General features: G+C 43.2%; 1 protein-coding gene and 1 long non-coding RNA gene across 4 annotated transcripts; both read left to right on the forward strand.

Annotated features, from left to right (window-relative positions):
* Positions 1 to 14,760: 14,760 nt before the first annotated feature.
* ADAMTS17 (ADAM metallopeptidase with thrombospondin type 1 motif 17) lies at positions 14,761 to 216,547 on the forward strand. 3 transcript variants are annotated; one of them, XM_064517899.1, is made up of 24 exons: positions 14,761 to 14,929; positions 15,630 to 15,982; positions 25,789 to 25,954; positions 40,735 to 40,907; positions 52,725 to 52,808; positions 53,358 to 53,515; positions 59,776 to 59,819; positions 90,119 to 90,224; positions 112,171 to 112,311; positions 113,600 to 113,750; positions 127,766 to 127,867; positions 129,514 to 129,659; positions 134,595 to 134,761; positions 140,200 to 140,327; positions 150,516 to 150,636; positions 153,082 to 153,156; positions 158,749 to 158,829; positions 166,923 to 167,080; positions 170,553 to 170,712; positions 172,772 to 172,907; positions 187,771 to 187,975; positions 192,439 to 192,591; positions 209,079 to 209,256; positions 212,014 to 216,547. In XM_064517899.1, exons 1-24 carry the CDS (start codon positions 14,860 to 14,862, stop codon positions 212,163 to 212,165), a joined length of 3,408 nt encoding a protein of 1,135 aa, XP_064373969.1. In that variant the 5' UTR covers positions 14,761 to 14,859; the 3' UTR covers positions 212,166 to 216,547. The 3 variants fall into 3 exon arrangements, with proteins under 3 accessions (XP_064373969.1, XP_064373970.1, XP_064373971.1); XM_064517900.1 differs by lacking the exon at positions 153,082 to 153,156; XM_064517901.1 differs by lacking the exons at positions 153,082 to 153,156; positions 158,749 to 158,829.
* A 1,540-nt stretch (positions 216,548 to 218,087) lies between these two features.
* Positions 218,088 to 224,197, forward strand: LOC135329420 (uncharacterized). Its single transcript, XR_010390922.1, has 3 exons — positions 218,088 to 218,278; positions 218,706 to 218,853; positions 220,442 to 224,197. It is a non-coding gene; the product is annotated as an uncharacterized LOC135329420 (long non-coding RNA).
* Positions 224,198 to 225,035: the final 838 nt, after the last annotated feature.

The raw sequence follows: 225,035 nt of genomic DNA on the forward strand, positions 1-225,035 counted from the left end.
AGTGCTTCTGTTCATACATAGCCTGAGGTGTCACTACGAAGTTAGATTGCCCTGGGATTGCTACCTAAATAACTAGTCATCAGCACACTGCAGATAAATTAGACATGGATCTGAAGCTGGAAAAAGCAGAAAAGGTCAATTGAAAACAAGAGAGCTATGCTGATTTGTATCAGCCAAAAAGCTGTTTTGTATTTCTTATTCTTTCCATTTCTGTCTCTCCAGTGAAGAAGATCTCTGAGGTTCTGACTTTCTATCTCTTCCCACAGGCTTCTCTTTGCACACAAACATGAAATAAGGTGTTACAACCCAAATAATGAACTGTGATGGAATACTTTGGTTTTATCACCGGAATTTATTCATTTTTTAAACTCATGAGTAAGAATGGAATTGATAGAAAACAAATCAAACAGGGATCTGTGAGTTTTGGCTAGAAGCAAGCTGCAAACTGTGAAGAATAAAAAAAAAAAAAAAATCTTGCTGATTTAGAAAGGAAAACACCATCTCCACAGGCACTTCCCCCAGCTGTAGGTTCGAAGAAAAACAGATAATCAGCTGCCAGAAATGGAAGTCCATGCTGAGAATAAGAACATAGCCTGGTTGTGAAAAAGCCAGAGAGAGGGTTTGATGGCTCCTAGCCACCCAAGAGTTGGGGAGCCTTTCTATATGGAACAGCAAATGAGCCGAGAATTAATTACTCTGAGTTCATTTCATTGGTCATGCTCAAAATCACTGAAAACATCCTTCTCAGTTTTCATTTTCCAGTAAGTTATATGGGCTTCCTCCTGCTCTGTCCATCCCATGTAGAGCTGGGGTTTTATTTCTTAGGGTTTGAGCTACAGACTGTCCAAGGTGGGGACCTAGAACTGAGGAAGATAAACGTGTCTCTGGCTTGTCTGAAGTCACACAGGACATCCATGTTCCTGCTAAGAACATAGTTTCTGCTTACCAAATCTACCGCACACTCATGCTTTAGAGGGCAGAGGGTTACCAAAGTGCGTCAGACAGCAAGGCAGCCCTGCGTGCCATCAGCACCGTAGAGAAGGAGCTGACCTTTCCCGAGAAGGGCTGCATGAGTGAGGAGAAGTCGGCAGGGTTTTGCCAGCTCATCACACAGGCTTCTCTTACAGGCGTAGGTGTGAAAGACCCTCTTAAACAACAGCTGCTGCTTCCCACAGCTCAGCTCTTCAACAGGGAGCGTTTTCTCTCACTCTTGCTCTATACTTTCTGCATGATGCTACTTGGTTTATAGGAGTTGCTAGACAAGGTGAGAACAGCCAGTGCCAAGTGCTTGCAAGATGGATACCAACTGCCAGACCAAGGTAATCCCTCTCCCTCTCTGGTGGGAGATAGACAGAGATAGGTTCATGCTCTGAAGCATGTTTTGGGGAAAAAAGGTGTTATCATGACCTGTTGCAATTCTAGATAGATATTTTTGTCACTGATACGTACAACAAACAGCAGCTCTGTGCTGCAGGAGCTGGGCACACCTTGAGTGAGGACCTTAGTTCAACTTTGGATCATTTCCTTGAATTCCCATTGCCTGACGCATGTTTGCTATCTTGCTTGCCACCCACAGGTTTTTGGTCACCTGCATTGCTGCTTAACTTGGTCAGCAGAGTTTGCGCCATGCCACATCTGTGCTGACTCTATAGGAGCAGCAGTGTTCGCACATACTGCCGAGGTAGCACGCTTGCCTACTGAAGTGCAAGCTGTTTGGTAGACCACAAATGAGAGCAAAAGCTCCATAAAGTGTTGGGACATGATGGGGGGTGGCAGAGTAGGAAAAATCATTGGCCGGAAAACGAGGACTCCTGCAGGAAAAAAAAATAGTTTCACCTTCCATCCTGTCATCCATGTGTGTCAAAATCTTAAGTAGCAGAAGGAGGTAAAGTCCTGATATTAATCCCTTGTCAAAGAATGGGATTCCCAGTCAAGGAAATGGATGTGATCAAAGCAATGTAATCTTCATAGAGAGCTTCAAGTAGGGCTCTGAGAGTTTATTTAACTGAAGTACCCTCTGTGGGATTACTTGAAGTTTCTAGCTTATTAGAAGACAAGGCTGAAAACACAGGTCTAAGCTTCAACATATGACTTTGCAAATACAAAGTCATAACAATCCATGTAGGATGATGTTGTTGATGTTCCAATAGGCCTAAAATTTATGAAAATATCTTCTATTTACTCAGCTGGAAAGAGCCCTGTTCTTCTGGAGTTGTGTTACCCCATAAAGCATTCAGAGGAGACCCCATAACCATTTCAAAGTCAGAAACATTACGTGGAATAACAAGTATAAGCTCTAGCTGCAGCGACTTTGAAGTGCAAGAAGCATATTCTTGTAGCCATAGAATATTACTGTGCTTTGAGCTGGAGTGGGAAGAAACAGCTCCCAGGCAGTTGTTTCAGGTGGTGAAAAGTCTATATTTTTCCTACCACAAAAGAAGCTAGTTTAAAACATTAGAGTTGAGCAGTGAAATAGATGATCAAATTTGGTGGTCCCTTCCCCATCAGCAGCTTCACTTTCAGCAAGCAGTCTGCCTCCAGTCTTCCTGTGCCATTCAAAATCTCAGCAAAGATGGAGTTGCTGATGCTAAAGCCCGATCCAAGGCCCAGCTTTCCAGAACAGGTGAATGATGAGCTGCAGTTATCATAACTCACCTCAGTGAGTGAGAGGGCTGCTGAGCCAGAGGAGAAAAGAGAGCAGAGACAAAAAGAGAACCTGGAGCAAGACAACTGGGGCAACACAGCAACACTTTAAACATAGAGCTGAAATCACAAGAGCCAGAAAGCAAGGCAGTAACACAATTAGGTAGAAAAGCCCAAAGACAAGAAAGAGGAGAAGGAAGACAGCAGCTCAGTAATACTGGGGATTGGCCCTTTTCAAGCAGCGGAGGCTGACATTGCCTGGACTCTGCAATGAAGTCTTTGTAGCCAGGACAACTCCCTTTCCCTAAGCACCAGCAGTTTCAGATTGAGCCCAGCCGGTGAGCTCCCATGGCAGAAGCAAAAGGAGCAGGATTTGGGAAGTCTTGGCAGAAGACTTGCCTGCTCTTACACTCCTTCAGAAAGTTCCCTGTACATTAGCAAGAGGATGTGGAGGAATTCAGCTGGGCATGGGCCAGGTTAGCAGCAAGTCCAGGCTGACAGACCTGCGACTGTGGTGATAACCCTGTGGTTCACTGGGCAAGCCTCGTGCTCCCTTGAATCTCCAAGACGTTTCTGTGCTTTCCCTGACTCCTTGTGACTCCCCTGGAGTCCTAGAAGAGCTCCTAGAAGATTTGTGAGTTTGCTTTCTATAATGAAGAGCAGAAGAAAGCTGCTAAAATGCCTTTCTAGTGCTAGCACATATGGGTAAGCTTCTTGGCTATGTCATGGGTTGCACACAGTGTGTGAAAAGTCCTGGGTAGACTGTTTCTGGAGAAGAATCCATGGGAAGCAGGAGCTAAATCTTACCAGGTTGTGATAAATCTTATCAGGTCGTGCAAATCCTACCTAGATCTTTTCCTATTTTAAAGGAGGAATTATTCAGCAACCAAAGAATGTTTCATGTTTTCCCCTATTGCCAGAGGCAGTGAGGTCAGTCGGCAGTTGTAGTCAAGCTTTTTTCTCCTTTTAAATCTGTTGGATTCCAGAAGGATGGCTCGAGCAGAAAGCAGGACACTAAAGCAATAGGCCTTATGCCTGAAGTGAGGATTAGCTCATAACACACGATATTTATTTATGGCATTTATTGGATTTGGAAATTGCCCCCCACATCCAGTTTTGTGCTGCAGTTCCCCTTCTGCACCCAGCTGTGATTCTGCTCCACCATCAAATCCACATAAGAGGGAAGCCAGGATGCTCACCCCTTCCCCTACCCTGGCACACACAACCAATGTGAGGCAAACTGCAAACAAGGAGCTTCATGTCTATATGTTGTGTACAGGAGCTTATGGGCAATGACTTTTTAATATTTAGCTGAACCAAAGCCCTCTGCAGCCAAATTTTGGCACTCAGCCACAGCTTCTGAGGTCAGTCACACGTCCTGATGCACAGGGGGTCTCAACAGTGACAAGGCAGCAGAGCTGCCAGCCTGTGGCTTAGCATCCTTGTTTTGGGCCACAGAAGAGCCATGCTCCTTTCAGTGAATGCCAGCGAGGGGAGAACAAATTCCTGCTCCATAACACAAATGGAGGACAGGGAAACCTCCAAGAGGAGTCCAGTATCTTCATTTTACACATCAGCGAGGGTTTTACTGACTGCCGTGGGAACGGACGTCCTCCTGTCCTGCTGCATGATAGAACGGTAGGCGCCAGGGGGAAACGTTCAGCAAATCAGCTTGTTGGTCTCTGGGCCACAGCAGACAGTACGGGCAACGGGAGGGAACCCCCAACTCGTGGGCAGCACGTGTGCCTCAGGTCTTCCCCCGGTTCCCAGTCAACAGCTCCCTTAAGAGAGCCCAAAACAGGACTGCTGGGCTGTACATGCTGCGCACAGTGATGAGAAAGTGAAACTGTCCACCACGAGTCCATATGCTGTTAAAAACACATATATTGGGTTACCTGGTTATTGCTGCAAGGGCCCACGAGGTGGCAATAGCAGGACACTGCTCCCTGCTCGGACACAGCTCCCATGTAGCATATTTGCCCATTTCTTTACCCTTGACAACAAAGATTGTATTGAAGATCAGGGTGCAAAAGTGCTTCTCGCAACTGGCAGTCTCCACTGGGACTCCCTCTAACTGCGAAACAAGCGTCTGCTACCTCACTGGTAAAAGAGCACTGCAAATTTTACCAAGACGGAGTGTTGGGTACCAGTTGGAAGGGTTGGCACCAGAGTGTCATCAATGAGCCTTTGCCTGGAGGCGCTGAGCTCTGCTGACACCTCTGGTACCAGCCCTCTGCCTGGTGTAGTGGCGGGGTAAGCAGGAAAGGATGTTTAACCTTTTCTGGGTCTGCTTCATTGCTAGTACTTTTTGTATTGCCTATCAAAACTACAAATTTGTCAAGCCATAGTTTTTGGCTGCTAGCGAGGGGAGCCCCAGTCTTGCCCGGATCTTTAATGTTTGTACACAAATAAGGATAATATAACTCTCAGGATGATGAGGGTTACTCCGCCATCTCACTTTAGGGGACAGACTTTCCACTTTGAGCTTTTGCCTTCCTGGCAGAGAGAGCCTTCAGGAGGCAAGTCTGGCCACGCTCCATGTTTCCTGCCATTACCGACAATAAAGCAAAACTCCAAGGGCAGAAGGTTTGGTCCAGGCTCAGTGTGTGCATGTACAGGGTAGGAGGAGTGGGACATCAGCCTGTGAACTCAAATGGGGATGGAGACCAAGGGGCTGTTGAATACTGAATCCCTTAAATCCAAAGGGGGCTGTGCATCATGGCCAGAACAATCCAAAAATTTGGGAATCTCAAGAAATAGCTTTGTATAGTATAAGAAAATAAACTGTGAGTATGCACCGGGAGAACATCCTACCCCGGGCGCTGTGTGCAGCCTGCCTCCCTGCTGCAGCTTGGCGGAGGACAGACCAGGGCTCGGGAGCTCCCCGAGGACAGCCCAGATGGTGGTCTGTCCCCATACCACCGGACACATCCGTGGGTGAGAGTGGGACTGCCTGCACTGGGGAGCAGGGTGGGAACAGCCCTCCTGACCTCGCCTGGCAATGTCCCCATTGACAACTGTACAAGGGCAGAAAGATGAATTCCTTGGCCACAGGTGGTGTGCTGGAAAAGACGAGGCACGCAGCAAGCTGTTCGGTGAATGAGGGCTATGTTGCCCTGACAGGTACGATGGGCAAGGGCACGGGTTGAGGTTTGGGTTTGTGGTCCCAAAACACTGCCCTAAGCCACCTGAGCACTCCCAAACACACCCCAGAGCACTGGCAGGAGGCAGCACTGAAAAGTGCTCCCCATTGAAAGCTGTTCTCAGCCTTCTTTAATGCAAACAGATAGTGGTCACTGGAGCCTGGGGCTGAGGCACTGGGCAGCACTAGGCAGTGCAAAACCCAGGTACTGGCTTTGATGGGGTTATACTGGATTGATACTGGACCGGTTATAGATGCAGAGCAGAGAGAAAGGACAGAAGTCTAGGAGCTGTAAAAGTTTTCCCCCAAGGATTGGCAGAGAAGGTCTCAGCGTCCTGAAGGGGACACTTAGCATTACTGGGGCTGGTTCCTGCCAGAAGGAACTTTTGGGCATGGGCTCCACAAAACATGCACTGAGGAACCCAGTGGCTCTGTCGCTGTGCTAAGCCCTGGCTGAATGCGCCCCACTGAGCCAAGCAAAATCCCGTGCACTCCCACATTCCCCTTGAGTGTCAGCAGGCAAAAGGGATCTATTGGTATAAACAAGCTGCTTAATCCCATTGAACAAAACCCTCCTGGTCTGGCTCTGCTCAGCTGTGGCTGTAGAGAGCTGGGAACTGATTTGCTTTGATGCTGGGATGCAGCATTTGCTTGAGTGCTCTCTCTGCGTGGCTGTGGACAGGCAGGTGCTCGGTGCTGTGGATGGTGGGGGCAGCCTCCACGGTCCCCATCTGACCCCAGCTCATCTCTAGATTTCTCTTTCAGAACTAGGCAGCTGGATTTGACTGTCCCAGCAGAGACCGAAGCATCTTTCTGCACAGACACAGTGCTCAGTTCAGTCTGCTCTGGCTTTAGAATCATTTCTGGAGAACTCCCTTGGTTTCATCCAGAGATCCTAAGAGGCCAACGCAACCAGGCCCAGCTCTTCAGCTGGCTTCAACGCTACCTGCCCATGCCCTTGCTGTGTGCATGGTGGGTGCCGGGGGTGGGGGTACCCAGCCAGTCACCCAGTTCCCTCTGGTACAGCTCACAGGCAGTGTGAGACTCTTTACTGCCAGCAGGGTGACTGAACTGCATCTCCTCTCGGTCCCTTGTGGGTGCCCAGCCCAGTAAGCCTGAGACGATGCAGTTATAATAGTCCTAGAGTGATGCTAATACTTTGCTTTTATGAACAAATCCTTGGAACCAAGCCAAAGTCAATTGCCAGCTCTGCTGGGGGAGAGGATCTAGCAGCAGAGGGGGATCCTGGTTCTGTTCTTGGTTCACCATCTGGCTTTGTAAATAATGGCAGTATTGGCCCCAAATGGACTGGGATGAGGTATTGGGGGCTGCTGCTGACTAGAGCAGGACGTGTTTCAGACTGCAGACAGGTCACTCCCTGCAGACCCCTGCGCTGGCCCAGCTGGCTGATTCTTACCTGGTGATGCTGAGCAGGTTTTGCTGATGAGGACAGTCAGGTTTCCTTGCTGGTGGTGGAGGAAAAGGCAGCTCCTGCGGTTGCTGACAAAAGCGTAATGCGCACAAACTCCATGAAGGTGCGTAGCCTTACAGGTGCAGCCGTGCAATGGTCCCAGCACATCACGCCTGGCCGGCTCCCTTGTCCCCTGAAAACGAAGATGCTTCTGCTGCTTCAGGTCAGCTCCAGAGCCAGAGCATGGGGGTCTTGCCCCAAGCAGGTGCTTCAAGTGACCCCTAGGCTAGACAACTAGCATAGACATGTGCCAACATTTGGCCAAACATCCTAGTTTGCATCTCCAGGCTGTGGGGCTCAGGTTAAAGGCTGAGAGACAGCACGCTGGAGGCTGCCTGGCCATGAGTGCCCACAAGCCCCTCCTGACCTGGGGTGTTCATCCTCCTCTACTGGGACAGTGCTGGGGAATTTGCTGACTCGGATGAGGGTGATGGAGAGGGAGTGCGAAGGCCAAGTGGTCCAGAGAGGGACACTGCAGAGCAGCCAAGTCTGGGGAGAAGGCTGGCGAAGTTGTATCATCAATTTTTTAAAGCTCAGCTCCAGGCAACAGGAGGTTATGGGCTCCGAGCTCAGCACTGCTGCAGACAACAGCCTAGGAGTAATGCTTGTGCACGGCTCTGCATCCACAACGGGAGGCACCAGGCTGCTGCGAGCGCTGACACAAACTTGGGTAAAGGGTAAAGTTGGCCCGGTGAGTAATGACAGCACTGACTGCTGGTGCATTTCGGTCCTGCCACTGCTCTTGGGTGAAAGGAGAAGGTTTTTGATGATGGATTTGTGTAAAAATTAGTTCAAATGTTTTGACAAATCTTTGAGGGAGACTGGGGAGCAGCTTGAATATGAGACAAAAGAAGGATAAGACGAAGGTCCAGAGCAGTTACAACCCAAGCACATGGGCTTGGGGCTGCTTTACTCCTGCAAGAGAGAAGGGATGTCCTATGGGCCTCGTCTGGGGGGGCCGGTGGGGCACAGCCTTGGGCACAGTCCTTCCTCTGCCCTGCGTTTGGAGGGTGGCCCCTTTGCCTCCACCCTGGCTTGTGGCCCTGTGCACACTCCCGCTGCCCTAGCCAGGAGCGAGGAGGTGAATCCCTGGCCTGCAGCACCCAGCCACGGGGTCCCCTCTCCATGGATAAGAAAGTGCCTTTCCGGCCAGAGGAGAGCAGGCTCCCGGGCCACGACCCACCTCAGAGTGCCGCAGCGCTTGGCGGGGCCCCTGGCCATCCCTGCTGGGGGTGTGTGTTGAGTTTTCTGTTTGCTTTGCAAATGTAATCAGCCAAGATGCTGTGAAGGGAGGCAGGAGAGCTCAAAGGAGAGGTGTTAGAGAAATAAGAAAACATTATTAAGAGTGTTCTAAGTTGACAGTTTCCCTTACTAGTGCTTTCATGGTGGAAGGAAGGCACTTCAGGTCTGTGCAGTTGCTCTGGGCCACCACATCCAGGGCCATTAGCACACCCACCCAGACGGCTGTGCCGAGCCCCTCAGCATCACCACATACTGCCCGCTTGCCCCCTCGGCTTACAAACCTCCTTTTCAGGCTCCCTGAGCCTGCTGCAAGGGATATAACTGATGAATTTTATATTAAATATTTGCATAGAGGCCAATCCCCAGTCCAGAGCAGTTGTCAGATACAAAGGGAGGTGTCTAAGAAGGAGGAGGAGACCAGGATGCAACCAGCTGAAGGAAAGGATCAGGGAAGGATGGTGGTGGAGTCTGTGTGAAGGGCTCCGCGGCTGTCAGCTCCCAGAGTTCAGAAAATCTCTCTCCACACCAAAAGAGAAATCATTGGATCAGTTTCTGAGACAGGTTGATTTTAAACAGTCCTATGGCTGGGAACCTCTTCCTTTGCTCCCTGGGCAATGATCTCTAGTCTTCTCACAGCTCACATTTCCCAGCCTGTCACGGGGTCAAGCATTCAGCAACAGAGTTAAATGAGAAATCAGAGTTAAATGAGAAATCAGAGTCTTGTGATTCCAGGAGCCAAGGCTTGGAGAGGAAAAACCCAAACAAACCATAAAACTGAACAAAAGAAGTGCCAGCTATTCCCAGGTTCCTGATAACATCATCAGGGGTGGCAACACTGGACTTCATAAAAAGCCTTGCTGAACTTTAGGGTCAGCCTCAAACAACGACAGCTCTTTCCTTTGTCCCGCTTGTTGCTGCATGCCTGGGGAGTGACGTGTGGCTGATCATTATTGCCTGGGTGATGGCTATCTATGCCGCTGCTCCCAGATACCAAACAGACCCCGGACTAGCGTCGTCTGTATTTAAAAATCCCAGCATGGTGTGGATGGAGGCAGTGATACATTCACACTTCTGATCTCGCTATGCAAAGTACTACCTGGGCAGCACTGGCAAGAGCAGCTTCCTTGCCCCCCCCGCAGCTCCTGTTGTTGCTCAGTTGTGAACAGATTCTATTATATTTAACAGCTTTTCTCACCCGCAGCTGCAGGTGTGCAATGTGATTTTCTGCTCCTGACAGCACTGCCTCCTCATCCCTCTGAAAGTCTGCACCGGGGAAGCAAGATGCGCTGGGAGGTTCGGTTGGCTCCATCGGCTCCCAGTCAGCCCTGTGCGCGGAGTCATGGACAACGCGGCACGAGTGTCCAGGGCTGCGTCTGTGCAGGCAGCCGTGGCACTGGCGTGGGGATGTGGCTGGATCTCCTCTGCCACAGGGCAGGTGTGAAGTGACCTGGGATTTCAGGCATCCATTCTTCAACCCCTATCCCACAGGAGTAATTTTTTCTCTTTCCTCTGTACTCCATGGAAATAGGACGTTTCTCCCCACTGCTGCTGGGTGAAGCTGTGAGGGCGCTGGAGACAGGCAGGAGGAAGCGTTTGGAGGAAAGATCTCCAAGGAAAACTACATGCAATGCACTCGCTGTTTGTGAGACAGGTGCATCTCAACCAAAGCAAACTCTCTCTCACGAAAAGAAACCCCTGCCAGCCCATGAGTAAATGTCCCTGTGAGGAGAAAGACAGGGTCAGGTCTCCTGCCAAGGATTTACCTCAACTGAAGCAGGCTGCATGCTCCCTTGAGAAGGACACAGGCATTGGAGACTCAGCTCTCTCTCTGGGCCTTTGAGATCACACTAATTTTTCCTGTCTGCTCCTTCTTACCCCCAGGAGCTTAGGAACTGGCTCTCCATTTTCAGCCAAACCTGACAGAGATGACTCAGAGGGAGTTTTTTTCTCACACAAGCTCAGGAGAATTTAGGCTTCTGAAAAAAAGACCTTGTAAGTGCCTCTGCTAAGCGCTGTCTCAATGGTATTAGACACTAGAGAGTCCGCAGAAGGGAGCCTGCCCTTAAACACCCTCTATCTAAGGAAGAAGTTTTAATCAAACCCTCTGTCAACTGTGAAAGACTGATCTGTAGGAAACCCACTTCTGGCAAGCATAGAACTACTTGTATCTATTTGACTGTTTGCTTTAAGAGACAAAAGAGCCTCTCTCGGTCCCTAGCTGTCACTGCGATGTCTCTGGCTTATTTGGGGAGTATTTGCAAGTGCAAGAGCAGCACCCAGTAGGTCCCTCTCATAAGCCTGGCCAAACTCTGTGGCCACATGCAGTTGCCACATGCAGAAGGGAAGGGAAATTATCTGAAGTGACTGCAGTGAGGTGAGGATCTGCAGGGAGAGTGATGGGCCGGGAGAGCATCACCCTTGGGCCTCTGACAGGAAGGGTTTGGAGCAAGGTGGCTGGGGAGAAGGGAGAAGGCTGATTAACGGCCAAGTTAACCCTTGGCACGCTGGCATTTTCCAGGCGGCAAGCCAAATGACTGCTCGGGAAGATGTATATAACACATGTCTGCAGTCTCCAAAGGGTTATTAACTGTTCAATAATGGCCATGAAACTTGGCTTCCTCATCATCCATTTAAAATAGCTAAAAAATAAAATGTGAGCTTCAAAGGGGGAGAGGGCTTGTTTCTTAGAAACTGCAGGGCCAAATCTACTCTCTGATGGTGAGAGGAGGAGGAAACCCCTCCGTGAACTGCGGACAGAGGAAAAATTGCACACGCTGCAATAGCACCACAGCCTCATCCTGCCACAGACGTTATCCTTATCGATAACGATTTCAAAACACTTCTGAAAAATCTATGGCATTAAATTATTAAAGAAAGTCTGTGTCTCGCCAGAGCTTTATAGTCTGGATTAAACAAAAGTCCTGCTTCTAAGACAGTTTCCTTTTCTGTTGTGTGGGTACCTCTGCGAGGACTTGTCCCTTGCTCCCAGCCAACACCAAGGCCTGGCCGTGATGTTGCCCCGCTGCTGGGGGTTGCAGCCTGCCGGCCCCTGCCTGGATACTCCGCAGCTCCGCGATGCTGAACTGCAGGGGATGGCTTGCCAAGTGCTGCATTTGTAGGAACCTGGGGACATAAAGCCAGATGGAGAGGCAGGGAGTAGCACGTGTGTGGTTTCTTGGATCCTGGTAGCACAGCAATGTCCATACAAACACTTCTTTTCTCTACCAGTGCAGTGCTGATTTCAAGAATTGTAGGGACTACAAGAACGCTATAAATACAGACTTCTTTTTATTTGTGCCCCCTTTCCCCCAGACCATTAAATTTATTATTTCTCTGTAGTGTTTTATTATTTTGGCTGAGGACTTTGTTAAGTGGGTGAACTAAAAATTAAGCAAATCTAGGACCCCTGGTCAAGCCCTTTTGAGGGAGGAGATGAGGCCTGAGCTTTGGTCCCTTAGCAAATGACGATGGCTGGTGGTCTGGGTTTAAACATGACTGTCTGAGGTCCAGGCGAGATCTGGCAGCTCACGCGTCCGGCTGCCCGTCGGCTCGCAGAAGAGGAGGATTGCCACTAGAGGAAGGGCTGCAGGGAAGCTGCTGCCCAGAGACCTGCTGTGCCAGCCTGGTCTCTGACCTGGATGGCGACGCTGGAGTTGTTGGTTCACTCCAGGTCGGGAGAGAAATTCAGGGTCTGAGGCTTTGTTTCAGCTGCTTTAGGAATAGACACTACTGATACAGGGAGAGGCGGTCCCAAACTGAGTTCTTCTCTCATTTGAATGGGTTCTGAGACAGACCTTTTGCTGTGATAACTTGTTTCTCGTTAGAGAGCAGACTGAGCCTTAAAAGAGATAGGAAAACCAAGCTACTAAATCCCAGCTGATCTCATCCTAAGAAAGTGAATTTGGGCCACTGGTCCTGGGTTTATGCAGATTTTGCAACAGCGGGAAGGGCTGAAGGCAGCTCAAAGACCCTGGGCCTCAAACAGCCCTACACCTCCCACAGGAGCAGAGCCCAAAGGACACACGGTACTTGTTGCCTGGGGCCTGCCCCAATGCCTGGAAGAAAGAAAATGGTGTTACCCTGCCTGTCTCCCTGGCATGGCTTACAGCTAACTGTCTGGTAATGTTATTTATAAAGCATGGTCACTTGTCATGCAGGGCAACCAAAGACATCCTGAGCAGAAGCAGAACTGGAAAACAAAACTATTTGCACAGAAAATAGAAGGGTAAAACTGACAAGTGTGGGGCTGTTTGTTCAGACTGCAGTAGCTCTTCTAGCTGGAAGTCTCCAGACCCCCACTCTTTACATATAAGCAAACAAGTGATCCTAGATGTATGAAGTCCTACCCATCACGTGCTGTACCAGGACCTCCGTGATGGTGCAGCTGACCCCATGCAACGTTGGTTGCAAATGTCTGTAAGGGGGTGGACAGGGCCCAGACGTGAGGTTGAGAGGAACTTGTCTGAGTTTGAAAAAGAGACAGGTTTTGGTCAAGGAAGAGAGAAACTAATCTTGTGTGATGGTTTCTGCCTTATTTCCTCTTTTACTTTGTCTTGCTGGAGTCTCATTCTGCCTGGTGAGTGAAGGGGACCGTGTAAATGGAAGGGACCACATTTGGTGAAGTTTTTTGAGTGGGAATCTTGGCTCACAATACTGTCAAAATCATTCTGAATTGCCCTCCTTCATTCTCTCCTCCATTTTGTGCTGACATGGTGTCTGCAAAGCTTTTTTCCAGTCCTCATGTCAGTCTTTTCCTAGTTTCAAACGTCCCATGTCTTAGCATTCCCCTAGTTGTCCGATCTAGCAGGGAAGAGCACCCAAATCTGATTCCCCTCATCTTAGAGCCATTACCACTGTCAGTACAACTTTGGACAATTTTTGTGCAAGTGCTGTGCTGAGATCTGCCAGAGTCATTCACACTCTTTTATGGGTCTTCCTTTGAATTCTTCTAAGATTTCAGCAACAAAGTTGCAGATTTTTGCAGAAGTTTAAACTCCAGGACATTTCTCTGGTTGCCGGCTGCAGTTAAAGCTACTAACACATTGGGTCTTTACCGCTTTCTAAGTCTCAGCCATGGCAGGAGCGCAGGACCTGACCAAAGCCCATCGAATGCGGTGGAAATCTTTCTACTGCTGGAAACTGCCCTCCGGCTTTTCATGGCTCCCGGAGCAGGCTGACTTCCCCGGCCGTGGGCAGTTGAGGACACGCAGCACCTCTCTGAAACCCTGGGGCAAAGGAGCCCTTTGGCGCTGCAGTGTAAAAATCAGTCTTTGGCCATATTGCTTAAACCTTATACACTTGTTTCTTGCTTTCTTTACTGAAGTGAGTGTTCACAAGCATATATAAGATTCTTGCCCCAAACCTTTGTGCACTCATATATTCCCAGTCTCACAATATTTTTTTCTGGTGATCTGAGACTTAAAGAGGCGATTCTTTTAGTAATGAAGACGAGGATATGCAGAAAGCATGACAGAGGAGCCCTCCGCTCAGCTGAGTTCTGTCAGATCCTTTATGCCTAACTAGACACCTGAATATTTCAGACTGTTCCATAGGCACCAAACCGGTTGCAGCTCCTGAAGAACTGGCTATAAAAATGGCAGGGAGCCTATGAGGGTGGCAGGAGGGAGCAGGTTGGACCCAGCTGTGGCGGGGGTTTGTATGAATCGTGTGCTGACAGAGGTGACCCTGCAGCTTTCAGCCACAGGTGGGTTTTGGCACCCAAGGTGAGAGATTTCCTGGGAATGGGGATGCATGGGATGTTAGTAGTAGTATTTCCATTTCAGTGTGCTGCTCTTCAGCACGAGTGGTTGTTGATACTGTCCTAAGGCAGGGAAAAAGATGTGCTTTTTTGGCTGCCTTGGTCGGGGAGGTGTGGGGGAGGTGTGAGGGAGGTGTGAGGGAGGTGTGAGGGAGGTGTGAGGGAGGGGCACGGTGACGCCTGGCCCCGCCCCACCGTGTGCCCAGAGCCTGCGCCGCACTCCCCGCCCAGCAGAACCGGATCGAGCCGGATCAAGCCGGATCGAGCCGGACTGGGGCAGGAGAGGGCGCTCCCTGCCGGACGCCCCCTCGCGCGGCGCCCAAACCACGTGTACCCCCTCCCCGCACCACCCAGCTATTTACCCCAGCACTTGAGGGTCGCAGCCAATGGGCGAGCGGAAGGCGGTGCTTGGCGGGCCGCTGCGCCAATCAGCGCGGGGGGGCGGGGCCGGGCGCCCACCGCGTCGGGCTTGTCGGCGGCGCCGACTACTTTTTCCGAGGGTGGGGAGGGCTCACTCCGGCCCGGGCTCCGCCGCCGCCGCCACCGGCGCCGCCGCCGCCGCGCTGCACGCACCGCTCGCCGGGGCCCCACCGCTGCCATAAAATGTTTGACGGCTGCCTCCTGCCTCTCGTCTTCCCTTTCCTGCTGCTGTGGGGACTGGACGCCGGCACAGGTAGCGCTCCCCCCCCCCCCCCCCCCCCCGGCATCCCCGTGGCAGCCGCGGCGCCGTGCGGCGGCCCCCGGCGCGCCGCGTGCAGTCGCAGACCGCGGGGCATGCACCGGATCCCCTGCGTGGCTGCGGTCCCAGTCTGCAGGGCGAATTGCTCCAGGCTTTTGTATTTTCTTTTCCTGTCCTCTCGCTGCTGCTGCTGCTGTAACGTTTCATGTGGAAAGCTGCTGACTGTCCTTGGCTGCAGCTTCGGCTTGCTCTGCTTTTCCCCTTCTCCCTGCAGATTTTTATTGGGGTTGGTGAAATGCGATGCTTGTGTCTGAGCTATATATTTTTTTTAATGATACAAGTAACTTTAGCATTTGCTTTATTCCTCTCTTCCCTGCACATTTTTGTCTCTAATATATGTGTGTGTGTGTATAAATATATATATATATATATATATATATATAGCGGGGGAAATAAATGCCTTTCCTCCGCTGGCTCCGCTGCCTCTGCAGCCTGTTCACAATTTCCAGCGCATGAGCGGCCGAGCCTGAAAGCCGAGCGCGGGGCGCCGGGCTGCGGGGTGCCCTGGCCGCCGCAGGACGCGGCGCCCTGCGGGGCGGGGGGCGGCCGCGGTGCCCCCTCCCCGGCCCCGGGGGGCAGCGGGACGGGCCCGCGGCGGGGCGAGCGCCTGAGCCTCTCTCCTTCTCGCCTGCAGCTGGCGGCGCGGAGCTGGAAGTGGTGATCCCGGAGCGAGTGGCGCTGGAGAAGATCCACCTGCTGCCGCCCGCCGCGCGAGGGGAGCGCGGCGGCCCGCGGCGCCGGCGGGCGCTGCCGCGGGCGGCCGAGGCGGTGCTGCTCCGCCTGCCCGCCGCCGGCACCGAGCTCTACGTGCACCTCCGCCGCGACCTGCGCTTCCTCGCCCGGGGCTTCGTGGTGGAGCAGCGGCGCGGCGAGGCGCGGCGGGCGCCGGGGCCGCGGCGGCCCCCCGAGGAGCGGCTCTGCTTCTACACGGGACACGTGCTGAACCGCAGCGACTCCTTCGCCTCCCTCAGCACCTGCGCCGGGCTGGTACTGACACCCCGCCCCCGCCCCGCGCCGCCCTCGCGCCGCGGTCGCTGCCCGCGCGCGCGGGTTTCTGTCAGCGAGGCGGGAAGCGGCCGTTGGGCCTCGCCCGCCCCCGCGCGAGGGGCCTCCCCCCCCCCCCGGGCCCCTCCACCGGCCCCCCCAGAGCTTTCTGTCACCCCAGGGCTGGGGGGCAGGTGCTCTGTCCCCAGCGCGGCCGGTGGGGCCTGAGGGTGCTGCGTGGGAGCCTCACGGCTCAGAAATGCTCCTCTCCGTGTCCCCGTTTGGGACCCCCTTTCTGGGTGCCATGGCGACCTGGTTGCGCTCCCCCTGACAGCAGGTGTCCTCTGCGGTACGGCCCGGGGCAGCGGGACCTTTAGCAGGATGCTGGTTCTCCTTGGCTGGTTCTTAATCTGCTGCCGGGAAGCCGGCACTGTCAGAGGAACCAGTGGCCGACTGGCTCGGAGATGCTTTTCCCAAGTCAGGTGAAAGGACTCCTCTGAGGATGTAGCGTTTTTGGGTGGCTCCACAGCGTGATGGCAGAGTCCTGTGCTGTCTGCGTGAGCAGGGTGAGAAGCTTGGTCTGAGGCTTCCTCTTGAATAAGGTGGCTGGATACTTCAGGGAGCAGGATAGGGCTGCCCAGAGCTCTCTGAGAGGTCTGGATCCATGGTCCAGGCCTGGCCCAGGGCCTGGGGTCTTCTCCTGGGATGCTGATCCAAAGAGGTGTTCTTGCGTGGGGGAGATGGTGAAGATTTAGATATTTAAGACAATGGTTAGTTTGTGATTATTCTTGATAACTTGAAAGCACTTCTGAAAGTCATTGAGGCTTTAAGCATAGATTCTCAGTAAATAGTCATGGGAGTCTGCTTAATTTCTCAATACAAAGCTGTTGATGGAGATTTCATCTTAAGTTTCTTTGAGGAAACTTCATGTATTTTTTATACTCAGGGCTTGAGCCTTTGCTTCAGAACCATATGAGGGCGCTGTGCCTCAGGTTAACATAAGTGTGTGCATCCAAGATACTGAATATTTGAGTGGCACTGTAAATTGAGCTATGTACCACCAAGGGAATTCAGAATTTAAAACCGATATCTCTAGTTCAAGCTTTAAATCACTAACAGTTCTGAACTTTTGTCACTAAGCATGTTTTGATAATCCCACTGATGAAGTGCTGGGCTTCTAAAGCTATCTATTTTAGCAGAGCTAAAAAGTGCAAACAAGCAGAGAAGGAACCTTCTTAAAAGAGGAATGTAGCTGTACACAGTATTAATTGCCTGAGATCAGGGAATGAAGGAGGAGGAGTGAGACAGGTTGGCGATATTCCCAGTAGAAAAGTTGGAAAAGAAACAAGACTAGTTAGTTTTTGTTCATTATTTTGCAAATATGAACAACAATATTGCAATATATGTTTATATTATATGAAGCCTAAACAATGACCAAATTGATGTTACTGAGCTAGATGAGCTCAGGATCAGAAAGGGATTGGTGCGAAAGCTGCTTGTTCGTGCCACCTCTTGGGATGAAAGTTAATACTGCCACATGTGTAAGTGGCAAAGTTGGTAGAGCTTGGCTCACCTTTGCCTGTGAATTTTGTACTGGGAGTACTGAGAGTGATGTGGGCGCATGTGTTGAGAAAGATGTGTTCCCGCATGTCAGGATACTTTTTTTCTATTAGAGGAATCCATTCATTTACTCCTCATTCAGATAATCACCAGGAATGAGGAAAGGGCTCAAAGCAGATGCATGATTCTTGTGAGTATGTTAAGGCTTGTCACACCTTTGGGAGCTGAAAAGTAAGGAGCAGAAAACTAAAATTTCTTTAGGATAAACCTCAAATTAACTTTTGAAATGGGTTCATTAAATTGATGTAAATCACCATATAGACCTTCTTACTCTGGCTAAAGGAACCTTTTGGCTTCTTAAGTCTATTCTTACCACATAACATGAAATGTATCAGATTTTAGTCCATTTTCATGGTGTTTACATGGCCTTTTGCACTGATTGCACTAAATCCACATACTTCTAGTGAAAGCTGTGCTACTGAGTGGGAAGATGCTTCCAGGGATCAGAGGCATGAAGAGTTTGCCTAAGATCGCATAGGAAGTCCTGATTCTGCTGTGAGTGGAACTAAAGTTGCATGATTCTAGAGCCCAAATTGTTTGCCTCTTACTCTTGCAGTTTAAAATACCAAGTGATTTTACTTGGGTAATACTGCAGTGGGTTTTGAATTTTCAAATTACTTCCTTAAGCTTTGTTTGCAGCAGAAAGACTAAGACTTTGCCTTTGTCAGCAGCACAGCTTCACAGGCAAGGATACAGACAAGGCCTGCATGCTGAGCAAGAAGACCTTGGTGGTAGAAGACCTTGCAGCTGGTTTATCCTGGCATTTGTCCCCTGAGCAGTGCTAGCAGTGCAATGGGAGATTTCCTGAAAGCTCCAGTGCCAGAGTGCTCATAGGACTAGACCTGGCTGCTCAAGACATCTCATTCAGGAAAGCTGGTTGCTCAGAGGATAGTGATGCTGTACCCTGATCTACAACTGACTTAGACTTTGTTGTAAACATATTCCTCAGCCATGCTATAAATCATGCAAGAGGTGATATAAAATGGTCAGGGCAAGTGGAGTTCTAATCCCTGACACAGTGGTGTGAAAACTGAGCTACAACCAGACTGCAGATTGCTTTCTGATAGTATTAGCAGGTTCCCAGTGTGGCATCTAGAGGTTGTTCTTGTTTTTTAAACTCTGCTTGCAGATGCTTATTTTAATCAGCATGTGGTCTGTTGTAGTTTCCTGCTGCAGCTTGTGATTGTATTGAGAAGGGTGCCCATGCTATTCTAGCCACATCAGACCATAACATGTTTGTGTAATGGCCTGTCTGCACAGTTAAAAGGACCTTCCAACTCTCCCATCCCTCTTGACACAATGGGGATTGCAGCACAGGCAAGAGATACTACATTCCTGAAAAGTCCTGCCAAGCTGAAAGCTCTAGCACTGTATTCCATCTAGGGAATGCTGTTGTGTAAACACTCGGATCCTGACCACACCATAGGACTTAACTGACCTTTCCTGGTGTTGGGAAGACACAAGCAGGAGTAGAGTTCTGGGACTCACTTGGTCAGCGCTAGGACACAGTACGTAGTCAGGAAATCGCCTCTCTTGTGGAAAGTTCAGGCTTTGTAAGACCAACATGTGTGTTACCTTGCATGGAATTCTGTTGTGGACTAGGGCACCTGCTGTGTTAATAGTCTCATCTGGGACCTGATCTCAGGCTGAGGCATGTTTGTTTCCACATGGAAATTCCAGTTCAACTGATGTATCTTGGAGTTATTCACGCATTGCTTTCAGGTGTAATGCCACAGTTAAGTTTTGTCTACTCTTCCCTGTGTGTTGCCTTTATCCTCTCTAGCAAAATCTACCAGAGCAGTGTTACCTTCTGCAGTGCTCTTTCAGCTGAAACCCGTAGACCACAGTATAGGAGGTCATTTTGGCACCTGATATTGTGCTTTCATTGCTGCTGTGCTTGCTCTGAGACCTAGAAGGCTCATCAGTCTTCCAGATGCAAGATAAGGGAGGTATGCAGGGTGCTATGTCCATGTTTCTTTGGGAAGACTTTTTCCCTAGTTCTTTGTTACAAAATGCTGCCTCAAGCTGTGCCCAGCATGTGGGTTTCTTAAAGACTTCATTTGATCTATTAATTTTTTCCACTTTTTCTGCTGGAGTAGCTTTGAAGTGCTGAAGTGCTGGACTGCTCTGCAGTCTGTGATTGACTAGCATATCAGCACATTACAATTAGTACAGGATTTTCTTATTTCTTGTACCTGAACTTTTGAAGCAGTTATAGTTTGCAGGGGGCCAAAGCTCCAAGTTAAAATGAGTGTTAGGTTTTGACTTAGCAGTAAGCTTGAAAACTCACAAGTCTGTTTAGGAGTCTTATCTGAAAACAAATGTCACAAGGATGCATTTGGAGTCAAAAGTTTAATTCTTAGTAGCTTCTTTTTTTTTCCTTTTTTGAAATCTAGAATATCTGATTTTGGGTTCAAGACTGTACTTTTTGGCCTGTCTCTAGTTAAAGTTGATTAGCCTTCTGAGTTAAGATCAGAGTAGATGTTATGGTTCCCTCCCACTCAGGCTCATTCATCTGACTCTCTCACACTGCATTTTTAGCTCCCTTGAATTCAGTGAGACTTCCTTGTGCAGACTAGATCAGTGGATGCAGATGATGTGCATTATAAAAGGAGGGAGTTTCCATCTCAGAGATTCCACCACTTCTCTGGGTTAGCTATTTCAATGTTTAATTGTTCACATGGTGAAGAATTTCATTTTAATTTTTGTAATCAAACAGAATTTCCCCTGAAGCAACTTGTGCCCACTGCTTCTTGTCCTGTCACTGTGCCTCTTAGAGAAGACGGAGATGCTTTCTTCACAGTAACTATCTCTGAGGTGTTGTAGGACTGTGATTAGATCCCCCTGAGCCTTCTCTAGGCTGAACAAACCCAATTCCTTCAGCCTTTCATTGTATGTCATGTTCTCTAGCCTGCCTGCCGTGCTGGTAGCCCACCACCGGACACTCTGGTTTTTCAGTGAACAGAGGAGGAGACCAAAACTGGATGCAGTATTCCAGGCATGGCCTAACGAGCCAAGTAGGGTGGGATAATCTCATCCCTTGGTGTGCTGGCTATACCTCTTGCCGATGCAGCCCAGGACGTGGCTGTGTGTTTGGTTACTAAACAAGGTTAAATGCGAGAAAAGTATTTTCCAGGATGGTTGTAAGTGCCTACACAGGAATTAGATGCCTCGGAATTGTTTTGGATCCAATTTGGAAGGCCAGTCAGGGCAAAGAGAACTCATTATGTTGGACTGCAGGTTCCAGGCAATGAGCAATAATGCAGAACATTCCCAGTGAGACTCTGAATCTGATCTCTGTCCTCGTGATGAAGAGGAGGAAGGATACAGAAGTCACTGTTGGCTGATTTTAAGCCTGAGTGTTTACAAAGAGGGGAGGGAAGGAGAAAAAAATGGACTTTTCCAAAGACCGCTTTCCCTGACAGTTCATCTTGTTTGTCTTAGATACTTTGGATCGCTGAATAGTCCTTTTGGAGGTGTCTACTTTTCCTCTTTGACTACAGAGGAAGATCAGATGCCTGGTTTAAAGCAGACTGCTGAAGCTAGGTGATCTGAATCCCTACCTGGTGGTAGGAAGTGTTTTGTGAATGCAGCAGGGCAATGTTGCCCTTCAGGTGTTTGCAAGAGTGTCTGCAAGAGTGTCTACTTTTATGGAAAGCAGAACAGTGCTGGCATGTTAGGATTACAGGATGATGTGATTTCCCCTGAGGAAACCTTCAGCTCTGCCACATTCTCTCATCTAAGAGAGGAGCTGTTTGACATTCATCTGTATCTGGTCCAGGAGCTGAAAAGTTAAACCTCTTAAAATTGCTGTGGTGGGTGCAGGGTTTCTTTTGCGCTGGGATTTTCTTTCTCCTTCTGTAGCAGGCAAAAGGGAGAGCATGTTGTGGTGTCCCTGTTTAGCAGCCTAGGAGGCAGGGGCAGGCTGGGACAGTGGTGCAGTCAGATATTCTTGAGTATGTTCTCCTCTCATAATTGAGTGTAAATCCGAAATGATCGAGAGCAAGAGCTAGTTTAAAGCTCCTGTTTTAAATTTGCTTAAGTTATATTTGTAAATAGTTAACTTAAGGCTGAAACTGGGGGCTAAGAAAGACAGGACTAAAAGCCACGTGAAACTTATTTAAAAATTGTATTCTTGTGTCAATTTTTGTTCTTTATTTTAAATATTAATTTCGTGTTAACTTTGAAGAAATGGTTAAATTAAGATTCACAGTGTAACAGTTGAGAAATTGAGAAGGAGATGGAATTTGTCAGATCCTTAAAACTCTTCTCTTTTCCGCATGCTCGTATGTATGTAACTAATGAATGCTCAGGAATAGAGAAAAATCTGTTAAAGATTCAGCCTTTTACAGATCTTGTTCAAAGATGTTGTGAAAATAAAAAGGGCTGGAAAAACAACGTAACTGCTGGAGAGTATTAACATGTGGGAAAGTCCTGAACCATGTGCAGGGAACACTCAGGAGTTTGGATTCCTGTCCTGAGCTAGCCCTTGAGCTGTTGCAGCTCTACCAGTTCTACCAAGGCACAGAGACCGGGTAGTAAAGCCAGCAAAGCAGGAGGATATGATAAAAATGCTGTCAGGTGCCAGTGCTAGCAGTTATGTTGTTACCGTAGTAATTTCAGTGATACAGTGTGAGGGCCTTCCTACTCCTCCTGTCATGTGGCTTGAAAAAAAACTTCAGTGGCAAGGAGGAGAAAGCATAGGAGGAGAGTGAGCTACTGGTAGTGTGAGAGTAGGTTAGGGAGTGAGCAGATGTCGTCTTGCACGAGTGACCAATACATGTATAAAACTCCTGATAACTAAGCAAACATTGAGTGTATATGAGAATATCTTGGTGGTTTGGAGAACAGGGCCTTTTCTGTTAGTGAGCAATGTCAAGCTGACTTTTAAATTAAAGAGAATATAAAAGATACTGCCACTGTAAGCACAGTGGTGAGTGGGGCTACGGTGGGAAGTGTGGCTATTGTTTATTTTCATTGACTCGTTGGTTTGGTTGCCTGCCTTTTGAGGCTGAAATTATTCCAGTCTTCGCTATTAGCTAAATGGAGTGATTCTGTCAGCTCTAATGTCCTGTTGTACTAATCACAAAATCAGAGTTAGATTAATAATACAGATGACAGTGAATTTCTAAGCCCCCCTGAATTTTTGTGCTCTGGGTAACTCCTGTGTGTCAGGTGTTGTGGGATGGCTGGGTAGCAGCCCGCTTGCTTTGCAGGACTTATAGCAGTGCTGGTGTCCGGCACAGTGGCATGTCTTGTTCTTATGAGCTCTCGAAGTGAAAGAAGGACCAGAGGGAGTAGTCCAGCTTTTGATACTTATCTCCCCAGGCAAACCTAAATTGGTAAATCCAAAGCGTTTTATTTAATTGGAATGATTTCCAGAGACGTGGGAAAGATAGCTCTGGTGGTTATGTGGTCTTCTGTTTTGCTTATCTTCAGAAACCAGCTTTCTGCAATCCTTGAACGTGAGCTATACTAGAGAAGAAAAGCTTAGAATATTTTTTGACTGCTGATGTCTGATATCTCATGCTGAGATTTACGCAGTATAATATCTGGTAGTTGGAGGATTTGAGAGAGGCAATATGAGAAATGTATTTCTTGCAGAAAAAGCAAAATAATGAACAGAATCAGTTAGCATTCAAGTTAGTAAGTCAAAAAGATCTCAGCTGGACCAACAGGCTTCAGAACTCAATTGGCAAGTTTGTGGAAAACTGTAACTTCCTTGGAATACTCTACAGGCCCAGTGCTGCAAATCTTTCCTCTTCCAAACTCTGGTTGGCTTGTCAGATTAAACTTTAGATTGCTTCTTAACCTATTCCAGGGTAAAGACGCATGGCTCTTTCCCTCCATAGGTTTCACAATTCCAAAGCAAATGTGAAACATAAGTCCTTTCCAATGGTTTAAATTATTTTCACACTTGATGCCAGAAAGTTGGGATAATGTTGGGTGGTGATGAAACCGACGACTTCTTACATATTTTTGGCACAAGCAAAAATGGTTGGCAATGTTTCAGGAGCTCTGGTGTGGCTTTTAGTACCATGGCACCAGATTTACAACCCTTCTCCTAAATAATTAAAACCTATATTAAAAAAGGGGGCTGGGGCTACCTCCCAGCTGGAAGACTAGAACAAGGAGGGGAAGTAGTGGAGGGCATCGTAAAGGAGGCTGGAAGAATAAGTCATTAGAGTGTGGTTGTGTGTTTTTTCTTTTTTTTCTTTTTCTTTTTTTTTTTTTGCCAAAACAACTCTGAGAAAGTCCTACTTGCAATAAAAGTGAAGAGGCAGCCCCTTCGGAAACCCCAGGGCAGAGTGGGTCTTGTGAAACCACTACTCATTCTGTAGGACCAAGAAATAATGTCAATTTTTGTTCATAAACGACACCTCCCAGAAGATCTGCCAAGGCATTCTATACTTGATCAGTATTGCCCCAAGGTCAAGGTCTCTTTCGAAAGACCTCAAAAGAGGTCTTTCTTGTCCCTTTTGAGACAGGGGAGTAATTGCTATCACTCTGCTTTGCACGCTTGGCAGATTGAGACGTGGAGGTTTCAAGCACAAACACTTTCAAAAGGAGTGACTATATGTGAGAGATCCTGGTTCCCCTGAATCCTGTTCAGTTTTTAAGGCTTTCAAAAGATGAGCGCTCTCATTTCTGTTAGCAGAAATTCCTCTTGTTGGAAATACTAGGCCAAAGGGATTTCCTGGGTGTACGTGAGGAGTGAATTTGGCAGGAAGGTGTGGAAATGTACAATTTACAGTATGTGTGTAATGTATATTATAAATCATATTAGTACAGTCAGCTGTTGAATATATAGTATTTGCATGTACATGCAGAGCACTTATTTGGATGGCTGCCTGGCTGGCACGGAACGCAGTTGGGGCGGGGGTGGTCTTGTCTCCCTTTCCATGTATAGGATGGGTGTTACAGGCACACAACCTAGCAGGACCCCTCTGTAAGCCCGTTTACCGATCAGGTGTACCAGGGGTGTGATCTGATTCTCCCTGGCAGGCCAAATGAAGCCTTCTGTTGCAAGCAGGGGAAGCTGGATCACACCTGGGGAATTCTTTCAAGGGACTATATGGCAAAGAGCCATATTTCAAAGACTTTCCAATAATTATTTTTATTGCAATTGATTAGTACAATGAAAAATAAGTAAAAAAAATCTCATTGTACATATTCATTTTCTCCAGTGTGTTACAACCTCAGTGTTGATTACTAAACCTGGAAGCTTTGTTAAATTTTAGGGTGTTTTCTTTGCTTTCAGTCTTTTCCTTTCATGCCAGAAAAGGAGTGGAAAAGGCGTAAGAGAACCTTAAAAATTCTGGGATGCAAGCAGAAGAGGGTTCTCCTGGGGCAGAAGCTGCCTTCCAAAGGTGTTCTTGCCAGCCCTGGTGTAAGGTCTGGACTTGGTGCAAGAGAGGCAGGGTTTTAGCACTCTGACCTGTAACCTGTGGAGGCTACTGATATTTAAACAGTCTCTGTGCCTTGCTTGTGTTGATTATTCTAGGGATTGTGCAAAAGCTTGTGATTAGGAAGTTACAACAGTCCATTCCCTGCTTGACCAGTGAAACCCAACCCTTGACTTGCAAGGAGACCACTGATTACTTTGTGGTCCTTGTTGCAATCAAGGAAGAGGTATTTGGTACCCATGCCAAAAAATGTGGCTGGCTCTGCAAGTCATGCTTACATCATTGCTTTATTTCACATAGCATTGTCCCCAAGAGTGGCAATGTGTATTCCTGCTCTTCAGGGCTGGTAAATGCCATTTGGTAACAATACAGTTCTAGCTGGGAATTAAAGTGATTATGAAAGCATTCCTCTTAATAGAGTTTATTTGTCTTCATGCATCTCATAAGACAGGTACTCACGCTTCTGGCTAGACTGGAGCTCTAGCTCGGGAGAGAGGAAGAAAGGGAAGAAAAAGGGATGGGTGTTGACAAGGGGCCTTTTTGGGGGAGAGGGGGAATGTTTCTAAACAGTGCTATGACAGAAAAAATAAATATGAGAAGCAGATGAAGTTCTTTGTGTATTATGCAAATTGAACGTGGGCATACTCACCTTTTTTTCCTCACCCTGTAAAGAATGGTTGCAATGAAATGGTCTGGGTTCAGTTTGGAAAGGTAGAAAAGGTAAGGATACCAAACTGTCTGATGTTTCTTCCCGTTTGTTTTTGTTTTTTCTTTTGTGGACAGGTTGGCTATATCCAGATAGGATCAGAGCACCTGCTAATACAACCAGTAAATATGTCGGAGACCTCATTTAGTGGAAAAGAACACTTCATCAGGCGCAGACGATCTACAAAATCAAGTCATCCCATGAAGTTGCAGGTTCCTGATGAGCACTGCAAGGTTGTAGCAGGTGAGTTAAGGTGGCACAAGAGAACAGCTATGAGTGTGCAATCATAGCTTTAACTGTTTTCTGCCAGGTATGTCTGTACTTTGTGATTCAAGCATTTGAGCAGTTGGAGGTAGTGAGAAATGGCAAGTATTAGTGAATCCTTCTGCTTCTTCAGGCAGAAGAAGCCACTTCACAAGTATAAAAACTATTAGGATATTGCTATAGAATTATCAGTTTGTGAGAAGAGAAATGTTATACTAAGTCAGAGTAAACTTTTGCTTTAACAAAACTGCATGACTGCCGCTTCGAAAGGTGTTCACAATGTTCTTAGCAAAGGCTTGAGCATCTGAACTGAGGTCAGTTGTGAGGGATGCTCTTTCTTCTTACCTTTCCACTTGAGTTGTGCCACTGTGCAGAGAAGAATTTTTCATGGATAGGAGGATGTTCCTTGCATGTCTGAATTAAGAAAGCGTCACTTGCGATTAAATGAAATGAAAGTATCTGAAGTATTATTTGTGGAGTTTAGATCCAGGGATCCAGCTCATAGCACGGTGAAAAGATATCTGGGGGGGTAGAGGGACGCACAGTTCCTATTGTAATACAATCTACTTTCCTTTTCAGTTTCTCACCTGTCATCATTTTTACTTCTGTCTAGCAGAGCACACCATCCATAACAGAGTATGTCAGGGTGTGCAGTCAACTGGGCAGACTTTGTATTTTTTTTATTTTTATTGCTTTTGTATGGGCTTATGTGAATTTGAAACTGCCAAATGTAGTTTGAACGAGGTTATATTTTTAACAAGGAACTTGATTTGTTTTTTCTTTCTGGTGTTTGGCTCATCAAACTTAAGCTCTAGCTCTCATGTTATAGGGCTTCTTATTTCTGTGGGCAGTAACTTTTAAACTTTTTTTTCTTCTCTGTCATGCCTTGCTGTAGAGGGAATGAGCCCATAGGGATCATAAAGAAACCTTCAAGGTCTTTGGCTTTCACTGGATATCTGTGAACCCAAGTTCGAGGTCTGCGAGTCCAAAATGTGATAGCAACTCACACAGATATCCCCAAGCTAGCTTCAATCTAGCTAGATTGTATATTGAAAGAGCAACGGCTATGACAGCATGGAGCCTGTGTGAATTAGGTAGTGGAGTATTCTACCCCGTTATCGTATGGCATCTTGTTACCGTAGCTGTCAATGCAGTAGTGGCTGAAATGCAGATATCTCTTGTGTATGAAGTTATTCTGGACCAAACATGCTCTGAAATAATTTCTAGTGCTTTTCTATTAGTCTAATAGCTTTGGAATATGAGATATATTGTTTCAGTGGAGTTTCTCCATTATAATGAGTTGGGAGGTGAACCAGCTCCCTGAGAAATGGCAATGACTTGGATTGTATCCTTTGGTCTCGCAGTTATAGGTGGAAGTTCTCTAATGCTCTGGATTCAGTTTCTAGCGTCATGTTGGCATGCCTTGTCAGGGCTAGTGTTCTGGGCTGAAATCCTGTGGGTTGCTGTGGCTCTGCAAGGTGCTGGTGGCATGTCCCAAATAGTCTTTGGCTGTAACCCAGTGATGCTGTGTTAAAGCTGTCATTTAAATAAAAAGGGTGACAGATGTGTATCTAATTTCTAAGCCATACTGCTGCCATTGCAGTGGGAGGCTAATAGTGTGGGGATTTTGTTCTCTGGTGACTGTCCTCCTGATAGTATTTTTCTTCTGTCTTCCCCCTTCCTTCACTCTGTTACATTCACAATCCATGGACAGCCTGAGGAACTAGAACTCCCTACTGCAAGCAAAGTTGTCGAATTTCTTCATATATGTTGGGCTGAGAGTGTGCACACACACACACCCACACATCACTACCATAGCTCAGCTGATGTATGGAAGATGGCTAGGCTGCATGGGCTAAGTGTGTGTTTAAGTTCTGAGGCAAAAGGAGATTGATAGCCTGATGCAAAATTTATCTGAGGCCGATAACGACTTTTATTGGCTTATTGGGCTTTTGGATCTTGCTCCGTGACAGGATTTTCTTTCCACCTAATCTTAGCACCTAGTTGGGGGGCTAAGCTAGGAGGGGAGCGGGGGACAACATGTGCCTGTCGACTGAGTATTGTGTGAGTCCAGGATAGCTTTTTAGGCCTTCCCTTAGGACTTACGTGAGGAAAATCTTGGCCTGTGTGGGTCCCGGCCGCCACCCCCCGCTCCAAGGTCTCACCAGAGCCTGTGAAAGGTCTAGGAGCGGAACTCTGATCCCTTGAGTGCTGGTCCTGTGCGTCGACCACAGCCTCGCTGTGCTAGCAAGGGAGCAAAGTGCCAGGCTGCTGCACAGTGGGGAGTGCTGCTTGCTTGTGCAAACAGCCGCTGCTTGAAGTAGCCATGTCATAAAATAATGAAATTGCTCATGGGCTTTGCCACTTAAAGGCAGACTCCTGAATGTTTTTCATTGTTGCAGGAAAGAAATGTAAGTCATGGCTGTTAATAGGCTTAGCACGTTAATGACCTAATTGACTCCTGTCTGGTTTGGATTAACTTTTGTGCACAAGGAGTTTAGAAACAAAGGAATTAATCCTCTCTGACACACAAAAGGTCTATTTCTAATGAAATTGCGTGGCAATGGTGATCTAGGGGCTTGCTTCCAGCATTTCTCCTGGGAAAAGGTCTCTTTACTGTGGTACTCCCCAACATCAGCAGAGTAAAGGACTAGTCAGATTTCTATTACAGATTTTATTTTTCATTAGCTTGTAATTTCGCTAACCCAGGCTAAAACTTGGCAGGAAAGGATGGAGGTTGTAAATAATTAAGGAATATCTTCACATGCTAGAAATCTTAGGTACACAAAGATATGGTGGAACAATATATAGACAAACATTCATGTATGTTTAAATAGAATAGAAAATTAATATTTTTCAAAACCACAGAACTGCTGCACTTAGGCATTTCCCAATCCTTAACTATTTTTCTTTGGGTTTTTGAGCAGGCGAGAACCACCTTTAAAAATATTTTCCTCTTGGAATTTTGTAAATCATGGCTACCTGGCACGATCTGGGATTATTTGGGATTTAAGCAAAATATAAAGCATCAGATGCTGAGGTTTTTAATAAGTTATTGATCACATCATAGGTGTTTAAACAATGCTAGCAGAGGTCAGTGGCAGATTTTCATTGGCAGCAATGGTCCTTTGATGTACAAACTTACTTGACTGCAAAAAAAAAAAAAAAAAGCATGATGATGTAATGACTAGTGTGTGTATTTGTGAGGGGAGGAAGGTCATTTTGCTGTCCTAAAATGCTTTCTTACTTAATCTGGAAGTGCCATGTGTCAGTGCTACTGAGTGGGTGTAGAGCACAGCTTCTTAAGAGCATTACTCTTGCCTCTCGCCTGGAAGTGTGCTACTTCCCTCACAAAGGCAAGCCATGGGCGATGGAAGCTGAGTTAAGCTAGGTAGTGCTGCAGCATTCTGGTCTGGTAAGCTTTGTTTAAAAATCTCTGTAACAACTCCTTTAGTCTAAGCAGCATAATGTTCTACAGTGATAGAAGTAGTTTTTTAAAACTGCAGGAGAACTTTGTGGGAGTACAGTTCTTCCTGGAATAATCTGTATAGGAGGATTAATCTGGCTGGAGTCAGGAGGAATGGGAAAGTGCTTAGTCTCTTCTGTGTCTGGGTCTTTGAGGTGAGGGTCTGAAAGTGCCTACTAATGGGTTAAAACATCCCAGGTCTGTGGATTCAGGGCTGATGTTTTAATTTCTTTTGTTTAAATTCTCAAGTGCTCCAGCAGCAAAGGACAGATCCCATCATCATGGGCCAGGTGCTGTTGTTAGTCATATGATATGGGTATATGTACTATTTTTATCACCTGTCATCCAGCAGGAGAAAGAGTTCAAGTCACAATGCACGTTTCTGCTCAGGCATGAACATGAGCCTCTGTGAAGCAAACAGAAAACCCATTAAAAGGCTTCCAGGTGCATATGCTGTGAGAGGGAAGGAAGGGAAGGTTGGGTTTCACTTGTTCTGAAGCATGGCATCGTTAGAAACATGGGAAATAGCTTCACACCGGTGATGTGAAACACTTAGTTCTCATCTCTAGACACTGGGCTACATCTGGGACAGAAATCTCCTATCACATACTCTTCTGATTTAAAAAAAATTAAATAAGTTTGAGTGCTTCATTCTCAAAGATCCCAGACTAATGGTGCTTCTGCAGAGAGGATGATGTTACAGGGAATTTTGTTTTTAGATTTTAGCAAGATTTACATAAGTAAGAACTTCCCCACAGGTGAGCCAAGTGGGGGGAGAGGTCTCTGTGTTAATGCATCCTCCATCATCTTTATTGTGCCCCTAGGTTTGGCACAGACCTGCATACACAGACTTTCAGTTTCTTCTCAAGGCCAAGAAGCAGCTGTGGGGCTAATTTGTTTCTCAACAGTATCTGCCCTTCCCACTGGGTCAGAGAATGGTGGCAAGAGCTCCTAGCAGAGAGGAAATGGGCAGACTGGAGAGAAAGACTACTGGGGAGCTCTCCTTTACTAACTCTCTGTAGCTAAGGTTGGGGATAGAAAATACATGAGATGGGTGCTTCTTTCACAGCCCTGCCTCTGTGCGATTTCATAACAGAGATGGTACATCTGAGCAGGTACAATTCCCAGGCAGGATATCTGGACCTCTCATCCGTTTCCTGAAGCTCAAAGATGGAAACTCATTAAGTCCTTAAGCAACGAAACATTTTTATTACTTGTGTTGAGTACAGTTTGAATATCTATTTAACTTCACAATGTTGTAATATGAAATGAGCCCACAAACACTGAATACTATATATACAGTAAAGTTGTTTCCAAACAACAATATCCACCACATCCTCAGCTGCAATAAATTGATATAGTTCTGTTGGCTGTCATGGAACAACAGTAGCTTAACATTAGCTGAGACCTGGTTGTATATTATCTATTTCATATACCATCAAAATCTGTGCATGGGAAAAGTTTTTTCGGTATTTCTTGTGTGTGTATGGGGGAAATATCAATGTTGCAGAGGTAGAATCAAGCCATATTGTGAAAGCACAGAAATCTCTTCTAACCATGTCATAAAAAAAACTTTTTGTTTCCTTGGGAAAAGTAAAGTTCTCTAATAACTTTTCCAAAGGTCTCCAGTGATGTATTAAAGTCCCCTTACATAGAGGGGGATTTGATATAAAATACAGCCCAGGAGCATGAAAGAGAACAGCTTGTCTTTGGAGGGAAACTTATTATTTCGTGTTCATGATATAGACATCATAAATTACTCCTAAATGCAAACTTTCTGTAAACCGCCTTTGTCAGCTTAAATGAACCAGTTTTCATTTAATGCAGATGTGCTGCATGAGAGAACTAAATAGGGAAAAAACAGGGAGATCAACATTTTAATCCACAAAATAACAATGCATTACTTCTATCTAGTTTTTCTGCAACCTGTTTTAACAATTGATCAAAGCTAGTAATAATTTAAATAAGTGGTAATATGCAGGTATCAAAGGTAGGGAACATTTTCCCCCAAACAGGTATAAATTCTAAACACATGTTACTGCTACATTGCATTTCCCCATCTTTAATCATTGTCTCTTAGCTGTGTTTTCTCTGCAGGTTTGACTTGGCCTGAAATAGCAGCTGTTATGGCCAAAAAACATGCTTACCAAAAATAGAGAGATGTAATGCAACCTGTACTAGTCCATATTAGGAAGCATGTGTTGAAGCAGTAAAGCAAGGATTTCAACAATAGGCCATGCAGAAGATGTAATGTCATTAAGTGTTTTCAAACATAGAAATATTCACTGTATCAGAATCAGGTCTTTCAGAACTTTACACGTGGGAATATGTCCCAATTGTGTGGATAAATCCCTTGGTTTCTCCAGGTCCCTGGTATTCCAAACAGGTAATCTGGATTTTCCCTCTAAGTGTGCGATTGTTTCCTTATGGCTGATAGACAGCAGCATTTTGCAGCAGTCCATCATTCTGATGTGTCCCTTTCCATCACATATGGCAAGGGAACTTTTATTGTCAGTGTGCTCTGGATGAGGCCCCTCATGCTGAGGGCAGCATGGACAATGTGGAGCAGGAGGGACTCTGTTTTCTTCTTCCTACACTATGAAGGCGCAAAAAGATGCGGGGGGGGGGGGGGGGGAAGGACATGCAAATACATGTGGCATATGGATTTCCTCCCCTTCCAGAGCAGCTGCTCACAACAGAGCTGTACCAAGCCTTCACTTGGTTCCTAATAAAACTTAGTGCTAGTTTCCATTGGAACTTAGTAAAATCTAAACTGTCAATTGCTAATGAGCAAGAGTCTCTTGTGCACACAGTCCTTCTCTCAGGATGTTCATGGCTATTCCAGTGGTTCTTCTGGATAGGAAGGCAAACAGGTGACTCCAAGGAGACTAAGGCACATTGCTCAGCTTTTTAGCTGGAAGATGTCTGTGTTTTCCATACCATCATAAATCATAGCTCAGGGTTGGATCTGGGAATTGGGACTCTGCTGGCCTCAATTTCTAATGCTGTTTGACTTGTGACCTTCAGCAGATTCCTTGGGATCTTATTTCTGAAAACAACCTAACATTGGGCACCTGTGTGTTTGTGCGGCCAAGACAGGAACACCTTGAGGCAGGTTTTGCTTCTGTTCAGATTCTCTAAGATTCTTTTGAAGTAGTTTGGCATTACAAGTGATCAGCCATAGATGTCCCAAACTGTGACCCCGAGAGTGGAAGCACTGAAAATTAGAGGTCATTTGGACCATAATCACTAACTCTCTGACAGTTTCCGTGTTTGCAGATTGGGGCTACCAGTTCTGAGCTAGCAGTGGTGCTGCAAGACTTCAGCTCTGAAAAGCTCCTCTATAAACTGACAGCTTCTTTCTCAGTTCACCTGCTGCCTGCGTGGTTTGATGTTATACTATTGCACTACTTTTTTACTTCACTTTGACCTGCTGAGCCAACACAGTTATGAGAGATGAACTGTATTCTCTACTGGCTTTTGCAAATTGCCAGAAGCAAATTGCCCAGCTTTCAAGGAGGTCCATGCCACCTCTCTCAAGGTAATGAGATAGAATAGGTGTAATGGTAGGACCTTTGGTAGAATCTCCCTGTGCTCTTCCAACCTCAGCAGAAGTGATTGGAGTTCAGCTGCTAAAGCCCAGGATGAGTTGGTAGGGTTGGCAGTTACAAAAATATTCTTTTCAAACTAAGCACATTTGCTAGAGATTCATTAAGACAAAATAAACCTGGAGGCCCGTGATGCTATTTTCACAGTGTAAGTATAGCCAAGTGTTTTGTCTCCAAAGTCTCCAAAGCCCTGAGCAGATTAGGACTGTGCTTTATGATTGGTCTCAGATCTGCTGAGTTTAAGTGATTGAAAGTGAGGAGTCTGAGTTTAGAGCTTTATGTACATCACTCTCTGTCATTTGGATCCAATTACATTTGTGTTTTGGGATCTTCCCTGTGGCCCTAAGCAAGCTGGGACCTTCTTGTATCTGTCCCAAGCAAAGGAAATTGCCTCTGTGTCAAAGAATTTACAGCCAGTAACAGAATAGGTCAAACGTAGGAAGAGGAAACCAAGGCACAGAGGCTAAGAGGGAGTGACAGAGCAAGTATTCCCATTTCCACTGTAGTAGTCTTAAGTCATGCTCACTGTGTCTGCTGTCTATAACCTTAAGGTGTATTCTCTGACTATCTTGTATGAGAGAGTTCTTGTTTCTAGTTGGATGGAGAGCCTACAGTGGAGATGCGCTGTTAGGAGGAGCATCGTGCAGATAGTTCAGGAGATGGCAATGTTTGAAACCCTGTGGACAAATTGATCCAGTGAGCTGATGGAGGTCGTAGTGCTTACCTGTGGTGTCCTACCACACCATGGGTGTTTAAAAACAAAGTCCTGATGCACTATGGTGATGTCTGAGCATCACCTGCAGAAGAATAAGATTTTAACTGATGTGTCCAAGTCACAAACCAATTTGGGTAACAATCCTTGTGATAAAATCTCTCTGGTGTTTTGAGATGGAGCATAGAGTTCATGACTTCTGTCTCAAATTTTTGTGTGCTGCTGAGTTCCTCCAGAGAAGTAGGTATGATTCTGTGTTATTCAATGCCAGACAAATAGTCATGAGTTTCATCTGGTTTGAAAATGACTGCGTTTATTTAAAAAAAAAAATCTGGGAGGTGGATGAGGGAGCAGTGATTATTCTCCCATATAATGATATTTCCTACTGGTTGATGCATGCTTTTGTCTGCAATGGGGGTATGTACTGTTTTGTAGGACAGAGCCTTAAAAATAAGAGGACATCTATTCTGAGTCTGCAATCAGCTCTGTTTTGAATGAGCAACCATTTTTCCTTCCAAACCTTAGGCTGCCCACTGGCACCAGCTAGCTGTGGTAAATCTGAAAAATCCCACTCCTCTGATAGAAGTGTAAAAGTCTAGTGCCCAGGGACAAGTTTGTGCTGCGTCCTGGTAGAGGTGAAGGGGGCTCCAGCTTCCAGTGGCTGGAGATAGTAGAAATTGCTGGCTGTGGCAGCAACTTTAGTAGTGTCTGTTCTTCTCAGTTTCCTTCTTCAGCCATTGCTTGTATCTACTCCAAAGTGGATGCCACAGGCAAGATTTCAAGGTAGCAACTGGTTGGAGCAAGTTCCCTGGAGCTGAAGTGTGATTTATCTTTTTCTTTCCTTCAGGAGATCAGTGTTTTGAAAAGAACCTCTCTGTTGTTGTATGGATGAGAACTGCAGCTGCAAGGTAACCAATGCACAGAGCTTTGAGTGTAAAGCCCACAGGAGCCAGTGAAGGGATGTTTCTAGTGATGTCCATGAGTTTTGAATTGGGCCCCCTCACATACTGGGAAGCCTATGGTGATCTCGCAGCTCCGAGCTGTCCCGTGATCTGTGGTTGCTCCTTTAGCTCAGGCTGTGTTAGCACATCTCCTTCAGCAGACTGACTTTTGCAGCAAATATTTTGCCATCATGGAAGTCTGAGTTCTGAGCCTTTGCGCATCAGTCTCACTTTTAACCATGAGCAGCTTGGTCCCCAGGCTGAGCAGACAAGGGTACTGAGTTGTAGAGTTTCAAAGGCAAGAAACAGGCTGATTTAACTGTAGCATATTTCTCTTGGTGTATCTTTAAATAATAAACATCCTTCTCTGTGTTTCATATCCCTACCCACTGAGCTTATTCAAACTAAGAAAGAAGCCTGCTTGTATTCTGTTTAGATTTTCCTTTTCCTCTCCTTCTGGGATGTACATGTAGCTGATAACTTCTGCCTTCTGTTTCACCTGCTTCATGGGCTCCACCTTACACCTTCTCTTTTTGTGTAAATGGGCTTAGAGTTGAAATGAAATTAAGTCATTGTGTTAGATTTGAAAATTTCTTTTCTTTGAAATGAGTGCATCATCCAGATTAAATTGCAATGTCCAACAGACATAAGGGCAGGATATTGATATTTTGAACGTGGACTTGATAGCCTTTTAAGGAGAGTTAGTAGTGTCCTATTACTAGTGCCAGAGAAGCTTTGTGGCATCCTGTTCTTGTAATTTGCAAACTCACCTCTTTGACTTCTAATTTTAGGTTAACTAGTAAGCCCCCCGCATATGCCTCAACAAGAAGTTTCTTTCTTTCTTTAGTTTCCAAGTTTGATTTCTGCGTGCAGTAGCACTTCCCCTCTCCCCCCCCCCCCCCCATATCTCTTTTGCTTTGGAGAGATAATGATTTTTATTTTTAAGTGAAACTAATAAAACCCCCTAGTGTGAATGCCAGGGAAGGGTTTTCTGCTCCTGAGGCACAGGGACAAATGGTGTTAGCTGTTTGTGCTGCTTGCACATTCTCCCCTTCTTCCTGTGGCACTGAAATAACAGCACCAAGGAAAATGGAGCTAGCCCTCTATGTGGGGGCTTATAGGGATGTTACAAGGGTCATGGGTGAAGGGAGCTGGCAGAGGCCTGCCTGAGGAAGAACTGGAGAGGACTTTTAAAGCAGGAATAGGAAAGGGCTTCTAGGAAGAAATCTGGCCTTGCACAAAGGACTCTGTAATTTTGCTTTTATTTGTGGCTTTTGTTGAAGTGCATCCAGAAACTCTCTGTAGGTTTAAAGGGAGTGAGGTAGCTAAAATTACAAGGAGGAAGATTGAGGAGGGGAAAAAAAGTGGAGAGTTGAGGGCTAGGAAAGGAGGTTGCTTTTTAGATGAGTCTGGGAAATACGTTGGAAAGGAGGCAGAATGAGCAGGAAAGGACTCGGCAGTTACAGGGAGAATGTGCCAAAACCCAGACAGTGCTAGACAGGACTTTCGGCGTGTAATAGGAAAAGGTCATTTGGGGCGGCTGCTTTGGAATTGTGCATCTGTTGGGTTGCCATAAAAAGCACTGAACATAAGGAGTTTTCTACTGAGGCTTCAGAAGAACTGTATTATGCTTATGATAGGAGTACGGACTATGTTTTCTGCCATCCTAAGGAAGAGTTAAAACACTGCTGGACTGCAGAAGATGGGATGGTAGCTCTGTAGGTGACTAGCGAAGGAAAAAGTAAGAGCCTGTGAATAAAAGCCAGCTGATGAGCTTGTGCAGTGTTGCATGCATTTTCATGCTGAGCATCCAGGGGTGTATTGCCCTGCTCCCAGCACCTAACAGTCCTGAATTTTGTGGAATTTTTGGCTGTGGGGAGTGTGTAACACACTCTCAAAGTGGCTGGCAAAAGAGTAATGTCCCTTGTGCCTAGTCACCCACAGCATATGCATGCCGTGTTATAGGTTGACTTGTTTCAGCTCATATTTCACATGAATTTGTCTGACTTCTTAAGTCAGGAACACCTGACTCCTAAACTAGTATGCAGTTTGGTTATGTATGCTCTCTGCAATGTAAACTTTTCTGACAGCCTCCTGCCTATGTTTTATGGCCTCTCATGCCTTCACACTAACACTTAACATCTGTACCACAAAATCTATAACATCAGTTTGTTCAAATAAAGAATCCACCAGGCATTTAATCCTTGTTTTAGTGGCTGATGTTTATTTTAGTTCGGGGTTTCATGTACTCATGGAGTGATTCTCTGCCCATAGTCCATAAGTCACATAGGGCAGGAGTGAGACTCCTCTGTACTAGTCTGTTTCTGAAGTGAGGCTCTAGAGAGGTCCTTTTTTTGATACTTGCATAAAGTTGACTTGCTTATATCAGTTACAAGATGCAGATACATTTGATCTGGAATTTTGCCCTTGGTTTCTAGTCTTTTGCTCCTCTTCATCAAATGCCTGCGATGTGTGCATTTCTTTTGTTCTGTTTATAATTGCTCGTCCATTCAAATGGGTAGTTGTGTGTTTCCACCATGTGCTTGATTATGCTGGAAAATTGGTTGCATGTGTGGGAAGCAGGAAGATGCAAATAGAGACTGCTTGAAGGTAGCCCTCTGCAAGAACAAAAAAAGACAAAAACGGTTTAAAAAAATGTGTATGTATAAAGAAAAGTTACCCTATAGAGGAGTTACAAACCTAAAAAGGCAAAACAACAAAAAAGAGGGGACATCCAGTCCAGCAGTTTATGTTGCTTTGCTTTACCTCTTCTTTAGTGTATCACAAGTGCCCACCTGAGCTCTTTGTAGGCTCCCTTGAGTCCATTACACACTGCCTATTTTAAGTGCTTGGTAAGCTTACCCTCAGCCCTCTCCTCACATTCTCCAAGTGTAAGAGCCCAGATTCTCAAAGTTAGGTCACTTTGGCTGTGTTTCTGGGCAAGCCTGTGGGGTGGTAGTTTTCCACATACAACCTCTAATCCCCACCACCCTGTGGAAAGCAGCCAGTCCACAACTTCAAGGAAAATGCATGGAGGGATGGGGGTGGGAGACTTTGTGCAAACCAAGGCTAGCCGGCAATTTGCCGAGGGTCCCTTTACACTGCTGCTGTCCAGAAATCACACCTTCCAGAGTTTTGTACAGCTGCAAGGAGGTGCTGAGTGGGATTGGCAGTGCCTGGCCAATTCCTTCATCTGCCTCTGGAAGGGGGAGCATACCAGGCAGCAGCACAGCACGTGACCATGGCACAGCCCCTTCTCTAGCCTGGCTCCCCAGAGCCCAAGTTAGAATCTAGCATAGTGGGTTCCGCTGCTGGCACAAGTGGCTTCATTTCCACCAAGAAGGAGATTGTGAAGTGAAAACCTTGAGTGCTCCGAGTTTATTTTCTTCCACGTCAGCATTTTTCATAGCTCATTCAGTGCCAGGCACAGACTTCTTTGAGTCCCCGGGCCTAGCCGCCACCCTCCCCCCCCCCCAATAAGAACAACTTCTCTACAGGTAGGGAATTTACACCAGCTGAAAGCTTTGAATTTATCAGGGAATTACTAAAGCAGTAATTTGATGGGGAAGTGCTGTTGCTTCCAGGAAAGGTTCTGATTGCCAACAGCAAGACCCAAAAGGTCAGGGTTCTTACTGGAATAATCTTCTGCCCTCTAATCCCTCCTCTCCCATCTTTCCCCTGCTATTTAAATGATAGCCATGAAAGTACTGCAGCTAAAGATGAGTGGCTCTGCAGGGGGATGAATGGATGGATGAACGGAATGAACAAGCATATGGGAGTTTATTCACAGTAGTTGAAAGCAGTCTCCATTTCATAGTCGGCAAATCAAAGGTGCACTCATCTTTCCTTCTTTCTTGTATAGTTGTTCTGTTGTATTTTATTGTATTTCTCCAGCACTTAGAAATGTATAGATCCCCTGCTCTGAGACGGGGGGTCGTGTCATGGTCATGATGATTGCACCCCTTTCTGGAGCTGCCCTGCAGTCAGTTACAGCAAACCTTGAAACTTGGTAATTTTCAGCTATACTGCTGGCATGTAGATCCCATTATTTATGAGCACCCCAAGATTTAATTAACCCTTTTTGCTTGTCCAGGTGCATCTGGCTGTCTTGTTAGACCCAGGGGGCTATTTTCCAAACTCACCTTAAAAAGATTCAAATCAAATTTCATGGTTGTTTTCTCAGTTTGAAAATATGTACCAAGTGCTGACAGCTGATGCCTTGGGCACAAAAGCACATGCAGAGCTATACCGGAATGAGTACTAGGCAACTGTGAACAAGGATGGGATGGACATGTGCAAATGTGCATATTGACAAGACAGAAAATGTGTGAATGAACAGAAGGCAGGCAGTGTGTTTCAGGTGGGTTTATGGAGGCTCACAACTGCTGGAGTCTGACACCCTGAATAAAAGAAAGTCACCCAGGGGAAACTGATGATCTAGATGCTAGTGCATTTACCAGCCTAGAAAGGAAGGGAAATTCAAGCAGAACTATATAAGGGAGCTGGTAAACAGACTGTGGAAAAACAGGATCATTGAATAAATGTTTCTTGAGATCTGCCTGCTGCAGGATGGTGCTTTGTTAAGAGGAGGTCTTAAATGAAATCTGCAGAAGATTAAATAGGGACTATCAGCTTTGGGAAAGCAGTATGTGTAGTGTGAATTACAGTCTATCCTGTGTCACTTTCACATTGAAGGCTGTCTTTCCACTGTTTCAGGACCTGTTACGTATTCCACTCTTTTCTTCATTGGAAGAACTCAGCGTTAATACTTGTGTTAGTATTTTAGTATGTTGCAGCCTGAGCAGTAAGCAGATGTAACTTCAGTGAATATTGGCAGTTGGTATCTTATTGCAAAATAAATTTAACTACTTCATTTGCTTTTCTTGCATTTTACATCTCAAAACATGAATACATTTTTTGACTGCAGTGAATTCATTAGATTCAGTTTCAGTCCATACTTGATTTCTCTTTTGTTCATGCCTCAGCTGCTTTGCACATCTGCCTTTGAGCTGTGAAGCACATTTTGCCTTTCAGTTTAGAAGAGGACAACCTACTAGTATATTAGTCCCTTAGTTTGGAGGGAGGGAGCTTTAACGCCTAGCTTCTATGCTTTAATTTTTATGTTGGCAGTAGCTGACCACTGCCGCTTTTTGCAGTCTTTAGAATGGCTCCTTTTCCCACAAGTTCTCATAACTTATGTCTGTTAAGGACCAGCTAGTCTAGGGGGTCCCCTGTTTTTGGTACACAGATCACAACAAAGAGGTGTATGAACTCTCTGCATGTAGGTGGCCAGTGACTGCAGCTGCTGGTGCTAGTGCTCATGCCAATAGCAATAAATGAGCAAAGAAAGCTTGAGAAGGTCTTATCTAGCCTGACCTTCTGCACTTTTGGGTTTCATCCAAGGACTTCTGCAGTTGGGCAGTAACTCACGTTACAAAACTATCTGGCTTAATTTAAAAAATTTAATGATTGAGATGCAGTCCTGTGTTCTGTTAATTTGCTCTAGTAGTGCTGGTAGCAAATTAAAATGTAGCTGACTGAAATACTGACTACAGGAATATCTTAGAGCTTCCTTAGCTAAGGAGAATCTAGGCTGTACATTGCATTCCGCAGCACAGTCTCCTGTCCTAAAGTCTTTTTCAGCAGATTTTTCCATAATTATCACTTGTTCCTTTGTAGCAGAATGATACTTCTCTCACAAGCAGTATTTGCAGTTCCTGCATTTTTTTGCAAGAGCATGACTTCTTGGTTTGAATTGCACCTAATTCTTTATTGTTTGGACTTTCTTCTCTTTTCCCCTTCTCTTTCCACTTTTCACATAATCTGGTGGTTTTATACAAATCCACACACACAGAAGGGCAGATCTACTTGTAATGGAACCTCTCAGTTGCTTCTTTTAATGGGCAAAGGACATTTTGATTAAAAATCAATGCAGTGTAAGTTTGCACACTACTGTTAGTTGAGCATAAGCGTTTTGCTATAATCTGCCAGGTACAGCCAGAATGTACTTTAATGAGTAGTTTGCCTTTTAGAAAAGAAGAGACAAAAGAAGATGAAATCAACTAGTGACTGGAGGGAGAGAAGAAACGCCATTCGACTTACCAACGAGTACACAGTAGAAACTCTGGTGGTGGCAGATGCTGATATGGTCCAATACCATGGTGCAGAGGCTGCCCAAAGATTCATCCTCACAGTTATGAATATGGTAAGTATGCACCTTACTCAAAAGAAGGAGCAAGAACAAAGAGATCAAATGCAGGGGAGGTTAAAACTGGCTTCCTTGACAGCTGAATGGGATAACAGGTTTTGATTTGGCTTTGCTGAGTTTTTAAATACGTGTAAACTAGGTCAGAAAACCCTTTTCCATGTTTGGGTCTGATCTGAAGCACAAAAGTACAGTGTGAATTTGGGAATACAGAGCTGAACCTCACTGGCTATGTGAAAATCAGTCTGGTGACCCTGCCTCAGGTTCAGGCACTCTCTTTCAGGACAGTGCAACTTACCTCAGTCAAGCCGTGTCTCTCTGTTTCTGGTACAAGACAACTCTGTTTCCAGAGCAGGTGGTGCAGGTGTTCTTTCCATGTATAAAGTGAACTGTAAGCTGCTTCTCTAATTGTTTGCAGTTTCCCCTGCTAAGTGGAATAAAAGATCTCCTATTGAATTTAAAATGTTCTCAGTTCAGCAAGGCAGGGGTGTTGCAGAGGCTTTCCTGAAAGGCAGCTTCCGTTGCCTGGAAAATTTTGAAACCCTTGAGGTTTGAGGAAAGATTTTGGTTTTCTTGTGCCACGTGCCCCTTCTCCCCCAGCTGTCTGATTACCTGTGTTTGCTGAAGGACATCACAATAAATAACTTTGTTGAAACTAAAATTACAATTTTCCAGTTAGATAATAGTCCATAATTGCTCAGGAGTGGTGTTTTTTACTATGTTTTCTATAGTGCTACTGTTTGCTGTGGGAAAGAGGATCCCACAGTGGATAGATGGTCTCATCTGACATGACATTTCTTGGGTTGCTGAAGATTTTGAGGGGGCATTTGTTTCATGAGAGTAGTTTAAAGCCTAGTTTTTACTAAGATTTCTCCCTGCCAGCCATTGTCATAGAGAGGTGAAATTGTTATTGAAGACGGCAGAAAATCTGGCTTTTAATCAGTTATAGACAAGTTTTTATCTCTGATTTTTACATAATGAATTTAGCTGCCTCCCCTACTGTGGAAAGTACTGCAAACTCAGCACCAAACTGCTGGTCTGTACGAATTTCAGCTGATCTCATTCTCTTCCCCCCAGGACCTTGTGCGCTATATGAAGCAGCAGTGCTAATGCCTCTGAATAGTTGATGGAGTTGGACCTTAGAAACATCCTAGAGATTTTGCAGGGAGTCTGACAAGAGTGTGGAGAGTCTTTTTTGAAACTCACTCACTTGTTGGCAGCGGCAACAAAAAGACAATGGCTGAATTGGTTGGGGACACTGAAGAATCTGCTCAGAGATGGCAGGGGTCCTTCCAGAGGCACTTGCACAAGGAAGTCTTGGGGGAAGCTTGTATTGCTGTGCCCATGCTATTGTAACATCCAGGAACAGTTCCTTCTCCTGACTACTGCTCTGCTGTCATTTGTGAGCAGCAAATTGGCCTGGAAGAAAATAACAATTCTTAATGGTAATTGACTGGTCATTCTTTCCAATGAAATGCTCAGTGACAGAAGTTCAGTGCAACAGAGCTTTTTAGGAGGTCTTGTGTTCCTTTAACAAGCATTAGTGTGAGGTAGCCTTCCTAGAATGAAATGCTTCACTAATTAAGCAGAGAGTTAAACTGTTTTTTTCCTTTAACAAGCTGCTTATCTGTCTGTCCCTTCCTCCACGTTTTATTTTGTCTTCTAGCATGCTGTGTGAATAGTCACTTAACAGGACTTCACTGTCTCTCTGTATTTTTTTGGATTGATTCATAGGAAATGTCTTTTTTCAAAAAATCCATTCTTCTGACCATCCATTCTTCAGGCTCTGCTGAATTTCTTGCATTTAAGGATGTGTTTGCTGGAGGCACAGAAGCCTTAGTCTTCTAAAAACTATAGTCCTCCACCTTAAAATCCACATACCAGCTTTGCAGTGAGCAGACAGAATATAAGTTGCTCTGAACAGAGCTGCTTCTCAAGTCACTTTTTGATCTAACACAACTGCACATTCAGATATACTGGATGTTTCAGGGCAGAGTCTCTGCCTTATGTCAGATGCCTGGGACCTCATGAGGGGTGGTGATGATTTTTGTTTGCCCTGACAACCCAAGAGTCCTGCTAAAATCTGCTCTGCAGTGTTATGTGGGATAATAAAACTCTGCTGTTGCTGCCTGGCAGTTTTGCTGTGGTTAGGGCAGGGCATTATGGCTGCATGAGCTGTTAAAACATGTCTGATCTGTTTTGGTGATCCTATCACAGAAACGTCAGTTCTTTTAGTGTAGCCATTAGTGTATCTCTGTGCTGTGTAGCTTTATCAGCCTGAAAAGATAATAGGGTTGAGTGCACTGATAGACCAAGTCCTAAACAAAAGATGGCCATGAATACTGCTGTCTGTCCAGACTGAGGAGCACCGCAGAATGTCTGGGAAAGATCAGCTTGCCAGGTGTGAGTATGTGTGTTTGGGGAGGTGCTGATGAATGGGCTGGGTCACCTAAACCCATTTACTAAACAAATAATGAAGCTTAGTTTCCAATGGATTTGGCTGATGGACTTTTAAGCTAGACTCTGATGCTGCAGTGTGAGCTCACCCCTTTATTAGACACTAGAGAATATACATGGGGGAGGAGTCTTGGCTGAGGAACACTTTTATCTGACATCTCATAAGGTGCAAAGTCCAGCTGAAATGCTTCCCACTGTTAAGTCATTGCTCCTGGGAGCTCACCCATGTGGTTTTTCTGATGTCTGATAGGATTTGAATTTGTGTTTCAGCTTTTCAGCCTTCAGAAGGGCACTGGAAGAAGCTCTCTCCTTTGTCTGACCACCTGTGTTGCCCATTAATAGGAACACAGTATCTTTCAGGCCTCTGCCTCCTTGACAAAATTGGTTATGAATGGCCAGCCAGCTCAGAAGATACTGAGAAATAATAATAGGCAAACACATAGGTGGTATCATTGCATAAATACAGCCTTTTCCTGAGGTTGTAAAACAAGGTGAAATTCAAGGAAATTGAAGAGAATTTTAGCATTCCATTTGCTTTAATGAAAGTAGCTCTTCACCCCAGCAAGAGGGGCTGAAGAATAATTCAGAAAGTACATTTCAGGAGGAGAAACAGTTAGGTGAATTAGGTAGGCCTGCACAGAATTCTTTACTCTGCTACAGGTTTCTGGTATTTCATCAACCAGCCACAGTGAATCTTTGTGATTTAGTTTCTCATCTGTAAAATGGTGGTAACGGGAGTAGCATGACCCTAACTCCTTCGGGAAACATCGGTGACATCTTTCTCCGGTGCGGGATCAGTTGTGCTCTTTGTGTCCAGGCAAGTAAGGCTTCCTGGATGCTCAGGATCTTTGTTTCCTGCTTCCCTCAAAAGGACTTCTGCTGGTCTTCTGTGACTATTTGTTGGGGGACAGGATTTGCCCCTTATTAGGCTGTGCTTATTCAGCTACACTGCAGGATGGCAGGCTGCCTCTAAAAGAAACCAGAATGTTAATTTTGGCATGGGTGCTTGCATTTAAGCAAATAGAACATTACTGGTCAAGGGTTTATTAACTTAACTCCTCTCTGTAAGCCATTACGTTTACTGTCAAACCACAAAACAAGCATTAAGAGGTCTTACTAATGCATTTTATATTTATAGATATTTTAAATAAAGTGATCTGCCTTAAAGTATTTAATATCTATTTATGTTACAAGAATTTCTGAAGGGAAAAAAGTCAGCATTACAAAATACTGTTTTATTGCTCCCTTGATAAATGAGAATCTTAGAAGAAGAAGAAAAAGCCTCCTCTAAAATAACAATGAAGACACAAAGCAAACCCCTTTTGCAACCCAGAAATACTAGGTACTGCTTCACCTAGCAAATGCAGTATTTTTAATGATATTCTGCAGTTCTGACCATCCCTGTGAAGAGCAAACAGATTAATATTAAGGTTACTTTTTATTTCTGAATGTCACATTAGCATTACAAGCTCTTCCATTTAATAAACTAATATTTGAAGTTGTAAGAGGGCTTTTTCCAAGACCATGGAAGAATTTCCCTCTGAGGTACTCTGTAATGTATGAACACGAACAAAAATGGCTCTAGGGCTTTGAGTTAATGTGGTTTTTGTTTTGTTTTTTTTTGTTTTTTTAGGTCACCACCTCTAAAATGAAATACTTTCTTGATTTCTGGCAAGGTAATTGAGTCAGCACGATTCTCCCAAATGAGAGATTCCTGATGGCCTTGTGATGATGTTAAAAAATAAGCTGATGTAGAAATTATGTCAAATGCCACCATGTACCTCTGCAATTTTAGCAAGGCAATGAATTTATGAGTATGCTGGAAGCAAGAGCATGGACATGGCAAGATGTCAGCAGAATTGTAGAAATACAAAGCCTGAGACTTACCTACAGGCCATTCTGAGAGAGAGTTACCATGTCTGGAATCAGTAGAAACAGCAGGGATTTGCTCATTAGGGTTTCAGTAGAAAATACTGTGTTTCAGCCTATTTTCCATACCACATGAACTCTTTGCACTGACAGCAAGCTCTTGTTCTCATACTCAGGTGCTTAAATATCTGTGTTGATTTCTTTTTCCAGGTAAGGATAAAGTCTCTTGGTACTGAGCTTTTGCACAGTGCTGCAGTGTTTTCATTTCAGTTCTCTTCTGTCTCCCCTTTGCATCCTTTGATGTGAGCACATCTCCCATTTCCTGCCTTCACTCATACCCTCCTTCAGTAACACCTCTGACCTCCCCAAAGCAAAGTGCCTGTGTGGCAAATTGTGCTTATTTTGCTCACCCCTTCTGTCAGTCTGCTCTTGTCCACTCAGTGCTCATTGTGCTCCATCCATCTGGAGGCAGCTCGGATAGATGTTCTATTTCTTACACTCTTAGGGCATTTTATGGCTTCCTCTAAACTGAACTTCAGGCTTTTCTGCCTGCAACTAGGAGACCAGTGCATTGGCTTTCTCTTTTCATTTCCCCTGTCTTTCTGTGAATCTGCTCACCATAGCTGCCATTTTGTGCTCAGTTCATGAGCAGGTTCCTAAGGATGAAGCATGCACAGCTTTTTCAGAGGAGTTTTATGATTTTTTTCTCTTGTTTCATTTTCATCCAAGAGAAATCACCAGTAAGACAAAAAGGAGAATCTCTGTCCCTGTAGGCAGGTAAACTGTAGTGGCCTGTACTGTGGCTGGTCTTCTTTCATGGCTTGTGCCTTCAGCTTGCTGGAGAAAGCTCTGTGATTCAAATGATTCTGAAGCATATGATAATTGAGATATTAGACTCTTTGGAGAGTTCTGCCCACAGCTGTCAGTGGTCATACTGGTCTTTTTAACAAGACTGGCTTCTGCTACTGCCTAAATACCAAGTTGCGAATGTTGGCTCTGTGCGACTGTGCAGAGCTTACTTTGCAAATCAAGTCCCAGTCAGACTGGCCCTCTAAGCGTTTAGGGACAGAGATGTCAGAATTTCCAGGACCACAACATCATAATTTAAAAGCTGCTTTCTACCAGGAATCTATGGGTTTGAAAACCTAAAGGGTTTTTTTTTTTCTTTTTAATTTTAGTGCATTTTGGGGTTTTGGAATTAATTGTAGCTTAGTTTTGAACTTACCTTTTTCTCAGAGAAAGAGTACAGCATGCAGGGGTAAGTTATTGTAATGTATGTTAGTTCTCCTGCAGCTGTTGCTAAGCCATGCGATTAGTAAGAAAGCTCTTTGCAAGCAGTAACTTGAAGTTAGCGATCTTTCAAATGCCATTAAGAAGGAAATTTTTTAATGTAATTTTTTAGGAATAATACTGGTTTATTCTCTGAAGCCTTCTTTTACACTCTGTGGCTCACTTTTCATTCTGGATTTCGCCTTTGAGAGCTTTCTTAAAGAAGCAGATAAAATCATTTTTATCACATATCCAGGCCTGTATTGATGGATTTGCATCTCTGTGCTTTTGGGGGCTGGCACATAAAGGCTCAGGAGCTGCCACTGATAATCACTTCCCTTATCCTGATCTGGAGTTTTCATAATGGGAGCAGGGATGTAAGGGAAAAGGGTATAAAACTTTGATCATTGCCTGCAGGGTTTCTCTTTTCCCTTGAGCAGTCCCATGAGAAAGATTTATGTCAACTGTATCTTATGGAGAGCCATGGATGTGTTATTTTTCATAATGTTTTATGGGATAATTTGAAAGCTTGGCTTCAGGTGAGTGTTAGAGATTCTATAGCACTTTTCAAAACAGGTAAAAGACAACCTCAGTAACCTGACTAATGCTTCTGCTGTTCCAATGCCATCCAGCAACCAAGACACTGTGGAGGCTCTCCTTTGAGTGCAAGGCTTAAAAAAAGGGAAAAAAGACAATTCACCCTCAGGGTTGGTGTTTTGAACTCTGAAACACACGTCTCCCTCCCACCCTCCACCTACAGAGGAAGCTCCTGGGAATTACAAAAATTAAACTGATGCAGTTTAGTTCTTCCCTTAGCCCAGTTCCTCATGTCTAGGCTGTGCTTTATGCATGCTGGGACAGGTCTGGACAGCTCATGCCAAAATTGCATTTGCCTAGTCCCTTCCATGTTAAAGGTACAAGGAGAAAGGGCAGGATGAATGCAAAGGGAGGAGGAGAAAGATGGTTGAAGTTTTTCTCTTTTCTCTGGGGCACTCTGTGCAGTAAGGCTCTGGCAGGGAATGTAGATGAAGGGGGGAGATGTCAGAAACTGGCTTTATTCTTTCTTCTTGTTCTGCAACTTCCATTTTGCTGCCTGTTTCGTTTGACTCTTTACCATGCCTCTCTCTGTTGTGCTTTTGATGACTCCTGACAGAACAGAAGTCAAGAGAGCACAGAAGTTCACCTTCAGAAAGGGCCACCAGAGCTCATGACTACTCTTCAGCCTTATTTACAATTTTTCACATCCCTTTCCTTCAGCCCAGTAACCAAGAACCTCCCTTGCTCTTCCAGCCAAGCTGCTCTCTAAACTGTGGTGATAGCCTAAAACAGCGACCTTCGCATTTTGTTCCATGGTCAGCAAAGCATTAGTTGGTTTCATGCAGCTGGCTCTTCTTGTTCCCAGCTGCCTAGTTTTATTGAAAGGACCTAAAATACCCCAAATGTTCTTACTTTTCCCCCTGTTAAAAATGGTCACGGCAGCCTCAAGGGTGTGATGCAATTGCAGGCTTGAGGGAGGGTGGTCCATAGTATTGCAAGTGGGAAGGGAGGTGTCTGTGAGTCAGTCTCTCTATTAATGCATGTTGTCCATGCAGCAGGAAAACTTGAGAACATCTGCACTAGGAAATCCCACTCCTCCTCCCCCGGTACCAATTATCTCAGCCATCTCACTTGGTACTGTTTGCTCATGTTCTGATGATAGCTAGTTGGATGTGATGTCTAAACAGCTTTGACACTCCAAGTCTGTGGGCGATGGTTTCCTTGTAGGCTGGGTAGAAAGGGCAGAAGGTAGTCACTGCCATGATGGAATCTGATTCCAAGCAGGGCATGATCTGATTAACATTGGCTGTGTGCTACCAAAATGGCTGTGGATCACCTATGCTGAACTCATATTTCTTGGTCAGGTCGTTTAGGGGGTGATCTTGTTCTCACTGAGGTTCCTTCTAGCCTTAAACACTGTGATTTGGGACAGTTTGGATTTTCATTTAAAAGGATAGCTATTTCCGCAATTCTTAGCACAGGGCAAGATACTATACTAGCATATAAATGTTAGTGAAAATTTTGGTGATGAGACAAACAATCTCGTACATGTAGTGGCGAATTTTTCACTGTAGGCCACTGGTTGATAGGGCTGTGCACACTGAGAACGGTTTGTAATTTGGGGCATTATCTTTAGTCGGAGAAGTTCAATTGACACAGAGTTAGTTGCCTCTTAATCTCAACCTCCACGTCTCCAGTTTGTAACCGTACTTCTGGACTGAATGAATGGGCAAAGCAGTTCCTCAAAGGATTCCTCCCTTGTGCAGAACTGTCTTGCACTCTGTGTCAATTGGAAAGGTCCTGTCAGTGCAGTGATGAGAGTATCTATAATTGGTATCCAGCTGTACTTGCTCTTCATTTGGCATGTATAGTGATTATAATGTCATAAATTATAGCCAAAGTTATGTTCTTCCAAGCCCCAGCAATCTTACCTGATTTTACATGCCATGATTTTGGCAGTTACTTAGGTAAGCACAGCCATACTGCTCACACCTGGCTAAGGTATGGATGTCTTTCGATGACTTTTGATGCTGATTGATGAAAGCACAGCTGGATGCCTGGTTCAAGACATTTGTGTTGCCAGCACCAGCATGCCCCGTGTCCTGTGAGACAGTGACAAAAACCATTCATACTCCAAAGTCGTGGCATCTCTTTGGTGCACTTCAGTGTACTAGGGAGGCTTGTAGGCAACTGTAACTAAAGCAGGTGCTGGGTGATAAATGTTGTTTTGACTTTGGTAGAAGAATATTATAAAAATGTGGAGAAAACTACAAGCCCCCTTTCACTTCCTGGAAAACTGTTCTCCTGGGAAGTCTACATTTTTTGCTATTGGTGTATGATAGTTATTTTAAGGCTGGATGCTCTTCTGTCATAATGGTCAAAAAGGAGGTGTAACTGGTAGCTTTTTGTATCCATCCTATACTCATTTGATTAATAGATGAGGTCTGTTCAAATGGTGATGTTTGCTTGCACAGACCATTTTGCAGGCACACTTTCAAGTCAGATTTCTTGTTAATTTGGCTGCAGATCTTAGACCATTGTGAAAGACAGGTTTATTCGTGAGTGGGGGTGAATAGTTCTCACTTGAATCTGTGTAGACCTTTCTGCATAAGACTTTGCAAAGTGCTTTTTGCTGACTGGAGAAAGAATAGAACAATCATTGAAGGCAGATGAAGCTGGAGATGTCTCTCCACTCTTCAGCTTGTTTCATAGAAGAAGATTGTAATTGTAATGTAATATTTGGCAATTGTAAATGTGATATTTTGACAGTGTCCTGTAGTTCTCATGCTGCACCATCTTCAATCACAGTGCTAATGTCTTTGGCCAAGCTTACGATCACACTTGAGGAACAGTGCAGGGTTGCATGAAATAAAAAAATATTTGGGTTACTGATCTTCTGGCAACTGTTCATGCATCTCTGAGAAGAATTCTTGAAACTTCATTAAGAAATTTTTTACTTCAACATGTGGGTTCTAGCTACTGTACTTTCTAGCCTTTTGCTAGTAGTAAATCATCTACTTAAAAATGTGGCCTTGTAGTTAGACTGGTAGGCATGGCCAGAATATGCGCTGTCTCTGTTGCCTACACAACCGTGTCCGCAAAATTCAGCGCACTCTCTGTCCTAGACCATTAACAAAAGCACTTCTTGCCAATACACCTGGATTTGCGCTGCAGCGGTAATCAGCAACCTGTCATTAGTGGAGTCTGTTAGTCCAAAGCAGTGGTGTCAGGCAAGTTACAGTATGTTTACCTGTACACACATTAAAGCACTGATTACAGTGCATAAGAACCAGTTTGACTGCATTGAAGGAAATGTCTCCCTTTTAATCCAGTCAGACCACATGGACTGAAAAGCCTGCTGCAGACTCTGAGGCATTCAGAGTGGGGGATGGAAGTAGAGTTGGCTGGAGCAGAAATCTGGTTAGAAAGGGTCTGTCTCTTCTCTAGGTGGCACTGTGTTTGAATGCTTTAGCTGTATGAAGTAGAGCAGTTGCTTGCACCAGCCAGGCTTTGTTAGGAGAGGGACGGAGGCTATCGTTCCTGCTAGGCAATACAAACTACCCTGCATCTGGAGCTCCTTTGGGCTCCATTTAAGAAAATAAGCAAACAAAGTTTGGATAAACAAGCAAAGTAAAGCCACTTTTGCATGCCTGGTGTCTTTTTAGATTAGTATCCAATTGTCGCTGCTGCCAGCAGGGTCCCGCTCTTCTGAAATCACTGATGGGTGTGAATACAGTCAAAGGAATCTTCAGGGTGGAGGGAGCACAAGAGGGGAAAAGAAAAGGAAAGAGGGCCGATAACCTTCAAAGTGCTGAACCTCAGCAAATGCTGAATTCCTCAGCAACTGGTTCTCTCCATGCAGATTTTGCCAATGAAAACTCTACCTTTTGAACTCGGTGGCATTTGGGTCTCTGTGCTAGGTCTGGAGGCAAGCAGCTTGCTTGCTCTAACAGAAAGACAACCATCATTCATTCAGTTTAATGATAAGGACATAAATACCGCGCACTCATAAATGGGTAGAAACTTTATGGGACCCTTAGAGCTAGCGATAAGCTAGACAAATCAAAGGGATCCATCAGAAGATCCTAGCAAACGTTTCTTGGTCCCCGAAGTGGTACGTGAGAGATTGACTCCATCAGCATGGTGCCCCATCAGCCCTCTCAGCTGAGTGTCCAGGTCTGCATTTACAGGTAGGTCAACTGTCAGAGCCCTTCCCTACAAGTGTCAAATTTATCCCCCCAAGTCTGTAGTGAGAGGCCTTAACTACTCCACCAACATGCGCCTGAGCTAAGTAAATAGTACCAGCACTTGTATGCATTTGTATACCAGCCGCAGGGAAGATAAATGACTTTCTGTGCTTATGCTGAAGGTCAGTGGGTCAAATACTGAGTAGTGTCTGTCTTGCAGTCTCTGCCTGGATTAAAGGAAACATTTAAGTGTATGCTTAAATCCAACCCCAAACACTGAAGTGCTTAAAAACATTCTTAAACTGAGCACATTCTTGAGTATTTGCACAAATAGGAAAAATACCAAAATTTGAAAATATAGTAGCAGAAATATGTTCATGTCTTGAGTTTGTTGGAGGAGGAGAAGTGAGCTGACCTGCAATGTTGTATTTTTTTTCTAGCCTCTGTGATACTTCTAACCAAATGAGACATGGCTAATGAATATAGCTTATTTGGGGCCAAATCCTGCTGCCATTAATCAAGAGTCTTTCTTCAGCGGTTTTGATTTTTTGTCTGAATAGGAAATGCAGTATTCCTTCCAAAGTTATTATGGGGTATTTTAAACCTTTCTAATATCAACCCCTCTCTCACCTTTTTTCATGCAGTCTAGTCAGAGCAGTTGTACACAGTGAAATGGGTGGAATAAAATTCTGGCATCAATTAAAATCTTATGTTCTAACCCATAAAAATGGGGTGAAGTATCAGAGCTGGAATGCAAAATCTGGAGAAAGTAGTAAGGTAGTTTCCGGTGCTATTTTTGTATTTCCTGAGGCTTGTGTCATTATGTGCTGCCTTATTACTATTCTCTTATATAAGATATGAAAATAACAGAGGGAAATTGCTTTTCCATTCTATTTCCTGACGTCTAAAACACACCATTATTTCATCTTGCATTCAGATATCTCTGATGTTTAAATGCTGAAGATCCATATTAGTTGGATGCTTCACAACGTATGTCCATGTTCCCAAAACTCCGGTTTATGTTTAGAGTTCCTTTGGAATATTTCTCTCCGTCATTGTTCAGCAACCCTGCTTCTTTTGATTATTCTAGTTAAAAATATTTTTCTTTCTGCAACTGGCTTGGAGGGGTTTTTTTGCTTTGGTTTTGTTTTTTTATTTTGCTGTTTCTGTATCTGAATGCTGAATCTTGCTTGGATTAGTGGGTGACTGATTGGTCAGTTGATGAAGCCAAACGCTACACAGTAGGAACAAACGTATGGTATTTTTACAGGTATCTTAGCTGTCCTATAGTATGAGGAACTCTTAGAGTGGTAACACAGTAGCTCTTAAAAATTCTCTTTTTTCTTGAGTGTGGTAACGTAGCCCATCTGTTCTTCTTTTGTGTAAGTTTTTTGAAGGATGGAAATATCTCACTTGGTTACAGATAGTTCCAGGAACTATCACGAGGTTGGGGGATTATTACTGATGTTCTGAGGATGTTTGCTTTGGTTTTTGACAGGTGTACAACATGTTTCAACATCAAAGCCTTGGAATTAAAGTCAGCATTCGAGTGACCAAGTTAGTCCTGCTTCGAAACCGTCCTGTGAGTCCTGACTTGTTTTACACTGCTGTTACAGTTTTACTGCTGTAGTTTCATAGGCAGAGCAGGATCCCTGTGCTGTATGGGCAAGAACTGGGGGATGTCTGGTGGTGTGTTACATGCAAAATGTAACTAGTGCCTTCCATACTGCACTGCACAGTGTTAAAGGTGGGAAAGATAGGAGGCCATGGAAGAAAAAGGAACTATCGTCCTTTTAGCCTTGCTGGTAGATCTTTGCTTATAGTTGCAGACCAGCCTCAGGAATTAATGGTTAGACAGATGAAAAAATTAGGTGGCTCTAGTATAAAAAATACAACTTCCAGACTCATGAGTCTTTTGAATGTAGTGCTGCATTTGATGCTTGTGACTGCTGCCAGCTGATGGAGTTTGTTCTGTGGATCCAAAAGTCACTAGTTCATTTACTCAAAGGAAGCTGTTTTTGCACTCTTCATATCTATATCTTCGACCCTCTGATTTTTCACCAGCAGTCTAGTGCTTTATATAAGTACTGGGACTAACCTTCCTTCTTTTGAATCCCTTTCTTTCCAAAAGGCAAAATTGTCTATTGGGCATCATGGAGAGAGGTCTTTGGAGAGCTTTTGTCACTGGCAAAATGAAGAATATGGTGGAGCAAAATACCTTGGTAACAACCAGGTTCCTGGTGCGAGGGATGACACCCCTCCTGTGGATGCTGCTGTTTTCGTAACCAGGTATAGTGAGTCAGGTTTATTACTTTGACCAGTAATGGGCCATAGTCAGTGATGGATTTTTCTGGTCCCCTAGCAATCCAAGAAGAAGATACACTGATGATGATACATTTGCTGCTACATACTGTTTAGTGGCCTCAGATGAAAATGATTTGTCTTGTTTCTGTGTATATGTACAGTGTTATGCAGAAGTGTCTCTGCTTTTGAATTGGAGCGTTGTCATAGTCATAATCATCTGAGGACACAGGCAAGGCACAGGTGATGCTTTTTTGTTAGCTTAATTACTACAATTGGAAAAGAAACACCAGATTTTGGAGCACAGGCTCTTCTTTACAGAAGAAAGAAGCAATAGACTGCAAAGATGCAGACAAACTGAGAAAACTGCTCTGAGTGTAGTTAGATATGCATCAGTTGAACTGTCTGAGAGGAGAGCTAGTTGGTGCCTGCAGAGCAGACATTGTGTTAGTAGGGGGGAGAAGTGGTGAGAGTTACTGCCTAAGGAAAGAAAGAGACAGATACCATAAATTATTTTTCTCTCTTTTTGCATTAGGAAACAACCACTTTAACACCTCCCCTCTAACACAGCTTGGAGCACGCACTCTTAATTTGTATGTTTGAAACCTGCTGCATATATTTCAGATATGAAATAATCCACATGTGAATATTTCAGCAAAATTCTTTGGAGTCTGCAGCCTGGCCTGTTGATTTATCAAATATAGTGTACCGGGGCACAGTCCAGATACAATAAACCAACAGGATGTTGCCCATATTAACCTGTAATCTTTTTTTCCTCTAGCTTCAGTACCTGAGCTCAGCCTCAGAATACAATGCAAGTTCTCTGTCCTCACAGTCACCCAAAATCTTGAGTAGCAAATCCCTGGTCTTTTAAATTCATTGCATACTTTAGGATGTAAATTAAGAATTCATTGCTGATCACTAAATAATTGAAGTGAGCGCAAAAATAGAGTGTGAATAAGATGGACGCTGCATGTGCTAGAAAAGACACTACTTTCCCAGTTTGAGACAGGAATTATCTGTGCTGCAATTCAATATTATTCACCTCTCTCATCCTTTTTTCCCTGCCAACAATGTAAGTAGAAATGCATGTTTTTGCATTATCTGCCATTCAGATTGTAGTTGTCTCTTGTGTTAATAGTCACATTGCAAACTATTCATGGGATTTTGGTGAGTGTTCAGTAAAAGCGGACTGCATAGCTAGTGAGCTTGGCATGGGGCCAGTGAAGTTCAGAAGAATGCACCTTAACAAATGTGTGCAGTTCTCCCAAATCCTTCCCTCTCCTCTGTATTCAGTGCAGTCCAACCAAGCACTTAAGTAGATACTTAACATTTTAGACAGGATGAATAGTTCCTTTGAAGTCAGTGGGCTGCACATCCTGGTTATAGTTAAGCATGTGTTTTATTGGATCATGGCCTAAATAAATAACTAACATTTTTGTTAAACTCATCTGGGCATCCAGTTGTCCTGCATGACAAGCGAGGCATACAGAATCTCTTCTGATGTGCTCTAAGCACAGGGTGGAGGGAATGAGCAGAGCATTTGATCTGTGCATTCTCTCTGCAGCTTGTAAAACTGAACACAGAATGTCAGGCTAAATGAGTTGGACTCAGGCACTTGAGAAAGAATTGTAGGGGTGGTCTCTGGATCCAGTGGATTTGGAGGGTTTTGCAGTCAGAATAGCTGGAGAAGCACGGTTTCAGTAAGGTTAGAAACTAGGCTCAGATTCTGTGAGAAAGGGTAGGCAAGGGACCACAACTGCTGTATAGAAGAGCCGCATTTATCCCGTATGATAGGCAGTGCATACTTGTCTTCTTCCTTCCTTCATGCTCTGTCTAGTCATCCTAACATATCCCTGCTCCTGCCACATAAAGGACACCAGGTTGCTTGGAAGACTGCTGGCCCAACAAGGCCTGATTCTTTGGCTTTGGAAGTAAGTGTGTGTGTGTGTTTCCCTGGACCCTCCCCAAACTGTACAGATGGACCAGTGGTAGAGGATAGGGGAGCAACAGCATGTCCAGCACAAGCATTTGAGCCAGAAAAAGCAGAAGCTGAATTTTCACCAGCTGCAGCTGCTTTAGGACTAGAAACAGATTCTGTGGGGTCAACCTCTAAAGAAATCCCTCTGTTTCTAATCTGACCGTGTTCATTTGAAACACCAAGGCACACTTGCCTTTGGGAACTTCACCTCTAACTGATGTTCCCTATATACTCATTTGTATGCAAAAGTAAATGACCTCCTAGGTGGCAAATATCCCTCCTGTAGGATTTTGATAGTATCTACTTGCAAGTAAGAAGCACACTGTGTCTGTGAAACAAGATATACCATTGCCTGATTCAGTAAATAAAGGAGGCGGTGGGAAAAGTCTGTGTTAGCCATGAGGGCTTGGCTATAGTGCTGTGGTGTCTATAATCATCAGATTTCCCTTTTTCAAATTCTGTTTGTGCACTTGCAGAAATTCAGATCTCTGGCATCTACAGATGATGGCCTTTATATTTTAATGGGCAATTGACCAGAAAAACTTCTGTCTGCAGAATCTGTATCTTAGTGCTCTTAGAAGCATGTCTCATTTAAAACACATTCTCTCTATTGATCTTTTGTCTCTTGCATTCCTCAGGAAATCTTTAGACCTTCTGATGTTCTCCCCAGCTCCTGGTTGTAGCCATTTGGGGCACTTGGTAGGCAATTGGTGATGTGACGGCAGAGTAAAGAATGGCACAACGCTGAAGTGAACAGAATTCAGGGCTGTCATTAAGCAAAAACTTGTTTTTTCCTGCCTTACTGCTGTAGTTATTCCAATTGCAGCCTATTTAACCCCCCTTCCACCTTTCTCCAGCTCTCTGCTTTATATAGGCAAATAAGCAATTACATATGCATTCAGGGAGCTGGGCACATAGTGCTTCGGAACGTACGTGCGGATGTGCAAAGTTTTGTTGGCAGGTTTTTGGCTATACCAGTTTCTCTCCCCTTTAGCTTTATGACCCTGGAGGTCTAAACTGGTCAAAAAATGTCATTTGAAGGATATTGAGAGGTGGCCATTAAGCAGAATGCTTCTTATTCATGTTGCACAGTTCAACTACTGTCCTCCTTTCTTGCAGGAAGGACTTGAATTGCAGAATTTAGCTGAGCACAGTTAGATATTTTTTTCCAGTTTGTGTGAGCCAGATGGAAGAGTGACTTTAGGAGGAGTTCTGAGTTCTTTTCTGGCTCTTTTTATTGAACAAAAAACCAACTTATTGTCATTTTTTAGAAGTATTGTTTAATTCTGCTAATGGAAACACTTTCCATAATAAGGCAAGTGATAATGACTGAGGATTTCACAGGTCTCTAAAAGATCAGAACACACATGTAGTGCTTGATTCAGCCAGTAGCTAAAAGTGAAGAGGAAATTTGCTTCACTGCTACAGCCTGTGATTTCAGTACATTATCCAGTACTTAGTATGATAAGGTCAGATTTGGCCTTGGATTTGAATTGCAGCTCCTGCAACAAGAGTTTTATTCCAAGATAGCTCTTTAAAAGATCCTGCTAACAAAACTGTAGTCTTTGTGATAAGAATCCTCTCCACATGCCATAAATGTTAAGACATCTTTTTTATTTCCTTGGAGTATCATTATAGTATCGTTTGTGTCAACTCTGTTACTTTAAAAGTGCAGATGTAGTGAAGCAGAAAAATGCTCCAGAGAGAGCCCTGTGGCTACAGTCTTTTTAAAGGAGAATAGTTGCAGTACCGTGACAGGGCTGTCTTACCTCACTGACATGACTCATCCACAGGTGAGATGGAAGATCTCTCTTGATGCCTTTATAGTCTTTGGTCCCTCCAGAGATTTCCAGGAAAGGAGTAGGAGTTTCCGTATTAGGTTTTTTGATGGGATGGCTGCTTGCCTTTGGAAAAAGACTGAGACCCCACCACGCTTATTTCGTGATTTCCAATAGAAGAGCCATCAGTTTGAAATCTACTGTAAGTTGCGAGCCTGAAGTCACCGAGTAAAGGTTTGAATGTGCTTTTTGTTTGGCCACAGAATTTTGGGGTAAAATTTTTATAAAAGGTCAGGATATTTTAAAGTCCAGCATTTTGGTACAAGATCTTTGAATAGAAGGGCAGCATCTCTTGGATTTGTTTTTTGGACAATTTAAAGGATGGGCTAGGGAGGCTGTATAGTTGCAGGCCCACCTGCAGTAAATTGGACAGCTATGTTGAGTTCTTCTTGCTGTCCTGTTTCAAGTCCTTCCCTGACCAAACAGTACCAGGGTATTCTCTTTACTGAGAAGGATTGTGTCACCTCTCTAGTAGAGTCTGCGAGTTGTGCTGGCTTATGTACAAGACCCCAGTTTTACGGCATGGTGGTGATTTCTCCAGGAAGCTGCCTGAAACTGCCAGACACCTTTCAGTATAGAACATAGAGTGCAAGGAGCAAAATTTGCTTTATTTGCTGAGCTGGCGAGCCCCTGAGGAGAGATGCTTTTCTAGCACTGGCCTCCTGCCATCTGCTAATAGTTCAGGTATCTGTTGTCACAAGAAAAGCATCTGTTTGATTTACCAGTTTATATAACATAAGAAGTCCTTAAATAAACCACCATCAAGTTGGCTCTGGGAACTCAGGCAAGCATGCCTGTGCCAGCTCCATCAGGAGACTGTCATTAGTCGTCTCTGGAACGGCTGGAATGCCAAGGTGTCAAGACACAGTAAGGCTGCTGTGAAAAATGAAAGCTGGGGCCAGTGTGTGGTCACAGCTTCCGATTTTGTTTTGTTCCTATATGATTTTTCAACACTTTGATAATTGCTCTCATAGCTTTTCTGCATTGAAACACAGTTAGTTTTCAGTGTCTGCTTAACAAGAGCTGGTAGCAGCTCTTGTTCCCCTCCCTTCCAAGCCCTTGCCAGCTTGATTTGTGGTTTTCAGAAGAGGTTGGTTGTGTGAAGGGGCTGAGCTCATCTGCCTGAGAACTGGGCCTTAAAGCCCTTTTCCCGTAAACCCTACTTTTGTATTTTTCTTCAGGAAAAAGATATTTTCGGTTATTCTCCATTATTCCCCCTGCCAAACTCTTCAATTCAAAATCCCACCTATGACTTAGACATTGCAAACTGCATACTCCAAATGTATTAATATGATTCACTCGCTAGCCTCTCCTCAGGGTGAGGAAGGCATAATCATAGAGATTTCCCTTGTGTTGAGGAACTTATGAATTGTTCTAGCATGTGACGCTTTTCTCCAGCTCCTCTTCAGAGTGGGTGGTACTGCTAAGCAGGTCTGGTAAAGACAGCTCCTAAAAGTTTGGCGATGACTGTCTAAGTGCTTATTGAAATGTACCCAAACCATTATTTTAGTTATAAAATACTTTTCTTCCCACACTTGTTATTCTCTCATGAGGAAACTCATTTACAAAATCTTCTCACATTACGTCGTGTTACTTAGACTGCGAGCTTTAGGCTGTCTTTTTATTCTGTTTTTATGTTACATGCAGCTCCATAGTGTCCTGGCTGAGGTGTAGGTGCCAGTGCCATATGTAATATCTGTTCCTGCCTTGATAGGATCTGGGGAGACTGGATGAAACGTGGAGGGGTAACAGAGTCCAAATGAAGTCTCTTAAATCTGTCTGGATTCAAATCATAAAATGGTAAATCTGGCTGTAGTATGTTTAGCTGAATCCAGTTCACCTAGCTCTTACTGGTCAAATCCTGACATCTGCTTTGTTTTTCCCTATGTCTGTTTTTCCATATATTTATTACTGCTTCTTTCTTTTCCCTACTTTTCTATTTCAGTAGAACAAGAAAAAAAAAAGGACTGAGAATTTGTGGGTATGCATGATCTACTTATTTTGCAGGGCTGAGTTCAGCGTCATCAGGCAGTGTCCCCACCTGTCCCCTCCTCCTGTTTTTGATGGTGTTATTGCATCACTGTGTCTGCTTCACTTTATTACAGTTCTCTTGTGAAAATCAGTGGTTCAGCTTTAATCCAGTTACTGATGAAGTCTGACATCATAGAAATGAGACAGTGTTTTATGTGATATGGCAGTACTCTTTTGCATGTTAAATCTTAAGTCTGTTGAATTGGACAGTAGTATGTGGAGCTCATCAGCATAATCTTGAGTAGCAGTCAACACTATCTGTGTTGTCATCGTGTAAATTGCAGAGCAGTTAAAAACGTTGACACCCATAATGTACGAGTCATACATCACTGCTTTTTCCTAGCCTGAAGTCTGGGGGCACAGGATACACTTCACTTCTGTTCTGTTTTTCTTTCTAGGACAGATTTCTGCGTACACAAAGACGAGCCTTGTGACACTGTGGGTAAGTCGAAGAAGTAAGAGGAGAGTATTTTGATAGCCAACTCTGTGCTGAGAAGAGCTTTCTGGGCAATCATTCATTCCTTGGTTTGTTCTAATGCTGCTTTTGCTATTCTGAATGCCTCTATCATGGAAATACGGATTGGTTGAGCAGGGAATGAACTATAAACAAGCGATTAAATGTTAACTCCTTTTAAGCACTGGAAATCTCTGAGGTCAGGTAGTAATCTTAAAATATTTCTACTTTTTTTGGAGCAGATGTAGAATTAGATAATTGGAGATTAAGAAACTGTCTTTTGGATGTCTGTATAATGCTCCTTTTAGTGATCTCTCCCCCAAGACAAGAATCTGATAACTAAGGAAGGTATTGTAAGAACCTGCGGAACACTCCCAGATCAAACAGGTTCTCAGACACCAGAGAAGAATACCTCATTGTAGGAAAGCCAAGTTAAAGAAATCTTTATTTCTGCCTCCTACTTCCTAACTGCCTTTAATCATATCCAGGTCCTGGATACATGGTGCCCTTACATCCTACATAGTAACTATTCTATTTATTTATTTATTTAACCTAGGTAGCCATAACCTCCGCTATATCGCTTCTGGCATTTTTTTAATCACCACAGTAGCAGCACTATTTGGAGGCTCAGCATCCTCTCCACAATTATTGTATGATTATTTACAGACTTGCCTTAAAGCCAAGCTGCCTCTTTTCCTACATCCTCTGTAACCTCAAAGTGAATCCTGAATTTCAGCTGATCTGAAACTCCAGCTTCACTTGGAGATCAGGGGCTGCTGCGCTAACAAATAATAGGGGGTGAGGTGGAGTTCGAGGGAAAGTGATGGCAAGCATTCCAGCAGCATCTCTCAGCCTGCGTGTAGAAGTTTCATCTCGGAACACAGATCCTTTCTTCTCAGTGATATAGAGAGTAATCCATGAGAGATGAATGGAGGAAGCACAGAGCTGAAAAATATGTGCATTTTCTTCTCAAACATTAACAAGGCCTAGCATATGTCCAAGATTTCCAGAGGGCATTCCTCACAATACATCTATTCTGTGTCCAGTGTAAAACATGCTTCTACCGAAGAAGTGTTTATACTATGTATACTATCCGGAGATGACTGTGGTAAGGTACAATAAAGAAATAACGAAAAAAGAGAGAGAAGCTGATGGAAGACACGTACTGTCACTTAACAAATACTGACTAAGGTCAAAGCTCTTTCCCTTTTTAAATACAGTATTGTTGAAGATCTCTGTTCAGGGAATGATATTACCATAGACAGCATGACTAAGGAAATAGTAGTATCGCTTCGTTTCTGTTCTCACAATACCCAAGTACTTTCTTGTGTTGCAACTTGCTGCACACTGTGAATCCAGTGGAGGAAGTGGAAGATCAGAGCAGTAACGGTTAAAAACTCAAATGTTACTCTCTCTAGTGTAGTGCTTCCAAGACATTTAGAAGGTGAACGTTCCTGGGACAAAACCAGTCTGGCCTCTTTTCCTCTCTTCAATCCTACTTTTCCTTCCTTCTCTTTGGGAAGTTTCACTATGTGGCAACAAAGTTGTAGTATCTTCATTTATGTATCTTTTATGCCGGGCTAACTGTTTCTCTGGTCTGAGCCCAGAAACAGTGTCCTTATCTGGCGCTTATCTGACACTTAAGGATGAAATCCTCCATCCAATAATACCATCTTACTTTTCTGAAATACTGTTGATATAAGTAAATATTTTGATAGCATCAATTTTCAAGTAGTATTTTGTATACCCTAATGGGTGAGTTACTGCTGTTGTCTCAGATCATCTACAAATTTAACCCTTATCACTGTGTTTTTTATACTGGCAGCATCTTTTAGAAGTTTTCTTCAAAGCCATAAAGCTGTTATAGGGCCTGCAGTTTGAATGAAGTCCACCCAGGTATACCACACTCAGATACCTCGTCTGTTGCTACCTTGAGAAATAGTGCTGCTGCTTAGTGCCTGAAAAAGATAACCAATTCCTCTGGTCATCAGCTTGCTAAGGAGTAATGCAATGGTCTGGTAGGAAATTGGAGAATGATGGGTTTTGAGGGATTGTCACTTGTAAAGCAGATCATATTTCATGTTTGAGTCCTTACATGTGTCCTAAATGCATAAGATAATATCAGAGAATTAAGGACAATGTGTCCATTGCCCTGAATCTGCCAAGTATTTATGATTTATGTGAAGATCATAGTCTCTGCTTTCTATGGATGGATATAGCATAAAGATGGAAAATTTTTTACCTATCTCTCTGTATTGACTTTGTCGCCCTTTCTCTGTATCACCAAAGGTATTAGTGATACAACTATACGATTTTTTTCTTTACTGGCAAAAGTTACCCATTAGGTATTCCAGTCATCTCAGGGATGTTAGACCAGAAGTGAATTTGGCCTTGTTGTATCATTTCTGTATGTGTCACAGCAGAGGAATAATAAATAAAGGAGTGTATTCTTGTGACATGCCACCCATTTGAGAAGGTGGTTAGCGCTGGTAATACTGAATTGAAACTGTGCTAAAGACTCTCCAGTTTTCCTCCTTAGTCAGAATAGGAAGAATAGGTGTCAGGCACACAGAAATAGTCAGTTTTTCATGGCTGCTACTCTGCGCCCTATATATATTTATGGATTGTAGAAGTAGAAATGTAGCCATCTTTTACCTGGGCTTATTATGAATGCAGTGGTCGAAGTAGACTGATACCCACTGGCTTTTGAAGAACTGTGTTGGTGCTTCAGCTGTTTCTATTGTTTCTAGGTTCCCATTCCTCACTCCGGCTCCCACAGATAGTTCCCTGCAAATCAGGAGGGCTACCTGTGAAAGCAAGAAGCTAGTCCAAAGAACAGCACTGCATTTGGTCTTGAAGGTGATGTTGAGGTTACAGCACTTTTCGGAGTTCTCTCTAGAACAGCACCTCACTTTCATTTCCTGCCTTACAGTTCCCTTTTAAATAGGAAAAGCATGATCTCACCACATGCATATGTGGAATGATGTTGGCCAGCGCTGTGTGGTACACTGCCGTCCTGTAAAGGAAGAAACATCTTCCTGGTGAGCAGGGACTCTACTGAACTAGGAGACTGAGGCTGCTGCTCTATATAAGATGGAGAATCTGGACTCTAGATTCCTGATTTCTATTCCCGGCTCTGGCATTGACTCATTGTGTGACATTTGGCAAGTCACTTAAATTCTGAATGCTTCTGTCTACCTCTATGAAATGGGGATTTTGAGTGCAAAGCTACAGGAGATTGTATGGCTTAAGTAGTTCTCATATAAAGGAGTGTGATGTCCTTGAGTGTTGCAATGTAAGTCCAGAATCTAATGTTGCTTAGTCACATTTAAAAGAATACAAAGAATCCATTAGATTATACTTACTAAAATAAGTGTACTCGGAGCACTGTAGATCAGGGTTTTTTTTCAGTGACAGTACCTTGATTTTCTTGTGAGAAATAGGCAAGCAGAATTTTCCCCAGTGGAAGTACTGAGCCCCAGCTGTTGCTTGGAAGTGGGATTATGAAGGTTAAATGGCTTATAAGAGGTGTTCATTTGTGCTCAAAAAGATCCATATTGAAAAACCTATCTGGAATCTTTGCCTGCCATGCAGACACGGAGAGAAAACAGCAGCAGGAGGTTTGTATTTGTATTCTGGCAGGGGCCCCTCGCTGAAACGAGTTGCTCTGGGGACTTCGTTCAAGTTTTCTTGGCCTAGCTGCCAGTGTAGTGTGGAAGGTTACATAATGGATGAAACAAGCTCAAAACTGGTGAAAATAGGTAGATACGTCTTTTGGGGGTGATATCCTGCTGGCTGCGTCGAGGAACAGAACCACATCTGTTTAAGAAATAGTTTGTTGATACTCATTGCCCCACTTGGTTGTGTAAGTTAGCCCTAAGAACAAATGAATTCAAAAAGGAGGGGAAGAAAAAGAAAACAGTATGCCTGCATGCAACACATTTGCAACAATCGTGTTTCAGCAGCCTCAGTTTCTAGGCCCTCCAATACCCTCTGCAGTTTGAGCACAGGAGGTTTGCTTTATGCAACACAGCCTTGACGCACACACCAGTCAGAAGGTTTGCAGTCTGCTGCCGCTCTCAGACTCATCTCTCGTGATGTGACTTTAACCAGGTCTACAGTTTCCTGCAAAGAAATCTTTGTTCCAATTGAGCTGCCTCTAAGCCAGCCAAATTGAGAGTTTAATGTCTAGCTATTAATATCAGGCTGCAGCTTGGATCCTTGCTCGTTGTCAGAATCCAACCTTCCTGTGACATAAGCAGATTGAGAATGCCCCTTTCGTTCAATATTTCCACTGCTAGTGCCAAATAAGCAGCTTTACGGTTAGTTAGGAATGATCCTGCATATTTCAAGGCAAAGCTTGGCCTTGATTCCTCAGTGTACATGTTACCCCAGATCCAAGCTGAAGCTTCCCTGTATTCAGCTAATAATAAAAGTGGGGGCAGTGTGGAATTGGGAAATGGAAAATGAGAATGTGTCTTAAATATCCTTAAATTGCCTTGGTTAAAAATGTCTTTACCTCTGCTGCAGTCACATGTGCTTTTTTGTGGCTTGATGTTGGGGAAAAGAAAGCAGGATATAGTGTATATACTGCAGATGGGCAGGTTTAGTTGAAGGAATAGCTGCTTAGAGAAAACTGAGTATAAGAAGCAGAGGTGATTGAGAAACATAGTTTTCCCGTCTGTTTCCACAGATGAATCAATGTTTTGTGAAAAACATTCCCACCTCCTGGCTGGCTTTAATTGACAGACTCGAAGATGTCTTCTTGAGAGGGTCGTGAAGATCACAAATCCTTCTAGAATTTGTGTCCTTTTTCTTGCGTCTTCCAACTGCTGATATATTACTGGGGAAATCAGGGCTGTGATTGTGGTTTTACTACTGCACTGCACCTGTGCAGGTGACATCCTTCTGCTGTGCCACTGTGTTTCTATCTTAGTCATTTCCTCCTTTCAGAAGTGCATAGAGCTATGGGTGAAAAGTACTGTCAGAGAGAGATGCAGATCACGGTGCTATTGTCCAGTTTCCCTCCCTTGATAGCTACACCCTGGTTTCTTCTTATGAATTTATACTAGTAAAGAGTTTGGGAACGTGCCCGGATTTTGCAAATGGGATGCTTTCTGTATGTGTCCAAGCAGATTTGATCCTTTCATATTCTGTGTAAAACACCCTGAATAATTGGACTGTGCATTTTTATCTTTTCCTTGCTTGCGCAGTTGGGTTGCCTCCTGTCCTCAGCAAGGTACACTTCCCATCAGTGTTGCCTCTACTATGCATTGTTCATTTAAATTTTCCTTCCTATGTAATATTGATTCCAGTCCCCTAATACTGTCACAACAGAGAATTAATCCCAAAGGAAAGGGGAAAGACTAGTTGGTGTGATGTGAGTGGAAAAGAAAAGGAATTCTCACATTAAAAACATTTTTCCATAGTGGTTCGTGTTGAAGGTTTCTGTATATTCCAGGGCGGGTTTTAATTTGGAGCCAGAATAAATAGAAATACCTGCTGCTTAAAACAATTCATTAGAGAAACGGTGCCTGGCTTTAGTCTTGCTGGGACTGTCCTTGGGACCAAAATCAAAAATGGCTTAGTGCATTAAAATGAACATACTGTAGGTTAAGATGTCCCTTAAAGGGACACTGTCAAGCTGATTTGGTGTTTATGAAGGAAAGGGATCTCACAGCAGTGCTAATTTTTTTGTCAGTCGTGCCTATGTCAGGCAATGGGGAGTCAGGCTGCCGGCTTTATGAAACCAAAGGGAACCATGGTAGAGGGCAGTGGAAGACTTTCTCTCTTGCCTTCTCGTTGCTAGGGAGTGAATAGCCTCCACAGCGCAAACAGTGCAGAACTGTGCTGTTGGGCATGTTCATCACTACCAGCTCGCATGCCCCACCCTACCCACAGCACCCTTCCAGTTTCTTTTCACCAGCTAGCAATCTCTCCAACTTCCAGTCTCTTCCACATTCCCACTAAAACTTGCGTGCCAACTGAGTGTAATACAAGGTTGCATAAATTTTAATAGAAGCGCTGGGATGGGCACAGCTACTCAAATAATCACAAATTCCCTTGCTCTTCCTCACTTCAGTGCCCTGCTCGCGCTTTTCTTTCTTGCTTGCTTCAGGAGCATGGCTTCAGCAGAGCTGCTTCATGTGTGCTCAGCTGTTCACAGGCTCAAAGCTGAGGACCTGAGGAAAATCCTGTTTACACTGGACTCACAGTTTTGTTACTGACTTCAGTGAGGTCAGGATTCTTGTCCTGTTCTTAGGTATTCTCTGAAGCACACAACCCACCTTTGGGAGTCTGTCAAATGAACTGGCGGAGTTTTTTCGTGGAGAGACTATAGTGGTTTGGGGTACCTCTGACATCTTTAGAAAGCTTGATACCCTGAGGATGGTTCTTTGTACTTTCTGGAAATCATTTGATATCTTCATTAAGCTTTTTCTTTCGCAGCTTTCAGAATCACCGCCAGGTTTTGAAAACCTTCTCAAAAAGCAGTAGTATGTGAGAGCTAGAAAGGAAAACCCACTAGTAACAACAGTGAAGCTGACCAGTGTACTTTAGCAAAGAGAAGTAAAACGGAAAAGACAAAAAAGGCCATATATACACCATCTATTTGCCTCCATCCAGTCTGTTAAATAAATAAATAAATAAAAATAAATAAAAAAAAGCTGGGCATGCCACTTTAAACAAACTACTCAACCTGCTACGCTGAACACATTGTAAGCGTTCATATAAGTCAATGAGAAAGCTGACATATTTGACAATAAATATGTAAAGTGCTTATATTGTTTTATAGAGACGTATTTTCTTTTTATTGTTATGGAAAGTAGAGCATTTGAATTTCATTTTCCTTTGGGTTTGTTTTGCAGCTCAGTAGTCTTGTTTAGGTTTGTCTTTATTCGTTCCATATACCAAGGGCAGTTGTAGATTCTTCAGCTCTTGGTCTCCTTAGGTGAAAAATGACTGTCTTTCTGGAAGAGATGCAGTAGCCAAATGCAAGATACCGTGTTTAGTTCTGAGGTTATATGGTACCATTATAAGGTTTTTTTATAGAAAAGAGGTGATTCGTCAGTCTCTTCTGTTCTTAAAATCTATTATCTGTTAGTGTTATTGACTGAATTTCTAGTTATTTCAACTTATTTCTTCCTCTGCTCTTGGATGTTTCATGTCCTGGGGACTGTAATTAGCTTTTGTAATTGAAATAACCAAAAACATTTAGAGGAGGGAGGATTAGCGACAGCTTTGCTGTACATTTGTCATTGTTCCCTCTTCCATGTGTTCCCAGTCCCTAGCTCTGAAGTGTCACAGACCCTCAGCTGCTCTCACGATTAACCCCCTTCCCTTGCTTTTTTGCCAGTGGTCTCTTTCTCCTTGGTGGTAGTCCAGAGATCTTAGAAGCTCTTGCTCAATTTTATTCCTCCATCTTCTCCTTGTTCAGCTGAGGCTGGACACCAAGAGGCTGCTGTCCTCAGAGAGGCCTGCCTGCTCTGTCTTCCATCACTGTAACCACATGGCTTTGCCCACTGAGGTCATGGAATTTCCCTACGTTTACTACACTTTGTTCTTCATAAACCTCCAGCAGTTCCTTATTAGCTCTCCTTCATACATCATTCTCCCTTCGTAGCTCGCAAATGTTTCACTGCTTTATTCACCAATTATTTGTCTGTCTGTCTTCTTAGTAAGCACCCATCCCACTTGATAATACAATAGGCCTCACTGTGGTCTTGCATGTTTGAAACTAGCTTGTTCTCAGTGATTTGGAACTAAACACTGTCAGTGGAGAAGAGTAACATGCTTCCCACTCTGTACCTGGCCCGTCATTTCCTCCAGCATTAAGCTTTTATTGGTAATTAGTGCTTGTAGATATTTAAGCTGTCTGACTTGTTGAGATACATACGTAGTGTTTGCCAACTATAAAGTAGCATGTCCAAAATCTTCTCATCAGCATTACTACCCTGCTTTTGTTTCTTAGCGTATCTTCACTGATCTTAAATCTCACTTTTCTTGTTACATCTTAAGACTCTCCAGCCAGGTTTTATATCATAGCTTTTGTCTTTCTTCTTGTGACTCCCCCAAAGTTGGTGCAGGACATTTAATCTTATCTTAACTTGAAAACTTAGCCTTCTTCCATGGCTGCATTGGTGGTTCATGGTAATGTGCTTTGATAAATACAAGAGAACAACTGTCTAAAATGCAATGGGCAGAAATCATAGTATTCCTTTAGCAGGCAATATATTTATGAGTAAACATCCATCAGTCTATCAGAGCTCATTGTTGTGCAGGGTGGATGCTGAGTGCTCTTTGATAGGGGACATCTTTGGAAAACTCACTTGCTGCAAGAATTGTGTTATGGCACTTTCCCATCAGGTGTCCGGGACTCCAAACTGAATGCTAGTGCAGTGTCAAATTGGATTGTAACTCAGTTCCTTTTTGTTGCCTTTATAAAAAGGATTACCCCATGAGGGAAGATATTTGCCATGACTGTTGATATTTACTTTGATACTCTTGACTTTCTCCTTTCATTTCAGCTCCATGTCGTAACTCACTTTGTGTTAAATCACTGTGCAATTTGACTGGTACAGGTGAAAACATGTACTGCGTTCCACTTTAGGGCCATTTGTGTGTGTGAAGTTACACAGACATATATACTGTTAAGCACCTGGGAATTTTAGTGTCCTAGCTTAAAGGCTGTATATCTATGTAAGATGTTCCCTTCCCTGCCTCCAGTTCCCCCTTCCGCCTGCATTTGGGGTTGTGCACATGCAATCATTGTGAGTAGAAGCACTCTTTTTTTTATTACTGTTATCATTAACTATACTGTTATACTTAACAGTTCCCAGTGAACTTATATGATAGTGTCCCTCAGAAGCAGTACAGTGGATTTTCCTGTTAGCATGGAATAAAGAGCAATCAGAAACATCAGCTTCTTATGTTTCTTCTTTTGTGCAACATGCAGTTTTTATGTTTTGGGTTTACCTGATGCGCTATACTAGAACTTGTGAATTACAGTTTTAGCTCCTAGAATTACAGTTTTAGCTCCTAGATAATTTTCTGCTTTAATTATTTTTAAGTTAGAGCTGATTTATAGGACACTGCCTAAGAACCAAGGTTTTACTGATGGGCAGATTCCATTTAATCACAATTTAAAGAAATCTCTGCTGTTTATCTCTGAAAGTAGTCATTGTGTTTGCAAACAGACAAGCTGAAAACAGGAGCTTAACTGATGTCCAGCTAAGCACACACTGCCAAACAAATGTTAAGAAAAGCTCTGGAATTGCTTCTTGCTACTGTGTGTGTGAAGCTGAGAAGTCATTGAGGCAGGGGTGAGCAGAACAGTCTTAGTGTTTGTGGATGCACCATTTTTCTATGTTGAAGTGTCTAGCATTTCTGCTACTGTCTCTCCTCTCATCTGTGTAAACGGGGACTTGCAGGTTGCAGGTGTTATGTACTTTCTGCACTGCATTCTGTGCTGTTCTGTCCCACTTCACCAGCTCACGCCCCAGCTCCATCGCTTCCTTGATGAGGATTTGTTCCTCTGAGGAATTCTTACAAGAGTAACTATTAAACAAAATCCCCTTTTGTGTTTTCTTAGCTCATCCTGCCTTTTCTGTCTCTCTTATAATATAAGGCTGTGGAAGGAGAAATATGTTTGTTTTCTGCAGTGCCAAGCTTGCCGTCAGTACTACTGTTATCAGTGCTAGAAATGCCAACTCACTGTACAAGACTGTGCAGCAGAAGGCAGAGCTTTCTGCCACGACAAGCTTTCAGGCTACGTGGGCAGGGAAAGCATGTGGGAGTTGTAAGAGTACTTGCCTAGTGTTTCTCTCAAGAGGAGGAACAGATTTTGCATATCCTGATTCCCAGTCCAGTGTCTTGCCCGTTAATTCATGCTCCCTCCCTGGCAGACATGTGACATTAAACATTACATCATTCTTTTTTTCATTTCATTTTATTTTATCTGTAGAAAGGTTTTCTTGAGAGGAGAAGGAGGTGAATTTGTAAATAGTGCTTTTCCTCATGAAAGTTCAAAGCACTTTACTGAGGAGGTCAGAACTGCTATCCCCATTTTACAGATAGGGGAAGCGAAGCTGGGCGATGTGAAGGGACATGCCGAGGGCAGTGCTGGCTCTCAAGCCCACAGCTCTTGAGTCTCTGTCCAGGCCTCTCAGCTGCAGGCAATGCTGCCTGTTCTCGGGCCTTCGCAGTGGGAGCTCAGCTTCTTCAGTTCAGTACAATAATGATCGACCCCCCAGCAGGCCAGAGGCTTGTGTTTCTTCTTTCCACTACCTGCATCTTTAGTCTAACCTGTATTGCTTGTTCCAGCATGGTCAGTCAGCTACAGATGTAGCCACATACTGTTTAAGAAAGCTGATGCATTTTTATTTGAGAAGTCTCTGAGGTTTTTGTTCTCCTCTCAGACATAGATGGCTTTTATCCAGTTGACTGCTTTATAGTGCCTTTATCCTTTGCTGGCTTGAAAACATTTCAGATAGCTTCTATTGTTTTCTAGACCCCGTAGCTAAAAAACCAAGCTGTGTAAAAAGACATCTGTACATAGCTGTGCAATAGGCTACAGATACATAGAGTAATAAGGCATGATTGTATTCATTGTAACGTTTGCTCCACTGGATAATCAAATAGAAGCATTCCAGTTGCACACAGGATATGTAAGAATAAAGGAAGGAAATGAAGGACAGTTGCCTACTGTACTCTTACATTTCTTTTGTCTTGCGGCTGCCAAGACTAAATGCAATTTTGAGAGTAAGTTTTAAATAATGTAGAAATGAGATTTTACTAGTGATAGGCAAGAAAACAGCACTGAAAAGTGTGCTTAAAATAAAAGTGAAATCTTGTTTTGGTGGGAAAATTCCCCCAGAAGAGGAGTCTTGAATGGGACTGATTTTCATTTGTTCTTTTTTCAGCTTTGGTTAACTATGTGGTATCATGACTTAGTATAACACCCTGCCTATTTTGAAGGGCTTCTGACCCCAGGAAAATTTTCAGATACATGAAGTGCACTCAGCAGATCGAAAATCAGTTAAAGTCTTAGGGACGTTTCTTAAATTCTCACACTTCCAGTGCCCCAGCACAAGCTCCAAGTCTTTCAGTTGTGCTTATGTTACATATAATGCAAATAGAGTTTAGGAATGTAACAGGGCTTTGTGCCACTGAAAATCTTCCCTGTATTTACGAGCATGCTGAAAATGCAGTAGGAACCGTGCTCCAGCTATGATCCAGTGCAAGCTCACTACATAGCCTATAAATGTTAATGGCAGATGCTGTGGGAGAGGTGATGAAATTTTGAACCGAGTCAAGGATGCATAGACCGTGTTTTGCCATCATCTATTAGAAAGAAACACCTCCACATTTTTGGCAAAATCAGTATTTTACAGGGACGTCTCAGTTCATAGTTAGACTCGTGCTATATTTGCAGTTCAGTAAAATAGAGTGGCTTGGGTCTTAAGAAAATGACTGCTTCATAATCCGTGGTCAAAGTTGTATTCAAGTACTTAAATATACAGTCTTATTTTTTTAGAGGTTCTGTCCTAAAGTTGAATAATGGTTGCAGTGCAACAAACTGTGATATAATTATATTTAATAGTTTCTTGACTCCAATATGATCAGCTGTGAATATTTTAATATATTAAATTTGCTTACTTGGAGGTCTCAACTAGGCCATTAAGAGTGGTGTAAATGCCCTGTTGCCCGTAGTGGAAGTGAATTTGAACTCTAAATGCACCTGGATAGACAGCACCTGAAAAAGCATGCCATGTAAAGAAAAATCCAACGTTTTTCAGCATGTCCTCTTTTTCATCCTTTGTATTTGACTGTTGGTCATGCATTATATATGTCAATGCAGTGGATCCTGTGGTTTACCAAATGATAGATCATAAATAGTGAGCAATCAAGTAGTTAAATTTCTTTAAATAATTACTGAATGTAGGAATAGGAAAGATATTTGGAGAAGTATGTAGGAAGTTGAGAAGAGGATGGAAGTTATAGCATACTGCGAAGACTTACCAAATGATTTTGTGTTAGCATGCTGGAGTTTGAACTATGGCAGTTCAGGGGGATGCAGGAATCCATTTCCATTCCTTCTATGGGATGGCAAATGTCAGGGCCCTGAGTGCATCCCCAGCCCTCCTCGGGTTTGGCTGCCTGGGCTCAGGACCAGCTTAGGTAACACTGCGGGTTTCCAGCCTTGAAGAAAGCTCTTTGGGAAGGCTCTGCTAAGAGCCTGCTCTGCTCACCGTGCTGTGGGACCGCACCTTTGTCAGTGAGGCCACCACCTCTACCTGCCTTGTCATCGTGCTCAACTCCCAGCTCCCCTTCCCTTTCGGAGCAGCACCTGCCCTTGCTGCTCCCTGAGGGCAAACTCTAGAGGGGGGCAGTGCAAAAATCAGCTCTGTAATCACATTGGCCATCTCAGCTAATTCTTCTACTCCACAGGAGTGTGTACCCGAGGGTGAGGAGATAGCAGCTTCATAATTTGCTCAGAATGGATGTCTTATGATAATTCAGGTGATCTTTTGACCTCATCATAGAGTACTCAGGGTGGAGGTAACAGTCAACTAAAGACTGGCCTGCTGAGTCAGCTAATTTGTATGTCCCTGTTAAATGTCCAGAAAATCTAGAATGCTCTAACCTCAGCTCTTGGGAAAGTTTAAATTGGTAGAGGTGAGCAGACGGGTCTAACAAATGAAAAGAGATGAAAGAGAGCCAACTTGGTTTCTAGGAAAGGAAGCAAGATCATGGCTCAGTGACTTGCTGGAATTCTTGAAGACTCTTCCTGCCAGAATAGACAAAGAGAAGGGGGAGATGCAGTGGGCTTCACATGCCTTGCTTTTTCTAAAAGCTTACGATGGAGTTTCACTGAGGTAGTTAATGTCTGAAGTTTGCGGTCATGGAATATGAGGAGTAACTAGTTTCAGTGGCCTGAAGAGTAAGTAGGAAAAAGTACTAGTAAAAGATCCATTATATTTATGCCAGTTCAAAGTTATTAGTGATCCACAGGGCTCAAAGGTTGCCTCTGAGCTTGTATTTTTTGATAAAGGGATAGGCAGATGAAATCAAAATCAGGATTTTAATTTTTGCACATCCTAGGGAAAGAGGTGGCATTAATGATCACCAGTGCTGCTATGTAGTGAAAGATTTAGATGTTATGGGATGTTTTGGCTTTTCAGCTGTGTTGCAGTTTGCATGGGTTTCTAGCTTCGGAAATCACACCAGTCTTCATTAACAGTGGATGTACACAATGTGGCACTTGTCACCAGTGGCTCTGAGAGGCTTAACTTTTAGTTTTCTCTTTCCTCTGAGATATTTATTTGGAAGAGATATAATGCTATATAACATATAATTAGAGATAATATTATAATTATATATATACTATATATATATAATTAGTGATATAATTAGATTAGAGAGATATGAATTGTTTTGTCCTCAATCTTTGTTTATTTTTGCTTCCTGGTTAGATCAGTGCAGAAATATCTGAATACGTCTATGCATGCTTTGTGTTTCTGTATCTATTTACGTGTATGTATAGAACTTTTGATAAAAGATTAAACTGCCCTCAAATCTATACTGGGGGGGGGGAAAGTTACTGTCTTTAAATGCCCTGCAGAATACTTTGAATTTGATATATCTAAATTTGACTAGATCCTTCTTCTAGAAAACAGGGGAGTTCCTTATCAACTTCCTGCCAGGTTAGATAAGAAGGTGACAGTAGAAGAAAGTGAAATTTTGGTCTAAATCTCATTTAGGCATATACATATAAACTGCAATTTGAGTCACTGGAATTTGATTTGAGCATAGCAGTTCTCTTGCTCACTTTTTAATTTCTGGTACAGGATCCTATAATATAAGTGTTGGTCTGAAGCAGTTTGTCAAGTGTTTTCAATCAGCGTGTAGAAATGTGTTGAACTTATTTAAAAAAAAAAAAAAAAAAAAAAGGCACCCAACCTGATATCTTTCTCCTTCTGTACTTCCTCAGCGTGATTGCTAGAATGACTTCTGTGTTTAGCTTGGAATTTGCCTTGCATTTCTGCTTTAGCTCGTGGTCATGAGCACGTTTTGAGGTTCAAAATATTTGTTGATTTTGTGTAGCCGGTGTCATACATTTTTGTGTAGGAATTTTGACTGATCTGTTTGCATTTAGGCTCTGACAGTAATTAGACTGCTGCGTACATGTTAATGTTCTGCTGAGCATCCATTTGTTGGTTTTAATATTGTCGTCCATCAAGCTCTAGTGCATACAGTAGTATTTGCACTGTAGTAAACAAATGGAGTAAACACTGGAGCTCTTTATAAGAAAACAGTGACCAATAAGCGAGGAAACTCTGCATGGACCTTTTTATTTATAGGAAAGTTAAACCGATACTTTAAAATGAGTCTGTCAGTCTAATCAGACTTCATGGTTCTTGAAATGAGAGAAAATTAAGAGACTGTTGAAGTTAAGTTTGTCTTTAGAATTTATATTTTATATGTGTGTTTAAGAAACCTCTAGACAGGATGCGTATTTCCTATCCTGAATGCCCAAACTTGTCTGCTTTTCCAGCTATACCAGTTGGAAAGATAAAAGATATTATCTCTACCCTGCTCTTGTCTGGATCTGAATATGGATTTAAATTCCAGTGTGAGCCTCTCTTGCCCTGTGCCTTCACTCCTGATCAATTTTGTGGAAGTGCAGGTGTTCCTTGTAAACCCCTTCGATCCCCTGTTACAAGCATGTGTTTATTTACTTGAGATTTCAGCAAAACAGCATTGCTTACCGGAGTTGGTCTGTCCCCTTGGGTGTTCTTTGCTCTGCTTCTTGACTGACTGTCTGCATCTGGACACACATTAAGCAGCATCTGGAGTAGAGACATTTTTTTGAACCTGGGCCTCAGATCCTACAACACAAAAATATTTATTATGACTATTAAAGTCCATCTTTTTATTAGGACTGCAAGTTTTAGGATTTTCTTGTCTGCTGTGCCGTTTTACTTGACTTGTTGGATTTGTGGATGTTTTAGCTTTTCTTCTCAAGGAACAGAGATCTGTACAACTCTTTAACATCTATATTTGAGGCCAATCTAATGCACTAGTGTTTAATCATTTAAAAAAATACTCATCACATTGCTAGAAGGTGAGGTCATTTTGTTCTTGATTGCAGAAAATCAAATAAAGGTGCAGATCCGTTGTCCTTTTGGAGTTGCTCTGATTTATGAAGGTAAATGAGCTCAGAACAAGACTGGGTATCATAGGTTTCCTTCATCAAATGGACAGTACTGTTTTCTAGTGAGGCGGGCTATGTAAGTCTTTGGAATTGGCCAGTTGCTCATACTTTTCTTTCAGAAATGTCCATTGCCTTGTGAGAGTCTGATAACCAGTTCTGCTTCAGTTTCATGTCTCTTCCTTCCTGCGTCTTACTTCCTTTTGTTGATGTTCTGCAGTCTATCCCATATTTCTTTCCATGTGTTTATCTGTCTCATTCAGCTCTTCCCCGTTTCCCTCCTTCCTCTCTGGAGAATGACAAGGATAAGCGGCTTTCAGCACAGCCGTCTTGCGTGTTTGCACTCTCTGTGATGCTTCTCTGAAAGTGAGGAACGGGCATTGGTGCTGGGAAGGCGAGATGCTCTCACCTCACAGCGAAGGTACTAGGTACTGAGAGCATTTAGTCCTTACCAGGATGGGCCTCAACTCTTGACTGCTGTGGTTTGTGTTGTCATGCAGAGGTGTATTTGCTGTGATGGTTAATTTCCTTGAAATTTTCTTACCTAAATGGTTGATTTAAGAGTAAAACAGCCCCATGAAGGAGCTCTTGGGGTATGGTGAGGATTCTTACAATCCTCTGTTCACTTAGGTCTAGGAGGTTACCTCGAAGAATCATATACATTCAGCAAAACTGTACACGTTCCTGATTCATTTTCTGCCCTCTCATGGCACAGTAGTCAGGGTTCCTTGTGAGAGGTTTTCAGAGCATCAGATGGAACCAGGCAGTGGTCATAATTTCTTGGTGATAATTTGATAATTATCTTGTGATAATTTTTGACTGAGTATCTGAGAGCCATCCCTGTGTCTTCTACTTTTATCTTTGTTTTTGGGTTTTTTTAAAATCTTTTTTGCATGTTGCATTTTCAAACATGGGAAAGCTGCAGTCCATATTTGTTCAATGAGCTGGTGTGTTTACAGAGATGTTGAACACCCACTCTTGCACCAGTGTCTTTGAGCCCCGGTATGGTCTAAGGACTGAAGTAAAAAAGTTCTGACGAGGCCCAGCCTTCTGGAGATGAGATCTAAGAAAAACAAGCCAGGAAATGGCTTAATGCTCCTTCTCCAAAGCTCTCCAAAGCCAGTGGTAAGACTCCTAATGATTTCAGTAGGATTTTGACCAAGCCCATGGTGATTATGATACCTGGAACAATTAGATCAGATGTAATATGTATTCAGCATGCTTTTTGCGCATGCCAAGAAGCTGTTTTTGTTGTAAGTGATTTGGGGGCCTTGCTGCAAAATGCATCTCATTACATGGCAGCTGTCAGAGGCCACTCCACTGAGCACCAAAGTAGCCTTGTACAGAAATACACTATCTGCTTAGCTAGAAAGTGCAGCTGTTACTGTTGCAAATTCTCCCACAAGTCCCTTACTGAGTGGGGCTTGACGGGTGAGAAAACCCCTACAAACCCTGGTGCAAATTCAGCACGTAGTTTTCAGTCAGGACAGATTCAGAACCGGATATGTCACCCAGACAGCATACAAGGATGCATGTGGAAGCCTCTGTGCGTCTCGGGGACATTTTACTTAGAAGCATAGCAGGCTAGAAGAGGCAATTTTCCCTTTGTCAGGCCTGCCACTTTAGCACAAAGATCTAGAGCATGAGCACACATGCATGGAAGTGTCCCACTAGCCTTCTGCAGGATACCGTGGCAGTAGCTTTCTGTCGTGCTGCTTGCAGGTGCAGTGCGTCTGTGAGCCTCACGTGCTGTCGTGCCTGAATTCAGACTGTAAAGGCCTCAGGACTGGAACTGTGTCTTGACTTGTGCCTGAGAGGCACCAGGGACTCTTTTGGCTGCTCTCAGTCATAGCAAGGAGCTCAGCAGCATTCATCTAAATTTGTGTTTTCTTTTACAGGAGTTCAAGTTTGGACGTGCGAGATTCCTTTTTATTAAGTGTGAGAAAAGCTCGTTTTGGTCTCTCTTTTTTTGTGAAAATATCTTTCTAGCTTGTATTACTAAGTTCTTTAAAGCTGACATTTTATTTTTGAGCGATTTGGATAAGGAGGTACGAAAGAAACTAGATTCAGGATATATTAAAAAAAAAAATACTTCCAGCTGCATCACCTCTGAAATTAACCCTTGGTTCTTTTTATCAGGTTGGTGTGGTGATGAGTTTGTAGCTATGTCAAGCACCATGAGGGGGAAGTCGGAATGGACAGCTCTGTTTGGGAACCCAGAGGAGGGCCCTTTAGGATGACAGCCATTTCAGCCTGATTATTTTTATTAGGCTTTTACAAGTTCTGCGAAAAATAGGAAACCGAGCAGAGAGTAAAGACTCCCTTGATGTCGCCACCAAAGGAAAGATTTCATCACCCACATGTACATCAGAACCTCTGCTCCCAGGTGGAAATGCAGATGTGTAGGAAATCAAGTCATCAGTTTTGTAATGGGTTTTTTGCTTTTTTATTGTCACCTCCCCTTGCACCATGCTATTGCACTTTGCCAGAACAAATATGCTAGCTGTAGTATTGCATGGGGGGAGGAACAGAGCCATGGCACTGCCTTGGTGTCTTCCTCCTGCCCACCAATGTGGAAGGGGCATTTTTGGTCGTTAGTCCTGGCAGTAGAGGTAGTAGCCAGTGCTGAGGTATTAGGAACCACCTTCATGCTCTCATATGGTATAAGCTTCTCAGCGCAAGCTCTGACTTCAGCAGAATGACTCAACCCTATTAACATTATCAGGGACCAAGTTTAAGCCCCAGGTTTGTCAGTTTTCTCAGCGCAGGCAGGCCGTGAGGTTAAATCAGCACTCAGTAAAGAATTAAAACAGAAGGACTGAACCAAGAATTGCTAAATAAGTTTATCAGTGTGTGTGTTGGCTGGCAGCTTGACAAGATGAAGCCAGGAGCCTAGACGGTCCTGTAAGTCAGGATGTAGGAACTGTAATTGAGAAGTATCACAGAAGCAATTTGGAAAAGCATCTGTTCAAAGTTTCATTACTGTGAATCATCCTATTCTGCTGGCCTGCTCTGCTAGTCGCCTGAGCTGCTCCTGTTTTGCCAAGAGAACAGCTTGACACGCATGCAGCGCCTAAAAATAAAATACACTTTAAATATTAGCATGTTTCAAAAGCATAGATCTGTTCGCTTTTTGCGAGTAACAATTGTTTAGTCATTCTTTAAGATGGAAGGAATTTAATTGAGAGCTGTAGAAGAATGCCATTCATTAGCAGCACAGGTGTTAGACCATCTCCTGAAAACTGCCCCGTTCAGCAGACTATACCAAAATTCTTCAGACACTGAAATATTATTCAGGATACATTGCTGTATGTTGTTTAACAAAATTGCAGGACTCATCCTTGCTCATGAGCCCACCCCTGACCAACACCACGAGCTGGGATAGTTCCGTGGCTTGGTAAAGCTTCTGAAGCAGTTAGAAGTACTTCTTGATTTATTTGAATAGCTTCATCAATTTCTTAGTGTTTGCAATTATGAGAAAGAAGAACTGGAACTGAGTGCTGGACTCTGACTGTTAGCACTTAAAGCAGATGCTGTGTGGTACAGAGGCTCCAAATATTTTTTTTCTGATTTATTGCCAAGTCTGACCTTGTCTTTTTGTTTTGGAAGGGAGATAGAGAGGAATTTGAAGGCTCCAGGATCCCTGCTGCAGTGTTCCATGTTCTTCTTTGTTTAGCAGTCTCATTAAAAGCTCTGATTTGATCTTCTTTCCCCTCTGTTCTGTCTGAACTTAGGCCCTTTAGTGAAGCAGATGGCCTTGATGGGTTGCAGGGATAAACTGACAAATCCAAACCTGGAATACACTGGGCTCACCTGAAAAAGCAAAATGAAAATAGCCTCAAAGCTGATTTTGGAACCTTACACAGTTTGCAAAGCTGCAGCTATTGCAGGCAGTGCCAGGATTGTTTTTCCGTTTCTTGGAAGAGTGTAGCCTTCAGATGGAAACTCCCCAGAGAACAGCCTGACTGTTAATGGACTAACACTGATAGACATGTGGCAGAGGGGTTAGCATGGGATATGGTAGCTCTCAAGCCCTTATCTTTACTGATGGTAGAATTACTGTTATTTTTTTTCTTGTGGTGAGTCTTTATTTCCTGAAAGATGCAGCTGAGGGAGAGATTGAAGCAATTCTTGAATTCAGGCTTATTTCACCAAATAGTCCAGGTCAAAATGAAAATACTAATATGTTGAAATCATTTGGGGTTTTAGTAACATCCAAGACAATTCATGAAGGCTGGTTAGAGCTTGAGCAGGTGGAGCTCTCTCCTCTTGTCAAGCAGTCCAGCACGTGAGATATTTGGACTCAGTTTCATACTCTCTCTCTCTGCTTCAGTCACCAAAGTGAGAAGACAGTTAGTAATGCGGCTGTACAAATCCCACATCTAGTGCTAAGTCCACCTTGAGCGGGTTGCCTGTCTTCTGCTTATTATCAAATTTTGGGAAATGAAAATCATAGTTAATTCCGCAACATGTTGTAGCAAGGACTAGCAGCTGCATCTTTGCAGTGCACTCTCCATGCACTTCACAAAATGAGACCAGAAGAAAGCATTTAAATTCAAATCCCTTTTGCATCATAGGCAGGGGTGAGTTTCAACAGCCAGATTCCAAATCCCAGTTTACAGTTTGGTTATGTAGTTACTGGTGGGTGGGTTTGTTTTTTTTTTTTTTTTTCCAGTTCAGTTACATGCTCCTGCAGTCTTTCCGAAGTATCAGATCTCTTCTGATTTCTGCTAGATACGGTTCCTTTTTGGTGTCAGATAGCCTTGTACAACCTTTTACCTCACACCCTGTCTCTGCAGCCTCTGCCTCTTTTTCTCTCACTAGCTGCTCTCCTGCTGATTTCTGTTTGCTATTTTCTTCACCAGTTCCAACATCTGTGCTTTCCTTCTGCTAAATGCCATCTTCATGCCCACACTAAGGCCTCCCTCGCTGAATATCTCCATGTCCTCATCAGGCCTGTTGCAGTCCTACCTTTTCTCAAGTGAACCCATGATGCCAGAAACATGTGTCCAGGGGCTGTGGATCCATTTCCCTCCAGCATTAAGTAAACATAGAGGTTCTCTGAGAGCTCATATTCCCATCTGATCTTACCTCCTGCCCTCCTTGACCCCAGCCTCCCACAGAAATGACTCCCTGCTGCTTATGAGATCAAAGCCATGTTTCTTGAGGGCTTCTGGAAGACCCTTATTATCTCCATTTGTTACATTGATGTCCTTGTTTTCTCTCATTCCCTAATCTCTTTCCAGCTGTCCTTCTCCCTTGTTCACTAAATTTGAATTATAGCAGGCTTCTGTATACTATCCAGCACTGTGTGTTGACTCATCCAGTAATCGATCATCCCTCCCCAGCCAGAGTCCTCCTCTCAGACCCACCTAGCTAGCTCTCCCCTTGGCTTTGCTGTTACTTACTAGGAATACAGCTGTTGTAATATATCTTACTTTAGGTAGTTAAGCACGCCTTTCCATGTGTGAGCATGAGCATGCAGACTTTCAGCACTGTCTAAGATGTTTATGAACACATGGTGAATTAACTGCTAGCGTTTGGGAATCTACTTTTGGAAATGTTGGTTTGATTTGGACTAAATATCCCAAACCTTACATTTAACTATAGAAACAGGAATGGAGAGCAGAAGTGTGTTTTTTTTCCTGTTTGCGAGCGCATTCAGCAGCAGCCTGAGCTTCAGTGGCTGGGAGTGTGCAGGAGAAGCCCTGTGGAATGTGGATATTAGCATATCAAAGCAGAGTCAACAGGGAGATGATACCCTCCTTCCTGTGGCCCCAGTTAATTCTGTAATTAAGCAGCTCCTCCTGTCATGTTAGATGGAGAGGATTTATTAACATGCTGTCATCTAGGGTAGCAATGGTTTGCCAAAAGGGAGGAGTCATGTTAATGGGATAGGGGATGTCATGCTGAACAAAGAGCAGATGCCAAATAAACAGGATATTTCTTTTTATCTCTTACTTTGCTGAGCTCTTAGATCCTAGCACTTTATCACAAAAGCATAGAAAATTAGTCATAGAAAGGACTTCCATTGGTCATTTAGTGCATCCCTTGCTCCAAGGCAAGATCAGTGATACCTGTGTCATTCCTGATGGATCTCTCTTCTGTGAGGCTAGCCAGTATACTTATTTTCAATTTTCCTTGAATTACTGTGAACATTATACCTCTCCTCAGCCGTGGTCAGCTTGGCGAATATTTATGTCTGTAATGACAAATCCTTGTTGAATGACACTGGAAAGGTATGCGGTTTTCAGAGATGCCCATGCAAAATCCCTGGGGGTTTTCAAAGGTTATCTGTGCTGTGTTGGCATAATGCAGTGTTAATAATCTGTCTGGCATGTTTATACAGGCTTTGGTTAAAGCCCATCCTAGGCTAAAAAGGTGTTAGGACATCTGTCAGCTCTCTTAATCTCAATGCATTTGCTATCTGAAGCCACCTGTTACTGACCAGGGGAGAGGCTGGGCCCTTCTGCCATGTTCCTAAAGGACTCCTCCACCCCAGCGCTTTTATCTCATCAGTCTTTTCTTTGATGCTTCTGGAAGGAGGATATCTGTGAGGCAGGATTCTGTGAGAAAGGGAGTATGGCATTTAGTGCAGAATGGTTAAGAGGGCAGAGAATAAAGACGCGTAGGAAGAGGGGGGGCCGGGCTTAGTGAACTGACTTGTAGGTGTCATTTGTGTGCCTGGGTAAATTTAGAGCAATTCCCCTGAGTTCAGAATCTATCTTTACGTCTGCTGTCTTGGGATATGCTTGGTGGAGGACATTTATCCTTAAAGTTACAAGAGGGGCCGGGTTCTATGATCTGTAGGGCTTTTCAACTGCCTCGGCAGCCCCTCGTACGCTGGGAGAGACTGCTGAAATCAATGAATTAGCACTGTGTAAATCCAATGCAAGTAGCATTAGAATCAGGCTCTTGACATTTTGGGGAATGTCTGTGGGTGGGCAAATAAGTGAAGGAACAGATAAACGACCCATGCTTTAAACTTACAAAACCACAGGAGGGTTCCCAGGACACACAAAAGCCCTGCAGAAACAGAGAAAGCTAAAACGGAAAGCTGGCCATCCTGGGGAAGGCATTCCGTGTGTTCCATTAATTGCCATCCCGCAGAGTAATTAAAGGGAAAAGGATGATAGCAAAAGCCCCCTTTTAAGCTCTAATGGTTTGCAGAATCTTGCCTTCTTTGCAGATTTACAGACTTGCAGAGGTTTAGCCTCACAAAGGCCTTATTGGAAAGGGATGGAGTAAGGCAACTTGCATAGACCAACCCAGGCTAGATGTCAGCTAATCTGTCTGAAAATTGGTGGAACACGTTCCTGCACAGAGTTCAATGTGGGCTGACAGTTGCCTGAAAAGCTCTGTTGAGCTGCATGTTGGCATGGCTGAGACCTGAGTATACCTACATGAACTGCAGTCGTTTCAAAAAGACTAAGGCCAATATCTGAATTGGGGCCTCACAGTTAGAGCCAGGTCTTGTGAGATGTTATCCAGGGCTCTAGTCACTAGACCCTTGGGCACAACAGAAGTTGTTCAGTTACCAAATAGCTTTCAGTATTCCCACTCAACAAAGTATCCCCCCTGAAAGCTACTGTGCATTTCATTCATTCCTGCTGTTAGGACTCTGTGTTCTGAGGGATGTTACATTATCTGCTCTAGAAATATATGCCTTCTCCCCACAGCTATTACTGTGAGTATCAATGAGAGATTATATTTGTTAGTCTTTTAGGGTACGTGTAATGAAAATCACAAGATTGGGAAAGTAACTACACTTTGTGTTTCAACCATTTATTTTCCTTGCCGGGCTTTTGGGATTCTGGCAGCAGTTATGTATACTGGAAGTGGCAGTGTTTTCAGAGTTACAAGGAAGAAGAGACTTTTTTGGGCACTAGAAGACAACAATCAGTCCCACAGGGAAGATGTCCAGCCACAGAGTACACTCAGTTCTGGGATAGCATGCTAAATCTCTGCAAATCATATTGATTTTGAGGTAAGGAGCTGAGTTTTTTAGTGGTCTTGTTGAAATTTGGGGTAAGGTAGGTTCCCCAAAGGAAGAAGTGTCGGATTCTGTGGTGATGGGCATGTTTCCAACAAGTTAGCTAGATGCAGAGAGTCAAGATCTGAGGTGTATTCTCAGAAGTAATAGTGACTTTCTGTGTCATCTTACCAGTTATTTTAATGTTGTGTTTTAGCTTGCCTTTCTGTAAAGTTGATGTGGTACTTGGTAGCCTCTCAGTGAGGCTGTGAAGACTGTTAATGGGGAAAGTTTTGCAGTGTGGGAAAGCAGTGTGTGCAAAGAGTCAAAGGAGTGAACCTTATGTGGCTTCAGCTGGGGATTTCTTCTCTCGGGCTTCTCTGCAATGTGGATCATCTTCTCCCTACAGAAATGACGTGGGCCTACCAGTGCTCATGACTTCACCTGTAGAGCAGCACTGACAGCTCACAGAAAGCTGGTGCTGGAAACTAAACAGTTCTCCAGGCCCCTTCACAAGCTAAAAGAAAGGAAGTCGTGTACACAGCACACCTGCCTGGATGGTATTCTAACTTAATCTCTGCAGAGTTGTGAGCTCCTTTTGAGGACTTTTACTTTGACTGTTCCTGTGTTATCCGAGTCCCTGCGCAGTCCTGCAAAGAGGGTTGTATTTGGACCAGTCCGTATTGCTGTGGTTTCTCGACAGGGTTCAGCCACCTCCCACCCTAGAGGGAATATAAGCTCTCAGCAGGGAGTGGATGTTTTGCTGCTCAACAAAGTCAAATTAATTGAGCGGATTTCTTCACCAAACTCACATTTATCTCTTGTTTGTCCCCCAGAGACTGAGACAGACATGAGGCCATATTCTCCATTCTTTGATTAAGTACAAACAGGGGAAAAATGGTATCTGTATTGTCAGTGTAGATTTTTTTTTTCCCTCAGGCAAATGGAAAATAAGTTTATTTCATCATTCACCTTCCCTTTAAGAGTAAATGTGTGCTTATGCAGAGGCCTATTTGAAATAGGCTATGGCTGACTTCTTGCAGTGCCTAGGAGCCAGTTGCATCAGATGGTCCATGGCATGAGAAACTCTTCCTTTGAAAAAATGTTTGAATAGTTCAAAATATTGTGACTTGCTCTGGGTACAGTGTTTGGCAGAATTGTTTCTTGTTTTCCTACCTAACTGTAGCTGTCTCGTGTGCATTGGATATTTGCACTATAATTCCATAATGACTGTATTGTTTCCAGTGTGGTTTTCATTAAATACAGTGACAATGAAAATTATTGCTAAGGAAAACAGTTTCCATACATGAATGTTAAGCTCTAATGGAAACCGTGTTGTTACTGCAAGATTAACAGAAATTGGCATCTAAATGACTATCCACAACTAAGCCAAATTAATCTGTGCCACAAAAATTGCATGTCTGAGTTTGAATTAGCACATCCTTGTAAAATGAAGGAACAGCTCACCCTGTAAGCTTCTTTTGGATGATCCCTGTAAACCGAACTTGGACCTGGAGGCTCAGAAGGACAGTGGTGGTAATCATCTCAGCCTCTCTGTGTTGTACATGCTGGAGAGGGTCCTTCCATGCGTAGAGCTCTTTTTCACCTGTGTACCGCTGACTTCTTGGGACCTCTGTTTATTCAGCTGTAGAACAGGGATTGTGTTATCACCTATCTTTGAGGCAGTTTGGTAGAGACTTATTTAATGCTTGTAAAAAGTTTGGAACCTTTTGTATGTAGGCATTACAGAAAGGAGAAGTATTTTTCATTTTTAAGTATCATAAGCACTCAAAGATTCCCTTGGTGAATGACTTGATGAGTAAATACGGGCAGGGCATCTCTGTCAAACATATCATCGCAACAGAACGAAAAGGCAGAGCATGAATCACTTTTAGGATTTCCTGATTTTACTTGTGTAGGATGTTAAAGAGAGGCTACAGGGGTGTAATTGATGGCAGTTGCACACAGAGAAGAGTAATGGGAGGATGAGAAAAACATCAGCTCAACACCAAACTAGTAACGGTGGTGAATGAGAAGTTTGCTCTGTGCATGTGGACATACAGTGAGTCTCCATCTGTGCGGAGCAGACTTCAGGACTTCAAGTTTGGCACCCTTCCCTACAGCAAACACATTGAAAAGAGGAAAGCTAGCCAAGTTTTAATCAAGTAAAAGTTCTGTAGCCAGAGGTGGCTGGCAAAAGGAGAGATTAAGGCATTAGGAGTGCAATGAAAACAAGACATTAGAGAGTTGAAAGCTGGAGTACCTGGGCAAGCCACTTGCTGAGCAAATATTCCAGTCGACAGGAGGAAGCCCAGAGTGTTTCGTTTAGGATGAAATGTGAACCCACACACCAGCACTTCTCTTCCTCCAGCTCTGGCTATCACTGTGGCAAATATGTAATATCCTAATGCCTAGCTGAGCTGGTAGGATAAATGTAATCATTCCCCTTAGAGATATTGCTAGCGGAGGGCTCATTAGCTGACAGAAAGGCCAACAGCTGCAAACTGTTTATGTATGACAACTTTTTGGATAAATCTGAGTTTACACAGTTGCCTGTGTCCTAGGGTTTGCTGTGGAAGTGCAGATAGCTTTGCGTGTTCAAACTCAAGCACAGAAGTTATAGGCTGTAATTATGCAATTTCTCATGGGGGAAGCAAAAAAAAAAAAACAAAAAACCCTCACACTTAGTAAAAATAGTAATTGGCTTTCCTTTCTCTCTACCACTAATGCTTCTGCTTGACCTTTTTTAATATTAAAAATAGATTTGTAGTAGCTGCTGGGCGTTAGTAGTGGATCTGGCAAGATAAGGACTCTTTGTCCGTAAAGAAAGCTTGCTGACTGTGTATTTGTCTATGAGCACAGGATGAATTTTGGGGGAAAAAAAAAAAAAAAAACCTCAATTCAACTTTCTGCCCTATATTTCATTTTCATGCACCTGTCTCCCAGCCAGGGCCAGATGCAGAATTGCCAAATGAAGAGAAGTTCCTCTTATATTATTCCCAGCCTGGTAGAACCACAGCATGCCAGGAATTTCATGAGCATGTCTGAATGCATGAAGTTTCCATTTCAATTTTGGAGAATCAAAAGGCTCAGATAAAAATCTTGAATTTTTAGAGGTGAAATCAAATAACAGTTTCCATCCGTTCCAATGGAGAAAATAAATCATATTCATGCAGCTACCAAGGCCTTGTACTACTCTCATTGTCAGTTAAAGGTGTATTTTTCTCTGCATATCAATTACATGGATTACTGTGTGGGTTACAAAGAAGTTGCACTGATCCTAACGGTTCAGATATATTTGCTAAACAACTGTGTTATTTCAGCAATTTGTAGATCAACAGCATATCTGCTGTTTATGTTCTAATCAAAGGACTGATGGAAAAATATATTGGTCCAAAAGATAGTTACAGTCTTGGGGAATGGATTGATGCAAAATATACATACATATATATATGTACATATGTATATATGTTTATGTATATATTAAATTTTGAGGTAAACTTTTTTCAGACTCAAAATGTTATGACAATTTGTTATAACCAACTTGCTGCTCCAGACTGACTCTTATTAATAAGCACTCAGCAGCTGATAAGTTGGACTTCTTACGGTGTTCGTTTCATACAGTGCAAAGCTTTCTGCTGTCTGCTTTTCTAGGATTATAACCTTCCTAGCCCAGTCCACTTCCATTCCGATATTGTCTGGTCCCTGGACTATGCTGCAACAAGTGTCATTAATAATTCCAATAATAAAATAACTGTAGATGTCTATGTTTTGAAATTGGTTATTCCAGATATTATAAAATGTCCACAAAGGATTCACATTAAACATTGGAAAAAAAACCCCAAAATAAGATGACTAAGACTCTGTAACTGAGCTACTGTAGCTCTCTTTTTCAGCCACTGATGAATTACAAGTCCTTAATCGTAAGTTTTCCACCACTAGGTAATGAGGCTTTTAGCACAGAACAGTGTTGTTGCCAGTCAGGTTCAGTAGAATTAGAACTGCTAAAAAGAGACTTTAGAAGAATTAACATTTGAGGCCTTCATGATTTATATTTTTAATTTATGTTTAACCTCTTTCAAAACACTGACAGAACTCTGGACTGTTTTGCTATACCACATCTTCCAAACATGGAAATATTGCCCCCTTCCATCTCCTAGTGCCAGCAAACACTGAATCAGTCTTATTTTCTGAAGTTTATCAGAAAGACTTTGGCATGAATCATTTCAAGCTCAGCTTGCTTGCCTGATTGACCGCTGAGCTCGAGTTACAATACTGCTTTGTTCCTTCTCAGTTATATCCTCATGTGATAGATATAACTGAGGTATATACTGACAGTGGTTAAGTGGAAGATAAAGGCAGAATAATCAGGATTAGTAGTAGGAACAAAATGCTGTCAAGTCTTCCAAAAACAATCCTACTCTGGTCATTGCTGTTGTCTGTACCTAAAACTGCTGAAATGTAACTAAAATGCCACTCCATATTCAGCAAAAGTGAACGTCAGCTGAGTTGGGTCCATTTATTACAGAGCCATATTTGTACCATCTTTTCTGATTGCAGCACCTGATGGACTACATGCCTCAGACCCAGAGAGCAGATGGATTTCCAGGAGTGGCTTTTGGGTGGATGATAATTTTGTCATAGGGTCATAGCACAGCACTGTGGGAAGAGCCTGGGCTAGGCAAGCTAATGGGTGAAGGCAAACTCAGCAGCTCTCAATAGCTTTCCTCTTTCTCAGCTGGGGATCGGGATTACCAGCAGCTGATGGGCCATCACAGTTTTGTCTGCTCTCACAGTACAGTGTGCTCAGATCTCCGCCTTAGCAAAATCCCTGAGTACGTCTTCTGACGGAGAGGCAGCTGTGGAGCAGATTAGCAACTTGGCATGAAGGGCCCTTCCTTCCCAGCATCCCAGCTCATGTTCAGATGCTGGGAGAAGATTTAGGAATTCTAAAATGTGACAGAAGACACAGATCTGAAGTAGCAGAGGATTGGATGAGTCACAAGATTGTTCCTTTCCATTCCTAGCTTCTGTGACTCAAATGTTCAATTTTTCCTTCCCTTAAATCAAAACCTGGCTGTTCCTCTTAATCCCAGACCTGCTGCCATTGGTTTTATAGTAAACTAACATTTCCCCAAATTGTTTTTTCCTTCTGCCAAAAGCGTTCCCAGAAATCGCTGATCCCAACTAGTTTCGGAAGCAAAAGACCGTTACTGGTAAGGGTATTATTATTTATAAGTCACCATAAAAGTGCATGGTAGCAGATTTAAATCAGGCAAACTATCAACTTCCCCTTTCAGAAGTTAACCATGAAAGTTTTGTGATCTTTAAATGAAATGGAAGGCGTGGTTGCAGCAGGAGACATACTGCAGACGCCCACGGTTGTGGTTCTCTTCTATGACCAGTTCCTTAGGCTATCAGTTATGTGGATTGAGGTTGCAGTCTCGTTCTCTAAGTAACATATTGCTTCTTGAGCGATTTCTTGACATCCATATGACTACTCTTAGGGTGAAAAGCAAGTCAGTCTAAGAAGAGTACTGAAATCCAGCCTTCTATGGCCATTGATTTTAAAAGTTTAAATTTTGATTTTATTTTTGCACTTGGTATGAATCTGGCTTTTCCCAATCAGCACTTTTTGAATAAGCAAATGCTAGTGTCTGATTTCTGCCCTGCCTTTGCTCGCTACTGCTAATGCTGAAGTAAAGGCTGTTGCCCACACATCCATTCCATCAAAAATTGCCCTGGAGATAAATATCCATATCGATATTGTTGTCAGAACTCACTCATAAAACCAGATCTGGGCTTCTTCCAGGCCTAAAGTTTTACACCATTTGCACCCTGATAAACAGAGCTTTGTCAGCTGTGACAGAAAAAAATGAGACCATGTTTCCATTGCACGGTGTAGTCTACGCATTAAAGGCAGCTAGATCCTAACTGCATCTCTGGGAGAACAGTGGGATAGCAAGGAAATAGATCCCTTATTTTCTAGTAAAAATAAGCAAGTATGTCTGTTTGAAAAAATTAAAGGGCAGCTATGGAAGGTCTTGACACTCCCCCTTCGTCCAGCATGGCAGAAGGCTGTGTGAAGTGGTAGGTCGAATTCAGCATTTAGGTTGCTGCATGCTTTTTGGAAGTCCTGTTTTGTGTGCATGCTTGAATTGTTTGTGTGGCTTTTGAGATATGCCTGTTTAGCAGTAGAGGACTTGTACAGCTGGAGGCATCCTTAGTCTCCTTCTCTATCTTTAGTCTTTGCGCAAAACTCCCAACAGCTTGACTGTGTGTTCTGGGTGGCAGATGAAACAAGATCTCATTAGCAACTTGTCCTCTGAATGGACAGGGATGCTGTCACAAAATTTCCAAAAAGTATACTGGCACTTTGTGCAGAGGACAGTCTGGATGCAGGAAGGGCATTTGAGGATTATTGTTTTTCCATAGCAGAATTTTCATGCTGCAACTTTTGAATTCCTTTTTGACTTCAGCCTACATCCGTTTCTGGTGCCCACACAAACAGGACCAGAGAGTACTGAGCAATTGTCTGTGGGATCAAATCCTAAATTCCACTAAGTCATAGAAGACTTGTGCCACCTTCGTTGCCTTTGTGACTCACCATCTATAGTTTGCCAGCTTTTCTGACTCTGCTACTCCTGCTTTCTTTAAGTATGAAAATAAGGGAAAGCATAAGATCTCTTTAGAGAGTCTCGGCTTTTATTGTTTTATTGTTTTACCCCAACAGGATACCGGAAGTCAATTGAACTCCATTTCAAGGCTCGTTAAGGCTACTTCACTGCATCTTTTAATATTGGAGCATTAATAATTGGGCATTAATAGACAAGCTCAGATGAATTCTTTAGTCTCTGTGGACAGTGAAATATATTTTCCAGTGAAAACAGTGAGGGCCAGCATGCTTAGCTTGAGTTGTTTCCTGTCTGATGAAAATCTAGGCTAATTTCCCTCAAGATTCTCAGATGATTTTGTGAGAAACTGCTCTAATGTTTTTCATACTAGGTGCATTTTTTATCATTTTGGCTAAGTTATTACTGTCTGGTTGGAATGTATGAGCTGTTTGACCAATTCCAATGGAAATATTCTCTGTTTCTGTTGCAGGGATTGCTTACCTGGGAGGTGTCTGCAGTGCTAAGAGAAAATGTGTTCTTGCTGAAGACAACGGTCTCAATCTGGCATTTACAATTGCACACGAACTTGGGCACAAGTAAGAACTGGTCCTTCTGTTCCTTTCTTTGCTGATGCCACTGTAGTAGACTTGTATTTGAAGCCATACAGATGAAATTACTAGGGTGGCATGTTTGTGATGATTTCATAGATCTGGTTCATCAAGAAAATTGATGAATAACTTACTTTTTAGGAGACAGATGTAATACTCATTTCAGCACACACAAATCTTTCTAGTTTGACCCTTCCCTATTTTCCACTCTACATTTTGATTTTGAGCAGTGTGAAGAGGCCTCATTGCCTGGCATGATTGATAATAATAGTTAGAAGCGAATTCCGCTCTTATTTGTACAGTAGAATAACTCCAGAACAATGTCATTAACTTCAAAATCTTTGAACTTGCTAAATTTTCTCTGAAGTTCAGGTGTCTCTCTCAAGGGTTTTAATAATTAAATACTTTAGTTATAGTTTCACCTCTGCATGTGAAATAATTTATTGTGGCAGAAATTGTAAACATCAGCATTTTGGAAATGCCCTTACGTGCTATTATTTGATCAACAGAAAGAAATCATGTAACTTGATTTATCAGCTCAATCATAGCTAAACAACACACTTTGAACACTCACTGGAAAAAATAGCTAAGAATGTGATATTTCATAGTCTGACCGAAGTTTGCAGAATGAGATTACCAGGTACTTTCTGCAGGTGACTTTCAAGACTTTGTTAAGCTGCTTGTAAATATTCCATGGGCAGAAGAAAACAAAACTGACTGGAAAAGTCATTTACTGTACCTTAATGCAGTTGATGAATTAACCCAAAGGTCAGCAACCGCACTCACTGCCTTCCAGGCCAAATGTAATATGCACTTACTCATAGTACTTCAGGGCTTTTTTTCCCTTTCCATTGACATCACTCTGGTTGCACTTTGTCACTGTAAAACTGTGTAATGTATAGGATTAGACCAGGAACAAATTTATAGAGGGGCAGAGGCTGCACCTATGGGATTTCCAAGTACTCCTTCCTTTAGCCTCTATCTGGATGGAAAGAGGGAAATCCCACTGTTGTGCCTGCAGTGAGGGGCTGTGCCGAAGTAGGAACCCTTCTGGGCTCCTGCTGTTTGTATACCTGTTGTATCACAGAATCACAGAATGGTTCGAAGTTGGAAGGGAGCTCTGGAGATCATCTAGTCCAACCCGCCTGCTCAAGCAGGGTCACCTAGGGCACGCTGCCCAGGATTGTATCCTCTTTCCCTAACAGTAATAAGGATTTGACAGCTAAGTTGGAGCCAATGTATCATGTTCGGATTATGGCCAATCCCACTGCATGACAAATAATTATTTTATGGCAGTATGTTTCAAAATTGCATGGAGGATATTTAGGTTACTACCAGAAGTGACAAGACGAAAATGAATCTCCTGTTCACCCTCCAGTGACACCAAAGGCAGCTGAGCCAAACCAAGGGTGGTTTCAGCAGGAGAAATGAAGGACATTTGGTTTTAGTTTTATTTAAACCGCATGCCAAGATGTTAAACTGAGCCTAAGCTTAATAACAAATTAACCTGTGGGTAATGTTAAGGGAAATTCAGCATTCATCTTTGGATGGGCCAAGACTAGGAGGGAAAAATACTTGGGCTGTTGAAAACCCAGCTGTGTGAAAGAGAGTGAGACTGGTCTGCCCCAGTGTTTGCCAAGTTTCCCAGCAGAGCCTGTCAAGGTTCCCTCTAATAATACCTTGCAAAAAATCCACAACATAAATAGGGGATGTAATGTTTTAGGATACAGCTCTCCATCTGTGCGGAAAATGGCAAACTCCATTTTCTTTTCTGAGTGCTTTTTTGGTGATAAGACCACAGGTCCCTTCTCTGGTTTTCTTTCTTTACCTCCATCTTGGAAAGCAATTTCAAGAGGCGAGTGTGAAATGTCCAAAGGGGTCGACAGAGAGTAGCTGGGGGTTCAGTACGCTGGAGGATCTCTGTTCAGATTTTTGGACAGTGAGTTTGCTGTCATGCGGAGAATCTTCTGCTCCAGGAGAGCCACAAATCCCATAGTGGAGGAAATGGGCTCTCCAGCCCTTCTGCCCCCTCATCCCTTGGTTATGTCCAGCTATATGCATGCATAATCAAACCCTTGGTATGCCAAAGGCAGATAGAGAGGGGAATAAAAAGCCATCTGTCTCTCATCACCCTCCTTGTGTATCAAAATCGTCCCTGTGTGCTGTCATCCACCAGGGATCTGGTTATTTATTTCAAGGTTTGGTCAATTTATTGGTGCCTTTCTGGCCGTGAAATCAACAGGAATCTTTTCATTGCTCTTACTGTGGGTCAGGCCTCTGCTTATTCTTCTGTTTTTGAACTGCAGCAGTCTTGTTTCAGCATGTCCTGTGCAAAGAGAAGGGTTGTTTGCAGGCCTTACCTGCAAAGCAGTAGAAGTTAAGTGACTGGAATGTAGGGAAAGCCATTGCAGAGACAAAGGCAAGGAAGCTAAGCAGATGGTCTTCAAGTTTAAAAATGAAAACCAAGGAAGACTAGTTACATGCTTCTGAGATTTTATTCAAAAAAACATTTCCAGTCAAAACTTACATCCATATTGGCAAAAATATAAATTTTGGAGAGTCATACATGTGAGCTTTATTGAAGGCTGACTTCCTTATGGGTGTTGAAAAGCTGAGATTTATTACTTCTTGCCTTGAGACTAACAAATGTTCGCGGAGATCACAAGCTCTATTTGGCATTCACAGATAGTTTCTGATGTAGACTTTGGAAAAAGTGAATGGATTGCTAACTGATGTGTCAGATTCCTAATCTGCCGCTAATGTCATTTAGACTTACTGCAAAAACAGTACTACAGACAGCTGCACTATGAAAACATGGAGACATCATTAAGTAGGTCCATTAGGGTGATGCTTAGAAGTCCTATAAATACTCATCTGCAGGCTTTAAGCTATAAGGTTGCTGTTGCTTGATTGTATTGATTGGTTGTTGCTTGATTGTTGCTTGATTGGTGAGTTGTATAAGTTTTATCTGTTGAATTGATGCCTTAAAATCTGGAAAGATGATTTTGAGTCATGGACACAAATGGAGCATCTGTTTATATTTAGATACTGTTTTTTCCACAAAGAGTCTAGGAGAAGGATTTTGCTGTTACAGTTCAACAGGCAGGGTACAGACCACTGAATATAAGACAAGGCTGCAAATTGTAAACTTATCACCGGCCAAGACAGGACCCTCAGTAAGCACCATTCCTTCATCCAGCATGGTCAATAGCAGATATCTTTTTAAAATAACACATTTTAATGCAACCACAGTTACTTATTTATTTATTTTTACTCAGGGATTGCTGGGTGGAGTGCCACGTTCAGGCCTATGCTAGAGAAGACTCAGTGATCATAGTGGCCACTGAAGTCTTAAAAATTATAAGCCCAAGGTTTTCTAATTATAAACAAATATATGTTGACATCTTTCTTACCCATGTATTACTTAGCTTTCTGGGCAACCCTATCAGTAAGAGCTTAAAAATGCCCTAATATAGTCAATGGCATCCTGAATGGTGCTTCTTTCCTCCTCCATGAACTACACCAGTGTGCACTTGCTCTGAGATTCATACCCCAGAGACCACCCTGAACAGCATGACTTGTAGAAAAGTAGTGCCACTTCCCCCTCCCCTGTTTCTCTTTTTGCTTGCAGCAGTGACATTGTTACCATTTTCAAGACATTTTCCAAAGAAAGGGGCAAATACGTTTTTTAAACAAAAGCTGCGATTCATCTTTATATCCGTTATCCCTAAGTGAAGCGGGTGGGCTGTAACCAGTGGTTTTTCAGGACAACAATGCCAGCTTTGTTGCCGTTCCTGTTTCTTTCAGCAGCCTTGGCTTTCCCGTTGTGGGATGGGGCGGGAGAGGCTTGGGTGGGGAGGGAGGATTCCCATTCATGAGCTGGGGAACCTGGCACTGCCTAGATGGTGAGAACAGCCGAAGGTGGTATGGCTGCAAGCCACGCTCTGTCAGATGCCCTTAAGTGAATCAAAATCAACTGACAGTAAGTAAGATGCAGTCTCTTGCCAGCAGTCTGAAACCGCATGGCCTCAAACTTGAAGCTGAAACAGATGAGGACAAAAACAAGTCCAAAGGTAAAAAGCCTCTAGAGCACAAACAGTTTTGGATGTGGAGTCAGCCAAGAGAAGTGTTTAGAACCAGCGGGTTTCTGTCCAGTATGATTATTTGCTTTTGACATACCTATTGATAGATGTAGCTGGGTTAAAATGACTTTAGGGTGCATGTTTATTTTTTTAAATAATTAAGTATAGCTTTTGTGGTGTGTCTCAAGTGATAGTGGGGTTGCATGTAAGGGAAAAGTGCTCTGTGGATGTTCCCTTTGTGGCCTGGCATTTATGCTAATAAACTTGCGAATCGATTACCACGTTGATCTGTCCAGTGCAGCATCCAGCAGAGAGATTCTGTCATGCAAATAGCTGTAGGGGAGGATGTCAAAACATTGCAGGCTGAAAGAGAATGTATCTTGAACAACTCCAAAACCTGTGCAGAATAGTGTCCCATGACAGCTTGCACTGGCAAATCGAGGTCAGTGCAGTACAAGCATACTTCTGAAGAATTAGAGCAGGAAATTACCACCACCCTCCGTCCCTGCAAGGTGTAAAGATTTGGCCTTTAAACTTCCATTAAACTTGGAGAAGTTTAATGTAGAACCTGGGGACCCACCAGAGTAAATGGGACACAGATCTGAGCAGTCAGGTAGATCTGCAGAGTGCACACTAAGCTGACAGAAAGCAGTTTCTTTTCCTTAAGCAGTCTGTTTTGTGATTCCCATCAGCAAGAAGCCAGCAGCAGTGTAGCCAGTCAGGCAAACCATGGTAGCAGTGCAAGGGCAGCAGTTCTGGAAATGCCGTAAGAAATGGAGGGACCTTTGCTGCAAATCTTCCAGTTTTACCCTGAGGTTATGACAATTAGGTGCAGGATGTGGGAGCTGAGAAGGCTGTTTTGAAAGAACCCTCCCCCCCCCCCCCCCCCCAGCCTCCTCTGTTTTCTTTAGAGCAGCTCACCATAGTCTAACCTTGAATGCACTGGCTCTACTGATGCAGGCAGAGGAGTATAGTTTATACCTGGCTAACTTTAAATCTTAAACCTGTTTTTCATAAAAGCTCCCATCTGGCCTTCTTTTTCTGCTCTGTGTTGCTCATTTGACCCTCTGCACTGTAGTGTTGGCAAATGCAGGGCTTTCTTCATAGCATTTTTAAAGAGCAGATTTTTAGAAGTATGAGCAAAGCAACCACCAGTAGGTTCCTAGGGTGTTATGGTGCTGACAGGGAGATCAGTCGTAGAAAAAAAGGCAGACCTTGCAAATGCTCGAAATGTAGTGGTAGCATGAGTTAGTCCCACATTTTATCAGGCATGTTGTCCCTGACCTGAATTTCTGTGGAATGTTTTTCTTCTTTGCTATTGCAAAAGTACACAAACTAACTGCCAGGAAGCAATCCATCCCCAAATTACTACTTACCTCCTAAAAGACATTAAAAGCAATTTTACTAAAGTTGCAGAATCAAACTTGCAGAAGCACCGAAATCTCAGCTCCAGGGTTATCTGGACAATTTCAGTTTCACCTCCAGTCCCTCTGTCCTCTGAATGAGGCAAAGGGTAGTATTTCATCATGTAATTAGAGACTCCAGCCTAACACATGCCCACAGAGGAACAAGTTAAGGTTTTACAGCCAATTGTAAAGGACAGTTTATTGTATCTAACTTTGTTGCTTTGCTGTTCCTTTATGTACAGGTTGAGTGTTGATGGTGTTTGTGAGGTAGGTGATTAAACAGAGGTGCTGGGTATGGCAATGCTGGAGCGGGGCTCAGGCAGAGAGACAAGACTGTGAGGGGAGAAAAGGGGAGGAACTCAGAAGGTCCTCACGGAAATGTGAATTTAATAGAGTGGAAGAGGGACCATTCAGAGTGTGTGGACACCACCACAGCCTGCGTGGCTGCATGGGTTGGACAGTCTTGCAGGCTGTTTCTACATCCTTGGGTTTCAGTAGTAGTGCTGTTTGTAAGTGGGTAGAAAATGTTTGATGCGTGTTGAAATTATGAGTAGTAACACTTCAGAATTTCATCTGGGACTTAAGGGAATTTATGTGATGCAGAAAAACTGAAGAACAGCAAGAGGCTAAATAATTTGCCTTTGGTCACAGGATGAGTTAGTGGGGGAGCTGGAATAGTCTGGTTTCTGATACCTAGAACACACTTTCTTCTGCCTGCATGTTGTACCTGCCTGCTTTAGAAAGGTATCTAGAAGGAAATAACTTTTTTCATGTGGTTGATGTTGGCCTTTGCGCTGTAACTTTGAGGTGTCTTGTTCATGATCAGTCATGATCACAGAGTTAGCTGAGGTAGACAGAGGAAATACTGCCCAACTGTTGGCCTCACTCTCCTGCCAGAGACTGTTGCTTCCAGGGCAGAGACCAGGTTTCTGCTGTCCAGTCACTACAATTTATGGTCTGACTTGTTGGTATTAACACCTGAGGATCAAGGGCACATCCCATCAGCCGCTGATGCTATGGAGAGAGCAGCCACTCCAACAGTCCTAGCTAAACCCATGTGCAAATGGGAATTGGAGTCCTATTGTTTGCCTGCAGTTTGATCTTTGCTGTTGTTTAACTCTTTGAGACAGACCCTGGCTTCACTGCAACCAGGCAACATGGATAGCTGTAGTAGTGATGCTGGACCTGCACAGCACAGAGGCTGCACAACGCATCCAAGAAGCTGGACAGGTTCGAGCGCCAAGTTCTGTCTGGGGTTTTCAGGAAGTCGTGAAGCTGTTCCAGCTCATTGCTGGGTGGGAGCTGAGACATACAGGTGCTGAACTGTTTTCCCTTTCTTTGTACTGAGTTCCTACACCATACAGGAAGCTCTGGCATTGGTTCAGACCCTTACCAGGTGCAGAGAAGGGTGTGGGAAAGGGTACCATGAGTACGCCTGACAGTGTGTTTGTTTTGTTCTGTGGATGCCAGTGCTGCCATCCAGTCCACACACAGTGATGAACCCATCACACCCGGGGTGCAGATCCACCTGACTGAAACTCGCTAATCAAAGTCCACAGGCCTCGTATTCATTCCTGTACTTGAATGTTTTACCAAAGTGAGACCTTAAACAAGACATGGCCAACCTGTAGGGTAGTATGCGTTTGTGTGATGGATCAGGGATGTAGCCTGTGGCGATCCGACAAGATATCCGTCTTGTGACTGGATATACTTCTTTGATGGTGCTGCAGTTCTGTCTTGTGGTGGAGAGCTGTGGCACAGTTCCCTCTGTGCCTTTACAAAAGCCTGTGTGGCTGCTTTGGCCATACTGCAAAAGAGACTGTGTGGCACTCACATGTCTGCATTTGTAGGGGTTGAAAATCAGGGTCAATTGGATCCCAAAGGAGACAGTCCCATGCAAGCTGTACTCTAGCAAGCTCACGTGCTAGTAACTGTGTTGCTGCTCTAAGACTTCCTGAGTAGATGTGTAGTTTGTATAAGGCAGTTACTGCCCCCTCTATATTCTGCTAGTGCCAGAACACCTCGTTTTAAATCTCACCGGAGTATGTCTCCATCCCAGTGCAGTGCAGTCCCAGGATTCCTGGGAGTGACTGACTGCCGTGTAGACATACACTGAGGCTGGCCAAAAATGCTGGCAGCAGTCTGTACCCACCCCAGAGCTGCTAATTTTATTTTCTGCCATTTGTGTTGTAAATCTGTTGTGGAATGTCTCTCTCTGTTCCCAGGCTCCCTTTTCTCGTTCCCCTCCTCCCAGGTTTCATTCTTCTTCCACAGATAATTGCAAGCACATTTTCACAGTTAAGTTGCCCTTCTCTGTACAACTCCAAATGGACATAATGAAACACTGTCTATTTCATCAGGTTTCTTTGTATGTCAGAATCAGACTGATCTGGCCTAAACCATGATTTAATAACATTCTGGTTTTGAAAGAGGAGTAGGTACAGCCTAAAACTACAGGAGATATTTCTTGTGCTTAGTAAGATACTGAAAGTTCTGCCTTAGACACAAAAATCTATACTGTACCTAAGTAACTGGATAACAGTAGCTTCAAGATAACTTTCTGAGAACTGTGCCACCTAAGTTAATCACAAGGAAGCAGCAATCAAAGGTAAATCTAGATCCGAACATTTGTAAATAAAAAATTCAGTGGAGACTTCCGCAGGAGTGGGTGGTGTGACTTGAGATGTTGAGGAAGAAGTAGTGATGGAGTACCACCAAGCATAAGGTGTGTTTGGCCAGCATAATACAATACATGATACCTGAATGAGCTAATTTGAGTTCCAGAAGGAGAATATCCTTGGTGTATTAACCTTGGCTGGGCAAGCTGGTTTTGCACAGACAGCAGGATCAGAACCATGCTCGGGTGCTCGTGGATCATCAGTTTCAATGTGAGATGCAATTAGTGAGGTCATTTGGTAGAAACTGAATACAATTTGGAGAAGGCAGAAATGCTGGGGAAATCAAACAGAGGAGAAAAAGACTCTGAAGGAGAAATGGAGAGGTTTGAATAGCCTCATGTGTCAGACTGTCTGGCTAGTAGGTGTGATTTTATGTAAAACTGCAAAATATTTAAAGGTGCAGTTGCTGAACCTGCTAATCCTAGCATTATGATGGGGTACCTTCCCCTACCATACGTATCTTTTCTTCCCCTTGTATCTTCAAAGTTTGATAGTTTATTTACAGCATTGGAGTGGAACCACATTGGAATAGGTCGTGGGAATGTCCACCTCACATTGCGTTCTGGACTCTTGTGGCAAGCATTTCTGTGGTTCTGGGCAGGGGTGTCTACGGTTTTACTCTACGCTTTGTAAAGCATGTCTGTGCAATCCCTTGTGAAGCAATATTCTGTCTGAGTCCCGCTAATTTCTTTGTTTTTGAGCATCTTGTGCAGCTTTACTTAACATAAAATTGCACCAAACAGGCAAACAACAGTCATTTAGAAATATCCAGACAACACAATTTTTGTTTAATCAACAGCTTTGTGGCTTTGCCAGCTATGTATTTCTTTTCGAAGGCTTATTCTGCTGAGTAAGCCAAGGCCACGTTAAATAGCTGGACTGTAATGATTTGGCAAATCTTGCATATGCTTCCTGCTACAAGGGCTCTGGTTTCATACTTCATTGGCTTTGTTGGCAACAGCTTTGCGCACCCAGTGACCCAAAACATAGGAACTGTACAAGTCCTCATTGTGCAACCTCTACAGTACACACCAACACAGGAAATATTAGGTTTGCAAGTGCCATTTACCAAATAAGCATTTGTTTTTATACAAGCGCAGCAATCTAGCAGAAGTATTTACTTTTCCACCAGCAGTTGGTTTCCAATAGCCTGTAACCCAGGCTGTCTGCCTGGCCTGCTGAGTTCAACAGGTTCCAGGTGAAAATGACTGCAGAGTTGGAGAAGGTGATAAATCCCAGACTGTCACTTGGACAAGCCTTCTGTAATAACTCAGCAGCAGCGATGCCAGTGGAAATGTTGTTGCCTCTAAAATTGTGGTTCTCTTTACTGTTATGTCAGTGGAAGGTTGCACTGTAGTGGAACAAGGTTGGCTGCCTCTTGGCCAACAGTTGTGTTGGGGAATAAAATTTAGTGAGAAGAGGTTACTAGACAGACGAAATAAACAGGCCTTCTTTGTTCTCACTGGTCCCTTCCCATTTGTAAAACCCTCCCTACATCAGACGCTGGGCCTCTTTCCACTGCTTAATCCAAACCAGCAGGGAGTTTTGTCATCTGTGTCTTTACTTGAACCCCAGTTTCCAAAAAGCAGAAGAATAATCCACAGTTTTCTCAGTTTTCTGCTTTTGTTTTTGTCTAGGTAAAGCAAATCAGAACAAAAAGTCTCATCATACTGCTTTATTCTCACTGTCTTCCTTACTTGAAAAGTTTCCTTCCTGCTGGGCACTAATAAGTTTAGTGTGTTGAGTGCTAAAAATCAGTGTTTTTTACTATGCCTTCCCTCTCTGCTCCAATTCTATCCGGCCATTCATTTTGTATGCCAGATTTTATCCACACACAGGACTGTTTGACCTTTCAGAAGTTTCTGATGCCCGTCCCCTGGTAGCCCACTGTCACCTGCCAGTGAGAGTTCAGAGCCCACCTGTCTCTCCCACCAGCTGCACATGGGCTCCCTTCCTACCACCCTGCTCTTTGCTGTCATCACTCCAGAGAGAGCTAATGAAAAGGCAGGTTTTCTAACCTGGTGTTTTTAATGTTCATTTTAACTATAAATATTAAAGCTAGTGAAGATAAAGGAATGCTCCCTACAAACTGTGTGCTTCTTAGTTTAGGCAGTCTTTATATTTAGGAGAAGGAGCTTTCTTTTAAAGACAAAAGACAGCTTGCTTTTTCTCCACTTAGCTAGCTGCTAGCACCTTTCAACAGGCAAATTATCTCAAGTAGAGCTGCTTGCTGTGTAATATGGGATAGATTTAGCCGAAGAGGGCAGAACTCTTCCCCAGTATTCATTATGAGGTACTGTGGGCATCAGCAGTGGATTTTTGATGTAAATGCATTTTGTAGCTTTAAAAAAATACGCAGAGAACTGGGTGTTCCAACAGGAACATTATGATAACTACTGCATCTTCTGCTTTTCTGCTTAAGTGTGCATAAACATCAACTCCCATGTACTCATTTTTAATTGTCCTCCTCTCCACTGGCTATATTTTACTTCTCTCTCCGTTATTTCACTCTGTTAGAGATACCCCCTCAATACTAATCCAGACATGATCCTGAGGCTTCTCTCACTTAAAACAAACAAACAAAAAACTTCTACTTAGAAAAATGTTGTCATATTTTCTTAACAGAACACTAAACGCTACAGAACATCCCTGCAGCTCATCCTGAAATTTTTATAGTGTTTATTGAAGTAACCTTAACAGGTTTGCAAAATACATTATTGCAGGCAGCATATCTCAATGTGGTGAACAGAATCACATGTTCTGTTTTGAGAAATACTCCTACGCTGTCTCCAGAAAGCTGTCATCAGTTAAATGACATGCAAACTTCACCTCTTTTCAGCTAAAGACCCTCTAAAGAGATACCTTCTTATGAAGATGACAGTCTTTTTTTTGCTTCTCTTTGTCTTCACGTTAACATGTTCAAGCCAGAGTCACTGAAAGCAAGAATATCTCTTTTCAAGTGCCTTTTCACTTTTTCTTTTTTCATATGGCATTCTTAGGCAATACGAAAGCAGACTTGGCTTCATTAGCCTCAAGGTCTGTAGGCACCCTCGCTGCGCAAAGAATTGCAGTTGGTCTGGATTGGTCTGAACATATCATTTCCAAATTGCTTTGATACCAAGCCATGGTCTGTCGTGTTCCTGTTTGATACCAAGTCTCTCCCTGCTGATCAAATGAGGGAGACAAAGTAACATTGTGTGCTGAGCATTTAAAATAGTTTTTGAACAGCCAAGGCCAGGTGATTTTGGGATTATGAATTATTTTCCCAGCTGCTCCTTTATTAAAAAATCCCAAGAGTTTAGCAAGATGGTAGATAGAAGCAGCCTAAGCAGAAACAAAGTTCCCTTGAGGATGGGGAGCACACCTGAATGATGGACGTGACTGTGGCAAGGATACCACTGAAAGTGTCATGTCTTTATAGCACATTTCTTCAGCTGAAGGAGTCTGACTCTTGCAGACTGATCCATTGGTGGATTATAGATGAAAGTAGTAGAACTGGAGCACGCATTTCCTGTGCAACTTGTTTTCTGTCCAGAAAAAGGTTTTTTCGTTCTTTCAAGCAGAAGAGAGTACCCAGGTTTGTTACTGTCTGCTGCAGTCACCTGTCATGTTGACAAGTCAGTGTAAGATGGTCCCACTGGATGGATTTCTTCTTGCATGCAGTCTGCAGGCCCACAACAATTTTCAGCCTAGGCCACACTAGTAAGAATAAGAAAAGCTGAAAAATATTTTTCCTATGGACAGGCCTTTCTGCTGCACTGGGAACCATAAAGCACACATCCTCTGGCTTCTCTGGGGACTTCAGAAGACTCGATGCTGGTAGAATTATATACATTGCAGTTACTTGATGCCTCTTTGTCTTTTGATGTTGGCCATCTCCTCCTTCCCACCTCCATGAGTGCAGAATTCATCTGGCCATGCTGGGAAGGCAGCCAGCATTCCTGGCTCCTACAGTGCACTGCCTGTGCTGCCTCGTTTCCCCCAGCCCACAGCAGTGGGTGGCTTCCTGGTGGCATAGAGTGTGGGACATTTGTGGTTACTTGTGTTGCCCACATTTGGCAAATGTGTTCCACCGGCATTTCTGTCTCTCGTTAGGAGGTTTCATGTTGAATCTCTTTGTTCAAGTTTGACCCGCTGCAGTTCACATCATAGCTCTGCATGACCCTAGGAATTCTTTCGCAGGAGTTTTAGAAAGGTGTACTTGATTGTTTGCATTCATGAGATTCCCCTTAGACTGATAACACCTTGAGTGACAGGGCTTTACCCAGACAAGTCAGTTGTGCTTACTGAGGTTATGTCTTTGTCTTGGTTCCCTAGTGGGTGGGCATTCCCACCCAGCTATCCCTGAGGTTTTGTCTCTCTTCCACCCTACAAATTTGTATTCCTTTTCATCTTCTGAGAAAATACATCTCGTATTTTCAGAGGTCTCGTTCTCACTGCAGGCAGTGCTGAAAGCAAACAGCTTGTTATCCTTCAGCATGTTACTTCTGCGATGCACCAGAGTGCTTTCTGCAAACAAGGAACTGCAGATGGAGTACAGCAGTCTCTGCTCCCCAGAAAGTGAGCAGAGTCTTTCCCTGCCCACCACTGAGCTCTGTTCCATTCATAGTCACTGTGTTCCTTCTTCTGCAACAGTTTCCTGCCTTCTGAAACCAGATTGAAGCAAGTGAAAGAGAGAGAGAATTTTTTATATCCAAAGAATGGATTAAATCTTATGCAGGGCAAGGGAGCAGCTCAGTGCAAATGTTTCCGTGGGGAAGTTGTGCTTTGTCCCTGAGATAACGTTTTTCCTGTTTTAGGGTAACCACAACTCAGCTATGATCATTACCAGTAGCCAGTGTCTCTTCACTGGTAGCTTGAGGGAAGTTTTATTTTTTATTATTTATTTTTTTATTTATTCATTTTCTGTGGAGATGGTATAATGCTCTATGGATGTGTAGGGGCTGGGAGTCTACATGCAGTATGATTTTGAAGCCCATAGGGCTAACAGAGGCTGGAACAGATACCGCTCACAGAGGAGCTCTTACACACAAAAGATGGTGAAGCTGTTAATATAAGCCTCAGTGTGCTGGGCTCCTGATTCTCATGGGAGCGTGTGGGAGCAGAGAGGGAGCATGTTTAGTCATTCCCCTGTGATGTTGGGCAGCAGCTATGCAATTGGGTTCATTGCGTGATACTTTCCTATACATTCATTGCCGGTGTGTATCTAGCCAAATCCCCTTCTGCATCTCCATGATCAGTCTGGACCACTGTGGCCTTTTCTGAGTCCTTACACAAGAAGGAAGTGCACTGTGTTGCCTATTATATGCTCATCCCTGAAAACCAGGAGTTGGTTGTACCTTACTTTGCACCTTTGTTAAGTCTTCCTGAGCAGGACAAGACCCCATCTGTCCTGGGACAGTGGTGTACTAAGTGGTTTACACTTTGCTATGTTCCCACAGTCCTTTTCAAGTCTTAATGCTTGCTGCTGGAGCTACTGTGGTTGACAACTCTCACATTTAGAGATTTGTCTTAGATGCTACCTGGGACTCCAAAAAGGAGTGGACATTAAGATGAAAATGATGTGTGTTTTCTTGGGTAATGCTACCTCTTCAGTTTGGAGTTTCCACTAAGTTTATTTGTAGAAATGTTGACCACTTTTAGCTTTTCCTAGGACTTTCTGTTGGGTGGAACACTTCTTTTCCTGCCACCTGGTACACCAATCCCTGCACTCCCCGGACCTGCTGATTCTCCTCAGAAACACTGTGAGGCTTTTTGAGGAAAAGGCTGCTCTATTGGGAAAAGTCCATCCACAAATCAGATGCAGTGGGGGCAGGCTATTGGAAGGGTAAGTGTTCAGCCACGTTGCAGTTGGCTTCCTTCTCCTTACCAGGAAGTCTTTGAATACCTTGGGCACTGTCTGCTGTGAATCAGCTGGTCTGCAAAAATGGCAAGGATTCTCGAGAGAGAACTGCGTGAGCAAGTGTCCGCTAGGCAAACTAGTCGATAGTATGGACATAAAATGTTATTGCTGGGGAGAAAGTCATAAGATGATTTGCCTGTTCTTCATGGCCCTGGTCTAACTTCCATCAAACGAAGTAAAATGACTGCCATTGATGTCTGTGGGGTTTGGCTGGCCCTGTTACAGGTACCTTAGTACCACATGGGCAGAAAGTTTTAGAAGAAATGTTTGGGTGAGTAAAATGTCACAGTTCCTGTTCCTGCCATGTCAGTCTCTCGTGTGCTGTCTGTCCCGTGCCTTGCAAGCTCATACTTGCTGCCTTCCAGATTCTGTGGCAAAAGAGCTAATTCTTTTTAAATGAAAACCATATCATAAAGGGCTGGATCTGTCATGCAGCTGAATAAACCACAGCTTTCCACACTGCTATTCACCATAGGCATTCATGTGTTCTCACTCCCTGTTGTTGACTTCTTGGCTGTTTGATGAGTAGATAACCATATAAAATGTCTGGTTACTTCATTATTGGAGAGTGACATAAACTTGGTTATGAAAACAAGAGTCCAGTAGTCATGGCTCCCTTTAAGTGTTGCCTCTCCTGATTTAAAAAAAAAAAAAAACAAAAAACAAAAAACAATAGCTAAGCACCCGTCCTTAACCCTCTTGTCCTAGATAATGTTACATACAAAATGACCATCTTCTGTTTCTTAAAATGCTTCAGATAGGGTCATCTTCCCTCCAACTCCCCCGAAGTACCTCCTGACAGTTTCTAAAATAGTCAAGATATTTAAGTCACTGTGTTTACGTGTTTGAAAAGCACAAGGTGAAAAAGCCTGTTTTCCATTAAGCCAACAGTCCCAGTGACCGCTGTTTTTGTAAGAAGGTTACGCAAGCTGTTTCATTGCCTCCTCCCCAGCTCAGCTCACCCCAGTGTGTTTCCTTAGTGTTTGTTAGTTTGCCCTCCATCCAAGTCTCACTTGGACTCCCTTCTGACCACTCTGGCTGTCTCTGCCTCTCTTTGGTTGCTTTGCACATGCATCACCTTCCTAGGTCACTCAAATTTGCTGTCCTCATTTTGCACTGCAGCTCCTGTTATAATTCCAGCTTTAACGAGCAACCTCATTTCACTTCTGCCTCTGTTATGCCTTTATTCTCAACTGGTTGGAAGCCTCATAACTTGAAAGATATCAGCATTTTATATTGAAATGTTAAACATGTTGAACCAGTTCAGAAGTAGGCATTTTTCCAGTGATGCAGCTTCAATTTCAAACGTTAATAAAAATTCCTAACATTGAACTCAGTTTGGGACTGGATGGCTCACAGGCTTGATTATGTGATATACCGTCTCCTACTTCTAAGTTGCTGGTTCAAATCCAGCCCAAGTCAGTAGCTGCTGAGAATTGTTGACGTACATTCTCTGCTTAGTGACCTATATCGATTTGAGTTTAATGGCCATACTTAATGTTCTCAGCAGACAGCCATGCACCCTGTATAACCTTCTTCCATACCAGCATCTTCCTCTGTGGCAGAGATTGGATGGACCGTAGAGGCAGGACTCCCTTCTCAACCGTTCCCAACGAGGAAGTGGGAAGGGGGAGGAATTTTGTTCTTCAGTTGTGTCCTTCATATGGATGAAGAGATGGCTTCTGCGTACACAGTGCCTCTAAATAGCGGGCTTTCCATGTGGCGCTGTGATCCTGCCCACACTGGAATGCCAGAGCCGAAAGATTGCACCTCCCTTTCTCCCCTCCCTCTCGCACTACGTGAGTATGTTGTCCAGTCTGTCATCCGTTTGCATTTGTATTGCTCCAGTGGGATTTAGACAGAAAACTCATGCCTAATCCTGGCTCTGCGGTTAATGCTAGATTACCCCTGGTGAGTCATGGCAAGCTGGGTCACAGGGAGTGACTGTCTCCATATGCTCTTTTGAGAAAGCCACCAGCAACCTTTATGCTGTGCTGTTTAACTGCTGGTGTTGCTTACAACTCTTACCAAGTCACTGTTGCCTTGCAGAAACAGATCCCTTTAGAGCACATCTGCATCCTAAGATCCTCCTGTTTATAAACACAGGTAGAGAAAACATGCTTCCAGCAAACAAAGGATCAACCGAGAACGTTAAAACCTTAGTAGCACCACTGAGCTTTTCACTAAGAGTAAGAGATCACTGCCTTCTCCTGTCCCAGGCTGTCTTTGGGACATTACTGTAGTAGGCCCTTTATTTTAGTCTGTGTTGGTGTGCAGGGCAAGTTGCCCCAAGGAACAACTTTCCAATATCTTGCCCAGCTTACACGGTTGCATCAAGTCTGAGTTGATCTTTCTGGACCAGAAAGGCTCTCCTGCTGACTTTTGGTCTGTAGAAGTGAAAGAGGGGATAGACTGCTGTCCTCGTTCCCTTCTTGGTAGCTGGATGGCATGTTTCATCGTCCTTTGGAGAAATGACCATTTTGAGGTTAGTGCACATGGTGTGGGGGGCAATTGTGTGTCATGCAGTGGTTGGATGAGCAGTGGAGGGGACAGCCAGGTGGAACTGGGAAGCCTTGCTAGTCCCCAGTGCTGTTCATTTGTAAAGCGAACCAGCATCAGACTCACCCTGAATTATGTGCAGACAAATGGAAAGGTTTGGCTTGCACAGAGAGGCTGCAGAGAACATCTTATCAGCAGCCAGCTGAAGCGCCTATTTGAAACAGAGGGATTGTAAAAGTTCATGGTGATTTCCGCTTCTGGGTGTGGTTTTTTTTTTTTCAGGCTTCCCTTCCTCATAGTTCTTTACTTCACTTGCCACCCTCTTTCTTCCTGAAGAGCCCTTCTTTTGCTACAAATGAAATTTTCTGTCAAACTTTTCTCTTGCCCCCACTTCATAATCACCCCCCACCAGTGGGGGAGTGTGCGATGGTAATCCTGGGGATTTCTCAAGTAGTCTGTTACCCACTACAAAGTTGCAGCTGTTGAAAAAATTTAAAGCATCTCTTAAATCAGTTTCCTCCGGCCCTTGGTATTATCCTTAAATTCAGATTGGGGGCTTTTAATAGGAGACCTATTGAGAGCCGTAGCAGTTCTGATGAATATTTGTATACATGACCTTAACTTGGAGGTGCAACGCGCTGTGCATTGAAGGCAGTAGGAGGCTTTCTACAGGCTTTGGTGGGCTTTGGCTCAGGCTTTCAAAGAATAACAGGAAACACTGTAAAATGCACCGAGGGTAAACAAAGCAGTTTAGTTACATTAACTGTCTCAAGGAGAAGCTTTGCTAATGAGTGAAACAAACAACGCAAGTGCATTCATTTAGTATCGCTGTGGGAAAACAAACAGCTGTTAATTGCATGTAGCTTAAAAGGGTTACCCAAGAAGTTGGGCGGCTCAGGCCCGGAGTGCAGTCCTGGCGTCCTGACTCAGTTCCGATTGCTGTGCAGACTCCAAATGAGAATAGTGTCCTGGAAAGGAGCACAGACTTCAGAGAGGCCAGAGCTTTGAGGCATTGCATACTATCTTTTATTCATAGTAATGCTACATTAAAGTGTCATTGTACGAAGAACAGCATCAAAGAGATCTGTCATTGCTGCCTTGTGTAACTCCAGAAAAAATTTGCCTTGCTGTGATTATGTTGACGATCAGAAGTCAAACTGGTCAGTCAGCTTGTTTCTGGACTCGCATATGATGAGCAACAATAAATCTGCTGCAGGACTCCTTCTGTGCCACACTAATGTCTTTAACTGGTAACCACTGCATTATTTGTGTCAGAAGAGAAGCTGGAGTTTGAGTCCCGTTGTGCTCACTCTGAATAAACATAGAATAAAAGGACTGTCTTTAAGAGCTGACAGCCCAAGTTTTTCTTCCTTGCCTTTGTGGAGTCTCGTCTTCAGGAGGAGAACGCGGGAGGAGCCAAAGGCTGAAATTCACTCTGTACGTAGAGCGGAGTTAGTAACTGTGATGGCAACAGCACAAGGTGAAATCAAGTTGTGCTCATCAGTAATAGCTGTGATGCCTTTGTGGTATTAAGGGTAATATGCAGCATGTGTTTGCTGCTGCTGATAGGTATGACTCTGAGAGCACAGAGGACCACAGGTCTGCAGGGTACTGCAGTGCCATTTTAACATTTCTACTTCTAATCTAAGAGCCATTCTTATCAGCTCTTATTTCAAGGTCTGTTCATGTAAGAATAGAACTTCCCATGGCAGGATATTTCAAGGGACTGATTAACTGCTTCTGATTCCATGTGAATTCTGAATAGCAGGTAAGATTAGATGATCACAAAGAAAATGTGAAGTACTGAATCAGCACTTACACTGCTGTTTAGTGCCTGATTTATTTCTGGTGAAAAGGGAGGGGGGACTATTCATTAGTGAAAAGAATCAGCATGGCATTACATTTACTATGTGTTTAGGAAAAAAACATTCCCTTTGGTGTAGCTGGGGACCCTTGAACTTCAGAAAAGAATGTGTTAGCAAGCTTGGGTATGCCTTAGTCCTGCAGGTCATTTAATCCTTTCCTCAAGTGAGTCATTGTAAGGTAAAGTAGACGCTGGGAAAAGTTCTGCACTGCCAATTAAAGCAGGCTGCAAAGGTGTTACCGGCTTCATTCTACTAGAAACTCATCACTGAAAGGCCAGGGGAGGTTGCCTGTGTACCTTGAGGCCAAATCTAAAGCTAATATAAATTGCATAGCTCTTTTGGCTTCAACAGAGCTCCTTTACTGCTTCATGTAAATAGCTCAGGCATAATTCCTCCATGCTAACAACTTCTTAAAGGATTTCTGTTCAAAGATCAGGAATTATTCAGAAGGTTGTATATTTCTACATATGTAAAAATTGAAAGAATTTCAGACATAGGTAAATAACCTGTAATAGATGTGGGTTTTAACTCAGTTTCTGTAGAGATTGTGTTCTGTCTCAAACACTCCTGTAGAATCAAAGCTGAGAGTAGTGAATTTTAGCCTCAACAGTTCTCCCAGACAGATGTCTTGCATGAGGTCACATTTAAAATAAAACTAAGGACAGGAACATACTAATTAGTAACTGTTGGCCTTGTTTTTTGCAAACAAAAAAATCCCACTTTCAACAAGTTTAACAAAGAATGAATTAATAAAGTTAATCAGAAAGCTAAGGCATTTTTTATTTAAGGAACTCTAGCAGAAACACTGGTGTTTTGTGGAAAAGAAAATCAGGGAGCCAAAAACACTTTGGTAAGTCAGGAAGATGTTTTGTTTTCACCTTTTTCAGGTGGGACAGCTGAGGTTCCTGAGATGCCATCTGGGAGGCCGTTTAGGAAGTGGTCAGCACCTGAGCCTGCACTGTCTCGTGCCGTGCCACAAGAGCCCAGACTACTAGAAACCTGAAGGACCCTAACTTGAGCCGTGACTCTAAGGGGCTTCCAGGGTCTGAGCGCTGTGGCTGTCGCAAGGCAGGCAGATTGGAAATCTGCCTGATTCTGTCAGAAAGTTTAATGGGATTGCTACATTCCCACAAGCCTTCTAGATTTTTCTGACAGACAAGTGTTCCCCAAGGAGATTTACAGCAAGCTTTACCTGCCTTGTTGCGCAGTGGCTTAGCTCTTCCTCTCCTGACTTTTAGGAATATGAACTTTAGATGGGATTATTTGCATTGGAGGAATACTGCTAGAACTTTCTTCACAGCAAGTGAGAAGTTTTCTCTCTGTGTAGGAGCAGCGTGAGTGAAATACAGGTTCCATTGAAGTTAATGGCAAAACTCCCATTCACTTCAGTGGAGCAGGAGTTTCACTCTTTTCTGTTTTGAAGTCAGAGTTACTAATAGACTGTTACATTATTCCTGCATGCATCAAACAAAATATGCTTCATGTTAATGTTTCTCCTGCCTTCAAAACCCACAAAGGTTAGAAACAAGAATAACTATGAACTTCTGAGTCTAAAACTTAGGTTAAATGTAGTTTTGCTAGAAATAATAATGTCCCTGGAGATAAACCTAAAATAATAGACTCCACCATTTAATCTTCGCTGTAAGCTAAAAATGGCATAAATGGTGGTTTAATCTAAGCCATAATTATCAAGCTGCTGAAGCGGGTTTTGGTTCATGGCAACTAGAAATGTGTGTTGTGTTTAGGCTTTGAACAGCTGAGGCCCAAAACTGGAGAGAAGCAAAGCGTAGTGTAGTCAAAAAGCATATGGGAGCCTGTGATTTGTAGAGAAATTGTGTGTATTAAACAGTCCAACACTGTATTTAAAGGGACTGCTCTTGGCTTGCTCAATCCAGCCAGCTGGAGACTTGGTGAGTTGCTGTTAATCCAAGCTTTTAGGTTTTGTAGCAGTCTTCAACCCAATGGTGACAGCAGTTGTTTTGCTAGAAAGTGACACAGGCTTTATGAGGCACCTTTTGTTTGAAAGCCATTTTCCATTTCACGCTGGAATCGAAGGAAGGATGTGAACCTTTCAAAATGTTATTATTCTGTACAATTTTTAAAATGGTTTTAATGATCAGTAGGATGGAAACTCCGCAGCGCTCTTGTGCTGCTGGGCAGCGTGGTACCAAGGGCTGAGCGTAGCACTGCCGGCCAAGAGGCTGCACGTCTCTTCCTGTTTCTCTCGCTGATGAAGCGGGTGAACTTGGACACATCATTTATCCCTTCCTTGTCACCATGGGGGCTGTGCAAAAAGGTTTACCTTCAGCGGAGGAGTCTCACCTTGCTCTAGCATGCACAGAGAGAAAGAGATGCCTTTTAAGAGCGATTTGTAGTAGCAGCCCAGTAGTAGAAACTCCACAAATGATAGAAGAGTCCTGACTGGGAAGGTGGATGGAGGTTAAAGTAATATTTTTCTACTTACGAATGCTTTTTGATATCCTCACTTCAATGTGTTTGAATTCCTCAGTCTGTATTTGTATTACATAATTGGTGCTGTTTGTTTAGATGGCTTGTTTAGCTGAGTAGGTCACATTCTCTCCTTGCTGACCCTGCTGGCATGGGGCAGCCTTGTCCCTTGTTTGTTCAGTGCTTGCAAAAATGGGGGCTTGATTCTGCCTCAGCCTCCTAGGTGAGCATTGCTGTTATGGAGTCACAGCATAATTTAGGTTGGGAGGGCCATTGGAGGTCGCCTAATCCAACTGCCCTGCTCAAAGAAGGACCAGCTTCAACGTTAAATCCAAGATTGTATAGTACTACAGATTTGGAGAAATCCTTTTCATATCGGTGAAATTATTCCAATTTTATATTGACACAATAGCAAAACAGGCCCATCTCTAGTACTAATTTATTCACCATTCTTAATATGGTTCGAGTGGACCATTTCCACTAGATCTGGGAAACCAATTCAAAATTTACCATAAATACTACCTTTGATATTCTAGCATATATCCTTCAGCCGTGCTGCGTTGCTTCTGCAGGTTCACTTTTCGTGAAGGTGAAAGTCCATACGAAGCACAGAAGTTTCATGTACATCGTAGACATTTTTGTATTTCTATGTTGAATTTCCATTCACAACATTTCTGTCCGATGTACTTACGAGCTCTTCTGCTTTGGTAACAGGAGTAGTACTGTGTCTTTTCTCACACCACTTCACAAAGTCTGTGCTGATATTTTTCTCAGCTCCTTTAAGCAAAATGTTAGCTACCAGTGCAGAGAGGGAATATATATCTAAAAGTAAAACAAACACTAAAACCCTTGCACAATTAAGACAATGGAAAAGTTCAAGAAAAGTGTGATTTGGAACAGGTACCTAGAGCAATAGGTGAATGATTCTGTATTAATTGTGCAGCCTGTTCTCTACTTTGTTAATTGCTGAGATGTCATTACTAAGTGCAATAGGAAATGAGAAATCCACATGATGACTTGATTGTTTTTGTCTTGTTTTGTTTCCATCAAACAGCATGGGAATGAGCCATGATGACGATCATCAGTCCTGCGCAGGGAGGTCTCACATTATGTCTGGAGAGTGGGTGAAGGGCAGGAACCCCAGTGACCTTTCCTGGTCTTCATGCAGCCGAGATGACCTTGAAAACTTCCTAAAGTAAGGATTGTGCTGAGTACCAAAAAACCCCAGGCAAGAATCTAAGGTGCTATTTGAATGTGAAAGTCTAAGTAATTTGGCTTAAGAAAAAGTATGTGCGTGTGTCATTAGGGTGTGCAAGATTGAATCTGTCTCCTTTACAGTAGCCCATTTGAAATTGAGGTTTGCAGAGAGGTAGAAGAATTACATGCAGTTGTCCAGATACTGATAGCTTCTTAAAAACAATCCCAGTTCACCTTCATTTTACAAACAAATACCTTCTGTGTTTGTAATGACAGAAGTCTGTGTGTAGAAGCCCTTAAAAATCCTCTCCATTGTAAGATGATACCCGCTTTGTGCTGTGCTGTGCTATGGCAATGCTTTTTATTTTATGGAAACTTTACTTTGCAGGGAGTTAATTGCGATAAGTTTCCTCACTCCTCAGTGAGTGCTGGTCTTAAACAATTCACTATAAACTTCTTTTCCACTACATCCATGTTTCAGTTCATCCCCTTCAACAGTTCAAGAAGGATTTCTGTCCCACTGGTTATTAATGCTCAGATACTTTAGCAAGCACTAGAATTGTCCAAACTCTGTATTTGTGGTCTTAAACCTACAGAGTAACTCTGTCAAAGTGTCTGGCACAGTGGCTAGTGCTTCTGTTGCTAGAAATGGGTTCAGCATGGGCTCAAAATTCTCAACAGTGGAGATTTGAGGTGGGGGAGGATGGAAGGGAAATAGTGAAAGAAAATGGGGAATTACTGTTACATTACAGGCACAAAGTTGAAAAACAAGTTGTATCTGAACTCACTCTGATGCCAGTGTGACAGAGGGGAGATGTCATAGCGATGTTCCAGTTTGTAAAAGGTTGTTGTAAAGACAAAAGGAAAATCTTTCCTCTGTGTCTATAATGGATAAGAAAAGAAGCTAAAGGCTTAAAATTCAGCCAGGAGGATTGAGATGAGACATGAGGGAAGACTTTCTAGCTATTGTAAGACTAGTGAAGAAATTGCGATAGATTGCTTGGGGGCAGAATAGAGTCTCCATCAGATTTTTAAGAGTAGGTTACACAAATGTTTACTCAGAGTGATGTGAGTATAGTTGATTCTGCCTTGGGGCCTGGGGTGGGGGAGGTGAATTCCCAAGGACCTTTCTATCCATAGTTTTCAACAATTCAGAAGGGTTGCAGAAAGATACTGTGAAAGTCACCACTATTTTACACAGTGTCAGCCTCTCTACAGCAGTGATCTAACACTGCAGTTCAAAGGTGCTTTCCCTTAAAGGCACGTTTAATTCTTGCTCTCTGCAGGTCCAAGGTCAGCACCTGTTTGCTGGTAACAGACCCCCGAAGCCAATATGCGGTGCGGCTCCCTCACAAGCTGCCGGGAATGCACTACAGTGCAGATGAACAGTGCCAGATCCTCTTTGGGACCAATGCTACATTCTGTAAGAATATGGAGGTAAGAGCTCATGGGGGGGCATCTGGAAATGAGGTAGGAAGTGAAATTAAAGCTGTCAAGTGTTCAGGAATAGAAGGAATCTGTACCTTCCTCAGAACTAGTTAATCGGATTTTCTACATGTTTAGTACTGCTGCTGTGAACTTGATAAGTCACTCCCACTGCCCTTCATGTCAACAGCACATATTTTTGCGGTCCCTCTCCTGCCCAACATTGATCATGTTAATCTACTGGGAGAGCTTTTTCTGTTTGCACTCAGTCTTAATTCAGGCCCAGTTCCCTTTTGACACTGTTGTGACAAAGTACTCAGTAGAGATCCTGGTAGTTCAGCTGAGATGAAAATCTCTTCTCACAGGGGTGCCTGCTTACTTCTACAGACTCAGTTTAGATGACTGTCTGGACTTTTCAGCAGACGGCACGTCCAGGACGTTACAGGGTTGTTAGGAGCTGACTCGAGCTCTTTGCCAAGGAAATATTAATGACTGTTTGCTTAATTGGGCCACTTGGAGATTTGTTCAGAATTTAGCCTCTTCCTGTGTGTCTTCTGAGTAACATGATGCTTAGTCAGGCATTGGGTGCCAATGGCTCATACCATGTACTTGGTTGGCAAAATGGAAACACTGATTTTTGGTGTCTCTAAAACTAGATGACATTTGAGACTAGGCTGTCCGACTTGTCCTCTGGAATTTAGGCACCTAAACTCTTCCTGAAGTCTTGCACATAATTAGATACTGTATTCTGACCAGAGCTTGTCTGCATCATGCTTTAAATAGGGATTGGAGAAAGGCTCACTTCCACTGTGCACTGGGAGTTGTCCAGAAGAAAGACATGAAGCATTGTGTCCTATCACCAGTGCCAGCTGGTGGTATTCTGTCCTAGATAGGCATACAGTAGTCGGGTTTCCAGCTGTCACTAACTAACCATTTCTAGTTTGTAATTTGTCCCTTAGTCGCATTCTGAAGAATCTTGGGATCTTAAATCAATAGCAAAGAAAAGAATAATCAGTGATAACCGAGGTTTCTACGTGCCAAATGACTAAAACCATTGAACACATGCAAGTCCTGGGAATATGCTCTTAGTTTCACATTTGCTGTTTTATTTATTTTGGATTTGGAAGCTAACAATATAAAACATGAAAACAATAAGAAAAGAATCTGGGTAGGTTGTACTTTCCAGATCCATCAAGAAAATGCGGGCCACCAGGACTACTATACTGGAAGCAAAGTGTTAGAATATAGGTCTGTAAAGAAAACCCAGGGTCTCCCCAGGAAGGTTTGGGTTCGTTCATGTGTGTGGGTGTCACCTTGCTTGCCCAGTGTTGGAGTAGATATTTGCTATTTTCTTGTTGGAATAAAAAACCTTTCCATTCCTGGATAGTGCAGTGCCTAATGAGAATGTCAGCTCACTGGTAGGTGGTCAGCATTTATCATGCAGAGATGGCATGTCCAGTAGTACAATCTGGAATTGCTTCAGGGAGAAGTTGCTTGCCAGGATACCAAAGCAACAGGCACTGTTCTTTTCTGTTAGACACAGATAGCAGGTGTTTGTGTCTCCCAGAATTTTTCACCAGTCGTCTTATTTGACATCTTAAGAGAGCAAGGAAAACTGTGTTCTTTCCCTCCATCACTCCTTCAGTGTTTCCCAAAGGAAAAGAGAGTTTGGAAGGACTTTAGAATCCTTTCTAATGAAAAGCCTTGGAGACTTCAGCAGATTAAAAGCAAGTTGCAAGCACTTATTTAGAAGTATTTTTCTATTACAGTTGTGCTTAAGAGTTAATAGTCACACTGTGAAATCTGTGTATCAATAATGTCACATGCCATTAATTTAGGTTAATAACTGCATTCAGTTATGCTACTCTGAACTGGAGATTGAAGGCAATGAAATGAAATTACAGGAAGTGATAAGCTTTGATTTTTAAACCTTTGAAGTTTTTGTTCTTTTCACCTTTGTATTTCTCATGCCTCATCTGCAGAATGCTTGTATTGTAAGTCTCAAAGCTGTCTACAAAAATATGAACCAAAAAAAAAAAATTGGCACTAGTCATTGGCATTAGCTGTAGAAATTATTGGCAAATAGAGCTGTCTCCTCTTTTAGCCAATGGTAATGTGGTATTTTTAATTCAATAAAGTATTAAAAAATCCAAATGTAAAAGTAATAAACATTTGACAGTAAATATTTGTTACAAAAAGGAAATAAACTTCAGGAAATTAGCCCGCTCAATCTTTTTATGATTACATGTGTCTTCTGTCTACTTTCTTATTTAATAAAAGAGCTGCGTTACAACATTTCACTGGATATAGCTGAGCTCCGTAATTATATCAGGCAAACTAGAGGGCCTGTATTCAAAAATGGCATGCAATCTGATTGTGGAGCAAATTTCGGAGATTAGATGAATCCAAAATCTCGCCTTCTTTAAGAAGCTGCAGAAACTTCCAGTGCAGTAAGATTTTCCCTTAAAGGCGTCAAGGCCCTGATTTTTAAAGGAATGTAATCCCTTTGAGGGAGGCTTCAGACACTCTGGTCCTGAATGACAGTGTTTATCTTACTAGATAATTAATCCATGAGTGTTCCATTTTATCTGGATACTTCAGATTGAATATTGCAAAATCTTCTGTGTTTGTTTTTAATGAAAACTCAGATTCGGTAGTATAAAATAGTTACCTTCAGAATTATAACGGCCGAAGGTGCTATCCCCCACTTCAAATTCGTGATGCGGATATGAAAAACTGAGGTTTGCTCAGCTTTGCAAATATCTCTTGCAGATTTCTTTTCAATTTGTTTAGACACTGCCTCTGCAGTTTCATATACTAACATTAAACAAAATAGAACTAATTAACAAGATAGGTGTATGATAAACATCTTATCCATAGCCAATTGTTGCTGTAATCTGTGATCGCTGAGATATGTAATTTAGGAACTGATTCTTTAACCTGTCTGTTAAGTGAGATTTACCAGTGTGTGTCACTTCTTTGAAGAGCTGTAGAATCAGGCTTTTAAGCTGGAAGCTTGTCAGGCAGAGAACAGTCAACTTCTATTTATTTGAAAAGCACCAAGTTATATTATGATATTGTAAAAATAATAAATGGCAAGATTACCTACAACCGCTTGAGAGAATACAAGGGCATTTTGGTTCATGCTCTGCTCATAGTTTTGTTGGTTTAAGATACATCTGCAGGCAGGGTTTAGATTAAATATAACTGAATATTAGATGGGTGAGTCCTTGCTCACTATCAAGAAAATAAATGTTTGCATGGTTCTGAGAAAGAATTCATGTGACTAGTTTTGATCCGAGGAATAAAACAAGACAATAGAAGTTGGATAGTTTTCAAGTGAGATGATTTCACGTATGGTAATGAGTATCTTGAGACTGCTCAATAGTTCCCCCTTCACATCTGAGTTGCATAGTTTTCTCTTGTAATATGCAAATGGCTTAGAAGTATTTTCACATGCTGCTTTTCGTTAATCTTTCCCATTGCAAATGTTGTATTCTCTGATCAACGAGAATGATTATCTAGCAGGACACACAAGTGCACTTCCACCGTACCAGACGTGCTGCCTGGTTTTGGGTGGGAGGCTGTGCAGTCATGCCCCTGAGGTCGCCTTGCGTAGCAAGCTGCTGCTCACAATGATAGGAGAATTTTTGGCCCAGCTAAGGCTTAGCACAGTGGTGCTTGTTTTGAGGGAGGCTTCCTTTTGAAGGAAGCTGCTTTTAACAGAAGCTAAATAGATGACTCTGTCATTCTAAAGTTCTGGGCAAAATCATAATGTGATTTGCAGGAGAAGCTGAATAGAAAGGTACCTTTGAAACTGCATAGCCTTGTCTACGCAGTGCATTATCAGTGTCCCCCAGACACAAAGGCCTTTTGGGACTCTGGTTGTTAAACGTCCTTGTGAGTCCCAACATGCTAGATTGTGCAAATTACTGGAAATTCAACCTGTCTGACCTCTGTTCTTTAGATCCACACTGCAGTATGAATCAAGTATTGTGAATTCATTTCACCCCTACACAAGAGGAAGCAAAAAGCCTCTACCACTCAAGTGAGGAAGGCCTCTGCAGAGGGGAGACTTTAACTCTTTGCTGTCCCCTTTTTTAGCAGTGCTGTCCATGGAAGGAAGAGCACAAACGGCTTATGCCTGAATCTCTCGCAGAGCAGAGATGATGTTTCTGCATCAGAAACACATAAAAATGCGTTATTCACAACCTCCTGTGAAAATATGCTGTGTGTTTAATCGTAACGCTGGGTTTATTTTTCAGACTGGCATGCCTACTAACAGAGGCTTTTGCAATGAAATTATATTTTATGGAAAAAATGTGATTTCTATCTCTTGTATCCAGTGTTTGGCTTTTTGTTTTATATGCCTTTTGGCTTATTTATTATTAACACATTTTTGCGGGTTTTTACATAACCATTATCTTTCAGTATTGTTTTGAGTCAAAACTGTGCTCAGGCTAAAATGGCATGTGGAAAGAAATTAGTATTGCTACAAAGATTTTTTGCTGAAAAAGGGACACTGTCAACTCAAATGTAACTGAGAATGTGGGTTTTGAAATGACACTGTGCTTTTAGAAAATTTAAGACAGCTAGAATTGGCTCCACCATTTTTTTCTTCAATAGAAGTTGTCTTTAAACAAATATACATCTCCCCCAGTATCCACCAGCCACGAGGCAGTAGCACAGAATGGGAGGGCAAAGCTGAGCGTAAGCCAGAAGAGACTGACCTGACTTCTGGGCTGAAATGGAAAAGGAAAAGAATTGGAAAAAAGCAAAGGAAGAGCGAAAGTGTTAACGATGGAGTGAATTTTACATGTTTCTTCAGTTTTCATAGTTCATGATATGATGAGGAATAATATTAAGCAGTTGTGGGTCTCTCTGTGGTCTTAAGCTTGCAAAGAGACTGATGGAGTGGACTCTTGGACTCGATGCATGGGAATGAATGAGCCTCTGTCTGGTTGCAGTGGGTTTTTCTTTGCAGAGTCATTTGCAAGATTGAGACAATGATAGTAAGCCCTATTAAGTAATGTAGGGAATATTTTCAAGAACATGGTACTTAGATTGTGAACTGATTTATCCTGAAAATAAGAGGTCTCATTGTCATTTTCTATATAATGAGGGACTTTGTCTACATAATTTTCCATAAAGCACATGCACACTTTAGCTTCTTTGTAAATAATAATAATAATAATATATCTGGAAAAGGATGGGTTTGGTTTTTTTGAGACTTGCCGGCTAGAAGCCTGGCAATTCTAAAATAAAATTGAAATATTTTCTTTTTTAGAAATAAAGGTGACAATTTTCTTAATTGTCATACTGTATTTTACAGTTTTCCTGATGTAGGTTGTTAATATTCAGACTATTTTCACTTTGCCTGTTTCATATGAAACTGAAGTGTCCTATTTCACTGCTTCTGTATGTTGCAAGAAAGACCTTTTTCTCTTTATTTTCAGTGGAAATAGTTTTTATTTAAGAGAGGGAGAAAGCAAGAGAGAGAGAGGCAGAGTTCCTGCCTGGGCAGCACAGCCCAGTTTACAATTATTGGAATGCTTCAGAAATTTTTGTACGTGTTTCAGTTTGGAAGTTGGTCAAAACACATTCTGGTGCAGTGGTTTAAAGAAAAATAAAAAGAGAGCAGGGAACCGAAATAAAATTATGAAAATACAATGTGGAAATTTAAGAGTATAAAAATAATAAACTCTTAAAAATAATACAGAGTGCCTTTTAAGAATCAAGTACTCTAGTTTGGAAATCCAACATTTTCTTATTAGGACACAAGGGGAGGGAGAAAGAATTAGTGTAGCCTTGTGATGTGGCATCTACAGCTGAAGTTTGAACTTAACGCAATTAGCCAGAATACGATTGAGTATCTGCCTGCAAATAGTATATAACAAGCTTGAAGGGCATTCAGACCTCTCCCATCAGCCTTCTGGGAACTTCCCAACTGTAAAACACTTCAAGAGAAAACACCCCGTAATCTTCACAACCACATCTGAACGCTGTGTGTATGTATCTATATTTATTTTTACTATCCCTTTCTTCTCATTTCCCATGTCCAAGAAATATGATCTGTGATTTCATTCTTTTAATTTCCCAGTTCTTGATATTTTTAATAGACAACACCGCCTGTTGTTTACAAAAAAAGAAATCAATACTTTTCTCACATTGAAATCAGGTGTTAGGGCCTGAGGAGTTACCTGGGAGTTCCTGAGGGAACATTACTCTTCATTGGAGTCAATAGGAGATGGATGTTGCAAGGTCAGAATTTTAGGCTGTAAGTTCCAAATGCAGTATTAAATCTGAGTAATGAGGTTAATCTTGGAACTCACCAGCAGCTCTTTGCCTGCCTTCACCGTGGGCAGATTTCTTCTGCTGAGCTAGAAAACACCTCTGACTCTGTCTCTGGGTTTTTGCTGGCTCAGCCTTCAGGGCTGGAAAGATGATGACACAATACTGTAAACTCATAACCCTCTTCGTGATGGGGTACATGGAGTATGAATGCTGGAAATAGCACTTACACGTGACATGCACAATACCATGCCAATACAGCCTTTGTCGTTGTGACATAATTGATTAACTGCAGCTCTTTCAAGGCATATTGGGATACAAATTGATAATAAGTCAACTCAGAAATTTTCTAACATTTAATTCAAAGGAATGGCTGTTCCAGTGCCTTGTATAAGGTGTCTACTTCTCCCAGATTTGATCTGGTAAAAATACTTCCATGATTTCTTTAGATGAGATATAGTATGTGCTGTTGTATTCTCACATTTAAGATGCTGAAAACTAGAGTCAGCAAAGCCAAAGGGACATACAGTGAGCAAGAATTCAGTGTTGGTAGGAAAGTAGATAAAGCTTACGTCTACTTCAATTTCTATGTGTTTATGAATCATAGACCCACAAGAACTACTTTCATGAATGCCTTAAAGCCACTGAAGAGATTAGTCTTGAACATAGACTTTATTGCTATAAAATTAGTTTACGGTCTCCTTAAAACTCTCTTTCCACGTTTTGGCTATTACATTAATACCTGGCATATGAAAAAATGAAATTGAACTGGTGCTTTGCGAAGAAATAGTTGAGGTAGTGGAGAAGGCTTTTAGTTTCCCTTGATAGCACCAGAACTTGGTAAAACTAGAGACAGTGTTTTTCTTGTTCTTTGTTTGCTTCCCAATATCCAGTAAAAAAGAAGTGTTTCTCCTCATCTGTGCCTTTTCTGGCAGCATGGCAGTCCTCCACTGCTTGGTCTGGCAAGATCCGTTCTCGTTTATCACAGTCCTGTGATGCGCTTCATTACTAGCCCTTCACATTTGTGTTTTTGTGCTGTGCCCTGGCCATCGCTGCTTGGGTCAGTTTTTCTTGCATCCTGATGCATGTCCAGGTGTTGCAGGAGTTGGAGCAGGAAGGAGGAGTCATGCCCTAAATTTTTTAATGCAGTAAGGATTTTGAATGTGTCTGGTTTTGAACATCCAGTCCGAGTCTCAGGAAAGCTTCATGATTTCCCAAAATCCTGAGCTTCTACCAGCTCTGCAACGTTAGCTTCCTGTGTGTTTTCACACAAGTGTTTCCAGTAAGGCATCCCAAACCATTCTTTGCTTCTGAAAATACTAGTTTCTTGTATCTCCCTCTAGATAGGAACAATTTCCAGATACTGAATTGCACACTTCCAACGTAAGTGCAATTAACTCCAGCTTAGCTTCCTCACAGGAAGGCGTGAAGAGCATGCAGTGGGACAAAGCCCTCTCAACAGAAGAGTTTTTACGCTTCTTAGTCTCCTGCCATCCATCCTGCAGAGCCCTTCAAAGAGCTGTAGGAGCCGAATTTTAGTATGGGAGATGATGGCCTACTTGGCATAAGATCCCTGCCACATCCGCTTCAGAGGGGTCAGGGCTATAAGTGTGTTTTGGGCAGCTCTTGAAACTGCTTTGCTAATGTTGTCAAAATGCAAGAGCTTTGGGCTTTTCTTATCCTTGTGCTTTCATTTATTGTTAAAAAGCCGTTTGAGCGAAGATTATAACCAGTCACCTTCATTCAGTGTCGACATCCAAACCTCTCTGTGGCGAGTGTGGTGTGTCATGGTAGTTACTGTTTTGGAAGCCGATGGATATTTTGTCTTCCTCTAAAATTTCGAGGGGAAACAGTCTTCAGCTTTAGTTGTAGATCAGAACAGTTCTTGGTATCACACTGTATATATAAGGAGCCAGATACATTTCATAGGGGACCCACCTGTTGGTAGTTGGAGTAATGCACAACAAGCCATATAGCTCAGAGTACCAAAACCAGCGTGACACCCTTCATACGTTTGCTGGGGTCAGTTTTTTTTGTCTTCTCGGATACAGAATATTAACAAATCTCAGAAATGAGTATGTTGAATTTTTCTGCTTTTCTACAAGGAGAACAGTAGCACCGGAAAGCCGTTAACTCTCAAGGACCATTTTGTCAAGAGCTCTTTAACTCTTAAGTACCATTTCATCAAGAGTTAAAATATTCTTTTTGATTTTATTCCACTCTGTCTGAGGTTGGTGACTTTCCACTCACACAAGCATCGATCAAGGGTGCTTTTGTTGAATTAATGGAGCTACGTTGATGTAAAAATGAATACAAAGGGGAGTTAGCTCTAAATCTGTTTATTGGCTCCAGGCAGGCAGGTTATTGGTGCTGCCCATCTAAAACACATAATGTGCATGTGTTTTTCTGTATGTTCTGAGGAAACAAGTAATGATCAGGTAGTGAAAACAGGGAAATGTTTCTTAAAAACCTTTTCTAGGTGCATGATTGTTTTTTTATAGTATGGACTGAGATGCATGCTGTCCAACAGTCAAGAGATTCATTCTTCTTTGTCATTAATACATCAAACTACGTATGCTGAGTTCTTTGGATGGTTGCCCAGGTTTGATAAAATAGAAATCAGTGGATATTGGTCATTGCCTGAGTATTCCAGGATAGTCCTTGCGATTCTTTCGTTTGAAAGATGATCTGTCATTTGGACAGATGCTTCCACTGTTGAACCTACCACTTGTTTCTTGGATTATCAATTCTATAGAAAGATCAGCAGTTGGCCACTGACACGTGTATCCCAGCTTCACAGTTACCTTGTCTGGGGCCGTGCGTGGGGCCTTTTCAAAAGTGCCTTCCAATTTTATAGGATTTTTATAGTGCTGCTTTTGAGCACTTTTTGCCTGTTTTTCAACAGCAATAATCTCCAGCTAACAGCATGGGCGAACAGCAGTGCTCACCTCCTCTGTGATCCATTGTAGGATGTCAGTTGTTCATGCACCCAAAATCAAAGGCAACAAGATAGAAAATGTGGGCATTGGTTTTTTCACCTTGATGTGTAAAGGATTTCTCCTCAGAGGCATGCTGTGAGCCTTCAAGAATGTTATACACAGTGTTTTGAGCAGGAATGCGTGTGGAAGTTGTGTGTTACTACAGTATTGTACTTAACTGGTGTTAATTAGGATTCTGTATAGGGGCATGTTATATCTCACAGTTAGCTATATGCCAAGCCAGAACCGTGGCAAAATTAGAGATCAGATGCTTCACTGAAAGCCAGTCTATTTATAAACAGGCCTCTGTGTTATGTGTTCTCTTGTTCCCCATCCTGACGGTATTTACGCTTTATAAGTCCTTAATAATCCCTTCATTTTGACAGAAAAATTGGTTTCATGGTGGTTTAATTCTGCTGCCAGAAGGAAGAGGTTGCTCTTTCCAGTGGGCAACAGGCAGCAGGAGCAGCGTTTTTTTTTTTTTTTTAATGGGGAAATAAGAGATCCTGCTTGTGCCTCAGCTGACTTTGAGCAGGACATTTAATCCTTTTCTGTCCTTCACCTTCCCAGCTGCAGCAGAAGGAGAAAGCCTCCTTTATCTCCCGACTCCCAGGAGTGTGTGTAGATTACACGTTCTCTGAGGAAGAGAGACCACCTGGCACAGCGAGGCCCCCTTCTCAGATAGGCGCTGTTATAATACCTGTAATCGGAAGCATCCTTCACCTGCCGGGCAGCTGGCTCCAGCTTGGGAGCTTCCGCACGGTGACCTCTTGGGACTGCTTTCTACCAGCTCTGCAGGCAAGGTTTCCTGTTCTGCAGGAGTATCTGAGAATCTAAAATTTGTCCCTTCTTAAAGACATTCCATTTTGATTTTGTTTTTTTCTAATTTTCTGATTGTATAATTTCAGTTGGACAAGCATTTGAATTTAAAAAATGAAATTTAAATTTTTATTGAAATATATTTCAACAACCTCTCACTTCTTTTTTTTTTTTTTGCTCTTGAAAGTAGTTCACCTGGGGGTCGATCCAAGGATGACCTTTCCCCAAAACAGTTTCAGCTAATCAATATTTTTCCAGTGAAAAATATCTATCATTGAAAAATCCCAGCTGGCATTGGTAGTTTCCCCTTTGTGGCTGCTGTAGGGAAGACTGTGCAGGCAGAGACCTGCCTTGTAAAAGCTGCTTGCTGAATTCACAATTAGCAGTAGTACAACTCTTTTGATGCCTTCTTCTGCATCAGTCTGAGCTCTGAACTGCCACTCATATATACAAGCAACTTCCTTTCAAGTCCTGCCATTTCTCACTTTTGTATTTCCCAGCAAAGCTGGTTTAAAAAGTCTCTGTGACTGGTTAACTATGGGACTATTTAGTGGGGATTTTTGTTTGGGTTTATATTGTAGCTGAGGAGGATCTATGATCTCTTTTGAAATGAGCTATTAACATGGTAAAACATCTTGGGAACATAAAATACCTAAGCTAATGGTTTAATCTTTGCTGGGGGACTGCACTAACGAGTGTTTGAGCTTTGTAGTGGTATTTCACTACACAGAGCTGAAACACAGTTACCAGATTTTTTTATACCTGTTTCCTGAAATATGCTTTGCATTTAGTATTCAGAATCAAACACAAGGATGCTATAAAAATCCTATGTTTTCCATACCTTTCTGAAAGGTTGGTATTAGAAAGAGATGTTTCTCTTTATCTCTGTATATATCTTTTATATATATACACATACGCGCACACACACATACATATATATACAGATACACACACTCGTGCAGACACATATAGGCACATACACTCGTGTCTGTGAATATTTGCACCAGCAGTATCCATAGGTGGGGCTCAGCTCTGTAGTGGTGCTGGTACAGACACAGGTACAGGCTGAGGTTCGCTGTGCCCATTCCTTCCCCCGGGCCGTGGCTCATACCTGGGCATGTTAGCTGAGTTTGTCACCTTCCACATTGTTGTGGGCTATGGAGGAATTCTGGCTGGCAACCAAAATTGTAGAAAGAGCTGCTTGATTTTTATGACCCTCTGTTTTCACCAACCCCCTTCTTCCTCCCAGTTTTACATCAAAGAGGAGAATTTAACCCTGAGTAATTTACTTACAGCTTAAGATCCAGGGGCTCTAAGCTGAAGCCTTACAAATTTTGGCCATGTGTAAGGCACAGATACTTAACAACGGTGCTCTCATGTGTCTAGAACAACTTCTCTGGGGCTGTAGTGGATTCCATTGCATCTTCAGCCAGGATGTTTTTCTGACAGAAAGCAGAAGCAAAGGGTTTCCTTCTGGAAACACAGGGCAAAAATTCTGTCTGGGTCATTCAAGAGATCAGGCTCAAAGGTTTCCCATAACGTTCTACTTCGAAGCCTTGTGGGTGTGTGTACAGAGAGGGGCTGAAGCCTAGTAAAGCTGAAATACGTGTTATATGCGCCCTTCATCTCAGAAACTTCGTTTTACATATCATATTCCCCGACCGTAGTTTGGAAGTAGACATTGCTGATAATGCTTTGGCAAGATCCCTGCCCACAAGCATCGAGTGAGAAGAGAGTCCAGATTGCCAGTTAATTCCTGACCTTGGCTTCACAGTAGCGACATTCTGTTTGTAAGTCATTAATACATTGTTAGGAATGGCAAAGAAGCTGTTAGCATTTAGCAAGTCTAACATGTCGATAGACTGCTGTTAAGCTTGTCCTGTAGCTGCATATGGCACCTTCTGCGCTGTGGCTAGAACCTCCAATGATACCTGACACTTAGGTCTGTGACATGCTTTTAGCACCACTTAACTGTTTTAAAATCCTTTTTAATTGTTCGTATGTGGACTCTTAATGTAAAGAATAGCCCGTCACTTTTAGATCCCAGTGCGTTAAATGGATGTAAGGGTGCTGTAGCTTTACATCTCGGAAAACAAGCATCCTCTCAGTGCTGTTCGACATTTTGGGGAAAACAGCTTTCTCGGTTTAAAGGGTTTATCCCTAGATTAGTGTTCTTTCTGTAGCACTTGAGGTCAAGTTAATGGATGTACTTTTGGATTTGAGTGCTCCGCAGGGAAGAAGGGGTTTTGAGAACGTGGGAGTTTTGGTGCAGAACAATCGATTTTACAGTTTGCTGTGAAATCTCTGGCTTGTCAATTCTTCTGCCTCAGTATCCCTATCTGTAAAACAGTGTGCGATGTGCTCGTGGCTAACTGGTGCCTAAGTGCTTTCAGAGCTGTGGGTAGACCACTAATTAGTCACAGTCATTCAGTCAAAATGACAAAAATCTGGTATTTTCCCATATGCTCTCTTAGTTGGGGAAAAAGGTCTTGAAATTCATTGATTTAGGCTTCCCTGGTGTATTTGCCGTTGTTTGTTGGTGATGGCTTTTTATGTTGTGGTTGATACAGATGTTACTGAATTGTGCCGTCTGCTTCTAGTTTTTGTAAATGTTCTTTTGGTTTAAATAGTGCAAAATCCTCTTTCCAGAAAAAAATGTGGAAATAAAACAGGATGCAGATACTGCTGTGATAACCATTTTATTTCAGTATGTTCTACATCATTGCTCTTGGTATTGGGATTTATCTCGTCTGCACCCTCTGCCGTACAACTCTGTTTTATGTATGCATGTACACATGCATGTACACGAAACACACGTGCACCCACACTCTCTTACATTACACTGGGAAAGAACCATAAGGTTGAAGCATGTTGACTCAACTATTTAATGAGGTGCAATAAATCTTGACAAGACCAGCTGGCACTAGAGTCAAGCTTCTCATCTTTTTACCATTACAGGGAAACGTGAACAATAGTGGAAAGAAATGTAACTCTTCTTTTTCTTTTTTTGGTACTCAAAGCTATAGCATTCTATTGAAATCATCCACTTCCATGGAATGCGAAGCATGGTGGATGCCGTGGAAAATGTTAACGATGTAAAGGCCCCTTTTCCTGGTCCTTTTACTCAAATTCTGAAAACATTATTGATCTGACGGATCACGCAAGTGTGGTCAGCATTAATATCCCTGTAATGTACGTCGGCTGAGCAGAGCAGCCCGGCTGAGTAATGATACCCAGAACGTGTTTCAAGGCTGGGAGCAAGATGCACAGTACCTCTTGCTGCTCTTTCCCTTGCATTTCACTTTTCCCTCTCTTCAGCACGTTGGATTCTAGCAGCTGCCTCTCACCACCAAAACTTTCCAGCTGTGCCCTTGCCTGTCTACACTGTTACAGCTTACCACCAAGCTCCCCTCTACTGCGTGGCACAGCCATGAAATCCTTTTCTCTTTTTGGGTTCTCCTTAAGACCTTCTGCTCCCAAATGTCATTGTTGGCTGATTATAGCTACAAACAGGTACAGCATGGCTGACTGGGTTTTACAGTGCTTAGTTACTTGAGTATCTTTAGAAAAACACAAGTAATTAAGCAGTTCAGACACCCAAGCATATGGCATGATTCCAAAGCACCCATCGTGCCATCCCACATAAGACTCTCTTTAATGGACCGGATTTATTCCTGTGAAGAGAAATTTGTTTAAATAATGCACTCTTTTTGTTTTGGAGTGGGTTTTTTTGGTCCTGACAGTGGCATCCATCAATTTCTTTTATGTTCCCAGCCCCACCACTTCATGCCAATCTCTCCTTAAAAATAATTACTACCAAACCAACCAGATGCCTCTGGATTCACATGAGAGAGACTGCCTGAGCTTTGCAGTGTATCCCATAATCATGGTTGACGTCTCCAGAAGTAATAACTGCACCTCGTTGCTTTGTGATTACAGCATTTGATGTGTGCTGGGCTCTGGTGCCTGGTGGAAGGAGATACATCCTGTAAAACAAAGTTGGACCCCCCTCTGGATGGCACTGAATGTGGCGCAGACAAGGTAATCAAAATGCTCAGCAGCAGCAAGTTTGTTTTTTCCAGTGTTGTCTGTGGAATAATGTTTCCAAGATGTTCATATATTCAGTATTTACCATAAACCCATATTTTATACTGATTCTGTTATAGAAACAGCTCAATTAACAGCTGGGTTGGGTTAGGCCGTTCTGCTTTTCTGTCACATGTATTCAAGTAGCCTCTGGAGACCCCAGTGGTCAAGTTCTTATGGTCAAGGCACAATACAAACACTGCAGGAAAGGCCCTTCACTGGGCAAAGTGCACAGACTGAGCACCTCGTATGTCACGTTAGGGAGCAGCTCACTCCTCAGTCACTTCTGTTCTTTGCTGGAAGCGATGTTTTGAGCTTGAGGTATTTTTAAGTGCAAGCTACAGCAGTGATGTTCCTGGCTGTATTTGAGATAGGGAATATGGGGAGGATTTAAACTGACATTTTGGGAGTGGAGGAGGATGGAGGAAGAACAAGAGGCTAGTTAAAAACACTATAGAGTTACTAAAAGTAGCTTAAAATGTGTTGAGCTCAAATTCATTGAGTTTCAGTTGTTTTTAAAGTATTGTTTGCTGTACCCCATGTATGGGTACAGAGAGCTGTATGTATGAGATGACTAAGGTACACATGGACTTTCCATCACCCTTCTTTTAAGTGACTTCCATGGCAGTGCTGTGGGGGTGAGAGTTACTGGGGCTCAGCTGCTGCCTCCCAGCTAACCTGTGTGAACAGAAGGTGACTAAAGTGATCATGTTAAGCCCCTGAAATGGGCTGTGCTAGGAATCACACGTGGTTCATTCTGCCAGGATAGTTGATTCATAACTCATTAAGCTACAGAGGAGCTGGATCAGTTTGTTAAGGGCCAGTCCCCCTGCTCACTAATCTTGGATTCTAATATTTATTGTATGTTATATGGTTGTGGAGGTAAGAAGGGGGTAAAATTAAAAAGTTTGTTGCTGAAGTCAGAGATTAGAGATGTTTTCTTTGCCTGCAAATGGACGATAACCCCCCCAAAAATGCTGGGTCCTGGAAAGCATGGCAGGGAAATTGAGAAAAAAAAGTTTTAAATATATGTTTTTCTATCTACAGGAGTCCTTGTGATTCTTTTATAAGACTGCTTTGCAGTGCTTACTGTATTGTATCCTAGATAGAGCAAAAGAGTGGGCCAAGTTTGCTGCTTGGTCAGGAGCCAGTGCAACCTATTGGAATCAAAGGTTGCTTGGGGCTTTAGCCAAGTTAGGGCCAAAATACCTCAATGATTTTATGCACTCTGGGAATACTGCTGACAAAGATATTGCTTTGGAGTGTAATTTCTTGGACTCAGTTTCTACAAAGAGTGTAGTTTTAAGTCTTAGCCCTTATATAATTATCTGTATTATAGAGCAAGGGACTCAATTCTGTGCCTTTTTTTTTTAATGACTGAACTCCCTTCAGGAGTTGGTTGAGGGTGACACTCAAATTTCTACATTCCACCTCCTCCCTTTCTCCTCCTCCCACCTCCATCTCACAGAAACCTTAAATCTCCAGAAACTTAGGTATATGCTTGTTGTAATCTCTGAGACATCCTCTTAACTCTGCCTGGGCAGGACTGTGTGCAAGATCAGGGCTTCTTTCCAGCCTATGTTAACACAATTGCATTTCAGTGGTGCCGAGCTGGGGAGTGTGTCAGTAAAACTCCCATCCCCGAGCATGTTGACGGAGACTGGAGCATGTGGAGCCAGTGGAGCATGTGCAGCCGGACCTGTGGCACAGGAGTGCGATTTAGACAGCGGAAATGCGACAATCCCCCGTAAGTCTTCACATCCTGCTGATTTCTTTTTGCATGTAGCACTTAGACAGAACTCGCTGCAGGAGTACAGGAAAGAAATGGGCAGCAGAGCAGTGCAGAGGACATGGGAGACATGGTGTTCACCAGCAGCAAGGACCAGAACATAATCCTGGACTGACTTAGGGAGCAAAGCAGGTGCTGTGGAAGTGGCTTGATGGGCTACCATTGGAAGTGGCCCATTGCAGTGATTCAAACATAGATTAAACAGAATTAAAGACATGTAGCTTGGCAGAAGAGTGATGCTGTGTTTCCTCTCCAGCAGAGCAGTAAATGAGAAGGGGCTGAGCTGGACCTACAGACCAAACTGAGCCAATACATCTTACACATCAGTTTTGCAGGCAGTGCTGGCTGTGGGCTTGGGAAGTAATAGATTGGCTGACAGCGATCATAACAAGACATAGCTGTGTTGGTAAAGCAGCTTCCGATACTCTGTACATTGGGGTTGTGCTGCATAAGAAAAGGAAAGTATTCCTGCACACAGAGGGGTGCATAGATTCTTACGCTGCAGTGCGTGTCTTTCGGCGCCTGCACAGTGACTGTAAATAAGCCTGTGCTCTCTGCTTAGGCTTGACTTTTTCCTGATTCAGGAAGAAACATAAGCGATGTTGTCTCCCACGTGCCATCCTTCATTCCTCAGATCGTCTGAGACACACCTGGAACTCCTTTTTTCTTGCAGGAGGACTGAACAAGTTACCATTGTAGCCATTTAAATGACTACCCCTATTTGTGTGCATTGTAACTTCTGAGATGAATGAGGATGCTCACAATCCTGACAGCAGCAGTCCAAGTTCTGCATCTCTCTCACTTTATTCATATTTAAAGTTTTCTTCACAGACAAAGCACAGGAATCTTTGTTTAATAGAGGCTGAGATTCTGGCAAGCAACATAGTCACTCTAAAGAAGTGCCCAGGTGGTGGATGGGCACACACTGGCTGGGTGTGTGTATTCATGCGAAAGGGGTATTTTTGTTTATTCCTCTTCTTAAATAAGGCTGAGCTGCAACTGCATGTCTGCAATATCTAGGCTTGATTTTTGCCAGCTTCTTTCTTACTGAACAAGGGACTCAGCTGGTTTCTTTGCTGTCAGCTACAAAAAAGTCTCTTTTAACCACAGTGTTGACCAAACCTAAATCCATTTGTTGTCGTTCCTTAAATTATAGGAAATGCTGCCTCCAAGATTGCACACTGGTTTTAAAATTCTCTAGCTCATATACATTCCTGGCTGGGGAGACACACGTGATCTTCTTTTGCTTCATATTCCTGGCTTCAGCCCATTTTTTCTGCAGCTGGTTTATTCACTGTCCAAAAATACTGGCTAAGGGATTTATCTTTCATTTTATATATATTTGGTCTTGGGATTTTTTTCTTTACTGGAATCTGTACTCCTGCCAGCTGACTTTTGAGCCTTTGGGACTATCAGTATTTCTAAATCAGTCGCTTCACTGTTTGATTTGGTTTTTCCTCTCTGTAATTTCTGTGAGTGTTTGCATGCATTTCCTCCAAATGGTTGTAAGGCAGTGTGTTAGCCAGTTCACACGTGCAGATTTTGAGTTGTGCTGCCTTATGTTCTTGTCTAGGTTTTGGGCTATCATTATACAGAAGTATGGAAGAGGAAACCACTGGCTTAAACAGAACATCAGAATGAGATCCCCACCCCTTTTCTAGTCCCCTCATGTCATGTAAAAAGGTTGGGGTGGTTTAAAGGAGCTTTAGTAACTTCTGTTCCATTAGTGGGTGGATTCTCTTGGCACAAATATGGTGGAAGATAACTGTGAAGTTGTCTACGAGGAACTCCCTCACAGTCGCTGTTACAGGGGAGTGTCAAGATGGGCTTGAATTTTACTGTTTGTTGGAAATCCCAGGCATTGCTAGAGCCCATAATGTGCAGGGCTTGGGAGCTGGGATTTTAGAGATCTTATCAGCTCCAAGAGCATGGTGGTTAAAGCCCTTTTGGCCCTACCTTTCTCTTGGCTGTGAGATCTTTTGCAGAATCTGATAGAGATGTTGCCCAAAGTCTCGGTCTCAGCATGTGGAGAGGCAGAAGGGTCACAGCGATGAAGCCACGCAAATGGTAAGAAGCAGGGAAAGGAAGGCATGCAAGCGAGTGCCAGGTAACCATTTGCAGAGGACCAGAGAGTGTGACTGTCCTTGTTTTTCTTCATCTTGCTTGACAAAAACCTTCAGTATCCTATACAAACATGGTGAGAAGCCTGTAATACTGAAATACTAGTCAGAGGTTAGTTAAGTAAAACATGAATGTCAAGAATTTTGCATTCTCTACCCAAAGAGGAACAGAGCAGAACATAATCAGCATGGCAGAACTGTGTCCTGCCCATTCCTCTGACTGTCTCGCTTTGCCTGTTGATCTGCTTGTTCCTGAACCCCTTGAATAGGCACTGTAGAGTCTAGTAGTGTTTGACTAGACTCAGTCCAACTGAAAACAGCGAGGTACTGCCAGTAAAGCATGATACTGTTGGATAGATGGATGCTGAGGTGGGAAGGTCTTGTTGGGCATACAATTTTTGTTGGATTACTGTGATTAGAAACAGTAGATCCTCCAGATCTGTGCAATGCTCTGTTGCTTTGTGGCTGATGAGATGAGTGCATCCAGCTCTTTAATTTTGGGAGACACTGCATCAGGAGGATGTGATTCATTTTATTCCTTAATTAGAAAGGGAAGACAGGTCAGGCAGCTGAACAGCCAAGCAGAGGAGCACAGGCCAAAAGGCACCAAGTTCCTACAGCTCCCACTGATTGGGAGTTGCGGCTGGTCAGGAAGTCTCTGTCTGCTGAAGGATTTGGCTATGACTTTATTGTTACCAGTGACCATTATTACCAATAAGGAGAGTTGCTAGCTTCCAGTCTGTATTGGCAAACTCATAGAAAAGTCCTCACGTGTTAATGACATTTTAAGATTAAAGCCAAAGAACTGTTGATGAAAACACGGTAAATAGTAGTCCTGCTGTATGTCATGTTCCATGGTGATACCCACCTGTCCAAAGAGCTCTCTGTGTCTCGTTGGGTATTCTGACCAACTTTGTCTTTTGCTTTCTCTTGTGTGCACACACACAGAATCACTTATGCTCTGTGTCTCTCTTACTTTGTGGTAGCCGAAGAGATGGTGCTGAAACAAAATGCATGTATTTGATGTGTTTATGTGAGTACAGAGTTCATGTGGAAAAAAGTCTGCATCATGTTTCTAGTCACCCGGACTGCGCATCTGTGTCATCCAGTCTAAAGCAGCAGACACAATCCTCCCAGAAGACTTCTGCATCAGTCTCAGCACATCTGCTGCTGCTTACGTGTCCATGGCAGAGAAGAGGTGTTAGCAGTGCAAGCAGGCATTTGTTCAGGCTGTTCCTCTGGTGACCCTCTGTGATGTTACAGTATCATTGGAGATTAGCATTTCCATTTTAAAAAGAACCCTGTTTTTCTAGGATTTATGCAGCTACTGTAAAAATTGGATTAGGCTGAAATTTGACATAAAACTCTCCTCTGCAGAATCAAATGCTTCTGTTGCACCGAATACAGAACTCATGACGTCCAGCACAGCTAGCAGAGCAAAGGCCCGGTCCTACAGCCGCCGTGTAAATGAACAGGCAACTGTTACTGAGACCACTGACACAAGTTAATGATATGCAATCAGGCCTGTACATTCTAATTAGCTGAGTGATATAACCTGATGTTTACTGCTCTTCTGGGAGGAGAGGAGAAGACGACTTTGGAATAAACTTCCATGCTGCTAAAAAGTGGAATTTGGCTGCAGTTGCTTTTTTATGGCCATCTGTTAAAGAAAAGTAAGAACATGACTTTATCAGTCTCTGCTGATTACAGCTGGAGAGATGGGTATATGATACGTTCAGGAAAGTATCACCAAGTATCTGAAGAAATTGTAATTTGTTAACAATGGCTGAGTCTTCTGCTTGCTTGGGCTTTTTGTTTATAGTTTGTTTTGGGTTTTTTTTTCCAAAGAAACAAAACACAGGCTATTGTCGAGAGTTTTAGTTTTTCTTCTTCTCTGGGGAGGAATAAACAAGAATAAATAGATTGTGCAGATGCTTAATCCTGATGTTGAATTAGTGGCCTTTCCTGCATGTTTCAAAAACAAATTTATAAAATGGCATGGTTTTCATGGATGGAGATTATCTGCTGCACAGATCTGGTTTCTGGACATGCTACCCAGGGTACAGGTTGTAGGTACTTTTGTATTATTTTAATTTTGGACTATTGAAAACAGAACCATAGAGGATTGCGCGCTGAAAAGGCGTTTGCTGTGTCTCCATTTTTAAGGGTGCTTGAGGCAGGGAGTAAAGCAAACAGTTGGAAGGGAATGGTGACACATTCCAGACTGTCTGCTTGCCTCTGCCTCGGGTGCGTGGTGTGATCCTGATCAGAGTGATACAACCACGGTGCTCTTAGGTTCCTCCTTAAAAATATAAATACTTAATTTTGATATTTGTGATACAACCACAAATTAACTTGCATACTGCCTGACAGTGGCAAATATATTAAGTAGTTAGCCTTTACATGTCATGTTTAATGCACCTTCCAAACCTAATTTAGGCTTCTAAGAAAGTTGTTTAATGCCCACAGGTGAATAGCATGTTGGATTACCTCTTACCTGCAGTGTGCCTATTTATCGATCTGTCTATGGGACACTACAAAAGAACATGCTTTTCAACTGTTCCAGAGAGCCCATTATAGGCGTAGCCTATAGCTTGAATTATTTTCTGTCAGAGGCACTGAAAGCAGAATTTGATCTCCAGAAAGGAACTTCAGAAGGGAACGATCCTGCCTGAAATTTCATGAGTTGCCTCTGACAGGGGAACCTAAGCGAAGAAATGCCTGTTAGTAGCCGTGCTATTCCTGCTGACCCTGCTTTGCCTTTCTGTGGTAGCCCGGGGCCAGGTGGGAAGAACTGCCGGGGAGCCAGTGTGGAACACACCGTGTGCGAGAACTTGCCCTGCCCTAAAGGTGTGCCAAGCTTCAGGGACCAACAGTGCCAGGCCCATGACAGATACACCAACAAGAAAAAAAGCCTCCTGACAGCTGTCATCATTGATGGTAAGTTTTTTCAGCTTCTTCTGTAATTCCTTGCTGTTCTTTCACTGCACCTTCTCAGCCCATCTTGATTTAGTCTGCAAGACCATTTGTCAGTGTGAAGGCTACAGTATGTTCCCCTTAGCCAGATATGAAAGGTGAGTTACTTGTTCTTGTTGCTGCCCTGCCTTTTAGCCTTTTTAACAGAAAATGCTGAGCTGTCAGTTTTTAGACATCTTTGTGTAGTACTGGAGGAGTAGGGAGCTGAACTAGATTACCAATCCGAACAGGCAGGTTTGGAGTTTTAACATGAGAAAGTTCAAATCAATTTGGGACTGAAAACAAGAAGAAGGATTCCCTGGGGACGTTTTTTGTGAGTCTTCTGTGGGCGTTTCAGCATGATTGCCTATCCTACTTCCATTCCTTTAATGCTTCCTTTGCTGGATATTGCCATTCACCTACTATTCAACCAGATGATGAGGGGACATGAAAAGGGATCGTAATAATGTCCTTTCTGTACAGACAAACATCTTTCACTTCACTCTGCTGAAAAACAGCTGGTTTTGTCTGATTATCTTAAAGACATGCTTGAACAGAGAAGGGTGATGTTGGAACTAACACCAGAACACCAGGCAGTGGATGTGAGCCTTTCCCATGGCAGCACTGACAGGTTAGGTTTTACACCAGGACAAGCATACAGACAGCATTCCAGTTCCTGCAGCAAACCCTCTCCGTGGTTTATTGACAAGCCCTGGGAAAAAGGCTGTTTTCGTTCGTTGTTCACTTCTGCTGACTTCCCAAATAGTTTTGCCGGGTGAGTGCACAATGCAGAGATACTTCCCTGACTCATCTTGGAAGAAACAGAACCAGAAGGCTGCAGGTGAGCAGCAAGGACAAGTTACAAGGGCCCTGACCTTCTGTTACTGCCATCTTAGCTTCCTACTTATCAGAGACAATAGAAACAAAACTTAAACCAGGTCTTCAGCACTTGCAGCGTTAGAGACATGTCCTAGAGGAAACACATTGTCAGACTTCCTGAACTGGGACATAGGGCAGAGATCCCTTTTAGGCATGTCCCTCTCTATGAGCACAAAGTGTTTCTTCTGCTGCACTCCCCTGGCTACAATAATTTGGTTCTCATATTCTTGTCATTGAGTGTCTATTTTTGTACTTCTCATCTTAATTCCCCCACAAGCCCTTGTAGCATAACCATGAGAGTCCTTTGGAGAGACTTGAACCAGTCCTTCAGTATCCATCTATTCCTTTCCTTCTGCTGCAAGTACAAAATATTCCTGTCCTTGACCACTCTGTGCTTAGGTGCCATATGGTTTTTTGTGTCCACGCGTGTAACTCTCTGAGATGGGTTTTACTGTGCAGGGTTGCACTCAGATTGCCAGATGTGAGTCTTCCATTACTTGAAAGAGTGCTAGAAGCATGTCCTTCCATGTGCACTTGTTACCTTGGTCCACATCCAAAAAGGTATTTAGGTGCTTGAACACCTTCAAGCATCTCTGTCTTCTTGAAATACTGGGTTGTTTAGGAATGTTAAGTCGCTAGCAGATGGTGGTCCCATCAGCTACATGTTCTGCTCACGTTTCTAAGCTTGCTCCAAAAATTTTAGCGTCCTACAGAATGACACTTCTCATTCATGTCCCTCATCTATACAGCTGATTCTTTCAAACTGCAGAATGACTCCTTCATGTCTGCCTTTTCCTAATCCATGCATTTTATTACCATACTCCCTTACACACAGAGCTCCATGTTGCTAGTGCATTCACACCCCGTCCATGCAGTTGCAGCTCTGTAGAGGCCATATATTCCAACAGCCAAATGCTTTTCTGCCCATAAAACCTCCGAAGTCTAGTTTGTACATCATTTTCAGAGAACTTGTTCAGGTTTGCAATGCTTCCTGAGATAATGGCCCAGCTGAGAGTGGTCTAGCTGGTGGCTGGTAAACCACACCTAGCACACATGGCATTTGGCCCTGTCATTGGCCTCCTACTCATGTCCAGGTGCTTTATCAAAGAGAAGAGGACTGCTATCACATGGTGGTCCACAAGGAGCTGCTACATAACACTAGGAATGTTGGGCTGACTTGGCCCGAACAATATATACAATATTGTAGGGAAACAATAACCATTTTTATATAAGGAAGTCATGCCTCATAAATCTGCTAGAGAACATCAGCCCACACTTGAATGAAAGTGATTCAGCCGATACCATCAAAAGCTTGTAAAGAAACTAAGCTATCATAGGATAAAAAGGAAGGTCATGCGGTAGATTAATATCTGGCTAAAGGATAGGAAACAAAGGATAGGAATAAATTACCACTTTTCACAATGGGAAGAGATTATCAGGGAATCCCTGTGGGTCTGTGCAGGACCTCTGCTGTTTGGCATATTCATGAGTGACGTGAAAAAGAAGTGAATAGTGAGATGGTGATGTTAGACAATATTCAACATCATTAGCTTCATCAAAACTAAAACTGGTGACAAGAATTTGCAAAAGGGTTTCACCAGAGTGAATAACTAAAAAGAAAAAGATAAAAATGTTGATATGTTCAAAATAAAGCACATGGGTAAAAACAAATTGGGCTGTACATACACAGGGATATATCTATTAATACTCAGGTCAGACATCTTAGAGTCATTATGGTTAGATCTCTGTAAGCACCAGTGAAGCTCTGTAATTGTCAGGGCAGGGACAATCTTAGAAATTATTAGGAAAGAAGTAGAGAATAAACAGGAAATATCCATATGCCACTGTATAAATCCTATATCTCCACCTTTCCACATTGGTAACCTAGCAGAGCGGCTCAGGACAGGGAGGGAACAACAACAGCAAATGCCATCCCAGACTACGCTGGACACATCCCAGTTCATCCCAGCTGGCATTTTTGCTTCCTTTGGGTGCCAGATATGGTTCAGCTCAGAGCATTAAGCTGAGAGCAGAGTCTGACTTCAAAGGAAAATGTTTCTTACTGAATCCCTGGGGTCTCCCTTGCAGCAAAGCCTGACTCCCACTTAGTGGGTGTTCCCTGGGTGCCAGGAGGTTCTGTGAGCTCTTTGCAGTTCTTAGAGTTTTCTTGAATAGGTGTGTTATCTATCATAGAAGCAGCCTTCATCCAAAAGCCTGCCAGACACTTGCAAAGCCCTTCTCAAGAAATCAAAACAACAACTTGTTTTCAAGAATAATCAAATCCTCTGAAATTGCAGCTCAGCATTTCTCAGTGATTCCTGAATAAAAAGGTTTTGTTATTATGGCTCCTTTGGAGATAGGCAGCTCTTGTGCTTCGCTGACAACTTCACTGAAATCTATCATAACTGCCTCATTCATAAAAAGGGCTGCAGACGTGATTTGTAAATTCCTCTCAGAACACTACAGGGAGAGTATACTTTCCTTTTTTTAAAAAAAGAAAAAATCTGCCTTTTACTTGCAGGAATCTTGTTCCCAGTGGTGGAGTAATCACCAGGGCTCTCCCAAGAGGACAAAGACTTCTGCTGGGCAATATTAGCAGAGTACCATTTTGGAAGTTTAACCCTTTGATGCCAAGCCTTGAACCGATGTTTTTTTTCTCTCACCTTATGGTTGCAGGTGCCATAACAATCTGGCTTCCACAGAGGCCAGTGGCCTAGCTATTTAAATTGTTTCCCAGCTAGTGATCCAGACAACACAGTCATTCCAAGAAAACTGCCTTTTTCCTGACTTTGTAGTGTGGTTTCAGTTACAGAAAATTCTCCCAATTTTCTTTTTTTGGTGGAGAGAGATGCCATTTTGTGGCCACCTGAGGACTGACCAAGCTGTCACTAAAAGATAATAGCCAACATTGTTCCTGATTTCGAGCAAAGCCTCACTCACCTGAGCCATGTCATCTCAGTTTCCAAGACTGCCGCGTGGGATGTGGTCAGACTAACCAGCTCCAACTCTTCATGTCCATAGTTGGCTTTTGATGCTCAGTAGAGAGTAAACTTAGGGCTGTAAATTAGCAACTTCTCATGCCTGGTTGCAGAGCAGGCAGCCAGGCGTTCTTCACAGCTGCAGAAAGAAAGGCTGTTTAGAGGTGGTCAGCCTAGCGGTCTCCTGCGCAAGCTCCTCTTTCAACAGCTTTCCCAGCTTCTCCTGCCAAATGAAATCAAAATCCAATCTCTGAGAATTTGCTTTGCATCAGACAAAAGGCAGGGAGTTTGAACCTCCACAGGATGTGCCTGTAGTTTCTCTCTCAAGCAGGATGGGCAGAGGGCAGCTCAGTTTTGCACCCCAGTGTCAATGTTTTTTTAAGCATGTTGGAGTACCCACACAATGTTCTCTAGTTCCTTTTTGCAGCACATCTAAGCACCACGGTCAGAAAAAATAGACACAGACCCAAACCAGCCTTGAGCTAATCTACACTGTGCTTGAGCTCTGCTTACATGTGTTAATGCGCTGGGAGCTCGTTGCAGGTTTTTGATTACACTGGGAACTTAGACTTGGGCCTGTGTCACTTAGTCTAATGTACTGGCAAACCTTCCTTCTTCTGTCTGATGAGTAGCTGACTATGCAGAACAAAACATGTTTCCATTTGACTGTCTATAGGCTCTTCCCTGGATGAGGTCTGTGAGTAGCAGAGAGTCAGCTCCAAAGGAAAAATGTTACATCGCCTAAGTATCTGTTACTTAAGCAGATGGCAAATGCAGTCTGCGAACCCCGACATCTGCTGTATGCTGCCAGTTAATGACACAAATCTTTGAAAAAGCTTTTTTACTTAACTCCTTCTCTAGCTAAACCCAATAGTTGGTCTTCCAAAGTGAAGACCTAAATATATAACATTGTGCTTGCCACTACTGTGGGTGAAAAATGCAAATTTTCTCTATCAAAGTATTTCAGATGAATTTGGGAGTGCTTTCTTCAGATATCCCAGCTGCCTAGTTTGTTGGCAGAAATGTTCATAGGACCACAAATACCAGTTTAAGGAAACAGTAGGTAATGTGTATGCAAAAACATTTCAAATTTATATGCACAAGTGTTCTTACTGGCAACCTGATGCAAGCAGTTAATTCAGTCCATCAGGAGCAGAAGTGGACTGGAGAATCTGTTTGTCCTTCTAAAATCACTTGATGTAGCCTGAATTTTGCCTGAGATGCTCACACAGTCTAATAACCTGGTCGTTCAAGCCAGGATGCTGAATGTTCCCTGTAACAAACACCTTCCATTCACAAGCAGGTAGAAAGAAGTGTACTGACTGAATGGGGCTTTTGTGTCTTAAAAGACCAAGCTCATCAATTTAACCCTTTGAATATAGATACAACAAAGTGGGGAAATGACAGGCCTAAACTGAAATTCTCATGTTCCCTCAAAGATCCGAATGTCAATAGATGCCGTTGTACACCCATTTACGCAATGACTGCATTACATTGCTCGGTTGCCATTGCCTCAAGCACCTGAGCTGCTCCTCAAGGAAGTTGCTTGTGTGTTTCTTTTTCCAGATAAGCCGTGTGAACTCTTCTGCTCTCCGCTGGGGAAGGATTCCCCTGTGCTGGTGACAGACAGAGTCCTCGATGGTACTCCATGTGGGCCTTACGAGACTGACCTCTGTGTACATGGCAAGTGCCAGGTGGAGTAACTTTCTCTTATTTCAAGTGATGTATAGTATGGGGTGACTGTGTATGTCCTAAAAGAACAGGCATCCGTGTGGGTGGCTGGGAGGCTGTCCCAGAGGTGAGAGGGCAGCCCTGTTTTGCAAGACCCATTGCAAGGACCCCACAGCTCTTTCCTGATGTTAGAATTGTGATAAATGCCCAAGGTATGAGATTATCACTGAACAGCTGGGAATGTCCAGTGATCACAGTCAGTTGTGTGTCATCATCAAATGGTTTGGGAAGGGAGTGGAAATCTGGCTTGCTTAACTGCTCCATTTTGGCTACTAGAGGAATCACTGGGAGAATGCTGATGCTGCAAACTGGATTATAAATTGTTGGTAGCCTGTTGTAAGTGTCTTATTATCAGCATCATGGTGCTTTTCAGCTCTATCTGGGACCTGTCTAGATATACTGAGGACATTTTTCATTACCAGTTGCTTTTTGGCTCCTGGAGCTGCATGAGCCAGTAGCTTCCCCTATATAGCCTTACATCTGTGTAATTTTGTTACCTGTATTATTAGATAATGCCAAGGTGAGTTACTGTTAGGGCCCATCAGAAGTGTTTGAAAGGCCTGTTTCCCTTGCAGTAAGGAAGAGGTTCCCTTCCTCCCCAAAACTTCATGATAAACCTCCAAGCAATAGGGAATGTAGGTTTAGAGGAGGAAATCCTGCAACCTGGAGCACAGCCTAAACCAGTTTTCTTTTGCCTTTCATCTGCACTGTCCTGTGCTCAGCTCACAGAGAGAGCAAACCAGGGGGAGCATAGGGCAGGCTTCCTTCTGCTGTACAGCAAGAGCTGGTTGTTCCTGCATGGACTAGCCAAGCCTGAACATGCTCATTTCCTTTCGTCTCTGGTCAAACAAGTAGACCCCTACTAACTATGAATTTAGGGTGTTGGGAAAGGGAAGGAAGAGAAGAAAATGTTTAAATAAAGATCGTAAAGAACAAGGAGGCAGTTAGGATGGATGTTGCTAGCAGTGTGTAGCAGTTGTATTCAAGGCCTTTGTCAGGGCAGACACTTAGTGGCTTTTCTCTCTCTGGTCCATGCAACATGTGTTCAAAATCTGCTCCACGCGCATTAGTGATGTGAAAGAAGTTTGAGTCAGCTGCTATAACCTTGCCAGTGCTGGATTCTACCTGGAAGTTCTTTCTCTAAGTTTTTCCTAGTCTAGTTTTTTATCTCATGCTACGAGTTCCTCTTTTCCCTATTACCCAGCCTATTGTATCCGCCAGAACAGCTTTCTAGCATCGCCTAGACCTCATCATAACTACATTGGAGACGTGCTAGTTTGCCTCAAGGGGCACAAGGCACACCATCTGTCATCTAGTGAGCAGTGGTTAAGAGCTACCAATTTGTATTGCTTTGAGCTCTCCAGGCAGGGAGATGAGTGAACACCATATTCCCATAGGGATAGGAAAGGTTTTGGGAATACAATATGATTTAACTAATAGCAATGCAAGGAGATAAGTGGAAAAGCTTTATTCAGATTGAATTTTGCACTACTGTAAGAAATGCTTCCCACCTTTTCCTGCCAAATAGCTGCTGAAGAGGCATGTTTAATTCAGCCCTTCCAATTTATTCGGATGAAAAATCTGAACAACAAGTTGCTGGGGAGCCAGCACAGGAGTTTGATTCTTTATATGCTCTTTAATACTGAGTGCCCTGCAGGGAGCCAGGTCCATAGTGGATCTCAAAGTTACTTATTTTACTCCCTGTTTTCAGCTGTATCTAAAAAGCTGAGAAATCTATTAATAACCTGTTACAGTAAGGCCAGCTGCACACCTCCAGCTGTGTGCCATTGACCATTGCACTGGGCTGGCCAGCTTTACTGCTCCAGACATTCAGATCAGCCACAAACAGTAAATCAGACATTATGGCAATGCATGTTTTCTTCTTCCAGTGAGGAGCAGTAGCCAGCTCCCCTCCAAATGAAAACCTTTATGAGCACAGAGCTTTGGAGGTACGTCATGAAAAGTAAATTGCACTCTAACTCGGGGGCAGCTGCCTTTAACTGTGCAGAGAGGTGATGACAGCTGCAGAACATTCAGTCCATTTGCATCTGCCTGAGAGAAAATGCAAAATGATCAATTCAAGCTGAGCAGATTTGAAAGCCTCCTGAACTCACTTACAATATTCTTCGGCCTTATATGCAGTTTAGCGCTGAGAATCGCTGTGTGTAACTGTGTACCCCATTTACCACAGATACTTGTCTAACTAGCTGCCTATTAAACCAATTTAATCGCATATTCATTTAATTACTCTTCTCCTCATTTCTTTACCCAGTGTAGACAAAGCCTTGCAATAAGCATTGCAGGGGTCCTGGAGAAGAGAGTAAGTGCTGAAATCAGAGGGTGGGGTAGTATTACTGTTATTTATTTTCTTGCATAATCCTTCTAGTTAAAGGGTTTCAAAGGCAGGAATAACACATTTCCAGTGTAACAGACATTTGCAGAAACCATCGCCTGCAAACACATAATCCAGGAAATGTAATAGCTCTTTTTCCTTCACCAGTAGGTGCTCCTAAGTGAAACTCATGCATTCTTGTTGGGAAAATGAGTGTAGATGAACGTGGCAAAGAAAAAGCTGTTCTTGCAAGGCGAGGGGGGTTTTGAGAAGGGAAGCATCAACAGATTCTTTGGAGCAAAGTCCTGTAAGTCGCAAAATATCCTAACTGCAGACAGGCGCCAAAGGGGGAGAGTCTTTAATTGCAATCTGTGAGTTTATTAGAGTTTCATTTGAAAGCTGTGAGCTGAGCTCACACTGAACAGTGTGAATGAAGCCTTTGGGTGTCAGCCGCACCATCCCTGAAGCAAAGTCATCATAAGCAGACATGTCCCTGTATTTACCTCTTACACCTGAAGGCAGTGGGAGCGAGTAAACTTGGCTGATACTGTAGTCATGCACAGAAACACCTGGAGAGAGCAAAGGCATCTCTAGAATTAGCACAAGGGCTCATGCATCACCTAGACTTTTTATGAAACTACTCCTTGTCTTTGGGACAAATCATAAGGTCTTTATTCAATTTTATCCTCTCCTTATTTAGAAGAGTTGTCTGAGGCTGAACATTTAATTCTTGGTACTGATAGAAGCATGCCAGCATAAGGACAAAATAAAAGCTATGCAAGAGCTTCAGGAGTTCGTCTCAAAATTGGGGACAATGCTATAAAGTTGTAGCTTTAGGGGAAACATTGTAGGGTAAGAATGACTGCACTTAGCCTTACCATCTTCTGAGCAAACATGGACGCCTCATTCAATGTATATAGAGGGCTTTGACTTTTTCTTCTTGAAATGCACATAGTCTTCTAGCAAGGATAATTCATTTTCTGCTGGGATTTTTCAGAGACAGAAAATCTATAACAGGCCAGAGAACAGCAGCAGTCTCATGAATCTCATGATGAGGAAAGTGAGTGCAGCTGTAGGCTTTGCAGCCTCTCCTCTCACCTGCCTTCACAAAGCTTGCTTTCTCTAGCATGGATATTTCAGTCATGGTGAAGATGGGGTAGGACAGTGCAATCTGCAGCTCAGATTGCATTTATCTTCTGGTATTTCTCTTTAAGTGACTACTGGCTTTCAGTGAGAAGATGCCCTGAGATTTTTGTTCTCTCTCAAGCCTGCTTGGCGTATGTTTCTCACAGAGTCGACATTTGTGGTAGCAGTGCACTTTCTGATTATCTTCCAGTTTCGAAGATATTCCAGTTCTTTGTTCTGTTTGTGCTGCTAACGTTAGCACCGAGCTACTGGCAGAAGTCGTACTAGAAAAGGTGTCAGATGTCACACAGCAGTGGTGTGGGGAGAAGACAAGCTGCTTTGCTGACTGTTATGACGCACATGACTTTGTGCCGGCTCCTCTCAAAGGAGGATTAGTCCAAGACTCGTGATTGCGTGAAAGAACTTTCTAATGGAGACTACAGATTGTACATCAGGGTGTAATCTAAGGTCACTTTGAAAACTGTATCCTGTACAGCAGAACTTGGCTGGAGATCATGGGCAGTCTTTGCTGTGATTTAACAGTTCAAGATGTGAAGATGTTTTGGCTCTATTTAGTTTCCTCATGAGTGTTTTGCCATGTCACGGCTACTTTTAACTTGTTGGTGAATCTACAGTACATTCACTGATGACAAGCCACAAACGAGGCTGTCCTGGCACAGCAAAAATATTATAGACTGATTTTCTTCTAAAACGAGTTGTCATAAAGTATGAAAGGCAAGCCTAAATTCGAAACTGGGCACATTTTCAAAAATAGCTTTTCCAAGTTAGGTAAGCAGAGCGTCAGGAGAAGGCCACAATGAGCAGAGCTAAAATTGCGGTTGTCTACTGGACCAGTTGTTGGCAAACACTTTTCTGTGTATTCAGTACCAACTTCTTGCTTTTGATTGATGCATGGAGTTTTTCTTTGCCTCCTCACTTGAGTGTTTTCCATATATTATTCATACTCTTGTATTACAAACTGTGGTACAAGATGTTCTGAACTGGGTAACTTGTCTCCATAGAACAGCTTGGTTTAGCACTCTACTTTGTTTAATTATTCAGTGTGTGCTCACAAAGTCCAGGAGGGTTATCTGAACTGCAGACACCTGCTGTGTAGTTGCCTTTTTCAATTGCTGGGTCTGAAGCAATGTAATCCGAGGCTTAGAAAGAATAGCAGGGCTTTTGGTGAATACAGGGTAGCAACAAAAAACAAGACTTTGTTTGTCAGTATCTTACTACTTTCTTAGTGTACTTTGCAGGGGGATACGAAAAAAAGTGGTGCTGCTATTCTTCTTTTGTGTTAACCCATGAAGAACATGTCATAGCCATTTCATTGTGTTACCCACCTAAGAGGCTGTAGTTATTGCTTGTGGCCGTAAAAGCCAAGAATCCACCAGGAGGGAGGCTACTGATATATCATGTCCTGATAAACATACATTCTTTTCACATCCAGAACTCACATGATAAATGCCTTTTTTAAAGACAGGGTACTTGATATAAAATTTGATGCTATTTGCATGCTGTTGGCATTTGTACAAATCAGAACAGAGGCAGGGTGAAGTCAGGTTTGAGGGTGTCAACTCAGGTGAAGCTGGTTTGGAAGAATCAGAGAGAGCGAGCCACAGAAAGCAGCCAAAGAACAGAAGCAAAGGAGTTCCAGTGATAGGAAAGGTCTCTGGGCAGGGAAGGACTTTGTATTATTTGCATGCTCATATAGCCTGCTCTGGTGCCAAAACACAGGGATTTTGATGCACAACCTTCAGGCTTTATGTGTGGAAGGATGAAGGTTAGGAGAACTATGTAGGATTCCCGTGAACTGCTAGGGGATCTAAATGCAGTTAATAAATGTAATTGCGTATCTAATGCAGATGAGATAATGCAGATATGATAGACAGTGCCTATTTCCTCTTCCAGCAGAGCTGCTCTGATTGAGATAAAATCTGACGGCTCAGGAAATGACAGGCTGGCATTTTCTGGGGTCACTTCTATGTGGACTCCAAGACACAACACAAAATTTGCAGTGGAACAGAAATAGAAGTAACTTGCAGGTGAACTGCTTGATCAGAGATCAAGGCCAGCCGTCCTGTACAAATCCTGTTAGACACCCATAATCTTCTAAATGGGCAGTCATGTTTAAAGCAAAGAAGTGAGAATTCTGATACCCTCCGATCTTAATGTTGGTTGCTCATATATGTACATTCCTGTTTTTTGTGGTCCATCCCTTGAGGTATTAGTGGACACTGGATATTATGGACAAAAAGCTGGCAGTGCAGATGAATCTTTCATAACCAGCATGGTCTGTACATGATCAATTTGTAAAATGGCACATGTTGCATCATTATTTGTATTTGATCCATTGAGACAGCTAGTTAGTTCAGCATATGGGAAGCATTATAGTTTTGTCAGCCTACAATGTCATTTCTTACACAGGGTGGGTGTATATAACAGAAATAATTGTGTTTACGTAGCAAAACATACTCACACAGGCTGTATCAATTGAGCTCTTGCATAGCCATTCAAAATACAAATAAAAATATTAAAAAATATCCAAGCAATACAGAAAATAGTTCACACGCCGAAGAATCCAAATGATGTGCCTGCAGAAGAGGAGTTTTCCTATGCTGGAGCCAGCAATGACTGAAGCTGGAAATACCACCCAACAAGCAGTATTTTCAGATGTTTAATTATAAGAATAAGAAGGAGGGGGAGGGAGAAAAGGAAGGGTGGATTGACGTATCAGCTCAGAGAGAATGAACTTCAGGCCTTTGGCTCAGTGAACATGCCAATTTAAAGGTCAGCGGATATTTCCAAAATGTAGTGTCAGAGTAGGAGACTGCCTGCGTCAAAGGTCATTAAGAAGCCCATGGATGTAGTCATGACCCTCCTTGCTGAGGGCTTGAAGACCCAGAAGACTATCTTTAGGTTTCCTGCCAGCACTCCTGTGTTTTAATATGGGCAAGGGACCAGCTTTAGTTCAAAATAGCTCTTCTTATTTGTCCAGTTGATGCTGCTAACTACAGCACTGCTGGCTTTCAACAGCCAGTGTAGGCAGGAGCTGGAACTCCAGAGCAGTGTTAACACCATTGCATTTGCAGAAGTTGTGGAAGTCGCTGTCTGACTCAATGTCAGACACCGCAGGAAACTTCCAAGAGTCCAAGAGAAGGGCTGGCACTGGCAAACTGACCCACGTACTCCCCCTGATGAACAAATGGTGGTTAGAACCAGACTGGCTTTTCATTTTTTATTCTTCCCTCTGAATGCAGAAGAGCTCCAAGTGTCAAATGCCTGCTCTTTCCTTAGCAGATCATATCAGCAACAGTACAAAACTGTTTCCCCTCTCCTCAGCCCACTCAAGAGTGATGGATGTGAAAGTATCCAGCTATACTGGATGGACTGGTCCATGCATTCAGTCTGCTCACCTGCAGGATAACAGTTGGATCAGAAAACACGAGATTGTTATGTGCAAGATCTTTCTTTCCTGAGGATGTCCAGCTTCCCCTTTTGCACTTATTATTATTATTAAGAAAGATCCCCCTACCTTGATCAGTACGCTGGACTGCGGAGGAAGCAGCACAAAACAAGTTAGAGATGGTAAAAAATAAATAACTGCTTTGAGTTATTTAGGATTTAAGGGATTGCTTCTGCATTGTGAAAACTTGCGTTTTGAGCAATGCGACTTGGGATTTGCCCTTTGCATACCATTGAATAAGTCCTCACATCTTTGTAAGCCTCCTGCAGACTGAGAAAAGCTACATATATTTTAACTGTTGACAGCGTAATACAACGTGGCAATGAGAAGCTGCTGATGTACAGACTCCACTGATCTTCCCGCGGGCTGGTGGGGCTTAGGGTTCAGCAGTGCCTCCGGCCCAGTGCAGTGGCTTTCTCACCTAGGGGAAACCTGGAGCTGCCCCTCTGCGACTGTGCCCTGCAAATCTGCCCCATGGAGCTGAGGTGGGTCTCAGTGCTCAGTTTATATCTTTCCAGTCCGTGGTTCAAGGACTGCTGGAAGATCCTTTCCTCCTGGGAAGGGTGATATGGATTGTGTTTTGCTTCCTCATCCTTCCAGCTCTGTTTCTTGCCTTTCCCGCTTGTTTTACAGGCAGCAGTGCTTTCAGTGTGTGAAGTTTTCAAAGCATCCAAGTGACTGAGGTGGTCAGTGTAACACATTTCTAAGTGACTTTGGAGCTTTTGGAAATCCACTGTCAAATCTTAAGAAAAGCTGTTTCATTATGTACCATTATTAAATGTACTTTTACTTTGGAAATGATTGGAAGGCTTGGGAAGGGGGAAATGAGCTCTGATGTTTATACAGACAAGAGTAAAGTGCTTCCAAGGTACTTTTTCCCCCCCATAAAATAGCAAGAACGCACTGATTTTCATCTGGAAGCCAAGAAAACTGTTTTATTCTCTTAAAAGTTCTCCTTTGTAAGAAGCCATTTCCTGGCCCAAATCCAACAAGGGTGTTATTTCTCAAGACCTGGGCTGACAGGGAAAGTCTGCCCTGCAGAGGGTGGGTGCCACAGGAGGGGACATGTCAGGGGCCATTCCCCTTTCCTCCGCCCCCAGGGAGCTGGAGTGAAGACGAAGGGCAAAAAACAGCAAAGCACATGATTGCTAATGCCTCATTCTCTGCTTGCATCCATTACAGTCCTGCAGACTCTTCATATAGCGCTGGGAATAAGCATGGTTCAACACTCATTATATTCCCATTATTAATTTGTATGCTTACATAGTGCTAATAACAATGGAGTACAATGAAAGATAGCACAAAAGCCTTAAATTAAATGCAGCCTTTCCAGTATCGCAGTGGGGTGGCAGACAGGCATATATTTCCAGCTGCCTTTCAGCAACACCATTAATAAATCATATTTATTTTCCTGGAAGGAGAACTGCTGGGACATCCTTCTGTTTTGGGGGCAGAATCACATTCAATATCCCTAAATTATTGTGGGACATAGGTGTGAAGTTTAGCTTTGAGAATTGCAACTGCCAGAAAGTCCACGGTCGTCTTCTTACCTTACTTCACTTCCCGTTTATACAGTTTTTTCTGTAGTCCATGTCCATCAGTTTATATGCTGTTCTAGTTAATAAGCAGCATTTCCCTTGTATGTGTTTATATATTTAAGAATAATTGTCCTTTCTCAGCATTTGTCTTTCTCTAATGGTTGACTCAGACAAACACTGCACCAGAACATGTCTGATTTCTGAGAGTCTTTGCTCCCTGGAATACATCTGGACTTAAGGAGCGGCCAGTGTCTTTTGAAGCAAGGGGAAGGTTTGAGCTCAGGTCCAAATTACATTGCTTAGATGCATGCAGTGTCAGATAAACAGTCCAAGTTCTCTTAATCTTTCCCCACTTTCCTTATTTTTCAAGATGTTTGTTATTTTGATTTTTCCTTAAGATATCTCTCCAACTTTCCTCTGGCTTTATTTTAAGAAGGCAAGGAAGGGAGAGACCCAACAGCCTTGTTCAAAGAAGTATTATTAGTGACAGTCCCGCTAACTCATTTGCCAAGAAATTGTTTACCTACAGAGAATAAATCTTCAGCTTATTTTTAACGGGAAAATGTCTGCTAATATGATGCATAATGAGAACTCTTATTTCAATAGAAATTTATGTTCTAAGATTGAGTTGCTGGTCATTCTGAGAGTCTTACATGAACAGAGGAAAATTTACACAAAACAGTCACAATAATGGTGTAACACCTAATCGTGTTGTAATTTAGCCCTATCAGCCTATAACTGACTTGTGAGTGAGTAACATTACCATGGCAATCTCTACAGTTACAGGGAAAATACTGTGACTGTTCTGGTAATAACTGTCTGTAGAAGCAAAGCTGCATTTTTTTATTGGTAAGCAGTTTAAGTTTGTAGAGACAATTACGAAAATACCATTTTAAATGAAGCTTTAGGCAAAATCATTATGTATTTTTTACAATTAAATGTCTAAAGTTAATACAATGCAAGCATCTGGAAAATCCCATAATTATATAAGGAATATTAAGGTACAGGTTAGCCAAGTCTGAATGCAACCTCCTACTTCCATTTAAGTGTATGTGCATTGAAGGTTGCTTGAACCGTTCAATTAATGAGATTTTTTTTCAGTTATTGCAAGAGTGCAATCAAAACTGAGTGTTAGACTCCCCATTAAGATCCTGATCCCAAGCAGAGCTTCTTCAGTGAGCAGCACATTGGAACTTGCAACAGAACTCTGAATTTTTCTGTGGTAAACAGCTAGGACCAGCGCTTAGGTTACTTGAGCTAATTTTCCAGCAAAGTCAAGCAAGCCACATTTTCCTCTTCTCTGAACTAAGCATTGTGGTAGTAGTGGTCCTTTACTCTGGGATGCCTTTGAGCTCCTTAGATGGGAAGTACTATACAAACATGAAACATTGTTTGAAGCAAGTTAGTGTGGATTAGCACAAAATCTGTGGCGATGTCTTGAATAATTAGTATTTATGAAACCCTCTTCAGTTAAGTCTTCTGAGTCAAAGTTTGTGCACGTAGTATTGGGCAAAGGGGGTTGCTGAATAACCAACTCAACAGTTTCAAATGAGTGCTGTCCTAATTCCCAGCATTCTCTTCCCATTCCAGTTTTCAGTCAGGTGTTTATCTGAGTCTTGACCTCAATGTTTAGAGATATTTTAACCTTGCAAACAAAATAATGGGGACCTCTGGTTGTTGTCATTAGAAAATTGGCTGCGATGGAATCATTGGCTCAGCTGCCAAAGAGGATCGCTGTGGAGTCTGCAGTGGTGATGGCAAAACCTGTAAAGTGGTGAAAGGCGACTTCAACCACACCAAGGGGATGGGTGAGTAACCCTCAGCAGCATTTCAGTGTAATAGAGACTGTCTTAACTGCTTGAGGAGAATTAAGAGAGTAGTGTTGAGAGGTAGTTCTTGGATAGTATTTGACTCACCTACTCTGGTAGACACAGAAGCTGGCATTTGTTCCTCTAAAATTTTATGGGTTTTGACATAGATGTCCATAAACAGTTCTGACTGTTCAGGACATTTTACTCTTGTAGACACAGGTAGGGGATCTAGCACCACTGATTTTCCCAATTTCTTGTGCTACCAGGAAAAATTGTGTGGAAATGTCCAATGAGGAATCAGTGAAAAGATACTCAACAATGAGAATGTTGACTCTGTTAAATGCCCCTAGTCTTCTCCTTGAGTAACTAACTATCCTAGGTTAGATAATCAGCAATCTGTCTTATCACTTGCTGAGCCTCTTTTCAGATGGTGAGTTGGAAGTGCTGAGAACTTCCTGGGATCAGGCCTGATGGGGCTGTGCAGCTTCCAAAATTGTTTCTCATTAAAAAAAAAAAAAAAATTAACTAGGAACACAGAGCAAAACCTGACTCAATTCAAATGTGATGTTCTCTTTGCTTCTCCTTCCATTGCCCAGATACCAGCCATTGCCGCTGTTTGAAATTCAGAATGAAGTTACGTTTCTCATTTTGAATGCTACTAGTGCTGTTGATTTTAAATAAAAGAGATGAAATCGTAGTATCTTCTCCAGTGGGAGGAAAGTCTGATTTCAGCACCATCTTTGAGCTCTTTAAGAGCTCAGAATGATGCATGTTGTATGTTCCAGATGATTCATGTTATAATCGGGATATCTCAGCTTAATGAAAGAGACCTCCCCTCTGAATATTTTTACTGACTCCCTGCCAGCAATACATTAGTATAGGGTAAAAGATCTTTCATCAGACATAAGACTTTGCCCTCTCCTGTTACACATGAATGTATGTACAGCTTTGTGTTTGAATTAGTCTTTGTTCCAGAGTTTCCGTTCTGGTCTTCTGAGAAACCTGTTATCACTCATCCTAATCAGGCAAAGGGAGAGAAACCCAGATTTGGGACTTGCAAGCTGCTCTAGGAGAAAGGAATTGCGCAGAAAAAAATGGCCTCTCATTCAGTGAATGCAAAATTGCCATTTCCACATGCAGGAGTACATTCCACATGTGCTACTCCAGGGCCGAATTCAGCAAAGCACATAAAGATCTCCTTTAAACACACGCTTCTGTTTAATTGGTTAGTAAAGCAGCAAAAGCGCTTAGCAGCGTTCTTGAATCAGGGTCTCAGCACTGAAGTCTGGGGCTCTGATTCTGCTCATTGAACTCTTCCCCTGCACCCTCCTTATCAGTGGAGCCAGCTGTGACCAGTCACCTCCTCTGAGGTGTGGGTAGAATTTCCCACCTCCATGGATACTTTCTGGAGCACACTTGTGCTGCTGCATTGCGAGGCCAACCTGTTGAATGATTTCCTGCGTTACAGCTTTTGACTGTTGTGACCCAATTGGCTTCCACCTACTTATGGCAAAGAATTTGCATTTGGTACAAATGGTAGAAAAGGTTTCTCATTTCCACTGAGAAAACTATTCTCTTTATCTGTAGCACATCTTACAGCTGTTCATGAACTTAGTTGCTCCTGAAGAGTAGCTACCTTTTATCTTTTCCAACCAGACTACAAAACATCTTGCACAGGTAAATATGAAATTTCTGGGTCACTGCCAGGAAGTGACACCCATTTCCAGTCAGAGCGACTGCTTGGGGGTGGTAACTTTACATGGCTGTAGGAACACAACAGCCTCATGTAGTTAACTGGTTGTTTGGCAGGCAGGACGCTACAGGAGGCACTTACTCCCAGCACCCATACGACCTAAGGGGAAGGGAGGGCTGACTGAATCACTGTCAGTGTTACGGTGTACAAGCATGTGTAGATCCGTATTCTTTGCTGACCATCTTCAAAAAGCTAACTTGTCACAATGTTGCTATGTCAACTCCTTTTGCCACTTAAAATGCTTCCACCTTTACCCATCTGATATAATTTATAAGATAATGATTTTTTAGCATTATAATCACATAAACATTTGTTAGATGTTTTGATTTATTGATTAATTTTAAAGGAAATTTGGGACAATTGAGAATGCACAATACAAATATGGTAGCAGATTCAGGTCTTGGATGTGTAAATGATTGCACAAGTCAGTGACAAATTCCCACGAACTTGCTGCAGTCCAAGTCAAGGCCAACATGCCACATGAGGTATGCTGACTTATTTCAGGAGAGAATAGCCATCAAATATCAAGATGTTGATTGTTATAGAGTGGTATCTGTTTTGGAAAGCCTTCTGCACATGGGGCTCCACTGACAGCAGGATTGGTCCTTGTATGTCCTGCGACTGCGAATCATGTTGTCAAGCACCATTTAACTGAACTAAACCCATGCCAACTCCTTTCTGTTTCTTAGTAACCAATAGTCATTGTAAGAAGGTTTCCACGTGTGTGATGGCAAAGGCAAAGGCTGTTCCCAAGTGTTTCTCGTGTAAGATGCTTGAATGCTGTTTGCAGTGTCATTGGGTGTTGGTGACATCCTTTGGTGTTGGTTTCTTTTGTTTGGATTAGATGGGGAGATTGGTATCAAAAGCCATGGATAAACTTCAAATCCTTTTACTATTCGGCTTGGTTTGTCAAAGGTATCAGGTACAGGTCCTTTCCTTTTCTAAAAGTTATCTGGGTGAAGGAAAGCTAAATTTTCATTAACCGACTGAAAAGTACTAAGTCTGTTTCTTTTTTCCCCAACAAGATTGTCACAGATTTTGTAAGGTTCTGCCACCAGGTAGGGCAGGGCAGTGAGATGGTCAAAGTGTGCCTCAGAAGAGATCCAGTAGTTGACATCTTCCCAAGTCTGATCCAGGGTGATCCAGCTGCAACTGGATTCCATTTCTCTTGTGGGGAGGAGGTCAAAAACCTTTACTTGTTATGCTAAACATTACATACACTTATGTGTAGTGGGCTGTCTCCAGTAGGCCAGCTGATGGCACTGTTTAGACTGTGGTTTATTTTTGACTGAGTTAGAGCATGCCCTGTACCTATTTCTTCAAAATAATGGAAAAAAAAAAATGCAAACTTGTTCTGAAGTCCATCTCAGTTTTCCTGCCGCTGTCACTCACAGTACAGGGGAGCTAGAACTATAGGACAGCTCTTTGGCTCATACCTGTTCAGTAGCTGATGTATCTCACTGGCTTCTAAGATGATACCTGTCCAAACTCTGAGGCTGTTCCTGTAATACTCCTGTAATACTTCTTTAAGAATTAGGTGTTTTCCCACTGCATCTTGTCTCTACTAATTTTTCTCAATAATATGAAGATTTTCATTGCTGCCCTTTGCCTGTGATCCAAAAGAAAGACCACACTTATTTGGATTTTTTTTAATGGCAGAATATAATAAAATGAGATATGCCATTTGCTGTAAGTAGAATTTTGGGGACTAAAGAGAGTCTTTACTAGCCTTTTTTTTAAAATGGTTAAAGAAGAGGCTTTTTATTTTGTACTTTGCTTAACCAGCATGTATTTAAAAGAAAGAAAGGAAATTTGAACTATGGTGCTGTCGTGCTGGCTAGGAACACCTTCAGCCAGTACAAGAAATTCTGTTCATGTCAGTAGGGTGTCTATCGAAATGATGAGAAAATAGAGCCCTATGAATAACTCTCAGAGTGTCTTATGAGGGTTTAAGCAGAGCATATGGGACAGAAATTATGGCAACCAACCGCTCAGCAATAGTAGGAGGCTTTGAAATCTACCCATGGCTTCCGTATGAAATGATTTTCTTCCAAGCCAGCTATCCCATGGCTGGAAGTGGACAATGATGGGTAGGTGCCTATGGAGGAATTAAGCTAATAGCAAGTGAGAATCATCGCAATCTTTGGCTGCTCAGAAAATGAACATATTGTTACTAATGGACATATTTCCACATCACTGCAACAACTAGCACTCAGCAAAAGGTGCAAGGTGGGAATGGTCGTGGAGACTGAGATGCCCAGCTGGTACACATCCCTAAGACCTTAGGGAAGCTGTGCTGGCCCTCTCCAGCAGGTAGATAGTACAGCCTGGATCCCTTGGCTATCAACCTGAGACCTTGCATCAAGGCACTTTTTAGAAGTAAGGTAATGGGATGAGCACTGCTGACTTTCTCATGCCCCGACTGTCATGTGTACAAGGGAGAGATATGAAGGTACAGTGCCCAGAGATCAATACTTTCAGCCATGGGATAATTTCTCCTTTACCTCAGAGTCTGTGTTTCACTAAGATCCAAACCAGGAAAACAGTTTTGTAATAGATCGGTGACGTTACAAAGTTCACACTAAACTTCCTCTTCTTTCTGGGAATAATAACGACGGCTAATAACGGGTTTTCCTGTGTGAGCTGCCTTCCTCTTGCAAATCTCTCCAGCATTTAAATGAAGATACAGTAGCCACTGTTCACATATTAATCTGCTTGATGACAAAGCCACCTCTTTGTTCTGGTGTCTCTCCTAATACGAGTTACACCATGTAATTTGTATCTAGGATTTGCTTCAATCACAGTCTTACATTCCTGAGACACTGATGTAATGCAGATTATCCAGAAAGATTGGTGCGTGCCAAAGTAACTGTTCCCAAGGTGGAGTATACTACATACAGCACTATAAATTATCAAATAATGAAGTTCTCCTGTTGTACTTTCAAAGCTTCATCTTAACAGGGTGATTTATGGGTGAAATTACTAGAAATACTGCCTGATAGTTGCCAAATCTCATCAGTCTTTAACCAGCTCCTCATTTAAAACAGAACTTTAAACCCAACCGTGCAAACTCCTGCATTGCAGACAATTATCCTAAGACCTAACAGATCTGTGAGAGTCCTTGACTCTGGGCCAACACTGAGACTTTTTTTGGTCTTACTAGCTGACACTTGATAATCTTTCTGGCAATCTGCACTTACAGTTTGCTTAATAAAACGTGCCTGGAAAACAATGGGGATGTTTTCTGGTGCAGTTATCTCAAAGATCAGGAATATTCTGTGACTGGCAGCCTGACATTAGCTCTTCGCACCAGACTGGATTGGTGATAGCAATCTGAGTTTGTGCCTGTGGCAAAGCTGCATGGATGGTGTATTTAATATGTTTGCGGTAGGATTTGACCACTAACTCGCACAGTCTTGCTGGAAACGATGGCTAAGAGTGTCGAGACACTTCCATGGGACATGCCCAAGAATTCTCCTTCATATCTGAACGGACAGTTCAGATCCCTGCAACTGCAAAGTGCTTCACGGGTCACTACAGGAAGACTAAAGGTCAACAGTCGGGTTTGTGCCACGTGAGCTCAGTGAGTTAGCATAGTGGTTTCTTCTTATTCAGGAGCTGTGAATACGACCCCCCAAAGCCATCAATCAGGAGTAGAAATCTGGTATGAGACCAAACTAAACAGTCCCCAGAACTAATACCCAATTAATAGCTTATACTCCACTATTTACCATTGTAAAAAGTAACATAAAAGTCAGCTTTTCCACGTGGAGTTTCTCTCATGTCGCAGTGATGAAATGAGAGCGTATTTATGGCACTAGCTGAACCTCAAGTATGGCTCCGCAGCTTGCTCACCTCTAAAGCAGTGTGACACACTCCTGGCTGTTGCAGGGTCAGAGGACAGATCAAGAGTTCACCGAAGTCAGTGCTTGGCTTTCCACTAAGTTCAGTGTAATTTTGTATCCAACCCCAGCATGATTTAGCTCTGGGCATTTGTATCTGGCTTGTTATTTTAAAAAATAAGTAAGTAAATAGTCCCCCAGCAGGTATGTTAAAACTACCTGAAACTTGGGCATGTTCCAAAGTGGCTTCCTAACAGGGGTATTCAGGTGTGTCATAGGGCCTGTTTCACCTTGATGGCCTGTCATTAATCACGCCTTTGCTGGGTGCTCACGTCTGGTGGTAACTGTTGGTCGGGTTTATGTGCAGATGCACGGGGGGCAACGAGGGTGTTTCACTCCTAGAGTGCTCTGTTTGACAGTAATTTAGTATCTCAGCCGATGAAAAACCAACTCCTAGCAATGTCTAGAGTAAAATCTGACATCTGTTTGCTTTGACTTTATGACAGATTTCACTATTGCCTTAGAAAAATGACCCTGGAAGTGATAATTGTTCCCAGTTGAAGCCCACTCTGCAGTAGCAGAGGGGAGAGCTATTGCTCTGACCTCTTTACAGGGACATGGTTTGCAGCCCTGCTGTCCCTCTCTTTCCATTTTTCCTGCAAGGGGTGACTGACTGTTTCTGAGAGAACCTGACCAGGGGAGAAGTAAATAAAATAATAAACTAAATAAGGAGGAACAAGTGCAAAGAGAACTCAGCTGAAGTAACAAAGGAAAAGTTTAATCCAAAACAATGATCAGGGAAAGGAGGAGTGTTTCTGGGCCAAATCAGCTTTACATTTGCATGCAGCAGCAAAGCACCTTGCAAAATCCGAGCGATCAGGCCTTATTCACAGGACAGCAAAGGGGCCAGGCAGTAGGCTGGTTCAGACAGGTAGAAGTGGATCTACAGGTTGAACCCCTGCATCCCCACCTGTCTCACTCCATGTCATGACACTAAGAGAATCACTTAGTCCTGAGATGCATGAGGCTGCCAGCATCCTCTTTTGTGGCCCCTCACATCAGTGTAGCAGAGCCGTGGCCATTCAGCAGCATTTGTCTCCAAAAAAAAGCCCCCAAACGTTGCTAAACACGAAAGGAATCACTGCTCCTTACACCAGCACTTCTCCGACCCACTGGTCTAGAATGACCTCGATTTCCAGAAAGACAAGGCTGGCACAGAACAGCCTCACAGAGTCTTTTCAAGCAAAAAAGGGAAGAGGGAACATACAGAATAAGCTACTTAACCTCTAAAAGAAAAGGGAGAGCAATAATCCAAATGAGGTGCCAAGTTATACACTGCAAAGTAAATTGGGTGGCCAATTAGAAAAAATCAAATCATGGTTGTAATAAGATTAGTGTAATTTACAGGGGCCTGATTCAGACTCCAGTGAAGCCAGTGGAAAAACTCTCCTTGACCCCTGGCCTTTCAAATGGCCCTAATGCCCCTCAGTTTTATAGCTTAAAGGCACCACTTCCACCCCGTGGAACAAATACGTAACTCCACATGGCCCTGTGGTGGGGGAATTAGCCTACATTTCCTTGTAGCTCCTAATTATTCCTTCTGTTATTCTGTGAGTCAAAAGTGGTATAATTGCATCATGTTGCTGGTTCTTGAAGGGAGCATGAAGAGGCCAAGAGAATTTCAGAAAGATAAAAACCAAGAGAATTCTATAAAAATGCGATGGTGTGCTGTTAAAAACTTCCCTACTATGTCAGAGTGTCGGATGCTCAGATGGTTCAATTTGGCATGAGCTGCTGCTGGCAGAGTTCAGAGGCGATTGGTGGTCGGTCCTGGAGAAACTTTCAGCTCTGCTGTTGAAGGGAATCTGAGCTGTGGAATTCCGTTTAGCAGCCCAATGCAAGGAGACTGTTAACCATAAAATCCTACAGAATTTTTGTAATGCTAATGTGTAAATGAAAACAAATTTATTTTCCCCAGATTTCCCACTGATTCCTGCAGTTTAGTTTTAGCTTTGCCCGCATGTTTGTGGAAGAGGGACCTTTCTGATACTGATCACAGCCCCAAGAAGGTTTTTCTGGGAGGGGAGATCAGGAGCATCTTTTGGAGACAGAATTTCAAATCACAGATATCTTGTTCTATAATGCGCAGTGTTGTTCCTGACAGTAACACTTTGCACCAGCTCTGAAATGGTCCTCCCGTATCCCTGTCAGTAGCCCAGAAAAGCCAGGCAGATGCAAAGGAAGCAAATCGAATTAGGCCCAGGCACAAACCTGAAGTCACAATTACGCAGCACACGTGCATTTCCCTCCCTCTTCTCAGGCCGAAATGATTAGTCATAGCCATGCAAGTCACAGCAGTGAAACTTGGCTGCCACAGCAGGGATCACATTTGAAGTGTTTCCCACCATTCCCCAACCTGGGCAGGAGTTGATTTTTCTCCGTGAGATACTGAATGACTGATGCCTCTGGCTGTCTGTGGGATGCTCTCATCCATCTGCCCTTTTGTTGCCATAGGTTACATCGAAGCAGCTGTGATCCCTGCAGGTGCCCGGCGGATCAGAGTGGTTGAGGATAAACCTGCTCACAGTTTTCTGGGTAAAAAGACAAAAGAAAAAATGTTTTAATTCAAAACTCAGCTCTGTTTTCTGTTAAAATGGCCCTTCTCTAAATGACCCATAAGATGACAGATTTGTTGCTGTCAGGAAGTAGCTATTGCTTTCATTCTTGTTGCAGTCACTCCCCGCTTTGATGGCTTGGTTTCAAGATGTTGGTTTGATGGGAAAATGCATGATGCTTACAGGCCCTGTGCAACCTGAAATGACCACAGAATATTGTATATGGACAGCAGGGTTCCTGAGCAGCACCTGCCACTGGGTTGCACACAGTTGCCAGGAGCACACAGCGCTGTGGGAGGCAGTGGGAAAGAGAAGAGTGCATTTAGAAACAGGGGTGGCAGGTCTACAGACAGAGAGACCCTGCGCCCAGCTCAGGCTGGAACGGAGGCAGGATGGAGCCACTGACATCCCTTAATAACCTGGCTGTGTAGTTGCCCGCACCGTTTCCTGCAGTAGCAGGTTTTCACTTAATGCTGTACCTGAAACCGGACCCTGCAGTCTGAGGTGGGCTAGTTGCAGCCTCTGGTCCACTTGCCTATATTTTCTCAGGTCAAATCATTGGTTTAATCCTCTTCTCAATTCTACTTCTGCAGTCCCCTTGAGGTGAATGGGTTTCCTGTCCCCCTTCGCCCTTTGGAAACAAAGTTTTAGCCCTACATGTATGTGTTGTTGTTCTAGGGCAGGATCTGTGAGCAAATTTGTTGTCCAGTTATCAACCATTCAGGTTGAGGATTGGATGGGCATTTCTAGAATGCAGCTAGTCATGTTCGCATCTGTCAGCCTGGTTGTCTGCCTGTTATCTCAAACATTAAGATGTTTCTTATCATGTCATTACCGTGTGATAGATGAAGTGCTTTATCTCAGTCTACCTCTAGAGAAACCAAGTTGTAGAAACGCTTATATCCCATTGCCCTGAATTCTCACAGGAACCTGTGGCAGAGCAGGGAGTTGAAAGAAGGTTGCCCAAGGCCCAAAGCAACACCCCACACATTGAAACATCTTTTGCCCACTCTGAGCTGCAGGGTCACACATCAGGGGGGTTTCTTCTGCCTCTCTTAAATTCTTCATGCTGTGGAGCTATTCTCTGTGGGAAGAGAAAAAGATAGGAGAAATCCCCTAAGCCCCTCTATACTTAGTGGACTTTTGCAGCTTGTAGTTCCCTGCATTGTCAAACCCAGGCATTTCTTGCTGTTCATAAGTTCATTGACATGTGGGTTTTCTCCTTCCTTATTGAACAGTCTTTCATCCCTTCCTCAGACTGATTTTCTTGTTGCAGCAGTTGGAATGGATGCATGTTCCAGCTCTCCCCTGTCCCTCAGAAGTATCACGTACACACTGGGACTGTTTTTAGCTGTGCCTGTTCTGGTTCTCCAAAAGTGAGGTTCTCACACTGGAGATGTTGCCAGGTTTTAGCAAAAGCACTCTGAATGATGGAATTGTTTCCAGGCCTGTGGTAGGAACTCCGAAAGGATAACAAATCTTTTTATCTTTTTGTCCTCCTTCATTTTGCAGAAGGGGAAACTCAGGTACTGTGATTTGCTCATGGCTGCGCAGTGAGTTGGTAGCAAAGCTCAGACTAAGATCCTTGGTTTCTGATTTCCATGTGTCTTCCTTATAATCCTCCTCCCCTTTGCAGCCAAGAGTAGATATCGATATCTGGTAACAGGATAAAGGATGCTGTTGAAAACATTTGCAAAGTGATTGTGTCTTAGGATTTCAGTCCTAGTGCTGGTAGTTTTCTATCTTGAGATGCCACCAAAGCTGGCAAAATCACTGGGAAAAATCCTTCTCTTCTCTGTCTCTCATTCCAGCTTCAGGGAAAAAAAAGAGGGTGAATCATGTCATTCAACTGCCCTTGGATTAAAGCATTGGCATTTGTGCCACTTCTTGGTTGGAAGCATATATTGCTGCTGCTACTGTTTCTGCTAATGCTGCAGCCAGATTGCTGGGAGAGAATTACGCCTACATGTAAGATGTTTGACATAGCAAAGCACTGGTGGAACAACAAGAACCAGTGTTTCCTTGGACTTTGCAAACATTCTGCTTTCTAGAAGCCAGCCTTTTGGTTTGTCTTGGTGGGATTTGCACAGGGTATTTGTCAGGGGCTCGGGCTTTGGCAGATAGAGAATCTGAGAGCTAGTAACTGCTAGTAACTGTCCGTTGTGACCATGTAACCTTGACTTAAGCAGATATCCCTCCACTGGGTGGTAAAGATCAGGACTGTGTATATTTGAGAGCAGAATTTGGCCCTGCATACATGACAAAGAGGTAATAATTCTTGTATGGTTCTTAGTCCAAAAGTTGAACCCAACAAGTGGTAATTGGTCATTTTAAAGCTTCCAAATGCTTTCAGCTCTTTGATTCCTTGTCAGGAACCAGGAGAAACTCTCTGAGCTTTCTGAAGTTTTCTCTTTACAGGAACACTGGACACAAAGAAAGGGTAGCTGAAGACTAGCAGCAGTAATGTTCCAGCAGGACAAAAAAGATGACCAAGGGAACTAAATCCAGTCACTGATAGGCCCCAAGATGTATTGTAAATGCAGGTCTGACTTTGGAAGGATTTCCTATCTCAATTACGCTGACAAAGTTGAGCTTAATAAGGCCCTATTTCCACTCAGGTACAGTGCTTTGGAAATGAGCCCAGTGTAATTTGGAATCATTCCTTCATGTGCTGGGAGCCATGCCTGAAGAATTTCCCTCCACCTACAGTCAACCTACGCTGACTGGCTTGGCTGGCTGTAAAGCTTAAAAACCACCTTGAACAGGAAATGCCTCCGCAGTTTGTGTCCACAGGCTGGGAAGCAAGCTGGAGGGACCCAAGGTGGAAATAAAGATCTGACTAGATGCCAGGTTTAGAAATAGGTTGGTCGGTTCCTGTCTTCCAGCCAACAAGAAAAAGAGAAATCATGGGTTGCCGCGGGGGTTCCTTTTCCTTTTGCTCCTCTACTGTACAGCTTTGAGCCAGAAAATAACCTGGAGATTTAAGAGCAGATGCTCGCTACTTCCTAAATGAAACTTGCTCCACTGGTAGTTTGATAGGGCTGCATATCATTAACAGTTTTTACTCAGGCACCCCCATGTCTGAAGTACTCACAGGCAAAAGAAGCATGGGAGAAAAGTGAGAGGGAAGCAGTTCCTCAGGAGGAAAAACTGGTTATTTATTAGCCAACGGTAGGGAAATGTGTTCCTACCAGGGGCTGTAAGTACTGAGAGGGACCATGTTGAAGTACTTTGGTCTGACAGTCAGATAACATAGTTGTGTTGCCCTGTCTCCAGATGTTCCAGAGTGCTGGCTCCGTACTAACCAGACAGCCACAGCACAGTGGGGAGAAGGGGAAGAACTGTGCTTCCCTACCTCCTTGGAGGCGTAGGATCCCAAGAGAGCTGCTGCTAGCTGTCCAAAGCAGAAAAAATTCTTTGGGTGCTAGTTTAATTTATAGGGAGGAGTGCCTGAAAAAAGGGGCTCATAATTGCTTCCCTGTTTGGGCTTTCCCACCACAGTCAGATGAGTTTTGGCAGAGAAGACTGAGTATCTCCTGGTCTCCTAAGCTCCAGCTACTGAGTCTAAGGGACATTGGGCAAGTGTTTTCTCTGTTGGGTGCTTTACTTACTCTCCAAAATGGATATAAAGATACTTGCTCTCCTATGCAAGGTGCTTTTGCAGTGCTTAGATGAAAAGCACAGCATTCAATAGGTGCAGAAGGCCCTATCCACCCCACTGAGTTCAGGACTATCATGTCTGCTATTCAGCAGAGCCAGACCTGCAGTAGCTGTGTGCAACACCAGGCATGGGAAAAATAGGAGTAGCCTGTGTCCGAGAAACAAGGGGATTTTATAGCTGCGGCATTGATGCCTACTGATGGGGCACTTGCATAGGGTGAAGACAAGCAGTGATGAAAACGCTTTGGCTCAGATACTCAGCTGAGTCTACAGCGTAACTCCTATCATCCAGAGCAGCCTCATGAGATGCCTTTGACAACAGGGCTGTTTCCAAACTTTCCTTCTGCTCGTTCACTTAGGGATTAGTGCCTGCAGCTATCAAAATCAAACCTTTCCCAGAAGAAAGATCACCAACGATTAAACTTCCTGTTTTTCATCAGTGAGCTGTCTTCCTTTGATAAGCTGGAACCAGAGCCTAGTTTTAGTCACTCAAGCTTTCACAGACTGTTTTGAGCACGTGCCTTGATATCTTTCTGTGTCAGCCATACTGCTGTGGAGATAGTTTTATCTCATCCATAGCTTTGATCAGTCATATTCAGGGCTGCTCAAGGCCAGCGTGATGGCTGCTTTGATCTGCCTGGAAGCCACTAGACTTTGGCAGTGGAAAGCAAGCCTGTTTCAGAAATCTGCCTGAAGTTGGCAGAAGGCACTTTGTAGACTGGGGAGCAAAATGGGAAGAGAAGTAAGCTGCAGACAGAGTTATGTTGCTGTAGCATGCAATACCAGGCTATCATTGTACCCCCAAATCTATGTGCCAAAGAGAACATTTCTCAGAGAAAACATCCTCTCTACACAGATCCTGCTCTTTGGGTGGAAACCGTAGCTGCAGCTTCCCCTCATGCTTACTTTGGAGACTTTGGAGAGCCCCTCATGGGAGCATGAGGACTGTCAGGAAGATTGTGTGCAGCAGGATAGAAACATGTTCCACCTTTCTTCAGTAACTCCCCAGGATGCGGAGCCTTTCAGAAAGGCACGCACAGACATAGAGGATATTGAGACGTTCATTGCCCCAGACTTCCCTGGAGGTTAGACTCTATGGATGATACTCTGTCTGTAAATTAAATGTGCCCTGAAATGCTACTGGGCACTGAGGCCAGTTGTCACGGAGCATGCCCTATATGGGCTGCCTATGTACTGCTTATCGGAAAGTCCAGGCTCCTGACCCATGCTGGGAGTTTGGGAGAATTCTGGTTGATCTGGGCCATGAAGTTTGCCAGGGACCATTTTTACAGCATAGCTGATGGTTTCCCAGTGCCTGGGAACAAGCCTGGGCACTGGAGATGCAGGGGTAGCTTTCGGTAGTGCTCTGTGCAAGACACTTCAGGTGTCTCTTCTTACCTTCTCCAGCCTCTCTGGAATCTGTGGAGCTAGGCACTTGTCATGTGGAGCTAAGCAGAACAGCTTTTCAGGGAAATCTAACAGGGATTTCCTTCCTCCTAAACCTCCTATGAGGAAGGGAGGAGCTGGCCTCTAGATTCTTGAGGGACCCTGCATTGTAATAGCTATATAGAAGGTGTTAAACATGTACTAGCCGACGAGAAGAAAAGGAAGGTGTATATTGAACAGTCCAGTATTGCCATAAGCGCTCCTCACCATTAATTAGATCAAACTGGTAAGTCAGTGTTGTGCCATGGGCAGGAGGTCCACTTCCCCGTCTCCTAGGCATGGTATGGAATTGTACGTAGCCTGAGCGTGGGCTAGAAGGGTTTGCTGGCTATGGGGACTTGATCCAAAGGGATGACAGTGGAGATTTTCCTGTTGACTTGAAAAGGCTTTAAATCGGCTCCTCTTACCTTCTCCCAACACGCTCACTTAAGTGAAAGCCAAGGTCTTATTTTTAACTGGAAGAGAATAAAAAAGGCTTGAAATGCTGGAGGTTAAGAAAACATCTTGTTAAAGGCTTAGCCAAGAGACACAGTAAACTTTGAACTAAGGAAACCCAGTAACTGAAAAACACAGGCTATTCTGTCTGATGTCTGGGCAGATTTGATCCGTGGAACATGGATCTCCACAAAGGGTGCCTGGGACTTTCTCTCTGTTAGAACAGGGTCTGCCAATTTTCTCTTCCCTCAGCACGTCACACAGACATCTGAATAACTTTGCTTCCCTTGTAATGTGGAGAGCACAGAAATCCCTAAATGACCTGCACTGGCGAGTCACAGTAATACGATGTCCTCATGGCTGGAGTTGCCTTTCAGCGTTCGAAGGATTTCAGAGATGCTGATGCAAGAGGTTTTTCTGGAAGGAAAGATGTGATACTCCAAGTATCTTTCCTTCTAAATAGTCATCTCACTGGGCTTCCTTTCTGCCTCAGGGCTTGCTTTGTCATTCTTGCTCACGTGCAGAGGCACTTTCTGGCAGTAGGGCTGTGGATCTGCAGCAGCTCCAGTTTTGCATGTGTCTGCAGCTCGTGGACTCTGGAAGGAGGGTGGCTGTGGCAGGCTGTTCCTTCCCTGCTGTTGTTTTTCGTTTGTGGCCTCACTTGGTTCCATCAAATCTAGGGGTAGATGATGTCTCACCTGCCTCTGCCTTTTGTTTTGAGAGCAGATAAGGCATCAGGGAATATCCCGAGCACAAGCACCATTTACTTCTGCTGTAGCTTTATAATGCCTCTCCAGTTTCTTACCTGGCAAAAGGCCTCTAGAGTAATTTAGAGCAACCTACGGGCCACTCTAAATTATGCCTGTAGCTAGTGCTTGCAGGTTGGAATATTTTGCCCTCCAGGCTTGAGCAGGAGGTAGTATTAAGCTGATCTGCCAAGTTCGCTTTCTGCCCACTGACCAGTGTTCTTCCCTTTATAACCTGATGGAAACTAAATGTTGACCTGTTCAATGTTTGCATTATGGAGTGCATGCAAACTCTGGAACAGTTTCCTTTTGCACTTGCAAATCTTCACATGTGTATCAACACAGATTTCACTGAGGTTTTCTCAAGGAAAGTTTAGGAAAATACAGTTTCAAAAGTTCATTCTGCTTGGAAACTCTAAAATAATTGTGAAGTCTTGCTATATTGGTAAGGAGAGTTTAGAGAGAAATGGTCTATAAATTTTATGTTAATGCTTGAAGTTCTGAATACGTTTCATTATATACTATCTGAATGAGAATCTTTGAACCCAACTGCTGCTAGACTTTAACTGATCTCAAGGTGGGCAGTCTACATAAAAATATACACATCTTGCCTTGCAAACCAGGCTTCTGTTTACAGTCAGTGGTGTTTTCATGCTATCTCACACTAAGAACCAATTTTAGTAGGTGTGAAAATGTAACAGAGCAAGTGTGTTAAGTTTTCTACCAGTGGTGTCTTCAGATCATTCTCAAACAGCTCTTCTATAGTATTAGGTTCATATATCATGCCTATCATTTTGGTATATGTGCCCAAATTTATAGCACCATTTATTTTTCTAAGATGAAAAGTAAATAGTTAGATTTGGGAATAATCCTTAAAGTGGTACAAATGTTAATTTCCGATGTACTAGATACACCAGGCACGTTTATTTTACAGGCACGTCTACATATTTACTGTGTAACCTTTGACTAATAATACTGAGATTGTTCTAGGAAGAATGATAGCTCTGGTTGTTCACTAATTACGCTGTTTACACTTTGCACTCCGCTCAGCTTGGGTAAGGAAAATGTGTCAGTAAGTTCTGTTCTTTTCTAGTCAGTCACTTCTGCTGCAGTATTTTAGGCTTACCTTTAAACCCAAATTAAATCTCTCTTCATTGAATTCAAAGAAAAACATTCTAGTCATGCAAACTTTTCTTTGCAAAAGCAGAACTTTATAGGTAACTGAGTGCAACACTATGCCATGAATATGTGTCTGTTTCAGACATGCTCCTGAAATAGATCAAAGCGTGGAAGAGTTCTACCATTTAGTCCTAAATTAGGAATATTTTTTCAAGAACAGTGGGTAGTTAATTTTCCTTCCTTTTCCTTTGTAAACTGCTGCTGCATAGTTTTTTTCCTCTCTTTAAATTTTCTGGCAGTGGAACAGCACAGAGAATGCCTCAAAGTTTTGAAGCTAGAGAATGTTGCTTCTTTAGGAAGCAGAACCTAATAATTTTTAGTTACTAAAACCTTAGCTATAGCAGTTTATGTGACATTATTGCTGCCTAGTTGCAATGTTAATATAATTAGATATGCCTTCATCAACTGAAATATAAAATATGCCCAAGTTAGTCAGCTAGTTAGTGACTAGTCAGCTAAAATTATATTTCATTTTTCTTCTAAATGCCTGTCTGTTACAAGACTCCTGCATCTTGCACCTCCGGTGGGCTGAGACAGAAGCTCAGTGGTCTATATTTTAATTACAGACTTGCTTTCATTTCATCCCATGGTGTTTGATTCTTTTCAGCTTTAAAAGATTCCAGTAAGAGATCCATTAACAGCGACTGGAAAATTGAGCTTCCTGGTGAGTTTCAGATCGCAGGCACTACTGTCCGGTACGTGCGAAGGGGTCTGTGGGAGAAAATCTCTGCCAAAGGACCAACTAAAATACCACTGCACTTGATGGTAACTTTATATTCTTTGTTTGTGTTTCTTAAGTGATGCAACATAAAGGGTTTATATCCTAGTTCAAAGTTAAATTTTGCTTGTTTGCTTCCTCACCAGAGTTTTTTCAAAGGTATCCTGTTGTGTCTCTCCTCACGTTCTTTTGCAGCACTGCAAGGGCTGGAAAAACCCAGCTTCTTACTTAAAAACAACTGGAGCCCTATTCTAGGAGAACATGCAATGTCCCAGTAGACTCACCTCCAAGAGAGGACACTCCTGTAATGTGCCACAGACAAGGTGACAAGTCCATTCTATAGGATGTAGGTTTCCACGGACATACCCACTCACACACACAGAAAGGATATGTGCCCTGAACACCTTCTCTGCTTATGCCAGAATGTATTCTGTATTTAAATACACTGTTACTTAAACAGGCGACATGCAGATTTTGTATGTGTAGAGGATATGTGTGAATTTGACTCTCTGCAGTGACTTACTTGCACACAGAAATGTTCCTTGTTTGGGTTATATATTTTTTTTAATTATCTGTATTTTAACATGTTGTTGAAAGTCTTTGCTAAGGTTCAGCATAATCCTTTTGTTAACTGGGCATGTCATTTTGTGAACAGTCATATGGCTCAGCATGAGAACATGATTCAGAGCTGGGCAGAGGTCAGAAGAACAAGATTCTAGTCCCAGGCTGACACTCACAGGGGATGGGGGGTGACCTATGGGCCGGTCCTTTAATGTCTCTGGTTACCTTAATGTTTCCATCTCTAAGATAGATGTAAAAAGCTTTGCAGTTTCTGTAGAGAAGAATGCATAAAAACATAGAGTGTTCTAAATAATCCATTGTTTCCTGTAACTTCCTTAATGCAAGTCTTTCCTTCTGAAACCAAGACTCTGACAAAATATTTTGTACTGCCAAGGTTTGCCTAACATGCAGGCACCATATAAGAGAAAGGAGTTGCACCAGTACCTTTTGGGAAGATGCTGTGCCGAATTCCTGTGCCAGCTCTAGGAATCTTCCAAGGAGTTACTTGCTTGAGGGTCATTGCAGTAAAATCTCTTGTCAGCATTTTGCAAACTTCAGCATCAGTAGAGCCCTTTTTTTAAAGAAATACTCTTTTCCACTTCATTAAGAAGTAACTGACATAGGAAACTAGTGCCTGTGAGGTTCTCCATGAGTACCCTTTTCAAGTACAGACTGACATTTTCAGCAGATATGAGCAGAGGAAGTTTTTCTTCTTCACCTTCTCCCAGAAATGACTCAGAAAGAGGAAAGTAAAAGTTACCGGGCCATTAAACAAACATGTGGCTCAAAATCACTATGAGTCATAAACAAAGCACACGTGAAGTCTTTTGCTCAGATCAGACATTAATCTTTTCCTTGATATAGGATAGCGAGTTTCATTCTCTCAGAACAAGAATGGCAGGATGGTTACCAGTTAGTTCTAAACAGAAAACCATTGTCCAAACAGTGGTGGAATACACTGGGCTGACACAGAGCCACAAGCTTCAGTCTCTCTGTTGTGACCTGCATTTGAAACCAATTATACACACATACACACACACCAATTATACGTGGCTACGAAATTGCATGAAATTGGTTTCATGTGGGCCTTTAGATTCACTAGTCTTGCTCCCATATTGAGATAATAAGGATTTCTTTTTAGGAGCTGGTTTTTAATGCTTGAGGCATTTCTCCAAGTGCATTACTGTAAGTATATTTCTTGGAGAAATTAATGTTTGTGTAGCTAGGCCATGCGCTAGACCTCCTCTTGGCAACAGAGGACAACGAAACACTCCCAGAGCCTAGAGATGCTTCAGACAAGCCTGGTTCCTCAGTCCTGTAGAACAGGCTGTTTATATCTGATGCACTTAAAGTCAGGGCAGGACTTGAGTTCTCTGCCCCTGGCTGCCTGGCATTTTGAGTCGTGTAAAAAGCTCCATTCATCTTTGAAACTGTAATGATGGCTGGCTAGCCTCAACTTGGCATTCAGTTCCAGTAATGAAGCTACCTCTCTAGCCGAAACAAAATCGTATCTTTGTTTCCCAGATCTTCTGGAAGATGCTTCTCTGCCCAGACTTAGGCACTGTGCAGACCAACTCAAGGGTGTTGAGTGTGTGTTGCCACACAGTGGTCATTGCACAGACCTCCCAGATGCCAGTGGCTGCAAGCCGAACCTTTTATTTCAACACCTATGGTTATTTTTTGATTAAATGAGCTTATGACAACAACTGCTTTAGTGAGATTACTGGTTAAGTAGGAGTGATTTCTACCAAGCTTAATGGGAAGCAATGATTGCTGGAGGAGAATAACATTTGCAAATTTGCTTTTTCAATTGGGCAGCTGCTCGTTTCATTTACAGTAGCCCTCCTTAAAATACTTTATTTGATAAGGTGTTGTTTCTATTTCTGTATGTGATAGGAGCCAGCAAAAATCACTTGTCTAATATTGCTGAGACTTCACTGTAATAAGCTTAAGTAAGTCTAAAGAAAGATGTTCTGTCTTTCCAGCTAAATGGTATACACACTTACACCACCAGCATTACAGCAGTACTACTACGATATTTGTTAATAATGTGATCATTGAGATTCCATGGAAAATAATCACCCTGCTGTTGGAAGCAGGTTTCACCTGTCTCTGGCAATCTGCGGGGTTATGAAAATGTATATGTTGACAGTAGCTCTATGGTACGGCCCTTCCTTGCCATCCTCAGGTTTCTGAGAGGCAGGAAAGTCCTGTTCCTGCAGCTTGTCAGCAGGAAGAGTCTCATTCACTTTGGGCACCACATTTCCCAGCAGGCATATGTTGTTTTTTTGTATTAGTTGTTTGTCTGGCTTTTGAGAAGGATCACCTTATGCCTTCAGGTGTGCTAATTATGTCTTGTGCATTCAAACTATGGACTTCCCTGCAGTTCAACGAAAGTTCAAGTAAATAGTGCAATTAATGCATAGATGGTACAGCATTAATCCAGAACCTCCCTATTCTCTCCCAAGTTGCACAGCCGGAAGCCTGAGTATGTACATAAGACTTGCAGAGAACCTGCTTTCCAAAATGCAAAGGTAGACAGGTATGATGAGTGACTTTCTAATTCTAAACACTCATCAAAACAGTTGTTGTACGGATACAATGCTGATTTAATGCTTCTCACTCTCTTCCTATTTCTCTTTTGATAGCCAACACTATCATTACTTGCTCATCCCATTTGAGGCTTACACAAAAGTAACAGTTATGCACTGAATTCCAGGTTTAGACACCTCCTGAGTGCCTTAAATCCTGAGCACTTAGTGCTCTCACAGATGCCCTGTATTACCAGCACCACTTTCATTTCAGGTTCCTAGATAAAGATTGCGCTGCCTTTCATGAGGCGCTTATATTTAGAAGTACTGGCCCAAGACAGCGTTGCTAGCATTACCATCTCTGCGTTCTGTTGACTTTCTCAGTAAACAGTGTGTTGTAACAGCCTTTCTTTCCCTGCTAAACCAGGTGCTGTTATTTCATGACCAGAATTATGGAATTCATTATGAATACACCATTCCTGTAAACTATACTGCTGAAAACAGAAGCGAGCCAGAAAAGCAACAGGATTCCTTGTACATTTGGACGCACAGTGGATGGGAAGGGTGCAGTGTGCAGTGTGGAGGAGGTAAGGCCAGCTGGGAGTTTGGTTGGACTTGTACAGTGTGTGCAGACACCAGCCGTTAGGTGCCTGCAGAAGACACTGTTGGCAAAGCATGAAGGAAACTGAGCCATGGGAATGGATGTTGCCATAATGAGCTCAAATAAGAGCTCATTCTCACCAGCTTTCCCAGCTATCATCCACATCCCCACAGTTAATTTTCGCCCAGCATTTTGGCAGGGACACTGCTTTGTCGGCTCATTACCGTAGGCTGGAGCTGCACCTGGATTAGTGCTCCGCGGATGGCTCAAGGCGCTGTGTGCAGCCCCATATCTCAAGTCTCCGTCAGATTCTTGGAGCAGAGTTTTCACAGGTGTTCAGGCATATTTGCTGAAAGACACTTCCTTCCCCAGGGATGAAACAGCGGCAGTGCTGCTGTGACAACTCCTGGAGATTGCGTCAGACACTCTTAATGTGGGGTGGATTTTCTAGGCATACACTCGCACACTGCGAATCACACTTTTCAGTCACTCCCTAGGATGTGCTGAGACAGATTTGCCGAACCCTGGGGGGGAGCTGATGCCTGTGAAGCCAGAGATTGCTTTGTCAGCCACTGTCCGCTGAGTTTTCACTGTGGGAAGTAGACTTTTCCCTGAAGAAAATGTATCATTTACATGCATTCTGGTCAGTCTTTCTTCACAGCTAGAGCCAATTATCTATCATCTTACATGACCCAAGAAAAGAGTGCTCATCTTCACATTTGCAGGTTTATTCCCCTCAGTATATTGAAATAATGGAATTTGTTTCTCTGCAAATAGAATTGATTTTAAAGTCAACGCTTTTACTTACCTTTTAAAACAGTAATGTGTTATAGCCATTGAGCCGTCACATGAGTGAGTAGGAAACTTGTTTGTAGCTGTTTTGATTTGTGTTGCAAGCCTGCCACATATATGAATCAAGTCAGCACCTGGCAACATGGCTTCCACCAGTAGGAATTTGGATATAGCAGTCAGTCTCATGTGCTATGGTTGTCAGGTACTTTTTACTACTTATCCAAGCTGCATTCATTTATTCAGCTTCCCTTTCTGCAGTTTCACCTGAGATGCAGTTTCAGTTGTCAGTAACTTCTCTACAGATTCCTACAAATCTTTTATTAACAGAATTTTAATTATTTTTTATTAGCTGTTGCAGATCATGAACCAGCTCAGTTTGTTGCAGACTCGGAGTTACAGGGAGAGAAGCTGAGAAACCAAAATAATTAGCAGTAAGGCAAAGTCCCATGGTGCAGGGACAGCATTTTCCTTGTGATGTGCAGTCATATCATGCTACCCTGCGACACAGCTTTCTTGCTGTCACATAGCACAATACTGAGCCCTGAGGGCCACCCTGCTGCTATCTTGGTGACACTGCTGTGTCGGCTAATGCACAGGCATAGTTGATGTGAGAAAAGCTGACTACTCCTGAGATGTCTCTTACTGGTGGGGTTTATTAAGCAGCATATCTGGACGACCACAAGATCAGAAATAATTTATTTTTGGTGGCTTAATTTCACTTCTTTGTGAAATACAAACAAGCCCAGTTTATCATTCTTGAAGCCTGGTCACTCCTTTTCATCCTGGCCTTTCTTGCATGGGAAATAGCAAGAGGCAGCTCTCCTGTCATTATCCGTCACCGAGGGGTGGACAGTTATGTGCCTCCAGCTCACAGAGCAGGAGCGTCTGTTCCAGGTGATTACAGGGCACGGCAACACATGGAGGAGGAACCAGAAATGAAAGCAGGTTGTTTTCAAGATTGTTTTCACATTAAACACTAGAAAAAGAAAGCCGAATAAATAGCTGCTGTGGAACAGAAAATTTCCCAATTACTGTGGAACGATTTGTAGGTTTTCTGAAAGAGCAGAACAGTACATAGATAAGAGAGAAGGCAGAAAAAAGATTGCTTACAGAGGTGCTAGGTCTGAGCAGATTACCTCTAGTAGAGATAGTAGTGAGCTCCTAGCTTTTGAGATTTGATTAATAACAAATTGACCCGATTTCTTAGCCACTGGTTTCCTGATTTTTCAGGGTTGTTTTTGTTTGATTTGTAGGTGAACGGAAAACCATTGTGTCCTGTACTCGAATTATTAACAAGACCATGACACTGGTGAATGACAGTGACTGTCAACGAGTGAATCGCCCCGAGCCCCAGGTCAGGAAATGTAACACACACCCCTGCCAATCACGGTAAGGAGTTAAAAGTAATAAAAAACAGTATCCTTTTCCTTCACAAAACACCCATTTCCAAAGCCTCCATCTGGTGAACATGGTGAAACTGTCTGGAGGCATCGGGACACAGTTAGCCACACTGTCCAGCTGTAATACGCATTCCCATTTTTTGAGCAGATCAGATTTTCATTACCTCAGAGTCCACTTAATTTGTGGCCAGTGAGTCCGAATTCTATGCAAGCTGCACTCATGCACTGCTTGGGAATTGTTTTCTTTTTTTTTCCCTTTGGCTGTCTCGTAGGGGAGTGAGTAACTTGTGGTACTAAGCTAGACAAGATCACAGTGACGGCATGTGTACCCTTGTTTTTTTAATTGGCACAGAGTAGGGTCTGATGAATTGTCACACGGTGGTATAAAAAATCTCCCAAATAGCCAGCAAGCAGCTGATCTGTATTAGCCCGAGTAGTTTAGTTTAGGAGTCTTTAGGGTAGGGGGGTATCTTTTTTGTGTGCAGTTTATACAGTGTCTAGTAACACCTGCATAGTTCTGGAAATAGGTACCTGAGTCTCACTGAAGTCAAGAAATCATAATGAAACACATTTTGGATGTTTTCCTCGGTGAGAATGCTTTTTGACGTCAAGGGGTGCTTTTCTGCATCAGTAGAAGTAATTAAAGCTCAAATCATAGTAAGTAATAAGTTCTAAAAATAATGTAAAGCTCTCCACTTAATTTGGCAAGCACTTTTAGGTAAATTAATTTTGTTTTCAATTTTATAAAAAGGTCACATTTCCAGCCAAAATGACAACACACAGGAAAACAAATTAATTAGTTTTGTTTGTTTCCTCACCAAAAAGTTCACTCTTGCTCTGAAGCAGTGTTTACCACTGTGGACGAATGTGGACCCTCCACTCTTGAGAGCAGTTAGAACACCAAATCAATTTAGGATGAAGTTCAGCAATACCTAAAAAAGCCTGTTCAGAACAACCTGCCAGCTCTTGCATCTTATATAGTCAGAGCAGCTAGGGAAATGCACTTACAAAACTAGCCCAGCTAAAAATAACAGGGGAAGTGAGAAACAGCACACTTCTTTCTGTCTAATTGGACCTGTATGTTGATTGAAGTGCCCTGAAACAGGGAAATCCAGTGTCAGGTAATCCCATCAGTAAGGCTAGGCTGTTTCAGGTTTAGTTTCTTGTCTGCACTAGGTATTGTTGCTGTGCAACATTGTGGCCACGCTGCTTTCAGTGGTATTGAAAGGTATAGTGAGATACCCCCTGTGCTTCCAGGTGTGTAAGGAGAGTAAACTCCCAGTGACATCGGGGAAACAACTGTCATTTCCATGAGGAAGTTTCCTAAATTCAGGGATGCTGGGATTTCTGTCATGTCATTTTCTCTGAAAGGCAGAAACAAGGAGCATCTGCTTATTTTTCTGGCTTGGTGTTAAGTATTTCTTCTAGACTTTCTGTAAAGCCGTTGAGAAGAGACTGGAGTGAGCCCAGGCAGGTGTATGGAGGGGTTCCAGGCAGTGGAGATGAAGAAATGCAGCTTACAAAGCTCAGCAAGCAGTAGACAGCTTCTGCCTCTGCTAGCTGAGAGCAACATTGGGAGGTCTCAACCATCAGGTCTGTTAGAGCCATAAGAGCCACGGGTCCCTTTCTCAGTGGGACCTCCATGAGTCTGAGTTGTTGATGAAGTCTTGTCTTCACTGCACGCCTTCTCCGTGACACTGTTGCCTCTCCAGGGCAGTGACACTGGGCAAGGTTAAATCACACATCCCAAACCTCCTGAGAAAGGACCACTCTGTTGCTGTATCCAGATTTCGTTGCTTTTGTGGATTCAGGTCCAGCCCTCAATGTTATTCCAAGGTATCTCTTTTTCAGTGTGGAACTACCAGGCAATTTATAGCCACAATTTAGCGCAGTTATCCTCAGGAATGCTTAGGGGCACAGTGACACTCTCACTGGTCCATTTTTGCCAGAGCAATGACAGCAGGCACCACATGTGCTTAGTACCCGGAAAGGCCACGAAGTCTTTGCTGATGATCTGATAGACCACACTCCCTCACTCCCTCCGTGTAGACCACACTTTCACACTTAACATGCTTCTGACTGGAAACATTTTCAGAAGCACATTCTCTGTGCCTCTGTAGAATTTAAATTTCCACTTGCGTTTGCCCACCCAGATATTAGAAATGCATGCTTAGCATATTCTCTGACCAAGAACATCTTAAAGAAACCATTCTCTTTCACCATGTCAATGCTTTTTTATGAGCCCTGAATTTGTTTTAGGGTTTCAAGTAAAATTATTATAGCATTTTGTTACAGTAAGGTCCTTTCCCATTTCCACTCAGACCTAAGCCATTTACCTGAGTGTTGAGGAAGGAACAATGGTTTCCTTTCTGTAGTAAATCTGCTCTGTTCTATGCATTTTGATCTGCATTTACACTTTTACTCAAAATTTAAATAGAATCACCTTACAGAGAATTTGTCTTTGGGGAAAGGTCTAATGGCCAAAGCATAGGCCTGGGTCATAGGAGATGATCTCCGTTTCTCTTTTGGATGTGCTGTGCAACTTTAATCAAGTCACAGTACCATACTGTCCCTTTGCTTCCTCTCTCAATCCATTTATAATTTGGATTGTAAACTCTTCGGGATGGAGTGAGATCATGTTGTATAAATGGAGGAGGAGGCTATAGCTGTTGAAATTATAATGAAGATAAAAAGCAATAACCCATGTTATATATAAAGTGATCTGGAGAAAAAAAAGGGTATGATATTAATAAAAGTGTCTTTCTTCCAGCACAATCCCAAAGTGCTTTGCAAATTATATATCCCTTTGAATTTCAGCCGCTTCTTGGGAGAGCCAAATAACGTGGGGCAGGGGACAGTAGTTTTGTAAGGCCAAGGAGGAGATTAGGGCTCTGCAACTGCAACCCAGCATCTGAAAAAAACAAAGCAGGACTGAAAAAAGGATTGGATACACTGACATGTTTTAAAATTAAACGTCAGAGTACAGAATTTTCTGAAGGGTTTTGTTGAAACTGGCAAAAATAAAAGAATCTTTCATTCTTTATTATTATTACTCTTTCACCTTTTCAAAAAATGCCTCTTTTTCTTCCTATTTTATTCTTTATGTTCCTTGACCCTCTTTTTCCATTAAATTCTTTACAGCTTCCTTTCCTGTCCCAACTGCACCCTATTAGCACGTCTTTATTCTAATCCTTTGCCTAGCTCTTTAGATATTTTTTACAAAACCCTGCTGTAACCAGATGGAATCTGGATTCTTGCATGCGGTGTGTATGGGTTGTTTCCAGCACACTGAACACCAACCCAAATATATAGGCAAACCCAGCACTCATGTTGGCACAAGACTCAGAAATCACAGATCACATCAGCTGTTATTACTGAAAACATAGGTCGGCCAGTGGCCACACACTTCAACATGCATGGTTGGGTCTATGAGTATGAAACTGCTCCATTCTAATGCAGAACAAGAACCAAAAACACATGAAATTTCCTAACTGTTATACTTGTAGCGGCCTGTATACTAACACTGTTAATTTTCCTCCTCTTTGCTATAATAGATTTTAATACAGGTTGAGTTCTTTTAGGGACCTGCTGAATATGTGCTGTTCCTACACAGATGCTTAACAGCAGCATAAACAGTCAGAAATCCCTGCCTTCATCTACAGAAAACTACACGAGACCTGAGCCTTTCTTTTCATTATTTAGGACTTGAAAGGACCTCCTGAATTCAGGAGTTAGTCTTCTGCTGCTACCAGCAGCATGGCATAGACTTCTTTGCATAAACCAATTGCACTCCACAGTCTGCTTCCCTCACTGGAAGGCTCTTCTAGGACCCTGCTGTTCTTGTGGGTTGAGATCTTTTCTTTCCAACTTTAATTTATTCATTGCCATTTTTCACCCATTTGTTCTTGTGCCGGGACTGTTCCTTTGCGTATAAAATACCTCTCCCTCACTAGCTCTCATCCTTGTGCTAAGTGCCCTATGATACAGCAACCACTGTATCTCCTTCTTCCATCATTTTCCTGGGCTAATTCTATTACTTTCCTTTAACTGCTTAGATAAGGGACTCTCCATTCCCTTGGTCACCTTTTCTGCTAGTGCTCTAATTTAAATTCATCATTCAAGTACATAGGTGACCAGAACTGTACAGAGTATCCCAGTCTCAGTCTCATCCAGCCCTTACACAGTTGCAATCAAACTCTCCTGTCTCCACTGGCAGTAACTGTCTTGATGAGTCCTTTGCTTTTTTCCTTGCTGCATCCTGTTGGTGGCTTGGAGTCATCCTGGACATTGTCCTTCTTGTTTGTTTCCAGTGTATGAATCCTGGTTTTAACACGGAAATGCTTGTCCCTAAGCACACAGTCTTGCACTTTATACTATTGATTTTCATCCCATCTCTGTTATTGCAGTACTCAAGGTTATTCAGTTCTTCCTGTATGATATCCTAGTCCTCCACTGCATAGACAATGCTTCCAGATTTGCATCGTCGGCAGTTTCAGTGGCACACATCTTTTCGTGCCAAGGCCAGTAATGAAAGTACTAAATTAAATCAGATGCAAGACAGATCCTTCAGGAAGTCCACTGAAAACTAATTTAAATTCCCTTCCTCCCTAATACTTCCTCTTTAAACACTACACAGTAGTCAGTTCTCACCTACTAAGCAGTTTTCACATTGATATCTACGTTCTCCAGCTTATCGCCAGTTTCTCCAATTTACCTAAGCGTTTCCAGTGCAGCAACAGGAGTGCTTTACTGATACCCAAGTAGATTACATTTACCACATTTCTTTTGTCTAGAAAAGCAGTTATTTTAATCAAATAAATACATCCAATTAGTTTTGCCTGGTGTGCCTGGAGGAAATTTATGTTGCATTTTGTCCTATTTTCCATTTGTCACTATGGCCTTGGTTAAGGTTTCTATCCAAATCCATTCTAGAAGTTGGCATACTGCTGAGGTCAGGCCTGTGATTACATGGATCACTTCTTTCTTTTCTTCCTTTCTTTTCTTCCTTTCTTTTCTTCCTTTCTTTTCTTCCTTTCTTTTCTTCCTTTCTTTTCTTCCTTTCTTTTCTTCCTTTCTTTTCTTCCTTTCTTTTCTTCCTTTCTTTTCTTCCTTTCTTTTCTTCCTTTCTTTTCTTCCTTTTCTTTCTCTGTCTCAGAGCCTACCTCTCCCTTTAGACTTCACTATGTAGCTGTGACAGGGCTCTTCTTAGCAGTTCTCAAAGACAGATGTAAGGAGGGAACACCATCCCCAGGGAAGACGACAGTCACCAGCACTTACAGACAGAATTGGTTTGCTGCTGTTCTGGCCTGCTTTCAGACCAGTCTGGTCTAGTCTCCCTGATTGCAGTTTGTTTACACAATATTTATTTGTGTCACCATCACAGTCAGATGGGGGGCACAGCAGTTATGAATTTCTGTTGTGAGGTGAAAGTCTTGCAAAAAGTGGAGTTTGGGGGAGAGTGGTATGACATAGAATTCATTGAGAAAGTTAGCAAGTTGTGGTGTGGGAGATAGGGACCATGTGAACTCTCGATTTGGGTACTGATATGCTGGAACAGAATTAGTTGAGAGTGCTTGTTTTTTCACAGTAGTAAAACAGAAATCTTGGAGTAGGATTACCTGATGGATTGTAAAAACACAACATAAAAACAGTGACATCAGAGCAGACCAAATGTTCATCTGGTCCTCTGTCTTGTTTCTGGCAGTGTCCAGGAGCAGATGCCATGGGAAATTAAGAATAAATCAAGCATTTGGCGATACTTTCCTAATGTATTTCCCAACTATTTTCCCAGTATTTCACGCAGCCTCCTCTGGATTCCTTCACTAGAGTTGTCTGTTTGTATTTAATGATTCCAAATGGATATGTTCTTCCAGTAATGCATTCAGGCTCTTTTGGAACTGGTACAAATTTTTGGCATCTGTAGAGTCCAATGGCAAAGAGCTCAACACCTTAACTATGCCTTGTGCTAAGAAGCGTCTCCTGTTGTTTGCTTTGAATTTGGCAGTTTCCTTCAACGTCCCCAGGTTCTCCCATTGGAAGAGGCCATGAACAGTGATTCCATTTCACTTTCTCATGATTTCTTTGTACACATGTATCATAACCCCTTTTCAGATGTCTTTTTCCCAGCCTGAGGGATCCTAGTCTCTTTAGTTGTCCCCTTTATGAAGACATTAGTAAGGTCACTTAGTGGGCTCTAGTTAGAGCTGATTTGAGGGGGATGGTGGGAAAGGAAGAAAAGCAAAATCTCTCCTCTGTTTTGTTTGCAATTTCACACCTACAGTTCAGCCTCTCTCCTCTTTCTTTACTCGCTTTTCTCCCCTTCACCACTTGCTTGTGGTAGAGAAGAAGGATTGAAAGGAGAAGTCTCCTACACCGTGTCTTTCTATCCCTGCCTCTAACAGCAGGCAGCAAAAAACATTTGCAGCTGAAGAAACAAATACCCCAGTCTCCCCAGCTGTTCTTTGCAGTGTGGTTCCTGTCCCAGTAATAAGAGAGATAGTAGGAATGTAGCTGTCCCATATTCCTCACCTCCTGCTCTGCCAGTGGGAGAGGACCTGCATGGCCTTCCAGCATCAGTTAGCTCTCCAGTTCCCACATCTGGACATGTGTATAAATGTACCGGTGTCATTCATCAGCTCACACTGGCAGATACATTGAGAAGCTGCACTGGTTCTGCACCTCAGTGTTGCTCCCTTGCGCAGGTGATGCTCAGCCCGTTCTGGCTGGTGCCAGTAGCTCTGAAGTTCTCATGTAGACCTTCTTGATCTGTGTGCACATTGCCAGGAAAGATGGGAGGTTACATGAATAAAAGAAAAGAAGAAACAGCTAAGGGGATGGTTTCAAATCATTTTAGCCTGGAAATCTGGCATAAATAGTAATGTTAGCACCCTCTGATCCAAGGAGGCACCACGTAAGAGCTCATTTTGAAGCACTTCCCAAAATTGGAGTTGGGATCTCTAGTTTGATCTCAGTTTGAGCTTAATGAATTTGCCAGGACTGTGCTGGACACGGTGCAAGACTCGGTGAGTGCAGGCTGAGCGAGCAGGCAATGCTGCGCCCTGGTGGCTGCTCTTCAGGGAGAAGATCCTGTGCTCCCGGCGGTGGGCTGCTGCGACAGGTCTCCAGCAGGTCCTGCAGGACTGCGAACCAAGTGCTCTAGACTAGAAAGCCAGAGACTGTTCTGGGCACCCTCGTGAGTTGGTAACTGCTGTCCTGTCATGGGCATGTCTGATTAGCACCATCCACTAGAAGGAGACAAAATCACATTCGTTCCAGGTTGTATGACAGTCCCTCAAGTACAGCAACTGGCAGGCAGTACTTAATTAGCTACCAAAAGACAGAAGGAAATTCCCAAACAAATCCAGCAACCCAACTCAATGAAGCAACTCTGGAAGAGAGTTAAGAGAGAGGGCTTGGGAGCAGGCAAGGGATAGGACCAGAAGGGCTGATTAGCCAGTGCTAAATGCATTCACATTAGATAATTTAAGATGACTGGTTGGAGCAGAAGTTCATTTGGCATTAAATTTCACATGGAGTCATGAGACAGCTTTCTTAGCTTTGCTGTAAACACCCAGGCTGGCTTACATCATGGTTTTTCCCATTACAATGTTTGACTCAATTTCCTTATGCTTGAAAATTGCATTGTTTTAAAATGTTAAATGATGTGTGCTTCTTTGTGTGGTTTGAGGCTCTTCAGGCTGAGTGCAGTCTTTACCAACAAAGAAGGATTAGCAGGATAATCTTGCATAATATTTAGTTATGGGTGAAATTCACCTCTACTGCAACCTACTGTAATGCTCTTCACACTGCTTACATCCCTGCGGTGTGAGCCGAGGAAAAGTCACTGCCTTCCTCAAATGCCATGGACCGGCACATGTTGCCTGGTGAAAGACACGCGAGCCATGGACCAGGGCAGGGGGACTGGATGCAAAAGGTCTCTGGAGGTGTTGCTGTGCCTTAGTGGAGTGAGGCAGTGGCCAGCGTGAAGGACGCTTCCTCACACGAATGCCACACTGAGTCCTCTGGAGTCTGGGCAATGTGTTTGATTTGGAGGAGGGAGAATACAGAGTCTTCCATTTAAAAGAATGCCCAAGGTGTGTGTAAATTAGCAAACAGTGTCCCATGGTTGATCTAAGTCAGTGGGAAATTAAAAAAATAGAGCTGTCAAAATGATAATCACTAAAGAAAAAAAGAAACCTGTGTGAGTGAAAGTTGGCAAGTCTGTTAGCAGAATGACTACTGTACTGGAAAATTACTGAGCACTGTTTATAAAGGCAATCAGACAGGAATGTTAGTCTTGGAGTCCTACTTTCGACATCAGCAGCTGTATTATTCTACTAGATTCCTTGTATTTTTTTCTCCAAAAAAAACTTCTAGTGACTGGGTGTGGCACAACCTGTTCCCAAAAATCAAGATTCACCTGATTATTATGACCCCAGTATTGCAGAGATTTAGTGGAGGATTTCAGAAGTGCATGGGGAGAGCATGAGATAATAGCAAAGAGTCTGCGTGTTTCATGGAAATCATGAGTCCACTTGTAAACAGTGTTTGCTTGCCTCTACATATTCAAGCATGTACTTAGTTTGCTTGCTCTAAGCAAAAAATATCTGCCTGTCAATTCCACGTGACTGATTCTCAGAAAGCTTTTCCAATTCTGCTTGCTAAAATTATCCCATGTGAAATCCTGGCCCTGCTGAAGTTAGAGTTTTGCTAACTTCAGTAGAGCTACAGTTTTCACCCAGGTGCCTGAGATAAGTAAGAGCAACTTCAGCATGATTTTACAGCAGAAAACAGCCACTAAAAACAACCTTTGCTAACTCGACTTGGAGTTTATCCTCACCTGCACAGTAATTCAACAAAAATAGTGTATGTTCAACAAAAAGGTATGCAATAAAATCTGATAGAACTCTGAAGTTGCACGGCTTTCAACTAGTTTCTGTAACAAGTGCTTTTTCAGATTAGCTGTGCTTTCTTGAGTAGCAAATTTCTTTTGATCCATTATTCAGCAGTAGTGCAGGCTCTTAACTAGTTGAGGTAATCAAAACACAGGTTTAATAAAAAAGAGAAAAATTAGTGTTATTTCAAATATGTCTGTGGTCACATGCAATCTATTACTACGAAAGCAGGCAAATAAATTTCAATGTAGCATTTGGGAGAGAAAAGAAGTAACACAATCCCCATAGAGGGCGAGTACATGTGCAAATATGTGCATGGGTTTTTGGGTAGTGGAAGAGAACCAACCTGCGCGCACCAGTCTTCTGCAGGCGCGAGGCACACATAACCAGGTGAAATTTAATGGGCTGCAGTATTTACCCTAGAACATGTCATGGCCTTACATTGTAAGAGACTACAAATCTCAAAGTGACCTCATGTCTTTTGATTGCACTCCTCCAGCCCATCCTTCAGCCTTGACCCATTTTATCCTCACTGCATTTTTTCCCAAATCTTTAGCTACAACTCTTCCTTTGCAGACATTCATCTCCCCTGGGTTTATGTACATAGTGCTGTGTAGATGCTATTTTTTTTCTTAGAAAATGTGGGAGTCTTAGGCAAGTAGGTAGAGTGGATAATTCAAGGTTAATGACTAATCCAGACCACAGAAAGATCAAATGATGAACTCAACCTCCAAAAGATGTTTAAAGTTTGCTCCAGGGGCCTGCCAGAGGAGTGTTGCCAAAGCAGATTAGAAGAACTCCCAATTCCTCAACAGAGATACTGAGAGGTCAGAGGTTGAGGAAGATTCAGAAGACAAAGATTTAAAACAGCCCTCTCAGATTGCATATCTTGCCCATCCCAGCCTTTTGAGACTTTAGAAAACCCCACCCTTCTGGGCATTTTTTGTCTAGAAAAGCTGCCACTCAGTGGGTTAAAAATCTATATTTAAAAGCTGAGCACTTCCTTCTTAAATCTAACCACCAGTGTCATCTAGCACTTGAATCTTTTATAGAGGTAAGATTGCAAAAAATAATGCCGTGGATAAAGCCATCGCCAGGATTGTGAGAATGATGAGTGATGAGTGTGTGAGTCACGCGAATCAGTCGGTGTGGGAAAGAGGAGAGAGGCTCTCCAGTGACTCCAGCTAGAGCACTCACATGGTCCGACTGAAGAGAGGTTATGACCTGGGAGGAAAACACCAAACTGCAAAGGACTGTGATACCTAGCAATCCCTGAGATCAGGTTACAGGCTTGTAAGATAACTAGAAGCCAGATGGTCTATATGATATACGCAGGGCTTAGTGTATAGCAGCTAATTGGCTTAGTTAATAATGCAGAGCTGGCTTGGTGTTTTAAGTTAGAACAGCGGAATTATTTTTGACATTATCATAAGAAAAATACTTACATTTTAAAAAAAGTGAAAAGCAAGTTTTGTTCTTAAGCACATCCAGGTGTGCTAAAGGTGTAATGACAGTGTAGAAAGGAAAATCTGTCTGTAGTGTAATTTAATAGTAACCCTAATGTGATACTATTTGTACATCACATTTTCTGGCCAGTGTATACATTACTTGTTATGCTGTCTTTTGCAGATAGTAATTATGCTAATACCTTGCTGCACATTCCTTTACCAAATGTGAAACTGGCAGGAATTTTTGTTTTATCCATAAATCCTTTGTATTTCCAGTCTGGTAGTGAACTATGTTGTTAAAATACAGTAGCAGTGATTTTGTCTCTCACAGGCACTAAAATAACATTTTCTGCTGGCTATGAAGGGGGTTTAGAGAGAAGGAGATCTCCTTTAGGAGAGGGGGAAATCAGAGCCCTGCCAGTCCCCTGCCATACAGGACTCGCATTTCCTTGTTTGCCAGATCTTTTTTACCAGCTGTTGAACCAAGCAGTGATTTCACTGGGAGGATGGAGTTCCATGGTCAAACTGATAATCCCCTTGGTGCTTTCGAAGATATCCTACATTATTGTTATTATTCAAACACTTAATCTGTTGCTTGTCTCTCAAACATGAAACTAAAACCCCCACGTCACAATAGTTCTTTTGATTCCAAGTTCAGAATCATGGGATCCATGAGGGGTAGATGAAGGTTTGGCTGGTGGTACAATGGATGTAAAGTGTGCTCATCAGTGGTGCTGTCATAGCATTCATTGCCATAGCCAACAGCAGCTAGGTTTTGACTCATGCTCTGTGGTTCAGCGTGGTCCTGCCATACTCACATTGTCTTCTGGGAACTTTCTGTTCACAGAAGGTGAACATTACTCTTTATAAATGTGGGCTGGGTGTTCGCATGATTTGGCAGAGCTATGGGAACTTCTCTCACTCGTATCCTAAATTGAGAGGAGGGGGTTTTAGACAGAGGGAGTTCTCATCCAGATTGATATTTGTGATTTCTACTTCCTTTGTGCCAGGAGAGGATAGGTGACAGAGCCATGAGCCAAGGTTGGTCACAGTTGTCACAAGCAGGACAGAGTGGGCCCTGAGATGGGACGCGGACGGAGGAGAGGGGAACGCAGCATCATCTCCTAGCTAGAAACTCTGTTTAACTTTTCCTTTTCAAGAGGTCTGTGACCAAGCTGACAACAGAGCCACAACAACAGGAAATTTGCATTCCCTTGAAATCAGTGCAAGAAAAACCTTCGAATTTGTGGGTTTCACTTTCTTTGCCGAACTTTGTGCCCAGTACCATGGGGAGCCTGTCCTATGGGTTAACTCATGCAGGAGCAGAGTGCAGCCAAACTGAGACCATCCTGCAGCCACCCCAGAGGAGGAGAAGCCTTAAGTTACCTGAGAAGTCTAAAATCCAAATGCCAAAATCCGAAGTCCAGATGGTCCCTGGGGTCCAGCCCTTCTCTGACAAGCTTCTTCACAAGATGAAGTTAATTTAAAGATTTTTCCTGTTTGTCTGACATTTTTTCTTGCTTTTCCTTTTCTTTGGCTTTTTCTGTTGGGTTTCAGAGATCTCTTGCAGTGTAGCCTCACTTTCTTTGTAACCATCCGGTGAACCTGTGGGCTCCCTGCTCAGGGACAAATGTGGTGGGTCAGTAGCTGAAGCTGGACATACAGATAGCACTCGGACAGAAACCTTGGAAATTGCCTTTTCACCACAGGCTAGATTTGAAATTACCCAAACCAGAGCTTTCTGTTGATTTCCCTGGGTTTTGGCTTGTGCCCTGTGCAATCATTCTTCTCGTGATGATGATGATATTCATTCTTTCTGTGCTGCAGCACTAGCTAGACACCACTGAGCAGGAGAGAAATGACATGGCTTTTCCCCTCTGTGAGAGTGACAAAAACACACTAAGGAGTTTTCTTTCCTGAAAGGAAGGTCGTAACCTGACTTCTTAAGGCATCTTGGAAATCGCTGGCATGCCGTGTGCTGCCCATCCTAAATGGAAGCATGCAGGCAGGCTCTGCCAAGAATGTATTTTTATCTTTCTCCTTTCCTTGCAGTCCTTTTCCCTTTTTCTTTTGCCAGTAGCTGTAGATCACAGTGAGAGTACAGTGCTGATGTGAGTATTAGTTCAGTGGAGCCTGAACAGAAGCCGTTCCCGGCCCTGTGACTCGCATTCAGCTCATAAAGCAAAGTCGCTCCTTCCCCCTCCATGCTCTTGTTGAGCAGTTCCTTCACCCAGATCGATAGCTGCTCCCACATTTGCTTAGATAGAGCAGAGCCCAGCTGATATCAAGGGAGTCTGGCTATTAATTTTCATGCACACTGATTTCTGCACTTGGAGGCTATTTTTGTCGGTCTTTCAATATTCGATTACCCAGCTGGCATTTTCCCATTCCATAAGCAAAATACCAAGCACTCAGCTGCAGAGATGCGCCAGAACTACTGTCTAGAGAAACAGGTTTGGTGTCTTGCCAGCTGTTTCAGCCGACAGAAATTCACAGATGTGTCAACTGCTTTAATGCACAGAGACACTTGAGCGGGGCCCTGTTCCCCGGAGGACAGGTGGCCAGCCTGCCCTGCCCGGCCCCGCTCCGCTCCGCTCCGCTCCAACCAGCGGGCTGTGGCCTTCGCGCTGGGCGCACTCAGCAGCGCGGTCACACCATGCCATCAATCACAGCAGCTCGCAAATGAATTCATGACAATTGCATCAGATGAGGAGGTTTCTGCAAATTGCACTGAACTGATTTTTTCCTATTGAAGAATGGGAAAATGGGAGAGAGTTGTTTCATGCTTTTAGAAGTGAACCTTTATTGCAGCGATATTAAAAGAAACATGGCTAATAAGCTGGCATGTACCATTCTCTACCTGGACTATTGGAACCTTCAGCAAAATGAAATAATATTTCTGAGCAGACTTTTGTCTTTGAGAAATCTTATCTGAGCCACTTACCATAACAAGCAACCCAGCACTGGGTGACAAGTAAAAGATTCATTGCATAAGGATACTAATCTAGGTGACAGTCCTAAATAACAGGCTAAAGGTCAACTACCTGGTGTGAGCATAGCCTTCCGGTGCACAGCACACACGTGGTTATTGCTCCAGTCTTTCACTTCATCCAGGAATGCCTGTAATTACAGAGAGCATGTTCCTCACTGACAGATTGCAGGAAGCACGAAGATGGATGCCACCTGTCTTCAGGAAAAAATTGTTCCTCCCTACATACCCCCTAATTCGATCCTTCGTAGGCATTTTATCCACTGCCACCCAGTGAAGCCCTAACCACAGTTGTGCCTCCAGCACTCACTGGAGTCAGTGGGAGCCTTTCATTGCCCTTACACCAAGCTGGAGGACATCAGAGTGAGAGCCCCTCGTTTCTGTAGCACGGCCGTGGTCAGAGATTGCTCGCAGCAGCGGAGCGTTCGTTACTTCAGAAGAGCCCGACACCTTGCAAGATTGGAGTGGGTGTTTGCCAAAGAGCCCTTAAAGACAAAACAAAGCAAACAAAAAGAGGCTGGCGTATTTGTTCCCAGCACTCTTTGATCAAAAGGGAAGGAAATAACAACTGAAATATGCTTATAAAGTAAATAAATTCCAAAGCTTCAGAAAAATGAGGGTTATAGGAAATAACTCCCCCCTATCCAGGTTGGGTTATGGTTCATCCATGTGAGCTATGGCTGCTTTGAATCAGCGTTGTAGGATCCTTTCTAGAAGGGAAATCTTAGCTTTTTCAGTGTTTCTTGAGCGCTGGCAATTTAGTTGAATTCAGATTTGCCAAGAATGAACATGGCTAGTTAGCCCTCATTTTGAAGGCCCCTAATGCCGTGAACTTCAAACAGATGAAATTCCAATTAAAATTCTAGGCAAGCCCGAAACTATGAAAAGGGAAATCTCCCAAGCAAGAGGGTGAACTAAAAGTGAGACAGGAGATGTCTGTGCCGTATAATAGCCTGGGATGTGGAGGATGCGACTGCTTTGAGGTCATACAGTACAGGCCAGAGAAGCTGACTCGGAGCCCGACTGCAGGAAAGCTGTGCTGAGCTGCCTACCTGGGCATAGCACCCTCGCAGTTTGGTTTCAGGGGCCACAGTAGCACAGGGTCTCTGCACAGCTCCGCTGTACAGTGAAGATGTGCTTGCAGATGTAGCAGTGATTTTCCCAGGTACCATTCAAAGGTGACAATATTTGTGGGATAGGATGATCTGCAGACAAGTCTCTCTATCTGGAGGAGAAGTGCAGCTGCGCTGTGGAGATGGGGGATAAAGAGATTTATGCAGAGTTTGTGTTTCTGCCTAGTATGGAGCCAGGAGCAGAGATTGACTGCAATGTGTACTGACCCTTTTCTGCTCCACACACTTCAGCTCCAGGAGGTGCCTGGTTGTAGCACGGCAGCAATACAGCACCCTTGGACAGCCCACAAACCTGAGATTGGGTGCACAGTTCTCACTGTTTTTGAGTGAAGCATAATGTTTTATCCCACCATTCTTTTTTAACGTTTCTTTTCTGTCTCCTTCCCAGGTGGGTGACTGGCCATTGGAGTCCCTGCTCTGCCACTTGTGAGAAAGGTATTCAGCACCGGGAAGTGACTTGTGTTTATCAGTTGCAAAATGGCACCTACGTTAACACAAGAGACCTCTACTGCCTCGGCAACAAACCAACGACTGTACAAAGCTGTGAAGGCCGGGACTGCCTTTCTATCTGGGAAGCATCAGAGTGGTCAAAGGTAGGAGCTAGATTGAAGAAAGGAGCCAGACAGCACACAGGTCTGGTTATGCTGGTCCTGATCCAGCCAAGTGCTTAAAGTTAAGCATGTTCTCATCATCAGCGCATTCACAGTGCCTCACGGTCCTGGGGCAGCTGGTAGGAGTTGTTGAGGTGACGAGTTTGGAGCTGAGATCTGTATTCTGTATTGGGCGGAGTTCCTATCACAAGTTTTAGATATCATGCCATAGTAGCTGTATATTTCCATCTGAGAACTCTGACCAGCAAGGAAAAACATTTCACTGACTTGAGGCCAGAAGTGTAGTAACCCACCAGGCCTTCTGGCTCTGTTTAAGTGCAGTATGAAACAAATACCAGATTTGCCAGACAGCTGTATATTACAGAGAATGTACAATCCTTGGGCCTTGTCCAACCCTCTTTTGTGTAATTCTCGAAACATGGAAAAGCTTGTTAGACTTTATATATAAAGATGCATCTCTATGCAGTTTTAGAGAGTTAAGAAGTTATTCTCAGAAACTATAAACATATTTCAGATATAAATAATATGTGGCCTAGACAGAACCCATGAGCATGCATTTTATATAGCAACAGAGTGAACTGGGAGTATGTCTACAGTCCTTGAGCCAGACTCGGTTAATACAAGATCGCTTGTCTGTACCTTGTGAGCAACACTCCTAACAGAATTCCCATGTTAGTTTTGATACTGTATCTGTTAGGCTTATCTGAATGATGAAAAGATCCTTTCACTCTTGATGTGTTGCTTGTGGGTCTACCAGTCTCACTCCAGACTGACAGTGTTACGGGACTGTCCAGCAGCAGCCCCTTCCATGGGAAGGATCTTTTGTTGTTATTCATCTCTGTTTTGAAACAACGAGCTCCTGTTTAAAGCATTGTCAAAGAGCTTTTGCAAAATATTATTGTAAAAACTTGCTTAAAGGTCACAAAAGCTCAGGATGCAAGAGGTCTTCAGGGAGGAACAGTCTCTTAACAAAAACACAGTGTTATTCCATTGTCCATCTTTTGAACAGGAAGTTTTTTGTTTGGCAAGTGAGATAGTGTGGCACTAGTGTTTCCATTCAGTAGGATGCTCTACCTGTTCGCTAATGCACGAGATTCATTTTCTTTCTGAGTCCTTTCATTTCAAAAAGTGTGGAGAAACACAGCAAAATTTTAATAAATTGTCTTACAGATCTTTTATGCATTAAAGAAGTAACCCTTTCAGGTGATGTCTTCTTTATTTCTCACAGCTGAACCAGCTGAATTGTAGCAATGCTTATAGCTGAGCCTGCTTTTGTCATGTCACCTGTTTTACGTGGGGTATTTCATCGTCCGAGTGCTTGTGGTCTTTTGTAAGCAATCCCAGGTACTTCTTCTTGTTAATTGGAGTAGGTCAAGCTACAGAAAGTTTTTCCAGAGTGGAAATCTTCTGTAGTTGTGACCACATAACTTGCTTGCAAACATGTAGGTTTTTTAGATAATATTTAAAACAGCTGGTTTACTTTGATAAATGTCTTCACCTTTTGTAGGGTGAGTTCATTCTTGTTCAGGCACATTTTGCTATTATATAGCACAGTTGACTCCAGGACACATTTGGTACTATGCCACTTTGGACGCTTCTCATACTTAAAACTCTTTTTACTGGAAATCAGTTTAATCCTTAACAAACATTTTAATTGGATGTTGTGGAGTAAATATCACAGTAGTGATACCACTTTATAAATCAATTTTCTCATGTAGGTTTTTGAACTTTTTGGTTATGCGACAAAAAATAGTTGAATGAAGTGCACATTGATGTCTGGTCCCCAATCAAAAATGTATGTTCTCAAAGCAAATTCCAAGACAGTCTTCAGTGTGGAAAAAAATTAAGTTCCTCTTTTATTGCCAAGCACTTGAGATTGTTTTGGACGAAGTACTGCTCAGCCCATTTTTAATGACAAAAATAGAGAGTTACAAAGAGGTGAATGTTTCTACCGTTTGGGAACTAGAACAGAAAAAAATATCAGTTTCCTTCAAATAAAGGGGCTGTATCTTAACTGCAAAGGTGTGATGCTCCTTTACAAAATCTTGTGGGATTTGTCTACGTAGTATGTTAATAAAATAAGATCTAATCACCTAAACTGGACATTAAGTGATTGCACATATTATTTAATAGACTACTGTGTTGTAGAATCTTTGTAAAATCTGTATGTTAAATTCTTCATGAAGACAGAAGACTCAAGAAAAGAAAAAAAAATTCTTAAAGGAGGTGATTTATGTGTGACCACCAAAGATCTTTTGCAAATGCTGTTTTGTCTAGGAAAATATATTCACTATTAATCCGCAAATGACTTAAAAGCTTGTGGGAAGAACAAACCACTCTTGTGGGGTTTTTTTCCTAGATTTGCTTGTGAAACCCACCTAGACATTTCTTATACTGTGAAAAATACTCCTACTTCGTCTTCATTTACTTTCAGTAAATTGGACCATTTGAATGATTTTATATATTACACTTTATGCTTTGAGATGAATGAGTGCAACCCTGAGGAGTCCACCCCAAGGACTGAGGAAAATGATACATAGTTCAGGAAAGTCTGTACAATTTGGGGCAAATTCGTGGCTTTAAGGTAACAGTTAGGGGACTCCAGCCTGGGATATGTGGGAAATTTTGGACTTTGAGGAACCAGCAAAGCAGTTGCTGGAATTGTCTCCAAAGCATGGCAGAATTCATCCCATATCTAGCAGAACTATACAGTTGCGCTTGTCACAAAGATGTTACATCTGTAAGGAGGTCACGCTATGGGCAGCACATAGTAAATTAAGTGGAAGTTTTCCCAGATTTTCATGAAGTCACTTTGTAGTGCTCTCAAGTATTTAAAGGCATGTCTCTTTGCTTGCCAGCTCATAAACGCTTGTCATTCATGTCCTTAACAAGGCCAGCAGGTCAGAACTGCCTGGATTGTGTTTTTAAGACGGTTAGACAGGCATGCTGAGATTTGTCCATTTGATGTAATTTATATCAAGCTGACGCTTGTTTCCAGCATAGACCCCCTGGATGGAGGAGCTTCTTGGAATATGTTCAAAAGACCTCACAGACTATCTCATATCTTCACTATTTATTCAGTGTCAAAGCAACTGTCTTTTCCATACTGATCCCCTAAAGGGGAGAAGTTGACACGCTAGAGAGGCTTAGTTTTTATCTCAGTTGGTAGATACATCATTTTTCCACCCACCTGTCCCCACTGGCTCTTCAAGAAAATTTCTCACTCTTAACACTGCAGTGGCATGAAAGTGAGGAGCGGAGAGACTAGATATGCTGTTTTGTATTGGCATGCACTTGGATGGCTGTGATAACATCAGCAGATCTGATCTTACTGAACTGGTTATTTAAAACAGTAATTCTCAATTTCGATTCATGGCAATGTCTGTTTCCCACCTAATACAGGCAATGAAGTCAAAACAAGTCCTCCAATAAAACAGAATTTCCAGCCATCTGTTGGCAAAGATAACAGACAGGGGCCCAGATATCCCTGCTCTTCAGAAGTTACCTCCTTGGTGCCCAAGCACAAAAAGATTTGTGGACAATTTGTGTCCACCCACACGAATGTTTGTTACAGTGTCCAAATGCTTGAATCAAGTCTTCCTCCAACAACTGATCCTAGCAACTCTACTAGCCTGCTGCTTTCTCAGAGGACTTCACACAGTCCCTGCATATGCTTCTGGTGTTGATAAACCCGTCTTTCATCCCTGCTGGTGTCTGTGGATAGTCTTAGCTCGCTGGCCGTGGTTGGAAGCTGATCACAACACTGTGGCTCACTGAAGAGCTCCTTTCCTGAGTTACATGCTTTGTACCCGTTGAAGTTCTTTGGAACTAACATTGTGATGAGGAGATTATAAAATCAAGAGTTAAAGCTCACCTTCGTGTTTGACACAGCTTTTGATATAGTCATGAGAACGTGTATGAGAGCTGTGACACTGCCTTTGTGTGTAGAAACTGTGCTGCAGAACTGTATTGCAAAGTTTTGTAACACTGATCTCATGCTACTGTGATTTGAAAATGCATTTTTCACCATTTTCTTTTTCCAGTCGTTTTACTGCCATGATACATCAAGGGATGTGGCAGTTCCGTGCTGTGAATCTTGGTGTGTCCTTTTCCAGTCAATGATATGTTCTTAATTGCAAGACTTAGTGATTCTTCATCTGTAACACAATTCCAGCACAATGCCAGTTGATATTTTTCAGAGAAGGTTGGTTTGCAGAATTGCCATTTTTCAGAAGCAAGATATTTTGCAGGCAGTTAAACCTTTCAAATTACTTCTGTATGTGTGAAAGGGGGTGATCAAAAATCGTGTGTGTTATCACTTTTTCTCTGTAGTATCATCTGTTCATGAACTACCTTTTCCATTTGCTTCTATTACCAAGATAAAAGTTCAGCATTTCTAGGCATCATGCAATAGTTGAAGAAAACAAATGCCTGTTGTTTTGCAGTGTTCAGCAGACTGTGGCAAGGGGATCCAGAAAAGAACAGTGACGTGCACAAATTCTCAAGGAAAATGTGATGCAGCCACCAGACCAAGAGATGAGGAAGAGTGCGAGGATCACACAGGCTGTTATGAATGGAAAACAGGAGATTGGTCTAAGGTAACAGTGAACACTACATGGCATTTTCTTCCTAAGTGAAAAGATGTTCAGGGTGCCATGCTTCTGTGTACAGTGTCTGTTTTCAATTTCAATTTAAATATTTGTAAAGGAAGGGGTTAACTGATTTTGACTGTGGTTTTTGCTGGGATTAAAACTTTCCCCGTATGCCATGTATGACCCAAATATTGCAGCACAGACTTATGGATGTGACCCAGCAAATCTTAGAGAAGCATTTTACAAACAGGATAGAAGTGAGTATTAATTGACAACTTAATCCTCCAAAGGCAAAACTCACACAGACATTCACTGTTTTGCCAATAAAAATTCCCACCACAGACCAAAGCTAGCTCATCAACTGAGCCCTTGCTGTCTAAAAGCTACTTTATAAGTGATGCTGAAACTGTTTTCCATATCTGAAAAAATGAACTCCAACAGTCCTGGCTAACAGGTTGAATTCTACAGAAAGGAGATCGTCAGCAGCATCTTGCAGGAGTGCAGGGAGCTAAGGAGAGGTCCTTGTCCAGTCTGGGGAAGTTGAAAAGAAAATAGCAGAAGTTTGATTTCATTGAATATATATGTGTTAAAAATTTGCAGTTAGAGTTAGAAACCTAGTCACTGAGGAAGAAGGGGCATCTTGCCAGGAGGTTGTGGAGAGAGTTTTGTCTCCCCCAAAACATAATACAGATCTGAGAAGAGGGAAAATGAGGGGAGCGGTCCTTAGGGACACAAGTCAGCTCAAGAGTCTACTTTGGGCTTCTAGGCCAGGATAGTGTGAATAGAGACTGAGTCTGGTTCCTCAGTCTCAAGGAGAGGTTTGCCCCCTCTTTAGGGGAAGGAAGAGTCTCAGGGCTTCGGAAAGCCAAGCAGGGTGACAGAATTCTTAAGACACTAGAAAGAATAAATTTCCCCCTGTCCTGACAGCAGCCTTCAGCAGCCCTATATATTCAGAAGGGGCCAAGACAACCTCTGCTCCTGCACATAGGAGGTCCAGGATTGAGCCTGGACATAGAAAGAGCTGGTTTAGGGGAAATTAAGCCCGTTCTAAAATAAAGGAACAGTTATGCCTTAACCTTCTTATCTCACAGATGATAAATCTGAAGGTTTGGGAGAGCTGTTGTTGCACTGAACACTACTGGGGGGGAAGTGCAGGGAAACCTTAGTAGATTTGCACAGAGACGGAAGGTAATTCAAAGCACTCACAGCTGAATTCGATTCCTGTGCTGCCTTGTACAGGCCTTGCAAGCTGAGTCTGATAGTACACTATTGTGTTGCCACAAATTCAAGACTAAAGCTGTGCAGCTGAATCTCACGCTGTTCTGAGAGCTACACAGCATGGTCCAGTCCCAGACTTATTCCAGCTGCCTGAAGTGAAAGTAAGCCATCAGTTTAAGTGCAGAGCCAAAACCATCAGTGCCTGCCTGAAGGCTGGATTTTGCCCTCACTTAGACCAGTCTGAACTTAGTTTATCCAGTGACATCCGTGGAGTAAATCGGAGCAGAGTTTGCTCTGTATTTGCATTGTGATCTTAAAGTTACAGGTAGTTTTGCTTGGGAAAGAGGCTGGAGTGTAAGAAACTTAGCTTTTGCCAATGTTGTTCCTACAGCATCTTTACATTACTAATTTAATGTTTGCATAAAGGACTGAAATTTCCCAGGAATATTATATTCCAGTTTGGTTTTATCTTATCTTTATAACTGTGCTGTTCTTAAAACAGAAAGCCTACTTTGTGTTCTGGAATGTACGGCATGTGCAGAAACCACTGGGATACAGTAGTTGCATTTTGCTTCCCAAAAACCCAAACTCCAGCAAGCAAAATCCAGTGAAATAGAGGCCCATGATGGGCAAATTGGCTTATCTGCAATTGCATTTTTTTACATTATGATTAGGAATTGCAAATATTTATAAATATACTCTGTTATAGATATGTGAATTTAATGGTGTCAGTGCTGGAGAATGCATTAAGAACCTGCCACATACAAAAGGTCTGTATTTATGCTGAGCCAGGAATTTGTATCACAGAATGTTTAGAGTATTGAACATTATTTTATTCATAACCTGGCACACAGAATCCATGTGAGCTAGCCAAAACAAACAGTTCCTGTGTGTTAACAGGTGAAATAACATTATTTATTTATTTGTGGAATTTTAAAACTTTTTGGCATACAAATTGACCTGGATTCTCTTTATAGGGAAGAATATGAAATAATTGTGTATTCACTGATTACATGGATTGAAAGTTGAGTATTATATGAATGGTTCCCATCTGATAAAGATGTTGGCTCTCTGCTAGAGAGGTTGCAATCATACATTGGTCACAGTAAATAGTGTTGCTGATGGATTTAGCATCTGCATGTGAGCAGGGTAGGATCAGTGCAGAATTACTTGTTATTTGCAATTCTTAACTCTGGGCCAGGATTCTCCCTGTGCAGGAGGGCACGAAAGCTTATGCACTGCATATACAGACTGCTTCCTCCTGCAGAGAGCTTGTGCCAGCTCTCTGCTTCCCAGGAATTTCACCCTGTGCAAGTCCAGCAGGATGTGCTTGGACTTAGATTTGGATTATAATGAGCATTTAAAATTCTAGACTTACTGGTTAATTCTGACTGCACCCTTAGATCACACAGTTAGTTCTTAAAACAAAAGGCACCACTGGACTATTAGGAAAAGGTATGGGTCGATACAGTCCCTCTAAGGAAATTTATTATCCCAGAAACACAGAGAGCTAGTGTTTTGTGTGGATTTCATTTTTTTGCACGTCTTGAGCTCCAATGAGGATTTTCAGTCTGAGGTTTCCAGAACGTTTGATGCAGGGCTCTAACCCAGGGAGAGCACCTCTACAGCTATCAGCAGCTCCTCTTCGGTGTTGTCCGGCATAACACTGTTCATCTTTTAAGGAGAAACACAAAGTGTGAGGCAGTTAGATTATAATGAACTCTGTAAAATCCACACTTCCAGAGTAAAATTCCATTGTAAAACATTGTTGCCAGTGCTGTAAAAATCTCTGAGAGTGCTTTGTGCTGACTAAAATGGAAACTTTTTCTATTAATACAAATTGCTCTCAGAACAAGCAACAACTTTTCGAAATTATTGCATTGTGCATTTGCTATTTATTGTTAAGAATCATCAGGGTGCAAGATACAATGAACACTAGTAATTATCACAGATTAAAACAAGGGGCTTTGATGCTTTACCTGCAAACAGCTTGCACAGTGACACTGCTGATACACTGCCTCCAGTCCTTAACTTTCCCAAACTGTGATCATTTGTAGATATCAGGAAGTCACATTAGAAAGAGGCAAAACCTCATTAAAAAAATCAAGTCCAGACATGCCTTGTAAAAGGAACAGGCCAGGCTGTTTTGGTGGAAATAGCAAGCCATTATTTTTATATTATTAGTATTATTTAGAGAATACATAGCTTGTGTGCATGAGAAGACAGGTAGGCCACTCACAGTCCGATACAAATAACTCGCCTCCAGACATGATGCTGTGGGTGCAAACAAGAGCTCCTGTGGCAGACAGTGATGAGCCACACTTGTCCTGTGTAAGATCTTGGATCCTGTTGCAGTCAGAAGGTGCAGGAGAGGGCAGCGGTAACATCTCCAAAGCTATGACAGACAAGTGGCAGCTTTATGTCCTCAGGGCCTGAATCCACTTCTGTGGAGCAGAGGTTAGGGCTGGAGGCAATGCTCATCCCTTGGCCTTAGTGACTGCTCTACAGCCATTGCCTGTCTGCGCCCTGAAGAAGAGGGATTTTGTTCCCCTTTCCCTCAGGGCTGTTTGCAGATGTCTCCCTATTGCATTTTGTAGCTGTGGAAAGGGGTTGGAGCTAATTGGGCGGCTTTACCAAGCAGTCTGGGCTATGATATTTTTGTGTTCCCAAAGTACTTGCAGCTTATTTCAAGCATCCCATGAGGAACTGGTCCCTCTAATTCACTGTGGAAAAACATAGGCCCAGGTCCATAAAGTTATTTAAATGCCTTTAGAGTTACCTTTGTTAGTCCAGGGCTTGAGATTAACAGACTTTCTAATGTAATTCAAAAGACAGTATAGTATTCTGTTACGAATAACCATAATAACCTCTATTGACAGTGCTGTTAAGCTTCCAACTTGTCTGCACTATTGCAACTTCTCTCTCAAACCTCTTAGGTTAAAGGGATATAATTATCATTTTTATTATTTAGCACAAATGCAGCATTAGTAGGGTGAGCAATGTAACTAAAATGTTCCCGGCCCAGGAGGCTTTGAACCTAACAGAATGATAGATTGCATAGTAGGAGACCCACTGAAGTTACTTAACCTGAAATTATTATTTTTTTACTGTTGCCTGGATTCTTCAGATTTGCAATTCATTATATCATTTTTTATATATGATGCAATACAGAAATGTGAATCGAAACCATCTCCCATTCAAGCTTCTCTTCCAAAAGGAAATTCCACATCTAATTTGTATTCAGTTAAAGAAACAAACATCTCATGCACTCTTTCTGGTTTGAAATAGTTCTTCCATGTTTGAAATCTGAGCTGTTAAATGTTCTAGCACTGGAATAAAATTTACATTGTTATTGTAGCTGAGTTAATTAAAAGAACGAACATAGGTTGCTCAGTTTCCCAAGACTTGCCTCAAATGCCTGGGCCTGTTGAAAATACGCCTCTTGATGCTTTAGCAGGACAGTAGTTCAGTCTTTCATGATGAATTGTCACAGCTTAAAGTATTTTGCTTACAAAGTTTATGTTGAAGATTACATTCCTGCGAAGAAGATACGCAGCTAACGAACAGAATGTGTCTTTATGTATGTGGCTCTCTGGAAAGCTCAGCAGCATGTGCCAGCTGATCGCTCAGGTGCAAAGGCCAACGCTGTATTTTTCTGGAGTTCCTCTTCTCCATTCGGCTTATGGACTCTTCCAGCATTTGACTGGAGAGGCAAGGTTATATACTGAGAGCAGTTCTCCAGAAGACTTTTATGGACTTCTCTTCATTTCCAGTTTTACTTGTTTCACTACTCTATATGCCTCAGCCTACTCTATTTCTGCCTTGTGACTGAAGTATTATATTTTGAGCCAACAGCACAGAGTGGTTCAGGGTTCCCAGTTGCACTTTTTTGGCTATTCTGCTTTTAAGTGGTATTATATCAAGGAAGGTCAAATTACAAACAAGATACACTAGCTCAGTCATTAGTGCTGACTTTCACAAGGGTGCATTTTCAGCTTTGTGGGCAGAAATTTAGACATGAAACTTCTGTCCCTTAGGCAACAATTTAGCTCATTACCCTATTACGTTACATAGTCCAATGAAAAGATTTTTAGAAGAAGAAAGATACATAGTTGGCTAACAGAAGCCTTGTAGTATATTGGCTTTGTCATATTTTTTCTTTGCAGCTACAGTAGATGCTCTGTAAATGATAAGGCCTGTATTAATCTCAGATAACTAGATGTAAATCCAGGGTAACTGTCTTTCATTCTTCCCTACAATCCATTGGCCACGAGCCAAGGTTCTCACTCAACTCAGTGGATCAGATATCAATCTCTCTTACATTAGTGTAAATCCAGATTAATTCAGCCACTTGAGTTACTGCAGGCTTATGCCAATGGCATTCAGATCAGAATTTGAGCTGCTGGACTGTGCAAGGTCTTTGGATCTTGTGTAGTAACCATGCAGATTCATGCTCTCAGGTGGAAACAAAAATACCTGACATAGTAAGGTGAACTTCCACTGGATAAAAAGGAGGGAAGTGGAGGAAAAATCTTTTTCTACCGCTTCACATTTTGAGTAACCACCTGGCACAGCTTTCACTGGATTCATGATCCCAGAAAATGCAAAGCACAGGTAAGGATCAGCTTGGCAAAGTGTGATGTTAAGAAAGATTCTTGTTGCCAAATAGTGTCAGTAGTGATAAAGCGCATTTGAAAAACTGCCTATAGCCACCTGCCCTCCCTGGACATCAATAGCTGCCAATTTCTTTACAGTGTTTTGCTCAGCCTCTGAAATGCTGGCTACAGGTTCTCATCTCAGGAGAATATTAACAATGGGGAGGAAAAAATCTAATTTCCAATAAGAAAAATCCTGGTTTTGTGCCAGACATTGAGGTGTTTCATACTGAAGATCAGCAGTCATTAATCACAATGGTGTTAACAACAATTTTGTAATTGCAAATTAATTATTTTGGCAGGATTACAGTAGATTGCATTCTATAAGAGATAAAACCTCTAACCTTGCAGTACACAAAGAACAATGTTTTTTAAAAAAAATACTTTACAATCTTCCAGTGCCAGGAAGACATGTTTTCCAAGTTCCAAATGTTTGGGAACATCAAAAAAATCCTCCATCCTCCTCACTTTTAATGATTAACTCATATTACATGATAAGAAGATCAAATCAAGGACAGCTGTGGTTTGAGAGGTGTATTCAAAGCTGTTGTAAATATAGAAGCAAATTGTCCTTTGTTCTAACATTCATTACAAATTCATGGCTTGACCAGCCATCTGTTTATGATAAACCACAGACAACTTGTTAATTCTTCATAAAGGTCACAGCTAAGTTCATCATCTTCTACCTTGGAGAAAATAAATTTTTTGTTGAATTCAGAAAAAAACTCCCCAGAAGGGACAGTCACTTAGAATGGCAGTCACAACATCTCAGCTGATGGACCCTTTCCTGTCTCTTACTCGCTTTGGCTCAGCAAACAACTTGATGACTTATGACTGTTTGTGTGCATTCGGCCCTGTAGCTAGACATTGATGTCGGCGGATTGTCCATAGGCCTCACTGATGCCAATTGGTTGTTTTCCAGCAGGTGATAGACCTGGATATGACAGGACAGGACCCAACAAGTTTCTATATTCCAACTTTCTGCTTCCCTGGGCTTAGATGTGACCAGGAGCCAGTGCATCAGAGTATCCTAAACCCAGCCACTGTCCTGTGGACTGCTCTAAGTCACACAGCGAGTACCGGTTCCCCACAGTTTTTTCCTCTGGCCAGCGATCACTGATGTGCACACCACAGCCTCTCTTGCCACAGCTAATCTTCAAATTCTCCTGGCTACAGAGGATGAGAACAAATGGCCCAAACTTCGTTATATCAGCTGGAGACACTCCTGAATTCAGGAAAGCTTGTGCCAGCATCCTGGTAAAACTTTTGTGCAGCCCTTTAGAAAGGAAGATGAGAAGCCTTAGCTATGCTTTTCTGAAGTAGAATGGTACCCTCTTGAGTTGTGATGAGCTAAAACCATCATCTTTAGCTTAACCTCTGTTGGGGAAAAGCCTGGAATAAAGCAGATCTCATTATGCAAGAAATCTCATGTTTGTCTTACAAAGCAGAAACCACCTCTCTCTTCCGCTGCAGTGAAATGAATTTTGTTTATGATACTATGGGCCAAACCACTGAGCCACCGAAGTCAATGGCCAACTCCCAATGACTTCACTGAGTTAAGAATTTTAGCACAAAATTAGAGTTTCCGGCACAGAGTTTGCAGTTTACATACGGCAAAACTCCAAGGCTGTTGGTTATTTTTTGTCATCTTCACTGTCAGTGCAGGGGGTGCTGGAGTTTTCTCTGTTTCATTTCCTATTTTATTCCACAAGCTTAAATAAAAGAGAAATGAGCCACCCTAAATCTGGATTAAGGGTCCTGAGAAAAAGACTTGGGTCAGTCAAAAGCCTCAGAAGGGGAGACATGAGCAGCTCATCTTCATGATCCTGCTACCATTTAATGAATCTGTCAGCCCATGGTTTATGGGCTGCTTAAAGCCCAGCCCAAGGACCTTCTACTCCCTTGCTGATGAAGTGGCATATCAAAAGAGGTGAGATACTTTTAGGAGTGGTTGTTATATTCAAGGTATCACTGATAGATAATCCCTTGCTTTTAACAGGTATGCTTTAAGAACAACTTTTACTTGGGGGTGACTGTCATTTTCTAGGTATAGTAATCTGTTAATTAACCGAAATACTAACCATTTCCTGAGCTGAGAACTGCACCTGCACTTTTTTCACTGGGATCTCTATGTCTTTAAGGTATTTACAGCTTTAACAAAAAAGGGTCAGTTGGGGTAATCATCCTTCAGGAATTACACTCAGACAGTTCCCTGGTCTCAGTCATAATCATGGATGGTCCTGCCACCATCAAGCAGAACTAATTGCTCTCTTGTAGACAAACTTAAATGTACTGAGGTATAACTGTAGCACAGAAACATATGCTGATGCATAGAAACAGTTTTGGGTCTAAATACAATATTATATGGTTTCTTCTTTGTTCTCTGTTATTCCAGGGGACTTTCAGAAGATTTCATCTTTGTCAGTGCTGAATATTGCACATAAATAGGTTAGAAAAAAAAGAAAAGGCACTGTAATGTAGTACCTCTGCTGTAAATATGCATTTCAGGGAAAAAAGGAAGGTTAAGAACTTGGCTCTTCCACGAGTTTCTGTAGGGTTATGGGTCCATCACTTACTTGAATCCATGTCACTGGGTCCTAGCCATCTGACAGATGCTTTGTCCGAACTATTTGTTAGGCTCCATTTACAGTCATCATAAGATACGCAAATCCAGTAGTTCATCTCATTGCCTTAGGAAAGGCTGAATTGCCCTTTGGAGTGGAGATCTCTCTTCACCGACTGTAAAGAGAACCTAAACAGAGCCGGTCCAGCAAGACGAATCCCACCCCTTTCACTCTTTGAGCCTCTGTCCCTTAGCTGTGCAGTGTCTTTAGTTATGGTCAGAGAGATAAGAATTGTATATTGGCACTAAAACAAGTTGGAGCCTCTGTCTAGACTCGTGCTAACTGCCAGCCGCGGTTGATGCAGCTGTATGTGTACAGCTAGGCACAGAAAGCAAAGAGGTGCTGACACCAGCGCTGGCCACGTCGGTCCCCTGGGGACTGAAGCTACGGGAACCCATGTCTCCTGCTCATGCCCTTGAGGCAGTGACTGCTTTTTGTTCGTACCACAGCTAGCACAGCTCATCTCAGCTGGAGTTTCTGGGAACATCCCTAGTACAAATTATTTTGATGAATCTTCAGTAAGGGAGAATGTGCTGGAGGAAGGCCGTATTCACGAGTGTTTTGTTTGAAGTAGAGCACTTTCTGTCATAGTGTTACTGTCTCATGTTCCAACTCAGCCTCCAGCGCTCCTATTAATTGGAAGAATAACTTTTTCCTTTTTGATATTTTTTATTTAAAACCCTAGTTCATTAAGTGCATTTTTTCTGATGGGGAATTAAAGCCTCCCACCAAGATCAATGGATTTTTAATGGAATTCCATCGTGACTATTTTACTTCTTTTTTAATGTGGAAAAGAAGAAAGCATGAAAGACAAGCCTGTTCAAATATTGGCATTCATTTTCTCTGCGCTAGTCTGAGATGCTGAGACAGTGTCTTGGATCATGTCTTTAAAAAGATGAACAGTAGGTAATTCACTATTTAAAGCTTGTGCTACCCAGCTAAAAAGGCTTTTGCCCCTTGAATCTTTCTGACACGCAGTATGTGTTACTAGCAGGGATTGCTCTAATTTTGCAATCTTTCCAACAGCCTTTTGAGATTTATAATGATCACTGAGGCATTAAGGTGACAATTTTCCAGAACGTCTTTAAATTAGTATCAACCTGCTCATCGTCCATTGTTTGACTATGCAAAGAGATGAAATGCAGTGTTAGTTGAGCATCACACATTTGAAAGCTGAGTGGGTCCCTGTCCAGAGAATTCTCAGGCAGGACTGAGATGGCACAGATGAGCAGCCTCTTGCTGAAATTAAATAATCTTTAATAATTATTTTAAAATATATTACATTTAGGTACCATAGGTCATTAATTGATGAGTAACTAAGATGTGTGTTCGGTGGAGCTTCAGTTCACCAGACATTATTTTGCAGTAACGTCTGCAACAGCAGTTGGTGTGGGACTATAGCTTATGTAGTCCATAAAAAAACAGTGCTCAACATAGGCAGCAAAATTCACTGTAGAAGTAGGGTAGGTCCTCAAGCAGTCATCCTGAGCTGTGCGATCCCATGGTTACGTAGTTGTCTGCAACTATCTAGTTTGCTTAAGGTTAGCTCAAGTATGCCTGTTACATAAGGTGTTTGTCAGCAGGATTTTCATGAAGTCTTACGGATGGAGTAATTTGGAGGATTTCCGGATTGTATGTGCCCCAGATCGAAACAGTGCATGCTTGCTATAGGTGGCATGCTAGATTATGGCACCTCATAGACAATACCATATCATTTCACACCTTTGCTTTTATTACTTCATCCTGTTCTTGAAATACAGTTTGAAGACTCCTGAGAGGGGAACAGGCATTACTGGTGTAACAAATTAAATGACATTTCCTCATTACCACCCACCTGGGCTGCATTGCACAAGTACTTAGGGGCACTGTCACTACCCAGAATATTCATGCATTCAGCTCTTAATCTCTGAACTCTCTGTACACAATTGAACTTTTCAGAATAGCAAAGTCAAACTTAATTATACAGTGAGACATGCTGGATGTACTGGTCAGGTCTTGTTCCTTAGGGTCATGCAGTTTGAAAGCACAAAAACTGCTGTAGGCAGTTCACAAAGATTTCTCCTCTCTTCTCCTTCTAAGATAATGTCACATCAGGCATGAGCATTTTCTGCTATAATTTATTGTTTCTTCCATATTGATCAGAAGAGTAGGCATTTTTTCTTGGTTAAATTAAACAAATCAGTCATTTCACGAAAGTTTCTAAATGAAAGATTGTTGTAAGCAAGACCAGATACGTCCTCTTTACAGATGTATGGTTTAAAAGGAAAAAAAAAAAAAGAACAAGGAAGCTTGAAAAACAGCTTGCAGTTTGCTTTGGGCTAATTAGATCCTATCAGCAAAAAGACAGAAATTTCTTTCCTTAGCATGATGCCATAGTGAAAGTTGACCTGGTGTTTCTGAAAGCATATTGCATGTTGCTTTTCAGTTTAAACTTCAGAGTTTAAATTAGCAATATTTATAAAAAGCCTGCTGTGAAGGTGTGTGGAGCACTGACTTTCAGAGCACACACATGTATATTATTAAGTCCCTGGGAACAGAGCAATTGCAGGACGTTTGTCATTCATCTCAGATGCTGTTTTAGAATGTTATTAATAGGAACTTGTCTTGCTTTGTTTCTGACTTTCATAGAGGCAAGAAATAAGACCCCTGGGGGAAAAACTCTCTACCCTTTCCTAAGGCCTTGAAATACTTGAACTCTGAAGTCAGTAAAGCATGACTCTATCTGTGAATATTAGAGCTTTAGCCATAGTGTTATCCTTGGTTTCAGCATCTTTCAGCAAACTGGGGACAAACCAGTATCTTGAAACATCAGATGCCTACAGACTGATGGATAAAGAAGGAAAACATCTTGCCTTCAGCTCAGTTATCATTGTAATCTTGAACTCCCTCTCTCCAGAACAGATCAGCCTTTTAACCATCCAGAACTGGCTGAAGGGATGCACTAACTGTCTGCTGGAAGCTCTGGTGTTAAAAAATGGTATTTCTAAAGGTGAGACATGGTCTGAATGCATCCCTGCCAGGCCAGCAGTTGCCACCTAGGGCATAAGCAATGCTCCATTGTCCCATTCAGTTCTGAGCAGATCACAGCTTTTTCTCTGTAATGGTAAATGTATACTTTTTTCTGTCCCCGTTAACCCTCAACACTGGGATTCTTTGGGTTGCTCCCTCTTACGCATTCCTCCAGCTGCCCAAAGGCAGGCCTGCCCTGGCTTCATTCAGTCCCATTTCTGTCTCCTTCGCTGGCTATCTTTTGCAGATCAGGTGTTGATGAAGTCCCTGACAGATCTCAGCACTTATTGTGAATTCATTCTATTTTAATACCTAGTATTTTCCTGAGGCATTTGCTTTCAAAGCAATTAGACATCTGTCTTCACCTTTGGTAGATTTCAAGCTTTCGTATCAGTATCCTAAGGTGGAAATAGCATTCCAGTTGAAAAATCATAGTTTGGTCTTAAGGTTGGAGTTTTTCAGTGAGTAAATCTTCTTTAAGCTGATGAATGCAGCTGCTGCCTTGAGAATTTGTGAGTTTATTTCCTTCTGGATATCCCCACTGGCTTGCATGTTACTGCCAAGGAATGTGAATGGAGGCACTTCTTGTATTCCTTTTGCCTTCTCAAGCAGCGCTTGAACTGAGAGTTACTAGGGTTCTCATTAGGTTCACTTTTCAGAACTATTCATTAACCCTTCTTTTGTACAGTGTTGAACAGTTCTTTGATCTTTGCATGTTTGTTGATTTCCTATTTACAATGGCTGTATTGTCGGTAAAATCTAGATCCTTTAGTGCCTTGTGGTTAAGCTATGTAGTTTGCATATGCATTTTTCTGATAGTGGTATCACTGATAGTGCCTAGTAGAAGGGAAAAAAACTTCTTTGTCTGACACCAGTGTCTGCATTCAACCACTTGCCTGAGTCCCCAGCTTCCCAGACTAAGCAAGTTGCCAGAGGATTTTCTCGCGGTACTTGAAACGCAGCTTGGGTGGTAGGCAGAGATCCACCCAGCTCTGTACCAGGCTCCAGAACTGGTGCTCCAGCATCGCAGATTGCTTCACTCCGTCGTGCCATCAAAACAGCAAGAGCATTTTGGAATTCTGTCAATGCTTGCGAAGGCTTTCCAGAACTTCAGAGAATTTTTGTAAATAGCAGCGTAACAGCTCAGCACTTGCCCCCCAAAATCCACTGTCCGTCAGCAGTTTTTTGAATACAACCAGCGCAATTTCCCAGTGCAGCAGTGGAGCCTCTCGGCATTTTGCACTGTAGCAGGGTACCAGCCGACGCTGGATCCGATGGTGGGCCATAACGATGCTCTCAGCCCCTGCTGCCCAGCCCACATGCTGCCGTGAGCAGTTCGCTCTCTCCAGCAGCTGGTTATTCCTCTGTTTTCAAGAAGGCTACAGCAGCTTTCCTTACTGCAGTCCTCAGATCCTCTGTCCAAGCCTGAGGGTCCTGTATCAGAGGGCCCAGAGTGAATGTAGCCTTGAAAATTGTTCTGTGGGTATACTTACTTGGTCCGTAAATATTTGGGAACAGAGAGGCTGCAGCAATGCATTTAGCTAGCCAGAGTAGGAGAAAAGGTATTTATGGGAATCTGCTGTTCAGTTGGAGTTTGACTGTTCTGCCTCTTTTAATGATGTCCTCTTCTTTGTGTAGCATGAGTAACAATTCCCTCTTTGTATGTATTTTGTATCTATTCCTATTTCCTATTGAAATTCCTAGGCAAAGAGACTGTCCAAGTACAGAGTTGAAAATTTTGTCTTAAAATAAGCCAGATGTCCAACCTTCCTTTAGCTGCCAAGCCCAAAAGAGTTCAAGAAAGATGTTAAAATCTGTCTTCCTGGCTGTGAAAAACTAATTGCATAGCATAGGTGATGATCCCAGTCTCCCAGGAGAAGGAATAAAACTGCTTTGGGCAAAAACTCTGCTGTTATTTGTCTAAGGAGTGGAGTTGGCAGTGTCTGTGGAAAAAGTTTCATTGCTTGCCCTCCTTGCTGGTTAACAAATGCAGAGACAGAAGCAGAGACATAGGTAGGTGAGTGTTTGTACATCAGTATCTGAAAATCTTATTCACCTTATAAGAAAAACACTTTTTTTTTGGCATTCCTAAGTTCAGAGAGTGCCAAAAGGCTGGAGACAAAGGTTTCAGACCCACTGTGTTACAATCATGTCATGGGGCCCCGTGGCCCTGGACAAGTTTCTTTATGCTTATGTGATACAACTATTCTGTATGTAAGATGGACATATAATTCATTCCCCTTGCCAAGAGTTTTTTGAGGATTAAGGTTAGTAAAGCACTCTGAAGACTAAAAGTGCCATTGAAATCCCGAGGATTAGAGGTTGCATTTGGCTGGTAAAGGGGAAGGGCCTAATAGTTGAATTTATAACAATAAAAGTTTGTTAGCTTTAACTCCAAATATAGTGGTCATGCCTGACTGGCTTCCAGACTGCCAGAAGTTGCTGAAGGTGCCCGGTGCTGGGAAGCAGCAGAGGGGCACCCACGACTAATGAAATGCCTCCGTCTCACAGCAGAGACTGAAGTTATGAGCGGGGGTTAAATGAGGGACTTTAAGGATTGCTTTTTGGAATAGTTCACCGTGGAGCATACAAGCAAAGGACTACTTCAGCTTAGTCCTAATTACCATAATCATTCCTGAAGTATTAATAGACAGTGACCGAATTATGGTGTAAATTCAATATCTGAACATCTAAGTGCAGAGAAATATGTCGTAAACTAATGTGTTGACACTAAATTGAAATAAGGATGATGAAAAAAACAACCATTTCTTAAAAAGTTAAAATTCCAAAATACATTTAAAACTTTTAATTTAGTATGACTGCTACCTTCAAAATATTATAAGCAGGTCTTGGAGGGGCTGCATAGTTGGAAAGACAGAGGTAAACAGCACACCAGGATGGCCTAGTGGCAAAGTCCGGCAGGGGATCTGAGCCAGAGACTGTTCAGAATAGAGAAATTTAATCCTAGAGAAATATATTGGGGGAAAGGATAGGAATAAAGAGCAGGTGGAGTATAAGGGAGAATCTAAGAAAAAAGGAAACACAAATTTGGTGAGTATACCAAAGACAGGAAACCAGTTCGATAAGCAGTTAGTGTGAGCAACTAAAGATAATTACATTATTAAGAGTCTGTGTTATCTTTGACAATAGGCTTCACCGATCTTACAACTTCTCTTACCCAGAAATAATGAGTGCACATCATGAAAATGCATTTTGGCACTGGGTGGTCTGAAGCAGGCCTCCACCAGCTCTGTTTGATGTGGTCCTGTTCATCTCAGCCAGTTCTCATCAGGCCTTTCATTGATACACACAGGAAAGAAAAGCTCCCTGTGCTCCAGCCTAGAACAAGGCTAGCCTTCTTGCATCTGATATTCTTTGAGAAGCAGCAGGGGTTTCTTGTGATGCTTCCCGAACAAAATGACCGCAGCTTTGCTGGCCTCTCCCCCTAGATGGAAGAGGTGGAGAGTTAGATGTATCCGTACGTTCTTTTGCCCCAGCTCCTAGTCTTACAGTCATCCCCACATGTGGTTTGTACTTGGACTTCAGTCTTAGGGCTGATCTCAGCAGAGCAGCCCAAGCACAAACCAGAGAGTAGTCCATCCCGTAGATCTCATCCTGTGACCTGTGTGCGTAGCCCTGCTGTGTTTCTGCTTTGCCCGTGTACACCACGTGCCTTTTGGAGTTCCCGCGGGTTCAGTGCAGCAGAGCTGTTGCATCTCTCCATTCAGTCAGTCAAGATATTTCACAAGTCCTTCTCCCCTCAGGATCTGAACAGCTTCCAACCTCAATGGCGCTTGTCTTCTGAGCCTCTTAAATGTTTGGCATGCTATTTTTAATACCCACCACTCTGAGGCGATAGTGTTTCGCTAGGAGGACCTCCTGCACTGCATTGACCTTGTTCAGAAACAACAGAGGACAGAAATCAGGATCTTTTTAATACCATCCTGATTGTATATCCTGTGTTTTCCCCCCAACTCCTCCTCTCCCCCATCGTTTGCTTGTGTGTGGCTCTAGCAGAAATAGGAATCTTACCAAAGTCCTGCAACCCATTGTTTCTTTATTTTAAATACAAGGTTCTTTTATTAACTCCAGCTGGTGCACCTCACTGTGCTCAGTGTGCTTGCTTTATTAAAATTGAACAGCATGCAAGTAGGACATTGTAAATCACAAGTGACTGGGCCAGAGGAAGAGGGAGGGAGAGGTAGGGACTCCAATTGTATGACAACAAAGAAAGCATATAAACAGGCTGGGCCTGCTGGTAAATAGAAGCCAAAACTCATGGAGTACAATTTGCAATTGCTCCCGGGAGGACAGATGAGTGCCAGACGGTTAGCAGGGATAGATGAGGCTGAATACTTGAATACCTGATGTTTCCTCCTGTATGCTGGAACAGAGCTTCTCTAGAGGTCTGGGCGTGCAGTAGGAGCTGCCTGCCTCTGCTGTAATCCTTGGTTTTATCTTATAGCAGTGATCATCTTTTCCCTGGAAGAAGCCTTGGTAGGCTGACAAAGTCCTGGAGAGGGCTTTCAAATCAAGGCAACCAGTTCTCCTGGGTCTCTCATGGAGAGGGAGATGGAAGCTGCTAGTGCAGTATTTGGCAATATATATTTTCCAGCTTTGCCTCTTTGTGGCTGGTGGAGGGAACTGCACCTCTACCTGCTCCCCGTCATGGGCATCCAGAGAGACAGCCCGTGTAGGTGGACTCAGAGGATGAAATGAGTCCAGACAGAAAGGCAGCAGCTCCCTTCCCTGTGCTGGGACTGTTCCTCTGCTCACAGCACTCCCTGGAGCTGGGAAATCATCATGGACAAATATAACAGCTGCAGGAAGGGTCCGTCTGTCATGTCCCCCCGTTGTTGAGTCCCCAGCACCATAGTTAGCTGCCAGTCTGCTTCAGCCCTGGCAGTGATTATTTATGGCATACTTGTGTATGTGGTTTTTGAAACTACTCTGCCTGGACCATGTCTCAGTACCTTCTCTCCTCCAGTGCTCCTCAACTTGTGGGAAGGGCCTCCAGTCACGCGTGGTCCAGTGTATGCACAAAGTCACGGGGCGCCACGGCAATGAGTGCCCCGTCCTGTCCAAGCCAGCGGCCTACAGGCAGTGCCACCAAGAGGTCTGCAATGAGAAGATAAATGTCAACACAATTACCTCGCCCAGACTTGGTGAGTGAGGGGTGTTGGGGGGAAGGGGCAACCTACGACTCTAAGCAGAGCACCAGGCACCAAAGCCCAGGCTCCCAGTGTGCCCAGTGTGGTAACAGTGAGGCTTCAGAGCATTGACCAGGGCCAGAAATTATGAGAGGGCCCCCCAGTCACACTCGAGTAAAGATCTAGTGTGGATGGGTCCTCTCATCCATCAGTCCCAGCCTCAGGCTTCCACCGAGCTGGAGCGCTCACTGGTAAAGAGACCTGCGAGACCAACAGGAGCAGACAAGCAGGTGATTGATGGATTGATCCTGGAGGTGAGGGAGCTGACAGGCATATCTCTCCCAGTCACAAATGTCTTCTTGCCCTGCTTTCACTGTGGTGAGTGTAAAGTATGATACTTCATTCATCTGCGCCCTAAGGAAAATGCATGACCTTGACTAGTAGAGCATCACTGTTTTTTCTGAAAGGGTTATTCCTTTTCATTTGCTGCCACAAGAATGTGGTTCGATGAATTAATTTTTCCCTGGGAGGTAAGAGAGCATTCATTCTCTTCCTCTGAACCCTTTGATTTTCTGCCACCGTCCTTCACCTCACTTTCCCTGCATCCCCTGTGTACGTGGTCGTTTTGAGTACACAGTGATAAGCTGTCTGTTTCCCAAAACACCTTCACACTGCCTTTAAAAAATTATTCTAGGTAAGAATGCTTCTGTTAATATAACATTGTGGGAATCCATGAGCTTCCACATCATATTTGCTCAGTTTATAAGAGGATAAAAATACTTTTTTTCCAACTTCAGCCTTTTGTGTTCAGTCACAGCAAGAACTAAATCAGTTTCTTTAGGTTTCACACATCGTAACCAGTAAGATTAAGCTAAATTAAGCCATCCACTACACTGACAGAGCTTCACTGGTGCTTCCCATTGCTTGCAGTACAAGATGCTGGTTCGTAAATAATCCTGCTGAGAGCTTACCGGAAAGAACAGCCTGCACACTCTCACCAGTGCTAGACTTGCAGGCTAAGAAGACACAAAAAAGGTAGAGCTGCTACATAATTGAGCAGATTTAGCTTTTCAGAGTTAAGTACTGCTTAAACTAGGACTGGACTTGAGGTTTCTGACCTGATTTTTTTCCCAAAGTCAATAATACTTTTCACAACTGTTTAAAAGAATACAGGGAATTTTCTTCTTGCAAATGCAGTCAAACTGAGAAGCTTCTAAACTCTTTGTTTAAGAACGTGAGAGAGTACTTCCCAGATATTTTAGCACTAAGAGCATAGTGGAGGGAAAACTTTTCATTTGAGAAGTAAGCCTTTGATACACTGATGAGACAAGAAATCCATCCTAATTCACATTTTAGGACAAAGCAATAAAAAGCTCACGTGTTTAGAAGACTGGGGAGGCTCAAGCCCCTGCTGAAAGTAATCTGCAAGTAATTTTGGATGCTTTTGTTTCTAAACCAGGCTTGGAATCACCAGGGCCAGAAACAATGATATTTGATATTAGCAGAAAGATATATCATTGAGTGTTTTGCTCTTCCTGCATATAAACAAATTCTCATTGGATTATCTTTGAACAGAAATTTCTATTCTCTGCAACAGCAACCTCATGAAAAAATTATATGACAAAAAACTCCAGGAGTCTACAAAACCCGTGTTGCCTTTTCCCTGCTCCAGAATGTTTTTCATCCAGGGTACCATTTTCAGAAGTATCTAAGTGTGGAGTTCACCTCACCTGACTTTCACATCTGGGCCCGGTGTCCCTCAGTGAAGACAAATTCAGGTGGATTTATTCAGCCCCTCAGATACCTGACCCATGTATGTCCTAGACATACTTATCTTATTCACTACCTGTAAGGGACCTTGGACCACTGGTTTAGACCAAACACCTAACTTCTAAACAAGTGAAACATGTTAGAGGCCTAGTCTTATTTGTGGCTCAGTGCCTTCTGTTTTATGAAGTCCTTCATCTCAGATTCTTAAGGTGAGTCTCAGATGGTCTAGTGAGATTTACCTGGCTGTATCCCATCTCCTGCACGCTGCACCTGGTAGGACCCCAGCGGGTGTGGGGAGCTGCAGATCTAACGCCCTCAAAGGGCCGCTCCACTACTGGCAGACTCTCAGAAACTGCTCCCCTTGTTCAAGGTGATCACTTCCACTTGCTTTCAGCTTTTTTTCTCGCAGTCAAATTTTTAGAATTCGTCTCACGTTCCTTTTTTTCTGGGACAGTGCAACTTCACTGCATCAGATTCTACCAAACTTTTGCCTTTTGCCCAGTAAAATGAAGCTTCAGTGATATGCATTCCTACCAGTTCCTACTGCCATGGTTTTCTTGTGCTTGGCACAGAGACTCCAAGCTAAATACAGTATGCGTGCCTCTCCTGTTTTCATCCAGCAGGGATGAGGACCAAGGATTCAAGATGCTGCTGGGTCAGCACCCTCTGATGTGCTTTAATTAGTCCATTTTTCCCATCCTCAAAGACCATAATACTCATTTAGAACATTTGCCAATTAATAGAGCATTCATAAGAGTGCTACATACAATTTATAAATCATACACCATAAAAAACATTCAGTATATACAAGCATTTTTATTAAGTGTACAATTTTTTTACCCGTTACTCTTTTATAAAACCATGTGTGACACTTACCATCTTATCTGCAGTGTTGATAGCAAGATCGGCCCTTTCTTCCCTGATACGCAGTGATTTTGATCACATCTGCAGTGCTGTTCTCTGGCTAATCTATTAGTTTTTCCTTTCTTTTCTTGTCCAAAGCTGCTCTCACGTACAAGTGTACAGGCGACCAGTGGACAGTGTACTGCAGGGTGATCCGGGAGAAGAATCTATGCCAAGACATGCGGTGGTATCAGCGCTGTTGCCAGACTTGCAGAGACTTTTATGCAAACAAGATGCAGCAGAAGAGTTAATGAACCTGTGCTACTTCTTAGGGTATTACAGCTATTTGTATGTAAATCACGAACTAGTAGGTCTGAGTACTGGAACTTAATGAGTTGCTACAACGTGGTGGATTCCAAAGCTTACCTAATAAGACTTGAAACTAATTCTACAGACTGGATACCAAAGTAATCCGCTCATCCACCTTAAAAAAAACACGCAGAAAAGAGTCATCTCAAGGAGCCAATCATTTTATCGTGTTTTGACATCCTTACCTTTTTCATTAATGCTTTTTACTTTAATATATTAAATTACCAGCCACTGGATGGCTTGCTACCATTAAAGAAAAGGACAAGAGTTGCAAAGTGATTACATTGACTAAGGTTATGGGTACCTCAATGGAGGAAGGCCTCTGGCAAAACAATTCAGCAAAGGTAGAGACATTGCTTAATCATTCAGTCTTGGCTTTCATCTGATGTTTTTAATTCCCAACAGTTATCCTGCTGTGGAGTGGGCTTGGAGGGACACACACAAATGAAAGGCTTAATTTAAAGAGGGGATTTGCTATAAAAGCTTGTGAAAACTGATAGCAGAGGCTGGACATCTCTGAAATTCCTGCAGAAAGCTCAGTGCAATAGTGTCCAACATTCCACGTCATATTTTTTAAAGCAACTAATAGGGACTGTTCTTCTTTCTAATTTGGAGAAAAACATCCTGTCTTTCTCTCTCATTTTCCTAGAAAAATGTACAGTTTCTTTTATGAAGCCTATTTTTTTCACTGAGCTTAATGAAATGGAAGCTTATTAACAGCAACAAACAGTTATTTTTAAGCAAAAACCATTTGCATGAGATGGGAGAAGCCAGAAATCATTTCATCCAGTGGTTCACTGAGGTATTGCTTGGTTTCATCTCTGCTCTCCAGTTTTTAGAAGTCAATCTGATAAGGAGACAATGTTTTTTTTAAGAGGACTATGAAACTGGATAGGGTTGGTACAGAAACAGGACTTGGAAAAGCCTTTGTATGAAGGCTGGACTGGAGAGCAAAACAGGTGTTTCCCATCTCTCAGCTCTTGTATCCATCTGAGATCACACAGCCTTTTGAGTCAAAAGCAGTGATTGATACAAGACATTCAAGGTGAAATCTTGGGCTTGTTGAAGCTGTAAGGCTAAGACTCCTGTTGCTTTCAGCAGAGGTTAGGATTTTGGTCACTGTATTTTAATGCTTCCTGTCTCCTTTTTGTGGTGCTATCAGGTTTGGTGCTATCAGATTGGTGCTATCAGAGCACTCATAAAGTGCTGCATATTCGATATTCTCTTCCATGTGTCTGCACTTTAAACCAAACTCCTCTCTGAGACATGAGACTTGAAATGGGAGCTCTACACAGGGCAGAATTTGTCCCCTACATTAGTCCTACAGATCGATGTCTCTCTATCATATCTTGCTCTAACACGTATCATTTCCCTTGCCAGGCTCCAAGGCCAGTTGTGCAGTGGTTAAGTTACAGCCCACTCTTCATGATACGAACAGAGCCCTTTGCATGAATCGCAGCTTTGTACTCGCTCTAGAACCGGTTGTTACTGTTTTAGTCTTTGGAGAGGAGCGCAGGACTCAGCCCAGCTCCTACCCCAGCCCCTGGGCCCGGCTGCCTTGCAGCTCATGCCTGTCCTCAAGTTGTCGTTGTTGCTGTTGTTTCTTTTTTTCAGCATAAGGAGAGATAATCTTAGTTCCTAAAATATTTTGAAAGCAACTTCTTCTTATTGCAAACCTTTCAATATCCAGGACCTCACTGGAAAAACTAATTAGCATTTTATTAAGGGCTACGTGTTTCAAGCATGGAGATCTAATCTTCAGCAGCAAACTAATACTGTGTGGGCATCACATTTGCATCTGTGCTTATTAGTGCAAATGAGCGTGTGTGCACACAAGTGCTGGCCTGTATGCACAAAGGCGCATTTGCACACAGCTTTCTCTCATGTGCCTGTCAAACAGATCTGCTTTCCCATGCCCCAGATGATTTTCTCCATCAGGGAAATGATTCGCACTAGGTTTTTGTAATACTGGATGCTCTTTTGGCATCTTAAAGTCAGTATTGGACCTCTTTCTTCTATTATTCCCACCCTGTAGCCCAAATGCGGAGGTGGTATTGGTGGTTGTGTGGTCCCTTAGGAAGTGATCAGTGAAAATGGTGCTGGCAGTGGTAACAGGGAAGTTTTTGGCAAAACCACAGTGCTATCCAGTTAGGCAAATTAATAAGTAGACGAGCTGCTAATGAGAAAGTGCCAGAGAGATCAGACACAGCCCAGCAGACCTGCTTTATATTTGGATTTACCAGGGGTAGTTTTCCCCCTTGCCTGGTGCCGTGCCCTGCAGGAGCACAGCCCTTGCTGGCTCTCGCAGTGGTTCGGCGGAGCAGAGGCCCTTTCCATGCTTCCTTAGGTTTGGATCTTGCTGTTGTTTTCCTTCAACTGGGCAGTGTTTGCCCATGGAGTGGCCTGGCCAGGTGAAGCGCTACCCCCTTACTCATCATTTTTGGCATTGCTAGCATTTAGATTGGGCCGTTGAAGGGTTTGCCAGCAGGTTTTTCTGTTATCTTGGAAGAGTAATAAATGTGTTTATTATTAATGAGAATCAAAGGTTTTTTTAAATAACAGGGGTTATTATTTTTCCTTCTGGTGCTGGTCTGGCACCCTCCCTAGGCAATAGGTGGCCAGCTAGGAGGGTGTGTAGAAGAGGAAAAATTTTAATTCTTATTTTTCTCTAATCATTCACTACTGGCCACTGTCCAAAACAGGATACTGGGTTAGTTAGACCTGTGGCTTGTCCCAGTATGGTAAGTCCTGGACTTCAAAGGACATTTGGGTCCAAGTTCTGCGTCCTGTCTAAGGAGACAGGAATTTATACTTTCGAATGTCTGAGCACTGAAAACCACCTCACTTGCTCTCACAGTCCACAGACTAGCATGCATCAGCTTTTTTTTTTTTTTAAATCAGAAACCATCATTAATTAAAAACTGATGGCACAACACAGCTCCATTTTATTACATTCTCTTACTTCATCTAGGGACAATCCTCCCATTTTTATAATGGCCAGAAAAATTTTGAAAAAAAAGTTTAATTCTGTTCAATACTCCTGCACTTCTGTTTTGTATCATTTTATAGGAGCTTTTCTATGAATTTACAGCTATGCTCTGCCCTCAGTTACTACATACTGGTGAAAAGAAAGCCGTTTCTTTCAGTGTATCTATGACAATACTTTTTTTAGTTGTTGTTCGTAAGAGATTGACACTCTTTTGATTACAGTGGTGGTATTTCCATATTGTAAACAATACTCTGTACTGTTACTAAAGTACTGTACATTTCTAGTTGCACAATTGTGTTATTGAGTGTAGATTCTCACTATCTCATGTATGGTGCTATTTTTTTGTTGGTGGAGAAGAATCTTAGCAGTTGATTATTGCTTGATATTTTATTATAATACAGGGATATATCCTCCATGGCAATAATATCATTTAAGTTTTTCATTACAGAGTGAAATGTATATATTTTTCCATTAGTTAATTTGCATATGTACTGTATCCATGGTAATTTTCTTTTTGGTGCTGGTTATAAATAGAAAAGATAAAAACAGTCAAACTGAATGGAACCAGTTGTAAATGAAAACCAAAAAAAATGAGAAGAGGATCATTCCATTTTGAAAAGATTGAGTATGTTGAATAATAAATTTATTTTTTCCATAACAACTTTAATAAGGTTTCTGAACTTGAAAAAAAATACAAAGCAAACCAAACAGCTAGCTGTGAATATTAAGAAAAAGGAGTGAAGCTGTAAGTAGTACATTATGCATCATCTGTCTAATACTGGACTGAGGCTGGGATTCAGATAAGTCTAGGCCAACCATTTGACAGCTGTGGTAGGTGTAAAAGGTCATTTGTCAGCAAAATCCTGGCATCTTGGAGTTCCCAGCGTGCTAACAAATCACGAAATGATGGGTCTGGTCGCGGTGTGGTTGCAAAGTCCAGCACAGGGAATGTTAACACCTGATGAATGCCAAGCGAGTTCTGTGATCAGCGACACAACAGCCAAAAAGGCCTGGCTGGAAAAAATGAGCAAGGCTTTGTTTGGGGTGTCTCTGTGCATGTCTGTGCAGCCTGCTGGGAAGCTAAAGCTTATGCCTGCGGGGAGGAACGCCTTGCGAGTGCGTTTCAGAGTTTCCTTCAATGTGTTTTGGAGCTGAGATGAAGTGACAGCTTTGCTGTACGCTTAATAGTAGATGCTGCATGGGCACAACCCGATAATGAAGGCTGCTGAGTAGGTGGAAATTTATATTGGAGCAAAACTATCCCATCCACTGGAAAGGGGTCTACATAACTTAGCTGCGCACTTCCCTGGTGTGAAATAAACACAGTTACTTCAATACGAAGTGTTTTGGATGCATTTGTTGTAGGGACTAGTTAGAGTCTTTTTACGATTTAGTTCCCCCATCAGCCTGGTGAAAGTGCTCCTTTACAGGTAGCTGCACACAGATGTGCTTATAGGATTCCCTCCCATCCTGTCTTTAAAAGATGCCATCATCCTTACCCATTCAAACTCAATTCTTGTCAAGAGGTCCCTTTTGGAGATAGGAGCAGCACCTTTCTAAAGCAGCCTTATAAACAAGCACTAGCCCTACAGTTAGTGCAGGAGTCCTGCTCCCAAAATTATTTCCAGAAATGGAGTTTATGTTAAAAATATCTCGCGCTGACTTCTTGGTAATGGCACAGCACTGATAGGCTCCCTAGTTTTCAGAGCTAGCCTAGGAGGTACCAGCCCGGCTGCCGTTGTATACGTGACTGAGCAGCAGCAGAATTCTAGAAACTCCATCCAGGTGTTGCTATATGTTAACACATCATCGTGATTGTATAGTGCCTGGAGTCAACATATGATTGCAATTGTTGACCTGTTTAAACAATAGAACATAGCTCTAAGCATTGGAAAGCCAAAAGGCATTACATTAAGCTGGGATATGGCAGTGGGTGGGAGGGGTGTAGTGAATGCTGTCATGCATTTGGCTTGAAATATTCCTAGTATTTGCCAATATCTCTTCTGTAAATCCAGTAGGCTTATGTATTTAGCTTGCCTATTTTGCATTTTAGACATTTCAGCCAAGTTCATTAAAGGCAGGTGGGGTCAGATGGCTCTGGTGCTCCAGTGTAAAAGTACCAAGAGGAAAGTATAATCTCTCCTCAGCTGTGTGTAGCTCAGTTCTCCCTCCTCCAGTTCCACCTGCTTGCAAGTCCTGGGGTACGCAGTCAGCCTTAGCTGTCTCCTGAGCCCTTGCAGCAAGCTGGCGTGACCCTGCCTTCTCTGGAAGGGAATTAATTCCTTTCCAAAGAGCTTAATATGGAGCACCTTCCCCCAGCGTCAGTCCTGTGCACCACCCAGAGTGTTACTGGCTGAAGACCTCACTCCTTTGGTGGAGCGAAAACTGCATGTCACTCTACTTTTCCCCAACACCACATGGTCCACTGGGAAAGGTGTATTTTCTTCTTACTAAAGAGTGTTAGTACAAACACCAGTACGACGTGGAGTCCCAGGCGGAGAAGAACCGCACCAGTCTGCATTTCAATACGTTCATGCTTCAGCGGACTAAGGAAAGGAGCCCCAGGAGCTTGCTCACCAGCAAGAATCACTTATGGTCATCTTGCTGTGTGAAGATCGTGCACCTGCTAACGTGCAGGCTGCGGGAATGATCCTCAACAGTATTTCTTCTTCGAGTACTTGGAGCTGTGCTGAACACGCTTGGTGGTTCTTCCGTACAACGTGCACTTCAGCAACCTTCTGCTCATCTCAATTTGGAGGCAGGTCAGTAGGAAGAGAGTAGTGCCTCAGATGTTACTGATGCACTAAGGCCAGTTACCTTTTCTGTGTGCATTTTTTTTTTTTGTCCTTTTATCGTATCTCTGGCTTCTCTTCACACTCTTTAGAAATGGGCCCGTCTGCCTGGAGAGAGACCCTCCAACAGCATAACTGCCTTGGACAACCAGGACTGAAGCACATTTACTTTGGATGGGGAAGAACTGCCAGTTTTTAAAAGGAGAGTTTAAACAACAGAGTGTATGAGCAGAGAGGGGCCACCAACTCCCCTTCGCAGTAACTCCCCCAAGAGGTAATCAGAGAGTGTCTCCAAAGCTGACCTCTGCGTCTCGCATGGCCTTGCTTCCTTTCATGTCCCTTTCATGTGACAGACCCCAAGAAGGATGCCTGGAGGCACATTTGGATGCCTCGAGGTTGTACCACATTTATTATTTTGTCAGAGCTGCCAAGTCTGCCAAGCAGTGGCCGGACACTCAGACAGACTTTCTCAATTAGCAGAGTCCTGCAGCTCGTGTCTGGGCCTTGCACATGTGTGCCTTGCATGTTCCCGCAGCTGAGACGCCGGCCGGACCCGCATGGCCTGGGGTATCTGCCTCAACCGCAGGGCTGGAGAGAAGCAGCTGGGCTTGCTTGAAAGCTGTGGTTTCCCTCAGCTCCTCTTGTTTGGCTGTGAAAGGCTCCTGCTCGGGTGTTTAATCCTTTCATCCCTCTGTGGCCAGGGTGGAGGTGGAGTCTCCAGCATGGCTCATCTGGGTCATGCCCCAGGCCGTGGCTTCCTCTGCAGCCTTGGGAGTGACTCCGCACCGTGAAGGAGCCTGCGGCACTTCTGCATGTGAGGTCCGGCCCTTGGCACGGCTCAGTCTCCAGGTGAGCCCTTGCATCCTCGGCATCTCCAGCCTCTCCCCGAGCCTCTGGGGCTGTGGTAGTCTCAGGGGAATGCCAGAAATAGCTGCCTTGTCCTCCCGCTCTTCCCCACAGACCCGCTTTGTGGCCTTGGCCCCCCTTGGCATCATCCTGGGCCCTTTCCCCTCTTGCTCTGCTGGCAGCTGCTTTGTGTCCCAGAAACCTGCCTGCACCTGCCAGAAGCTTGGCCTCCTCCACAGTCTATACAAAATATCTTCCCTCATGAGCTCAAGCACATTTAATCTCTTCCTTCAGCCCTCTGAAGAAAAATACTCATTTTACTCCTGTAGCACCCTCGTGTCTCTCCCCATAGTTGCTTTCTGGTGTTTGTTTCTGAGCTCTGCTGTGATGATGCAATGTCCTTAGTGCGGCGGCACTTGGAAGCAACAACCAGACATTTGGATGCTGAAGAGCCATGGGCAAAGAAAGGTCCTTCTCTGAAGAGCGTACAGACTGCAGCGGTCCGGGAGGAAGGCAGAGACTCCCAAAGCAGCAACAATACAGAAAGGCATGGAGATAAGCATAGGCTGCTTCCGAATGGAGCGAGTGAGCCCATACTGCGGTTACTGCACTGGCAGAGAGGGAATGGGATATTCCCCACCGGTTTTATATCTTTAGACATTTTTTTTTGTTATTGGAAGTACCAGTGGGTAAAATCTGCATCACTTCAGAGATGCCCCTTACAGTGACTGGAGTGCAGGATCCAGACCCAAGCCTGGATACTCCTCAAAATGTGGGTTGGCAGAGGGAGGGAACCGCTCGTGTGTTCAGCAGGAAAGCGCTGGTAACGTGCCAGGCTGTGCGGCTGGCTTTGCTCCAGCAACAAGCACCAGCTGTCCAAAGGTCAGTGACAGTTTGCTGTAAGGTCACTGCGTACCACAATGTGATGGTGCAGCCATCCGGAGGACAATCCGGGAAGCTCTTCAGACTGTAGATGTGTAGGTGAAGCCACCAACAGGACCTTTGGGTTGCACAAAGATCAGTGCAACTAGGGCCTCGCCAGCTAAGCCAGACAAGCTGCTGTTGGCTTTTTCCTTTTCTTGGAAAAGATATTTGAACATTTTGCAGCTTCTATTTATTTCCCCAGCTCTGTGGGTTTTTTTCCCCTTGATTTTGTATCTAATGGCAAAAAGACTCAACCAGACTGCAGCTTTGTTTGGCACCAGACTTCCCTCCTGAGATGATCACACAACAAGTCTTTTATCACTTGACCGGCTCCAAGCCAGAGCTGCTCATGGTGGAAGTCGCCGGGCCCGCAGCCCCGGGCTGCTGCGGGACGAGCGTCACGCTGGGGCTCTCAGCAGCGGGTCGCCGCCGGCTCAGCCCTGCCGGGACGCAGCGGTGCTGCCCAGCACGCTCCCCCACTGCTGCTCTCGTCAAGGAAGACGTATGAAATGTACATGTAGATTGTGTTCCTCCTTTAAAAAAATTAAGTGTTGTCTAAAAGAGAAATCCTGTCCAGAATCACCGTCTGATTTTTTAGGAAATCACTATAAATCAAACCTCGCCCCACTGCCAAATAACGTCATGTCACCTCTCGGTTTTCTCGCAGAGCTGATTCGCCTCCTGGGCCCCTTGCGCTGCATCGGCTTCGGCACAGCGGCCTCTGACTTATGCCCAGGTTTGTGTCGAGGGAGGGGGACCTGCCGGGCTGCCAGCCTGCCACGGGTCCCCCCATCATTGCACAGCCCCGACTAACGATTCCTGGGGGACCGACTGCAACACCAAGCTCAAGAAACGGCAAGGCAAGGAAGACTCCAACAGTCTTTTTTCCCAGCCATGTTTTGCTGAAGAAATGATTTTAAGGGGGAAAAAGAAGAAAATGCATTTTTGTGTAAGCAGAATGGAGCACAGCTTTCCGCGGTGCCCAGGTATTTCTGTGCCATTCTCTCTGCAGCATTACATAGCAGCAGGACTGCCTTTGCCTGACTGGCTGCTAACTATGGATGTGTTTCCACAGCAGTGTGCACAGCACCTTCCTCTGCAAGCAGCGCCTTTTGCTTTCCCCCTTGCCTGGGTTTATCTGTATGCAAGGCACCTGGCAAGGCTCTCCAGGCTTTCCATCAGCTGCCCAGACTCACAGCACATGGGCTGTGTGTGTCCCTTGCTGAGAGTTGTAGTTGTTGGGTGATAGGCTCTTGGGCAGCTCCTGCAAGAGACCTGGTCTTCGCTGTGTGCCTCTCTAGAGGAATTGCTACCTGTAGGCTACCAAGTATTTATAGCCATATTTTTAAGAAAGGGAGATGCATGTTTGTTCATTTGTTTTCCGGCCTCCCTGCAGGATGGATCTGAAAGCAGAAGTATCTCTCACTAGAGAGAAAAATGACAAAAGCATCCTCATATTTCTCAAAATTTGCTTAGATGTTTTTCAGGGTTTTGCTAAGACCTGCCAGGCTCCTTCCCTTTCCTTTCCTGCCTCACCCCAAATACTTCCATTTTTGGCTGAAAATACTTCCATTTTTGGATTTTTTTGACCAACAGTGTCAGCCAAAACTCTATCCCTTTTGTCTATTTTTCCCACTTAGTTTGTTTCTGGCAAAACAAAAATACTATTTTGATGGAAAATTTTCAACCAGCTCTGCCCATTAATTTCTGTCAACAGTCTTACAGGCCAAACAGTGCATCTTCCAAGAGAAGAGACTGTCCGAAGGGCTGACCGCGAAGCGAGCACTGGCTGACGCTCCCGTCCGCGGCGCTGTGCCCCAGCCAACACTGTGCTCTTTTGCAGGCCTCAGCCCTTAATGGGAGCCATCTTCCAGGAGATGTTTCCAGCTCAAATCTCTCTTGTCAAGTCACCTCAGTAATTCAGGTACTTTGCCAGGTTAAAGGAAGATGTGGATGGCACAGAGAGATCTCCTCCGAAGAGGGGAGCGTGGCAAGCTACCTCTGAGGACCTCCAGGGACAAGTCTGTAATATTGCCAGCTGCTCCGAGATCGTTCAGTGAAAGGCCTTTCAGCTGTGCAAAAGTTTATAGGCCTTCTCAGGGCATTGGTGGTTTTAGAGGGTTAAGTTAGAAACAGGAAATACAGTGACTAAAGGAAAGCCATTAATATTAAATTCCACCCTTTGCCAGATAGTCTTGTGTTATCATTGCTCTTTCTTGAAATATTTTCCAGTTTTCTTTGCATGGCATTTGTTACAGGGGTAGCAACTGAGGAGCTGTAACTTGGCACATCTCCACCTGCTTTTCTGTAGCAGTGCACGTGTGCTGTGGGATTTGAAGAATTTCCGTAGCCTCTAGAATCGATATGCAAACAGTCCGCTGTACAGACATCAATCTGTCCGATAGACATGCTGCGTGACCTAAGAAATAATACAGGTGGTCAGCACCATGCTGATGAGTCCAGAATTTCTGGAGCAAACACACTCATTTTACTATGTCTGGAAGACTGGGGTCTTCCCCAGTCTTACCCTCCAGGAAGGTAATGTGCTATGCTTGGCTGATCACAAAACACCCACCAGGATTTCCCTAACAAAACTGTTGTTTTTTGCCAAGCAAAGCATAGATTTCCAAGGAATGAGAGCCCTGACTTTGCTACCTCTGAAATGGCTTGGAGACCTTAAGGTGCTTGTCTCAGCAGCCAGGTCTTCTGCCCTGTAGGAGCCAGGACCTCCCATCACCAGCCTGCACCGTGATCTAAGTAACCCTTCATGCCAGAGCAAATGCAGGCCCCTGCACCACAGTCAGTGCACAGTCCCTTTCCACCTCCTTAGATAGTCATCCACTCTGTTGTGATAAGAGCAGCAGGGATAGAGCGGACTGTTAGACTTTCTGTAAAATGGGCCATCTTAATCTTCCCCCCCGTTTACTGTGTTGCTGTATGTCACTCTATATATTTGATGTACTGCCACGTGAGCAGGTAGGGAGCCAAGGATGTTAGGACCAGGAGAGATGAGCGTTGCTACCTGTATAACCCAGCTCATGCCATCCTGCCCGCTAGTGCTTCATCATGGCCCAGAGCTGTTTGCTTGACCTGGTGCATGCCTTGCAGGCAGACGTGCAAACCTAAAGAAACAATTGTAGCCCAGGGAGCCCCTGCATCTCTAAGCAAGTTGTTCCCTGGGGCAGTCACTGTTTCTATTAAAAAGCAATCCTTTCTTTCCCATGGCTACTTGTCAGATTGCGAGGAGAGCTGCGCTTCTGCTCCTGAAGGCCCTAGCTGCAGACACAGCCTTGGAAGGGAAGCTTGCTCTCATGGCTACGGCGAAGGAATGGGAAGCACGAGATCTGGCGGGGAGTCCTGCTCCCATTGAAGCCAGTGGGAGGTTTGCCATTGGCTTCAGGGGAAGCCAAGATCTTAGTCTGCAGCCAGATTTGCTGGTGTGTTGAGCTATGCTGAGAGCAGGATCAGGAGGGGTTGCTGGTTTCCTGATAAAACTGTTATTGCCTCAGCTCTGCTGCAAATAGCTGGTCTCTCACCTCGTATTGCTGCCTCATTGCTTTCCTGTTTTGAAGTCTTAATCTTAGGCCAGAAACACTTTGAGGACGAGACTGGCTCTGGTTTCTGCCTGCTTGCGTTGTCCCATGACTGGAGCTCCTGGACATCCTTACCATTAGAAGCACCCTCTGCTGTCGTGGGTTGCGGACTGTGCAAGAGAATGGCATAGAATAGCAGCACAAGACTGAGATAAGTGGCTTAAATTAAGTAAAACATAGAGAATTTTCTCAGAGTTAGGAACTGTGCCTTTTCCTTCAAGCAGCAGCTTCAGTTAGCTCTAGAAAGCCTTTCTGTGTGGCTTGAGAGAGCCTGAAGAGATTGCAAAAGTGGTCCAGGACCTGGCTTCCCCGCCTCACTCGTTCACACCAGAAGGAGCTGGAGGAAGTCTGCTGTGCTGCTGCGGTGATGGATGTATTATGTAGGGCACTATATCGTACCACTCTGATGCATTGCAAGGCCTGTGCCAGCTCTCACAGTCCACACAGTGTTCCTGTTTGAAACATGGGCAGGGTTACTACCCTCCTCCGAAAAGCAGGTGAAGGAAATGGTCTAACAGTGATTTGACATTATTGTGTTACTCTAAGCAGCCCCATTTTGGCCTGTACAGGTCCTGCTGTTTTTATTTGAATGGAGGCGTGGTGGAGCCTCCCTATGCCAAGGAAAAAGCCATTACAACTAATTCTCACTATTTATATTTCTCCCTGATGAGGACATCTCTTTCTGTTCATCGTGTGGATTTGGTCTCTGCTGCCCCTTTCTGGGAACATCTGTAAATGCATCACATCTATCAAAAGAAAAAGGCACGAAGCTTGATCTCCCGGACCAAGGAGCTGCACTGGTCTCCTCTGGCTTTCCTCACCTTGCCAGATGCTACATGTTTGACAGCGTCTTCTCCTCCATGTCAGCCGTAGCTTGAGCACTTTGGCCCTCTGGGACTTGCTCCCAAACCTTTCTTCCCAAGAGGCGTCCCATGCAAAGCCATGGGTACCTGCCTTGAACAGGGGACATCGATGTGACACTTGGGAATACTGCTGCGACTGCCTTTATGAAGTATCCGTGACATTTTCACAAAGGGTAGGTGGTGGAGGCAGCTTTCAGGTAAGTAGAAACCATTGTGGTTTATTTTTCTCCGCAAATGCAAGGAGTTTGGAAGTGTAGGTGTTTAAAGTCGAGGTAATGCTGAACATGTTGAGATCCATAGCTAATAGTTTTATTACAGTTTTCCCCAGCAAGCTGAAGCAAAGCTACCCAGGAGTTCAGGGGTGATGCAGTAGGGCACACTAATGGCTTTCCCACAGAACAACACCAGCTATTCTACTACCCCAGTGTCACCTCTTCGGGTACAGATGATTTTACTGTCCAAAGTGCTTATTTCTCCTGGCGATAAATGGGGAAAAATGGGGAGGGAAGCAAAGAAAACCCCCAGGACATGCAGTATTCTCTTCTGATTGCTTAGCTCCAAACTCAGCTCTGCTGCACCATTTCCCATATATCTTTCACATCACTATGAGATTGTTCCCCAAGAGCGGCTTATCAACAAATCCTTCCTCAATTTAGTGGCTGCCTCTGAGCCAACTTTTTTTTCCAGTTCAGTGAGTGGCACAATGTTTGTATGAACTCTAAACTATCAGCTTGTGCAAAGAAAATTGTTGTTCTTCTGTTTCCTTTGCTAAAACGATTCCCCAGCTCTCAAGTTTCCTGTGTCG

Source organism: Dromaius novaehollandiae, chromosome 10 (assembly GCF_036370855.1).
Source record: "Dromaius novaehollandiae isolate bDroNov1 chromosome 10, bDroNov1.hap1, whole genome shotgun sequence".
NCBI classification, from domain to species: Eukaryota; Metazoa; Chordata; class Aves; order Casuariiformes; family Dromaiidae; genus Dromaius; species Dromaius novaehollandiae.

Excerpts from the sequence above, each read along its gene's own strand:
- ADAMTS17 (XM_064517899.1), top strand. The coding sequence starts at position 14,860 with ATGTTTGACGGCTGCCTCCTGCCTCTCGTCTTCCCTTTCCTGCTGCTG. Across the intron at positions 150,637-153,081 it reads CAACCACACCAAGGGGATGG|TAACCAATAGTCATTGTAAG; the intron begins GTGAGTAACCCT and ends TCTGTTTCTTAG. Across the intron at positions 158,830-166,922 it reads ACCTGCTCACAGTTTTCTGG|CTTTAAAAGATTCCAGTAAG; the intron begins GTAAAAAGACAA and ends GATTCTTTTCAG.